This window comes from Archocentrus centrarchus, chromosome 3 (genome assembly GCF_007364275.1).
Source record: "Archocentrus centrarchus isolate MPI-CPG fArcCen1 chromosome 3, fArcCen1, whole genome shotgun sequence".
NCBI lineage: Eukaryota > Metazoa > Chordata > Actinopteri > Cichliformes > Cichlidae > Archocentrus > Archocentrus centrarchus.
The window spans coordinates 18,329,086-18,584,364 of NC_044348.1; the positions used below are offsets into that span (position 1 = coordinate 18,329,086).

Below are 255,279 nucleotides of genomic sequence, written 5' to 3' on the forward strand. Positions count from 1 at the left end.
TTGCTCCTTGCAGCTTCACTGATACACCTGCCTCCCTCTCATTCACACACACTGTCTTGCTTCTACTGGCTTTCTCTCCAGAGCATACCTCCACCTCTCCAGGCTCTCTTTCACCTGCTTCCTACTCTCACTACAGATGACAATATTGTCTGCAAACATCATAGTCCATAGTACAGAGACTCTTTCTTGTTCTTGAAAATCGGTACCAGCACACTTCTTCATTCCTCAGGCATCCTCTCACTCTCCAAGACCTTGTTAAACTATCTGGTTAAAAAGTCCACTGCCCTCTCTCCTGTATATCTCCATACCTCCACAGGTATGTCATCTGGACCAACCGTCTTTCCACTCCACTCTTCATCCTCTTCATAACTGTCCTCCATCTGTCCTCTCTCTCCTTTTGCTGTTTTCAGTAATAATACACGTTCATTTCAACATTCATCTTCAGTAAAGATTTAATCATTCACTCTTCTTTGTCTTTAACAAAGTTGGCTACCTTCACTCTTTATCTAGTCCACAGAAATCGCACTTATAATAAAGAGCCACAGTGAAATAAAAGTTTTACTAGTCAGTTTCTATGAAAAATCCTTCCTCATTATCGACAATGATTCCAAACTGCCCACGCTTGTCCATCGTCTCTATTATCTTCTTCTCTATATAAAGAAGAAATGACACGTGCTCTGACGTCAGCACGTACTCAGAGCGTGGCAGCGTGGTCTCGCCTGTCCTTCACATCCGTCCACATCTTTCTAGGTTCGACTCCCAAGCGCAGCAACGATGGCTCTGCTCAAGTCCAACAAGATAATCTACTGCCTGGGGACTATCTCCCCGTCCCTGGGAGTCCTGTCCGCCCGCAGCAGGTAAACGGCAGGAACGTGGACGTCTTGCTTGTAATGTAGCACCTGGGTATTTGCACGAACTGATGGCGTCCTATTACATTTTACAGCTAGCTCACGAGCAAACAGACGGCATCTGAAGGTTAACGTTACCTTTATGGTGGAACTTGGTTGTTAACCTCTGCGGTTAGTGCAGTCTCACTAGTCGGTCAGCTAACCTCAGACGGGGGTCAAAGGCCTGCTGTCGTGTGGGGTTAGCATCTGCTCCCAGGTAGCGGCTAAGATGTGGATTAGCGGTGTCCACGTTTATGACTTGATAACCTGAAAGGTCAGCAACCTCTGTTTAAGACTCTCTGACTGGTCAGGTTAGGGGTAATCAATTTTGAGTTGCTGTTAGTGAGGTTAGTGCTACTGATGAAAGTCACCCTGGGGTGTCAGGAAACCGAAGCGGGGAAGAAACAGACTCCCCGCCGGGTTTGTTACATTATCGGAAGTAACTTAAGGTTGCGACAATGAAACATTAAGTTTACTCTCATAAACTTATTTTTCTTGTATAATAAAATCAATTTCTGAGGGTTTTATACGATCACGATAGTTTCCGTTGCACAATTTGTGCTAAGCGACTTGTCGTAGTTGAAGAAGTCGTGCGAGCTGATTGGCTGTCGCTTCCCACGTTTAAGCGCTGATTGGCTAATTTCCAGGTGGAACCTGAGACACTGGTGTGTCCTTTCGGGGCGTGCTTGGAGGGCAAACCGCTGTTACGCCTTTAATCGATTAAAACGTTTAAAACAGATCCTTCGTAAATATAGATACTGATAACTTATTTGTGACCGTGATGTCCACTTAATTTAGAACATTCATTCTCGGCAGTAATTGTAGGTTTCGTTTTATTCGTGATGTGTTTCAGCCTCTGCTCAGACGTTATTGTGTAATTTTAGACTGCTGATCACAGATTAAACCCGTCAGTAAATGTTTATATAAACGCTGAAGTTCATCTATTCACATGTGTGCGTTCAAAATAGATCTACTTGGGTCCAAATAACACTTAGTGTTCCTGCAGATAGATGGATAGCTTTTATTGTCATTGTACTAGAGTACAACGAAATTGAGTAGCAATCCTTAAGGTGCCTAAAGCCAATTAAAAACATTCAGTAAGATGGAGATTATTGCACAGCACCCCAAGTAGCTTTAAAAAATAAATAAAATTTAAAAATTCATGTTGGTGTGTTTGCAGTGTTCTGTTGCAGTCAACAGTAGTATGTTAGTGTTAAATAAACCTGCACAATAAAATACTTGTTTGCACTGGTGGTGTTCACTCATTAACACATTTTGTACATGTGCAATGAAAATAAGGAAATCTAATCTTTGCAAATGTGTGTGCATGTATATAGAATTTCTCTGGATGTATGGAGGGATAGCAGGTACATCTATAATGCAATGCCTCCACAAAATAATCTGATAATGCACTGGAAATCATGTTCACTAATTTTTATCTATTGCTGATATTTCCTTTTTTTTTTTTTTTTTTTTTTTTTTGCACTTCCAAGCACATGCTTTATTTTTACTTCATGAATTCTAACTTTTATTTGCATGCAGTCATTGCATTAAATTGCAGTGTAATAAATCGGCATCATCTGTGTTTTAATATCTGGGGATTGGAGACACTTGCCCTTTGCAAAGTGTTCTGTCCTAAATTTAGACTCAAAGTTCAGAAAGCAGAAGAAACCTGAGACAATGACATGTTGGCAAAGGCAGGAGGCAGCAAAAGTCACAACACGAAACAGCCTTCATTTATCAAATGTGAAAGAATAGTAAATAAACATATAAAACTCCACTGAGTGTTTATGGTGGGAACTGCTGAGTAATTGTGGCATTTTTAAAGCCAGATTAACTTTCACACTTGTTGTTGGACTCTGGACCTGCTGAATGGATTATGTTTGTTTCATGAAACTTGTGCCCACCAAGTATGTGTGATTCATGTGTCTCTACATCAGTGCGGTATCCTTAGGTGACATGAGGAGTTAAGGTTGCATTAGGAGATGCAGCATTCTGCAAGAACACAACTAATACAAAGCAGTATTACATTTTGTCACCTTTATAAAGATGAATAAGTGTTTCTCTCCATGAACAGGATAGCTGTGTTTAAGTGTGCCATGCATGTGGATGAACTCTGTTGGCTCTTCAGTGTTTACAGTCCTATCATAACGGCTCATTTGTTTTGGTGCAGCTCCTGGTGGGGTGGAGTGCAGATGGGTCCCCCTGATCCCATTCTGGGGGTGACTGAAGCCTTCAAGAGGGACACAAACCCCAAGAAGATGAACCTGGGAGTGGGAGCGTACAGGGATGATCAGGGAAAACCTTTTGTCCTCAGCTGTGTTCGCAAGGTATAGCTATCTCCCAGTTTTATGTCAGACACATACACAAAGTCCTCACCCCCCTAATTCAGAGCTCACCTTTTCATAATGCATTCAGTAAGAACGACAGGACTAGAGGGAGTTGCTGTCTTAAATTACGGCACATAATAGAGGGCTTAAAAGCTTGCTACTGGTTAGGATGTTTCTCATTGGTGCATTCTTGCTTTGTCATCCTGAGGTCAGAATAATTAATAATTGGAACTTTTACATTGTCACCATGAGAATGTATTTGTGTGCAGATGCCAACTAAATCACAGCTATCTTGCATATAAAGAAAGCCAGCTGATGGAAAGGAAGATGTTTTACACCTTTTTGTTTTCCTTGCTTGCTTCTAGGCAGAGGCTATTATTGCAGCTAAACAGCTGGATAAGGAGTACCTTCCCATTGGTGGTCTGGGGGAATTTAACAAAGCCTGTGCTCAGCTGGCGCTTGGTGATGCAAGTGAGGTTTTGAAAAGTGGCAGAGTAAGTTTAAGTGATCATTAATCCAACCTAAATAAAGGCCAAATGATGTTTGACAGTTTTAAGTCCAAATCAGTGCAGCAGTCTCTTCTTCCAACAGAGCATCACTGTCCAGACCATCTCAGGAACTGGATCCCTGCGTGTTGGAGCCAACTTTTTGGTAAGGTCCTCTTGTACCTGGCACAGAATGTTTAAAATGCAGTTTGTTTTTTGTGTGTGTGTGTGTGTGTGTAATGCCATAGATTTCTCACCAACTTCTTCTGTCACAGGCTCGATTCCATGCAGGGCCACGTGATGTGTACCTGCCCAAACCCTCCTGGGGGAACCACACACCCATCTTCAGAGATGCTGGCATGCAGCTCAAAGCTTACCGTTACTATGACCCCTCTACCTGTGGCTTTGACTTCAAAGGAGCTCTGGAGGACATCTCTGTAAGACATGAGCGACAAAAAAAAGATGTGCAAAAAGAAAATTAAACATTTTCAAATGTTATTTTTCCAATGATAAACCTTTTCAGGTTGTTTGAAATGACAACCTAAGTTCCAGTGTTTTCCTTTAATCTTTTGAAATACTGTGCAAAGCATTAACTGAGACAGAAAATGTGGGAGAATGGGGCTGAAGGTTACTGAAGGTATTTTCACTTCAGCCTTAACCAACCAATGTATTTACGTAAGGGCCACCAGGAAGAACTTTGGTCTTGCCCCACTTTCTGTTTACACACCAGATATCAGGGAAGTTTACACTGTGCTCAGTGTGATGAACTATTTGCACATCAATGTATGTGACTGTAATGAAGAATTCCCTAATTAATGCTCATCCTCATATGTAGTGGTGAGGAAACTTCATTTTGATAATATGTAGTGCACGAGCAGTCTAGGAGTGGTGTGTCGCAGTGAAAACGTCGGGTCTGTAGTTATGTGTGGTTTTGTAGGTTGACAAACTGAAATCCTTGTTTCACAGAAAATCCCAGAGCAGAGTGTGATTCTGCTGCATGCATGTGCTCACAACCCTACTGGTGTGGACCCCAGGTCCGAGCAGTGGAAGGAGATTGCTGACCTCGTGAAGGTGATGAAACATTATCAGTACGGTTTCTGTAAAGTGATAAATGATTCTGATAAAATGAGGGTTTTGCTTTTATCTCATGAGGTCTTTGACAGTTCAAAAACCACAGTTGATAAGCTCTGCATAATTAATTGCTCTCTTTTACACCCCACCCCCCACCACCACCTTTATAGAAAAGGAACCTGCTCGTGTTCTTCGACATGGCCTATCAGGGCTTTGCAAGTGGAGACATTGATCGTGATGCCTGGGCTGTCCGCCACTTCATTGAACAGGGCCACAACATCCTGCTGTCCCAGTCCTTTGCCAAGAACATGGGACTCTATGGTCAGTCAGTACTAAGTGCAAGCTCTTCTTAAAGAAACATGAGTAGAGTAGTGTACTGAATTGAAATGTTTTTAACACAACCCACTGAGAAAACACTGATACTCAAACACATTTGTTGAGATGGTTTGACAGCTGCAGAAGTCTTTAAGTTTGCATGTTTGTCCCATTTGTACAGCAACACTCAGGGCTTTCAAATTGTTTTGGAGTAGCAGGGGGGCATGCCAAAGTAGCAGGCGCCTTATGACCAAGACCGAAGCCATGACGGCAGCAGACGATATGAATAGTCACATGGCAGTCGTGAACCAATCAAATGGCTCAGATTGAAAGAACATAAATATTATAACGTGCGTCCACATGGCGCTGGAAACGGAGACGGTGGACGGCGCAAAAAATTTTTTTTAGGAAAATTTAAAAAGACGGCGCAGAGTGGTGGGGTAGGCGGAAAATGCCCCTGCCGCTGGCATAATTTGAAAGCCCTGACACTTGGAAGATAGATGGATCACTTTATTAATCCCAGAGGAACATTGACATATTGCAGTAGCTCGAGGTACAGCAAGGCAACACTGTGCAACACCACTGATTTAAAAACACACACAAAATATAAAAAGGTAAAAACAGCCAGTAAGATTAGATTAATGTCAGTGCAATGTAAAATTCAGTAAGAATATGTATACATGCTTTATATGTATAAATGCTGAGTGCAATAGACAATAATAGTGGTATTAATATGATAGTGGATATTACTGGACAAGTATTATTATGCAGTACACAATAAAGACCCGACACAGAAGAGTTGTACAGTGTTCGCAGTTGGTCCAAATGATCTTCTGTACTTTTCCTTACTGCAGCGGAGCTGAATGAGTCTGTTGCTAAACGTGCTCTGCTGTCTGACCAGTAGATTATAGATTGGGTGTGAAGTGTTGTCCAGGATAGTCATAAGTTTAAGTGTCCTCCTTTCCACCGTCACCTTGAAACTGTCCAGAGAGCAGCAGATGACTGAGCCAGCCTTACTAATCAGGTGTTCTTTAATTTCTGTTGGTTTGTGGTCACTTGCAGACATCCTGTAGGTGCATTACTGCCACCTTCTGGTTGCAGTGCCACATTAGAAACTAACAGGAGGTGGTAGAGTATAAATTAAGTCACAGAGGCTATTTTATTATTTCCACAGCTATTTGAATGATGATAAAATTGTGGCCATCCTTACTAGTTCATTTTATTCCTTAATCTATTTTATTTCCAGAAAAATTCTTTAAGAAATGGGTGTTTGGTGAAAAGAGTAGTTTATCAACAAAGATCTTGTGTTAAACCTTGAGATCAAATTAATTATATTTTTGAAAATTTTTTCACTTTCCTTGAATTGAAATTTTACTAAAAATCTTGTTTTCACATTTTACATACTGATGGGATGCCTGTGGTTTTTTTTAATTTTTTTTTTTTTGGGCTAATGATGCTATAACTTCAGTTTCAAATTCCATTGTTCTTACTGCAGCTGTATTGAGTCAACACTTAAATTGTTTTGAGTGTTAAGCCTCGACACAATGGGGCCCTCCTCATAACTAAACTTGATTTTAAGAGGTTAAATCTGTCAGTAAGTAATATTGCGTGACTGAGTATGCTTGTTGTTGACAGGTGAACGTGTTGGAGGCTTCACCATAGTGTGCAAAGATGCAGAGGAGGCGAAGAGGGTGGAGTCACAACTTAAGATCCTTATCAGGCCCATTTACTCCAACCCGCCAATGAATGGCGCCAGAATTGCAGCAACTATTCTCAACACACCAGAACTGCGCTCACTGTGGTACGAGCTTTTAGATATATATGCATGTGCACAGAAACTGCATTTGTGCTGCATTCCTTTTACCTCAGAAGTGGGATGTTGAAGCTGGGAGTGACATAACACCCATAGTTCAGTTCAATTGAATTTTATTTATATAGTGCCAAATCACAACAAGCAGTCACCTACACTACAGAGAAAACCCAACAACCCCTCTATGAGCAAGCACTTGGCGACAGTGGGAAGGAAAAAATTTCTGATTTCAAATGGAATGCAGCATCGAGCTAATGCAGTTTGGATACTTTTGGAAACCTCAAATCTTCACTGCACCTAAAAGGCTGTGACATTCCAATATGCATGTTTTTTTGATTGCTCATCTCCAGGCTGGAGGAGGTCCATGGTATGGCTAACCGCATCATTAAGATGAGAGAGCAGCTGGTGGCCGGTTTGAAAAAGCAGGGCTCCTCCCACAACTGGCAGCACGTCATCGACCAGATTGGGATGTTCTGCTTCACAGGACTCAAGCCAGAACAGGTACTGAGACCCCGAGATGGTCAATAACAGAACAGATAAATGGGTTCCTCATTAAACTTTTTATAAATGTTGTATGACAGATCTCTCAAATCGAATCAAAAGATAGTTTAGCTTTTAGGAAAGACGGTTACTTTGTGGCAGGGAACTTGGATGAGAAGGCTCCGTCTCACACTCACATGCAAAGGTACTTTTTGTAATTACTGAAGAATTTAACCAAATCAAATGTGGTGCCACCTGCTGTGGTGAGTCCTGATGAATAAGGGAGCAGCCAAAGTTGTGTTCTTATAAAAGCTGGGTGCTAGAATTGCATTACTTGAATTAATGTTATTTGATATTGTCCTGAGTCTTGACCCTGCGGATGATTGTTAAAAGCTCTGTGCCTTGTTCCACCTCTCAGCTGCATATTGCTTTTGTTTCGCTGCAGGTCGAGCGCCTGACAAACGAGTTTTCAGTGTACATGACCAAGGATGGGAGAATTTCCATGGCAGGTGTGACCTCTGGAAACGTGGGCTACCTGGCAGAGGCGATCCATGCGGTCTCCAAGTAGCGTGGATCCTGCTGGGAGAGTGGCAAAATCGGAAGGAGCAGAATTGAAGAGGAGCTTCAAGCGTCATTTATTCGCAGTCTCCTTTATTCCACCTTTTAGAAAAAAGCTTTTTTTTTTTCTTTTTTTCCCTAATTGGATTTCATCATGTGTTCCACTGAACCGTTGCTCTTGTTACAGGGTTTATTTTCTAGTTACATTTTTCACGTCTTCTACATTTCACTAAAAAGGTTTCCCCTGCCAAATTGAGCCACTACCACCCCCCCGACTGCGTTGACTGATCTTTAATTATTTATTATCAGAAATGAACTGTTGGCTGTGCGTTAGTGTCCTCCCACATGTGTGCTCTGTATCTGCTGTGGGCCCACAGACGTAAAAACATCAAGGAAAAGAAACATCTGGGAGATGCTGGACAGAGATGAGATCTTAGTTTGTGAAAGCTTGTAGTTAATTTGAGGTTTTCCCTCTTTAATGTGGCGTTATAGCACTTTATAAGCTGTGAGGCACTGTCTGAGTCTCAAGACATCACTGGCACTTCATTAGCCTTTACTGTATTAATGGGCATCGGCCAATCATGTGATCGGGTTACTTCATGGAACTGACTTCATCTGACCTAACCAGTGATTCAGCAGTTTACTCTCTTTATCTGTTCTTGGTAGAGTGTGAGTCTTTGATTTCTGTTTCAGTGATTGCAGGGCAGCAGTCGCTCAGTTGGTTCTTCTTTAAGCCCTGATACAAGCAAGCACACAATCTAGAGAGTTAAATATAGGGAAGTGATAAATGTACTATGTGGATTCCACTGTAAAGAATTCTTATTCTTTATACACGTTCTTCCCCCCCCCAAATGAAGACTCTGGACTTGATCGTAAATTGTGTGGGGTAGTTGCTTCAGGGGAAAACGGTTCATGATGCACACGCTGCTCAGTCAGATGCCATGTTTCACTGAATTAATCTGTTAGTCGAGACTGACACAGATGGCATTTCAAAATGTTGGGTTTGCCCCAGTCTGCTCATACTTCTGAAACTTCTGGCACTTTGCCTCCATGTTTTTGCATTCTCTCTTGTGGTGCATCGGTCTTGTACATCATTGAACAAACAATAAATCATAGAGTAATGTTCTGTTCTAGTGTGGGTTTTTTCTTCTTTCCCTGCATTAAATCATTTAATTTTAGCCCTTTCCTTCCCATTTACCCACCTGAGTGTATCTGCAATTTTGTATGCCTTAAAGTTCCTGAAACAGTTAGCATTGCACTTTAAAAAAAAAAAAAAAATATTAAATGAGACTATTCCAATAATATATACAAATGGTTAGAAGTGCTGTCTCCCAGTTTGAGTTCAGTGTTGCTAATCTAACATTCTTTGGGGTTCCTCAGAGCTCAGTTCTTGGAACATCATTTATCCATATAAAAATAAATTGTCTATTTCACACATCCTTCCTCCTGTTTATAGATAACAGACCTGTACATTGCGTAACAAATGTATTAGACCACTTATCAAAAACAAGACACATAATTAGTTTAAAACTAAAAATTATAGTTATTTATAAGGCAAATACCAAATTGAATTATTGTGTTTATACCCAAATTTGAGCCAGCACACTGGACTTCAGTCAGAAATTAATCAAGCATAACATTCAACCACTAAAACACATTTTTCTGTTCAGGAAGACAAGTAAATAATTTGGTATCTTAAAAAGTAATGTGCTGTGCTAGCTTCTCATTCTTTTTTGTAAAACAGTAAATTTTAAAAATTCATATAGCAATAATTATATACATTAAAAATATTTTGATTAAAGAACTTGTGCATACTGGTGGATTAACCATTAAGGAAAAAAAAATATTTTAATTTAGGGCTGCTGTGGCACAACCCTGAGACTGAGTGGTGGTCTTATTACAATATTTATTTTTACATACACACTTAAATAAGTCCACGTGATTTTCTGCTTCTCCCTTATGTCTCTTCTTTGGCATTAAAAAAAAAGTCTGCACTTTAAATATGTAAAATCTAAACTCTTAATTTTTCTAGCCTGTAGATGCGACGTAGGCTGTAAAAGGGTCCCGCTATAGTGTAGGCGGAAAACTACATTACCCAGACATCCAGTGTTGCACACATGACGAGCGACGGTCACGTGCATATCCGTCAAAACACGGAGCTCTCTCATTCCCAGCGGCGGCAGCAGAAGGTACGGTATCAGCACTTTATCCTTATACTAAACAGCGACGACATTTTAATCGACGTGAGTAACACGGGGATGTTTAAATGTGTGGACTGGTTTGTGGAAATGAGTTCTTGTTGCATTCGGTTAGATGTATCGTTGGCTAGCCAGCTAATTTAGCCACAGTAACAATGGGCATGGCTGCGCTGATAAATGCTATTGTTACCTTAAGGAAAAGAAAAGCCTGAATCTAGCCACAATAAAGGGTGGATTACTTGACCTGCATTTCCAGTGTGTGTGTGTGTGTGTGTGTGTGTGTGTGTGTGTGTGTGTGTGTGTGTGTGTGTGTGTGTGTGTGTGTGTGTGTGTGTGTGTGTGTGTGAGAGAGAGATGCCCTGAAAAGGTGACTGTGCTCTAAAAGCTATGTTTGTTCTTGAAATCACTGATCTTTTAAATAGTGACACAAAAATAGTGTCATCTTTCTAAAATGATGAATGGCACTTCATTGCCTTTAACCTGGGGCTTTTCTTCATACTGCTCATCAAGGGCCTTCAGGTATCAGTGAACATAAACTGCTGTGTCAAACGTGACTCGTGTTCTTCTTTCACAGTAATTCATTTATTTTTACTTCCACATGTGCTCAGTATGGTAATATGATACCACACTGCTCCTAAATGCAGGAAATCTTTCATTACAGCTCAATCACCAAATGGCTCCACCGTCAAACCTTCGCTGTTGAGAAGCCTCAGCTGCCTCCTGATTGGACATAAATCTTCAACTGCAGCTGAGTTACATCTTATCCATTCACTCAGACTTTTTCACCTGATTTTTCGGGAGTGCATAACACTTCCCAGCCTGAGCTAGAGCCTGTTGACTCATGTCTGTTAACGCTGATGTCGAGGACTGGGGTGGTGCTGGCAGCAATGACTCTGGAGAAAGGGCATGGCTCTTACAGAGCCCCAGCGTGGATTCTGTTCAGCAGCTCGAGCCTGACAGGAGGAGTTCGGGCGTGTCCTCTATGGGAGCCGTCTTCATTGTGGTGAATGCGGCGCTGGGAGCAGGTCTACTCAATTTCCCCGCAGCCTTTAATATGGCAGGAGGTGTAACTGCAGGAGTGGTGCTTCAGATGGTGAGGAAATGCTATGCTTCTGCTACACCTCCTTTCTCTAAGCATGAAACACATAGCAGCCTTTAAGCGTGTCATGCAATGCAGTTAAATTGATCGATATTTATAATTTGGTCTGTAAAATGCTCAGTTTATATTGAATACATACATTGATCATCTATAACATTAAAACCACTGAAGCCTTGAGTCCTGGCATGGTCCTGATCCCATCGATGGTACTTAGGCACATATCACCCACCATAACATTGCTGCAAGCCAAGCACATCATTGGATAGCAATGGCAGGATCCAATGGCAGAACATTGCACCCCACCGCACTTCAAAAATTGCTTGGAAACACCTTTAGAAACATGACCAATGAATTAAGTTTTGGGTCTGGCCTCCATACTCCTGACATCCCAATCTGACTGAGCATCATGTCCCAAGACAAGCCGATCCACGGAGGCCTCAGCCCTTAACCTACAAGATCCAAAGGATCCACTGGCAGTATCATAGTGTCAGACACCAAGGGACACGTTCAGATGTCTCATGACCATTCCCAGTCTGGTCTTGGCAGCTTGAGAAGAACTTACAGAATATTACTCTGCAGTTTTAATATTATGGCTGATCAGTATATACCCTCATTACACAGTTATTATTAGATTATCTGGATTACAAATCTGAGACTGATTATAGCTTACCTACCTTCTCTGTATTCATGTGACCAATTTATCACATCACTGTTGCTGCTTCCTATTTCCTTGTGTTTCAGTTTATGCTGATCTTCATAATCAGCGGCTTGGTGATCCTTGGCTACTGCTCCCAGGTTTGTGTTGCTTCATCAGTCCTGTACATGCCTTTTTTTTAACTCTAAAGATTTTTGTCCCTCTTTTGCCTTTCGTAGTGAAACAAATAGATTTCTTAACAACTTCTTTATTCTGTGGTTGTAATCTTGATCACAGGGATAGCTTCAGACTTTCACTTCCTCAGTAGCTTAGAATTGTGCTTACATTTTAAAACGCACGGGGGAAAAAAAGACTTAAACTGACTCAGTCTTAGTTTTAATGATGCCGCAATATCCCCTAAAAAAAAATCACTGCTTAGTTTTTAATTTCTATAGTCTGTGTTCTATAAAAGGGAAATTTAAAAAAAGAGCACTAATTTTAAACAATAATGTGTAATCCTGATGATTGCTTACCCTTTAATGCTCATCAAGGGACTGATGTTGGAAATTAGCCTTGCCTCCATACACATGCACATTAGACTGAACAGTGCTCATGTGTCTGTCATTGTTTTACTGGGCTTTTTCCTAGCACAGAGCACAACCAGCATCCTGTTTTTAGCTAATTGAAGCCTAATTTAAATGTGTAATTTCACTGTGTCAGTGCATAACTTCATAACATATCCATTTTAATATGACCATAGTAATCTTCCATAATGGCAGACTGTGTTTGTACCATTGGTTTGTGACCATAGTCTGGACTCAGCAGCTATGTATAAAAAGATTATGAGGTTATTTCAGGTTTAGCAGTCATGTGACTGCTAAACATGTGACATTAACTTGTCCACCATTTTTGATGTGTGACATTGTAGCAATTCTTGCAATTGCATTGGTCGCTAGCAGATTGCCCCAGTCTCCCATAGTTTGCGTGGAAGATTCTGCTTTATCTGCAAACACTTGCCAACTACTCTCCAAACGGGTGTGAAACTGTGAAAAGCATGCAGTTGGTGAGTGTTTTCAAACAAGCCGGCATCTTCCATGTAAACTCCACAGAGAGGTTTTTGGGGCAGCACCCTCTTTGTGACTGAATTTTACATAGTGACTACCTGCAACTCCTTGGTCTCTAGGCCAATGTGACTGTGACAACCATGAGTGAAAGAACAAGGGCATACACCCTCAGTAGTCAACAGGCTGTATCACGTTCAATATGGCAAACAACTCTCAAGTAATGTTGTCTCATGATAAACCTGAATACCAGTACCTTGTATCTACCCTCTAAGGATGGCTGTGGCTCAGGAGGTAGAGCAGGTCATCTGCTAATTGGAAGGTTGATGATTTGTTCCCTGGCTGCTCCAGTTTGCATGCCAAGGTATGCTTGGGCAAGATACTGAACCCTGAGTTGCTCCCAATGTGTTCATCAGAGTGTGAATGTTAGATAGCAATTAGATGAAGAAAAGGTGTTTGTGTGAGTGGTTGAATGAAGACATATTGTATAAAGTCCTTTGGGTGCTCAAAGAGAGTAAAAAAGTGATATTAAAGAGAGCCAGTCCATTTACAATTTACTAACAGCACCTACTGTTAAATTAATGTCCTTTTTTTAAAATTATGTCTCTTTTTTTCAGGTCAGTAATGAAGCTACTTACCAGGAGGTTGTTCGAGCCACTTGTGGAAAAGTCACAGGAGTTTTATGTGAAGTTGCCATTGCTGTCTACACATTTGGCACCTGCATTGCTTTCTTTATTGTCATTGGAGACCAGCTCGATCGCCGTAAGTCTACTTGGACTACTTGACACGTATTTTATTGGTTACATTGGTTAACTCTTTGGTCTTAGTTTATGTTTTCTTAAGGAGGTGGATCAAAAAGTTCTGGAACTGGACTGTAAAAGTCAAATGACACACCTGACTTAAATTTGACTGATCTTCCCTTCAAGATTATGTTCTCACAATCATCATTGGCTACAAGCCCTGTTTATGAGATTTGACTGCCTGCGACTTTGACCACTTCCATAAAATGAAATTTGAGGTGAAGAGTCACTGATTTGACATAATGAAGGAGGTCCAGTGCACATTGCAGAGGCATTGACCGAACAGGACTTTCAGGGAGGAATCTATATTAGTGACACTGAAAGTGGTCTCCAGATACATGAGCGTAATGAAGGGAAGATCAGCCAGATTTAAATTTTTTTAAACATGGGCTGATTCCTGAGAATTTCCAATCAATTCCTACTTTCTTACATTTACAGGACTTCTCTCTTTTTGTGTTCCATTTATCTGTGATGTGTTGAAGAGAGGAAGTCTTTATAGTATAGAGCAGTATCAGAAAGGCAGTGTCATTAGTGATGAGGGCAAAGAGCATCAGGGATGACACTACTCAGCTTTTTCACTCAATAAACATGTCTCTCATGTGACCCACTCAACCCTGAGATGCTTGGGTGGGGGTGTCAAACACTGGCCTCTTGGTGTTTTGAAATGAATGAAGTGGTTGTGACTTCAATCATGTACTTTTCTACATCTCTGTCATGTGTAAAATGGTAAATGGACTAGCTCTTATATAGCGCTTTTCTACTCAGTATGAGCACTCAAAGCGCTATTACAACATGTTTACATTCACCCATGCACTCCCATTCATACAAGCACTTCCATATGTACTAAGCTAAGTGCTTTTTTTTAATTAACTATCATTCACACACATTCATACTCCGACGGGACGGTCGGAGAGCAACTTGGGGTTAAGTATCTTGCCCAAGGATACATTGGCATGTAGCCTGGAGTAGCCAGGAATCGAACCGCTGACCTTCTGATCAGTAGGTGACCTGCTCTACCTACTGAGCTACAGCCACAGCTGTACAGCTGTTTATTTAACCTCCTGCTTGACTTGTACCCTTCTCCAGCATACAGTACATTATATTCCAGCCCTCTATTTTTATGTTCTCCTCAAATGTTTTTGTAATCCTTGTTTTTTGTTTCAGTGATTGCTGCGGCGGCTCATAATGCGGACGGCACAGACTCTCATTACTGGTACACTGACCGCAAATTTACCATCGCTGTGACTGCAGTAATTGTCATTCTTCCTCTCTCCATCCCCAAAGAGATTGGCTTTCAGAAGTATGCCAGGTACAGACCTGCAGCTTGTTTTCACATTGAGAATTGATTATTTTTTTTTTTTTTTAAATTACTTACTTTTTTAAACTTTTGCCTTACTTTTTGTTTTTTCCTGTTAGTGCTCTGAGTGTGATGGGAACCTGGTACGTTACCATAGTGGTCATCATAAAGTATATTTGGCCGGACAAAGAAGTGATTCCAGGCTATATTCCTACCAGGTACACACACTTCATGACTCTTCATGAATCTTTACAAACATCCACATCCTCGTCATCTTGCTTTATTTGAGTTGCTAAATCATTTTGTATGTTTGTTACAGTTCTGCTTCCTGGACTGCAGTTTTTAATGCAATGCCCACCATATGCTTTGGTTTCCAGGTATCTCCTCATTCAGTATCATTCGAAATCTTAAATTTATGATTTGACTTTAATATTAATGAACTGTATCTCCTGTCTTCTTCCTCCTGATCTCTGTTCACAGTGCCATGTCAGCTCCGTGCCAGTGTTCAACAGCATGAGGAGGAAAGAGATCAAACCTTGGGGAGTTGTCGTCACTTTCAGCATGATAATCTGCCTTTTTGTTTACACAGGAACAGGTATTGTACGTGTATGCTGAATAACATGGCTGTTTTTAATTGACTTTTAAATAAATTTGAGAAGCTGCATGTAAAATGTGTTTTTATGGCACAGAAAGATTTTAGAAAATTTGTCAGACTGCATATTTGCTTTATTTCAGAGTAAAATAAAATGTAAAGTTCTTTCTGATCTTCAATACATTTCAGATTCAGTACATCAGTGCTTGATGTGACTTGTGATTTGTTCAGGTGTCTGTGGCTTCCTGACATTTGGCTCCAGCGTCAGTCAGGATGTGTTGATGTCATATCCTCCCGATGACATCGCTGTAGCCATTGCAAGAGCTTTCATCATTATCTGTGTGGTCACCTCCTACCCTATTTTACATTTCTGTGGCAGGTAAGATGCAGCAAAGAAAGACTTGATATTGATGCTGAAGCTGTTGTTGGTATTTGGCTATATTAATGGTCAAAATTGCAAATTAGAAAGTATTTGCAATGTAAAGATACAGTGGAGCAAAGGTTTCCTCAGCACAGACTGAAATATTTTCTCATTCAAATATTTTTTCATTCACTGCATCTATGTTTGTGTTGTAATCGGAGCGTCTCTGTTTTTTGGCGGCTGCTCCAGCTGCGTGCCTCTTAGCACGTGCAGTTTCCTCCATTTCAAACTGTAGGTCCTCCCCGACATTTAGAGAAAAGGTTAAAGTGAGATGGCATTGTGTGGACCACAATCAAAATAAAGTATTTTATCTACAGCCATGTGACAAAAAAGTAAGTACACCCTTTCTGCTTCCTTAAGAATTAAGAGGGTAAGAAGCCGGCCAGGTGCTGCTAATCAAATGTACTTGATTATCAGCACGCATGATCACCTCTATAAAAGCAGCGGTTTTGGCTTTTCTGGAGCATTCAGGTGTGTTAACACAATTCCGCAATCTTCCCAGCAAATTCATCCCAAGGTCAGACTGTGCAATACAAAAGAAAAAAATGCAAAAAGCTTCATCTCAGACCCCACTGGCCTCAGTTAGCATGTTAAATGTTCAAATTCATGACGACACAATTAGAAAAAGACTGAGCAAGTAGGATTTGTTTGAAAGAGTTGCCAGGAGAAAAAGAACATGGCAAAAAAGAACATGGCAGCACAGCTTAGGTTTGCTCCGCTTCATCTGAACAAACCACAAGACTTCTGGAACAATGTCCTTTTGAGAGATGAGACCAAAGTGGAGATGATTGGCCATAATGCACAACACCACGGCTGGAGAAAACCAAACACAATATATCAGCAAGAACTCATAGTACCAACTGTCAAACACAGTGGAGGAGGGGTGATGATTTGGGCTTGTTTTACAGCCACAGGGCCTGGGCACCTTGCAGTCATTGAGTCAACCATGAACTCCTCTGTATACCAAAGTATTCTAGAGACAAATGTGAGGCTGTCTGTGTGACAGCTAAATCTTGAAACTGGGTCATTCAATAGGACAGTGAACCCAAGCACAGCAGTAAATCTACAACCGAAAAGAATCAAGGTGCTGCAATGGTCCAGTCAAATTCCAGACCCCAGCCTGATTGAAATTCTGTGGTGGGACCTTAAGAGAGCAGTGTATAAATGAATGCCTGCAAGCCTCAATGAACTGAAGCAACACAAAGAAGAGCGGGCTGAAATTCCTTCACAAATATATGCGAGAGTGACAAAGTCATACAGAAAACAATGACTTCCAGTTATTGCAGTGGTTCAAACTATTGAATGATGGAGTGTAGTTAGTTTTTCACAGGACTGCAGAGAGTTCTGAAAAGTTTCTTTTTCACAGGACTGTACGTTGTTGACCTCTTTTATGTGCATGTGTTGAGGTTTTACTGCTAATTTGCTGCTCTCTCACATCTCTCATAAAGTATGTATTTGTCAAAGGAGACACATGCAGGCTGAGAAACGGCAGAAAAGAGAGCAGCAAAACAGCAGAAATGGAGCCTGTGATCATGATTATGGGTTCAATATCTGTAGCGTTTAATTGCATCATCCAGTGTCATTTACCATGCTCACACTGGTCAGTAGTCGAGGCAAATTTTTTTTGTTGTTTTTTTTTAAAACCTCTTATCTGTGCAGTATTTCCTACAATGTGGTTTTTGCACTTGTTCAATTTAATAAGTCATTTTCTAAAGATACAGCTCCCATTTATTTAATTGTGGCCAGTTTGTAGAGCTTTGCATTTTATGCATGTCAGTTCTTACTAGTGTAAAAAAACAAAACAAAAAAAACAAAACAAAACCTATGTGTATATCTTTGGATTTTGCAGTTTGTTATTGAGATAAGATAATATGGCTCACATATGTTTTTTCTTTTTTGGCCTTTTTGTTTCCTGTGATTTTTTTTTTTTTTTTTTCTTGTGCACAGAGATGCACTCCAGAAACTACTCCCCATATTTATATATTGCTATAATCTGTGATCATTACACTGTATAATGTTTTTTAGCGACTTTAGGGTTGCTAAATTTGCCAATATTTAGAAAAGGGAAAAGCAGCATCGCTGTTGGATCAGTTTCAGTTGGTACCCTATGTGTAGTTCTCAGAATCTTTTATCAGATTAAAAAAATAAAGCTTATAGTGCATCCTTAGTGTGTATTGTATGTGCCAAGTTCCTTACTTTGTTTTACTTTACGATACATTTTATGGATCACTTCTTCCCTGTACTCTGCTGTGATCATGTATTTTTCCAGGGCAGTTATAGAGGGACTTTGGCTGCGTTTCCAAGGCGAGCAGGTGGAGGTGTGTGTACGTCGTGAACGGAGGAGGAGGATCCTGCAGACGCTTGTGTGGTTTTTCGTCACCCTCATCCTTGCCCTCTTCATCCCAGACATTGGTCGCGTGATCTCACTGATTGGAGGATTGGCAGCCTGCTTTATCTTTGTCTTCCCAGGTACACTGCACATCATACGCTTTGCTCTGGTTTTCTGTGCAGTTTTAATGACGCAGTGTTTCTTTAAATTTACAGGTTTGTGTCTGATGCAAGCCAAGCTCTCAGAGACAGACAGCAGATCTGCAAGGTGAGACACTGTACATCCTTCTGTTTTGGTAGAATATACTTTTTTTTTTTTTTTTTTTTTTTTTTTTAATTCAGTGATGAAATATATGCATGATGCTGTTTTCTCACATCAGCTGAATATACATCCAAAACCTCAAAAGGGCCTCTGGATGTAAGGCTCTTATTGAGCTTGTGTGTGGATATTTGCACGCTTTTTAAAACTGAATTAATATTTAGTCGCTACATTATAGTTACCCTTCCTTTAATATATTAAATAGCTACAATAGGTTAACAGAGGGTTAATGAACAATTTTCATCTGATTTCAGCTGTGTTCATCAGCCACTTTATATGTTTTGTATTAGGTGTGCAGTGAGTGTATTAGACACAGACAGTATAAAACATGGATGTAGTTTTCAGGTCAGGGAAAATGAAGCCAATGGGGACGTGCTTTAAAGCTGCATTCTACCTGAAGGCCACCAGTGATAGCTGTGGTTGCAAAAGAAGTCTATGAGAAAACAGGTCTCTGATTTGACCTCTGTAAACACTCTCCCATTGAGTTGAATTAAAACGATTGAATTCAAAAAATTAAATTAAATTCAAACTCATCTCTGCTACATTTCATATAACCTACCTGACCATGAAAACCACAGCCTCTGTGCACCAGTCCAACACAGTGCAGCAAACTAACCTGTTTATCCTGCACTAAACTGCAGTATTTCCATGCAACCTTTGAATAACACAAAGTTAGTGTACCTCAGTTTGTTTAACAATATCTAAAAAACATAACTGCACATTATTTACAGATCCAAGATCTGATTTTAAAAATGTAAGATTTAAATTTCTGGGTTATCAGATGTCACTGAGCAGTCCTTACCTTTAAATCTAACCTCTCGCCTTCATCTTTCTTACATCTTCATCTCTGAGTGCACTTTTCTCTCACTGGAAATACAGCAGCTGGACCTTTTTAGCAAGCAGACACAGTCTGCTGAATCTAAAACAGTGAGCTAAAACGACCCCAGTGGTCAATCATTTTAATTTTTTTTTTTTTTTTTACATTATTAAGCAGGAATACAAGTAATCTCTGGTTTCAGTGCCCCCAATGTGAGGGCTGCTTCTCTCTGCATTATACTGTTGTTAACTGAATGTTTTTGGCTACTGGACCCTTAGTCAGTCAACACATTTCGAGATGTCACCCTCGGCTCTGAAAAACAGCTTTTCTTTATTAAAAAACCATGAGTTGCAGCTGCAGCCTTAATTTGCCTCAGGGGTCAAAATCTTTACTTTCTGCTCAGGACTAGACGTGGGTTGGTGTCTAACTTATAGGAAACAGCACTGATTGGTTCCTGGAGCCCTTTTCACATTGGAGACCTGTGATTCAGTGTCAGAATAATAAAAAAAAGTTATAAACGTTTTTTAACAAACTTATTTCCTCTTTTACAGCTGGCACGGGCTGGTCATCTTTGGTGTTGCCATGGTTACACTCGGAGCATTCATCTTTGGCCTCACAACAACAAACTCCATCTATCAAGACATCGTCAATTGAAGGGAATAGTTTTCATCAGCCAGTGCTGTCCTCGATACTGAAGATAGGGAGGCTGCCCTCAGGTCTGTGCTGCTACTCGGGACCTCTGGGTGATGGGAAGTGTTTCATGAACAAACAAAAAAAAAAAAAGAACAAAGCCACACATCACCTGCTCCATACTGAAGTGAAAGTCTAGAACCTTTCTATCAGTCAGGGAGTCACTACACAGCGCAAAGGGACTTCAGACAATTCAAACAGCATGTTTTACATGTTCTACTGTGTCGTCATTTCAGAGGGGCACAGACGACCTTCTCCCCTCTCTGGACGTATGGACGACACGTTCCTGTTTACAAGAGCCAAGGGACTTAATCAAATTGATTTTAATAATAGAATTGTACCAATTTGTGTAATTTAATTTGCATGTCATAATGTTCAGACCTAATTATGTTGATGCTGATTGTTCGTATACTTGCCAATAAAAAAAAAAATAGAATCAAGTGATGTTACCACACTAAGACACAGCATATTTAATGGCACAGAGTGGCATTAATGCAGGCAGTTTAGTTTGATTTTGGAGCTTTCAAAATCAAACTGAACAAGATAAACCAACACGTTACACTTTAAAGCCGATTTAGCAAGTCCAGCTATTTTGTTATTTCTTATACAATTTGTGTTACAGTACAAATAGATGAAGGTGGTTTTATAATTGGCTTTTAGATTAGATCAGATTACAGCTTTTTTTTTTGTGCAGATTTGTTAAAAGGAAAAAAAGGGATGTAACCTACTGCGTTCACTTTGCACTTTATTTACAGGAAAGGATGTAGTAGTGCACCTCCAACAGACAGCAGGAAGGAAACCAAGTAATCAAACTGCAGACACGACTTTTAAATTTCAAAAATGAGATGCTAGAAATTTGCCTTAAACCAAAGTTGAAACGGTTTTATTTTTTTTAATGCCCTGATATCCAAAAATCTAACACTAAAGATTTCTAGAGCTCAGCTGTTGATCACTGACAATGTCAAACTAAAGCAAACAGCTTTTAATCCTCATCTTTAACTGTGACATGGTAACTTTAAGTTCATTGCATGTTTTACTTTGGGATTCAAATGATTTTTGTAACTTTGCTTTTAATGTTTTATGAAACCCAGCAAGTTATTTTGTGAACTTGAGTGACAACAGAAAAAAAAAAAAAGACCAGATGCACTGATGCATTTATCATAATTGTGACAAAGCTAAAATATGAAAAATGTGTATGAACAGTACAAAGGATCCATTTTTAAACAACTTGTTTTGCAATCATTTTTATGATCATTGATTTTTATGGTTTGGTGCTTCATGTCAAATGTAATTTGTTGATCATCTGCTTTTATGATATGCCACTGACTTACTGTATGCTTATGGATGAAAGATGGGACATTCTTCCAAAGCATTTGCTAATCAATCACATGTCTGTCTTATAGAAGTGACTTGAAAAATATATTAATAGGTAGATTTAGTAGAAATATTTTCAGGAACCTTCAACTACTCCAATAAATAAAGTGCAGTTAATGCATGTGAATAAATGTGACAGTTCACATCCTGAGTTGAACAAAACATTTAATAAAAAAGGATGGCATTACTGTTTTTACAGAGTTTAAGCATCATCAGTGAGCTCATTCATTTTTAATTCATTCAATATATCAACCATGAAAAAAGGAAAAAAAAAAAAAAATTACATCAGTGCCACAGACCATACCTTCACAAGATAATGTAAAGTGCAGAATCAAATACCTGAAGTCATTTCAGTTCTGAATTCACTTATTTTAGTGGAACAATAAGAAGCTCTGCAGAAACCACAGGATGCATACAGTTCTTCTACACATAAGTAGCTCCCCAATTCCAGGACAAAGTGGTAGGAATATGACAAGCAAGTAGTTTTGGAGCCAAACAGAAGGTCTGTAACCCAATCAGCCTGTTAACCTCAATCTAAATGAACAAATTTAACCCATAAAAGCTAAGACTGACAGCAACACAGTGATTTATAACCACGCAATAACTATGGGTACTCATTTCCAGTTTGTCCAATTTAATCTTTAGGCCTGCAAAAGTCCAGCTGGCTGGTTCCACTACATAAGGCGATGTGTCCAGAGGAGAAAAAAAAAAAAAAAAACCCAAACTGAACCACCAATACTAAGCATAATTTTTCCACCTCAAAAGTAGATTTCCTGAGAAAAACAACAACAACAAAAAAGAGTACATTCTCCAACTCAGTAATTTGAATTTGTTACGAAAGACTGGAACATGTGGAGAGCTGGACCTGGAGCCCACTGAGGAACCATGTGACCTGCACCCTGAAACACAGATCAAAGCAGGACTGATTAATTACGACAGCCGCAATATGAAACAAAACAATGCAAAATAAACGCTTACCTTAACAGTCAGAAAAGTGACGTTTCCAAACATCTGATAAAAGCCAGCAATCTGGTCCTCATGAATCCAGGTTTGGTATTTGGTGGTTGGCTAAAAACATTTTAGTACAATTAATAAGTGCCTCTCATAGCTCTGAGGGAAAAAAAAAAGAAAAAAAAAGTGCAATTTATGAATTTAAAGCTACCTCCAAGCCGAGATCCTCCACAAACCACTGGTCTCCCAGAAAGTTGCAGGCCATGTCTGTGTCTCCGTTGTAGACGAGTGCACGGAGGCCCAGAGAGAGCAGCTTCAGGTACACGTTTTTCATTGTTGAATACAGCGTTGTGTAGAGTCCTCCAACTGTATCACTGCAACAATGAAACCTTTATCATGATGATGCAAACCTACCACTGACCTCCAACCAAACCGCACACCAGGCTAATTACAATTAATCATACATGAATCATTTGGTCCATGCAATTGTCTTAAGAGCACATCAAGGCTTTAAAAACAGTTGTTAAAGGCAAACAATTAGTTTTTCGGAACTGCTGACACATTTCTCAAAACCTTCTGACCCTTTTCTCAAAACCAACCACAAAATCCAATTTCTTGAACTACATTCACAAAACCTCTAACTCTTGTAAAAAAGTTCAACAAAACAGTTTTATCTGTGCTTGACAGATAACGCACGCAAGCAGACAAAATTCCATCACGCACTACAGTAAACATTTACAACTGTTTTCAGGACATCAAACTTCATTCTCAAGAAAAACAAGAGCACTGCCTAAGCTGTCACTCTGTAATCAACCCTGTTGTCACCCAGTTATTGAATGGCCATTGTTTATTTTAACAGTGGCCCCCATATATAATCCCAACCTTGCTTTGGTCAAAAGCAAGTTACCATGAAGTTTGGTAACTGTAGGCTGAGCGGTTATTGAGCAGACACTTCAATGGATGCCGCCTGGTCGCCCACCCACCCGACCCTGGGTGAAAAAGTAATTGACTGATAAATACGGTTTTTGTTATTGACGTACGTATTGGACACTGTTGAGCAGACATTACTGATGTCAGGGTTTAGCATTTTAAAATGATCCCCACTGTGTACTTAGAGTAACTAAATAGATTACCTCAAATCTGTCCTTGTGGGACAAAAACTATTTTGTATTTAACAAAATCTACTGTACTAATTTCCCACTATAAAAGCAGCCATTGATTTAATCTGTGGTCTGTAACAACTCATAACTCCTGTCTCTTTAAGGCCTCCTTCCCTAAAAGCTAATTTCCTCTGACTGGTCAGTTTCTGGTAGCCTGGAGAGGGGCAGCTCCCAGTGCTTGTGAGCTGTACTGCCGCTACTTTGTGGATGTGACATACCCGTGTGGTCATCAGTGATTAGCCGGCATCAGCTTAATGCAAAAATAGAATGAAAATAAAGTGTTTGAAACCTAGGATTCAGAGACAGAGGAGGCTTGAGCTTTTAGCTCACTGAGAGAATTTCTATTTAAAACTCAGGCTAATTTCAGTGTTTTAAAATTTAAAAAAAATTTTTTAAAAACAGCGAAAGTCCAATAATAGACCTCCTTTAAGTGTAAGATTATTTAGAATCAGAATAAATCTTCTTGAATCTTGTTCTTAGTAACAGCTTTTTTAACAAGGCAGTCAAAGTCTATGTTCATTACCTGAATGCATTCATGATGCTACAAAAGCAGAAAAAAGTATAAGTGTCCATATACTGTCAACACTGGACCCACAGCTGCCTTTTAGAGACTTTTTTTGGCCCAGTACAGGTCCATCAGTAACGCAGCAATAAAGAGGACTTGAGGTGTACACATAGCATACTTATCACTGATTTCACAATAACTGCTTTTGTTATTTGTGTACCTGCAGATATCCCAAGGAGGCAGCGTAGCTGGAATGTGCAAAGCTTTCCTCACGTCACCTCTGTTCAGCCAGTTCATCTGAGCTGTGCTGTTGATGCAGGGAGGGACTTCACCCAGAGTAGTGGAGGAACTCACTGGTGCTGAAAACTTCAGGTAACACTTATCATTAACACCAAAGACAATTGAAGCACAAGAACTTGTTCTCAGAGGGTTACCTTGTGTGTATGTGGGTGATTCCTGTAGTTCCTAAACAGAAGACTCATGGTCCTCTCATAGACTCTGCTGGATCTTCTCTGACCCTCACAATCCAAGTAAAGGGCATACTCATTAAGTCCACTATTATACACGAGACCAAAGGCCACATTAACCTGCAAGGAGACAAGGAAGTAAAGTCTGAAAAATTCTTATGTCATCACCAGATCTTCCCAGCTGATTACTGTAACAGTGAACACATACCAGAGTCGTGCATGTCTCAGAACTGGAATTGTAAAAGTTGCAGGTTCCATCCTTACAGCAATTTATGTTCAGGTCACGCCACAAACTGCACAAGAAACACCTCTGCATCAGCTCTGTGCAAATGATCTCTTAACATGAAGGCAGATTACTTCTGTCATATCTTTATATGAAGTAAAATATTAAAATGAGACTCAACTCCTGAATTTAATGGGAAAAACAACCCAAGTGACTTTTAGTAGTAACTTAAGCCAATTCAGGGTGTATGTAATGGAGTATGCAAACACTAAAATAGCATTCCTTTTTAAAGCCATTCCCTCATAATAAAGCAAGCAACTTACTCTTCTCCAAAGAGGCCATGGTAGTAACCAAAGTAGATCAAAGACTGGTCATTGTAACTAAAGCTGCTGAGGCCATTCCCCACTGCAAAGCCCTAAACAAGCAAATGTACCAAAAAAAAAACTAAACAAAAAAAACGAACAACTGGACATGTCAATAAATGAGCATGATTTAGAGGAACAACTTCGCTCCCATCATGAAACTGCATTCAGGAACTGAGGCCGACAAAGTTCCTCACCTTGAAGTTGATTTTGGCTTTTCCTGTGGCCACAAGCAGGCTGAGTGTTGGTGCATAAATTCCACCGTAACTCTCCCCAAAGATAAAGAACTCATTCTGAGTGAAGTTTGGGAACTTGTAGAAGAAATTCTGCAGGGCTTTGTAATTATCTTGAGCAACCTGTGAAGAACATTTCACGTTTGTGTTTGTTGTCCAGTACGGTCTACACAATAACCGTCCCTTCCTATGCAAAAATGTATGTTGCTCATTTAACAAACTGAGCTCACCTGGTCATCATCAGTTGCATATTTCTCATCATCAGAGTAGGAGTATCCCACACCTGCAGGCGACTCGAGATACAACACATTGGCAATCTTGTTCCAGCTGAATTCATTCTCGTACAGCGTAGCCCCATCATCATTTACCTGAAAATCAGAGTCAGTACTTCCTACTCAGAGCCACTTTTCTCAGTGCACAAGTGTAGTTTTGCAAACACTGAGCATGCTCACATGAAATGGTCCATTCTCTGAGAGAAATCCATCCAGCGAGCTGCAGCCGGGGCCGCCATTCAGCCAGAGCACCAGAGGGTCTTTGACTGGGTCCCTCTGAGAAGTTACAAACCTGCAGAAGATCAGGACTGAGGATTAACCCTTCATACTGCACATACACATCTGCTGCCATGCTACATAACAAGGTCAATCAAAATTAAAATAAAGAAGTAAAAGTATTCACACCTCTCCAAATAAATTTCACAGCAGATAGCATTACCAATAATTTTCCAAATAACCAGATAACCTTTTGTGAAGCGTGCACAATGAAAGCAGATCTGCAGACAGACATAATAAGGTCGAAGTGCATTGGAGCACTTTGACCTCACTTTGATGTCATTAAGAACAATACAATTGGTTGAGCTAAAAAAAAAAAAAAAAAAAAAAACCTTTGACACCACTCACACCCCAGATATGATCCAAGCTGGGCCCATGAGGACAGTTTTGCTTGTCTCCAGCAAAATGTCTCGTGATGAACAGGTTTTCATGAAGTCCCTCAGTGATACGGTATTTAAGTTCAGGAAACCTGTCCAGCTGGTTTGTCTGCGCAATGTAGATAACACGAGGTGCCACTGTGAACATCAAGTCATTCAATAATGCTATAGGGTTGTTTTCCTGGGGTTGGTCTGGATCCCTTAGTTCCAGTGAAGGAAAATCTAAATGCTTTAGCTTACCAAGACATTTTGGACAATTTAATACCATCAACTTTGTAGGCACACTTCAGGGAAGGTCCTTTTCTGTTTCAGCATGACCCAGTGAACAAAGCAAGGTCCATAAAAGGTATGGCCTGCACAGAGCCCTGACCTCAATCCCACTGAACACATTTGGGATGAACTAGAACAGAGATTATGAGTCAGGCTGTCTCCTTAAACATCAGTGTCTGACTCCTTCAGTGATCTAGTGATGGGACATACTGTGCTGACACTTCAGAACGCGTGTTGAAAAAAAAAGCCAGAAGTCTTTTATGAAGCGCGTATCGAGGCTTGATTATTTAAGGACGAGTGAAGTCAGTGATGACATCTGAAGTCTCACTGGTTCCAGTAGTGGTTCATTGTTGGTGTGAAAACGCAATGGATCCCTGCAAAATCTGTATGTTAGTGTTTGTCTTGGAGTTTCAGCAGTTTGCCTGTGACAGAGGAGCCTGCTTTAACGGAGCTGCTAAGAAGACAAGAGTTTCCCTAGTATTACAACACCTTGAGATGAATAAGGTATTACATATGCCTATAGATAATCAAATGTCTTACTACTATACTATATTCACATGTCTGTTTTTCCCCCATTCCAAGGTAAAGTGTTTGCAATTGGGGCAGAACAGCAACACCTCATCTATAGGCATCATCTAGGCAGAGGTGCATATATCCAAGCATATACAAGATTGTTGTGGGACTTGTGCAGCCATGCACCCTCAGCACCATGTGAAAGGATTTTCTCAAAAGTCAGAGAGGTTATTTCCAAAAAGAGAAACTGAGTCTGAGCACAGTGGAAAAAAATATATCTTAATAAAAATGAATAAAGTCTATTCTTGGCAGTGAATATTCCCATGCTGTTATTGTTGCAAAACAGCCATGAGGCTGGGGGGGTTGTGTGCACATGAAGCCTCAAGAAATTAACCTTTTTTTTTTTTTTTTTTTTTTTTTTTTTAACTAATTGGATGGAAAGCTTCAAGGCTTTATCTGGCCATCACTTCAATGACCCTCGGATGAATGGACAAAAATTCCCCACAGTCCAAAATCCTGCAGAGACCCTTCCCAGAAGTGTGGACGCTGTTATAGCTGCAGGGGAATGGGGGCATGGGACAATTTATAGTCTTATTATGTAGATGGTCCAATGCTTTTGTCAACACAGTGTAATTACTAGCCTTTGTATTAGTGGGAATAATGTCAAAGAAGTACTTAATTATAATAACTATCGTAATAAAAGCTGGTTTTAACACGTGAGCTCTCAATTTATAATTTATCTGGTTTTAAAGGTTACAGGCTCCCTTTAAAAAACTAATATCAGTATGAGAGGGAAAAGTTTGCTGAAGTTGTTAGTGTGTGTGAGTGTGTGTGTGTGTGTGTGTGTGTGTGTGTGCGCTTCCTTCCAGTGGTTGTGATGTGACTTTTACCGCGACCACTCGCCCACCGCTTCTTACCAGTAATGCAGAAACTTGCCCGGCCGCGCCTGCAGGTATCCTGACCACTGTCGGTAGCTCGGTTTGAACGTCATACCGGGCAGATGCTTCACTTCGTCCGGCGCGTACTGAGCCCGCGAGCCGAGCGGAAACACGGCCAGCAAAAACAGCAGTAGACCCCCACCGAGCATGGCTGAAGGCTCGGTCACGTTCAAAAACAGCAACTCTCGTCGGAGAAAAACGGAAGACGAAGCCCTCACTCAAACTTCCTCAAATGAAGCTCCTGATGAAACCCAACATCATATGACTGCCGGACCGGGTCACATGACCAGCGCCCCCTCAATAACAAAGTTTAGAAACAGGTGTGAATAATTGAAATTCGAGTTACTATAGTTTTTTAATTTTATTATTATTTTTTATTTTCAGTGCAGTTTCGTTTCAGTTAGTTTACAGAGTGGATTTGCTCGTTTCACTTTCGTTTTAATTGTTTGAAAAAAAAATCTCTTTCAGTTAGTAGTTGCAGTACTATTAGGGCCACATTGAGAACAAAAATAAATTGTGCATTTTGAGGATAAAGTCAAAATTTTGAGAAAAAAAGTCAAAATGTGGAGATTAAAGTTTTCGTTTCAAGTCAAACAACTGAGACGCCACGCCACCTTCGTGCAGTACAGAGGGGACCCGTAGAATCACAAGACGCAATAAGACAGCTGATCAAGTTGTTTTATCTACTCAATTGGGTAGATGAAACAACTTGATCAGGCACTTCGTAGAGGGTATAGCAGCCGTGGCCGTTATTTAACTTGAAATGACGACTTCGACTTTTTTCTTTTTTCAATTTATTCTCAAAAGTCACGAATTACTTCTTTTTTTCTCAATGTGGCCCCAGTACTCCTTAGTAGGATTGCAGAGCTAGTTTTATCCTTGTTAATTTTTGTTATATAAAGGGTATTCGGGCGTATTATTGTGGAGTTCAGAATAACTATAACAATATAATCATATCACATTTTAAAGGAAGTAGACATCTCAAATCTCAATAAAGGCACACCAAAGCCTCACCAGGAACAAAATGAGAGGGACTACTATATTTCCTGTGTAATGCCACTTTGATATAGTAAGTTTTATTAGTATGCAATATCCAAAACCACATATAGGGAAAAAGAGATGTGAAAAAAGGGTGCAGACAGGGCAGAGTGGATGGAGATGAGCGTCAAGGGTGATTTGGGATAGAAGGATAACAGCAAGGGTTGGTGTGACAGAAGAGGATGCAAGGAATAGGGTGATCTGCAGATGATAGGGGCGACGATCTTCACCCGTTCAGTTTCCCCTTAGGCATAGCATTGCAGCAAAACTTTAGCCAGTCAAAATGTGGGGCATGGTCTTAGTATGTGGGACAGGGGTACAAGGGATAAAAATACTGTGAAGTCCCTAATAAAGTGGGACACCTGGTCACTCTAAAGCTAAGAAATTTGACCGTGTTAATTATTTTAGCAGTAATGAATTATAAAATCTTTAAAAAAATTTTATAATTCAGGTCACAATTACATGACAAAGCTGGGTTTACACATGTACAAAATATTATTTTCCAGTAAATAAGATGAATTTATATGAGCTGGTGTTGATATGAACTTGGTCCTAGGTTTTGGTTGTAATCATTGAATATAAATATTTGTTTATTTAATATATAAATGCACGTACCCTCCAAGTTATGATGCATTTCATCTAATACCAGTACGTTTTTTTAATGCTACATGTTTAATGCTTTTTTAGTTTGTATAGCCAAATAAAAAGTTAATAGTGATATTTTTAGTTCTTTTGCAAACTGGAGTGTGACAAGCAAGGGATTTGCTCCTCTGCTACTTAACTGACCAGATCAGTCCCAGAAGTTTAATTGACTTGATGCTGTACTCTGATTAAAAAGTGTTCCTTTAATTTTTTTTTTTTTTTTTTTTTTTTTTTTTTGAGTGGTGTATTATTTAGAGACCCGATTCTATTATTTTAATGAGACGTGATTTTATTTTGGTCGGGCGAATGTTGGGCTTTTATTGTGAAGGCAGTTAAATGCGGCTACCGGAAAGCTCCGCGCCTAAACAATTGGGGGTGGACTACTCGTAGAGTTAGTGCCGTTTTGTTTACAGTGTAAACATCGTGTTTACATTGTAGGTTAACAGCGAATATATTTACTTGCCCGACAAAACCAGTTGTCTCAGTTTAAATACTGAAGTCGGTTGTCGCTGCGCCTGCTAACGTTAGGAACTCTGCGCTGCTGCTTTTTCCAGTCATCAAGGTAAGGACAGTTTTGTTTTTTCCCCACGCTCGCCGCCCTTTGTGTTCGCGTGTTCGTGCTCTCAAGAACAACTAAAAGTTTTTACTAGTTTGCAGAAACAAAACAGCATGAACAGCTACTTTCGAGTGAAAAGCTAAAGAAATGTAAATATTTCCGATTTAGTCTTTTCATAATAAACCTACTCCTGTGAATGTTTAGCAAACGTGAGCGTAAATATAAGTGCCTGACATCGTAGTTTTTACCCAAAGCTCCAATTTTCACAATATATACTTAAAAAACTAACAAAACAACAGTAGAGAGCAAATTCAGGAAACGCAGAATATTTTATTTCGAAGGGAATTCTCCGGCTGTGTGAGGCGGGCTCGGGTAGCTCATTCAAAGAAGCTCCATCCCGGACTCATTTGTTTTCTGTTCCTGCCCAGCAGTATGGATCCTGAAGATAGCTCACACAGCCCGGACGAAGACCGCAACACGCCAGAACAAATCCCCAAATACAGGAGGAGTCTGAGGAGCCTTCATGTGCTCACCACGAAGTTCATCCAGCTGCTACAAGAGTCTAAAAGCGGCGAGCTGGACCTGAGAGACGTAAGTGAGCAGTGAACACCTATCCCGGCATGCTGCATCAAACTATGTGTGTGTAGTACAGTTTTATAGCTCTGATACTTTAAAGTTGCACTACTTTTTACTATATACCAGCCTTTCCCAAAGTTTACACCTCCGCGGCCCAGTTTTCCTTTGTGTTTTCATGACTTCATTTTGGTCTTCAGAGGATTTACTTGTTGAACCTGATCCTCCATCAACAGGTTTACTTTAAAAAAATGCCAACTATTCCTGTGATAGAAGACGAGTTAAAGTTTAAAAGTGGAATTGCAAATAAGTAAATAAACAAAGGAAGAATAGTAAATAAATAGTCCAGTGGCTTTCAGTTTCTGTTTTTAATGTAAACAAAAATGTGCGTGTCTACAAAGTGGGTCTTGAAAATGAACAATTTGCATATATTTAACTAAATAATTTTCTCAGTTATAAGTTTGAAATTGGAAACTTTGTTTTTGTAGTACAACTTGTCATAATTGGTAAATTCAGCATGAATACTGTATGAAAACAGCATTTTCTTTGTTTTTAACTAAGAATTTTATGTTAAAGTTTTCGGCATGTTTTATTTTGCATTATTGCAACTAGATACATTCAGAAATAGTCACTGGTCTTTTGCAGTGTGAATTTTTTTTTTATTAGTATGTGGTCAAAATAGGACCTTACAGGAAGGCTTTAATTTAATGTTTTAAAAATTCCAACACAGATATTTTTTTGATGCATCTATCCCAAATTACAGATCCTGAAATTTCAGGCTTTTGTCTTTTAATAGTTTTTTTTAATTTTATTTTATTTTTTTTATTAGACATTCATGTTCAAACATTGCCTCAGATTTCAAAGTGCAGGAAAACATGCTGGAAGTTGGTTAATGGACCATTTTTCAGGAAGTATTTGATATATGAAACCTCAGTTTCATAGCAATAATTATATACAGTACTTAAAAATGTATTAGACCACAACCCATCGTAAGATTTATACCACATCTGCTGCTATTAACAATACTTGTAATTCCCAAAATAATTTTTTTGTTTCTGTAATGGTTAATCCACCACTATACACAAGCTGTTTATTTATTTATTTTTTAGTTTTATTTATTTTTAATGAATTTTCAAATATACAGTTTTACAAAAAATCTGAAAAAATAGTAAAGCGCTTTTTTTCTTTTCTTTTTTTTTTTTAGATTAAGCTGCCAAATTATAATCATTTACTTGCATTTCTGAACAGAAAATTTTGAGCATAAAACTGTGAATTCAGTTCAGTGAATTCATTTTTAGTTTTAAATATGTTTTTGGCAGATTTCTAATATATTTGTTTTTTCTTGTTTTTATGACAGGTGGTCTAATAAATATGTTAAGTACTGTATGTCCATATTTTAAATCAAACCATCTTCAGGCAAGCAAAAAAATGTAAAAAAAAAAAAAAAATTAATAATTAAAAATAAAATATGACAATTGCATCTGATTCTGTAAGTTTATCCTGTAGGTGAGACTTTTCAATGTATATATTAATAACTAAATTATATATTTATATCTATTTACATTTTTATTTTTAATTTAATTTAAAAATTCATGAATTTATTGTAAATGACCAGCAGTACTTTCAAGACCCACCAGGGGGCCACAGGACACAATTTGGGAATAACTGTTAGACACACTCCGCTCCACAAGTACTGGAACAGTGAGGCCAGTCCCTTTTATTTTTGCCGTATACTGAAAAAAAAAAGAGTTTTGAGAATTTTTCTTGTGAGCAGAAGTATTGGATCATTTGACTGATAGGTGTATTTTGTTGCCCAGGTATGTCCTGTGACATTGAACAATAAATAGCGCTGAAATTTCTACACTCAGCTTCAGATTTGGGTTTTGCCTGTGTAGACTGTGCATTTATATTTAGAGGAGTAAACAACATGAAACCCAGAAAGAGAGCTGTCTGTGGGTGAGAAATTAAATAATTGTGAAGCTGAGAGAGGATTGAAAATCAGTGTCATTGCACAAACATTGGCCATAGCAAGTAAAATCATTTTTGAAATCCTGAAGAAGTCTGAAGTCTTCAGTGGTGTATTAAGTAACAGATGTTGAACAGGTAGACCAAGTTGATGACAGAAACATTGTAAAGACCCTCAAACAGCTGTTGGTGACATCAGCAACAACCTCCAGAGGGCAGGAGTGAAGGTATCACAATCTACTGTTCATGTTCATGAATAAAAGTACAGACCACAAACTACAAAGTAGCAAGAAGAACAGGAAGGTGGGCCACAGTGAAGGTACTGCAGGTGGGCTGCAGTAATAACAGAAATTTAGTTTGAAATTACTCACAAGTATGCATAGTTACATAATTATATAACTGTTTTTATTTATATAAAAAGTGAATTAAAACTGGTAATAGGAGGTGGTTAGTTTGTGATTTTACTCACTCTGTGATATTACTGACCTAAATTTACTGCTCTTGTACTGAAGTTTGTGTCCCAGTGGCAAGCTACATATGACTGGGTAGTATTAGCAATTAATAGCCATTTTCTGGCTTTGAAGTGGGCCGGGAAGGGATTGGCCTCACTGATCCAATACTTTTGGAGGTAAGTGTACATGCAGAACGTCTTTAAGTGTAGCTTAGCTAAAATAAATGAAGGGCCACACTCTGGACTGAATTGACACATGGTTACAGGCTAGAATGAAAATATTATATCTAGCAAAAATCCACCTAAATACTAAAACATTTAGATTAGCTTACATATTGCCATTTCTTTGATATGCACCACTGCATCCATCATTAATGAAGAAAATTGTATTGAAATCACGTTTATTTATTTTAGGGCTTATTTTGTTTTCCTGTAAGAACGCACCAGCCCTTATTAGCATGGGCTGTGGGCCTTGAGGCTGCCTATTCCCTATGTGTTGGTTTAGGGGTCAGTTTAATAAAGTCATATTTTTCTGATATTTAGTTTTGATAGTTAGTTCTTGAGACATTTTGGCAGCAGCCAAATTACACAGAAATTACACTCCATTTGTTAAGCAGAAGCTTTTATTTGAAGTATGGAAATCAGTACATCCAACCCTACAAGAACAGGCACTTGATTTTGTTAAAATTGTGAGTGCACCCCTAAATATAAACTGAGTGTGTGCACAATGCAGTAAAACCGCTTCAGAGTTCAATGTGTAGTTTGTACCAAAGGTAACTTCTGCACAAGAGAGAATGCAGGCAGGGCGGAGACAAGTGTCGGGGGGATTTGTGACGGATAGAGGCAAGAGTGAAAGAGGATTTATAAGATGGTAGTGAGACCTGAGACCTCTGATGCATGGTTTGAAGATGGGGCCGCCACTGACAAAAAGACAGGAGCTGGAGCTGGCAGAGCTAATATTGTGACCACTGTGGACAAAATGAATATATCAGAGGGACAGCTCAGGTTGAACAGTTTGGAGACAAAGTTAGAGAGGCAAGGTTAAGATGATCTGGACATGTGCAGAGAAGGAACAGTGTGTTATGGGGTATGTCTTATGAAACAACTGGGAATCACTGCTTGTCTTTGTCAGACACGTTTGGTATTTGTGAAACACAGATTCTCAGAGCGTGGAGGGTGTGGTAGAAAAAGTTTTTGGCTGTCGTTTCAGGCTATCAGGGTCCTGGCTGTCGGACAGAAGAGGCGAATCTACGACATCACAAATGTGCTGGAGGGCATCGGTCTGATTGTGAAAATATCCAAGAGCAACATAAAGTGGATGTGAGTTTTTACCTCTTCTTTGTGTGTCACAAAAGTGAAGCAAAACACAGTTAACAGTAAAATACATCATGCTTTCCTTTTTTTGTTTTTTTTTCCCCCCCGAATAAGAGGCACAACGTTCAGAGAGAACACACAACTGTTAGCCAACAGAGTGTTGGAGTTAAAGTCTGAGCTAAAGGACTTGGAGCAAAGGGAACATATTTTGGACCAGCAGAAACGCTGGGTCGAACAGAGCATCAAGAATTTAACAGAAGACTGCAGGAAATATCCTTTTTCATAACTGTTCACTCTCGAACACATTAATTTTCATACAATTCTCACTTATTATGTTGTATTTACCTCTGTTTTAGCAGATTTAATTAGATTTAATGTGTTTTTGTGACAGAGATGCATTTATGCAGTTACAGTTAATGCTGTGCAACAATCCATTATTTCGCTCTTCTAATGAGCAAAATATTTTAGGTTGAACCTTAACACAGATCCACTCTGACATATGTGAGTCATGAAGATATCTGCAGCTGCTTCTGTGGTGATGTATAATCCCTCTCTTTTAGTGATTAATCTTTAGTATATATTTATAAGGTTTTAAAAAATTACGTAGAGAGTCAATAAGCCAAAGACAGTGCTCTCAGTTCTTTGGAATAAATAAATGCAAATTGCATTTTAACTTGTCTCTTATTTCTTCTCAGGCCACACACTTTTAGCAGTGCAAGCACCACCTGGTACACAGCTAGATGTCCCCATTCCCAAAGCTGTAAGTCATGCATCACTGGAAGCAACTTTAGTTTCTACTCCTCACTGCTGCCCTTAATTCAGATGGGGGTGATTTAGTGTGTGCATGCGTCTCCTTTGTCCAGGTCCAGAACCGCCCGGCAAGGTACCAGATCCATCTGAAAAGTGTCAGAGGACCCGTAGATGTCGTACTTCTAAACAAATGCTCCGTCAGCTCTGCTCCTGTTGTACTTCCAGTCCCACCGCCTGAAGAAGTTTTACAGCGTGCCAGCTTAGCCATGTCTGCGTGGCAAGAAGAAAACAGTAACGCCAGTAACACAACTGATGAATCCAAAGGTGAGTGTGTCATCTCTTCTTGATACACCAGTGAAAGAGAAATGAAAACAAAAACCCTTCATTTCATGTTTTCCATGCCTTTTAATACTGATCCAGCAGTGACTTTGCCACTGGAACTTTTTTTTTTCTTTCCAGTTTTTCTGTTTCCTAGAGAAAAAGACAACTTCTGTCATCAACAGCTTGTGACTCAGTCACACTAGAGTTAAAATAGGATGGCAATCTCATTGCAACTAGGAAAAACTGCTGGTTGCCTGTGATTGCACTGAGTACAAGTAGTTCCAGCAGCCAACACCCTCATCCGCTAGGCAACCATTTTTGATTGCAAAGGCTACCTGGTAAGAAGCAATCTGTCTCCAAACAATTGGCTAACTGACTGCAATCACTCAGACAGATTGGTGAAGGTTTGCAAATAATTGCTGTCTAATTTCTAAATGCAGACAGATTGCCAAGACTTTGCAATCAGTCTGAGTTGTCTTATCTTATATGTGACTTCTGTCTTAGCAATAGGGGTCTTGACTCAACTGCCAGCTGGTTGTATTTGTTTATATGGTATGGTTGCTGAGTGCCTACATCATTTTGGAGTCATGTTGCTGTCCTGCAGCAACTAAGTCACTATTTGTGGGGGAGTTTCTGAATTTCTGTTTTAAATCTATGAAAAAAAAAAAAAAAAAGATCTATTAGTTAATTGCTGTATTGCCAACTGGACCCCAGTCAATTGCAGACTGGTAGCAGGCTCCATCTTATTGCCATTTTATCTCTGTCTTGATGCACCAAAGTTGCTTTGAAGATGGCAACTGACCTTGTGTGGTTGCAGACTTGGTCTTTAAAACAACCACTGCAAAGACAACGAGATCTCAATTTCATTTCACACAGTCACAATAATTTTGAATGATGCCACAGTCTCCAACCACTGTTTTCCCCAGTGTGACTGGAATCAGTTTAAAAAAAAAAAGCTGTAAATAATATTCTAAAATGAAAACGTGGATTTAATGTTTAGTTTAAAAAGCCATGTCACCAACATTATTGCTAAATCTTAAATACTCCTTATCTGAACCAAGGAGGAAATACACACACTTTATAGTTAATGTATCTACATTTTCATGCCCACAGTTTGTACAAATAAAAAAAAAAAAAAAAATCATTTTCATTTTTTTTTTTTTCCAGAACGGGATTTATCTAATCAACTTCAGGACCAAACAGAGGCACCCAGAGGTAGGGCCGATCTTCTGTCTTGAAATATTAAAGTCAGTTTATTTTACTGTAAACTAAACCAATGCCTGTCTTTTTTTTTTGTAGGAACGTTGAACACAAATCTAATCACACAGCTCTTGGCCTCTGAAGGTAAGCACATCTTATTTATCTTTATAATATCTTGATTATTGCATATTGACATTTAGATTAATCACATTTACCTCTGCCCAACAGTTTTTTCACCACTCCTCCGTCTGTCTCCGCCCCCATCTGAACATGATTATGCCTGTGATCTGGATGCGAGTGAAGTCACCTGCAAACTTTTTGACATCCCTGTGCTCAAAGCCTGTGGTTACATGAGTTAATTTTTTAAAAATTGGATGTGGTTTTTTTTTTTTTTTTTTTTTTTTAATTTTTTTTTTTTTTTAAGCCTGTCATGTCTGGTAGATCTTGCAAGCAGAACTGTGATCTGAATGCGTTGTTGTGCCAAACATATTTGCTATTTCAAGATGAGCTCTATAGGTTCTCAATAGGCTCTTCTTGTTGATGTTTTAACCCTTTATTTTATTTATCTGAGTTATTTTTCCACATACTATGTAACAGCCAGAGCTGACAGGCTGAAGAAGAGGAAAATAAAGAGAAGAAAAAGGGAGAGAGAAAGGGAGCAAAAAAAAAAAAAGGGGAAAGAGCACAAGTCTATTAATCAGATACTTCATCACTTTAACATATAAAAAAATACTATGTGGTTTTTAAATACTGACTTGTGATGAGATGCATTCAATCAGAACAGTGGGACCTCTGTAAAAGTGTTGCATTCGTCTTCCTCAACAACCATCGGGTCTCTGTTATGTGTATGATGAGCTTCCTGAAGATAAATATTTATGATGTTTTAAGTGCTGTTGTTGCTGTTATTGCATCGATCTAAATTATGAGTTTACATTTAAAACAAACATGGAGGGTATGCAGAAAATGAGTGCATTCAGAGTTGGAGCACTGGTATTCTGATTGAACTGTTACCAATTACCACTGGAATATTAAACGTGATGTAAAAAGTCCCCCAGGCAGCGCAGAGTTGCAGTGTTGCCTCACAGCAGGAAGGTCCTGGGTTCAGATCCAGCAGTTGGCTTGTGGCCTTTCAGTGCATGGGTTCTCTGTGTTGTCCTTGTGATAGACTGCCTCTCGCCCCATGATAGCTGGGATAGACTCCACTCGTGACCCTCAATTGGACAAGCTGTTCAGATGGATGTAAATGCACCCAGTGTTTTATGTGGAACTCAGTCCTGAGTTCAAAGTGAATATTCTGGGTTTTTTTTGTTGTTTTTTTAAATGATTTGATTTTAACATATTAGCAAATAATAATAAAAAATTATGACTTTAAACATTGTATCCATCATATTCAAATTACTTACTTACTTAGTCCTCGTCGTCCCTTTTGGGACATAAGGCTGCATCATCATATTCAAATACTGTGAAGCTAATGTCAAGCATTGCACTAAGGTCTTGTGCCACCCCACATTTTTTTTTATATAGCTAGGAAAATTATGAGTAGTTGTAATAATGGCCAGAATAAAACACAAAGATTGAGTTTGAAATTCTAACAAGCTTGAAAGTCAATATGTGATACAACCACTTTTATTATTGCATGGTGGATCAAATTCTGATGGTACTTTCATGTGTTCATAATTCCATCAATTTTGACAAGCTGTGCAACACCACTGGCAGCCCCAAACCATGACAGAGCCTCCACGTGTTTTACAGATGGCTGTTTAGACACTCACTGTTGCATCTCTCTCCTGACCTCTGTGTATACTGATGACAATTTGAACCAAAAAGTTAAAATTTTGATTAGTTCAATTTAATTTTATTTATATAGCACCAAATCACAACAGTCACCTCAAAGTGATTTATATTGTAAGGTAAAGACCGTGCAATAATTACAGAGGCAACAAAACGACCCCGTATGAGTAAGCACTTGGCGACAGTGGGACGGACAGGAAGAAACCTCTGGCAGAATCAGAATCAGGGAGGGGCAGTCATCTGCTACGACCAGCTGGGGGTGAGTGGAGGAAGAGAGGCAAAGATAGATCATGACTCCATCAGACTTTTTGTTCTTGCAATTTGGCATACCTTAGCTTTTTTCTGTTTCTCTTCCTTAAGAATGGCTTCTTAAAGACCATTTCTGATGAGGCTTCAGTCCAAGTTGATGGATCAACTGAAAGGCCAGATGCATCTCTCAGGTGCTGTGCCTGGTCTTTGCTGGATTTTCTTTTCCTATTGGTTAAGGACATGGCTTTCAGATTCTGTTCTTTTGTTGCAGATAGCTTTTTAGGCCTACCACGTCTCCAATTTTCCTCCTCCACTTGTCCAATTTTCTCACATTTTTTAAGAGCACACTGTGCTGAGATATGCCAAGTTTTCTGTTAATAGCACTTTTGGAATCATTTTTGTCAAACTGTGTTATCTTTGGCATTTTTTGTAGATTCAACTAACAAAATAGGAGCAAATTGTGTATTTTTGCTAGTAACAAAGTGCCGAAAGATTCAATTTAAAATTGGTTATTTTTTTGTGTAGACACCGCACTGAGTCTGGTTGTCTTTTTATGCTTGAATGATTCATAGGTCAGTGGCTTAACAAACAAATTAACATTCCTCTGAAAATGGTCAGATGAAAAATGAAATGTAGCCAATGACCAAAGAAAAACTGAAAGACCTTCAGAAAGCCTAGAGAACTATTGCTCAAAAACACCATGATATGAGTATGTATCACTATGAATTGCCCCTCAAATGAACCTTTCATCAGGTCTGTAATATTATTTTATGATTGATCTTGTTTTTAAACGCATCATATAAAACTTAGGAATAACAGGTCTAATACTGTTCAACTATGCTGCCATATCTGAGGCTGTAAACAGATATATGTCTATTAAATACTGGCATGCCAGTATTTGCCTATTAGCACAGAAGAACAACTGACACTGATGGAAATGCCAAGCCTCTTGTAGATGTTTGGTGATAAAGCTGTGTCAGTGTCTCATTAAGACAGCATAACCTGTCTTGATGAGTCATCTACTAGTACAACGAAAGATCTGCACACTTTGATCAGAATCTGCAGCATTTTCATCCAGATCAAACTGCCATCATTAGAGCCATGCTACCAGCAAAATCCTGGCTGACAGACATCTCAAACATGTTTAAACAGAATACAAATACTGATATTTAATAAATGATTCATTTATAAAGGATATTTGGAGTTATTCCTGTTCGTTATGTATTTGGATGCCAACCTACACTCATGTCTTTTTCCCATAGAAGATATACTTCCACCATCATCTTTGCTGTTGCAGAATCCTTCCACAGGATTGCCCCTAATCCAGTAAACACACTTCATTAGGTACACCTGTACAACTGCCTGTTGCAAATACCTGATCAGCCAATCACAAGGCAACAATGCATTTAGGTACGTAGACATGGTAAAGCGCTGAGCTGAATATTTCAGAAACTGCTGATCTACTGGTTTTTTCCCACACAAGCATCTCTAGGGTTTACAGAGAATGATCTGAAAAAGAGAAAATATCCAGTGAACAGCAGTTATCAGGGTCAAAGGTCAGAGGAGAATGGCCAGACTGCTTTGAGCTGACAGCAACAGTAACTCAAATAACCACTCTTCAACCACGGTATGCAGAAGAGCATCTCACAAACATTGAAGCAGATGGGCTACAACAGCAGAAGACTACACTGGATGCCACTCATGTCAGCTAAGAACAAAAATTAAACTACAATATGCAGGGGCTCACCAGAAATGAACAATTAAAGATGGAAAAAAAAAAATGTCTGGCCTGATAACGATTCCTGCAGTGACATTTGCCTGGTAGGGTCAGAATTTGGTGTAAACAACATGTAGGCATGCATCCAGCCTGACACGTGTCACCTGTTCAGGCTGCTGCTGGTGGTGTAATGGTGTGAGAGTACGAGTTCCTTAGTACGAGTTAACCATTGTTTAAATGCCACAACCTACCCGAGTTTTGTTGCTGACCACATCAAATGGCCTCCACAGTCACCAATTTTGGATGTGGTGGAACGAAAAATACCCATCATGGATGTGCAGCCAACAAATCTGAAGCAACTGTGTGATATCATGTCAGAATGGACATCTCTGGCTCTACAAACATTCTGAAAACATCTAAATTGGTTACAGGGGTAAAATTACCTGGAAACTGTCCACAAATCACCCTGCTTGAAACTCCCTTCCTGTCCCATTTGATTGGATTTTGGCTTGTAGAGCCCGCCTCTTCCTCTTCCGCCTCTTCCTCTTCCTCCTCCTCCTCCTCCAGTGAGCCGTCTGTGTTTATGTTGCTATAGCAACAGCGGTATTTTATGAGTTTGCCGTTGTCCTCTCCCAATGATCTGAGCGCTTCGCGTAACTCGCGCAGCGTACACCATGGTGAGCATTAAATAATTCACAAATAAGTACTTTATTGCTTTATCTGCAGTAAAGTCCTAACTTTATCTGTTAGATAGCAGCTTAGGCTGGTTGGCATATGAATTAATTTTTCTATACTTGCCAATGCTGCTGGTGTTGTTGCTAACCTCATTTAACCATTAACTTGTCCTTAATAGACACACTCTAGGTTGCCACTCAGGAAGCAGTCCTAACCTTAAACTACTTTGTCAATTTTCTTTATCCAGCCACCCAAAAAGAAGGTAGAAGCAGGTAAAAAACCCGCAAAGCCCCGAACGCCTACGCTGATAAATGGCCTGACCAAGGATGAGATGTCCAAGGAGCAGGTCAGAGCTGAAGAGTGATGGTATGAATGTGTCTGAATGTGTGTTTTAAGTCAGGAGGAAACAAATAGGTCCTGTTGAAAGTGATCTGTACATTTAGAGGCGTAGTTCATCAAGCTGAGGGACATCATTTAAATAACAATCAATGTCAGTGAGATTAACATATCCAGGCTCCTAATATGGGTCAAGCTCTCTAAACACGCATTTGAATATTTTATTTGGAGCCCACCTGCTTGCAAAAAGTTTCATGATGCAGATAATATAATTCAGATTTTTTTTGTGATAACTGTAATCTGGAGACTTTATTTGATTTATTTGAACTGTTGTTTTTCTAGTGTGGAATGATTGTGCAGCATACATCTTTAATCACTTTAAAAAACAAGAACTGGGTGCACAAGTTTGAATTTATTTATTATTTTCTCTAATCCATACAGGGTCAAAAGTATACATACATGCTCTAATCTATACATATACCCCCCATTATTTTTTGGTTAAATGTCTCTTATCAACTTTGACCTCAATCAGACATTTTTGGTTGCTTCAACAAGCTTCTGGCACAATTCTGGCTGGATATTTGACCACTCTTCTTGGCAGAATTGGCAGTTAATTTAAAATGGTTGGTTTCCTGGCATGAACCCAGCTTTTAACCAGAAAATTTCAGTAGGGTTTTGGTCGGGGAGCCATTCCAGAAGCTTAATGTTAGCCTGCTTTATCCATTACAAAACCAGTTTTGATGTGTGCTTAGGGTCATTGTCCTGTTGGAACTCCCAGTTGTGTCCAAGTATCAACTATCTAGCTGATTTGAGGTGAAATTGAATAATTTGGAGGTAACTCCTCCAAACATACATCTTGGCCAGGTAGCTCAATTTTTGTCTCGTCTGACCATAAAACATTTCTCCAGAAGGCAACTGACTTGTCTGTGTGGGCAGCTGCAAATTTCAGTCGAGCTTGAAGGTGTCGATCTTGGAGCTTCTTGGACCCTCAGTCCATGGCGATGTAAAACTGGCTTTACTGTGGACAGTGATGCTGGTGTTCCAGCAGTTTCCAGTTCATGGCAGGCTTGAGCCTTGGTGGTTTCTGGGTTGTTCATGAACATCCTAACTTCTTCCAGATCTTGGCAAAGCGGTGACATGTCAGAATAACTTGTACCTAACATACAGCTGTTTGAACTGATGATCTTGGAGTAAGTGCTGTCAACAAATCCTTTTTATGCTGGCAAAGAGAAACTACCACTAGGCCATCATGATCACTAACGAGAGGTTAATAGACTTTGACCCTGTCAAGTTAAAAGACCTTGTAGAACCTTCAGCACCACTTATTAAAAGTGAGTGATTTAAGTGAGTGTATGCATATATTTGAGCCTGTATGTATATGTTTGACCCTGTGTGGATTAGAGAGGATCCAAAGTAAATTACTTGTGCACCCAACTCACAACTCTTTAGCAGCCCATAATTACCATGACATTTATGCCCATGATGATTGTATGTAAACTTTTTACCACAACTGTAAAAAAAATGATGATTTTCTCAGACTCTCCTCCAGACTCACAAAAGTCACTGAATGGCTGTCCTGACAGACTGAGGGTGGTGCTGTATGTATGCGAACAGGCTAAAGGGTCCCTCTAAAATAAATAAATAAATGTGACAGTAAGCTGTAGCCCTCTTTTTTTACAGTACATAAAAGCTGCCAGACATGAAGACCATCTCAGACATGTAATATATTTCTGTATTTCAGCTGGAAGAGCACATTGTGCGCCTCCGAGAGGAGCTGAACAGAGAGAGGGAAGAGAGAAACTACTTTCAGTTGGAGAGGGACAAGATCAACAGCTTCTGGGAAGTCACAGTTAGAAAACAAGAGGAGGTCGAGGCTGAGCTGAAAAAGGTAGATAAGGACATGGAAGAAGCTGAGGCCCGTCACCAGTTAGACGTGAAGGTAAGATTTTACTGTTGCTTCAAAGTAAAACACATGGGCTGGATTTTAAGCCCGAATATTACAGAGTAGGTAGCGCTTCCATTTTAAAGGCTGGTCAGATGCAGTCAGGTGATGCAGAGGTCGCAACCAGTGTTTTTATCATCAGCGTTATAAAATGTATCTTCACTTCTAAATAATAACTTACGGACAGAACAGTAATTTGTGAACCAGATGTCCTGGCTTCAGTGGATGATTTGAAATATTAGTATGAGGAACTTGTCCTGATTTCCTCATACTAATATTTCAAATCATCCAGAGAAGCCAGGATATCTGGTTCACAAATGACTGTTCTGTCTGGAAGTTATTATTTAGACGTGAAGATACATTTTATAACGCTGATGATAAAAAAGCTAAATTGATGTCAGATGGTAGCTGATGGTTTCAAGATTGCATTTTGGCAATCTTCTTTTGGTCTTCCCACATACTTCCTACATAATCTACAATAAACCAAAGCCTGCTCAAACATGGTTGGTCTGTACTACCAGGACTACTTCCAGAAAGCTGCATGTTGAATGTCTACAGGTTCTGCTAGTACGTATGTAGGAATCTGTTCATGGAGATTGGCGTATTAGCTGCTATTGGTACGTTTAGGGTACAGATGATTGTGGTTAACTGAGTCTTGTGGCAATAAAATTAAGTTGTCTATCAAGCCAGGTTTTAAACACTCCTAAAAGTTACTTTGGGTCAGGGCTAGAAGAAGGTGCATGAAACCATCACCAGGGCCCAGTGATTATTTACGAATACCAGGCTTCCATACAAATGCTCACATTTGATTGTTTTTTTTTTCCCACCAGGTGTATAAACAGAAGATCAAGCACCTCCAGCATGAGCATCTGAATGTCATCACTGAACTGAAATCAGATTCTTTAGCAGCCAGTGAGGTGCTGGAGAAAGAGCAAGAGCAGCTTGAGGCAGAGCTTCGTAAGACAATTAGGGTTGACATCCAGGAGCTCAACATCGAACAGTTTGACAAGGAACTTGAACTGGTTTGTAGTACAAAACCTGTTTCACTTTACACTAATCATAGGTGTCATGCTGCCGGGGTGCACTGGAAAGATACTCTGCCACTTCTTCCACTTTTGAAGAACACAGAATATTCAGATTTATTTGTGCCATCTGGTTTAAATTCAGTCACATCCAACGATTGCCAAAGTTACTGCAATGCTCATCCATTTCTGAATGTGTTTCAAGATAAAACCAGATAATTTTTTTTTTAACTATAGTTTTTTGGCTTATCTCACTTTTACTAGTTAGATCTCAGTGGAGAGGAGACAGGAAAGCAGGGAGAAAGAGAGCGGGGAAGACACACAGCAAAGGGCCTCGGATTGGAATCTAACCTGGGCCGCTCCATTTGGTCTTGTGGCGTGTGGTTGCCCCTGAGCTAAACTGATGTCCAGAAGCACGTAGTTCTCTTAACAATGCTTTTAGTGTAAAATATTTTTGGAAACTTTTAGAAAACTTTATTTTTAGTTCGGCTGTTTCGAAGAAAAAAGTCGAGCTATTGCCGTAGCCTTGGTGTCAGCGGCGTCTGTTGCACAAAAACTTTAAAAGTTGGGAATAACCTGAGAACAATGTGACCTAAGATGTTCAAATTCACACCACAGATGCATCTACTAAAAATCTCAGACAAGTTTGAATCTTGGCGACCTCAACCTAAGGTTAGAGGTCAAGTTTTCTGAAAATCTTGTGAATGCGATAATTTGAGAAAAATGTGACCTAGGGTGTTCAAATTCACACCATAGATGCATACTGTTCACGCTAGACCCATCAAACTTCACACACTTCTTCCTTGACTTTACTCTAATGTGGTTCCTTAGTGCTGATTAATGAGTGTAAATTTGCTGCTTTGGTTGCACAGACTTAGAAATAAGAAGCAACTTAACCGTGTGCATGCCTGTTATCTATGAGTGCACTTCAGTTCTGTAATACATAGTAATACATCACTGACCCTGCTATATTTCAGCTTGCACAGACAAATGCTACTAACCCTAGCATGTTATTATCTCAACAGAAACACAATGAAGAAATGACTGCAAGACGGAACCACTTGGAGAAGCTGCTCACAGGTAGAAACAAAACAAACAAACCAAAAAAAAAACCATTCTGAGTTGAAGTCATTGCCTCACTTTGTCAAGCGCTAAACGGGAGCTATTGTTTTGTGTTACTGCTGGGGTAGAAACTACAGCCTTGTGTGAGAAGAGGATGCACGTGCTGCAACAAGATCTGGACAAGGTGACGAAAAGTCAGATCAGCGACAGAGAGAGCAACTGGGACAGCCACATCGCAGCTCTTACAAAAGACCACAGTAAAATCTACAGCAACACTGAGGAATTTGTTGCTGCTATGAACACTGATGCGGACGAACTCACTCGGTTCAAGGTGTGACAGCAAATACGTGCTTTGTTTGAACCTGTAACTCATTACTGATCAGTCCTCTGATATTACTTTTAGTTTTTTTTTTTTTTTACAATTTATCACTTAGATGGCAAAACAATTAGTTGATATCTTTACACTGATTGTTTTAATTGATAATCTTTTGTATGGAAAACAAAAGCCTCTAAATTTGAAATGGTGTTTGAGATTTGAATCGATAAATCAAAGTGTTTCTGTTGCTGAATAGTTTGTTGACTCAGATATTCAAATGGCATGTTTTATTTGATTTTCTAGGACAGAGTTCATGAAGCAAAGAAGGAACGAAAGAGCAAGCAACTGGAGCTGGTCAATTTTTTGTGGGATAACAAACATCTTGCTGAGCATATCTCAAAGATCAAGGAAGAAAGTGATAAAATTGCCATGAAACTGAAACACTGCTTAGAAAACAAGGTTATTTTGGTGCCTCTTTGTTCTTTTATCTCCACTGAGAATTGACTGTTGGACAGTTATACTCGCTTCTACCAGTGTCTTCATTGTTGTGCAGCAATGTCTGTAGCCCAGTACGAATATAATTTCTGTGCACTGTTTTTGACAGGATGTAGTGGAAAAGCTCAAAAGAAAGTCGCTGAAAGATCTGAAATCAGAACATGAGATATTGGAACAGAAATTCAGCAAGGTAAGAATGAAGACTGAGCTCGATTCATGTGTAGTCGTGTGTGTGTTTTATGTGAATGCTTTGGTGTGTTTTGCTGCACAGCTCCAGCTGGAAAGGGACGAACTTTGCAAGGCTTTCACTGAGAGTGCTGAGGAGGAGCAACATAAAGACATGGAGGTGGAAAAGAAGCTTCAGGCACTGACAGAGAGCCTGGAGAAGACAGAGGCTCAGCTCAGTGTGGTACTTTCAGCCTCCAACACAGACCGAACAGCCCTCAGTTTGATCACAAAGAAAATTGAGGTAGTGTTTTACAACCTCCTTTAGTTTCTTTGTCAACAATGATCCACAACCTTGCACTCTGATGTTATATATACTCTCACTGGCCACTTTGTGAAGTACACCAGTCAACATATTTGCTTATTAATGCAAATATCTAATCAGTGAATCACATGGCAGCAACTCAGTGCTTTTAGGCATGTAGACATGGTCAAGGTGACCTGCTGAAGTTCAAGCTGAGAATCAAAATGAGGAAGAAAGGTCATTTAAGTGACTTTTAATGTGGCATGGTTGTTGGCACCAGACTGGCTGGTCTGAATGTTTCAGAAACTGCTGATCTGCTGGGATTTTCCTGCACAACCATTTCTAGGGTTTACAGAGAATGGTCTGAAAAAGAGAAATATTCATTGAGCGGCAGTTCTCTGGATAAAAATGCAGATGGTCAGAGGAGAATGTACAGACTGCTCTAACACAAAGAACTACTCATTATAACCAAAGTATACAGAAGAGCATCTCTGAATGCACAACACATCAAGCCTTGAAGCAGATGGGCTACAGCAGCAGGAGACCACACCAGATGCCACTCCTGTCAGCTCATAACAGGAAACTGAGGCAACAATTCATACAGGCTCACCAAAACTGGAAAATTTGGAAAAATGTCTGTGTAGGTTCTCAGTCATCCAGGTTATAGTAGTCTCTGGAGCTTGAAAAAAAAGGAGACTGGACTTCTATTTTCTAGAAGACATTTCATGTCTGATTTGAAGGCTTCTTTAGTTCTTGAATTGGAAAATCATTGCCTGGTCTGATGAGTCTTGAGTTATGCGGTGACATTTGAATGGTAAGGTCAGAGTTTGGTGAAAACAACTTGAAAGGATGAATCCATCCTGCCTTGTATCAGTGTTTCAGGTTGCTGGTGGTTAAATGATGTGTGGGGAAGGGGTATTTTCTTGGCACACTTTGGACCCCAACTGAGCATTGTTTAAACACCACAGTCTACCTGAGTATTGTTGCTGACTGTGACCATCCCTTTATGACCAGTGCACCCATCTTCTGATGGCTGCTTCCAGCAGGATAACGCGTCACGTCACAAAGCTCAGATCATCTCCTTCTTTCTGTTTCTTGAACGTGACAGTGAGTTCACTGTGCTCAAATGGCCTACACAGTCAAGACATCTCTGAGAGCACCTTTGAGATGTGGCAGAATGGGAGATTCACTTCATTGATGTGCAGCTGACAAATCTGCAGCAACTGTGTGATGCTGTCATGTCGATATGGACCAAAATCTCTGAGGAATGTTTCCAGCACTTTGCTGAATCTGTGCCATGAGGAATTAAAGCAGTTTTGAAGGCGAACGTTTCATCCTGGTACTGGCAAGTTGTAACTAATAAAGTGGCCTGTGAGTGTAAGTTTCTAAGTATATTTCTGTAAGTGTCATGTTTGTACCAGAACATTAAAGAAGCTCTAAATGTTTTTGCTTGCAGGCAAATATTGACTCCAGAAATACAGCCATCAAAATCTTGCAGCACAAAATAAATCTAATTTCCACGGTTAGTAGTTTGTTTGCTTCCTGAAAATGCTGGTGATTTATTTCACAGCAATAATCACAGCGAAACTTTATTTCCTGCAGGCCATCAGGTGTTTGCTGCTGAACATCGAGGCAAAGGAAATGCCTCTCTGTAATTCCCCATGAGAGCGGTCCTTATGGTAAAAAGTCTGGAGCAGAACTTGGATTAAAGTGAGAAACAATGAATACAAAGACTGAATGAATCTTGTATATTCTTTGCATTTGATATCATCAGAATCTGACATTTTTTTCTTTTAATCTTCCTTTGATGTCAATGATGATTGTCAGTAATAAAGTATCAACATCAAGTTTTGAGCTGGCATCTCGTAATTATGAGAAAACAGGAGTTTTAGACTATAGGGTACATCATTCTTCTGATTCATGCTCCCCTCCAAAAGGCAGCGCACAGTAACCACAGATGTTAAGAAAATACTTTAACAAGTTATAATGGCTTTATAATATACTTTTATTGATTAGTCACTGTACCTTTAAAATTCATTGCCATAGACCAGACATAACAATTAATACTACTGAATACTGTTTTCTGCCTCTGACAGCTCCAGGAAAAGCATTATCTACCAACCAAATCTTTCTTCACCATATGCAGTAGTTTTTAGTAGTATGTGTTTTCTTTTATAGCATTTATATATATTTTTTTTTGTGTGTGTGACCATATATATGTAAGATTCACTTTGTAAGAAATAGAAATAGATCTCTTATTAAATATTAGGTTTAAAGTAAGCATTGAATGAAACAAGAACTGTTGAATTTAGTTTGAGTCGTAAGTGAAGATGGCAGGTTCTGATGACCTGCTAAACTCATATGTAAGCAGGAGCAGTCTCTGTTCTTTGTTATGACAGCCGCTGGCCTTGAACCTAAGTTATAAAAGCTAATTGACTTTGCATTAAATATGTAGTTACTGCATTTTGTATTTGAAGGCAGTCTGAATGGATTCCTCTTGAATGATTTCACTGATATGAAGTATAGAAAGATTAAATAGCTGAAAAAAGAGTCTTCTTCTTTTGACCACAGTGGATCTCACCCTATCCCTAGTATCCTCTTCTGTCATCTTTTCTTTTTCTCATCTCCTCCTGCCTGGCAACTCCATCTTCAACATCCTTTGCCCAATATATCCACTATTCCTCCTCTGCACATGTCTAAACCATCTCAGCCTTGCCTCTCTAACTTATACTGTACTTTTCAAGACCAAGGGTCATGTGCAGAACTGCAGCAACTACAGAGGGATTAAAATTGATGAGCCATACTATGAGAAAGAGTTGTGGAAGCTAGGTTAAGGAGAGAGGTGCTTATTAGTGAGCAGCAGTATGGCTTCATGATGAGAAAGAGTGTTACACATGCAATTTTTGCTTTGAGAGTGTTGATGGAGAAGTATAGAGAAGGTCTGAAGGAGCTTCACTGTGTCTTTGCGGATCTGGAAAAAGTATATGATAGGGTGGCAAGAGAGGAAGACAGGAGTGGCAGAGAAGTATATGAGGGTAGTGCAGGACGTAAGAGGACAGAGAGATAGTGGTGAGGTGTGCGCTAGAAGTGACAGGTTGGTTCACAGTCTGGGTGGGATTATATCAGGGATTGGCTCTGAGTGGTGGACAGGTTGACAGATGAGGTCAGGCACGAGTCTCTGTCAACTATGATGTTTGCAGACAACATTGTCATCTGTAGTGAGAGTAGAGAGCAGGTGAAAGAGCCTGGAGAGGTGGACTATGCTTTGGAGAGAAGAAGAATTAGAGTCAGTAGAAGCAAGAGATGTGAGTGAATGAGCGAGAGAGACATGTTTAACAGGGAAGCTGTAAGGAGCGAATGTAGTGAAGGTAGATGAGTTTAAATACCTGGGGTCTACCATCCAAAGCAAGGGAAAGAGCACACGAGAAGTGAAGAGATTTGCAGGCAGGGTGGAGCAGGTGGAGATGAGTGTAAGCGGTGATTTGTGACAGAAGGATCAAGCAGCAAGAGTGAAAGGGAAGGCTTACAAGATGGTAGTGAGACTGCTATGATGTAGGTTTGGAGACCGTTTTCAGATTTTCATCTTTTTATATAGCGCCAAATCACTTTATATTGTAAGGTAAAGACCTGAGAATAATTATAGAGAAAACCCAACAATCAAAATGACTCCCCCTCAACCCGCTAATTTAAGAGTGACCACGATGGACAAGATTAGAAATAAGTATATCAGAGGGACAGCTCAGGCTGAACAGTTTGGAGACATGTGCAGAGAAAGAATACTGGAAATGTTGGACAAAGGATGTTGAATAAAGAGCTGCCAGGCAGGAGGAAAGTAGTAGAAGTGCCCTGACACACACTTTGTGCGTGAGCTTCAGTGTGCCCTAAAGCTCAAGCACACAGTGAAGATTCATAGATGGAGTGAAGGAGGACATACAGAGGGTTGGTGTGACAGAGGAGGGTGCTTGGGATAGGGTAAGAGATAGGGGCAGATGGTCTGCTGTGGCGACCACTAAAGGGAGCAGCTGAATGAAGATACTTGTTTGGATTTGTCAGGTGTTTAAATTACAGGCAATAGGTGGCACTGTTCACTTAATTCATCAGTGTGTTTCAATATGTCATGTGCCCCCTCTCAGGTGCTGACCCAACTCCTCTCTTTCTGTCCGTGTCTTTCTCTGTCATATGTGTGGCTGTGAGTGGGACTAATTCTGCTTACCTTCTCCCAGAAGTGGGTGTGTCTTCCCAAGCATCGTGCTGGTACACCTGCTTCTCATCAACACTGACCTGGAATATTTAACCACTGTTCTCCACTCATTGACAGATTGTTGAGCTATACAAGTCAATTATAAGAAACAAAAAATCCTGAACTCAGACCAAAACCTGTTTTTGTACCTGACTGAACATGTTCACCTCTGTTCCAGGCACCCACCTTTCACTCACAGAGGCCACACCCCCTTACTGCAGTTGTGGCACTTTCTCACTGGCTTCATTTCTTGGCCCTGGACGATGCCACTTGTTCTCACCATTTTAAGACACATAAAGCATCAAAAATGATCAAAGGAACCATCACTCACACAAACTGCAATTTAAATACACCTCGGTAAATCTCTCAGCACCTTAGTTTTGGGCTAATTCCCTGCTTTTATCTTACTGGAAAATGAGGCTAAAAAGTTGGACTCAAATCAAATATTTCAATCTCAACTGCTGCTTTCACGAGATGATTTCCCTTCCACCATGACTGAGTTTCCAGTAGAGAGAGGATGGACGTATGGGGCAGATCCAGTTTCTCATTGCCTATTCCCGTGGTGAATCGAGCCCTGCTGTGCTGAGTGATCGCTGTTCCCTGCGGCATCAATAATACAGGAGGAAGTTATTGTCCCGGTGCAGGCCACAGTATCATACAGCTAAAGCAAGTGGGGGGAGGAGGTGGTCCTTTCACTCAGCCCTCTAGGGTTTCAGGGCCTGCAGACAGTGGTCTGACTCTGGGGAGCCTGCTTCCATCCCCTTGCACAGGGCTCAATTGTAAGTCTGCCTGACTGAGGGATAAATGTGTCCAAACACTGACAGCCTGCACAGTCCTGCTGGTCTGGCACTGCTCGTAAGACTACACCCCCCGACAAACACTGTGCCACAAGATGAGTACCAGCTCAATAGAGAAGCAGCGGGGGGACATGGGACAGTCAGGTGATAGATATCCTGGGTGTGATTAACATGATCCAGATTTTCATGTTCTTTGAGTACCTTGCTGAATGCTATGACCTTCCTGTAGCCTCGAGATGCTCCAAAATAAACCTGGCACACCTAAAACAATGCAATGCACATCCAATCCTAAGTGGTGACCAGCAGGACTGAGAGATTTGTTTACTTATTTTAAAGGACTATCTACACCCAAGCATAACCACTCTGCTTTGTCCATTATCTGTACACTGTCAAATGAAGACATAACTAACAATGTGAAATATGAAGCTTAAACCCCAGAGACACCCCCCATCCCCCCAAAAAATCTAACAAACAAGTGCCACAAACAGTTAAAATAACAGAGTGATAGAGGACACTGGTGGGAGGGGTGTGGAAGGAGAGTGAAAGGTAGAGAAAGTCAGAGCGATGGTGAAATAGAGAGTGGCACTCAGGAAGAGGTCAGTGCAGAGTGTGCTGACACCACTCACTGTGGAGGAGATGTTAGACAAACACATCAGAGGATACTTAAAGGCATGAATGCATAGGAACTGTGGGTGAGTTTGGAAATGAGTTTGTATTCTCTGTCTTTGGTATAATTATAATTTAAAAACATGGTTTAAACTGAAACAGATCTGACCTCTTATTCTAAATTTGTTCACTTAAAGAATGAGTGTGTGTATTTAACTGTGAATATTAGTATCCCATTTAGAACTTTCCTTTCAATACTCATTCAACATTTACTATGGACCATTTAAATTTTCAGTCTTGTTATTTGTAAAATTTCACATTACTGATACTTGTTTTAGTAAACATGCAGGTAAGGTGATGTGGTACTCAGGCATTAAGGTTTAATATCCCCTCTCCGCTGAGATACTTTACTCCTTGAGTCCATCCAATCACCTAAAATGAAAAAGTATTTAAATGAGGATTTTGTGAAATCAATAGGAGGACACAGCCCAAAGAGAAACATGTGACACCAATGAGCCATGGTGCGCGCTGGCATGCGATGAAGATGGCTTTGAAAGGGTCAGGGATGGCCACGCTTAAATTCACAAGCATCATAATTTGTACTGTTTTACTCGGGCAAGGAGCACTTGAGAGGACAGGTGAGTATGCCACCAAAACATGCTACTAAATGCACTTTTTATATACTTTGTTGCTGCATGTATTTTTACACAATGCTAGCTCAAGCTATCTCTGATGCTATTTAATAGGAAGTGTTAAAGAAGACCAGAGATATGCCATTCTGAAGGAGATCATTTCAAAATGGAGTAAAGGAAGTGGTGGGAATTCGCAGAGAGCTCCCACTGAGACAAACAAGGACCAGTCTGTGCCCACTTGGGTGAGGAATATCATGGGGAGTTTAAAAACACTCGGTCTACTTCCCAGCAAGAATGTGCCTTCCTTAAACAAGCCAATCGACAGACATCGTCTCTCTGGCTTCCTCTACAACATCTCTCTGTACCTTCAGGAGATGGGTGCAGAGTTGGAGGAGGAGCCGGCGGAGCCAGATGAAGAGCAGCTTTGGGAGAAGGTGCTGCATTATTTTCTGCAGTCTGAAGGAAGTGCTGCACTGAACCAGTGGAACGGCCGGGTGCCACCCCGGCCCAGCATCAGAGTGCAGGACTGGTTTTTGTCCCTAAGAGGTAGCCCACACTGGGACTGGCTCCTAGGCCTGCTGCAGAGCCTCATCACTTTATCACAGCGTCAGCCTCACAGGTCCTTCTTGACTTTCATATCTCAGAACTGGAGAACAGTGAGTGCTGTGCTGGAGGCCGCTTTTCAGGCTCTTATCAGCGGGACCTACGGCCAGGCCAGTGCAGGCCTGCAGAGCTTCATCTGTGCTCTGAAGGGTCGCACTGACTGTGCCTTTAGTGTCAGTTGGCTTCAGCAGCTGCTGCAGTTCTTAGAAACACGCAACTGGAAGCCTGTGGTTAGTTTACACCCAGCAGGGGAAGCTGCTGAACACAGTAAGGGCTCAAATGCATTTGGACGTTTAAAGCCCTTCAGCTTGCCCCCTGAGGCCATGAGGCAGGATGGGATGTCTGGAAATGCATCCATGGATATGATAGTTACCGAGGATGAGGCAGACTCCATGCAAAGCTTACTGCTTCAGGCTTTATCACGTTCAGGAGGAGGGGAGCGAGGAGGCAATTTGGCACAGAAGAATTTAGCTCTTGTGCAAAGTTTGGATGGGCTGAGGAGGGGCCTCCTGCACAGGGTGGGGAGTTCTGTCTATGGGAACCTGAGGGAGAAAGTATCAAGAGTTACAATGGCGCTGCTTGATGATGTCAGCACCCTGGTGGATGTGCCACAGCCCAAAACCCGGGGTCGGTGCTCCGCTGGTGAGTGTGAATATGAGGTGTGGTCTGAAGTTCTTTTCACAGTCAGAAGAAATCAAAACACAGGTTAAAATTCATCTGAAAGAAAAAGAGGCATAACTTGATGTTAGGAATATTTGTTTCATGCATTTAAACACAAACTAACATCAGAATCATTTCATTATTGAAGAATACTATCTCACTGTAGTTTACATAAAAGATGCTGATATGTGGATAGATGCTCACATTAAGAAAATAATTTTCACCTAGAAAAACCCTGCTTATAAGGGCCTCATTGATTTGGGCCTGGCCTCATCTAAAAGCCCCGGGAGAGAACGTGACAGTGAATGACACTGCTTTAAAATCTTTATAATCATCCTGGCCAGTGAAAGCATCTGTTGGTAGCTCAGCTAATCTCTTTATCCTCTCATGAATGTCAGTAACATTATATGTTGGGCATTGTTAGTTGAGCTGCACTGTTACATCATCCATTCTTGTGTACCGCAGAAGCTTCCAGTTGCTTTCCCACCACTCGTTCACTTTGATTTTCAAATATTTGCTTTTCATTGGTCTTTTTGAAGGTGACCTACGGCAGCTCATCTTATGGTAAGATTTGTCAGAAATGTGATTTTGTGATTGAATTTTACATATTTTGCAGTAAATAGTTTACAAAAGAGATTCATTGCTCTGTCCATGCACTTATAGGGGAGTAAGACATAACCTGATGTGGAACACTCAGGCTTTGGGTGTGAGCTCCCAAGGCCTCCCAAGCTCACTCCCATTCCTGTCCTGCCCCTCCGCTGAAGGAGATGAGCTAAGATCACCAATATCACCAGCTCGGTCGTCCCCAAAATCGGCTCCCTCTTCACAAAGAGTCTCCAACAAAAAGCGCCTCATCGAACCATCTAATGCACCTCACAGCCAGTCACAAACAGAGCTTACAGAGAGCGCCAGTCAGCAGAAAGAGATGGAGTACTCTGCCTCTTCAGAAATATTGGAGGCAGCATGTAATGAATCAATCCCAGGCCTGACTGGCGTCTCTAACTTCACTGTATTCCTCTATTGTAAACTGTTTGAAGGGGAGAATGGGTCAGTTAATCCTGAGCTGGATCAGATGGAGCTCGACCTGCATGCTACATGCTCTGATGCAGCTTGGTACCTGTCGGCTGCAGAGGAGGACTTCCTTTGGCTCCATGTCTGCAGTGAGTTCTTTGCCCATGAGTTTAACAATACGGTGTGTGCCAACACTTCTTTCTGGCTGCAGAGAGCACATCAGGTAATGGATTATTTTCAGATGAGCAAGCATGAGTGTTTCCTTGGAATTCAGCTTAGCAAGAAATACAAATTTGTGTATTGCTTGTTTTTGTTTTGTTTTTCTAATACGTTAACCAATTTCTCTTGTGCTATTTTTCAGGCTGCAGTGACAAAAGACTATAATTTTTTTAACCAGACAAGCATAGATGAGCTGTGTGTGCAACTTTCAGATGAGGCAATGTGGAATACAGGACTCAGTGAGAACTGCCTGGCTCAGTTGGGCAGCAGGTCACTCAGCGCTCAGGCTTTCAGACACTGCTTTCTTCCCAACAACTCATTCCTGATCTCATCTCTATGTGGTACTGACTCCCACCAGTCCTTGCCCGAGGGTAGCTGGGCTGCAGGGTACTGCTCTAAGATACACAACGTCTCCCATAGTGACACCGTTGTGAAGACTTGTCAGTACAGAGAGTGGACTGTGCAGCATTTCACCAACTTCACCCTCCTGGAGCTCTGTGGGCAGACACGTGGACTGAGAGAGTACATCTGTCTAAATGTCACACTCTACTATCAGCTGTTAAGAACAAATCCTCAGTTTGCTGATGTCTGTGCTGATCTACTAGCTGAACAGGAAGACAGGAAGTGCTTCCTGCAGAGGTTTTTTGACATGCTCCCAGCACCTTATGACTTTGACACATCGCAGTTGTGTGTGGACCCGGCGCCCCTGCTCATAGACATCCTACACAAGCTGAGTGTATGTGAGGTTGAGATAGGAGAGCGTGAGGGGTTTTTAGTAGCTTTGGGATATGTGTTGCGAGTCTTAGATTTCATGGTGGGCCTCTCCTCGGGGCTGGATGAGGGGGAAAGAGAGGCAAGACAGGGTCTGGGTCAGGCTATTCTCCTGTCCAGTCTCATTGACAGCACATCCTGGGCCACGCTGCAGCCCGAAGCCTCCATGAGCATCCTCCACACTGTGGGAGTGTTCCTGCGCAGAGAGCAGAATGCCACTCTAAAGGAGGACCTGCTGAGCTGCTTCAGTGTAAGATACAGTAAATCACCAACTCACACAAATATTTAAAAGACATGCAGTAAGTAAATAACCTGTTACTGCTGTTACATCAGCCCATCCTGTGGGACCTCATCCAGCGTGATGACAACTCATCTGCTCTCAAGGTTCTGCTTCAGGTACTGAGCCTGTGCAGCTTTATCCATGTTAACACTTCACAACAGATCAGCATGCTGACAGTTACATTTAACTAAATCTCTCATAAGGAATACTTCCAGATGCCGGGAGACAGCATTCGTACTTTAGTGATGTCTGCTGAGAAGGATGCAGTTAAGAGATTTCTCTCCCACATGCATCGAAGGTGGGATCAGCTTCAAGTTGAAACCAGCCAGGTTTGTTCCCTTCAACTTCTTAATCTGTATGTCTTCTTAATATGTTTATTGATAATGGGTTCTCCTTTGCAGTAGTTAATTAGCTAGATAAATACACATAAATGAGCCCTTGTTGATTTCACTCATCACACAGTGAGGGGATGGAGAAGAATTGTAATGTGGTTTCTTTAATATGCAGTTCTTTTGATTGGTGGTTATTACAATGTACTGCACTGTGTTGTTTCTGCTTTATTTGAATGCAAGTCATGGTCCATGCATAGTTAAAGAGTGCCAAATTGAATCCACGTCCAGTCCTGTCCTGCCGTTTTGTTTTCTCTGTCAGGCCTCTCAAAAAGAGTTGCAGGCCATGGAAACAATGACAGCTGCTTTCATCCATAAGTTCCCCCGAGTGACCCCAGACCTGTTTGTGGACCTTTCTCAGTTTATCCCCTTTATGTCTGTCTCTGACATAATGAGCTTCCCAGCCTCACTTATCGTCAATGACAGCGTGTAAGTTACTGGTCCAACACGTCATAGTTAATGCAAAATTTCTCATTGTGATGCTAACAGCTTCTGCAATGCTCTTCAGATTGACAGCCATTCGGGACCACAGCTCGGAGATGAAGTCCCCACAGAAAAAGGCCTTCGTAAAAAGACTCCTGCAGTCAAGCGTGGTGGGTGATGTCCCTACATGGCCACCATACTTTCTCAGCTCCATCCTCCCACTTCTGCCTTACCTCCCAGTCAGTCATTTCCAGCAACTGACATCACCACAGGTTAGACGGTATTTCTCTGGTATTTATTAATGAATACATTCACAATGAATGCTTCCATACACTAACTAAAACCAACACATATTTTTGAGAAAAGTGCTCTCCACCACCATCATCAAACACCTACCTTACCACCATGAAACGTTGTATTTACTTTTCTACTAATCGTTATTTTAGCTTCTTTCATCAATTTAATTGCCTCCTACAGCTCGCTCCTCTGGTGGAGTTGCTTGGCAATGGCAGTCTGGATGGTGTCAGAGGGCGCCATGTGCTCCGAACCCTCTCCAGGAAGATGAATCTGACAGGTGACAACATACTGAGGTGGGACTCAAATACCTTACATTATTCAAGTTTATCTATTCCTGCAGTGCTGTGCAAAAGTCTTGAGTCACCCCTCATTTCTCTGTATTTTGCTTTTGTGGAGTCAGACTTTATGGTCATTTTTTTAAAGTGGTCTTGAGGAATAGGTCTCCAGGCTCTCTGAAGGGCTTTCACAGTTTTTCTCATTGGCTGCTTTTTCACTCATTTTCAGTCCAATCCTTTTACCTGACCTTTTTCTGAGAAATGTTTGGAGCTGAATATCAGTCAGTCATGTTGGAGGTCTTGTTAAAATTAATGTAATTGTGAACACAGAAAAGTACCATCACATTTTGATCCACCATGCCATACCATCTGGAAAGCATCTGATTGGCTTCACTTTCAGCATGACAATGATCCCAATGAATGATACCTGGATAGAAAAACACACAGTGGAACACTATCAGTCATGGATTGGCCTCCCCAGAGCCCAGACCTCAACATTATTGAAGCAGTGTGGGATCATCCTGACAGAGAACAGAAAAAAAGGCAGCCAACATTCAAAGAAGAGCTTTAAATGTCCTTCAAGAGGCCTGGAGAAATGTTCCTGAAGACTACTTAAAGAAATTATAAGAGTTCAGGCTGTGATGAAGATTAAAGGAGGTCATACAAAATAGTGACTTTCAAGCTTGTTGGAATTGTTTTATGTTTTTGCCTTTTATTCTGCATCTTCATGAATGTTTGCACATCATTGTTTCACCTAGTTCACATTTTAGTAGCAAAATATAAAGAAATGAGGTATGGCTTACGACTTTTGCGCAGTTCTATATGTTAAGTATTGTTTCAGGAGAGGAACTTAACAGGAATCTGAGGTCCATAGCTGTAGGCTGGAGGGTCCAAAACAAGTTTTTGGTTTTTTTTTTTTTACTTGAGAATCAAGATGGTGAATATTGTTATTAACGTTGGTGAGTGTAGTTTTAATCACACCCTATGCTACAGATGTTATCTTTATTGTGTTCATTACTAGTTATCTCCATATTTAGCTGTCATTAATTTCATCATTAAGCCCTTTATATTAAAATATATTACAAAAAGCATTGTGTGATAGAACTTAATGTTAAACCAAGTGGCCAGAAAAGTGAATAAATGCCTTTTGCAGATTAGGAGTTCTTGCGTGCTACCTGGATCCATCTGACTTGGGTTCATATCTTCAGAACTCTGCTGTGTCCTCTGCTCTCTGGCAGCAGCTGTCTCAGTGCATATCCAAGGGATTCGTCAGTGCCAGTGGCAGGGTGAGGGGTACAGGACAACTTTTAGTTACAGTTTCATCTCAAGCATTTTTCATGACTTGTCTCACTAACCCTGTTTAACTGTGTTTTATGAATAGCTGTCCTCTTGGTTGATACCAGCAGTTCAGAACCTGAATGTCAGCAGCATGGCTCCTCCAGAGCTGTCAGCTCTCAGCGGTCTGCTTCCCCAGTTGGGAGCTTCTTTTCTGCTGTCACTCCCCTCAGAACAACTCCTGGAAGTCCTGTCAAAGCCAGGATTACACACATACTCCCCAGGACAGGTCAGCAGGGAATGATTTTTCTTGTCATGCTTGTCTTCCTCCTCCACAACTGTCACTATAAGTGTATGATTTGAGTCACATTTCCATGAAAATTTCCAATTTGTCAGGACAGCTTTAAGCATTTTTTTTTTTAAATCAGATGATGTGAAATGCACAGCAGTGACCCTTTAATGGAAATGAAATGCTAACCTTGACTGAAATATGCAATGCAGATATTTTTGGCATGACTGTAAGTCTACAGTTAATCAGCAGCTGACTAATGAAAAGAAGTGAATAAAGGCAGATAAAATATGTGACCTATGTGAACTTTCTTAAAATGCGAATGCTTGGGTGTTTTGTTGGCAGACTCATGTTTTTTTTTTGTTTTGTTTTTTTAATGGTCATTGCAGGCATTTAAAATGTTATCCAAGATTTCAAAGGACACCAATGTAAGTGGACATTTAAAAAAATATTTGTGCTGAATTTCAGCCAGCTGCACTCTCACCTCTGAGTTTCTCTCCTCCTGCCAGCTCACCATGGAGATGCTATGTAGACTGAAGCCGTTACACTCTGGTCTCTTCCCTGCTGTGCTCAGAGACCTCCAGTGGTCTGAGATCAGTGAAGGTGCCCACTGCCAGTGCTGGAGAACATTGCTAACTGAGCTAAAGCCTGGCTATCGAGCCATGCTATACAATGCAATGCAGGAGGTGATGGAGCTTTGTTTCTTCTCACTTTTTTCTAATCTTATTGTTTATCATTTTCCCCTCTGGTGCCATTTAGTAGAAAAGACACTGGACAGGTTTAGTCATATAAGATTCAGTAAGGACAAAACTGCAGCACAAGCAAGTTTTGGGCTTAAATTCACATTTCTATTGTGGTTCTGTGTCAGCAGGCTCTACACAGAGGCACGAAGAACACCACTCTGCAGGTAAAGTGCCTTTTACCATTTGTCCCTCTGAGGGAGCTGATGCAGACCATGAATGGCAAAATTATTTCAAGAGGCATCAGCGTATACAAAGACATACAGTGGTCGCCACAGCAGGTGCACCTTTTTACCTTAATCCCGTCCTGTGTGCTGTTTAACGTTGCATTCATATAACAATAGCTCTTTTATAAAAGAAGAAAATGTTACCAGCTTCAGTTTTCGCCTCCATTAATCTGCAACTCATTGGATATGCTTCAGAAGACCCTTTCAGGATATTAATACTCTATTCACATCAACTGCCATCAGGCTAATTAGTTTGGATGTTGTACAATGGTGTGGAGGAGTATAGCATAAATTAATAATGGCTACCTTAAAGGGATTTTGTCACAGCCAAAATTGTATCAGCCTGCTTTCACCACCTGTTTTCAGCCTAACAAGACCTCAGTCAAATCAATAAAGATTGCCCCTTTTCTCTCATTATCTTCTCCGATATGTGCAGTACTGTGACTGGTTACTGGCTCGGTGTCAAACAGTATAATTGTTGATATGCTTTTTATATCATAAATTAAGCAGATTTATCTTAAATTTAACCTAAAAGCAATGCGTTTACATAAATACCGTGCAGAGATAGTCATTTATGGTTTTTGAGGCTGATGCCAGTTCATAAGAAGTAAAAAATTTTTTAAATAAAATCCAGTGCGGAGGGGGGGGGGTCTTCATTATGCTGGTTTATTATGATGGACGCTCTGTCAGATTGCGTGAAACCAGAGAGACATAACAGACTACAGCTACTGGTGGCTATTTACTCCATTTCACATTTCCTCTTAGCTATGCTGGTAGCATAATTTCTCTTTTACTTTGCCATGTTTACAGTTGCACTTTGCTGTAGGGGAGGAAAAGTATTGCTAACAGCTGGCGGGGCATCTGTGCTCATATTAGTCAGCCTCATGTAAAGGGGAAACCAACATGAAGGCCTCAACAAAAAAGCAAGAAACTGAAAATTATGATAGGCTACACGAGACAAAATCATCGTCTGATGTGCATGACACTGAGCCATAATCGGCTTGATATAAAGTAGTCTAGACCCAGCAGTTTTCCAGCAATGTATTTACAAAGTAATTACACCTGGACATCTGTCTGCTCCACTGTGATGCTTCCCTGCTACTTGTACTGCACACAGTGCTGAGAGTATTGGAAACAATGGAGCTGGATTCACGCTGCTGGAGAAACAATATGATGATAATTTCTAAACTAACCCGCTCTGTTTCGGTTTCTGGAAGATGTTCTATAAATAAAGATTTTCATATTGGACAACATACAATATCTGTGATAAACCAGCGTCGGCCAATAAATATTACCCAACCAAAAAAGGCCTATAAAAGAAAAGTTACAGGAAAATAAAAATCTTAAAGCATCTACAAAATAAATCAGTGAATAAAATCTGTGAAGTGTGAAACCCACATGTCAATTTGCCTTCACAAAGAAGAGCAGATAATTATATTTAAAGGAATTCTGGCAAGGAGGAAAATTTTACTTTTTATAGATATGAAATATCTGTCTGTACATGTTAAACACTTGCATGGAAGGCTGAAGGTATTGTTGGTCTGACAAATGACAATATTAGATACTATAAGGGACCATACAAGTGTTTGGCAGAGTTTAGGTAATAGGTTTTATTTTCTAGCCGTTAGGACTACTAAAAAATAATAAAAGCTTGATTTGTAATTAAAAAAAGAAACATGAAAATAGTACTTGATAAAATATCTTGAAGGTGTTTTTCCCCCCCCCTCCATTTTAAGGAAAACCACAGAATACTAACTCATCCTTTTCTTTTCTGAACAGGCTCAGTTTCTGTTCAATATGATCCATGAATTTCTGAACATTACCAGCAAGTCTGTGAGGTAGGTTTCACCCATACCAAAGCATTCGTTTGATAATTCATTTAGTAATGTTGCCTCCAAACTGAAGCAAAAACTCAACAGAAACAGCCAAAGTCTCATTTTCAGTCAGAAAACAGCCTAAATAATAATTTCTTTCCCACTCAGAGGTCTGGGTCATATCGCTGGTGGAATGAGTTGTGACTTTCTGAGGCTCTGGACCAATGATACAGATTTTGTAGAGCTGCTTCAGTTTGTTAGTGAGCTGCCTGGGGGCATAAGACCTGCTCTGGTGAGGAACATGGGCCATAAAAATTTATGTTTCCATAAAAATGCATTTTCCGTTTTAATACTAACAAGTTCAGGTGTGTTTTGGCTGCATCAACAGCGATCATGTATCATCGAGGAACTGAGAAAACAACCTGAACTCGACCTCAATGCTTTGAGTTCTGGGTTTGCTTCATCATTACCGTAAATATCACCTTAATCTTGTTTTTTTAATTATTATTAATATAAATAAATGTTTGACTGTTTCTCCAAGGTGACTACATTTATGCCTGTGCTCTGTTCTTTTCCAGAGTGACCATGATAGAGAGCCTCTCTAATGCATCCTTCAGAGACATTTTGGACTACATTCAAACACACTTTGCTGATTTTCTCAGACTGCCACATTATAAACAGACAAATTTAGCTGAGAAGGCTTTAACTGAGCTGGTAAAACACCCAAAATAACAGCCTGTCATACAAGATAGGCACAAGTTGACACATGTTTAAGCACGTTTTAGACATGCTGTACTAAGTAAACATCAAGGTGAAATAAAAAAAAACTGTGTATTTTATCAGAGTAATAAAATGATAAGCCATTATAATGAGAATTCAGAGCAAACTGGAAACCAGAATGATTTTTCTTGATGAGTTAAATCAGGGCTTCTGTCAGTGATTGTGAGTCACGTATTTGATTTGTTTTAACACATTAATTTTGCAGAAAGAACATTTGTTGGTTCAAGCTTCTCGAGCAGGCAGTTCTAGTATTTAGAGAGAAGCAGATGGAGAAAGTGATTCAGAACATAGCCCACCTCATCCTCTCAGCAGCCTTTCACACATGTGAAGTCATAACAGTGTGAAATCCTGGTAATCCAGGTCCTCTCTCTGTATGTGGTGCACTACAGGGCTCTTCTCTGGCTCAGGGGCAGATTGATGGGACCATACTGGATGTCCTCGGGCCTTTGCTGCTTTTCTTGGACCGGGACAGTTTGTCTATGGTGGATAGAAGAGCGGTGGTTCTGCGGCTGGAGGAGATGAGAAATTTCTGCCTCCCTAAAGAGGCTCTGAGGGATATCGGTACCCTGCTCACCCAGAAAGACCTGTTTGGGTAAAGTAGCACGTTGGCAAGAGATACTGGATTTGACACCTCTTAGCTAATGTTGTATCAAGATCATAAAAATCTGATATTTTTGGATGCAAACATAAAAGTAGAGGAAGCACTGAAAATTAATTTCACTATGACCTTCCCCCTGTAGGTTACAGCATAAAAAATATACACCACATAGATCTTATTAAATGCAATATAACAAACAGGAATGTGCAAGTCATGAAATACAAGCCTGCAAAAAATGATAAGTGATCAAGCTACCCTTGTAATTTCTTACCAAAGCTTATAGAAGCTGAAATACACTGACGTAAAGGTCACACCGACAGCATCAGCAAATTCTCCTTCATTTTCACCTGTCAAAAGTAACTGGGTGCTAGTCTCTCATAAATAACTGTTTCTGCACTGTACATCACATCAGTGCAATTTATCTGATAGTTGAGATATTTCAGTCTGGACCAAAATAGTGCTGCCATATGACGTGTGAATGAGGACCCAAATGCAGACTTGTGTGACAGAGCTAATAAAGAAAAAAAACAAACCTTTATTCAGGCAAAGCAGTAAGTCTAAGTGGCAGCCGACAAAGTCTATAAATCTAAACCAGAAGACATGCGAGGGAAGACAACAGCAGATGACAGTGAACAAACAGTATGGTGCAACAAAGAACTGAGGGGGGAGACACAGGATATAAATACACACTTGGCAGTCAGGGAGAGTGAAAACAGGTGGGGAATATGAGGCACAGGTGAACAAAGTAAAACCAAATACAGAGCACAAGAGACAAAGAACTAAATAAAACAGGAAGTAAGTATGTGGACAATCACATGACCTGGAAAAAGATTGGGAACTGGAGAGATTTAGAAGAACCAAAGGAAGAAGACCGCAGTGAAATTAGTTTCAAGTTGGATATTCAAGCTCCACGGAGTTAGCAGCATCTAGCAAAAGTGACATGAACTAAAGACTAAGCACAGAAGCATTACTATAGTCAAAATTAAAGAAGACTTAATAGCTAAAAACTGAGAACTTTAAACATCAAAACTCACACTATAATCAAAATGTGACTGTTGAATAATAAACAGTAGTGCAAGATTTGGTATCGATCAATACAAAGTAAATACAGGGTCAGTACTACTTTACTTTTTACAACTTTTTAATAATTATGAAGAATTTTCATAAAGCTTAAGTGTTTTGTGAACCCCCCCCCCCGGATAATTAATTAGTTAAAACTCAGGATAGAATTGGGTAAAGTTTATAGGTAAACAGAAAATACTTTTAAAAAAATCATTAGAACAGTAACAAAAAAATTTGGATTTTTTCTTAAATAAAGTGTACAAAATGATCACTCAAGAACCAATTAAAACTTTTTTTCAGGTAGAGTGTTCAGAGAGTATAATGCAAAAATGTAATAAAAAAATATCCCTTCATTCACTAATTTTCTGGATTTTTTCTTAAATAAACAAGCTGTATGAAATTATCAAAGCAAGTTCCTTTTTTTCCCCAAGTAAAATATGTCACGTGATGGTATAATGTCAAAACACTCAAAACACTGTGGGGAAGGGAGGAGCAAAGTATGCCTTCTTTGTGCTGTGACAAGAATGGCACTTAAACAGTCAGCTCGCATCTTTGATGAAACCGCAGCACTGCATACAGGAGAGAAACTGAAGGTAGAGTATCGATCTCATTACACTGGTATTGATCAATATCAATACCAACGTTGGTATCGATATTATCGATATTTGGATCGATCCCCACCACCACTAATAAACAGCAATTCAAAGTCAGTGAAAAAGCATGAAACCAGACTTACACTACAAACAACACTAAGAATCAGAATCCCAGAAGAAAGAATAGAAATCAAAACCCAGACAATAAACAAAACCCCTAAATTTCCAAAACTAATAAAACCTTGAGTGCAAAGCCCAGGATCATGACAGATTGCCTGCTTGAAGCAGCAGTAATGACAGGATACGCATTCTTGTTTTCCAGGGAGCCATCCAAGTGGCAAATTGGAGATGTAGAACATTTGGGCCGACTCGTGTTTGCTCTCTCTGCGAAGCAGATTAACTCCATTCCACTGGTAAGCAGTGAAAGTCATGTGAATAACTACATTTATTTTACTTTCATTGGCTTTCTTGGAGACATCTTGACCTGCAGGAATACATAATAAGTGTTTGTACTGTACAGTCACTGCTGAATAAAGATACAGTGGAGCAGGTCCTGGTGGGTCAAAGGCGCTGGGAAGACAGCGCTATTGGTGCAGTGTGCATTACTCAGTGTATTGACCAGCATCGCCAGAGACAGCAGACTCAGAGCCTCCTTCGAGGGATTGTCAAAGCACGGAGCCGCAGGGCAAAAGGTTCATTAAATGTTTCTTTAAGTGTACACTTTGTTTAATGCATTTTACATAACTCTGTTAACTAGCATTTATTGCCCTTTCTTTTAGCATTATTTCACTGAATTCACCTTTGGGTTCTTTTGAGCAGTGCCTGTTCCAAGCTGTGCAGACATTAGAGGGACGTTCCCTTCGGCTTGGACATCCACTCAGCTCAGCCGAATGTCGCAGGAGGAGCTGAAACAGTGCATAGACGTTTTTGGTCAGGATTCTTCGCTGAGCTCCGAGCAGCGCCGGTCACTGTGGGTGAAACTCAGACAGGTCAGTAAAACTCCACTTACAGAAAAACCCTTACACAACATTTATAATGTCACAGCTCATGACTTTTTATTTTTACTCTCAAGCTGCACACAGTGTTTTTCTCCACGCTAGTGGAAATACATGTTCTCTATATCTTTATTTCTCTATATATTTCTCTACTATGCAGAAGCAATTTAAGCCAGTAAGGGAAAGCATTCAGTCTGTCAGAACAGAGCAGTTCTGTCTCCCCTTCCAGTTTAGATTTTGACCCCATAAATTTTATCAAAAACACAAGTGTTAGTAATACATGTGCCTAAAATGTGATCAGAAATCTACAAGAAGTGCTGAAGAATTTAAATAGTTGTGAGATGTAGATAATATTAAAAGAACAATATCCAGGCAGCTGTGTCTTAGCTAAAATGTTCATTCAATCCAGTTGTTGAGTCCAGTGAGAGAGCTGAGTGAAGATCAGGTGCTGGAGCTGGGCTCAGTGGTGACTGCAATGGGAGAGAAGGACCTGCAGGATGCTGCTCTCACTGATCTGGGTGTGTTGGCACATCTGGGCACACTGACAGACTGGAGCCCTAAAAAGGTGAACTAATTTTTATTTTATTATTGAATCATTTATTCTCATATACAGGAAAACCAACTGTTACTGTTGGATCCATAAGTGAGTAGAACTTAAACTCTGTTCTTCTAAAAGAAATGCCCACATTTGGTGTTTTGAAGTTGGAAAGCACTGCTTGTCCAGATCTAGAAACTCTGGACTCCATAGCCTGATTCACATCTTTTCCAGCCTTCCATGGCTGTCATCCTGGAGAGATGACTGCCACCAGGATGAAATGTTTCATTACAGGATTACAAGTGGACTCAGACCATCCCAGCATAACAGAGTCACCAGATTCAATTGTTGTATTGTTAAAGGCTTTTCCTTTTCATTTGACACTCAAGTTGTACAGAGTTACAACTTGAGTGCTTTAATATGTCATTTTAATTTGAATGTCCTGTTTGACTTTTCAGATGAGAGCAGTGATTTTGAGTGTGCTGCGGAGACGCAAACTGAAAGTGGAGCAGTTAACAGTTGTTGATCTGGCAGCGTTTGGCCATCTGATCTGTGGTCTGCATCCCTCTGAGATCAAAAGAATGAGTCCCTACAACCTCAGGTCAGTCACATGAATTGATTACCCACACTCCTACATGCTGTAACACTTAGCTTTAGCTAGAATAGGAACATTTTCAAACCAAGAGGGAGGAAACACCGGTTTTTAAATAATTTGCAAACAAATTATCCAGCGTATCCAGGGGAAACAATCACAAAACATGCAGATGTCAGACACAGATATCAGCTAAAGGCAATAGGAACAAAGTCTGACATGATGTATAGAGTAAAAAGTACCTGACAAGTACTGCTAATCTAACAGTCTGTCAAAGTAAGAGCTCATAATGGAATTCCCTCCTGTTGCATTATATAACCACCGTTTGTGGCTTCCTGAATAAAGGAGCTTCTATCACGTGAACCTGCTAACAGATGCTAACTAACAGCAGGCTGGAGCACAATTCTGAGAAAAAACAAACCTCATAAAAACTTTTTCTATCCTCAGAGGAGAAATAAAATCTTGAACCTTTTCCCTCAATCTGCAGTATGGCTGTTGTGTTCCTGCGGGAGACATCCCTGCCATGCACAGAGCAGCAGATGGAGGCATTGACAAGCTGTTTGTCCAGACCACAGGCCTTTGGTTCAGCTGGTACTTGGGGACCTGAAGTTTTCACTGAAATTGGGACATTGGCAGGTATAGTAGAGCATAATATCCCTTGGGTGTAAACTCTTTTTGATCAACTTTTTAAAATGGTTTCTTTTTAAAGAGTGAGGATGGTGAGAGAAAGAAATGACAGCTCTTGGATGGATAGGTACAATTAAAAGTACCCCTCAGGGTACAGACTCGAAAGTGAGGGGAAATGTTTTCTTACACTCCTCCTGTGATGTGACATGAGAAACATTAATTATCTCACTACAGTGTCTCTCTCCCTCTCTGTGTCCAGCGGGCCTGCCAGACATGGTGCTGTCAGCTCTGCTACAAGAACAAGTGCAGGGAATCACCCCTGAAGCTATCGCCCTGATGACACCAAAAAAGATGGCAGTGAGTTTCACCGCTTGTTTTAAAGGGGATCTCTTGCGCTGATTTTTTTTAAGCTCCATAATTGTATTCTTAGACTCAATTAGAGTAGATGCATGATTCAGAGGTCAAAGTAATCCTTATTTATCTTATACCAGCCCTTAGTGAAGCAAGCAGTTTTAGCTGATTTCCCTTTAAGCCACCTCTTTTCTGATTGACTGCCCCTTGCAAACAGAAGGTCTAAACAGCAGGTGGGCAGTACTTTCCTCGCTCACAGCTAGTGTGTGAGACAACCATTTTAATGACATGAAGAGCAAAGAGCAGGAAAAAAAATTGTATGAAAGCAGCCTGAAACCTGAGCTTTTGGCTTACAGAGATTTCTTGTACACACACCGACCTCATCAGCTTAAACTTTAATAATTTTTAATAGGAACATCCATCAGTGTAAAGTATATATTTGCTTTATATATAAATGTTTCATTGCCAAGTGTGAGCACTTCTGTAAAAGCATATGTTTTGTTTGCTGATCTGGCTCTTTCAGGTGTGTGTTAAGAAAATGGACATCCCAGCAAATTCAGTGCAATGCTCAGATATTGCAATAAACCCAAGCGCTACATCTCTGACTCAATGACAACTATGGCTTGTTTGGAAGGATTGCCAAGAGAAAGCCGCTTCGTTCTAAAAACAATATGGGAGCACAGCTTAGGGTTACAAAGTTGCAGCTGAACAAAACACAAAGCTCCTGGAACAGTGTCCTTTGGACAGATGAGACCAAAGTGAAGATGTTTGGCCATAATGCACAGTGACACATTTGGTGAAAGCCAAACAGCATATCAGCACAAACACCTCACACCAACTGTTAAGCACGGTGGTGGTGGTGTGATGATTTGGGCTTCTTTTGCAGCCATGGGACCTGGACACTTTGCAGTCACAGAGTCGACCATGAAATCCTCTGTACGCCAGAGTATTCTAGAGACAAATGTGAGGCCAGCTGTTCAACAGCTACAACTTGTCCAAAGCTGGGTCAGGTAGCAGAACAACAATCCCAAGCACAGCAACAAATCTAAAACAGAACGGCTGAAAAAGAAAAGAATCAAGGTGCTGCGATGGCCCAATCAAGAGTCCATCATGTATGTATGTGCGTATGTATGCGTGCATGGGTGTGTGTGTGTGCGTGCACGTGTCATAGTCCAACATGAATGTGTGTGTGTTTATGTGTAACTCTATAATGTATGCATGTGTGTGTATCAGAGTCTGTCGCGTGTGCATGTCAGTCCATTGTGTGTGTGTCAGAGTCCGGTCGTGTGTGTGTGTGCTTGCATGTGTCTGAGTCCATCAGCTCAGGTTGGAGTTCAGGAGCCTGATGGCTTGTGGAACGAAGCTGTTGCACAGTCTGGTTGTGTTTGTGCGGTGGCTACGGCGCCTCCTCCCAGATGGCAGGAGAGTAAAAAGTCCACGTGATGGGTGAGATGGGTCATCCACAAGGCTGAGAGCTTTGCGAATGCAGCGGTTGTTAATCTTTGTGAGAGACGGAAGAGAGACACAAATGATCTTTTTCAGCTGTCCTCACTACAAGCTCTACAAGGTCAATAAGCTTCAGAGTCATGGGGTGTACTCAGTTTTTCTCAGAACTGCGTAGAGTCCTCTTTTTTTGACATGACTGTATATTCCATCATTCTCTTTTATCAAAAAATGTAGCCGCTATGTGGGTTTATGAAAATGATGAATAACATTTATTTTAACTTGTGATTTTAACCAAGTAAATATTATAAATAATGCACTAACTTACAAATAAACAGAATAGGGTAAATTTATGCTGGAATACACACACACACACTAACATAAATATATTTTTTGACAAGTTACTGAACTCTTCATGAAGCTGTGCCACTCTGGAAACAGCTGAGGAATGTAAAATCAAAGGAAATCTTGTGCCAAATGATGTCTGCATTGCTGGTAATGAAAAATGCATTTTTTTTTGTGTGCTGGGTGTGTGCCTGACAGGTGGTGTTTAGTGCAGTTCAGTTGTCGTGGCTGAGTGTGGAGCAGGCGTGGGCTGTCACTGAGGAACAGTGGGCAGAGTTGGACAAGGAACAGAGACATGCTGTTGGATTAGCTCGATATGAAGGAGATGTTCTGCTGGAGCTGAGAGGCGAGTGTCTTTAGAAACAATAGAATTAATAACCTCCCTCATATTTAGTCTGTTAAAGTCACTATTTATGATGCTTGTTTCTGATGAGTACCGTGTTCTGTATTAAGTGTTCTCCTTCTTCCACAGGGAGAAACTTGGCTCCAGCAGCCCTGAACAAAGGCAGTCTTACTTTATACCTACTGGTTTTGTACCTCTTGTTTTGGCAACTCATTTAAAAGACTGGAAAAACATTTAATTGCCCCTCTGACCTGGTATCATCATATTTGTATTAAAATAAATAATTTGAACTGTTCCATTTCATCTGTGTGCTGGGCCTTTAAATTGCATTGTTCTTGATTGTGCTTGGCTGCACATGTTTCTCTTTTATGTGGGTTATCAGCTTGGCAGAATATAAATGAGCTTATGTAGGTGTTTTCTATGTAATATTCTTTTGTTAGAACAATCCCAGTGCAATAATTAATGTTTGAGGATAAATCTTTTAGACATTTGAGATGCATTATGACGTTAATACACCATGGTCTCTACATTCACCAGACACTTTCTGAAGTACACTTTGCTAGTACTGGGTTGGACCTCGTTTTTCCTTCTGAGCTGCCTCAATTCTTTATCACACACATTCAACAAGGTGCTGGAAACATTCCTCAGATATTTTGATAGCATTGCACAGTTGCTGCAGATTTGTTGACTCCAGATCCATGATGAGAATCAGCACATCCCAAAGGTGCTCTATTGGATTGAAATCTGGTGACTGTGGAGGCCATTTGAATACAATGAACTCATTGTCTTATTCAAAAAATGATCTGAGCTTTGTGACATGGTGCATTATCCTGCTGGAAGCAGGATAATAGGTACACTGGGTACACTGCGGTCATAAAGGGATGGACACTGTCAGCAACAATACTCAGATAGGCTGTGGTATTCAAACGATGCTTAGTTGTTATTAAGGGGTCCAAGGTGTGTCAAAAAAAAAAAAAATCCCCACACCATTACAACATCACCAGCAGCCTGAACTGTTGATACAAGGCCATGCTTTCATCATATTTACTTCAAATTCTGACCCCCACCATCCAAATGTTGCTGCTTTTTCAGACCATTCTCTGTAAACCATATAGATGGTTGTGTGGGAAAATCCCAGAAGATCAGCAGGTTCTGAAACACTCAGATCAGCTCATCTGGCAACAACAACCACGTTACATTAAAAGTCACTTAAATTGCCTTTGTTCCTCATTCTAATACTCAATCTGAATTTCAGCAGGCCGTCTTGAGCATGTCCACATAGCTAAATGCTTTGAGTTGCTGCCATGTGATTGGCTGATTAGAGAGTTGCATGGAGTTAAACAGGTATACGTAATAAAGTGGCCAGCAAGTGTAGAATAGACCTAAAAGAGTATGTATTCAATAACTTAAGGAGAATCAGTCTTTTTGTCTTGCTGGGAGTGGTTACCACAAGACATTTCCCAATGATTATTATGGTTCATGACAGCAAAATGAATACAAAGAGAGCCTTTATTTGGCTGTTGCAATACAGTACGGAACACATAACCCACAAAGCTATCAGGGTCATAAGGAAAGCAACTAAACACAACTAATGAGGGCGGAGCAGACAGTCACAAGGAGGGAAAGGAACGAAAGCAGGAAGCAAAACCATAACAAAACATGAGAAAACGGACTTTCATAGTAAAATAAGATGTAACCAAAAGACTCACAACTAACACTGATAATTAAGACTAAAACTAAACACGATGACAAAGAAAGTTCAGCACAGAAAGCACGAGGACGTGGAAATCACAGGGACCATGACAGAGATGAAGCCCACAGATTCCGCCCACTATGATTATCTTATCATATCAATTACCCCAACTAAAGCTACATAATAAAGGCTTCTCAAACCTGTCAGAATGCTGGCTGCTTCGCAAAAGGTAACAAAGCACAATTGCACACCACAGCACCAGCAAAAAGAGCTTTCAATGACCTCAAACGAATTCTTCCCTCCAGCAAATATGCAGCATGTCATAAAATGAAATGCTGCATATTTGATGGAAGAATCCCTTCACTACAGCTGGATATGGGCTTCCAGTGTGCCCAGCCCACGAATCAAATAAAAATAAGGGATGAAACTGAAAACTTTCAGGGGTTTTTATGGCATTTCATTCATTTAGTAATTAACAGATGTAGTCTCAGTTAGCCATTGCTACATCCTTTCAGCTCTCATGATTTGTGACTTTAAAGTGTAAAACAGCAAACTATGTGAATATTCACTTGAATTTGTCAAAGTTTAGGTGTGGATGTGAGTGTGAAGTGTGAGTGTCTGTGCTGCCTGTGATGGCATGGTGATCTCTCTGGGGGTTTTTGCCCAGAGTCAGCTGGGATAGGCTCCAGCCCTCAGAGTTGAATAAGCACTTGCGAAAATTGGTAGTCAAGGAAACAGGTTTAAGCTGATGCACCTTTATATATTTTAAACTATATAACGATTTAACATTTCATAAATAAAGCAGCTTTTGAATGTGGTTTCATCACAAGACACTTACAGTGTTTGCTCCATAGACTGCTTCAGGTGGCCTCACTAAATTATTGAAGGATGCTGAGAGAAAGAGGCTGGGTTACCAACCAAGACAAGTGAGAAACTGAACCAAGAGCCCCAAGTTCTCCACCTGTCATTTGGTTTCTGATTAAGAAACTAGCCTGGCCACCAGGTCCCATCTTATACTGGAGGCTGCTTGCCAAACTGGTTTCAGTATTATTTGAAACACAGTTAATCATTTCATTTCATATTATGCTCATTTATTAGAAAGCTCCACCAGAGAGTTGACCGAAAATGAAGTGAGAGAGATGAATTAATGACATGCAAACCTGGTCCGTGTGCTGAGCCTGTCCCCATATGGAAGGGATCCAGGACCTGGCTTCAGGGGCAGCCCACGTGGTGCATACATCTAATTAAAGTCGAGTTTAATCTGACACAGAAAATCAGGGATCAGACACCATTATTAACATACTAGTAGTTTTTTTTCTTTTCCTTTTCATCCATCCACTTTCTTCCCTTTATCCAGTTCAGGGTTGCCGGGAGGGGGGCTGAAGCCTATCGCAGCTGTCATGAAAGGAGAGGGGTGGATACTCCCCAGACAAGTCGCCAGTCTGTCGCAGGGCTAACCCACAGAGACAGACAACGATTCACACTCACATTCACGCCTACGGCCAATTTAAAAACACCAGTTACCCTAACAAGCATATCTTTGCACTGTGGGTCATGGACACCTTCTTACTGTGAGGCGACAGGGCTGCGCCTTGGTCTGAGCCAGTGATTCCCAAATGCTAGTATGCCTTGAGGGAAGCCCAGGCGTGCTTTAGGATTTTGTGTAAATGTGAATTCACTATACTAGTACACATCAAAGGGACTGATGGTGAGGAGGTTAAATAGATCGCCTTCTTGCGCCGAATCAACAACAGTCGCCTCAAGGCGCTTTAACACACTGTAAGATAAAGATCTCAGTGTTCGAAAGAAAACCCCAACAATAAAATCTATGAGCAAGCACTTTGCGACGGTGGGAGGAAAAAACATCCTTTTAACAGGGGGAGACCTCCGGCAGAACCAGTCTCAGGGAGGGGCAGCCATCTACAGATACTGTACTGCAAGTGTGGTATCTAAAGAGTCTTCCTCTGGCAAAAAGAGTGGACCGTATTTCAGATGACAGGCTATTTTCCATTTATGCCCAAAGGCCACAATCTGCACAGTGCTATGATAAACACACAATACTACACGTGTGTTTCTTTTTTTTTTTTTTTTTTTACTGACCTATTAAAAAGTTCAGGAAGCTGGTAAATTAACATGGACAACAGCAGTTTTCTCAACCACAGTAAGCTTTATTGGCATACAGTCACATACACATAATAGACTGGCATCCACCGCGTGTTTTTCACTAAAATAAATGACCCCTCCGGGAATCAATAGCGTGTTTGGCAGCTGCCGGAGACAGCCTCGGTGTCAGCCGGAGGGTGCGACGCCGCCTGTGGCCGGCAGGTGGGGCCGTAGCAGCGCTGCTGCTCGGTAGTTTTCCTCTAACGTCTCCGCTATACTCACGGCCGTGACGTATTTCCTGGGGCTTGTACGGACCACTCAGCCACACACCAGAGGGTTATCATGACTATTTATAACCAGCAGTTCTCTGTTATCAGTTTTTCTGCTGCTTCGTCGTGTCGTCGTGGGTTCTAACACCGTGGTGTGAGACAGCAACAAGCCGTACGAAGCAGGATGTAAAAGGCAGCTGGTAAGTTGAGCCGTCGTTAAGTTTCCCGTCTGCTTTTTTAGCTCGTGTCGTTACTTGTTCGGGCTGCCAAGTTTACCGAGCCCTCGGTGTCAGGACCACCGGGTCCCTAACACAGGACAGAACCGGACGACGTGTTGATATTATTTATCCCGGTTGCTGTCAGTTTGTGGGTGTCTGCTAGGAAAAAAAAAAGGGGGAGATCTCGCACACACAAACACAAGCTGAGCTGACGTCGACTGCGCCGCGTCCGGTTTCTGTGGTTGTTCCTGCGGAGTGGAGGAGAAAAAAAAAAGATTGTGGCGTTCGGTGCTGCTCGGTCGCTGTGAGTAGTAAAATGTGAGGAAATGCTCGCCAGGGGCGGATAATAGGAGAGAGGGGGAGAGAGAGAGCGAGAGAGGGGGAGAAAAAAAGAAAAAGGGGAGGCACCTGTGAGGCAGCTCTGCCTACCGCGGCGTCAAGTTTGCGTTAATCGCGGCGCGGTACAGTTTCAGACATATTTGTCAAGCGCCGGAGTCATCATCGGATCAGCTCCAGCCGCTTGCTTGGACTCGGAGCCAAATTATGACAGCGTGTTGTTGTCACGGACTTAACCTGTGAGGTGAGTTAACCGACCGCAAACTCGCAGCAGCTCTGCCGTCAGCTGATACACGAAAACCTTTCAACTTTAGCTCGTAAACATCAAAGCGTTTTGGCATTAAAGGCCTGAGAAAGAGAAGTTTTTCCTCCTTCCTGATCCGTACTGCTGTTAATCTCTGCTCCCTGCCGTCTTCTGAAGGCTAAGTACTTGTTGTTGCCACATGCAGCTTATAGGAGATCTTTGTTTTAGCTTTAATATCCAGTGAATATGGAGACACACGTGACACGTAGATTCTTTTGAGTAATGCAGCTTGGTTAATCAGCTGATGTTACTTGGCTGTTGCTGTTAATTTGGCACTCTGGATATAAATATGAGTAGTTTTAAATACTGTTGGGGTGAAGTTATTAACCTCTGTCTGGCTTGCTGTAGTTTCCATTTAAATCTTGTACAGTTAGACATAATCTGCATTAGCTTTCTCTGGAAATCTTTTGTGGGGGGTGTATAAATTGACTGTCACACTATATGCCGCTATAATCATGGGAATTGACCTGCTTTTGGTGTGCATCTGTGTGGTTACACCTACTGCAATTTTACCTTTCTGCTGGGGGGAATGTAGAGCTGCTCATTATTATGGATAAACATGAAAACAAAGTTGACATGTACCAAATTGGGGAAAACACACACACACACACACACACACACACACAATGCATATTGTTCTGAATGTGAGCATATAACAGACGGCTTTATAGATTTGAGCAAGATTTCTCTGGCCAGAACGGCTTCTTACTGGAGTTTATTGGTGTACTTATTTTCTCAGGAAAACTGAACTTAGAAAGGGCTTTCTGTATTGGAGAAAATGTTATGGAAGTGTTTATATGATGCATTAATGCTGAAATTGCTGCAGGAAGTCTGGAGAAGTAGTTAGATGACAACATTGGAACAAAACACTTGTTCCCGGGGGGTGACGGTGGGGGACACACAACTAATTTTTTTTGTATGGTTTGCAAGCAGTCTAAGAGGGCAGGCTGAGAATTAACCCTTCAGTCGGTTTAACAATAAAAATTCAGCACGCTCACAAAAATGATAGCAAAGCAAAAGATACTCTGTGGGCCATGGAGGTTGTTTTTACCCGGTAACACTGCACAGATGATGAAATGTTTGGTTATAGTCGTATGTCTTAGAGGACGGGAAATGCAAAAAAAGGGAAAATGGTGAAAACATGCACCCTGGAGAGAAATAAAAACCTGCTCCTGGTATTAGAAGCCTGTATTCAAGAGAATAAACAATAACAGTAGAGGTTTAACATGGATGTTTTTCGTTGTTCTCCTGGCATCTTGACTAAAGGCTTTCATTCTTGCAGCTGTGCCAAGTTTAGGTTTAACACAGGGCTCGTTCTCCAAAGATGCACAGTATGTTTTTATAATTTTTTTTTTTTCCTTCCCCCTCTGTAAGCGCATGTGAACCAGCAGCGGTCCCAAAGCTCTCACAACACTAGTTTTTTTTTTTTTTTTTTTTTTCCTTTTTTTTAAAAAAATATTTCAGATATCCATTTCAAAAGCAGACTTTATCTGAGTTGCTTAGTTCTTCAGTGGAAAGCTGTGACAGAAAAAGTTAACAGTGCAGTTACACTTCCTGGAAATGCCATGAATTCTGTTTTTCTGTTTTATTCAGCAGTAAAATCTATGTGTCATCCACAGGAGGAACACTGTTCAACCATGTTATGAGTGTTGATGTTGCATAGTTTGTTTACCAGAGAACACTGTGCAGCTTCCCTGTTGGCAACTTGTGTGGAACACCGCAAACGCAGCAACCAACCGATCTGAGAAGAGTCGTAAATGAGTCAGTAGATATACAAAATAAATGTTAAGAAAATCTTTGTTTTGTGCGCTTGAATGAAAGAGGGGGGGAAAAAAAAACGGGTCAATAGATCATATTTTAAAATCAAATGCTGACTATTTCAAGGTAATTTGCAATAATATTTATGATGATATAAGGAAAAACGAACATTTTATTGGTGATTGCAGCTTGCAGGCAGCCGCATTTATTAGTGCATTTTCTGTCCTCCTCTTCCAGTGAGGTACTGTCACTGATGACAATTCAAGGGGTGACTCTATTGCCACAAGGTGCCAGCAGCAGCCACAGCATTGTAGTGACACAATAAAAGTCAAACGCAAGCATAAAAATAGCCTAGGTTGTGTTTTCCCTGGAAAAGTTAAGTAAATGTACAGTATGACTTCTTAACACTTTATTTTAACAGTAATGCAACTTAACCTTGTAACGCTTCAGGAGCTGCACAGTATTGTTATATGATTAAATTGAAAGTGAAAAATATTTTCCACCTGGAATGTTGTTTCTTGGGTCGAGCTTTTTAACGAGTTGCTTTTCCACCATGCAACTGCATCAGTAATTTCTATTCCACTGTTTGCTCTTCCTGTTATATGGAGTGTAACTAGCGAGTGCTCCAGCGATGCTCGGTTGAATCATTTGTTTACTCTCTGGGGTCGCATATCACCAGCTGCTTGTATCTCTTCCTTGCATGCCATCTTAGCCTGGTTTTGTTTTTTTTTTTTTTTTTTTTTTGCCTCAAGCGGTGATCCAAGTTTGTTGTTTCCACCTTTTGGCTGGAACAGTTTTCTTGTGTATTTTGCAAAGTCCTGTGCTTTGTTGAAGGTTTTAAGTACTAAATTGTCCTCGGAGGCTGACACATGGCTCTCACTCTCAGACATGACTGGGGTGTTTGTCACTGTTGGGCACACTAGAGAACATAAGTGCATTGTATATCACTGATATCATCATGTTGCACTTTTTTTTTTTTTAATCATGTAAAAAAAATTTAAGTAGGTTATTTTGAACTTGTTGATTGTATTCCCTGCCGCTCCCAAACAATCTTTATTTGATTTGAAGCATTTGCTTTAAGATTCCAATCTACACTTTCAGAATAAGTGGCTTCAGAATAAAAGGTCAGAGAATTGCTGACTTTTGCTTGTAGACAGTTGTAGAAAGTAAAGGTTGATGGGAATTCTTGCTATGATTCACCAGGGTTCACACAGGAGAATATTTTTGACTTGGGCACTTCTCTAGTCCAGTAATCTCTTGCAATATTTAGCAGGGGGCACTAATGTAATTGTTATGATGTTCATAGCATATTCATAAATTAACTTATCAGTACTATTATTGTTATTTCATCACTCTGCTACACACACAGCTTATTATCTTCAGAACACTCTGGGGGCTCTTTGAGTCTGCCAGCACAGAAATATTGATTTCATGTGTGTCACAATGTAAGAAAGGACCATCATTACGAGATATTTGAATTTCTTAAAGGGTCATATGGGCTAAATGCATTTAAGTTCATTTTTATCTCATTAAAATGTAAACAATAAAGCGATGAGGTGTAAACTGTTTTCCTTTTTAAATTGTCCTGATGAGATCGGTAATGAGGGCGGTATTATCCTTTGAGTTTAATGATACTTGGCTAATTATAATATGGTGCAGTTTTGTTTTGTTTTTTGTTTTTTTCTTCCTGTAATAACCTGTTATCGCAGCCTGACATATGGTATCATTTACCGTGGTAACACTAAAAACCACTCGCAGCGCAACGTCTTTGTCTCTCTCAGACTGTAAAGTATTTACGCAAAGGTTGGCCCGCAGTGTGTAGGTTTTCCAAGCTGACATTAAGGAAACTGAGTGGTTGAGCGCTGAGGTGAGGTCACAGGCAAATGTGCTTTAAAGAAGGTGCGTCTCAAATCAAACAGAGCACTGGGATCGGCCACTCGCTGTGTACTACTTGCATTAAAGGAAAGAAGACAAAGTTGAGTGAGTTATGCTTTAGTATTTGACTACTTTAATTTGAAATATTGGATAATTTTTAACCTGATAAATACTTATGGTAATACTGGTTTAAGTAGCTGCCAGCTTTGATCCTTTCAGAATGATCCACACAGGAGCAAACTCGTGTCTATTTCAGTACAAAGTGAGTGGGCAATTTATAAAAAAAAAAAAAAAAAAGTAAACATGTAATTAATATGGGGTGTTTGGATTAATTTTCTTAATTTAGGTAGATATTTCCATGTTTGTAAAACAAGCTTAAGTGCACAGGTAGGAAGAATTAACAGGCAGTGGAGGGATTTGGGTGTTTTGAGACATATTTCTGACACCTAATTTGCTCTGCTTGGTTTATTATATATGTCGCTTGTTTTATTTATAGTTGTCTTTGATGCGAAGGTATTTATGAAATGAAAATCTACTCTTGAAACACCCTGACATGGATTAGCAGCTTGGCATGTCAGGCACAGCCAGGCTGACCTGTTTGATAATGTTACCTGTAGCTTCACAACACACTGAACAAAGTCTGTCAAAGCAAAGGGATGAGTAAATGTCTGGACTTTGACTTTAGAAGTGCACTTTTAAGTCCTCACCTCTTGCGGCATGTCAGTTCTACATATGCATTACTTAGCTTTTAAATGATAGATGCTGTTAATTCAAGAGAGTTGGCATACTTGGTATTAGCGTGCTGTTTGTGTTGGGCAGTAAAGTTACCTAAGACTTGTTGTGACAGCATACGGCGTATGCCAACACAAGATAAAGCGTATGAAAGAGGTTATACCAGAAGACTTATGTATTTCTGAATAACAAGCTATGTGGGCACAGCCACCATTGTTCTAAGAACATTTATATGTAACTACTGCTATAAGGTTACTTTTTTAATATGATTCTTAAAGGTTTTTAGTTGCATGTTCATTTTTACTTTGTGGTAGATATAAACCTACCAAAACACACACTGAAAGTTGTTCATTTAGGACAAATTACTGTTACAAGTATTTTGACATTTGACAATGTATAGCAGGTTCCTGAAAAGTGGCCTTAAGCTGTGTTCACAGCTGAATATCAGGTCTTGATAAGAACAAAACAGTGAGTAGATGTTCATTGAAAAGGTTTATTTACCGCCACCAAGGAGGTCATGATTGATTTTTGATTTGGTTGTTTACTGTTTTTTTTCTTAGGCTTACTCACAGTATTACAAAAGTTTGGGCATTCCTGACTTAGAAGTGATTAACCTTTGGTGTCGATATGGGTCTGGTTCCAGGAATTTTGGAAGGACTCTGGGTTTCTGATTTAAATCAGAAACCCAGAGTCCTTTGTTAGAACACCAAGACAATGTCTCGGTGCTCTAACAAAGAAAATGTAACAAACTAATCTGGATCCAGATATCTTTCTCAGTTCATGCATGGTATGGAGAGAAGTATCGGATTGTTCTTGACGATCATGTATCAAGGTCTAGGTGATACAGGATGTGGTCCAAGCACTATAGGTAGGATAAAAGTAGGGTCATAAACTGATAAACTAGGTTATATTTGTACATGAACTAGGACATGTTGACATCAGTGCTACAAAATGAAAAGCTTGGAGCAGGCAAAGTTTAGTCACTGTCTGTTGCTTAATGGGTGTTTCTGGTGTAAAATCCTGACATTTTAAGATAAGTTGTCAACCCGTGTCAAGCAGTTGTGCTTATTTGGACTTTTTTCTTGGATGCTACCTAAGTGAAGTGGTTTTGGCATGTCCCAAACACCTCACTTAGGAACATGATGCCAGGGTAGACTTAGGAGAAATTATGTTGTCTCTTGGATGGTTTGGAAACTCCTCAGTATCCCCCCTGGGAAAATCTGTAGGTGGTGGTTCAGGACAGGGGAGTAGCATCCCTGCTTAGATTGCTGCCCCACCATTTAAACCCAGATAAGCAACAGAAAATGGATGAAAAATAATAAAACTTTATATACACACACACACACACACACACCCACACACACACACACACACACACACACACACACACACACACACACACACACAAATATGCAAATATTCATATAATAAAAGTATTGTTAATTTTATTTGTGATGTTATGTGATGAGTGGCTTGGATTGGTGAGATATTTTTAATGTGAGACTCTTTGGTAACACTATACCTAAAAATGACAACTCAATTTCCCCGCCATTTCTTAACACATCATTTGTGCTTCACAGTAAGCTGCCCAGGGAAATCTTGAAGAGCTTGTTTGTTCATTTGGAGTGTCGGTTAATTTCGAGTCTTTTAATTTGTTGAATGGCTAACACAGGAGAGGCTGTAACACCTGCGAAAGGATGAAAAGCTCTGTCCCGCAGCAGAACAGATGTGATGGAAAGTCAGAATAGAAGCACTTTATTTAGTGCAGTGTAGTGAGCTTGGGATTACAACAGAGTTAGCACTTTGGATAATGGTCTCAACAGCCACAGCCGACCTTGACTCTAAACAACAGCTCAGAAGTAAATTGTATCAGCAAACAATCACCACAAGCTGAGATCTGTGTCTCCGTTCACTCCGGCTGCTGTGGCTTGATAAGATAAATTGCTTTGTCTCATTCATAAGATTGTGTTTTAGATGTTTTCCAGTGTGTGGCTGATAACGCATCAGTCAGCATTTTACAAAGAAATGGCAACACTCAAATCAGAAACATTTTTCTCCAACACTTGATGTTCTGTCCTTGGCCTCAGCCATTCGGTGGCTGCCACTGCTATATCAGACATTCAAACTCCACCCTCAAGCAGCTCCTTCACCTCATACTGAGACTGGCTCTGCTGTGATTTTCCCCCAGCATCTAGGGCGTAGTCTAGCTTTTCCAACCACACTTCTCCACCTCTGTTGCCAACTCAGTGTACCTCAGCATTTTTCTTTTGTAAGCCCTGTCTACTGTATCCTCCCACGGGAGCATAAACACCAAAATTTGCTGCTGCGTGTCTGACCGCAACATCATTTCGGGCCTGGACGTGCTGCGCTTCCTGTGGGATTATCAGATGGCTGTGTTTAGTTGTGCTGCAATGTGCGTGGTCAGAACTCCTGTTAGGGTGGATAAACAAAACAGATTAACATATTTAATGTGGTCGGTCTTCATTGCAACACTGCAACAGTCGTTTACAGCACAATTTAAAATCTGTAAACTTCCACGCTAAGCTTATTTCTTTCTTCCTCTTTATGGTCCTTATTCCACCAAATAAAGGAGGAAGAAAAGATTAAAATTGAACTATTTGCGCTGTTTTTTTTTTTTTTTTTTTTTTTTTTTTTTAAATCTTCTGTTAGTTTAATGCCTTATAGTAGCTTGTTTTAATACCATGCCTTATCTGTTCTTTTTCTTTTCTTTCCAGGTGAGTTGTGACTTTCCCGCGCTTTGACGCTCCGTGTACCTGCATGTACTGTGAGCAGCCCTGGCCTGTCGGAGAGGCGCTGTGCTCAGTGACTGTGCTGCACTAGGGAACCCATGGCTGCTGGCTATCCATCTCCATCCATAGGCCGCAGGCTCAGGCTGCTGGAGTTGCTGCTTGGGCCTCTTTTGGTGTTGCTGGTTTGTGGGCTGGAACCGATACAGGGTCAGAAGGTCTACACCAACACATGGGCTGTCCACATACCTGGAGGTCAGGAGGAAGCTGATCGAATTGCTGGTAAACATGGATTCATCAACCATGGACATGTAAGTAATAACACCCCCCCCCCCCCCCCAGCATTTCCTGTTCCATCATTTTCATACAGGAGAGTCAAAGTCCTGAAGCACTCATAATTAGGGGTTGTACAAGGGCCATGTGAAAATGAAACAAACCTCAATTTGACTATGGAAATGCAGATCTTATCTGACTGCTGAATCACTGTAGAAGATAGAAGGTGGGCTTGCAGCTATTATACAGTGTGCCATTGTTATGTCTAATCTCTGACTTGGTAAATTATGTTATTATATTCTTTAAACATTTTTAAAATCATTATGAGATGTTTCTTGATGATTTTGGTGATTATTTTAAAAGCCATTGTTTTCTGGCTTGCTGTTGGCTCAGCAGTCTGGGAGCAGACTCTCATATCGGAAGACAGGCCCTCTAATTTCTTCACATTGTTGATGATTCTAGTTAAAACTGGTTTTCTGTCCCATGGTCCATTGTGTAACTATTGTCTTATGTCATGAAACCATTATGAATTTCCCATCCTAGCAGTGCTTTATTATCATGAAAGGGATATTCTTTAAAAGCTGCCATTCATGCAATCACGGTGTTGTGGTACTGGTTCTTCAAGAAGCCATGATTATCCCCCCCCTGATTGTTTGCTACCTTCATTGTGAATTTCTTTTGTGTTAGGAGAGCTTTGTGGTGAGCCAGTTCAAACAGGGTAAATCTACAGTACATAACCACACCTAAAGCAGGAAACAAAGAAACAGATTTGAAGAGTACAAATGCCTCATAGCTTTTACTGTGTATATTCCTAAAACTGGACAAAAAGCTAAGGTACTGTACTACTTTCTTTTATGGTACTGAGATATATATATATATATATATATATATATATATATATATATATATATATATATATATATATATATATATATATATATATATATATATATATATATATAATTTTTTTAATATGAGAAAGCTTTAAAATAAAGGTTTTACATTGTCCATAGTTTTTGAGGCAGGGAAGATATGGCCAACAACTTACGGATAATTATTTCCTGTAATCTTCAGGCAAGTATTCCTCTTTATGACTTCCTGTTTGGACTCAATGGAAACCAATAAACAAAGTTATCCTTTAGCTTCATCATACCCTTCCCTTGGAAAAGGAAAAAAAAAAAGGGGGTGGGGGTTAATTTAGTCTTTTGCGTGTCTTTGTCTTGTCTACTTTTGAAAAGCTGACTTGTTATGCATCAGTAGTGAACAGTGAATCCAATGGGGAGGAAAAAAAGCTCAACAGGTTCCACCAATGGGTAGTAAACCTTGAAGTCAACATAGAGTCAGTACAGTACAGTATGAAATAAATTCACAGATGTGAAGTGCAGACTGTGGGGGGGAAAGTGTCTAAATGAGTAAATAACCTCCTTTTAAAATTGTTTTGTCTGTGTGGTATAGTAATTATTTTATTTCTTTTCTGAAAAAAAATGACTGCCAACATATCTGCGGAAACTGGTTTTCAGACTTCAAAAGTATACGCAGTCCATCTAGATGTGTGTCAGCCACTTTTTATTATTTTATGCAGGATAAAGTAATTTTATAAGAAGATATGATGGATCTCTGTCACGTGTCCATTGAAAATTAAACATTATTTCATTAGTTAGAAAATTTTCTTTAACAGTAATCAAATTATTAAAAATAAACATTAAAACTATTTAAATTCAAATCATATACACACACACAGAGTCAAAGAAAAATCAGGTATTTATGCAGATGTTTAAGTTCACGCAGCCTCTCCCTGTTTTCAGAGAACAATATTCCGCACTGCACCATATGGTAGTACTAGTCGTGACTAGGAATGTTATTTGCGCTCTGAATCACAGCATGAAAACTAGTGAGTAATCCTACACATTTAATCCCCTAACTATGTATTGGCTGTGGATAACAAGAAACCCAGACAAAGCAATTACACCCATGTAGTTACAAAACTGCACCCTGGAGATGAGGTGCTGTGTGGTTTGGCCTGTCTCAGCAACTTGCTTAAAAGATTTTATATTTTATCGAAGGAAAATGGACTGTTTTGTGTAACCTATGCTAGATTGATGTGGTAGTCTTGATGCAGCATCTAAGATGGGGAAAAAAAAAAAGGCAGAGCATGGGTCTGTCTAACAAAGCACGTCTAATAAAGTTGGCTGGAAAGATGCTGAGTAAAGCCTTGAAGTCTGAAACATGAACTGAATGAAAAACAGATGTTCCAGGTTTTTACTTAATCATTTATCGTTCTTATTAAACCTCCCTTTATAAGTTCAATCCCCAACACTGTATGGAAATTTTTTTTTTTTTTTTTTTGAGAGTAGGTGAGTAAATACAACTCAGTAATGACCCACCACACTGCTTAAAAAGGCAGCCGTGATCTCATGTGTTCTCCAGAGAGAAATACGGCAGCCATCTTATGCTGCTGAGGAATTCCACCATTACCTGTGTCCTAATGTGCGCATGCTGGGCTGCTGGCACCATGTGAAAAATTGGGTTTGACGTGTCAAAGAGAAATTGAGATGGATAACTATTCATTACTAGAATTAACTTCCTCTTTGTGCACTCAAGGTAGCGTTGAAAGGACAAAAAAAAAAAAAAAAAAGATGGATCAACAAGATTAACCTGTTTCTAATGATCTTGTATTAGCAAAGGTGCAACAGAGAGTCAACAAAGCAATGAATAAATTGTCGGAACATTTCATTTTTAAGAGGAGGAAAAAAAAAACCCAAACTACGTTTTGTTTCATAGATTCATGGTTCACATGTCTTTATAATCGGAGCTGCTGGACACACAAAGAGGGACATTCAGAGGTGCCACCTTGGGCTTTGTAAAACAGATGATTTCACAAATGCCTTTTTATTAAATCAATAATTAGTTGGCAGTAAAAATTATCGCTCATTGCAACTGTAATTGAATTGACTGTTTTGGACACTGGCTTCAGGAGACTTCCAGTAACATATAAACCCTTAAAAGTAAATGACATGAAACAGTCACATCTGTTCAGTCCTTGGCATTTTGCTGATGAACTTTGAAAGGCTGGCTATAACCATAAGTGATAACTAAAAGAAGGATGCTCTCATGCTCGGCACTAACCCTGATGGCATAACATCACTGCTCATTGATTAAAATGAAGTCATTACTTCAGAGACGGAAACAAACAAATCTGTTAGCTCTTTCTGCCTACAGCTGATTGGGAAGTGAGGGTTGCTGTGTGAGCCATGTGTGGCCAGGCGTGGCATGTGTGAGCTGTGGGGCTGTGCTTGTGGCTCTGTGTGCAGGTGTTGAAATTAAGCAGGGGAGCTGGAGGGGAGGATCAAAGACTGCAGCTGGGCAGGTTTTATAGCTCTGATGATGGTTGTTTTTATTTCGCCTTCACTCATTTTGTTCACTCTGACATCCATACAATCTCTCCTTTAACCACCCCAGATTTTTTTGTGTTACCATCGCTACACATGAGCATGTTGTCATGTAGGAAAGTCGATTATGTTACATTTTTGTCCAATCCAAAAGCCATCAGTAGATGATATCAGTTTAAGTGTGTTTGTGTGTGTCCCATTCCAATCCCTTGCACACCCAAAGGTAATTAGGAAAAAAAAAAAAAAAAAAAAAAGAAACCACATGCCTATTTTGATTGCTTTTAAAGTGGACAAAACGGGTGGGGGGGGGGGGGGGGGGGGGGGGGGGGGGGGGAGGGTGTCACATGAATGATGCCTTACAGCCACAACAACAAACAGGTGGGTTAAAGTGGTTGAAAGGGTCATCTGCTAATCAAAAGGTTAGTGGTTCAATCCCCACTCATCTAGATAAAGTGTCCCTTGGTAAGATACTGAACCTCAAAGCACCCCTGGTGTGCTTAAAGGCCAAGATGAGTGCTGTATGATTGTGTGTTTGAGTAGCCCACTTAACATATACTATTAAATTTTCAGGATGCACAGCGGGTTATTTCGAATGATGACGATAATAATCTTTTTCTTAATTATTATTTATTATTATTATCATTATTAGCAGTAGGCAGCTAGCTTCTTGTGGATTGCTTGTGAGTCTTCACGCTTGAATGGAAACTTACACACTGGGGCTTTGTTCTACCTTAGCATCTACCATACAGTGCCAGTTCTCCACTGTTACATTTGCTAATCATACTGCTAAGAATCTCAGGCAGCATCTGTGTAACTCTTAACTGTATATCAACACAACAAAAATGCAGGCGGCAACATCTTTAGACACAGTTACCCTCTACTGGCATGTTCAAAAGTGGCACAACTGAACTGGCAAAATAAAACCAACCGGCGATGGACCGACCCTAGCATGAAGATGTTTTTGTAAACAAAAAGATTTGGGAACAAATCTCAATCTACTTATGCTACACAATACACTGCATTAGTTGAGTAGATTTGTTTGACATCAATTTGCTTGATGAGATTTTCTTTTATGTAGTGTAACTCCATGCTATAAACTGCAGAATCAATTGACTGCGGTGCATTGTGTGTCTTTATATGCTAGTCAAATTTATGACTGCAGCTACGGAGTACGCTTCCTTTTAAGTAATCTGCGTGTCATGTGTTGATCTGTAGATTTCACAGACAACCAAAATCTATCCAGCCAGAACTCAAAGCACTGAGTCAGCTGTATTTTTTTATTTATTTATTATTAATAATAGTAGATAATGTTTAACTTTTGACATTTTTCTCATTCAGTTCTCAATATTTGTATCCTGACATTATGATGGTGCTGTTGAATCAGATTAACTCTGACATGAAAATGTGTTTGTGTGTTTTTTTTTTTTCCCCTCCTTTTTGTTTCACACAAAAACATCCACCCAGCTGGCTGATGTAACTCGTCAGTGTTTCTTTGTTGATGCTATTGCTTCAAGTTGCATTGAAGGTAAACTTCACTTGGAGTCCAGTTTGTTTTTCTGTCACTACTAATCAATCAAACTGTGGCAGTTGGGTTTGGATGTTTTACGGTGCAAAAAACTTTAAAGCTTTGTTGCCTGATGGCAGCAAATCATGTAAAACTCTGACACACTAAGTGCACCAACTGTCAGAATTGAGTTACACTTCCACTTTGTGCTACCCCTTACTTAGCTGACATATGGCTTTATATGCCCCCCCCCACCCCCATCCTCTCTTCATTGTTAAAGTAAAGGCATTACTATAAATGCACCTGAAATTAACCAGACTATCTCTTTTAAAAGTAAAAGGTTGCTGTGACCAAGTGGTCTGCGAATAGATTACACCTCTCACTTTGACATTACATCCAGATTATAGGGCCATTTAAGAATAAGGAGAATAATTAAAACTAAGTCAAAGTAATAAAATTAGCAAACTGCTGACTCACACTGTGGTAAATGGGTATTAACTGCAAACTTGAGTCTCCGGATGGTTATTTTACATTTTAAAGCTCTTTTTCTTGCCCAGATCATCAGACTTGCACAGCATTTTATTTCAAGGGGACCTTAAGTTTTCGTGCCACATCTGTTTCAATTGCTTCTCCTTTACGCTTGTATTTAAATAGTCAAATGGGATTAGGGTGGATTGCTATTGGTGGTAAGATGTGATTTGAGAAGGAGGACTGAAACAATATTAAGAATAATTGTAGTGTGATCTGTGAATAGGATCAGATGGAATAAGATCAGAGAGATAATTAAAAAATGCAGCAACAAAGGCAAAATTATTCATTTGATCAGCTGAACCAGTGCTGTACCTGTCTTTTTTTAAATGTCACGTGTTTTGTAGCATTGGGCATTTCTCTCTGAGGCTTGTGGCTTCCACCAGCTGTGTCATCTTGTTTGCTAAAGTCTCAATATTTAACTAGTTTCTGGAAATGTTGCAGGTCAACTTTCTTGCTTTGTCTTGCATCGTCTTGTATTCATGACATATTTCTTTGTTTTGTTTTTTGCCATTTCATGCTGTCACTAAAGAATGGGGGAAGTTGGCGTGCCATTATGCTGAATTTTAACGTGTGCTTCCTTGATGTTGTAGATGTTAACGCAGTAGTGTTACTTGCACAGAGCTTGTGGCATGTTCTCGTATTGAGCGTCAGCAGCACATCAATAGCACCTTTTCCTGCCTACTCCTCCTCCTCCTGGAATGTGAAAGTTACTGGTGTCCATTAATGCTTTATTTATTTATTTATTTTTTTAAAGATTTGAAAATTGAATTATTATTTTTTTTTTACTTAGGAGCTCCCTTTGATTATTCATAAACAGAGGGTAGAAGAAAAAGCTAATGAATAAAGAAATTCTTTCACTCACTTCAAAGCTAAAGTTTCCTCAGAAGCCTGTCACTTTGCTTTTTTGTGAGCAGTAGTTTTACATTGCTGGTGGTGGATAAAAATGCCTCTGTTCTTGATGCTGATCTATTTAGAGACCAACTGCCTTCCGAGCTTGTTCTGCTGGTCTACCCTAGGGCTTTGCATGTAAGGGAGGATTGTTTCTGTATACTGTGCTCTCACTGTACTCCGTGGCACCATCTTGGCCTGTTTCTGCTATCTAATGTGCTCATTTTTTCCTCCTTTCTGATGTGGTTAGACCCCCCCCCCCTTTCCTTTCCCTTTTTTTTTTTTTTTTTATTTCTAAAAAAAAAAAAAAAGATGATTAATTTTTCTGTACAAGATTAAAGGCAGAACAAAAAAGATGGAAATTATCTCTAGTTCTGATGAAGTGCATGTGACGACAGTCTCCTGTGTATCAGTAACTCATGACACAGCAGCAGAATTTGGGCAGCCTAAACAGCTCTTCAGTCTCGCCCACAGTTCTTAGTTCAAAAGATATAGCTGAATTTCTAATCTTTTTTTTTTTTTTTTTTTTTCCCCCACATCAGTTTAAATTTTTTTCTTAAATTATTACCGGCAAATTAAAACCTTTTCCTCACAGGGCTTAGCAATGAGAGGTATTAGAATATTTTTCACCAAATGCTTTATTGCCAGTATAATTTGCATGATGACTTTCATGCACTGAAAAACCTCCTTGTGATTTTTAAAAAGTGCAAGGCAAACTGGAACTTGTACTTTGAAGGCCAGTGTTCTCCAGTTCTGGTTGCACTTTTTTTGCACTTTTTCAAGATTCATTGCAGCTCGTCAAGTACTTGGTGTTTGCAGACAAGTTGGTGTCTTCTATGCAAACCTCATCAACCTGCTAGCGAGCAATAGTGCAGCAATATATTTGTGCCTGATTTTTCACCTACTGGCACCAAACTGATCGGGAGTCGTTGACTGGGCTCTAGGCCTGTGTGACTGAGGCCTCGCTGCATGGTCATGGTCAGAATGCAGTTTATCATAGATTTGAAATGACTTTTTTTTTTAGAAAACCATGAAAAATAAACCTTTTTTTTTTTTTTTTTTTTTTTTTTTTTTGTCAAAGTTTTTAAAGAAATAATAGTAATGAATAACAAAATGTCAAATCCCATTTCCAAGTACATAAGGTTACATTTAAGTGGAAATGATGAGCCAGGTATACATTCTAACTTTTTTTTTTTTTTTTTTTTTTTTTAATTATCCCAGACCTACCATATTTCATGGAAAACATTTGGCGTAGCTGCTTAGAGATTCTTTTGGTTTGCCTTAATTATGTGTATTGGAAGTTTAAAGGTTTGCAACAGTGAAACAGTTTATGTAACTACTGTAATATGCTTACACAGAATAAAACATGTCACAAAGTATGTTTACACTGATCCATAAACTGAACTAAAACAAGAGGTCGGACTAGTTGGACTGACCTTAGTGACAGAGCTCATTTTAAAGTAAGAATGAGCTTGTTTCCTTTTACTTGAAGAAGCTTCTATGAAGCAGGGATACATTCACTTATTCACATGTGATCAGTGTTTGTTTTCCTCACTTACTGTTCTCTCATTTTTTTTTTTTTTTTTTTTTTTTTGGATCAAACTTTGTCGCACTCCATGAACATGAGTAGATTCTCATGGTTTAATCTTTGATGAAACTCTGTCAGCAGTGCTGAATGGTTTGATTATTAAATTTGTTCAGTATAGTATTGCGGTGTATGTAGTGTCTGCGACATGCAGTGAAGGCTGTTTTCTTGACTTAAAAAGACAGTTTGTCTTTTTAATCCGGGCTATTTGAAACAGATTTTACTTAATATATTGTTTGAAGGCTTTTCCCTGTTTATATAAAAATGTACCTAGCATGTCATGCTTTTTAAAAACAAAGGTTCTTCCAGTCCTCTGTATTTTATTCTTATATGGTAGCTTAAGCGTGTGGAAAATAGTATTTGTTGAAGGGTCTTTCTCTAAATCAAAATCCTATAGAGATAAATTGTTCTGGCTACCTTAAAATAGAGCCTCTGGTAAACAGTTGCTATCACAATGTACAATAACCATGAATCAGAAAGGGAAAAACCAAAGGTACAGAATCCATAATTGGACTCTGGAGACCTGAAGTGATTAATTCGGGGGTGGGGTGGTGAATGAAATTTGCTGGAGATTTTTCTGAGGCGTTGTGATTGGCCCAGAGATAATGGTGAAGAAACTGCCTTCCGAGTATTGAAAGGAGCTCCTCTGCCTGATTTGTACAATCACGCACAGGTGCTTCCTTTTTTTGTGCTGCTAAGCACAAACAATGTTTATCTGGCAGAAAGGAGACTTATCAGCACTGTCATAATGACTTATGAGTTAAAACTATGCCTCTTTTCTTATTCACTGACCTGTAGCTATCTAACATGATGCTGGCAACATCCTACTTTGAAAATAAAATGTGAAATGTCATAAAAAACCGTGAAATTGTTCTTTGCTTTTCCAGTAGCTGCATTGATATGAAAAATGGGTTCTTTTTAAAATAAACAAATTAAAAAAATGCAGCTTTGGAAAAAGCCTTTCTGGAATTAATGTTGAAGGTTTCACATAATCTTTGCTGTATTTTCCACTCTGAAAGTGCATATTGTAATGTAAACACCAAAGGAGTCATAAAGTAGAGAAGCACAGCCATGTATTCCATCTGGTAGTTGTGGTGTACAGAACTTTAATTTTAAGATGCTTATGCATTACTTCAGAATTATTCACCTTCACTATTGTTGATTACATATGATCTACAGTGGTCATTTAACAAAAACTTTAATGGGCAACAGTTGTTACAACAACTGTTTCTGCATCATCATCCATGATGTTACTATACCCAGAGGGCCTTTTCAGGGTCCTTAAGTCAAATGTGGCTTAAACACACCAACTGTGTAGATTGCCACTTCTAAATATTTTAGTATACTTAAGCATATTTTATAAGATGATTTACTTTTACCATATCTTCATAAATCTTTAACACACCACTCTGTGTACTGTGGCTCTGGCCTGCTTTATCCAATGAGAGCTGATGGCTCCAATGGAGTGTGCAGCCCTATACAGTCGGGTGGTAGCATGTCCCTTAGCGAAGGTGTTTCTTTGAGGTTTAGTAATGAATGCTGCAAAGCAGTGCTGAAACTGTTGGATTTGGCCCATTGGTTACTATGGACTTATTAAGAGGGCAATTTTTTTTTTCTTCTTCTTATAAATCCAGAGATGAATGTATCATTTCTCTTCTTGGGATGGTTGATCATCAGCGGGTGGTGTCTCTCTTCAGTGTCTTTGGTCGTTATGTTGTTGTCAATGAGAGAGGATCCCCTTTTATTCCACGCTCCAGCCTCTCTCGCTAAGCGGACCCAGATCTCACTTCATCTCAGTGCAGCTGCACTTCTTTGAAAGTTAATGAACTGCAGAGATCGACTTATCCTGTTTGCTCTGCTGGAGACTTCTGTGTTGAGAGCAAGGACTTTGGAGCCACCTGAAATTAAATCCTAATCCATTAGCAGCACAAAGCGATGTAACTGATACAGTGTATTGGAATCAGTTTATTGATGAGCCAAGTATAAATTGCACTCGGTGTAATACAAAACTTTTGCAATAATTTATCTACCTGTTGTGTTTGGAGCATATGGAAATGAAAAATGCCTGCCTGGGGTTTGAAGGTAGTTTGTGGTGATGAATCTTGCTTTAACTACAGATTTGTCAGAAAATCAACTTGTTCTTCAGCTTAAAGCTTGTAATGAACGTTATTGAAGAAATCTTTGAAAATTGTTCATGTAAATAAAATGATGACCAGGTTTCAGCCAGTATTTTGGAAGCCCAGCAAGCCTAATTGACAACCATCAGCCAGGCACAATTTTTTTATTTTTTTATATATATGTATTTTATTAAAATGTTATTTTTTAGGCAAATAACGACTGATTTAAAACTATAAGGTTTAAAGAAAAAATAACCAGGGAAATGACTTAAAAACATTTTTACCTTCAGTTGCCTCAGCTTATACAATCCCGCTTATGTTTACTAATTCTCAGGAAAATAATTTAGGGCTCATGAACAAGTTCAGTGATTCTGTGCTCTCTTGCTGCTATAGTCCATATTATTTCTTGCTAAAAGTGGAAAAATAGTTTTGTGGTCTCTCATCTCTCCTCACACTAGCAGCAGTATCTGTGTCACAGAAGCTGTGACTTGGCCACACGTACTGTATGGTGGGTGGATGTTGCCATATATTGTATTTTTTTTTTTAAATCTTATGCTCAGTTAAAATTCAATCCATTTATGACTAGGCAGTAATCTCTGCAGTCTGGAGATGACAAAAAACCAAGAAACGTGTTGCTGAAATACGTGTATGCACAGTTTTTAAGGTGAGCGAATGGCAGTGATTCTGCGGCCAATTATTTTTTTTTTAGTAAGCAGGGAACCTCTCTGCCCATATCGTGCATCAGCACTAGCTTCATGGAGTTGGCGCAAAATGGAATAACGCCTACACACTTTTTACAGCTGCAAAACAAGTTGGACTGCTGGAGAAATGTCTTTAGTTCAGTTGTTCCACAGTTGACCTTGTTTGTTTTTTTTTTTGTTTTTTTTAAATGCAATGAAGTTGTTATTCCAGAACGTGCACAGAAAAAGCCAATGGGCTTATGATAATTGTGTCCAAGTATGACGAGCTTAACTTGTGTTCTAAAATCTTCCATGCAACAATAGGCCTTTCTGGCCACTCTGTACTGAGCAACATTTTCAGCTGACATGTTTTTATCTTGGTTATATCAGTACTAATGCCCATATTTGTGCAAAATGTCACATGTACAATCAAAGTTGCTATATGTGCAGACGATTTCATTTCCCAAAGATGGAAAACGTTTTGTCTTTTTATGGAGATAACTTCAAAGGCTCAGTGAAATTCATCATCTCAGTTTTGTTTGGTGTTCTCATTATAGTTCAGTCACTGACAAGTTCTGTGAGCCTCCATTTTTTTTTTTATCTTTCAGATTAGGTTATTAATCAAAATGACACTGCTTTAGGTCAAACAAATAAATGCTATCATGTCAAAAAACTGCCAGTGTTGTGACCTGTAGTAATCGTAGAGAAGGCCAACATCATGAGAAACATAAAAGCAAATCAACAACTATTTTTAGTGACATATTCTGATAACATAACTTGCTTGTTCTCCTTTAACAAAAGTCACCGAAGATAAAGATGGGTGTGTGGGGGGAATAAACTGATCAGCTGGAGGCCACCTGAAGCCTGGAGCAAAGATGTGAACCACCATATTTACCGGGGTCCTGGAAATGAAGCAGCAGAGGCCCAGCCAGCACTCAGTCATTACTCTGCTCTCCCACAGCGGTGCGATGGGGGCTGGGATGGAGCAAAACCACACAGGTCACAGGGACTGTAAACAAGAGCCAGATGTGCTGAGGGGACATGAAAACACATGGACAGCACCTTTGTAGCTTTTAAATATAAGCGTGCTTACATGTACAAAACTGAGAGAAGAGGTATTTTAGGAATGCCAGTACTGAAATGGGAAGAACTCCTCTTGGTTATGTACTTATAGGAGGATGATGATAACAGTAGGAATAGCTGCATAACTGAGCAGTGTCTTTCTAACAAAAATAAGTGTTAAGGGAAAAAACAAACAGAAGTCTGTTTAAAATTGATTTACTTTAAATTTGTTATATATGGCTATTAATGCATAAAACCATCATATAATTTTTTGACTTTGAGTAATAGATTAAGGAAATAAGCATGTTAACTGAAGACAGTCACTGTTTGCACTCCAGTAAGAATTTAAATGAATTTTGAATGGCACTTAATTTCACAAGAGATTATGCTGATTATGATTGGTAGTGTGAAATATTTCCACTTTTTTATGGATAACTCAAAATTCTTGGGTCCTGGTGGTCAGTAGATGATCGCAGCATCACCAGTTCACTTTTGGCCGTGGCATCTTCCCAGACCCCTCCCCGTGTTTAAAGTTGAACACTTGAACAAAGCTAAAACTATTCAGTTTTCCAAAGTGATTTTAATGTCTTTGGTTAGAGTTTAAGAAGAGTGCCTTAAAGAAAATGTAAGGTTAGAAAAAGCTTTGAATACATGGTCCATAAATGTGATTGTCGAAGCTATAAATCTGGGTGGGGAATGAACACATCACTTCAAGGAAGGCAGCCAATTCATGGAGCCGTTAAACAATATACTTACCCATCTGCTCCAGTGGCCATGAGATAAGACTGCGGTCGTACTGGGCAGCTTCCAGGCGCGAACATGTGACGCTGAAAACCAGCATCCTTGCTAAGTGAATTCACACGGGACTTGTAGAGGTTTAAAACTGTGAAATGTATTCGGCTATAGGGAACTGATGTGAGCACTGTGTTAGAGGGTAACTGATCTGTTTGTGAAAGTAGGCTGGTTTTGGCTTGTGTGTCATGTCATGGGCTCTAAACAAAGTCGAACGATCTTCTTTTGACCTGCCTCCCTCCTCATGATGTCGACATGCGTGCGCAGCTGATCCAGGAGGTGGGGCAGTTGTTTGCGGTGCAGTTTGAAAGGGTAAAGGCTTAGATCTGATAAGCCCCTTACAATGAAACAATGAAGTGAATGTTTAAAAGCCTGTGATAGCCTAATGGAAGCAGCAGTGTGGGAGGAATGCAGCATTTGGGTGGAGCTTTATTATGACTGCAGCATGTGATCTCTCCACGTGCACATGTGCGCACACAAGCGCGCGCGCACACATGCTTTTGAAACAGGAGTCCTGCTAAGTTGCAACACTTCTGAGCTCTCGGACTGTGCTCTAGTGTAGCAGAGATGCTGGATTTAGATTTCACATCAGGTGTCATTTTCGCTGGTACATTTAGTGTTGCTTCACACGACTGGCAGAGGTAGAGAAACCGGTTTGTTTGGTTTTCATGGTGACCAGTGGCACAAAAGCATATTTAAATAATGCACGACACTCTTTGGCAATGTACACGATGCACAGTACACCTTTGTGCCTGCCGGTATTTCTTTATTTGCTGTATTACTAAGAAACATCTTGTTTTTGCAATCAGTTACATTTCTTGTTAGTCTGAATGGAGTCAACACGTCATTACAGTTGCTTTCATTTGCAGGCCGAGCCTGTCTTGGAAGAATTCTTGTCGAAATACTGTTTGGCACAAACAACCAAACACCTCTGTGTCTCTTTTGTTGTGCCTTGAAATCATATTTCAGAGCTTCCAATCGTGCACCATACAGTTCCTGCCTTGCACCATCATCCTCTGAGTAGGCGCTTATTTGTTTTTGAGTGTTTCCAGTAATGTTTGCGATCTTGCCAACTTGGCAGAATGTTTTCTAAATGTGCTGGAGGTAATGTTTTTTTTGTGTGTTGATATCCTTTGAACAAGGAGTGTTTGTCCTTCCAGCATGTTATATCATCTGTTTTATTGATGTGACAGGCTCGTCAGGTCTCTTTGTTCTTTAGTTTCCATGGAAGCCCCCTCAGCCGGCTAGTTTGAGCTCCGCAGTCGAGTGACACAGTCTCTAAAACACAGGGTTTCTTTCTAGGTCATCTATCCATGTTGCAAAGGAAGTGGAATCCATCATATCAATGTGCTGTATCAGTTGTTGGTGTGTATGCTCAAGTGTTCATGAATATTTATTGCTGATGTAAGCTATGCATCAGTGGGTTGCAGCTCCCCTCCCTCTCCCACCACCTCGTCAGATGTTTGTGAAATTGAATCCCAGGATGCCTGCTATTGATAGGGCGCTCGTCTTCTTTATTGTGTGTGATGATTTTGCTGACTGAAGCCATGCAGGCTAATTGGATTCTTTATATGGCTGGTCTTTAGCTGTGGGAGTTCGTTACCACTGGTTGTTAGATGGGGGAATACTACTTTTATATATATCAGATTTTTGGCTGCTGAGAGGAAGGCTGTATCTTTTTCAGTGGTCATAAAAGGGTCCAAGCCATAATCTTTTTTCTTTCTTTCTTTTTTTTCCATTTACATTAAGATGAGGTGATCTGGTTCAGCTCAAAACCACAATAACAAGACCCCCCCAATATTCCCAAAGGCTGCAACCAGTGATTATCATTCATCCCTAATTCCTTACATCACAGTGGTTCCCACAGATGGACTTGGGCAGGCTGCCCAGTTATATTAACATCCACCTGAGAATATTGGGCAACTTATTCTAGCATTTTTGTGATCTTTATTTTTTCATCTGTACAGCAGAATGATGTCTGTTTAATAGTGGACAATCCTCTCACTACTGACCAGTTAACCAGTCACTGTTGAAGCTCTTTAGCTCTTCTTGACCCGCAGACAGATGGATCTTACCTTTGTTGGGATGCATCTGGGGAGGGTAGTTTTTACATGGTTCAGGAGATCTGCTGTGAGCTAGAGGGCCAGTCTAACCAGAAATTTCAGCTGGATATGAAAAATCTTCTGCTTTTTATCATTGTATCAGTATAAGGTTTGAGCTGCATTCATATGTTAGAATTTAAGTGTAAAAATAACTTAAACTGCTATTTGTTGTACAGACTGAGTAGGTGTATAATTTTAGCAACTTTAAACGTGCACAGTGTTACATAATAGATGAAGCTAGTGAGGTTTGTTCTACAGCTGTGTATTATATCAGGCAAACTTAACATTTCTGTTTGAAAAATACAATAGACAGAAATTTGAGCAATGTTGACAATATGTAATCACAGCATCAGAGAAACTGAAATCCCACTTAATCTTGGTACACTAAATTGTGGAAGCTGATCCCTTTTAAAGATTCATGTCACATTACATTTCTATGATTTGGAAATTATGACCACTATAACAAAAGCATGCCTCCCTTAACTAATATAAATGCAGCACAGCTGAAGATGTACAATAAATACATGTAAAAAGAGCCTTAAACGTTATGGCTAGAATAGTGAATTGGGCTCTCATAACCTCAAAATGTCAGATTCAGCTGTATTACTGCAATATACAGGAAATGAGCAGCACAGGAAACACTGAAGATGTTGTTTTGTGAGAAGTGCCCATCTGTTTGGATCCATTTCTGTGAAGCTTCAGCTCAGGGAAAGTTAGGTTGTTTTTAACAGGATACTCTGATAGCTATAGTTGGTGAGCCTCGGTAGCTCGCTCTCGTTCTCAGGCAGTTGTCCTGACTACTTCAGTACTTGTTCCCATCAGCCTGCTCAGTCACACGCTGCTGTGGCACAGTGGAAATACTCCAGCACAGGTTTCCCTCAGACTGTTGTGCTGCCATTCCTCATCCTACAATACACAAAGTAAACCAGGAGACCGGCAATTATGGTGCATTGGAAATAGCTGAGTCCTGTGCTGAGCTTAACTCTGAGGCAGTTTTCCCAGCAAGTGGGCTCAGTGTTTAGTCCACAGAAAACTGTCAGCCTCCCACTGTTCCCAGACGTGTAATACTAGCTGCGTCATAACACCCCCCCCCCCCCCCCCCCCCCCCCCCCCCCCCCCCTCCCCCCCCCCCACCCCCCCCCCCCCCCCCCCAAACACATGCACACAACACAGTCTGGAACCTTTTTATTATCCTTATTTGGCACCAGGTCGGCTTGTTCGTCTATTTTCGGACTGTTCCACTTTTTTCCTTATTGTCCCAGCTTACGGTAACTCACACACTGGTGCAACTTGTTTAAGCTTTCAGGAAACATGCCTTCTTTTTTGCTCAGTGAAAGGGAACCTAGTCATGTGTGCTTCATCTCAACTTCCTGTATTTTCTATTAACATGACATTTATTCCAAAAAAAAAAATCTGATATAAAATGGTACATTATTAATCTCCTTAGATGCTGCGGTAGGGTTGGACGATTAATCCAATTTTTATTCTCATTTTCGATCTTTGCCTCTAATGATCATGAGAACAAGATAGTTGAAATAACTATTCTGCATTCATTTGCACAATCCTGACCTCATTTTGCCTTGTATTATAAATCCAGCACACCTCTTATCTTTGAAGCGGTACACTCATCCCTGCCTCAAGCCCAAACCAACTCATTGTGTTGCACAGCTAAGATCCAACTTGTTGAGAAATGGACTTATTGACTTAATGGTTAGATTGCCCATTAATGTAATCTGAGTCCAATTCCTGACCCTGTGTTCCCTTTTACTATTTATTTTTTTAATTAATTTCATTTTATTTTAATTTTAATTAAAGGAAATCATCTAAATCAGTTTAAAGTTTTTTTTTTTTTTTTTTTTTTTAGTTGGATAATCTTGGTCTCAGTATTTACCAAAATAATTTACTTTTTTTCCCCGCAATAAGCATAGTAGCCCTGCGCTGTGGAAATATGAACCAAATGTGGATTAAAATACAAAGGAACAAGGGGATCACCCAAATAACATTCTGTACAGAAGAGCCATGCTCACAGTATTAGACTGAAGGAAATGGTTGTGGTCAGCTTCCTGCCATTGTCCTTGCCACCATGCGGCTGTGTGGTTTGGCCAGCCAGAAACCTTCATCTAGCAGTTGTGGCAGCTGGAGACAGTCTGTTCACTCAGAGCTCTTCAAGAGAGAGGAATTTTCCTTCCTGTGGAAATGTTTGACCTGGAATGCCACCACTGGACACAAATTATCGAGAGATGTGGTCCATAAGAAGAAAAGTTTTAGTATCAAGTCATAGGTTAAACTGGTAATCGATGTGTCATACTCTGTGTAGCCAGCTTAGTGAATTTTCTTAGAAGATGGGTGGAAGTATGCTGTAAATTGTGAGGTTTCCATACTTCAGGAATTGATGAGTCAGGATTATAACTCATCTAATGATATGATTTACAGTGTTAGTGTTTTAACACTCTTCAAACTTTTCTGTTGCCCCGTCATCCCATATTTTGTGCGTGTGTGCATGTGTGTGTGAGAAAACAGCTGTGTGGGTGAACCATCAATGTGGAGGGACTTTGACAGCAGCTTGCCGGCAGTGCTGAGCCATATGTGTTACGCATGTTTGGGGCAGATTGTTTGGTTGTTTTTTGTTTTTTTAATCTTTTTATTTATTTCCCCACAAAGTTTGCATCCGGTGATTTTTTTTTTTTTTTTTTTTTTTTTTTAACTGAATGGGAGACAGCTGTTGTGCATGTAACTATTTACACCCCTTTTATTTATCATAAAATATCTGAGACCCTTTGACTTTGTGCTCACTTCCCATCAGCCTGTGACACAATTGAAGAAAACACAGGTGGTTTTAACGTGCAGTTCTTTCAGACTTGGTTTTGGTATCTGTAGGGAATGTAGGATGTGTAATTACATGTTTTGAGGAGGTTAATATCAACTACGCTGCTGTGTCTGTGTGTAGGATTTGTTATAGTTTAGCCTTTTTAATATGCAACTTTAAATATGCCTCAGCTACACAAATTTTTGTTTTAGTTGTGTGTTCAGTAAAATGTCCAGTGCTATAATGGCAACATGCGAGTGTTTGGTTTTGAATTGAGTCTGACTAGCGTGTCAAAACTCCCTCCAGGAAAAAATAAAGTATCCACAGTAAGACTTGGTGCTGCTTAAGGTCACTGCTATTCGGCAATTGTGTTATGTGCAGCTTTGTTGTTTTCACTCTCTCCTGCTGTGAGTGAGATTGAGGAGGAGGTGTGGACAGAGAATCGCTCAGCATCTGTGCACTCAGATGACGTGCAGTAATCCCCCTGTTATGAGAACCCATCCGGCAGTGCCGTAATGTCTGCCATGCTACGCTGTTTAAAGGGCATATTTACCAGTGTCCTCTTTAGACCTGTGCCAGACACATTGTGGACTTTCTCATCGTGTTATCGACTTATTTTGTCCAAGTTGTGATTGCTGAAGAAAAGAACATCAATACAAATGACAGATAAAGTTACCTGAACTTTTACTTGTCAGTCGAGCATGGGGGTGGTGGGGAAGACTCACTGACATAACTGCCAATACTACAGTTACAAGAAAACATCCGGAAAGATGTGAAAACCCCAGAGTAACAGCATCCCTTTTTCCTCTTTTTGCCTTGTTGTGGGTTGACAGGCATCCTAGGTCTGTAGACATACTTTTGTAACCTTTTCCAACAGTGTGATTCATAAACAGTTTAAAAGGATGGAAGTAGCTTCTGGGGCTGGAAGTGAAGGCAGCATGGGAGTGTCCTAAACCTGGGTTCTTTTTAATGGCCAGCAGGGGGCAGTCAGTCAGTGGGAAAACTCCCTTGGCCCGCTTCCTCTATGTCCCCTGTAAGCACTTTCCTAACCACTTTCTGATCTCAGTCCATAGTTTTGGGTCGTAAACAAAGTTTATTTTGGAAATTATAGTCAATCTAAGAGTCAGAAAACAGAATTACCCAGAGCATGCTTATCCACGTTTAGTTGGGTATTGGTTAAAGATGTGCCAATTGTAAGCCAATGAACATGCATTGGCTCCAGTTTCTCAGTCAGACGCACCTCTTGCATGTCACATCTAGCTTAAAAATGCTGAACTGGTGAGAATGAAAGGGCTCAATTTGAGGCTAACAACAAGACTTCACTCACCAGTGGATCACATCATGGTTGCTACTTTTATCTTTTATACGTTTTCTGTATGTGCATTTCTGTTACATGAATGTAGTTTGATTGGTTTTAACAATGTCACAATCTTTGAGGAGTTTAACATGGTTAGTGCCTGCATTTGTGGCCCATGTCTAAAACTGATTAGACCCATGTCTAAAACCTTAATTACAACACCTAAGTAGTTTATGGAGAAAAGAGGCTCTGCACTGAGAGGTTACAAATTGTGTTCATTAATGTCATTTACAACTGTTTTATTAGTGTCTCCAGGACATATTCGTCTGTAATTTTGAGCTAGATGAAGATCAGTTAAATTTTATGAACAATAATTAAAAACGGCTGCTGATTCCAAAGGGCAATTTTTTTTTTTTTTTTTTTTTTTTTTTATTGCATCAGTGTCTGGCAGGGCAGCTGAGAAAATGAACATCTGTACATTTTAATTGACCTCATTAGGTCTCTCCCTAACTGTAAAAGTTCCTTATCTCTGCTCACTTTCATAAGAACTTAATTCACCCAAAAGACCCGGCTCCAGAGATTGTTGGACTAACACACCGACAAGCCGCAGTTGCTTTGATAATGGCAAATTTCAGCTGTACACACTTAGCGCACATGTTGAGAGACTGTGCAGACTGACATTGAAGTGAAGTGAGCAAGTGAATTATTCTTATAATTGCTTTTGGTAATTCATCTTGCACATACAGCTTTCTCCACTTATGTTGTGTTACTTAAACTCTATTGATGTTTGGCTTGATTTTGATGTTTCCTGTGCCAGGGTCACACAATATGCAAGGCAACACATGTTGCTTAATGTCTATACACTCTCCACTCTATGGAACAAGTGTGTGATTGATATTATTTTTATGCCAGACCAAGTGCATCTTTATTTGACAGGGAGCTGAAATAAAGGCAGCATGCCACATGAGTTAATGTTCCTTGACAAGGCAGTGACTGCTTTTCATTCTCATAATGTGGGTGAGACCCGAGTTGTTTTGCTCCACGCTGCTGTCTACTATGAATAATTCTGTTTTGTAAGTGCATTCAACATATCTTCCCTCGATTGCTGAATTATTTGGTTGGAAGAGCTTATTTGTTCATACTGCCTAGGGTAAGGAAATTATGAATAATTTTGTTGATCGACATTCAACCACATAAATGAACACATCAGTTTCAGATCAAGAGGAACAAAGAATTGCAGCGTGTACGGCAGCAGCGGCGACTGCAGCAGGGCACAGTTTGCGTGTGATTTCTATGTTGATATGCTTTCATAAGATAATGATGGTTCATCAACCGTGGTGGCCCAATTTCTCTGACATTCTGCTCGGAACTGATTTCACTTCTACTTTATTGCTGTTGACAGTATTTTCACTCAGCCTTATCGTAAATAAGACTACCATGCTAATCATCATTTGCTCATTACTCTCGGCGTGTGCGTAGTACTCCGCCTAGTCTTCTGATTTATTCATTCATCAGCATACTTTTCACAGTGCAAATCAAAACATGAAGGTGACCTGTGGAATTCTTGTTTTACTTAAACAGCTGAATCCTCCGCTGTTTATATTCATGGTAACTTCTTACCATCATCTTCTCTCCAGCTTCTGCTAACTAACTTTTTTTTTTTTTTTTTGCCTCATTGCCACCTATTGATCAGCAAAAGAGTGTAAAGTGCCACACAGGATTATCTGTCGCGTCACATCGAAGCCTTCTCATCCTGATAAATTGGGTCGATGCTCAGATGCTCGGGCTGTGGCTATGTCGGTCGCTGAGAGGTAACGGCCCGTTTTTAAAGATTTGCAAATTCCTCATAATGAGGTTGGAGTGATGCCGGTGGCATAATTGCCTGGGTTAACAGCCGGAAGAGCCTGGCTCATGTCCCTTTGGGTCCTTTGTCTTTTGGACCCATCCAAACACACTTTTTACTTCTACTCGTTGGTAGAGCTCAATTTATCATCAGGCCAATATTACCAGCCAATATTAACTATTTGCTGATCTATTGTATTGGCATTTAAAATCAACAAAAAATGAAAATTAAAGTAAAGAGATGGTGCAAACACCCTTAAACCATGTTGTGATACATGAACACAACAATCAGCTGATCTGACAGGGTTGGCCAGAGCGTAAACGAGTAAATAAATAACTGCATGTACTAAATGTTAGAGAAATGTTTGTTTTATGTGTCTGAAAGGGGAAAAAAAAATATCGGCCAGTATGTCAGATTGATCAGATTTTTAAATCACCAAATTTCAGTATTGGTCTTAAAATCCTAGATTGGTTAGGCTCTCCTCATTGGTTGGGTTTTGCACTAACAACAACTTGGTAAGGCACTACACACAACTTTGTTAGGGTTCGGAAAAGCTTGTGGATCAGGTTAAAACATGCCCTTTCACAGAAATAAACCTGGTCATTGACAAATGACCATTCAGTGCTACTTATGCCCATCAGTTTTGAGAGAATGGTGCTAATTGACGCCTCAGGGGCAAGAATGGTGTGGTCGCAGGCATGCGTGAAGTCCCACATAAAAACAGATCTTCACTGAGCTACTAGTGACTGGGAACACTAAAACCCGTCCATGTTGTACATCATTTTGTACATTTGACCACTGTAGATTACCGTCTAATGCATTTACTAGCCAGTGCCGATCATCAGTATCCTTCACCCCCATTGGTAATCTCTTTAATCACCTGCCTCAAACTTGAGAAACGTTTTAAACTCGGGATCCACCCATTTCGTGTTGCTGCAGTTTTACCACTTTTTGCTACAAGTTGCTGAATTTCATTGATATTCTATGATCTCTGGGTGCTACATCGCTTCTAATCTATTCCTGCGTGGATGCCACCCAACTCCCTGTCACAAAGGACATTGAATTGACACATTTGTTCCTTATGAACAAAACATGAACATAAAATTGATTGCATGTGACTTAGATTTTGCTTATACTTAAGTAATCTGAGTGGATGTGGGAAAACATTCAGCTTTGAAAGTCAAATCTGAGAACTCATTGTGTTCAACCGTGTCTATTAATCTTCCTTTGAATTTAGTTGAATATAAAGAGTCCACAAATTCCTCAAAAGAACCAGCCAGCCATTATACACCACATAAAACCTGAGCGTAAATGGCTTTCCTTACTATCTACTTTAAAGATGACTGAGATATTCGGGTAAATGATCCTTTACTTACAGGATGTCCTTTGGTTTCTTTCAACAGATAAATATCGAAAGTGCTTTCAGAAATGGTCCGTGGTTGTTTCCTGGTACTGTTCACAGTTGCGATTCAGTTCATTTATAGGAAACTTTGATATCAGTGCAGAGCTTAAAAAAATCTAATCTCTAACAGATAGCTGGAAAATGGGTGTGCCCGTAATGTACATTTATGCACTGCTGCTGATGAGCCTCACTGCGCTGGTCGCATTATGTAAACGCTGTTTCCTTATTTAGACTGACTCAGTTATTTGGAAGTAGTTTTCTAGAGAAACATTTATTTCACAACCTTTTTTTTGTGGCATTTTGTTTTAGTACGTATGTGTGAGCAGTCTCTGGATCACTTTCTGGCACCATCAATTTCTCGCCTATTGGTGCACATTTATCTGTGAAATTGATGTTGAAATAAATTTAAGCTAAAGGGATGGAAGGTGTGTGTGTGTGTGTGTGTGTGTGTGTGTGTGTGTGTGTGTGTGTAGTGGCCCAGAAGGCACCAGGTACCCATTACTGAGGAGGAAGCAGCAGGAAGACACCCCCCCACCCCCTCCAAATTAGCACTTTTGCTGTAACATCATAGCAGCAGAAAGTCCCAGCTTGTAGTCTTTCCCCAGGCAAGACAATGGCAGTACAGATAAGTAATGACTGATGAGACAGCCATTCAGCCAGAAATATGTGCTCGACAATTTTTTTTTCATAATCATAAAGGTGTACAAAGCGAGCCATATCAAATGTACACCAGTTATGTCTAGCTGGTGTGATGCTTTGAAAAGGCCTGCTGCACTTTAAAATGATACAGAAGATGCATTCCAGTGTGTAATGCCTTTCCTTACCCACATAGACTGTACATTATATTCTTATTTTGACAAACTGAATACTTTATCACCTTCTCCTGCCCTTCACGCCCCCTTAAAAGATATCAGATTGTCAAAACTGAACCTCAGTCTACATGGAAGCTGCAGTAACAAACAGTTTTGGAGGGCTTCCCCTCTTCTATCTGTGTGGTGCGTCTTGTTTTGCCAGCTTTCACCTCACTTCTCATACAGTGCAGAGAAGAGAACTACAGTGAATCTGTGGCTTTTTGTGGAATGGGAGGGGAGATAGATCATACAGTCTTATGCATATATCCCCAGGCCTTGGCAGCAGTATTTAATGTTAGCATTGTGTAGCAGGACATGCTGGAATAAACAAACCAGTAATGATTAAGGATATTCCTAGTGAATAATTTACTAGTTGTATAAAGAGGGGGAAAAAATATTCAGACTACTGGACTGGACTAGTCTAAAGTAAGAAAACACTCAGAAGAATGAGCACAATCTAATGGACAACATTAAGCATTATTCTTAGAAATTTGCATGTGTATTTAAGAGCCATTTGACACTGACTAGTTGTGCATATCCCCAGTTATAAGAGAAATTTCCCAGAGTATTTCCATATTGTGCCATCAAAAATAGCCAAGAAATGTTCTAACTTAAGGCAGATTTCATTAAAAAAAAAAAAAAAAAGTCCTTCACCTCACAATTTCACTCAAAGTCACTCTTAAAATGCAGCTGCTGTGCACCTTGGGGAGACCCCCATGACACTCCTTTAAATTGAAGTGCAGAGGGCTCAGCTACCTGTGGTGGTGTGGTGAGTGCAGAGACTAAAATGCTCAGTCCTCTGTGGAGGGAGAGGACAGTGATGGAAATGTTTTAGATGGAAATTAAGAGAGTGCGGCTTCCTCACATGGCCCCAGTGGTCCATCAGTGGTGGTGGGGGAGAGCCAGTTTGGTATTACTGTCTTGCAGGAGTGCTCTATCTTTGCTCCGTGAGTTAAAAGGGGAGATAGAATTAGACTGCAGAATTAAATCTTATTAGCTCCTGTCCCACTGGCAATCACCTTTTGCACCATTTTTGTGTGTGTGTGTGTGTGTGTGAGAGAGAGCAAGGTGGGAAGAAATTCAACAGGTTATTACTGACATTATATTTGAAATGAACACACTCAGCTATGTGTGTCCTTGTACTCTTAGAATTTACAGCCCAAGTGCTACTTTGCTATTTTTGATGCACTGTTAACTTCAGATTCAGCTGTTAAACTCTCAGTAAAGGACATCACCTCTAAGGTCAGTCTATAATGTAGATAAAGGTTTTATTATTTTTTGTTTGTTTTTTACTATGCTTGAATCTTCTCATGGAATTAATCATTAAAATAGGGAAATAAAAATAAAAGAGAAACCAGCTGATGGGACCTACAATTCAGCCTAATCATTTCATTCAGTGCTGTAAGCTGTGACTCATTGCAGCATTAATATCAGTGCTCATGGTTATTCATCAGTGCACATTAATGTCGTCCAATCCAGGACTTTTTTTTTTTTTTTTTTTGCAGCCTGCTTTCATGTCTCCTTATATAATGGCATTTATTCCAGCACTGCTGGCAGGGGGCCTTCGGGGCTGAGAAGCAAACTACCTGCCACTGAATTCACAGTGCATCTTCTGTTCTTCTCAGAGCTGTCAGATTTTACTTTGTTCAGGGTTGAGCAGAGGGGGAAAAATGAATGTGCAATGTTGTGAGCTTTTTTTTAAGTTGCTTTTCTTTGTTTTTCTTTTTTTTCCCCATTTTGTACCTCATCATTTGGTACTTACAGTGCATATAAACAAGAGTACTAGAGTAGTAGGAAAGAAAAACAATAACAGGTTTGTGTGCTATCTTATTCTAACTATTGGCAAGAAAGTGTCTATTATTCACAAATGATGGAAAAATTCCTTTAAAAAAGTTTTAAGAATATTTCAGGTAACACAAATGATCTGCTGAAGCCAAACCACATGTTACAAAATCCCCACAAATTAAAGGGCACATTAGGAATTTTCTGAAAGTAGAACAATGGGGAAAACAGTAGGTTTTTATTTATTTTTTGCAATCTTACATGACCAGTCATCCATTAGAATTTGAAGAAAAGCATGCAGCATGCTGCTTGTATACCTGTATGGCACAGCTTGCAAAGTGTCTCCCTACCAACTCTCTTATAACTGTACCTAAAATGACTATCACATCCAAATTAGTTTGAAATAAGTGGCAATATCACTGAACGTACGTATATCATCTCAAATAACCAATTGTTAAGCTTGGCTGAACATTAACAAGTTATGCAGCAATGTAGCAGCAGGAAAAAAATTTACTTGTAATGATCCATCCCTTATGGCTGTAGTTATTCAAAGAAATGGTAATACACACGGCTGCACAGATGTAAAAATGTCAGTATTTAAGTTGAGGGATGAGAAAAGCATTGGTTGACCTGGTTACTTCCTGTTTCGGCACCACCTTGAGCTACAACCTTCAAGTAATTATTGGCAATGCAGCAAATAACCAGAGTGCAAAATCTCTATGATCCGGTTATTGTGAAAATAAACTGTGGTTTCAGGCTCCAAATGAAGTTTTAGTCAGAGGAAAATCAGCACAATTATTTAAAAAGTTATTAAACCCATTCTGTTCATTAAGATTTTGTTTACTCAAACATAATTATCATTTTTGTTTATGAAATAGACAGAATTAACAGGGAAATGCATGGATAGAAGTCTGGAGGAAAAGGGAGGGAAAAATGCATAGATCCCAGAAGCACAAAATGACTTCCCAGTATCTGGTTTTAAAGAGCATGCTTTTTCTCCATTTAAACTATGTTTTGGTCAGTTTTCTGTACTTTTTTAATACAGATTCAAAGCTTAGATTAGATTTAGTATTCCCTCACAGTGTCAGAAGCAATCATACAGTCTGCTCTCCCAGTGATAGAATTGCCTCCCTTGTGATAAAAGCCTGCTTCCTCTCTGTCCCTCTCCAATTTCCTCCATCTCAGTATAGCTGTCTTTCCTTTCCAGATGCCCCCAGCCTCAATGCTCCCACCTCACTACACACACGCGCGCAAACAGGCACATATACCCTTGGAAACCAGTGATGGATTCAGTCCACTAATGAGGAAGAGCTCATCAAGGCATCTGCATGAGAGTTGTTGACGGGTTCGGAGAGATTATCTCTCAACTGTTAATATGAATCTAATGGGTCATCCCTTTGATTTCCAACCGGATGATCATAGAAAGTTTGTTGTTTCCGGCTGTCAGACAGATTGCCCACTTATGATTAGAGGTTCATCATGTTGGAAGTTCTGTGACGGTAATCACACAGTGGATTGCTGGACATGTTCCTCTTGATTTTTTTTTTTTTTTTTTTTTTTTTTTAAAACACATTATTGATGTTGGATTTTCTGTGGCAGTCTGTCCAATCATATAATTTGTTTTAGTTTTCACATCAGAGACCCAAGTTTTTCCATTAGTAGTTTTGCATGTTTTCTAATTGGATCTTTTGTCCACTTTGAGGAAAGTTTTTGCTCTGTTATTAACAATTGAAAGGATCAATGCAAGAAGACCACTCGAGTTAGAATATCTATCCCTTTCTGAACATGTTTTGCCTGAAGAATTTGCTGCTGGAGGACATTATATTGGATTAGTGCAGTGCTTTTCAAAAAATATATAGAGGGACTGCTGCTGCCCGGGAGGTGATTACAGCAAAATAAATTAGACTGAGTTTTAAATATTGATGAAAGTAAAATGTTACAGAAAGAATAATGAACATTACTACAATGCCACCACTGCTATCAAAATTAATAAATAAATATACAGGGGAAAAAAAGTGGGCTGTTGGACAAACAGTGATTTATTTTAGTCTGCTGAAGCATCTGCTGTGGATGATTCATATCTTGCACTTGCCTTTACCTTTCTGTTTCTTGTGAATACTGCTGGTTGTACATCAAAACCTTGAGTAGCTGACTTTCTCAGTTCAGGAAGCGGTGACGTGTGCACACTTCACTTGCTTTTCTTCTTTTTCTAAAGCACAATGAATATCAAGGTCTGCATGTATATATATTTTTTAAAAGCCTCATCTGTGACAGTTAAATCCCAGATACATTTTTAGCACACGTCCCAAGACAGCTGAAGAATCCATTCTTCCCCCATCTATGTGTATGCTGTGAACTGTACTGAAGTATTTCAGTGGTTGGCGATGTTGCCTCACAGCAAGACGGTCCTGTGTTCGAGCCCAAGAAGGGCACATGGTTTTCTGAGAGCCGCATCTTCCATCATCAAAAAAACTTGCTAGGTCAATATTGCCTATCAGGGTCCACAGAACTCGTAAAAGTGTCAAGAGTTTCACTAAGTGGTGAAATAAAGGTTAATAGTTATTTTTGAAATGACCACTGTTTATGGAAATAATTCATGCTTGTTAGTTTAGAAATGGGTTATACCATGAAAGTCCTCTGGCTCAAACTTTTACCTAAATACGCTGCAAGAAGAAAAAAATATCACCTCTTGTCTAAAGGAGCTCATCTAATTTCTCTGAATATTTTCAGAAATCCTTCTCAGTCTGATATCAGAACAGATTAGCCAGGAACCTTTCCGTGCAGCACCTGCTGCTTGTAGCTCTGCTCAGGATGAGCTAATTCTTTGAGATGTCATCTGACTCTGTCATGAGGCTCAATTTCACATCTCTCTGAGTGTTATGTGAGGGTGTTCAGCCAAAAAGTTGTGGCTGGTCTTTCTTTTCACTTTGTCAATAGGTTTTTTTTTTTCTTCTTTTATTAAACATGAGTATGGAAAGAAAGCTTCTGAGAAAACCCTGTGATTCACTAATGGGGCTAAATAGCTAAAGGGAAGGTAGGACTTGGCTTATCTGACCATATTGTGTTTCCATATATCATAACACAGTTGTACAGAGTGATTGGATTTGTACTGCTCAGATGTATTGGCTCTTCTATAATTGATTGTTAGTCTATACAAACTCAGTACAGCTGGTGTTTTGGTGTTAGGCCAGCTGTGTATGTGTGTTGTCCTGTGCTTCTGACTTTACCTTCACAACACCATAAAGACACTGTGAGGAGTTAGTCATCTGAGAACGGCACTCATCGACCCGTGAGCTACCAGCCCTGCAGCATTCCTGCAATGACACTGTAAACTTTTTTTACACGCTCATCCACTCCATAAAGTCGCGGTGTGCTGCAGTGGATGAGGTGCTGAGTCCATCATTTCCTAATGCAGAGACTGGATAAGAAAGGAGCATATAATGAGCTAATATTTCTTTGCTCTCTAATTACTTAATAAAAACAAACAATAGTTGCCTCTTTTACGTTTTATTGCATTGTTATTGTAGTGGCTCGCCATAAATTTAAGCTGCAAGAATCGGTATTTTATTTGACTACATCAGTGTAAATATTATTTATTTTAGTCGATAAAAAATTGGCATTTACTGTGTAGTTGGAAGTTAACAAGAAGTAGAAGTGTGATGAGGATTTCAAGTATTGCATTACATTCCAGTACATCTGCCAATATTAGTGCTGTGCTAGTGTTGCCAGCAGGTTTTCCCCCAAGTTATGCAGATGCAGACATAGGTGTGTGGTCAGATTCCCCAACTAACAAAAGCCAAGTGGGGGGAAAAAAAGGGGGAATCCTGACCTTTTTTTTTTTTTCTTTCTTTTCTTTTTTTAATTTTTTTGCACTGTAACCCATCCAGCTACGTACTTCATCATTAACACTGAAATAAAGTCTCTCTTGATAATCGCTAAGCTTAATAAACCCTAGATATTGAAGCTACTGCCTATATCTGCCTAGCCTCTCTACAGAAATGTCCCAATTCTATTTTGAATCTTTTTTTTTTTTTTTTTTTTTTTGGTCACCATCATTAAATGAACTATGCAAACATCTTCAGAACACTTGTGGTAAACTAAGTGGTGGGCTGTGCCAGGCATGATAATCTCTATTTACAGTATAAACACAGTTGAGGAATGAAGCCGGCAGCTTGTTGAGAACGATCGGCTTGTTGATAAATAAGGTATCTTGAGTTTGCCTTGTAAGGCTTCATATGCATAGTTTGTTCCAATTTGTTAGATTTATTAAGACAATTTTTTTTTTTTTTTTTTGGTCAAATTAGCCACTTGTGTGCTTGCTGCAAACTTTAGTTAAAACAGTTACAAGTGTTAATTCAAGCTTTATCTTGTAACTCTTTGTTCTTTGCATTTAACGTGTCACAGGATGAGTTCAAGCTGGAGGCAGTTTATACAAACATAGCGAGCATGCAAACTTGCACTAGAAGGCACTATTGTGGCTAGGTTTCAAAACTTCCTGTGAGGTAACGGTGCCGCTGAGCCGCTGTGGTGATAATTTAGCTTATGTTCTTATCAAGTAAATGCACAGCATAGTTGCCAAATAAAACTAAAGGTTAATGAGTAAGTACAGAGAGCGTGCTGTAGGAAACATAATTAAGGGGGGCAAACAATGAGGAGAGGACATGTAATGACTAAATGTAGTTTGGCAGAAACGTAGAGCAGCTGTGCAAACCCATTTTCAGGTGTGTGTGGGTGGGAGCTCGGGTGGCTCTTTTTTTTTTTTTTTTTTTTTTTTTTTTTTTGTGGTGGTGGTGGTGGTGGGTTTTTTTTTTTTTTTTTTTTTAATTTAATTTTATTTAAATGAACTGCTCGTTACATCCAGCTGCCACTGTGGCCATCTGTGCCCTGTTCTGCCCATTCACCACAGCGAGTAATTAGACTCCGGCCTCATTATATAAACAAGTTGCTGAACTATTTTAGGATGATTACTTGTCCTGTGCAAGTCTAATTTTTTTTCTTTCCTCAATTTATCTCTGCTCACTGATGCACAAGCAAAATATGGTAATGGCCTACATTGTGATTCTCTTAAATTAAATGCAATCCAAATTAAAATGAAGCATGGGGTGGTTTGATGTGTCTTTAGTTGAACCACAATGATGGCTCCCCCTCGAGTGGAATTTCCAAAATCCACAGGCTTGATGTTCACAGCCTCACAGCCAGGGAAAACGGTTTGCTATCATCTTATTGCAGCCCCAGACCTCCTTCCCAATTTGTCTCCAGACATTGTTTTGCTCTTTGTAAAACATAATTGTGTCAACAGCCTCTGGAGATGAGACACCAAACCTTTTGATAAGTGCCTTCCCAAAAGGTAAATTTGGCAGCTGAGGAGTGAGCCAACATGCAAACAAACCAGCAGACAGTAATTTTCCACTGTCTGTTACTATGCATATTAATGAGGTTGATGGATTAATGCTTCACTTTAGTAACGGGCCACTAGGTGAGCACTGGTTAAGTCTGTTGTGCTCCAGCAGTGCCCAGCTTATCGCATCAGAAATGGTCTGAGGACCACATTATTTTTCCATCTGAATGTCTTTGCTGTAAATGGGCTTCTTTTCTCAGTGGAAAGCAGTTAAAGTCCACAAACTGTGTGATCTTGAGATAAATTGTCAAACACAAGCTCTTAAGATTTGTTGATGATTACCAGATGATGATTAAGCTGCAGGGTAGACATTTAACAGGGCTAGAATGGATTTCCTTTGGTTAAGTGAGTGTGAGTATATGTGTGTGCATATATTTGTAACAGCTGAGATGTTTTTAGGGGAATTGACCCTTGTCCCTGCTTAAGTATATGTGTGCATTTATGTATACTGGTATGTGCACGTGTTTTTGTCTGAAAACAAATCTCAGTCCAGGCCAGGGTTATAATAGTTTTGGATTTTACATTATAGTTTAGTTTTAGTTAGTTTTTACTTTTTTTTCTCTAATTCAGTTAGTTTTAATTAGTTTTCACAGTGGTTTTGCTCGTTTTTATTAGTTTTTATTTTTGATTTCATGCTTAGTTTTAGTTAGTTTCAGTTAGTTTCAGTATTAGTTTTAGTATTTTCATACCTAATCAGGTGCAAGATTCAAGGCGCAAAAGTGACTATTGTGTAATGAAAACTTGACAAAAGATACAGTTTAAAGAAATATAGTCAACAACCAACTGTTCACAAGACATGCTAAATTTGTGTAATATTAAGGACACACATGAGCATAACCAGGGAGAAACAAAGAAAAACATGAACTCCCAAACTCAATAAATTCTACAATAAACTCCACAATAAACTTCAGCATCAGTGCAGCAGATTAATAACGCCTACATGTGGTGTTAAACAAAAACAAACTCTTTGAAGGAGTCAAAGCTCAAATCCAGCTGCATCCTGATGTTCTCACCACCTGAAGCTGCTTCTGTTTTGGAGCTAGCTTGGTTAGATGCTCGCTAATTAAACCTGCAGGGTCTTTGCGGCCTCTGTACACAACCTACAGAAGTTGCCGACCTCATGTCCGCATTTATGCTTGTGTAGCTGGATTGTGTGTGTTAATTACCTTGTGGTCGTGTGCAGGTGTTTGTACTCAAAGAACCTCCATACGGGACTCGGCAGACCGCAGCCATTACTTTGCGGACCAGCGCGGTGAGCGCACGCACATGCGCACTCACACAGTTGTCCTGTGGCGCTCCCAGCTTAAACTCGGAGAGCGGAAACAATGATTTCATATCAATCCACAAGGCTTAAAAAACCCCCCAAAAAAACAAGTAAATGAAAGTAAGTTTATCGATTATTTCAGTTAGTTTTAGTTAGTTTTGTAAACTCACAATTCAGTTTTAATTAGTTATCGTTTTTTCCTTTTAATTATAGTTTTTATTTATTTCAGTTAACGACAATGTTTTTTCAATTTCAGTTTTCGTTATTTCGTTCGTTTTCGTTAACTATAATAACCCTGGTCCAGGCTACTGTTTTTCTCTCAACTTGTTCATAAGGCGGTTGTCAAAACTTTGCTAATTTTCACCAATCCTCAAATTTTCTTTGATTTCCTATAAAATCTAATGACAAGATATCCTAAAGTGAAATAATTATGAACTATGTAAATGTATCCTTGAATTGTGTACTTTTTTTTTTTTACTTTTTACATATTCAATATGTACACAGCATTGCATGCCTTTTTTTTTTTTCCCCGCCTAAATGTATCATACCGCCAGTTTCTGACACCAAAATCTGTTAATTTAAAAAGTTTTCCTAATAAGGACATTAACTTTTTTTGTTTGTTTTAACCATGTTTATCTTCTTTGAAACTCATTGCAATGATGGTCAATTAATCCATTCAGCCAATCTTTTCTCTGGTGTTGGTGTTATTTAAGGTTGCTTAATGAACCCTGCCACTCTTTGCCCGCGTCTTTGATCAGTGTCCAGCTCCCAGGCTCTTATCTTGACAAACACAATGGACACGCTACCTGCTTTCATTCTTCTCTTATTCAGAAAAGGCTTGGTTGGCTCAGTTAATGCCTTTGGTTGTCAGTGCTTTCTCCCCTTTTATATCCAGCTTTTTTTTCTCCTTCCTTTAGTTGTGTTCTTTAATGATTTTTGCGCACACAGAGACTTGTAGTTTTGGTAGTCCCACCTCTGAGCTAAATATCACTGTAAAGTGTGTCCTCCCTCTTGGTTATTGCCTCCCTATTGTCCTTCAGTTTTGTGTGCAGGAGCTTTTTGTGTCAGCCAGGCTGGAATTGGCCTGTTTACTGTAATTAAGTGGGAGCAGAGGAGGTTGGTGGGCTCAGCTGTATCTGTTTTACAGTTAAGGAATGTTGCACTGCCGTAGCTCCACACCAACCTCTTTTGGGACACGCGCACACAAACAAAAAAATGTGTTGAAATCTGTTTTTTAACTGGGCCTTCATTGTGTTGCTCATGGCTATGTTAAGCTCTGCACATGAGTAGTGGTCACCATGTTTGACTCATCATCTATGTTTCACTATTTTTTTTTTCCCGTTAGTGAAAGCATTAGTTAACAATTCAGAATATATGGTGCTATTAAGATCACCTGAGTGTTAAGAACTGAATGAGACCCAGAAGCAGGACTCTGGCAGAGTGAGCAGTTTAACTGAATTTATTGTAATATTGCCAGGATGAGGTGGGGAGCAAGGAAGCAGCTTAAGGTGGAGCAGGAAGGCAAGGGTGGCTGGTCTTTGAGCTCGCGGGTGGATGTGGAAGAGGGAGCAAGGCCAGCAGGCGTGGTGGCACATGGAAAAACAACTAGAACTTGTCCGATGCATTTGGAGCACAGTGGCTAACTGATCGATGTGTGAGATAATTGAGTAAAGAGCCGGTATGTATCCAGCCGGAGGTTGATTAGTGGAAGAGTCTCAGGTGTGCAAGAAAATTGGCAGAAGGAGAGAAATCGCGCAAATGCAGAGAGGGAACAAGCAGGAAACTGAGAAGAAACACGAGTAAGGGGAGGAAAGCAGTAGCAGAAGCCTGTTTTCTCCCAGTACATTTTTGATTGTTTGATTAGTTGGAAGGTACAGAGATAGTTTGCTCCAAATTACAACTAATTTTGTTCATGTTTGGGCTAATTGATGAATATCGTTACTTTTTTGGTGAAATAATTTGAAAGCCCCAGCACCTGGAGAGAACTAGTACAAAAGTCAATGAACTTATTTTTTGTTTAGAACGTGCAGATTCTCACCATTAATTCATTTAGTTAGTTTATTCAGTCATTAGTCAGACAGTGTCAACAGTCCATGTAGCAAGCGGTGACTAACAGGCTCGGGCAGATACATTGATTATAAATGCCCGTTATACATTCTTAATTAAAGCTACCCATCCACACTTGTAACACTCAAATGGTTTTGGAAATCAGTCTTTTGAAAACAAAAGTGAAATTAACCATTTTTAATTTAGCTTAAGCATTATTCTATAACAAGATAAATATACCTTTTAATCGCCGCCTTTTTCTTTGACATCTCAAATCATTTTACTTTCCTGCATTAGGAGAAAAATGAATTGCATCATTTCTTGATATATCAAATTGTTTCATAATGTGGGGCTTTGGAAATAATCAGTGTGATTATGGTAACTATATTTAATAAAAAAAGTGTATGAATGTATATGTGTGTGTGTGTGTTTGATATATATATATATATATATATATATATATATATATATATATATATATATATATATATAATATATTAAAAATAAAACCACCAAGTTCTTTCTCTCTGAAACGTTTCTGTTGTGATGTGAACTGTTTCTCATTTGCTTAGACAACATGTTCTCCCAAGTGTGCCGCTGCTCAGTATTAATAACCTCGGTTCATATTGTATTAATGGACTGATTACAGAGGAATTTGGGTCACGTATTGGATTTCCCACAAAGTAATGTGTAAGTCGAGATGGTGGCACCATGAGTGTGTTGGGGAGGTTTATATAAACAATGCAAGCACATCGTGTTACTGCATTACTGGCAGCCCATTAGCCTAATTAGGCACTGCAAAATGCAGAGGAAAAATGGTTGCAAAGATGGGTGAGATAAGCCAGGCCAAAAAAAATACACTTATATATAGACTGTAGTAAAAATAAATCATAATTATGTTTCTGTTTATCTGTGGTGATGCTTTTGTTTTGGGTGTTAAAGTAATTGGATTTTCTTTATATGAATATAAGTATCTATTCATGAAATGTTTCAATAACTGCTGTGAAGGACATACCAGTATTATTTTATAACATAACTGCAACATGCATGAATTATTTGGCCAGTTGTGTTGCCATTACTTTGTACTGATTGCTATTCTGTAGCTGCAGTTGTGATTTTCATAGAAAATGTGGTTTATTGGAAGAGAAAATGAAACTACAGTGACTAGAGATTTTATACTTTAGCTATTATCAGACAAACAGATATTATCAGATTACAGAGAGATTTAAATGGCTCTGATATGATTTTATCTCCTTGTCTTTCCAGGTATTTGGTGATTATTATCACTTCCGGCATCGCACGGTGGTGAAGAGATCACTGTCAGATCACAGGGGGACGCATGTCCGTCTATTAAGAGATCCCAAGGTAAGACATTCGTTTTTGGTGCTACGGTCATGTGTGCAGACGGTCATGTAAGGTGTGGGTACTGCCGTTGTATGCTGTAGCACAGTTTAATAGGTTTTTGTGCTGTCACCAAACAGCTACTGTATCTATGGATGTTGGGGATTGGGCTTTTAATTAATTTATTTATTGGGCATTTTGGAAGAACTCGGTACTGAATCCGGTATTAGGAGTGTGTTTGACCCATAAGCCCCTCTCTCTGGGCTCATTTTAAAGGTTATAAATCCTACTTTGGATATTGTTTTTTTTAAATATAAATCTCTTAAAATCACTTCCTGTATGTTTTCATGTAAAATGTCTGTAATGTAGTATAATGTAGTATAGTATAACCTCTCAGAGAACTTAACAAATTTAATTTAACGAAGTCCTATTAGTTATGTATTTTCTTTTAAGAGAAAAGGCAAATATGAATATTCCACTACTTTTACCAGCTACATTTTTTTGTTAAAACATTTTATGAAATAATTTCCATGTATGATCCTAAGTAATAGCAATAATGCTTTTTGTTAGGTATACCAGTAATATGGCAGCAACTTGGCATGTAGACATGGGCAAGATGAGCTGCTGAAGTTCAAACTGAGCATTGGAATGGGGGAAGAAGGGTGATTTTAAGTGTCGTTGAACGTGGCGTGGTTGTTGATGACAGACAGGCTGGTCTGAGTATTTCAGAAACTGCTGATCTCATGGGATTTTCCCACACAACCATCTCTAGGGTTCAGAGAATGCTCTGAAAAAGAGCAAATCACATTTGTTGACTTAAGTCGCGCTTTGTTGTCATTGTGGTTGGTTGTGTACCTCTGAAAGTGAAAGGGGCTCCAACCTAATAACACCAAGGTGTACCAATGAAGTAGCCGGTCAGTGTATATGGTATAGGATAGTGGGGAAAAGTAGTATTGGAAACATATTGAACAATTAGGTTGATAAAGCCAAAGTGACAAACAGAATAAGTTATTAATTTTGGTCTGTATCACATCAAAAAGATATCTACGGGAAGTTCCAAGAACCCAGAGCATCCTACAGTTTAAGATCCACAAAATATTTGATTTAGAGACAAAGAAAAGCAAACTTTCACATTTGAGAAGGTTAAATGTTCCACTAAAACAGCAAAAGAAGACTTAAAATTTTATCAGTGACACTTTTGTCCAATTAATTTAGAGACATCTGATTATTCTAGTATAATGGAAAGAATTTAGATATGACGTGCTTCATCTTCACACACACAGACAAAGCAACAGGTTCGTGTGCGACGTGCTCGCCTGACCATTCAGAGTGGGTTTCAGTGTCTTGCCTGAGGGGTGCATTAAAAGGAGCAGAACTGAACCATCAACCCTGTAATTAGTGAGCGACCCATTTTAGCTCCTGAGATAATCCTTTGATCCATTAATTAACCAATTATTACAGCTCTCAGCTCAGTGGTTTCCTATAGTAGTTTATGTAATATTTTCCTGTTGTGTAATATCTGAGGGGCTGGAAGTAATCTTCTGTTTTTGTGACAAGAGAATTTAGGGTTATTTTTCTTTTTCTTTTTTCCAGACAGCTGTATCCTCAGTAAAATCAAAAGTTACATTATAATTTCTGATTCACTGCAGTATTTCAGAGTGTAAATTATAAATTTTGATGAAACAAAGACAAAACATTCACATTAAAAAAAAAAAAAAAAAAAACTAGAGCAGTATCTCATTTGCTGTCTTTGCTTTCTTACAAGACTGTAGAAATTATATAAGAATATTTGCATTTAAATTGTGCCCTGTCTTTTCTGCAAACTTGGAAATTTAATGCCTGTTAAAGTAATCTCGACAGGTGCATCTGCAGAATCATTATGTGCATCAAAACTACTGCTGCCTTGGAAAAAAGTAGATATAGCAGCAGAAACATGCCTTGACACATCGCTGGCCACGTACTGCATCTCTGCAGCACAGGTGCATATTGGGATTAGAACAACTTCTGCTGGATTTATTTGCGTACATGTTAGAACTGGTCAGCCTCCCTCTTTGGGATTTCCTTTAACACTGGTGTTCCATTTCCTGTTTTTGAATTCTTTATTTCCCCATAGCAACTCAGAGAGTGGAGCCTTACAGTTTCAGGTCCTCCGGTCCATGAAGGATCAGATCAGTTTGTCAATAACGGACCAAGTTTTGTTTTATTCATGAGTCATTTCTGAGTTTATTTTTATCAGTAGAGCTCAGCAAAATTTACATTAACTTCCGAATTTATTAGCGTCAGTACAGTTCTTAAACTTCTCTGGAATTAATAGTTTGACTAGAGCTTGCAAACCAGCAGCTCTGACTCACATTTGCATCAGCCCCAATGTTTTTCTTAAAATATTGCAGAAATATTTCAAATAAAAGGAATTTTAAATCATATTGAGGCCCTCTGCAGCTTTTAAACTGATTGAGATGAAGCCTGAACAAAAGGCTCAGTAAACTGTCTTTGAAGAGTTTCTAATTACTTAGAAAAGCACCTGGACCTGTGCCAGATCTCATAGAACGAAGACAGAGCTGAGAGCGCCGCTAATGGGGTCTGTTTAAGATTTAAAGCTTGGGACTATCTGCTACCTTCATGACTTCCATTGTTCTGTTTCGTGCTGTTGGTGCTATTTTTTTTTTTTTTTTTTGGTTTGTTGTGGGACGTTTACTTCATTATTTTCGTCGAACAGCTGAGAAGGAATACGCAGTCCCAGGACCATAATTAACGACTTAAGAAATGCTGGATTTGCCGATTCTGCTGTAATAGGTTTGACTGAGGTTTTGACTAGAATAATAGCAGCTCTGTAAATATAAATGACATTGTGGCTGAGCTGTAATGTGAATGGCATTATACCGTATTCCTTTATGGTAATGATTCCTTATTTAAGGCTTCGACTTGGTCTCAGAGGGAGGATGCTGTGTTTGTATAATGAAGGACAAAGCAGTGGGTGGGTAAGATGGGAAGGGTGGGGAGTCTATGTGCTGGAGAGCTAGGACTCTCCACCTAAACATGAGCCAAAGCATTCTGCTTGTAAACATTCATTGTGCGTTGGATCGGTCTGGGCATATGAGATAGACACAGTTTTAATTTTCAAAGCCCATTTGTAATAAAAATGCCGTTTGTCAACTTCTTAGGTTCTTTGTGTTCTGTCACAGACTATTGAAGGTTTTCAAAAGACTCTTCTTGAAAAGTAGAAAGTGGAACTGTTTGTTGTTACACTCCAGGGAAAAGTAGGACTTTGTGCAAGATTGACTTTGGGGAAAAAAAGTATATAACTTACACTATTTCTTACTTTTTTACTTGAGTAAGGAGATGTTTATTTTATTTAAAGACACACTATTAAAATTGATCGGTACATAATGTAAGGTGTCATGAGGGGGAGATATTTCTAAAACTCGGCATCCTTATTTTGTGGCTAGTTTATGGACACGCCAGGGCCACTAATCTTTGCTGTCATTTCCTTGTGACTAGAACTAAAGCGCTCCTCTCTAATACATTAATTAGTGGAAAATTATATCTTTGTTCGGTTTGATGGACATTTCCAAGAACTGTGTGTGACATTAAGATGACTGACTGCACAAATTAGCAGAAAATAACTGGTGTCACTGAGATGCCTGAAGCTGAAAGGAGCAGGAACTGCATTTAAGCCAATATGCATGTTTGCTCGAAGTCCAGCGTCTACAGTTGCTTTCACCTTGTAATAAGAGTAATGTATGAAATATTAACCCTGTATTTTAACCCTAATGGGTGATGGGATTTGCACAGTATAGTGGCTGCTGCAGCTGTTTCTATTGAAAAAAATAGCATTTTCTTTTAGTCAAGCCAAAAAAAAGACCTTTTTAAAATTGGATTTAATGTACTGATTGTGATCAGGGTGGCATGCCTTTTCTGTAAGAGTTGTTATACCAGACTGTCTTGTTAAACTTAGGAACACTTCCTGGCAAAGTGTGAATGTGAAGCTGTCACATTTTAAGGAAAGGCACGCCAAATATTGTTCTTGCATAGTTTTTTGTGAATAGTTTCCAAGGGCACCAAAGGGCTAAACATTTTACAGTATGACTAGATCCGCTGTAGTGCACAGCCCATATACTACGTGTATACAGTAAAAAATACACTACCTTTCAAATTTTACACAAAACTTCCTGCCTTGCATCAGATGAATGTTGCACAAACGTTTTCTTTCTTCCAAGAATCTTGACTTGTTTGAACAGAATCAGCGTGGAAATGTTGCACGTCAACCACCAACCCTGCTTAAGTGTGAAACCAAGGTTTTAGGTGTGATGACAACAGCTGAAGAAACTGAATAAGGGAAAGTCACATAAACCACCTGATGACGCAGGAGGAAAATGTGTTTGGGGTTTTTTTTTTTTTTCCTTTTTAACAGATTACAAATTGGTCATGGCATACAACTCCTTGTAGAAATCCTGTTACTCAATACTGCCCGTTTCTTTAAACAGGAAGCCAATATTAATGTCTGACTGAGAGAAGATGCCTGTCATCAGCTGCCTTTGTCCATAAACTCGTATTTAGGGTGCTATGTGACTCTCCCACTCTTCCTACTGTCAAAAGCCAGTGGCACAGAATGATTCAAGATTGAGAGCTGCAGTTTATTTGCTTCAAGAGATGAACAGTGCCCCAAATGACAGACAAAAGCTTCTAACCAACCCAACACTTCACCAGCACAAAAAGCATGTCAACCAATTCTCTAACCTAACCTAAATCAAAAATCAAGACAGAAACAGAAAGCACTTCTCATTCCTACTAACTGCTACTTAAGTCTTCAGTATTTATAGTGTACTTGTTACAGAGGTCTATTCACAAGTATTAGCCAGCAGCTAAGAAGGCTGTCAGAATCCATTAATTCTCAGTACCAAACTTCCACAGTTACTCTACTACTACTGCTACTACTACTCTACAGCACAAATCTCTCAAGGCAAAACACAGAACCAAATGTTGGCTCTTCTTTGTGAGGGAAGAGGTGGGTGGACCACTGGATGACAGCAGCTTTTTAAACTCCCCCTGACAATCACAGGATCGGCATCGACTGTACTTTATAGCATTATTCTACTCACTTTGAGCACTCAAAGTGCTTTCTTACTGAGCCTCATTCACACACACATTCATGCAAGTGCTTTATTGTATGTCTAAGCACTTTGCATACCATTCTCACACACAGACTGACTCCGATGGATGCATCGGGGGGCAGCTCTGAGTTCAGTATCTTTCCCAAGGATGCTTTGACGTGCAGACTGTTCTGCTCGGATCGAACCATCGACCTTCCGATTAGTAGACGATTCGCTCTACTTCCTGAGCCACAGCTGCCCTTGACAGAATGTGCTGTGACTCTCCCAAAATGATGCCTTTGATTTTAGATTTGGCATTATTTGTTTCAGTGCTACAAGAGGGAGTATTTAATATACTTTATTATCTTGTTTCTGTGTAGGACATGATGTTCACTGTTAAGAGAGATCAATATCTGTGTTGGAGAGATAATCACAGTAACCTTTTACTGTGAGTTTTTGCACCACCTTGATTTCACCCTTTAAAAAGAATTTGCCATATTGAAAATGCAAAGGCAGTAAGCACAGGCATTTCTTTGTCTGCATATGTTAGATAAGATTATCTTTCTTCCACTAAAAGTAAGTCAGCAGACGGCATCTCAAAGTAAAGGTTTAATGCTGTTTTTCTTTCTTTTTTTAAACCTATCCTTTTTGAATGTATGCACTAACGTATGAATGTTGGTTGGCTGGTTCAAAGTTGAGTTTAGTGCTTGCAACTTTTTAATGAGACTTTCAGACACATTTGTCTCTTTGCAATTTGCTCTTTGACTTAGTGTGTCACGGCCCTTATTTTCAGTTTTGTGTAAACTGTCACAGTGGCACCTCACCAAGCTGATCCCAGATGAATCCAGTTACAAACATCTCCTCTGCTTAGATTGATTGACCTTGCATGTATACCTGAAGTGAAATATTTCCATTTTGGTTTTAATTTATTTATTTATTCTGGGTGTTGAATTGGCATTGTTTCAATGTAGCTTTCTAAGTGACCTTCATTTCCTACTTGCCTCTTTTAGTCTTGTGTCTCTAGTGATCTGTGGAGGCGGGGAGAGGGGTGTGCTGTGATTTAGTCGTCCTTCAAATCAGGTGCTCTGTCCTTGCAGCAGGCACTTCTGTCTTCCTTCTCTGGCAACCCCCCCCCCGTTCCCATCTACCCAGGCGTTTTGCAGTACAGCAAGAACAATTCTGCAGAGAGTGTAAAAAAGGCGGGCTTATATTCACTGTATTCTGCTTCTGTCAACAATTCCTGATAGAGCTCCCACATTTTGAAATCCCCATACAGACTTGGTTACTGTTCTGCTTGGCATGTGCCTCAGAATGTGCCTCTATTTGCTTATGGGTACACCCTAAACATGTATGCAAACTAACAATATACAAAGTGAAACAAATTTTAATTGGTCCTGGGCGGCTCTGGAATTCAGTGAGTCTCATTTGTGGAGTCCACAGTTCCCCTGTGCCTCTAATCTCACTATTTCTGCTGCTGAGGACTGGGATCTCTGTTAATTGCTGTGACATGGTGACATTTATGACCAGTGCGTTATTTCTTGTACAGTGTTTTTTGTGTGTGTAGCTAGAGTTTTTGGTCTTTGAGCATCACCTGACCTTTTTGTTTGTATTGTTAAAAGCCTCGTGTTTGTCGTTTCTTTGTGTAGGTGACCTGGGCAGAGCAACAGGTGGCAAAACGGAGGAAAAAGAGGGATGTAGAATTTGTAGAACCTTTAGATCCCAAGTTCAGAGACCAGTGGTACCTGGTAAGTATAAACAAGAGGGTGTGTGTGTGTGTGTGTGTGTGTTTTAATAAAACGTCTTTCTGAGAAAATAATTCTGTGCTGCAGCCAGGTAAAGCTTTTTATCAATCTAAAGTCAATACAGGTAATTACATTTAGTGTTGTGATATTTCCTCAGGGTCTGAAAACAAACCTGTATGAATCCAGTATACGTGTGTGTGTGTGTGTGTGGGTTTGGGTGGGTGGGGGTGCTATTTGTCTGTCTTATTTGTAGAACACGACTCTATAGTCTGACTTTATCTAAAGGATTCTGCTTTAACAATAGCATACCAGCATGCACAGAGCTGCTTTCAGCCCTGAATGGCATGCTTCTTGAAATTGATGGTTTACTTCAGACTATAAACAGCAACAAAAAGCAAAAACAGAGCGAGAGAGGGGTGATTCATCTCGAAGGGCGCTTGTTTTCAGTCGATTGATTTTTACATTCGACTTGAAGAATGCCACTGATACATTGGCCTGTTAAAAGCAGCATTAACAACTCTGGAGATTCTGTGTTCAGCCTCACTCTTCCTTCAATTACTGTGAGCTTGCTTCAGGCAGAAGATTATTCATGGTGATGTAAAACACACTTGTTTCACCACTTGTTCAAAACGTCTTTGCTTTAATACACTGTGTTCCCCACTATGCCGGAGCAGTTAGTGGCACCTTGATAAGCAAGTGTTCCAAGTTTGCTACGCTTAGAGTTTAACTTTCCTGCATTATGTATATGAAGGTTGGGGAGAGTGCTTTTAGTATTTTTTTTTATTTATTTATAGGACTGCAACTAATAAGTCTTATCATTCTTAATGTCCAGCTAATCCTCTGGAGAGCACAGCAGAGGATTATACCTCTGTCAGTTTCAGTCTTGCAGAAATGAAATAACTGGTTGTCATTATTAAAAAAATGCACTGGGAGATTTGAATAATATTCCTGATATTCAATTGTGAAAGATGTGGCAGAGGTTGTGAGGTTGCTGTAATGTGCAGCTCTTCACTAAACGCACCAAGTCTAAGCCTCATTAAAACTGAACCAAGCTGACCACAGGAGGGTGTGGGTAGGTCTGTTGGCAGGCTGTCCTTGATGGACAGATGCTGATGGTCAGCATCTGCTGTTACAATGAATATTTAATATCTCATATTTATCAGGAAAGAAGACTTTAATTAGACTAATCCTTGTGCAACTGATAAATACTCTCAGCTGTACATATGCTCAAAATGTGAATGTGCCAGAGGAAATGCTAAAGCGAAGAGAGAAAGGAAGGATTTGATGTGCACTATTCAAAGCGAAACCATGTACATGCCTCTCAGATTTATTATTCAGTGAGTGTGTCAGCCACAAAAGACTGTTTCAGTCTGAATCAGGATCGCAGATCATAGGTTTTGCATTTAATTGATTTTGTTCGTGATGTTTAAAAGTGTCAACAAAGTTGAGGAACAAAAATAATCCTGTCTGTTGAATTGCATTCACAAGGGCTTAAAATTTAAGAAGAAAATGCCGTAAATGGCACATCAGACACATTATATTTTAATGATCCACTTTGAAAAAAGAAAAAGAGCTTTGAACTAGTTGAAAGAAATACATGGCTTTTGACCAAAGGTCAAGCTGAATGTCAAAAGCCCATCAAAAAGCATACAGAATGATCACTGCTATTTTCCACTTCCCCAATGCTCTGCTTTGCCCAATATTAATAATAAATGTTCAAAAAAAAAAAGCAGCAAGTGAGGTTTTCTTAGCGTGGGGATACTGGAGATGGTGTTTTCGCTCCATTGGGATTTTTTTCTCTCTATACAAGAATGAGTAAAATTCAATAAGCAGCACCTTTTTAATGGATGCCTTTGCAAAAAGCTCAGCCTTCATTTAAATTGCTTTTTTTTTTTTTTTTAAAGCCATCCATCCAATCAAATCCAATCCTTTTCACATTCAGTCAAAAACACACTGTCAGCACACAGATATTTCTCTGATAATTAAATTCTTTGTCATTTATTTGCTCTCTCTGCCCTTCAGTTCAACAGTAACCACCGTGACTTGAATGCCAAAGCTGCGTGGGAGTTGGGCTACACAGGTAAAGGTGTGGTGGTGTCCATCTTGGATGATGGAATAGAGAAGAACCATCCTGACCTGATGCAGAACTATGTGAGTGGTACTTCTAAATGGCCTTTTAAAATGATGGTTTTCATGTAATTTTCAGCAGATTTTGACCTATAGAAGGGGCTTTTGTCCTGCTAAGAATTGTAGAATTATTTCTGCAGTGGTGCTCTGCTTATATTTTTCTATAGTAAGCTTTATAACAATAATATGCATAGTAATTTCACAACAATGGCAGGAAACCAGACTGATTTTGATTTCCAAATAAATTAAAATGGTTTATGTGGCTGACTCTAACAGCTTATCTGTCCCTTTTAAGGACCCAGATGCCAGCTATGATGTGAATGATGGTGACCCAGATCCTCAGCCTCGATACACGCAGCTTAATGACAACAGGTAGAACTCTGTTCAGATAAGAACTTAATTTACTCTTGGCCTTTCCTGAAACCATCCTCTTCTTTTTCTGTGTCAGGATAAAATTGCAGTTATTAATTTTTCCCCCTCACTGTCTAATAGCTCATAACTAAATAGGTCTGTGGATGTTTCCCATCCATTGTTAACTCTAGGACTATAAATTCTTAGAGCAGATATAATTAAATGCAAAGTCCAAGAGATTAGAATTTTTTTTTTTTTTTTTTTTATTAAATATTTACTCTTCAAAAATATGCCACTACATCCCAATAAGAATCTTGCTCATATCCACACAACACAAGTCTCTGATTTGATTTGGCCTTTAAAAGTCTGGCATTTCTTCAGCCCAGATAAATCTACAGAAGGATTAAGGTAGTGTGTGAAGAAAACTACTTTATTGCAGTGGCATCTGGAGATGGCATTAGGAGTTGTTTACCACCACAGTGATGTCTAGCAGAGAATTGATTGAATTAAGTTCATCAGCGTTAATGAAACCGCGAAGCTCTTGGCTCTGGAGGACCTCTGCTCATCTCCCTTCATTCTCATTGCCTGCCTTCTTTCTGAGTTTAATTTCTGATTTGCTGTAATCTGCTTGTGGGCCACTGACCTGAGAGGCTTTTTTAAACTTGAGGTTTACCATGATTACTGGCGATAGGCAGAGAAGATTATACTTGGGAATGGATAAAAATGCAACAGGGCCCTGGAGCAGGCACCATCAATATGGAGGCTAGAGGGATACAATCAGTGGCAAAGGGGCCCAAACATATTGAAACTATGCTAATGCTGTATCAGCTCCTTGAAGGCTTTGCCGAACATACAGGGGTTTGGGGCTGATTGTAGTAGGTTAATTGCTTTCAAATTAGACATAGTTGACATTAATTTGAAGCAGAAACAACAAGTTATCAGCAAAAGCTTGAAATGGTGAAACAATGCAAACAATGTGCCACGCTTTCTAATTTAGCCCAGTTAAGTGTTTTTAACAGCACCAATGCCACAAAAATATTTTCACCAAGATCGACACAAACCTTAAATAGAGGAATTTCTTGTGGAAGAATGTGGAAAAACACCCCTCTGGTGCAGCTCCATATATCCAGAATCTATGCTAAGGCACGCTTAAGCCCTTCTAGCTGCTCATAGTGGCCCAGAGCCCAGCTAAGACACTTACTATTGATGTTTCCTTCATTTTTGGCTGCACCTCTTTCCAACCCTCACTCACCTCGGCCCTTATCTCCTGCCACCCAGCTCCCTGTGTCTTTCTTATTGCTGGAACAATTGTGTGTGTGTGTGTGTGTGTGTGTGTGTGTGTTACCCTTGCTTTACTGTGGGGTGGTGCAGATGCATGTGTAAACAGCCTGTGGCAGGCATGAAACTGCGTAAGGTTGTGTTAAACTGTAAGTGTCTGTTCCCAGCAGAAAGCCCAACTCTGTTCACCTACATAAAGCCGTCTTTCTCTCCCAGCGTACAGGCAGCAATAAGGACCATTCACCGTCATGTTTATCTAAAACAGCATGTGATCTAGATGTTTCTTTTTCTAAGGTTTCTCTGACTCCTATCAGGATGGTTTCCAAATCTGCATTTCTGGATTAATGTTGCTAAACTGACAGTGTCCAGTTGGGACTTGAGCCCAGACTGGTGTCTTTTTTTTATTTTATTTATTTTTATTTATTTATTTATAAAAACTGCTGCAACAACACAGTCTTGCCCAAGGTTGTAGCTACAAACTGGGGCAGACTTGCACAGTAGCCACGGGGAGAGTGACTGGGAGCAGAAACCAATAACTAACTGACACACTGATCGTACACTACTGAAAACAGACCCGGTGAGAGACCCTTATACCCTTTGCAGCTACAGGTGTCAGTGATCCTTTCACAGGATCTCCAGCAGAAGTCTTGCTGCACATTCCTTACTTCACTTTGCTCAGTAAACCTCATCAAATGCTTTGACCTGTGGGTCAGCTTATTAGTTAACTAGTACAGCACTAATAGAGTTAAGAATGAGCAGATAAGATCATTGTTCAGAAACTGACGAACAGCAAATGCCATTAAGCCAATAAAAAAAGACCAAAAGAAAAAGGTTGTGGAGAATGTTTATGCAACATCAGTGGCAGATCTTTATAAAATAAGCCAAAACTGCTTTTGTTTCTTTTATTTTTCATCTTCCACAGACAGTTTGGACATCTGTATGACAATATCATGTCTCAGAGTGAAGCAGTTTAAGTTTTACACAATGCTGATGGTTCTGCCAGCTGTTGGTCTGAATACTGATCATGTTGTTGGCCTTGGGCCTGCAGCCAGCTGTAGTTGCTGTAACCCAAGTTTAGTCCTTGTGCCTCAAGTCTGCCATAGGGCTTGTTCCTGCTATAATCAGAACAAGACTTCGCTGAAACTGCTCTTTGTTCACCATAATTTCCTATTGTCCATTTTTGAGGCCTGAATCCTGAGTTATTGAGCAGTATATCACATACAAAAGGTGTTTCAACATCATTTCTATGAAGATGATTATTTCTTTTTCCAAGGAAAAAAGTGAGTTTTTAATAGCAGCTCTGCAGAGAATGATAATTGAAGGTCTTGAAATGTCTTTTTCATCCTGTAACTGCTGTGTTAAACATGTTAAGATGAAAATTGTTACTATAAGCTGTGCAGGTATGTACATTCAGTCAACAAGTAGCGTTAGTAAGGTGTGAGGCATCTAAATTTGTCATCGGACTGAGTGAGGTTTTGCATGTCTAGATGCTAATGTATACAGAAAACGGATTTAATTACGGACGTGATGATGCATAACAGCGCTTTTATTTCTATGTGTGTACTCTATATCTGTGTAATTCTCTAGAATAAGGGCTTTCTGACAAGCTTGCCAAACTACATCTAACAGAATGGAAAATTTATTGCGGAAGAAGGAAATGAAAACAAGGCAAGCGAGTTTTGTCTTGCTAATTTGTGCTTGCTAAAATAGTTGTTGAGCAGTTGGTGAATACTCAAGATTTATGGCATTAAAATGTAGTATTATCAGTTTTGTTTTAAGCAGTGAGTGCAGCTGAGAGTTAAGAAGGTTCTGTTATATAGTAACTGAGTCTTTCAGTGTCAGGGACTTTATCGAGCTGATATTACAGCAGTGATAATTAATCTGAGAGACTTGTTAACAACTGATTGAACACTTCTGCCCTTGTCTTGTCTGGCAGCTCTTTGGTCTTGCAGACAATGTCTCGGAGTGATTTCACTGGAGCACTTCATGTGATGATCTCCAGCACTGTGCTGTCAGCTCTTTAACCTAGTGCCTGAATCCTGAGCATGAGGTTCAGTCCAGATTTGCTTTCAGAGGATGTCTTCTCAGGACCTCAAAACAGTAGAAATGAGGACAGTGAGCCAGCATTCATTCCTTCAATCACGTCTTGCTCTCATTATCAGGACTGGAATCTCCCTGAGGCTAATCTTTGTGACTGATTATCCTGTTGACAGATGAACTCAAAGTCATAGTTTCTAATTAGATATGGAATCAATCTGCATTTGGGGACTTTGGGCAGTAAAGTATTAAAATCTTTCAAAGAGGTTCCATTTGTTAGATTATAAAATCTTCTCCTCTGTTCTCTTTTCCACACAACCATTCATCTGATCTGCTTCACACCCGAGGAAGTGAAGTGCTATTTTGGCTAAAAGTTATTTTTCGTTATGTTTTCACAACAAAAAACTTTCAATCATGAGATCCTCAGCAGGCCATTGCCATCAGGGGGTGTTAGCAGCATGATCACAATAGCTCATTGACTACGGCTCAATCTAAACTCCGAACTGTACACAAACTTATTGCCACCTGATGTGAAGTTGTTGCGGATGCTATCATTAGTAACTATCAGCTGTCCCACCATCTGTTTTATCACCACAGTGGTCATTTAAAAGCAAGCAGCCAGTAAAAGTAAAGTTTGGGTCTGATTGGCTCGATAGGCATTAGATCTGCAACTAAGTCTCACTTTGGTCGTATTTGTGTTTGTCTGCAGTGAGAGACACATATGCACTCACAGCTGTCCTTTTTTCTCTCTCACTCTCTCACACACACACACACACACACACACACACACACACACACACACACACACACACACACACACACACACACACTCACACTCACTCAGTACTTTTTTTTTTTGTACCTCCTCTACCTCTCATGCACACTTTAGCTGCTTTTTTTTAAAAATTATGGACACACACGCACACACACAGACAGGGCAAACTGTGCAAATATTTAAGCCTATGCACATAATATCAATCTAAATAATGTCATATCTCGATTGCAGTCCAAGACTAATGCTACTGGATCATTGCAAGTAAATGCTGGAAACCCAAATCAGCTGTGTATTTGCTGACACATCCCATTTCCCCCTGCGATAAATGACTGCAATAACTCACTCGTGCTGCAAAGTGCAAGTGTCCCCCTCTAAACAGGGACATTGTGAACGGATGCTGCACCAGTTTTAGAACACCGTATTGGCTCTGCAGAGAAAGGAATTCTTGAGGTCTAAACACTGATGGTTAAATTCCACACAGATGTGTTATGCTCACAACCTAAAAAGTGATACTCAAATGAAATTTACCACTCACGGGGAATAAATTAAAGGGAGTAAGCTTCTTTCACAATCAGAATTTGCAAGTATTTGGCCCACAGATGCACTCTTCCTTTTTTTTTTTTTTTAAATAAATTGTCCTCAGCAGTGAGTGGGAGCAGCAAAAGGATATTTTCTTGTATCCATTTCATTTCTCACAGGAAAATAATTTCCAAAACCATGATTATGCAAGTAGTTCTTGTATAATCAAGTTCAGTAACTCAGGGCTCTACCTCTGTGAATCATTTGTATCCCATGAACAGCCTAGTATGTAATTGAATCTAATGCATGTGTTAGAGGATGACCGAGGGGAAACTGGTTCATTCACACACTGGAGGGATAGGCCTGTGCATGCCTGGCATCCCATCACAGACACCTGAGCTGTTCTTTATCATCAGCGTTCTCATCAAAAACACAGATGCTGTAGGATCTCCAAAGTCAACAGACTCACACTGCCCGGAATGCTGTGATAAGGTTCTTTGGAAAATCCAGATGTGTTTGTGTGTCTAAAAAGATGTTTTTATTATCCAACTAGGCCTCTGTTACCATCTCAATGGCATCCCGTGACACATTTGAGACATCGCATTTATGTTGCCTCTGGCATAGACATTAACCTTTGCCCTCTTAGCTCATCATGGTGTCTACCGAGATATCTTGAGAATGGCAAATGAAATTGCAATGCTCCGACCTTCTTTTATTATAGCCATGTCTTAAATGAAATCGAAAGTCCTTAGAATGAATTCACTTTGTAATGTCAAATGGGTTGCCTTATGGTTCCTGTGACCTCCAAGTTCTCTGTTAACAGATAAAATTGCATTTCAGGTACCACAAGCTGTGGGATTAAGAATTTATTTAATGCTCATTTATAACTACTTATAGCTGTAATAGCTGTCTACTCTCAGACTAAATGCCCCACCCCCCCCGACATCAGATTCAGCCCATTTTATCAGGGGAGGCTGTTCACTGCTGATAGGGTGTTTTGATTATTCGGCTTGTGGTTTGGCAGATTACCCAGAGTGCCTCAATGAAAGCCTGCTGGCTTAGAGGGTTCCTTCAGTACTGTCCACTGTATCTGTTGTTTCCTGACGTATCACACCATTGCCCAGGACCCAGCATTCCTGTCTAGGAATGGCTGCAGTCCAGTGGGGATTGTGCCATGGTTTGGAGGGCATTAAGAGTACATGTCCATCTGGCAGGCCATGGGAATGCACTTGACTGGAATACGTTCCTGAGCCCTTCTGTATTGGATTTTTTGTATCTCTGCCTGGAGCTGGATCGTGCTATGGAAGTTCAAACTTAATCAAAGACACATTGTGATAATGGCAAATGTAATTTACAATTTCTTCCCATAGTGTCATGGTGGTATGCCTATTTATTTGTTCTTTCACTTGACACTCTTCAGGCTTTAGGCTTTCCAAGGTTTACTTTTTCTACAAGGATGCAGGTAATGCACAGTCATTAACTGATATATATTTAAAAATATGGATGGAATTCACATTTGTTTAAACGAATCAAGGCCAAAAAACTGTTCCCCTTGAGTGTGTTTTGTAGAATCAGTCTCCAGCTTGACCAGAATGGAAAATGGAGTCAAGTACTTCACAAGCAATCTTTGTTAGACAAGTGCACTACCTGTCAGTGTGTATATACAGTAAAAGGCAAGTGACACAAGGATAAGCAGTTTGACTTTCTCATTCTTTTTCTTTTAAGGCACGGAACACGATGTGCAGGAGAAGTGGCGGCAGTCGCCAGCAATGGGATCTGTGGAGTCGGTGTGGCCTACGATGCAAAGATTGGAGGTACAGTGTGGATGATTGATTTGATCTCACAGAGGCAAAACTCAGTTTCTTTTTTCCTTTTTTTTTTTTTTTTTTTTTTTTTGGACTGCCAGAATAGGTGAAATGCTTGTTCTGCTACGCCTGTGTTATTTTCAGCCCATTTCCCAGGCACAGCATGCCACTGAATCTTTTTGAACATCACCACAGTTGTTATGTGGATTGCCAGTGTGCCATAAGTGTAATGGTTTTGCATGGAGTAACAGTGCTGAAATGCACTGAAATGGCACAGTCCCATAGCTTTTATTGAATCTCCATTAGCTTTAACAGTGTGTGGTACATGTTAAACAAAAATGGCTAATATACCTTACTTCAGGTGTTCTCTTTGGACGGACTATTCTACTATCCAGCACTATCAACACCCATAAAGTTATCAGTTAAATTACCTCCTTTTTGTGTCAGTCCTTAGCCAAGGTCAGTGGCCTGTCGTGCAGTTTTAAACAGAGGTTTGGATTGGCCTCATACTCCAGCTCTCCGCGTAGATTCATGAAATTCAACTTAGTTGTTTTTGTGTAATTTTGCTGACAGACATCAGAGGAATAAATCACTAACACTGTAGATCTGCAGACACCTTGTTGTGCAGATGGTGTCTCAGAAGAAATTAGGAGCCTCCTCAAGGTTTAATTAATGCAGCATAAATGCAAAACTGCAGTCTTTATAGTTTGTTGAAGGCATGAAGCCTGCTCTAAGATTATTTTTTCCATTTTTTTAAAATTCATGTCCCAGACAGCCAGAAATCGGATTGTTATACACATTTGGCAGGGTCTTGTTGGCATCCTGCTGTGATGTCAGCTCCTGCTGTTTTCAAGTGATGCAACCATGAATTGACTGTGTCACACTAGCCAATGAAATGTCATCACCTAGTGTCTGTCTCCATAGCTATGCACACAGAATGTTGTTGACTTTCATCTTCACCCCTTTCTTTAATTAAGAAAGTAACTTCAGTGAAATAAAAATAGCAAATGCTGGTTTGTGTCTAAGCAAACAACTAAAACTTATAAGGCAGATAGAGCCCCCCCCCAAACAAGTATTTTAAGTATTTCTCATTTCTTTTTCTTTTTTTTTTATTACACACGAAAATAAATGCCATCTATTTTCTCAGGTATCACCCAAAAAAACTAAAATGATTAATTTATATAACTGTTTTCTAGATCTTTTGATTTAATCTATTTAATTATTGACAGTTTCTTAAATATGAAAACAGCAGTCACAGTGCAAATGCTTGTGTGATATTATTATTATTTTTTTTTTTTAAATCTTGCATACTTTCTAGTGTTTCCTAATGTGTTTCCTTGTTACACGGTTTTAGTGAGGTAGCAGTTGTGGTGTCAAGGTGCAGCTACACACAGATGAATAATCTTACGCAGGGTGTTTGGCCTTAGGGGTCGGAGTGTGCTGCGTACCGCTGTTAGTTTCATCTTTAAATGATGAAGATGTGGAGGAGCAGTCAGAGCCTCCTCATTCGAGAATATACAAAAGCAGAGATTGTGGCAAAATATTTTGAAATATTAATTTGTTTGTTTTGAAAAGGATTTTGCACCCTGATGGGTTGTTTTGCTTCTGCCTAGAAGGAGGGAGCATTTTTATCGTTTCTCTTCCTATCCTTCAAAGGAAGCTTCAGTAGCTTTTTGATATTAAAGCAAATATCAGATTTGATTTGTATAACATTTTCCATGTAAATTATTTAATCTTTTCTCTATCCTAATTTAATTATTTTTTTCACAGCACAATACTAAAATTCCAGCTAAATTAAATGGGTTGTTCGGAAAGAAACTGCTGTGGAGCCATTTCTAGTACATGTGCGCATGTGTGTTGTGTTGATAATGGCTTGCTGCCTCCTTTGGTGCTGAGAACATGGTGTTTTGTCAGTGTTGTGGTGTTCTGCTGACTCCGGGACTACACATAATATTTAGTTCTTTTTAAGGACTACACATACTGTAGGAGATTATTTATCTAAGTGTATGCTCTAGCTCATTATGTCTCTGCTTATCTCAATAGCCTTCTGCCTACTTCCAGCTGTGATAAAGTTTGAACCTTGTCAAATAGTGTTTCAACTAGTCTTTACGGCCATTCCACATGGCAAGCAGTAATAAAACACATGGAATTCAGACTTTCTACCATATCAAACTATCAATTTGTGGTAATGTAGGTAGAAAATGAGGTGGACTCCTATGGTGAATATCTTTGCTTTTTTATCTGCACTTAAGTCTCTTTTCAAGCAATAAAGTCAAACTAGAACCAGCGTTCAGAAATGATCAAAGAAAAAAAAAATCCTTAAAACCATTCAGCCATTTTTCACAGAGAATAACACTTTATTTTCCTTAACACCACACAAGACAGCAACAGTTCAGATTGTGCAGATCCGACAGTGGCTCTAAACAGCTGGAAGCAAAAGTCCTTTTCAAACATCAGAAACAAAAGTGAGAAACACATTTGTTCATGTAGTCATTATTTCAGTAGTACAAATTGCAAGGTGGTATGACAATGCTACAGTGCAAAATCTTTTCTCTGTACAAGATCACCTGCTGCCTTTTCACCTGCAGAACTGAGGCTCATTATTCAGCCAGAATACTCTCTGTGAAGTACTTTCATGGTTGTTCCAAATGTAGATTGCCTGACTGGTTTCATTCTTCCAATATTCATAAGATTAACTGGGGTAAATGCAATCCCCACAATTAGTTGGAAAACCTCAGTTCTGACAAATATTATGTGATCTCCATACAAGATGCAGCTCTGAATCATACGCTAACATTCAGTCACTACCTGAAACTCTCCAAACCTTGTCTGGAAGTTTCCACTTCGTTGATTTTTATGGTAAGTGGACTGGTACTTAAATAGCACTTTTCTGCTCTGACCTAGCACTCAAAGAATGCTAACCCTAACCCAAAGAGATTTTTACTGCAAGCCGCATTTACCCAATCTCACATTCATACAAGTGCTTTCTACACCTAACATTAATGCACTCGCTCACACTCTGATGTTTGGTATCTTGCCCAAGGATACTTTGACATTGGAGTAGCCTGGGATCAAACCACTGACCTTCCAATTGGCCACCACAGCAGAAGCTCATTAGTCCCTCAGTCAGATGAGCTTATGCTATGGAGGAGGTGTCTGTCTTTTCAGAGTTTACAAGAATTGCTACTTCTCCAACCAGAATTTAATCACAGTTACACAGTTATCACCTAATCTACATCCATACACCCATTCGTGCTCAATGTCAAGCTTACAGTTGTCGCTGTAAGTGAATTGTGGTGCCAGATGAGCTACTATGTCAGTAACATTCTGGTTTATTACATCTCACTACTACTTAGTTTCATTCACCATGCTGCTCAAGGAATAATTCATCATTTTCGGAAGCATGTTTATTTGCTTTCATGCAGCTAGATGGCAAGATCAATACATATGAACCCAAAACCAGTTGTTTTCTTACGCTTTTTTTTTTTTTTTTTTTTAATATACAGAAATGAAAATAATTAGAAAGATATAGAGGGGGTTGGTAAGTGGAATCTACTCTAGAACTGGAGTGAACTTGTATATTCAGGATCCAAGATTTTAGGCAGCTGCAGGAGATGCTCGAGTCTCCTCATCGAACTACATTTTCCTCACAAAAGTGTATGCTGCCATGGAAACACTAGGGGCACAGTGACTGGAGCTTTTGCAGAACTTCAAAGAGCAGCTGCTTTGTCAGTTTAAACCATATATAACAGCATGGAGTAACTTGACCTGCAATCAAAGCAGGAAATTACTTTAGTAAAGTGCCTTCGATACCCCCCCAAAACCACTTTTCTTGTGGAGGAACACTAGATTCATTGCAAGACAACCTTCTGAAGAAATAATTGGGTTGGGCAAACACCTCTTCCTCAATATTGCTATCCTGCATTATGTCTTTGTATTTGCTTTGTCACTGGCATGGCACATCCTTGCAATCACTTTTACTTAGCCTTATAAATAAGCTTTAGTTGAAGCCTGCCTTCAGACACTGTTATGAGTTGTTCACTTGAATTGAAATAAGAGTTTGATCTAATTTACACTCAGACAGCTGCACTAATTTCATGCAGACACAAGGAAGAAAAATAGTTTCCTTTCATCTTTTTTATCTGAGTTTTCAGTCACAGAAGTCTGCTTCACACTTGAGGTAGTTCACCCACAAACCGGCTCAAACACCAAAGAAAATCAATAGAGATAGTGTTTGATTTACGTGATGGGCTCCATAATCACAGTGGGTAGACATAAAACTAACAACAGCAGCATGCACTGCACCACTGCAGGAGCTTTACAAATACACATGAACACTGAGCTGGATTGAAAACTCATGAAAATATGCAAATGAAACACTACAGCAGTAATGTTTTGTGCCTACACCTTGCTGAGTACATTGTCATCTCAAGCTGCGGCACTATGCCAACTCTAAGCTGCAGACTACAATAACAGGTATCTGCAAGATTGTCCTCAACAATCAGCACTTTGCATCTTTCAGTGTGATTTTTAAAAACTGCACCAATTTAGCATTGCACTCACTGCATTCATATACAGTTTAAAAAGTATCAGATTTGTATCAGAAGGTTGAGTAATTATTTTTATATGTATATACCAGTCAAAAATTTTGGACATACCTACCTACACCTTCTCATTCAGTGGTTTTTCATTATTTAAAAACTGTCTGCATTGTAGATTAATACTTAAGTTATCCCAACTATGAAGAAATACATATGAAATTATTTAGTAAACAAAAAAGGGTTAAACAAACCAGAATATGTTTATATTTGAGATTTTTCAAAGTAGGCACCTCTTGCTTAGATGACAGTTTTGCACATCTTGGTATTTTCTCAGCCTTATGAGTTGGTCACCTGGAACAGCTTTCAGTTAACAGCTGTGCCTTGTCAAGAGTTAATTTTTTGAATTTGTTGCCCTCTTAATGGGTTTGAGACCATCAGTTGTGTTGTGAAGAGGTAGAGTTGGTATACAGTGAATAGCCCTGTTTGAGTAATGTTCTGATCCATATTATGGCACAAACTACTTAACTAAGTAAAGAAAAATGACAGGCCAGAAAAATTACAACATTATGAAACTGGCTCTCATCAGGACTGCCCCAGGAAAGGAAGACCAAGAATTATCTCTGTTGCACAGGATCAGTTCATCAGAGTTACCAGCCTCAGAAACCGCAAGTTAACAGCACCCTAGATAAAAGCCCACCTTAATGCTTCAGAGTTCAGCTAGCACACACTTCTCAACATCAACTGTTTGGAGAAGACCACGTGAATCTGGACTTTATGGTCAAATTGCTGCAAAGAAGCCACAGCGTTCTACAGTGACATGCCATCCCATCTTAGTGGGACCATCATTTGTTTTTCAACAGGACAATGACCCTAAATGCCTCCAGACTATGTAAGGGCTATTTGACCAAGAAAGAGGGTGATGGAGTGTCGCGTCAGATGATCTGGCCTCAGTCACCTGATCTAAACCCAACTGAGATGGTTTGGGATGAGCTGGACCGCAGAGTGAAGGCAAAACGGCCAAAAAGTGCTCAGCACCTCTGGGAACCCCTTTAAGACTTTAAAACCATTTCAGGTGATTACCTCATGTAGCTGTTTACTACATGATTCCTTATGTGTTCCCTCATAGTCTTGGATGATTCAGTATTAATTTACAATGTAGGAGAAAAAATAAAAAAACATAGAATGAGGAGGTGTGTCTAGACTTTTGACAGGTCCTGTATTTTTATTCCATATGTTTTTTTTTTGTTTGTTTGTTTTTTTTTTGTTTTTTTGCTTGTCAAAAATGGGGTTGTTTTAGTGAACTAGAAATAAACAATTGACTAGATTTGAAAGAAAACAAATAGAACTGAAATGAAAGAAGTACATAGTGTATATAGATTCAGTTTAAGTTGTACTAGATTTAAATGAACGTCATTTAAGAACAGTTATAGGGGCCGTATTCAGTTTTGGAAAGACACTCTTTAATGACCACCTTGTTCTTTTAGTGTGACAGATTCTCAAATTTAAAGCCTTGGTTTTGTTATTATTTGGTATTTCATTAAAATAAATTCTAATTTATGTGTGCGTGTAAATCAAGGTCATCGGACCAAAATTGGAACTTCAGGTTGGTCATAAATTTTGGCCTCCCCAGTTGTAGTTGTGATCCGCACATGCATTCACACAGCAAGCTAATACAAGAGGTCCACCTCCACAGCAACTGCTAGCTAACACAGAATAGGAAAGTTGATGCTGGGGCAGACAATTTCAACTGAGGTTGAAATTAGAAGTTTTATGAGATGCCCATATTAGATATACATGTCACTTTCAAGCTTGTGAAACAGGATGTTGTGTGAACTGTTTTAGGGTTTTATGAGGACCATATTGTATCTGCAAAGGCTTTGAGACAGTTTCAATTAACTTAAACATGTCAGTAAGCTTTAATTCTGGCCCTTGATGCAATTCACGTTTCCAGGTGTGGCCCTTAGTGAAAATGAATTTGCATTGCTGACTTAAAGTATCATAAGAAATATAGCGCAGAAGTAGTAATAAATTTCTGTTTTGTCATCTGATATGTGTGTCTTTGTATGGCTGTGACATTGACATTTGCATTTGTGAACACGACTGCAGGTGTGCGGATGCTGGATGGTGAGGTGACTGACATGGTGGAAGCCCAGTCTCTGAGTCTGAATCCCCAACACATCGACATCTACAGCGCCAGTTGGGGTCCGGAGGACGATGGCAAGACTGTCGATGGACCGGCAAAACTCGCCAAAGAAGCCTTTCTGCGTGGAGTTACAGAGGTGTGTGTGTGTGTGTGTGTGTGTGTTCGTAGGATACAGAAATTATTTACTGCCTGTGTGTTGCTTCCTTTCAGCAGTCAGTAATTGAACTGTTCAAGCATGAGAGGACACAAGCGGGAAGAACAAAGCGTTTTTTGACCCTGACAGTTATGAATGGAAAGGAATGTCCTCTAAAAGCCACCCAGGAAGAAAAATCCTAGAAAATGAGAAGAGGCAGCGCTGGCAGAAATTAAATGTTTTTTTGTTTTTTTTCTCCCTTTTGTTTTGTTTGTTGAAGGACATTTATTAAACTGTGAGCTCATCTTGAATCTTGCATCTCTTTTAGTTAATGAAGTTGTGCTTTAAGTGTGAGTTCAGTGTTTTTTTGTTTTTTTTTCCCCCCCCTTTTCCGTCACAAGGTTGTCTTTAAAAATTCCAATTAAACAGTTAGTGGAGCTTTAAATTTCTTAATGATGAGCATTTATAATCAAAAGCTTCCAAACACATGCTTATCTATATGCATATACACGTAGAGGGATTTTAGAAGAGTAATTTCAGAAACTTTTCTGCCAACATCTAACAACGTGATCTGAATATTAACTACAAAGGCAGCACACTGTCATGTCGTCAGTCCTGTTGTTGATAGCGGGACTTGTTTTAATGCATGTGACACACTGGGTTTGTGTCAGATAATGTAAAATGAACAAGTTAGCAGATTAGTAAGTATACTTATCACACCCCAGCCTCTCACATCTGCTCTGTCCGTGAATAAACACATCTATTCTGCTAACACCGACTCTCCTTATGGAGCAGTAGGATTCAAGGCATGTGCCATAAAGCTTGATTGGAACCGCTGACACTGACTACTAAGATAATTGCCACAGTGACAGCACTGTCAGATGGTGGTGTGGGTGGCGCATAGCTGGAATTGATCAATGCAGAGAGAGAGAGAGAGATGGTGCCACTCAATACAATAAAGCTGCTCTTAGATGAAAATTATTGCACTTCAAAGGCTGAGAGGTTGGATGATTTATTACAATGAGCTGTTGTCATATACTGCCTTTCTGTATTGAATTGCTGTCATGCGATATTTGGGGCTTTGTAATTTAGTGAGTGACCACCCAGGCCTGTACATTGGGTTTTAATGGGGCTCTTTTTGAAGTGAACCCCCCCCCCCTATAATTTGGCTTCCTATTAAAGATTGAATGAGATTTTGTTCTTCCATAGATACTGTTGGTCTGTGGCACAAATGGATGAAAGGGCATGTGGTTGCCTTTTATTTTCTTGTTTGTCTAAATGTATGTTGTGTTCTCCAGGGTCGTGGTGGTTTGGGCTCCATCTTTGTGTGGGCTTCTGGTAATGGAGGGAGGGAGAAGGACAGCTGCAACTGTGATGGCTACACCAACAGCATCTACACCCTGTCCATCAGCAGCTCCACGCAGAACGGCAATGTCCCCTGGTACAGCGAGGCTTGCTCCTCCACCCTTGCGACCACCTACAGCTCGGGAAATCTCAACGAGAAGCAGATAGTGAGTTTCCAAATTTTGTTGTCTGCTGAAAGGGTTGAATGAGAAGTACTAAGCCAGTCTGCAAAAATACAGCTCACTACCACCTGAGGCTCAAACATCTGGAACATTTTAACATCTGAGAAGCGGGAAATCTGAGAGAGCTAAATAAACTGATGATTTTAATAGTTGGAAATAAATTTTAATCTCATTGTGATTAATTGTTTCAGTTCTATAGATAGTACATTAAGCACTTTCATCACTTTCATCAGCATTTTTGTTTTATGTCCTCCATGTGTGAATCACAGCTTCTTCATTCTTTGCTGCTCTTCTTTCCAGTTCTAAACCATTCATTCAGTTTTGGGCCATTAAAATGATTATGAGTTGTGAACGGCTGAAACTCCATCTGGTAATCTGTTGCTGCTTAACACTCTAGTCACAAATGCTGTTTCCCTCTTTGTTTCTCACATGTGTGCACACAGTTTCTTTCTCTAGCATGCACTTTATCTGCCAGACCAACTGGATGGGCAGCTTATGACATCTCCATGATGTGTGGCTGGTCCCTTAATGCTTCAGTGATGTACTTGTTTAATTGTGCTGTCACTCATGAACCCAGGAATAAAGAGCTGGAGTAGAGGGTTATACAGGAACCCTCTGGGGTTATACAGGAACACCTTATTGTCTGTTTTTTTTTTTAATTACATGTATAATATCCTTCTCTTTCAAATTAAAGTGAGTTAGATGCACTCCTAAAGCTCCTGAATGCATAATGGCCATTAAAGTCATTCTACTAGTGCATTTATTATTCCTCCAGTCTGTTAAAAGATCTGTTTCTGTATGCTCTGCACTGGTCAGCAGATTTGTGATCTAAGGTGCTTTTGTTCCAACTTTATTTAGTAGCATTGATTGACTTCACCTCCAGAATTATTGGGGGGGGGGGGGGGGGGGGGCTTATCACCAGGCAGTGTTTTGTAACCTTTATCTTTCAACAGATGGGTTTTTCCTGAGGACAAATACACCACATTGCTCTGTATTCGTACAGCTGCAGAAAATTCTCAGTACAACCATGGCTGCTGGGCGGGGGTGGGGGTTGGGAGGGTTGGTTTATTGACAAGATCTCTGCTGGAGCAGTTCAGGGGAAAAATGAGACTTGTTCAAAAGACAGAGCATAAGCTATATGATTTCTCTGGTTTTATTTTTTTTTTTGCTTTTCTACCCATTGGATGATTTCTCGCTTCAGCAAATGCATATGGGATAATAAGTGAGGAAGTGATGGAGGAAAAAGGTTTTTGCTCACTCAAGGGAGGCAAATTCCAATTTATCAGGTTACAAGAGGGTGAAATATCTTGTGAATTAAAAATACAATTTTGACAAAAAGCTGATATTTGAAATGAGAATACCTTCATTTTCAAGTACAGTAAGATTAATGTACTGCACTGGGCTATATACAGTTGCATGAAGAAAATGGCAAGGTTCTATGTGAGGGTAGAGCAAAGTTAGAAAATTGCATTGAAAATTGACTAGGTATGTTTACTTTCTAGCAGCAGCAAGTGAATTATGAGCTTATGAGAGTCTATTTTTTACCTTTACAATAATGCAAGTGCAATTATAAATGAGGAGGAATGCTGTGAGACTTAAGTCTACTGTGTTCATCTTCCTTAGGTGACTACAGATCTCAAATCTAAGTGCACAGACTCCCACACAGGAACCTCTGCCTCTGCCCCGCTGGCTGCTGGGATCATCGCTCTCGCCCTTGAGGCCAAGTAAGTGCTTATCACCATCATTTTTCTGAGTCCGACTAGGCTTTGCTATTCTTTTCAGCTGTATAGCCTCATTGTAACTTTTACTATCTGCTTAATCCCCTGTCTTTTGTTTTGTTTTTTTTTGGTGAGGGCTTGTTAGAGAGTGCAACAGCTATTCTAGAGATCCTTTTTCCAAAATTGCATGTGCACATAAGTATTCTGAATACCAAAGTAGTTTGTAGTAATGCTCCACTGCTCTTTCTAGCATGTAGTTAGAAGTTTCCTAACAGCAACCTCATGAAAAGAGAAAAAAAAAAAAAGTTAAAATATTTGTCATTTTTGTTGCACAAACTTTTCCAAGCCCAATTTAAAATATTTAAAATTCTTCTATTAAATTAAGCTTTTACTGCTGGTGCTGCATGTTTCTGCATTAGTTCTGCATGATTATCCCATTTTATGAATTACTTTTTAACCCCTCTGCCACAGATTTCAACTGTGCACGTACAGACAACACCATTTGGATGTGAGCGCTAATCATTCTTATCTAGTCACGCAGCACTAATGGAGAGACAAACACGAACGTCAGAACAGCCCTGAAAACAAGTAATTAGTCTTGTGGCAAAACAGAGTGAGGTGATGGAAAAAGATTGCAATTAGGAATGAATTTGATGACAAAGTGATTCAGCAAAGTTATTATCTAAAAAGCCTCATTTTCTCTACATCCGCAATAAGAATAAAAAGCCTGTACACATTTAATCACAACAGAGAGGCCAGTTGTGACTTTATGTAAGCCCTTTCTGTGTTTAGTAAATACCTGCGTGGCTGCATGGAGAATTAAGATGCTTTGGGAAAATGTCTCGCAAAGGGTAATCAGACCGTTTTGATTTAGATGCGCTGCTAAATCTCCTGAATATATGCAGAAATTGACTTGAAATATATAAAATTTTAAGTCAACGTGTAAGCCGAAAGAATGTGGCTGGTACTTTGCCATATTCTGTATTTAATCGGCTGTCCACCTGCAAGTTCAGGATATAGGATGAAGTGTCAGAGGCAACTGTTTGATCTGTTTCTGTGCCTCAACTTAAATTTTAAGGCTTACCGTGTGTGTCTCCCTTTGTATTGGTCTCTCTCTTTCCTTGTGTGTGTGTGTGTGTGTGTGTGTGTGTGTGTGTGTGTGTGTGTGTGTGTGTGTGTGTGTGCTTGCATATACGCGTGCTCCAGTAAAAATCTGACCTGGAGGGACATGCAACATCTGGTTGTACGAACTTCTCACCCTGCCCACCTGCTCACCAATGACTGGAGAAACAATGGAGTTGGTCGCAAAGGTACAGCAGCTCCTTTCAAGTTTTCCTCAACCCTCTGAAGTTTGCAGATGCCTTTGAGGCTCATTATTGCAGTCCAGACTTAACTGGACAGAGAGGTTGAAATGCACACAGCTGGGAGAGTGAGGCTGCAGGGTAACATTTACTCTTTTCTCTCGCTTTCTACAGTTAGCCATTCGTATGGATACGGTCTACTTGATGCCGGTGCAATTGTTTCCCTGGCAAAATTGTGGACCAATGTCGGACCACAGCGAAAATGTGTGATCACCATGGTCAGTGAGCCAAGGTTAGTATCCCACATGTGCAGTCATATAGTATCTCAACACCCTGATCACAAGTGTCTGTTAAGGTGACCCAGAGAGGGGCAGCACACTGCAACCGACACAAAAATACATGTAAATAAACAAAACACAAGCAAACTATAGAAATGTCTGCATTTAAAAAGATTCTTACAGTACAGCCAAATAGAATGTGCTGCTAATGCAGCACAAGCAGCCTATCTGAGTTTGCTTAGATTTGAATTAATTTGCTGAGTTTCAGTCACAAAACAATGAAAAACAGCAGTGTGTCCCAGCTGGGTTCACTGTTATGCGTCTCCTGGAAAGATTACAATTGTATTCTGGGATACTTATAGCACATTCTTGAATTTGCTCCTGTTGTGTCTTCAGTGCATTTGCTTTTGGTTGTATTGCCTTTCCTTAATGTGCTTTTTGTTTATTTGCGTGTGTTTTCATGAGATGCACTGTGTTGGGCTCTTGTGGCCACTGTGGTTTACGCATATTACAGCTGTCACTTTTCTAAAAAAAACAAAACAAACAAGTTATTTGTTTGAGTTACTTTGAATAAAACCCACATAGCCTAATTATTAAACTAAGCCATATGTGTCTCTGGAGGAAATTATTTTATTGGATTAGAGCAAATGGATGTTCCAGTATTTTTGAAATTTGACCCATATTATGGACCAAAAAAAAGTCAGGATATCTTTCTGGCAAAAAACACAGAGCCCCAGTTTAAAAATGCTAATTATTTGTAATTAGCTTTTGTAATTGCGTAGTTATCTTTAGAGATAAAATATGAAGAGTGAATTAAGTAAATGGTAAACATAGAAAAAGAGGGGTAGAGAAATGATAACAGCACTTAATACTATGTTAAGAGAACAGTGTGACTTTAAGCAGTAGTTAAATACTATAAGATAAGCCTAAATGTTTCAGAAATAGTAAGTTAAGAGTAAGCGAAAAGAGAAATCCACATTAGGGAGAAGCTCGCCTGCGACTGAGCTGTCACATTTTGGCACAGCGAGACATTGTGTCTTCATCTTCATCTTGGCTCTGGGCACCTATTGAAATGCCTGTCATTTTGTGTGCACTTAAAAGAGAAATAATAGTTTGTCAATTCATCTGTACCTCTCACTGTTAAGACTATACATTTCTTCCTAGCAGTTTTATTCTTCCTTTTCCTGATGTCTCCGTCTAAATCCAGTCAGACATTTCCTCTTCATTATGCGCTGCCTGTCACTTCCCTTGCTGGCTTTGAGGTTCCTCTCTTTTACTGCAGCTATGAGATGCTCAGAGCAGATGGTTTGAGCGTCTGGGAACAGCAGTCAAGGCAGGTTATTCAATTTACATTTTAGGTGTTTAGCTGACGTATTTATCAAGACTGTCTTGCAATAAGTGAGCAAGCAGGGTTTCAGTATCTATCTCACTGTTAGTTACTTCTACTCCTTACCTCTGACAGAGTCATGACCATGAGCCCACATTATGCTCATTTACAGGCTCATAATTTTATTTTGTGTTCTCATTGGCTAGAGAGGCTCGTTTAACTGTTACATATAACTGTTCTGTGAGTAAAGAACAGTTGTGAATAAATAAAAATGCCATTCCGAAGCGGTTGCCAATTTTTTTTCTTTTTGAAGGCATGGCACCTGCTACAGGGTGTTGGAGATTCCTGAAGAACAGTCAGCCAGTGGTTCAGGAGCACTGTTCTCTCATTTGGGTGGGCTGTGTAACTATGCCGACCTTTTACATGCACAAAAAAAAGCTGGAACACACTTAAAAGGAAGCAATTTTATGAATGGTGATTTTATGATTATATTAAGTCCAACAATACTGTGCAATTATTATATTTAAAGACCAATATTATGAAGTGCTAGAAATACGAAGTGAATTATTATAACCATAATTACAATAACATTAGGCGATTTACTCATGTGGCAGTGAGAGGATTTGAATTAGGTTTTGAATGGCATGACGGACAGAAAAACTCCTGTGTGCCTAACTGAATAAGGCCGGCTTTGTTGCAAATGCATGTCAATGTACTGTAAGAACAATGAATGTGATCAGTGTGTGCCCATTTCCTCCTCAGAAAAGTTGATGCTTATTACTACCAGGTCTGCAAAATGTTTTATAGATAAAAACTGGAGCATGGCATCAGTTGAAAGCGCTTGTGTAGATTTTAAAAAGTGATTTATGATTTAGAAACATCCCTTTTGTTTCTTACTGCCAAATGCTTCAAGTTTGGCTGACTTCCATGTTTTGTTTGTTAAAAATCTTTATGCATGCTGAATTGAAATGAACACGTCTATGTGACTGGTTGATTTTTGGTCCCCGTCTGCAAATGTTCCCTCCTAATTCTGTATAGGATTTAATGTTGGACATTATACTGGCTTTACATATTTTAAAAAAGTCAGAAATTATAAACAAAATGTGGTTGTTTAAAGGAGTGGTTTGAGACAATGGGTCAAATTTGGAATTACATGCAATATGTTTGTGGTTTACTGTGATTAATTAGGAAAATCACAAATGTGTTGCTGTCTACATACACCGAAATTAACTACTTGCATTTGGAGAACAACCAGAAGCTTATAGCATTTAAAATCCTTCACAAACAGTGACATAGTTGCTGCAGAATGGTGATTGAACTGCAGAGTGATACAGAAGCTCAGCAACCTTGCTTTTATGTAGCAATGTAACCAGAAGACAACCAGATGAGATTAGTCCCCTATTGCAAAGAGATGTGCCGCAGGCGAGTTGTGCATGTTGGCACAGACCGACCCATATTGATTGTTGGCAATCCATCGACATTTTATAAATTAGATGGCAGTTATTTGCAGACCTTCGCCAATCTGTCTGAGAGTGATTGCAGTCCGTCCAAGTTGAAGCCCGATTGTGTGCAGACATGTTGCCTCCCACCAGGTAACCTGTGCAATCGCCTTGTGATCTAAAGTGGTTGCAAAGAGGTAGAGGGTGTAGCATACTCAACGTCTGCACAGCCAGTTGGTCTCTGCAACCAGTGGGTGTAGAATTCAATGTGTGCAACCACATATGTTTTGTTTTTTTTTATTGCTATATATATGAACCAACCTGAAAAAATATATTCAAGGATTTATGTATTGACAAATTGGAATCTGGCAACACACTAGGTCAAACAGATTTGTATTTATGCTTAATGCTTGATCAAAAAGCAGAGGGACAGTAAGGTGCATCTTCTCATTTAATTGTTGATCTTTCACACTGACTAAATGGTAGATTGGTTGTATGTTTGCAGCTTATGTTTTTTTTTTTTTTTTTTTTTTTTTTTTTCCTTTGTTTTTAGTCTGTGATTTGTAAAAACAGTTTACAGATGTTTGCAGCACTGCCACAAATTTAGATGCTTCCAGACCTTAAATAACAGATGCCTGTGCTGCAGTGGTCAACTAGCAATGATAAATCAACCTCAACAGCTCTCTATATAAATTTCCATTTTTCTCACATTTTCTGTCTTCACCTAGAGAAACCATGAAATACATTTTGCAAGCATGCTTAAATGCTGCTTGGCTGTCACTTTGCATTATAATATTATCATGGGCAGTCGCTATATGACTCATTGGCATCTGAATAGTGTAGTAAATTAACCTCTTACATGACTTTTCCCATGAGAGGCTGTTTCAAAGGTCAAAGGTGCTTACTGTATGCAGTCTTTTCAGTGCATCCTGGAAAAATGTGAATCAGCCTGAACCTGATGGGACTCAACCTGGCAGTTTAATGATCATCTTGTCTATAATTTGGGCACATCTGTGTTACTAAAACCACGCACCTTCCTCCTCCTTGGAATTATTGTGGATGCGTATAATCTCCTAAGCGGATTTATGGAAGAAAAAAAGAGGTGCGTGTTTACTTCCACAGAGGACAGGGGTGCTACAGGTTGAGACACTAATCCTGTTCAAGGCTACAAACCATTCACCCTTCGCTTGCTGTCAGTGTCCATGCCCTTTGCCATAAAATGTCATACTCTCAGTAATAAGCCACTAATAATTCCACTGTCGCACAACCTTCAAGAAATGTCCATATCTGACTCAATGTGTCGACTTTATTTTCCATGTTTAACAGGAACATTGGCAGCCATTTATATATTAACAAGAGTGTGGACGCCTGCATCGGGACAGACAGTCATGTGACCTCATTAGAGCACGTCCAGGCCCAGCTCACCCTGTCCTACAACCGGAGGGGAAACCTGGCAATCCACCTCATTAGCCCTGCTGGCACACGCTCCACACTGCTCCACCCCAGGTAAAAAAGAAAAAAAAAAAAAAAGCACCACGACGCAAACACGGAGATCTACAGTGCAAGCTGGTAAACAAACTGTTTTACACTCCCGCTTGTTGTTTTCCGGCAGGCCTCATGACTACTCATCGGAGGGTTTTAATGACTGGGCTTTCATGACCACCCACTCTTGGGATGAGGATCCTACTGGGGCGTGGATGCTTGAGATCGAGAATGTGGCTGGTGCCAGTGACTATGGTAAAGCAGTTTTGTTATTACATAAAGAAAATATACACCAATTACCCACAGCATTACAACCACCTGCTAAATAATGGGTCCCCTTGTGCCATCAAACTGCTGACTCATCAGGGCATGGACATCTGTGGGCTTCCTTTTGTGTCTGGCATTGGAATGGTAGTTGAACATTGTGGTTTGGTCCCTTCATTAACTGGGATTATTCCCTCTAAATTCTGCAGTTCCTTGATTAAAATTGAGGTTTGAGGTGTTTGGAAGCCTTTGGCATTTTCTAAGCTGTTCCTGGGCATTTTTGATGGGGCATTTTATTGACAGGGCACATTTTCCCCCAGGTGCTGGTGGGGATGGTGCTCTAATGGGTAGGTGAACTTGGTCTGCAGCAGTCATACCAAGGGTGGGTGATATGTGCCAAAGTAAGATCCACATGAGTGCCAGAAACCAAATTTTCCCAGCAGAACATTTATATTAGATAATTGCTTCTCCTGGTTTTAATGTTGTGGCTGATCAGTGTATGGAATAATTGGTTGCTTTCAGGCTTTGTTTTATTCAGTATCAATTTATTGCCCTGTTTCTCATTAATTTCTGCAAAATGCTGATCAAAAGTCCTTAGAGTCCACGTGAATGTTTTTAACAGTCTTAAACTGTGCTGACGAAAATGAAGAGAGAGAAGCATAGCATACAAATGATTATTCCCCTCACTAGGTCATCAGGATGACCCTAAATGACATTACTTGAATGTTATTTAATGCAACCTTTAATCTGTTGGGTCTGCAGTTCAGCTCAAGGGTTGAAGGGTCAGTGCCAGGAGATTAGAGATCAAGTGGCTTTGCTCTCCAAAGTGTCGCTACTCTTTTTATAGTAGACTGTATGGCTCTGCAGCCTTCCATTTTCTTATTGCAGGAAGCATGATAAATAGACTAAATACTTCAGTGTTTATGGCTGGCCATTGATCATCACACAACCATCTAGACAACCACAACTGTCCACCCACAACTCCATACCCACAACTCCATATTCAGCCAAAATATTTTAGAAAAAACATCTAGATTAAAGTCTGACGCCTCCCTCCTCAGTAAGAAGTCATTTACTAGAGTGGAACCTCTCACGAGGCCCCACACTTGAATGATTTTTGAGAGATGTGCTCTTTACAACTTGTTAGGCACAGAGTGAAATCATGCTGTCTTTAAATTTGCAGCCCATATCAAGGAGTCATTTTCTGCCACTTTATGCTGAAAATCCGTGAGTATAATATGAGATGAGGACACATTTACAAAAACCACCCAAGGGAGTGCTGGAGCCTTGCTGTGCTTGACAGGCCTAATTTTTTTTTTTTTTTTTTTTTTTTCCCCCCACAGTTAATTTTAGTTTTTCATCTGTCTCTCCACCCAGGCACTCTGACCCAGTTCACCCTGGTGCTGTATGGCACTGGCTCAACAACTTCTAGCTCCTCTGAAAAGTCTCAACCTGGCAATGACAGCTGCAAGACGTTGGATCTGAGGCAGATATGCATCGGTAAGACTGGTGTCTCCCGTCTCCAGTTTGCTCCTCACAGATTGTTACAGCTACAGCAGCTGAAGAGAAGTAATGTAGTGTCACATTCAGGTGTGACACGTGAAGTAGCCTGGTCAGTGTCGATGCTCTGAAATACTATCTCAGCTGCTTCCATTTGCTTTGTGTCTGTATGTCTATGCAGACTTTACTCTGCTATGTAGCTTTATTATCAGCACAATTTTTTTTTTTTTTTAAAGAAGACCTGAGTTCTGATAAGATCAAACTTAAATTTACTCCACATCTATTTTTAATAATCTGATTTAAATAAGGAGGCTCCTACTGTGTTCTGCCAAGTCCAATTAGGGCTATAGGCAAGGTCTAAACATACCACTGAGCAGGAGGCAGTGTGAAGTCTGCCTACGTGTTGTCTGAAACAGTGACAGTCTGACCCCTGCAGGCCGTCAGAGTTACTTGCATGCTTACGGAAAAGGGTGAGCTCAACGTAATTATCATGTTTGTTGTGATCATATCCTTTTGTCATATAGCACTGGGTGTGCTCTGACTTGGGGCTCACAACTATAATTTTCTGTTTTTGAGCAAACTGACAAGATGCAGCAGGAAGTGAAATTTTCCTCCTTCTGTTGGCTCTCCTGTTTTCAGCTCTGTTACCCCCACCACTCACCGTCTGTTAATTGTCACTACAGGCAATGGTCTGCATCTGGACTTGGTGCATATGGAAATGTCTTCTAGTTTAAGCATGCTGCACTCAGCATATAAATTCCAAAGGTTTAGTAAGTGAAAGCAGCTCTAGTAAAAGTAAAAATTTAAAACTACAAAAAAACCCAAAAAAGGTCTTAAAACAGAAAGGGCAGGCACTGCGTGAATTGCCATGTTAAAAGTGCTCTCTCTGCTTTCTCAGGGCAGGAGTCCTGGTTCTGCTTTTTTGGGTTGTCTGACTCATATGAAGAGCTAAAAGGTGCAGTAGTTTATTTCTATTTCTCTGTGTTACAGAGTGCAATGCCGGCTACTACCTCTTTCAGCAGGGCTGTGTGAAAGAATGTCCAGCAGGCTACTCGGTGGGCTCTCAGCCTCTCAACTACACAGTGGGAAACTTTATAGAACCAGCTTCCGTCCCCGCCTGCCTGCCCTGCCCACCACCCTGCCTGACCTGCAGCAGCCTCAGCCCCTGGTCCTGCCTGTCCTGCCCCCTGCACAGCTCCCTGGACCCCATCTCTGGCACCTGCCTGCACCTCAACCAATACATGCGTGAGTCCCCTGGTAGCTTCATGGTGGGTCCGGGGAACCAGAGATTGCAGCTAGAACCCGGCTCCCGGCTCCCCATAACCATTGCTGTGCTCAGTTGCATGGCCATCATCGCCACCTTCGCTGGCATCTTCCTGATGCTGCAACTACGCTCCGGTGCACTCATCAAGCTGCCCTCCCTGGAGGCTGGCGGTGGGCTTGGGGGCGGCTTCAGTCTCGGCGGAAGTAGGGTGGTATCGTACCGTGGCATCCCAACAGTGTGGGGGGATGAAGGGGTAAATACAGACTCTGAAAACGAAGAGTTTGACGTCCAAAATGAGAGGACTGCCTTTATCAAAACACAAAGTGCTCTTTAATGCCTCCCCCCACGTCCCTCCTTCTCTTCTGCTTTTAAAACCTTCACACCCACATTTGTCTGATAATTCAGGGCTGTGGTAACTGTCTTCTCTCACAGTCTTTTCTGGTTTTATCACTCATTCATTTTCTTTTTCTATCTTATCGGATTCTCATCTGAGTGCTGTTTTGGGATCTGGTTCTTCCACTCTGCTGTGGGAGACCTGATGGGAAGCTGCTGTCTCTCAAAGCTCGGGATGGCCTGAGCTTTGCTCTGTTCACACTTGGGCGCTTTTCTATTAAACTGGCTCTCTCCCTCCTCTTGCCCTCAATCACTAACAGTGTCTGTCTGTGCAGAGTCCATTTTCCCCTCCAGCTCCAGCTCCTTTTTGTTACAGTAAACAAATGATTATTATTTGCTTTCTTCCTCTTTTTTTTTTTTCTTCCTTTTTCCACTGTGTCCTTTAGTCTCAGTGCAGTAGCCAGATGAGATTGAGTGTGTGTCTGTGCGTGTGTGTGTGTGCATGTCCAAATGAATGTGTGAATGTGAGCGTGTAAATCTGATGAACAGTGTAGTGCCCTTTATAGAGAAGCGGGTCCTGTCATATTTGGTGCTTTAAGGATAATGTAATGGCCAAAAATTGTATTATGAGGCATAAAATCCAATTGGGAAATATTTATTCTCTCTGAAGTGTCTTTAATGACCTCACTGTCTATAATCTGTTAGCAAACACAAGGCTCTGTAGTAATTCACATTTTTAAGTTGCATATTGATGCAAGATACATTTTGAAGGTCTCACAAATCAAAATTATAGTAATTGATGAGAAAAATGTACAGACTTTAATGGTTTACAATTATGCATCAGCAGGCAGACATACAAAGCAGACCTTTCAGGATATGCCATCTCTGCAGTGTCTTTTTATGACAGGACAATTGCAGCATTTACTGAGGACACAATACTCATTTCATGCAGTCACTTTTAAGCCAGTATAGTTATTGTTCCTGTTGTATGAAAAGGTTTCCCCCAGCTCTGAAAGAACAAACTGTGAGTCACTCAAATAGCAAAGCCTCCTTCAGCCTTTTGGGATTCCAGATGAGCTGAAGTTATTCCTGTTTTGGAAGCTATAAATTCTCCTGTGCGCATACACCCCCCCCCACCCCCACCCCCACCACCACCACAACCAATCCCCCAACATGGAAGAGTATCAAAAAAAAAGAAAGAAAAGAAATTATAAGAAAACAACACACACACACTCATGGGCTATTCAATCAACCCTGAGGCATAATCCCTGCCAGGGATATTTAATTTTTGTGTCTGAAGTGCTTACATCCTGGGGCTGTGGGAGAAGATGCCGTGCTGCTTAGAGAACCCAAAACAATGTGTGACTTTTTGAGCACAAAAAGCTTCTCAAAGCAGCTGGAAGGTGTTGACTTACTTGTGTCTGATTTCTTGACAGAGCTGTAACAATACATTGGCTCTCCTTTTTTCAGAGCATATCGGCGCCGCAAACACACCGCATATCTTAACGAGTGAAAGTTGCTTCGTGTGCGCGCGTGTGTGAGCGAGAGTGTTAGTTTATTGCATATGAGGCTGTGAAATGTTTATCTGCCCCTCTGAAGTGAAGATTTTCTTCCTCCATCTTCCAGTCTCTGCGCTCTTCTTCAAATCTTGGATATTGTTTAAAAAATAATCCTGCAGCGAGACTCTGCGTCTCATCAGCGTCTCTGCACTTACCCTCCAGTCTTCATCTAATCTGAATTTCAGATGATCTCTTTAGTGTGCTTGCCAATTAATTATATTCTGAATAATACTGCAGCAAACTATTTATTCTGAGAGATTTTATTCATTCCTTTAGGGAAGATTGCTTTAAGGTGATTTTCTTTTTTCTTTCTTTCTTTCTTTCTTTCTTTTTTCCCCTCCTTTTTTCCTCCCAGGTTGGTCATCATCTGAAATTTGCATCTCATTATTTAATCCAGTGTAGCCATTTTGATTCCAGTGATGATTTTTTTTTTTTTTCTTCCTTCCAGTAAAAAAAATCAGTAGAGCTTGCTGAGAGAGGTTGTCATGGTGATGACATGCATTGACGACTGCAGCTGCTCATCCTTTTATCTACCTCTCATATCATTCAGCGAGGTTTCATATGCCGTTAGAGGAGCTGATAAATGATCATAGAGGTCAGAATATATGTGTGAAATCGCTTCTGGGGAATGATTTTAGGAACTTTAGGCATATATCTGACATTTATGTTTTAGAAGAGAAACAAGCAATTGCAATTCAGAAACTGTAAAGCTGCTGTGTAAATTTTACTCCCCTGGAACTCCCATCTGTCCTAAAAAATTATTGCCTTTAGGATCAGCATTCATGTGCAGTCACACCTGGGCGTTAAAGCCTCTTACCAAAATAGAATGGGTAGGAGAGTTGCTCTTACATCTTGTTGGCCAGCATTTAAGTGCTAAATCAACCTGAAATTGCCGGGGGCGTTTGTTTTCTTCATCTCTACCCAGGCAGCCCCTCCTGGGGTTTGAGACCTTATTTTATTCTTTTTAAGTTTCTGTCACTGACAATCAGTTTCTTTGCTTTGTGGGCAACAAGGTGCAGAAGCACACGAATGGATTTTAACTTCTAATTTAAACACCTCGCTAGAAAGCCTTCATAGAAAATATTATCCACTGTATGCAGATCATTTAAATTGCAGATTTAGAAATCAACTGCTTATTTGGAAAAGGGAAATTGTAAAAAGGCAAAACTGAAACGAATGAAGTTTCATTACCCCTACCTGCCAAAAATCCTCTTCAAAAGAACGGCGAAAGATTGGTATGTATGCTCTCAAACACAGCACTCAGCCAGGAAGCTTAATTCATCTCGAATGGCTGGTGCAGGTGTAACACATTTGGCTTACTGTGGCTGTTTCTGGATTGGAAGCTAAACTGAAAATGTGGGTTTGGAGAAAATGCCCTCAAAAGGAACAAAGCTAATGTGGCAGGCTCGTGCTGCAGGGGTCTGTGGGTTGTACATTAGTGCCTACTGCCATTTAGGCTTTTGATTAGTTCCACTTTGAGGAGGGTGCTAATTTAAAAATGTAATAACTCCAGCTTCAGACTTGAGCCACCAAATCTTATTGACTTCCCAGCATGCTGCGAAGTGTGTAAACAACAGATAATGGGCTAATGCAGCAACAAAATTGCTTCTGTAAACTATTTTCTTAAACTCTGGATGCATCTTTTGAAGAACTATAATCTGGGACATCAACCAATTTGTTCCAATTACTGTGGACTAATTGATTCCTGGTCTATTCAAGATTATGCAGTGAGCATTTTCCTTTCCAAAGGACCTGTATTGCTTCCAGAAAGAGTAGAGTTTCTTCTAAAATGCAACACTTTGGGGTTTTCAAACAGGTTTCTGTGGCCCCACATGGGCACACACAAAATGATTTATTCATCTTAGCTTGATGTTGTATTCACTGCAGCTTGAAAACTAAAAAAAAGAAAAAACCTAAACAAACAACTGTAGCCCCTTAACTGGCAAGGGCCCGGTGACGGGCCGTTTGTAGTCCCTTTTATATGGCAGGCTAGACCCTCCCATTTTTATTGACACGTCATTCGGCCAATCATGTAACTGGCTGCACCAAATCACCTGACAAAGCTACGTGACGCCCTCTGAGTATTATTGGCTCTGGGAAACCCATTTCTTAACATGATTGGCCGAATGAGGTGTCAGTCAAAATGGGCGGGTCTAGCCTGCCATATAAATGCACTTCATTCGGCTGGCGGACCAGACGCAGCCAGTTAATAGGCTATGAAATGGGTTGTTCAGAGCCAATAATAACCAGAGGGTGTTATGTAGTTTTTGTCAGGTGATTTTTTTGCTGCCAGTTAAGGGGTTAAACAGATGAGTTCGGAGCACTGCGCATTCGGGTGTTCAACTTTTAGGAAATCCATGAATGCAGGCAGCATTAAGTAGCTTGTGCTTCCAAAGCCCAGGAGCAGCAGAAAACCATTAGCAGTCAGCTGATTCCTTTCACTGCGAGAATGTGACAGAAACGACACTAAAAAAGCCTGCCAGAAAGTAGTTCGTGGTTAAAAGGCTACCACTTTAATAGCAGCAACATGTGCAGCTCTTAAATGTAGAAAAAAACGAACTGCATGTTGCGAAGCGTCTCCCCTGATTTAAAAAGAGAAGTCTCACTCAACACCACGATGAAGGCTTGTCTTTATATTGCTGATTTAAGTCATGCGGAGCTTGACGTTGCTCCTGTCTTGCTTTAGGATTTAATATGAAGTCGGATGAAGTTAATAGGAGCAATATCTTTGGCATAACCAAAGACAATCATTTTAATGCTGTCTGTTTAGTATAAAGATGTGTTGCTTTCAGGTTGTCACAGTCCATCAGCCCCCTTCATTTGTGTTCAAAGTGTTCTGTTGAAACCATTCTGTCACCTCTGCCTTTTTTTAATGATCTGCGATGACACCTTGTATGTTTTAGCAGCTGTGGAGGGAGGAGGTAGAATGTATCCCATCGCCATTAACTTAAGGGCTGAATCAGACCTGAGCGCGTCCGTGTGTGCTTACGCTTGTTAAAGTAGAAATGAAACACTTTGTGATGGAGGAGCGGTCAGTGGAACAGCCTCAGTCGACTCTGTTGACCTCCTCCTGCCTCTTCCTGAGGTTTCTGACCTGTGGCTGCACACAGTACCTTACAGATTTGTGTGACATATGGTTAATGTACAAGAATGAATATCTTACATGGGACATAACTCTAAAATAAGGCCTATTTTTGTACTATATGAAAGGTGCAGTGTAATTTTCTTGTAATTTAAGGATTTTTTTTTTTTTTGCTCTTGTTTTTCTCCTTTTTATTTAATTGATGTCAATTATAGATTCTACTAAAAATAAAGATCTATGCAAATTTGAATGTGTTTTTTTTAATTTTTTTTCCCTCCAGTTAAATGGTTTTTAAATGAGTACAATTTGATGCTGTTGTTGGTTAATGTATGAGAAGGGCACAGAGAGAGAAGAGCTAACAGTACAAGTAGGACATAAAATAGTTTCCAGTAAGGCTTCTTCACATTTTGAAGTACTATTTTAAATACAAGCACTGAAGTATGATCATTATGCAGTTAAATGTTGAAAAAAATTAATTCTAAAATATAAAGGCATCCCCTACAGAAACTTATATACTGCTATTTTTAAACTTTCTGGCTTTATTAGATTGTTAATTGAAAGTAGAGTGTAAGCCTTTTTCTACTGAGCTTGTAACTTCCATACATCTATAGAAGATCTCTCTCTAGATAGGACAGATGGATATAAAATTATGTTTATATATGATCTACATATATACATACAAAATTTTGGTGATCGCTCCTTCGAGATTATCTGTGAACGGGATTTGGAAGCGTCTGTATCACCGGAAGATGACCGAGCTGCAGGAAGTTACCATCACAGAAGCTGTTCTCTGAACAATAATCAGCGTGATTGATAACGGAGCCGATCATCAGCATTGTAAGTTAAGTGCCGAACTGGAAAATAATTATATTGTGGAAAGTTTAGTTTAACTAAACTTATGTTAAATTGGGATAGCAAGCATGCTAAACGTACACAAACCATCAGAAGATGGGTGCACGCCACCTTCGCTGGCATCTTCCTGATGCTGCAACTGCGTTCCGGTGCACTCCTCAAGCTGCCCTCCGTGGGGGCTGGCAGTGGTCTCGGGGGCAGCTAAAGGGATGGACACAGTCAGCAACAATATTCAGGTAGGTTGTGGTGTTCACAGCTCAGTTGGTAGTAAGCCTGCCAATAGAATATCCACCCCACATCATCACATCACCAGCAGCAAATCTAATCAAAGTTTGTCTCATACATGGTCATAAAAGGTACAACTAGCAGTGAAATGCTTTGGCGACTGCCCTTACACAATAGCACGAAGATGAAAGATATAAATGGGATAGATTACAAATATAATCAAATTATACACACAATAAAATAAGATAAAATAAAAGAATTAACAAAATATATATATACTAAGACAGGGTATGTTGTGGTAGGGGGTGTAGGTCGGTGTGGTCTTGTGCTTCAAGGTTCAAAGTGTTGTGTATTCAGAGATGCTCTTCTGCATACCTTTTGTTGTAATGAGTGGTTATTTAAGTTACTGTTGCCATCCTCTCAGCTCAAAGCAGCCTGGCCATTCCCCTCTGAACTCTGGCATCAACAAGGCAATTTTGCTCTGAGAACTGCCGCTCACTGGATATTTTCTCTTTTTCAGACCATTCTCTGTAAACCTCAGAGATGGTTGTGTTGGAAAATTGCAGTAGATCAGCAGTTTTTGAACTACTAAGACCAGCCCGTCTAGCACCAAGAACCATGTCACATTCAAAGTCACCTAAATCACATTTTTGTCTATATTTTGATGCATCTTTGCCAAATCATTCATGTGGTGACCCCTCATGAATACGGGAGTGGCTAAAAGTAGTGTTTTTTTTGTTTTTTTTTGTCCGCATTCTGGTCCACACTCCATACCAGTTGGTGGCAGTAATGTACCATGGGGTATATGTGAGCTCCTCACTGTGGGGCCCATAGACATATGTCTATGGTGGGGCCTGTCTGGGTCTAGTGGGCATCAGTAGAGTATAGTTCTGGTATGCCCACAATGGGCTCTGCTTAGTGTGGGCAGACCCACACTGTGTCCCCTCGTCTTCCCTGCAGCCTGTATAATGAGTGTTTCTGATGAAGTATGGCCAGTGTAATTACCTCAGTGAATTTACTGCATGCTGGTTGCAACAAACACGAAGCAAGTCATAAATGAAAGTAATGAAGTGAGACTGGCTTCATACTGTATGGAAATAAAACGTACTTGCAGTTTGTAACTGGCAACCTCTCTGTTTAAATTCTGCTGTCTAAAACTTTCTTCTTAAAAAAGAAATAATGGTTTCAATGTGCCAGCTATCTATAAACCTTTCTCAGTGTTTGTGGCAGCGTATTACTTCATCAGTAACCCTGTACTTTCCTGCATCATACGGTTAGCTGCTTGTGGGGAAGTATGAAGCCACAGTCATCTGCTCACCCAGCAAGTAACACAACAAGCCAAAACTCTACAGGTACTTTGAAAGCCCAACATGGGCACAGTACAGAGTCAGAAAGTATTTACTGTGCGACACTAGGTTGATGTGGACAGTAAGAATACTAAAGTTTGGTGGGTGCAAAACGCTAATTCACGCCTATGTTTCACTGAGACTTGAGTGTTTTTACATTTTTGGTTGTCAGACTTGTCTCATGCTCAGATGCGTGTCACATCAGGGCTTAAGGAGCCCGTGACGATTTAAAATAAAATAGGTATGCCTCTTCATACCTGTCTGTGAATCAAAACAATCCTGAGCTTTCTGCCCTCAGAACAAAGGGCTCTTTGTCCCACAACTTTCTGTTAGCTGCTTATTTTTGTGAGGCCTTGTACCTGATATCGTTATCGTGTCTGTGGGTTGGTCTCACCCTGAGCGAATCTGTTAAGCCTGCAGATTATTAGAAAGCATCGGATCTCTCTTACTCTGATGGTTGTTGTCCCTCTGGCGCAGGACCATCCAGGCTGTGTGTTTATCTTTCTTTCTGCCTGCTTTATCCTGTCTTTACACTTTCACTCTGCTGAACCATCGGACATTGTGGGGCCTCTCTCTTTCCCCAGGATATTAGTGCCTCATTCCACATGCTTAAATTCATTCTCAGCCTCTTTGTTTCTTTCTCCCTCATGTGTGCATGCTGCTGTTGTATCTTTCTCTCTGTGTTTACCTTTTGCTGTAAATTGTGCCTTTCTGCATCACCTTTTTCCAGGTCTAAGTTGTGGAGTGTGGCTCAGATTCTTGAAATCCTCGAGCATCTCATTCTTCATATAGTGTATGTTCTGTGATGTTGTCCTTACAGTTTATTTATGTTGCTCTAAATTTCACATGTTCAAAATGTGGCCTGATTGACAGAACCTCCCACATTGCTTCCCCAGTAAGAGAAAGCATCATGCTGACGTATCCCAAGGTGAAGCTCTGTGTTGCTTTTTAACTCTTTACAAAGTGTTTCATTACTGACCTAATTTCACTACTGTGCAGTAGTCTTGACCAGCCCCCTTGGAATCTGGAAAAGAGGAGCAGTAATTTATTGAAACATAAGTAGTTTTTAGGAACAGTTCTCCAGGCTTCTTGAAAGATGTTCAAAGCTCTCCTTTGGATGTTGGCTGCCTTTTGTTCTGTTCCCTGTCAGGATGATCCCACACTGCTTCAGTAATGCTGAGGTCTGGGCTCTGGGGAGGCCAGTAAATGACTGATAGTGTTCCACTGTGTGTTTTTCTGTCCAGGTATGCTTTTATTGCTTTGGCAACGTGTTTGGGAACATTGTCATGCTGAAAAATGAAGCTGTTGCCAATCAGATGTTTTCCAGGTGGTATTGCATGATGGATCAAAATCTGATGGTACTCTTCTGTGTTCACAGTTCCATCAGTCAAACACCGCTGGCTGAAATGGAGCTCCAAACCATGACAGAACCTCCACCGTGTTTTACAGACACTCACTGTTGTACCTCTCTCCCCACCTCCTCCGTACACAGTGATGAGGATTTAAACCAAAAATTTAGGTGAATCAGCTGAAGGGCCAGATGCATCGCTCAGGCCCCGTGTAAACTCTTTGCTCGATTTTCTTCTTATTTCTTAATGATGTGACTTTCACATTCTGTTCATCTGTAGTATTTTCTTTTTTTTTTAATACCTACAACTTCTTCTTTTGTCCTCCGTTTGTCCAATTTCCTCAAAAGTTTTAAAGGACACCCTGAACACCATGCTGAGGTATGCTGATAGCTTTTTTGGGTGCCAATTTTTTGTAGATGCAACTAAAGAAACACTTTAATGATTCAAAGGTCAGTATAAAGTGGCTTAACAAACAACAACAAAATGGTCACATACAAGGATTGGACTTGGACTGAAAATAAGTGTAAAAGCAGCCAGTGTTCAAATAAAAACTCAGAAAGCCTGGAGAACTATTGCTCGAGAGGACTTTAAAAAAATTACAAGAAAATCTGGCTCCCTAGAAGTTAAATATAAAGAAATGAGGGGTGGCTCTAGATTTTTGCACAGCACTGTAAATATTGATAAAATATTTAGGTGTATTTTATTTATCTTAGTAACAATTTTGTTCTAACCTGCATCTTTCTACTTACTTTTCCAGTATGTGGACCTTTACTTCGCTTAAGTGAAGGGGAAAAAAAAGAGTTGCCCTCTCTGGCTCCAAACACAAGATATGAAATATCATATCTGTCTGTCCTGGAATAGAGGCTCATCTTCTGTTGTCCTTCCAATTTTATCTATGTTTATGTGTGTTTGAAAACTGAAAAAATTGGATATTTCAGAATGAAATTTGCATTAAGGCAGTGCTATATAAATAAACCTGACTAGTTTAATCTATATTTTATAGGATAATTATGTTTTCCAAATCTGTTATTAGACTAATAACTAATAATTCAAGCAATAAAACAAAACAGAGACATAAAAAACAAACATTTCACTTCTGAACTCAAGTATATATGGACAGAAATATCTGTAAACCATACTGAGCAACATTCAGTGCTGCTGCTCTGTTGCACTGAGCCACAGATAAGCAGTGGTCCCAATCTAACATGCAGATAAGACGTGTGAACATGGTCGTCGTTCTCAGGCTGCATTCGGCCTCTGCATGTCTGTGTTTGTATCTGCATTTAATTTTAATTTTTTAAAACACATTCATAGCAATTAAGTGTTTCAGTGAAAAACCATTCAGAAATAATTTAAGCTTTAGATTCTTTGCACCACTGAAATTGAAAGCAAATGACAGTAACCACATTCAAAAACACAGGAGGAAGTGCTGCTTCACACAAACCTCCTTTGCTCACAGGGAAGTGAAACTCCTCGATGGCCACATAGAAATAAATACTCTTGGTCATTAGCAGCTGTTACGGCTTGCTGTTCGGCTCCTGCCTCTCTTGTAAGAATGCAAATGCGCTGTAGGATTTACTGCTGACAATTTATTGGCAAAAGGAGAGTGTAATTATCCAGAGATGGGCTTTGGAGAGGACCTGAGGTGTCCACAGGCACATGCGGCAGTTTTGCGATTACTGGACTCAGAGCTTCACCTGATGGAAGTCATGAAGAAGTGGATGAGCCAGCGAGCCAAGAGTGAACGGGAGTTTTCAGTGCAGCTGCACCACATGACTGTCATGGCTGAGAAACTGGACCGACCTCAGGCCAGCTCAGGGCTGGACTACATCAGTCTGCTCAACAAGGTGAGGTCTTGCATGTCACACTGAATCTGAATCATTAGATTTAGCTCAGAAGAAAGCCACTGCACAATGCATTCACTCATTCAGTGCAGGTTTAGCTTTTGAAAAAAACAGGGTTTAGCAAGTAAAGCATTCAAATAAAGCACGCAAAAGTATTTGTTTTAATTATTTATCATCAATAGGTCAATGAGAAACAGTTCAGATACACTGAACTTAAGATATGGCAAAATAATATTAAAATAAAACACAAAAAATACTTTGTGAATCTAAAACTGTGTAGATTTATCCCTCAAATGACTGCACATGACAGATATTCTAAAAGTGACTCCAAGGATGGCTGAAAACAGTTTTCAAATAAGTACAAAAATGACCCAAAGTGTTCTGACATGAATCTATAAAAGTGCAGCTTGCTCATTTTCTGTAAGATACCAGCTCAGATTTTTCAACAAAATGTGTTCTCAAAGCAAACCAAGGAAGCACAATGGTAACACAAACACTTCAAATATCAGCACACCTGTAAGGACTGTAAAAATATTTAAGGCTATACAACCGGTGAAAGGCCTCATGCTGCTAGTACATCAGCTAATGCAAGTGTGCAGTGCTTTGCAAACTAGCTTCATTTCTGCACCAAAAATAAAGTGTTTTTAAATAACTTGGAGGCTTTATTCACCAATAAACTCTAATTTTTTTAATTAATTTTTTCCATATGTTTTTGATGTGTTGTTTACTGATTTCCATTTATCGGTTTCCTCTTATGTACGCATGATGACACCCCCCCCCCCCCCGATCTCTGCCTCTGTCTATCAGTCATGGGGAGTGCTGGTCTCACAGACAGAGTCTCTCAGCCAGCTGATGAAAAAGCGCTCTGAGGATCTGCTAGACGGTCCAATCAGCAAACTGACGCTGCTCATCAGAGACAAACAGCAGCTCCGCAAAACCTATGCAGAGCAATGGAATCTGCTGAGGCAGGAGCTCAACAAGGTGTGTGGTTAACGCGCACACGTGCACAGCCAGATGTTTCCTTCACATCAAAAGACATCACTCACACTGACCTATATTCAGTTCTTGAAGACTTAATTTAGCCCGAACAATAACTTGTTGGGACTTCTAGGTTCCCACAGCTTAATATAATCAACTCCACACACATAAACCACAAGCTCAAATACCCAACTATATAATTATTGTACAAACATCCAAACAGCAGGTAAACTACCTTTGTACTGGCAGGCTGTGTGTGCGTGTATGGAGGGGGTTACAGTTTTACACACTTTAATGCCTACGAGTTGATCAACTGGTCAAGAATAAAAGTGGAACTAAATGAATGTTAGTTCAGTATCTGTAATAACTGATCTCGCTGCAAATACTGTAAGTGATACTTTGTTCTGTGGCTCTTTGGTCTCTAAAATTATGTAACACTTTGTGTTTGCACTTTTTTGAATACTTTGTTTAGTACAGTTCATATCTCAGTTGTTACAAATTGGTTTCACAACCACTCCCAGCGTTTTGAAATGGCATGTCGAACAGCAAAGGCTTCCAGAAGTCGCTGAGATAATTACTACCTGTTTCTCTTTGTGACTGTGTTCATATCAAAATTGAAAGCAAACATATTAAATGACTCTTGCAAGAACAAAAAAGCAATTACAGCGCCAGAATATTACATTTACAGAAGTTGCTAGTTGGAAATGTTTATCTTGTTTTCTCATATGTCACCCTGAATTGCAGATGAGCACTGCAATGGCAGCTTATAAATAGACAGCAGTCAAATGATATGAGATTCAATAGACTGGAAAGAATCTCTGTAAATGCATTTTTGTGCTATCTCAAACTGGGTGGCTGCCTCACACTGGTTTTTATTACCCAATTACATCAGGCAAATGATGTGTTCATTTTTAGTGATCCAAAGTGCAGTTTGAATGTCTGTCTGGCAGTTTGTTTAGTTTAATTTTCCTACTTTGCTGTGCAGAAGAAGCCCAGGCAGCTTTTGAACTGTTTCCATCACTGTGTTTTAACACGAGCGATTTAATGTCATGATTGAAACAATGTGATAGATTGTATCAGGGATGTTCTTTCTTTTTTTTATTTTCTTTTTTTTTTGTCACCAGCTACACAACAAAGGTCAGCTCATTTCCTTATGTTTTTTGTCATGTTTCATGTTACTTTGCAGTGAAAACAACAGCCGTCCACTTCCTGTGCTCAGTAGTAACAGCTTTGAACTCTTCTAGAAGCTCGACTTGACACCCATCGTCTTTGCACTGTGTATTTATGAGTAACAGCCCAGTGAAAGTAGGCGAAAACTTAATTTCAAGTTCAGTTAAATGAAGGCAGTTCAGTTCTTTAATAGCAAACCGATTTAACTGGTTTGCCTCTGACAGAGAGTTAAATGTAGATTACAGTATCTATAACATCTGCAAAGCTGAAGTGTGGCCATGTCTCTCTCTGAGTGCTGACTGTCCTGTGGGTTAGAGTAGCGTGACACGCTCTAATCAAATGGGTCAAAATAAAACACCATACATGAATCACAACTGATACAGAACTCCACTGACGGAGAACTAAAACAAGGAAGCCAATTACTGACATTTTAAAGTCCTTAAATTGGCTGCCTGTAAGGCCGTCTGTTTATTTTAAATTCTTCTTCCTCCCTGTAGTCCCCTCATCTTGGTTCAGGCCGTACTGTTTGAAAGTGGATGTGGGATTTGTCGGCTTCATATCTGTTGCGTCAGATTTGATAGACTACATTTAGGAAATTGTAGAATAGATTTTGTAACATCAGTGTCACTGGCTCGATTTTTTTTTTTTCTTCTTGCTGTTAATTACTCTTGTATATAAAAATTGTCAATACTTTATGGTATTTCTCAGCAAAAAGATTCTTCATTTTGACCTTTCAGTTTGCTGCTCATACTCACTAAAAATTTGAGGATTTCTTTTTTTTTTCTTCAGGTCAAACAATAGTCTGGAGCTTTAGGGGTGAACTGTACATTTTTATGTGCTTTGTTTTTCAACGCAAATATGAAACCTAAATTATTCACCCGGCTTTTCATTAGAGTGATTTGTAGTCATTACTCATTTTGTTTAATCATTTATTACTGTGTTCATAATTTAAAATGTTCCAATTCTTTTTATGGATTGCTTCAGGTAACACAAACAGAGCTGGAGAGGCTAAAGAGCAGCTACAGGCAGGCAGTGAAAGATGTAGCTCAGGCAAAGAGGAAGTACCAGGAGACCAGCAAAGGTGGGGATTTCTGGTATCACTTATGTTTCTGAATAGAATCGGTTTCATGTTGATGTCACAGTCTGGTTTTTTTTTCTTTTTTTTTTTCCTTTTTCCTGTGTTTAGCCTAATATTTGTATTTCCATCATGACGTATGTTCCTTGGTCATTTTTTCTGTACTGTACTCTTTTCTGTGTGTGCAGAAAAAGACAGAGATAAGGCCAAAGAGCGCTACATAAAGTCTTCCCTGAAACTCTACGAGCTCCATAATGATTATGTCCTCTCTGTGCGAGCTGCTCAAGTTTACCATCAGCACCATTACAGTCAGATCCAGCCGGCCCTGCTCAGCGCCCTGCAGACTCTGCAGCAGGAGATGGTGCTGATACTGTAAGCTCACACTCACTGCGTGGATGTTTGAAAGAAAAACAGGCACATTAAGAATGACAAGAAAGATTTCTGTACAGTGCTTATATTTACTGGTGCATGCTTCTTAATTGTCTTGATGCTTTATTTCCGCTCGTTCTCACTCAGAGAAAAGCTGCACCCAAATACACACCAAATCAGAGCAGGACACGAATGTTTGCCATTTAATCTCAAATCTTGATAACGCTCCATTGCTGGCATTTCTGAGCATATCCTACAAGCTGCAACAACCAAACAAATATACTAATTACCATATGTGTAACTACAGTGCTGCGCAAAAGTTTTGAGCTACCTTTCATTTCTTTATATTTTCCTTCCAAGGAGCCAGACTGTCTTGTAATAATTGTAACGCGGTCTTGAGCAGTAGTTCTCCAGGCTTTCTGAAGTAGTTTTTTTTTTTCTTTCTTTCAAGCATAAAAAAGGAACCAGTGCTGTGTCTACATATAACAATGTTAAATTGTGTCTTTAGGCAACAATGTGATTCCCAAAGAGCAGTTAGCAGGAAACCTGGCATATCTCGGTGTGGTATCCAGTGTGTCAGGCCATAAAGCTCTCTGCAGCACATCAACAGCATCTGATTTCAGATGAATAGAAGTAGGAAAAAATCCAGCAAAGACCTGACGCAGGACCTGAGGGATGCATCTGGCCCTTCAGTTTATCGTTTACTGTTCGCCGAAACCTCATCAGCTGCATTTCAGCTGGTGGTTTTGGGGATCTTATCAAAACTGATGGACTTATGAACACAGAAAAGTACAATCTGGAAAGCATTTGATTGGCAATGGCTTCATTTTCAGCATGACATTGATCCCAAACACACTGCCAATGCACTAAAAGCAAAACGGGATAGAAAAACATACAATAGCACACTAGCAGTCATGGATTGGCCTCCCCAGAGCCTGGATCTCAATATTATTGAAGCAGTGTGGGATCATCTTGACAAATAATGGATCAAAAGGCAGCCAACATGAAAAGAAGAGCTTTGTCCTTCAAGAAGCCTGAAGAACTGTTCCTGAAGTCTGCTTAAAGAAATTAGAAGAAAGCTGCCTCAAAGTATTCAGGCTGTTGAAGACCAAAGGTGGTCACACCACGTATTGACTTTGAAGCTAGTTAGAATTGTACAAACTCAATTTTTTTTTCTTTTATACTTTATTTCCATGCATATTTACATGTTTCAATAAATTGCTGCGCCTGTTTCCTATTTTCCCAGCAAAATGTAAAGAAATGAGGAGCGGTGTGAGACTTTAGCACAGTCCTGTATGTGTTATCATTATCAACAAAAGCCAACTTTGCGCAAAACAATTTACAAAGACTTGAAAGCCCTGAGAACTGCAGTAACATTTGGTAATTGTTTAGTGCAAGTTTCAAAGCAAAAAGTACAGTACGGGGTATGAAAGTCAAATCATAAAAGTCAAAGAGAGAAGTAAGCAGTCAAAACGGTGAAATGGATCATCTTACTTTGGGAGCTCTGGGCAATAAATGTTTGGCAGAACTGACAGGTCCTCTCTAAAGGCAGAGTTTGAAAAAAACAGGCGCTACTTGCAATTTCATTACATTCTAAACAGGAAAAAATCATATAAATTTGACAGAGAAAGCTGCGAGCTGGGATACTTAACTGCAGACAAATCTCTCAAAGGACATTTTCACAGCATTAATGGGAGGCAACTTGTATTTAGCCAATATGTTTAAAAAAAAAAAAAAAGAAGGTATAATGTGATGTATATGTGGTTTGCATCATGTGTCATTCTATTTTCATCTGCCCTTCCAGAAAGGAGATCTTGCAGGAATATTTCGACATCTGCACTCTCCTCCATCATGAAGTGGTGCGGATCCACAGGGAGATGTCATCTGCTCTAACATCCATCGATCCTCACAGAGAGTACGAGAGCTTCATCCATCAGAACAGGTAGGCGCAGGCAAACCTTTTCCCTCAGCAACATGGCAGTGATTAGAAGCTGACCCTGCAGAGAAATTATACTATGGACTGTGTGTTTGAAGGTCTGTGGGGGAGATACCTGCTTGTGCTGATTTTGACTGCAGCCTTCTGGAGGACTCTGAGCAGCTAAATCCTAAAGAGATTGAACTGAATGACCTCACCCTTGAGACAATCCAGCACAAGTGAGAACAAGAGTGCAATCTCATTCAGATTATTTTGTTAATATCTAAGCTATTTCCTCCACACTACTAACTTATGTTCCTTTAACCTCCCTTTAACCTTCCCTCAAACTGTTTGATATTAATTGCTTCCTCTCCACGGCCGTTATTTCTCTGTCTTCTTCTCATAGGCTGACTGCGATAGAGGAGGAGCTGCTGGACCTGGCTCGGACTCTGGGCTCTCAGCAGACTTCGGTTGAACAGCTGGAGCTGGAGTTGGGGGAAGAGCAGGATGGTGTCAAAAAGGGCCAGAGGTGAGTGGACCACAGACATCTGTGATGCTGTGCTGTCGGAGATTACAGAGTGGGGTTCAAAACAAAAACACACAGCCTGCAGTATCTGTGAAGACAAATTACTAACGTTTGCCTCAGCGGGCAGGCCTTCCCACCGGGGGAGTTCAGTGTGCTGTTGACTGTGCAACGGCTAATAACCAGTGTGGTCTCAGCGGGCAGTAAGTGCCTTATGAATTATAATACAGCAATATGTTGAGAGTTATGGAGCTCAAACCTCTCATTTGTCTTGGTTGATGAGGGTGCCTAAAGGTGTTAGAGCTTTACAGTCCTGAGGGAGTGATCGAGTCATTAACGGGCTCTTGAAGGACAAGTGGAAACAATGTGTTTATATGCACCAAAGTTTGTGGTTATCAAAGGCAGCTGGGAGCACATATGGTGCAGGTGGTGAGGTGAGGTTACGTTGCCCTTTGCTTTTCATTTTGAAGAAACATTTTGTAAATCAACAGCGAAAGCTGAATTAAGATGACCAAGCGTGACCTCTGCTTGCCTGAGGAGATGTCAGACTACGTTCTTCAGTGGGTCAAATGCTGCAATATTCTGAGACATTTGCAAATGTTTTCTTTAGTGAAACTTTCTTTAGATTCACTGACTGCTTAGTAAAAATTCCAACAGTCCAAAACCTAAATATATGGGTTCATTTGCCCATGAATTAAGCCCAACCCTAGACCATAAACCTTTTAGAGTGGAGATCTTTGTAAAGTTTTATTCTCTGGGACTAGGCCTAATCCATATGCAACATTTTATTATTATTATTATCCAAATTGGATTCGTTTGGGCTCATGGAAACTTGTTTTTGACGAGCGTCAATGAACAAATTAATGAACAATTAAAGGATACAACAGTCATAGATTTTTATGTTGCCAATAAAACCTGTGTTATGATATAATGGAATGTCACCACAAAAATAAATAAAAAATACACACAACTACACTATACTGCCAAAAGTATTCACTCAGTCATCCAAATCATTGAATTCAGGTGCTCCAATCACTTCCGTGGCCACAGGTGTATAAAACAAGCACCTATGCATGCAGACTGCTGCTATAAACATTTGTGAAAGAATGGGTCACTCTCAGGAGCTCTGAGCTCATATTAAACCCTATGGACTAAGAATGGGCTGTCACTCAAGTTCACATGCGTGTGAAGGCAGATGAGTGACTACTTTTGGCAGTATACTGTGTGTGTTTTCACTGCCACCCAAGCATGATTAGATTCCCTGTTGCACCTGCGCTCACATAAACATCCTCTGCCATACATGCATACATAATCAATGTCCCAAACACAAATAGCCGATTAACAGTTTTTTATCAGTTACTCAGCTGTCAGTGCCTCAGAGGAGACCTGATGTAAATTCTGATTATGGTGTTTGCAGTGTGCGCTGCACTTATAGGTACTTGACAGGCTACATCGAGTACACAGGGAGGTTGATTACAACCAGTTCTGGAAAAGTTGGGATGGGTGTAAAATGTAAATAAAAACAGAATGCAATTATTTGCAAATCTTGTAAACCCATATTTTATTCACATCAGAACACAGAAAACATATCAAATGTTTGAACTGAGAAATTTTACTATTTCATGAAAAAATATGAGTTAATTTTGAATTTGATGGCAACATGTCTCAAAAAAGTTTGAGACCTGTTGGATGGGGGGAGTCATCTGGATACATTTCTGTGTTCAAAGGACAAGGCTAAAAATCAATACTGGTTCCCTGTGATCTTTGGGTAGCACTGCATTAAGAACAGGCCTGATTCCTTCATGGAAATCACTGCATTGGCTCAGGAACACTTCCAGAAATCACTGTCTGTGAACACAGGTCACTGTGCCATCCTCAAATGCAGGTTAAAGCTCTGTCATGCAAACAAGAAGCCATATGTGAACATGATCCAGAAACGCTGCCGTCTTCTCTGCACTGAAGTGGAAACCTGTTGTGTGGTCAGATGAATTGAAATTTGAAATTCTTTTTTGGAAGACATGGATGCTGTGTTCTCTGAGCTAAAGAGGAGAGTTATTATCAGCAGTTCAAAAAACTTGAGTTTTGAACTGCTTTGAGTTCAAAAGCCTGCATCTCTGATGGTATGGGAGGTGCTTTACAGGAACTAGCAGCTTGCACATCTGGAAAGAGACCATAAATGCTGAAAGGCATTTACAGGTTTAGAGCAACATATGCTCCGGTCCAGATGACGCATTTTTTCAGGGAAGGCCTTGCATGTTTCAGCAAGACAATATTAAACCACATACTGCATCTATTACAACAACATGACTTTGTAGTAGAAGAGTCCAGGTGATGAACTACAGTCCAGACCTTTCACACACTGAAAACATTTGATGCATCATGAAACAATAAATATAGCAGAAAAAATATACATAAATATATAACAGACTGTTGGTAAAAGAGGAGAGGATGCTACACAGTGATAAACATGGACCAGTCCCAACTATTGTGAGATGTGTTGTCTGCACATTTAGGCATTTTATTTATCCCTGTGTGCTTTTGTTTATTTCTGTCACTTTTGTTGGGCTGCTGCACTCTGTTTTGTCCAGGGTCTACCAGTTCAGCAAGAGACATGCGATGGAAGAGTGCCGGCAGCAGGTCGCTCTGACTCAGGGCCAGAGAGCCAAGCTGGAGGTTCAGAGGATTCTTCTGAAAGAGAAACTGGAGCACCTGGGGTCCAGAGAACCTCCTTCTGCTCTGAATCTGGACACAGATACTGTTTCACTTTCATCCAGCACGAGCAATGTATGTTGTCTCTGCCAGCGGCTTTCGCTACTTTGTCTTTGATTAGCTCCTAATTACTAGTCCTGTCAGTCAGCCAGCTGTACAAAATAAGCTGTGTGTTGCATGTAAAGTATGAAAACAATGTGCTGAATTATAAAGCATAAAGGCAGACGGTCTTTCTGTAATTCATCTCAGTGCACCGAATGATTAAATTTATGTTTAATGTTTAGATACTGTTGTTTCAGAGGTGGGGAAAGCCACTGATTTGAAAGTTATGGCTGTTTAATGCTAAGCAAGTTCCAAGCTAAGCCCAGATCATTAACTTTAATATCTTGGGTTTAAAACTAGCGAGTAAGGAGTTGGAAACAGCAGCATCACACTTTTCAGGCAGTGTTTTTAATCACAGTGCTAGTTGTCCTTAAGCCATATACTGTTCTTAACAGTAGTAAGGTTGGCGGTAGCTCTTCCTGAAATGTGTCTGTGCGCTTCAGGTATCAGTTTGGATTTATTTTTGTGTGTTTTTTTCCTTATATCAGAAAGAGGAAATCACCTTTGCCTCCGGCTCGTGTATGACATTACTAGAATAGAAGCCGAGTCTTCTTATAGTTTGTTGTATTTTTGATTTGAAACAGGCTCACATCTTCTCCTTTAGTTCCTTTTTCTTAGACTTTACTAGAGTAGCTATGAATGGTTTACAGCTTAAAATAACCCTTGAAGCCTGAGCTTTAGACTTAAAGGGATTACTTGTACATACAATAAGGTCATTATGTAAAACTTTGGCCATGCTTAATACGAGCACCCACCACTGTAGCACTACATTATTGACAGAAAATAAGGACTAACATAAAAGGTACAGTTTATCTCACTTTAGGTCAGTCATTATGAGCTTGCGCCATGTACTCAGTGCTTCTTTAGATTCTCTCAGATCAATCATCATAAAGAATTTAATAAACAACCTGGTATTGTGTAGCAGTTAGCAATAAGTTCACAACCTTAGTGAGAGAAGAAAAGTTTAATGGCAGCAGTACATCTTGTTAAGTTTTTACTGACATACACGATGAGCTCTGGGTCTTTTTCTCCAGGACCACACTCCAACCAGAGTTCTCATGGATGGACTCTTAACCAATCTGACCAGCCTGTTTAAACCCAAATTTGAGGTGAGTGATTAAATTGCAATTAACAATTACACAGTGAACATCGACCTATTTTGCCATCATAACAAACTACAGTATATGGTGCATGATAGTTTATTTTTGAGGATGCTTGTTCCAGTTGAAGTACACTTCCCCTCATCACTCTTGGACATCTCTACTTAAACACAGTACCTTTTATTTTTTTTAAGCTCACAACAAACAATTTATCATGTTATGGAGAAAGTGGCAGAGTTTCAGAGTACATCCTCTGAATGGTTGAGCTTGCTTAGGCACACAATCTGTCTTCAGGGTCTCGTGCTCCTGACCGTGCTTAGGGACGGTCGAGTTTCTACTTTCAAAATTCTTCTTGACCTAAAACCAAGCTTACTTCTCAGGCAGCCATTGTACATTTAATCGTTTAATCATTCCTGACAGACAGTAGCACTCAGGGAACCCATGACCCAGCTGCACAGTTACTCTTAACAGAATAAAAAAAGTTTTTCAGTTATTATATTAGTATTAAATCAGCCAGAAACATAGATATATAATTGTTTGCATGGTCCAAAAGATTATATCAAGCAAGTAATATTTTAATGCCCAAAATGTGCTGTACTGTGAATCTAAACTATTTGCTATTTTTGTATGAACTACTTCTACCTCTCTAACTTCCAGCCCTCTGGTACCCTGGAGGCATGAAAGCGGTGTGGTTATACTTTAAAGTTTTACAGACTCTTCTTTGATGTATCTCCATTTAATCTCTGCAGATTCACCCCAAAAATCCATCCCTTCCCATTCTCATTGTTTCATTATTCATGTTGGCTTTTAAAGACCATGCTTTTCTCTTTTCCTGCCTCCAGGTGCCTCAGGTCCTCAGTCTGGTGCAAGTAGTGGATCGTCCTCTGGGGCAGCAGGACTGGTACCACGGCGCCATTCCCAGACTGGAGGTGCAGCAGCTCCTGAAGAATGACGGAGACTTCTTGGTGAGGAAGAGTCAAGAGAAACAGGGTTATGTGCTTTCTGTGCAATGGGAAGGATCCTGTAAACATTTCCTCATTCAGAGCACAGAAGTAAGTAAATCTTCTATTTATGCATTTCACATTCTTGCATCACTCACTTCCTTATTAATGCTTTTTCCCATGTTTTTGAGTATGCTAAAAAAGAAAGAAAAAAATAGAGTAATGCTTCCTCTGACTGTTGTAATATTTTCATTTGTGGTCTTCGTGTAATTTTTTGTAACTCAAACAGAAACTAGACGTGAGTGAACTGTTAGCTTGTTTTTTTGTAAACAAGCTTTTCATAAGATGATGAGTTCCTTTTGTAATGCTAAAGTTTTTCTCCTTTTCCGTGTGTGCCAGTAGAATCTGTACCGCCTGGATGGAGAGGGCTTCCCCAGTATCCCTCATCTGATCCATCATCTGCTGAACTCCCAGCAACATGTTACCAAGAGGTGTGAAGTTGTGCTGAAGAAACCTATACTAAAGGTACCTTGACACACGCAGACACACACCGCACACACAGGAGCGGCTTTAGAAGACATTACGATGACTAACATCCACTTCCTGCACACTTCCTTTAACCTTAACTACTTGCTACATTCAGCTTTACTCTAACTTTGAAACCTAAGTGATCATGTGTGTAAACGTATGCATGCATGCACTCACTATAAAGGACACTCGTCCATATTTTTTGTGTAAACTCTGTATGTTACACTTCTATAGCTCTAAGACTGTTTAGCTCAGGGCTCCGACACAATTTAAAAAAAAATTTCTTCACATATGTACTCATACGCTTTAATTGCATTTCCCTGAAACTCTTTACTCTCCTGTTTTTCTCATTTTTAACCCCATTAGGACAAGTGGGTCCTGGAACACGATGATATTATCTTGGGACCTCTCATTGGACGGGTGTGTAAACTTGACTTTTACTGACAGGAATGTGTAAGTGAAGTAAACAACAGCAAAACTGGAATCTAAATTTTACTTATGACTAACGTTTGCTTAGCAAAGTAATTTAAGTGTACAAGTGTACCACCCATGATGATGGTGGTGGTGGTGATGGTCATTTGTACACACAGAGAGAGGGCTGTAGATGTTTTCCTATGTTGATTACATTCAAATCGATTTAAGGGGACATCTCTACATCAAGCAGTTTATTTTAAATGTCCACATGAATACACGAACATCTTATTAAGATAGTTTTACATGTGAACCGGGAAGTTCAGCTTGTAAATGTTGTAAAAATGTACAAGTATCTGTATAAAAAATGGGGGGTAATTCTTTAACAGTTGGTACAGCTCAGCTTTGTAAATTAAAGCTGAAATTGTGCACTTAAATTAAGCTGCGCACTGAACTGATTGTTTTGGTTCAGCATTGGAGACTATTGAAAACTTTCAGGAACTAACTGTATCTGTTAGATTTAACTTCCTTGGCAATTTCACCTACGTGTGGTAATTGGTTTGAAGCAATGACCAGTTAAAGCCACTAATAGTGCACATATAGCTTAGCTCATCAAGGAGATTAATAGCCAGATATGAAAGTACCATATTTTAAATGGTTTGAAGTTAGGTTAGATATGCTCTTTGCTGAGTCAGAAGAGAGAATTAAAAAGTACTGATCATGTTGGTGATGACGCTGCACAGGGTAACTTTGGAGAGGTGTACAGCGGCCGTTTGCGCTCTGATAGCACTCCCGTAGCTGTGAAATCTTGTAAAGAGAACCTGGCCCCAGAGCACAAGAGTAAGTTCCTGATGGAAGCCAGGTCAGTATACTTACACACACACACACACACACACACACACACACACACACACACACACACACACACACATTTCCATTACTTCAAAGTGACCTGTTTTAATTTCTTGAAGACTTAATATATAGGAACATGTTTTTTGCCCACAAAAGAGAGGCAGGTCTGCAAAATTTGACAATGCAAACAGATTTAGAGTCATGTGTAAAAGAAAGTTTTCACATGACTCTATGCAGTCATGTGAAAACTAAGCACACCCTTACTGCTGCCATAGGAATTAAGAGGCTAGGTAGCAGCCGGGTACTGCTAATCAAACGGAGTTGATTAACCAATCATCTCTAACTGATCGTTTCCCAGCAGCACAGCTTAAGTTGCAAAGTTGCATCTGAACAGAGCATGTTTGCTTGACAGATGAGACCAAAGTGTGAATGTTTAACCACAATGCACAGCGACAGATCTGGCAGAAAACAATCACATCATATCAGCACCCACACCTCATACCAGCTATCAAGTACGGTGGTGGAGGGGTGAGGATTGGGGTTTGTTTTGCCACCACAGTACCTGGGCATAGCAGACGCTGAGTTAACCATGAACTTCTAAAGTATACCAAAGTATTCTTGAGTCAAACTTGAGGCCATTTGTCCAAAACTGGCAAAAACTGAGCCATGATCCAAAGCACAGCAGCAAATTTACAACAGTGGCTGAAAAAGAAAATAATTAAGGTGCTGCAATGGCCCAGTTAAAGTCCAGACCTCAACCACAATGAAATGCTGTGGTGAGACCTTAAGAGAGCTTTGCACAAACAAATGCTGGCAAACCTCAACGAACCGAAGCAATGTTGTAAAGAAGAATGGGCCAAAAGTCCTCCATAACAATGTGACTGACTGATAAAGTCATGCAGAAAATTATTTGTAGAAACTATGTTGATGCAAAACATTACTACATAGTTCTTTACAGGACTGCAGAGTCCGGTGCAAACTTTTTTCAGAGCTGTGCTCTTTATTAACCTGCGGGGAGTTTGTGTCTCACCACAGCTTAATAAAGAACAGTACAAACGCATATAAACTCACAAACTCAACTCAAAACGCTGCTGCTTACAAATGTCACTCGTCCAGGTGAGCTACATCTGATAATCCGCCATCTGTGTCAAACCGCTTCACTGCTAAAAATAAGCATTTTTTTCATTTAGATGAATTTTAGTTTTTAAATGCTCCTTTTGTTGATAATGTTACACATTCATCTGCCCATAAGTTGACAGACAGAAAATCAAAGGCAAAATAAAGGCTGAGCTAAATAATTGTTAGTTTATTGTCAAGTGAAATTACCACGTAATGTATATAGAGAAGTGCCTTAATATTAGGCTCGCCCAACCAACTCTTAACCCTCAAACAGCCATTTCTGATGTCTGAGAGATACTTGGGACCCCTAAAATATCTTCAGTATCCAAGAAAACCCCCTCAAACTGGGCCTTAGACATAGTGCATGACACACATACACCTGCCTTGTGTTGTCTAGGATCCTGAAGCAGTACGATCACGCGAACATCGTGAAGCTTATTGGAGTGTGCACGCAGAAACAGCCCATCTACATCATCATGGAGCTCATTCAAGGTAAATGTGATCCTGTTAGACAGCATCTTTATGTCTTTCAACTAGTCAACTCAATGGCTTCAAAGATTTATTGTACCATTTTCACCACCCACTTTGTTCCTCCATCATCACTGTCTCTCTCTCTATATGTGTGTGTGTGTGTGTGTGTGTGTGTGTGTGTGTGTGTGTGTGTGTGTGTGTGTGTGTGTGTGTGTGTGTCTTTACACTTTTCAAGGTGGTGATTTTCTCTCCTTCTTGCGCACTGAGGGTCACAGTCTGACGCCGAAGATGTTGGTCAAAATGACTGAAAATGTAGCATCTGGTATGGAGTACCTGGAGAGCAAAAAGTGTATTCACAGGTTGGTCAATTGATCACGTTGCTCCTATTTAATCAGCCACATGTAACTCTGTGCGACTTCAGCAACAAGGATTCTGTAACATAACTATTAATTTCCTTATGAAACCCACACAAACACTAAATATTTACCAGCAATCACTCTGTCACAGTTACAGTCAATGAGTCTTTCCTCATTTTTAACATGCTGGAATACATAATGTCAGCTTGATGATCACTAAATATTAAACATTCATTTTGCATACCGTGCAGTGAAGTTGCCACAAAAACAAAAGTGGTGCATGGTGCTTCTACATGCAGATGGATCTCCAAAGCTTTTACTGTACACCATGCAAAGCATCACTTTACCTTCCCCAGGTTTCACTTCACCTAACTGTTACTTTCCTGCAGCACTTCCCCAAATGTTAAGGTAGCATTAAAATTGATCTAAAAACAGATCTAAGGACCTGATGCAAGAATAGCAAATTGGGTGTGATGAGACTGTTACGAACATTTTTAATGAGTCAAGAGAAAAATCCTCTCACAACCCTGACTGTAGCTACACAAGTGCATCCTCAAAAGACTGCAGAACTGTGTGTAGGAGTTGCTTACAAAGATCAAACAAGCTTGTGAGTAGCCTGCAAACAAAGCTTGCGTTAAAAGGAAAATAACCTGAGATGTAAAAATATGTTCTATAAGCTAAATATATAAACGGAAAGAATTGCATGCAAAATTGTTGTAGTCTCTTAGGTGGTCTGCAAATTGAATGTGGCTTCAGTGGTTGGCTGTAGGAGCACCAGAGGAGAGGAGGAGGTTGTGACATCCGGCTTGTTACAGGAGCACTCAGACGGTTTGCCCAGTGGGGACAGATCAGAGCAGGCTGCTGGTAGCTGCTCAGCCTGTAACACTGCATGTCAAATAGCATATATGCACACGCGCACACACACACACATCAGATAGGAGATATGATAGGAACGCCTCTTCTTTCACTCCTAACAGTGCCGTCTGCTCTCTGTTTTGTCAAACAGGGCACAATGCACAATGTTGTATGTTTCATTTGTTTCCACTTTACATCTGTACACATCCCACTTACATTTCGTGTCTTGTGCTTTTGAAGGGACCTTGCAGCTAGAAACTGTCTGGTTGCAGAAGGCAACGTGGTGAAGATAAGTGACTTTGGGATGTCCCGTCAGCAAGATGATGGTGTCTACTCTGCGGAAGGAGGCCTCAGACAGATTCCTGTCAAATGGACCGCTCCTGAAGCCCTGAACTATGGTGCATCATTAGTGCCTCTGAAATAACACCACAATCAGAAACATTTCTCCTTTTTTCTCTCTCAACAGTCAGTCAAATACTGTCAAAGACCTGCGTCTATGCCTTTGCTTATACTGCCCCCTGCTGTTCCTTTCAGGTCGTTATACCACAGAGAGTGATGTCTGGAGCTTTGGTGTTTTACTGTGGGAGACTTTCTCCATGGGAATGACACCCTACACCAGTATGACCAATCAACAGACACGAGAAGAGGTGGAGAAAGGTGAAGACCCAGATCAGACATTCAGAGATAACCTGCCACAGTATTTGTGTTCAGGTGTTATTCAGGAAAATTCCTGCTCTGGCATTGTAATTGATTCTGGCACTTATCCAGATTGGAAAACATGTGATCAAACCAGCTCTCTCTCTCTGTTTGCCTCTCTGTCATGTGCTTCAGGATACCGTATGCCTGCTCCACATGGCTGCCCTGTGGAAATCTCCAGGATTATGAACAGCTGCTGGCAGTATGATCCCAGAAACAGACCATCTTTTAAGAAACTCCGGGCCGAGCTCCATGCCATATACAGCAAAATTACATAATATAGAAAACCTGTGAGCTGGAAATGTTTCATTTTTTGATTAGTTTGTATTTGTTCCTTTTGAAAATGGCTTGAAATCTAATGTGAATACTGAAAGAGACAAACTGAAAATAAAAACTCTGAATCTTAATAGTATGTGTGGCATTTCTTTTTTAACTTACTACTTTGTGAAAATGAGACATGTAGCAAGGTTGCACACACTTGGTTTTCAAACCTACAAGACCCTAGAGGTTCGTAGCATTCACAAAACCCCCACTTAACACTTGGGTGCTACTCTTTTAGTTGGAATGATTTGGGTTTCTAGCATAGATTTAATCCCTTCAGATCTGTACTGTGTGAAATTCTGAATTGAAAAATATCCCAGAGGCTAAAATGTAAAGTTAAAATGAATAACAAGGATTGTTCTCAGCCTTGGAGAGTAATGAACTACAGGTAGTAGGTACAGTAAACACACGTTCTTGTAGTTTGCTGGTAGTTCAGCTACAACACACCTACAAAGAAATTTAAGTATTTAAATAAAACCATTTATTTGTACTTGAACACAGAATTTTCAAACATTTTTAAGTCAAAAAACAAGAACAAGTAATACTTTCTAAAAAGTTAGAGACATTTTTGCATGCTTTTGTTGGTTGAAGCAGGATTCTGTGAACGGGAGCAGACAGTGAGTAATTACACTAGAAAACACCTGCAGCTCACCTGACTTCAACTATGTTTGCTCAGTGGTTCCTGGTTAATCCTTCTATTATTTCACAGATAATATACCAGAAGAAAGAAATGCTTGGAATGACTGACAAACCAATAAGAAGCATTCATATGACATGTGACAAGCATATGACACAGTACAATCACAACAGGGCATAATTAGTTTCAGATTTCACAGTTGTTTTTGGCATATGCAAACTAAAGAAACCTGTTTTCTTATTTGACGTTTCTTTCCTTGACTTTCCTTGGTAAACCAAAAAAAATAAAAAATCCACAAAAAATAGCTAGAATATTTAAAAACATTTATGAAAACAGAATATGTAGTCCATAGCACAAGCTTTGTTGTACCACGTGGTGATGCAATTGATCAAGATGCTCTCTAACCATGCAGGTCAAAAAGAACAACCGCTGTTGAACAATGGCTGGAGGGATTTAATCTAATGGATATTTGCTAGACTGAAGCAAAGTTTTATCATAGGCTGAAAACAATTCATCCTGGGTCAAAAGGAGCCATAGTACATGAGTGGCTTTGTTGGCTTGTTTTTGACAGGCAGAAACAAACATGATACCTGCTTTCAACAAGTGAGTGACATCTGATCTCGTATTGATCTGCTCATCCAAGAAGGCTAAGAGAAGTGGCTCATGGTTAGCCAGTGGGCTAATTCAAGCTGAGGGGTTCATTTTGATTTGAGCCCAGAAGCCCGCAACTTCTCTGTGGAGTAATTGGATTGGATTGTTTTAATTTGAGAATGGAAGGAAATGCTTAAAATGCCTGTTTCTTTTTCTGTTATCACCTTCATAAATAGATCTATCATTTAACAAAATAATAAACTGCCATCTTCATACTTTCTGTGGTTCTGCACTACAGCCTGACACATTAAATAGTATCTCAGAAAAACTTTGGCAGTAGCCATTTTTTTCAGCATAATAACACTTTACCAACAAATAGAAAAGATGTAGAAATATGTGAAAATAAAGTTTAAAAAAAAGTATTTGTTGATGTTTAAAATTATATTATGATATGTTGCTTACACATACACAATGTCTTTGCCCCAAGATCAGATAAAGATCATGATGGGATGTTTTAGTGCAGAAGAAAAAATATTTATAATCATAAAATGCTCATTGTGGGCTTGCTATTTCCCTCTTTAAGGGTTTATGGCCTGAAGTCAGTTATTGGCGCTCATCCACAGTTTTGTTGTTTGCTAACTGAAACAACGGAGCAGACTTTTAGCTGTTTTCCTTGTTCTTAGCTTGGAGAAAAGCTTGTTTACCATTCAATCTGTAATCCACTCTCATTTAGACAGGATCATCTTTTTTACCCTACAGGTGCAAGCTACTTGACTTGTAGCCTTGTTCAGCCATGATCTTCTACATTATTGACAAAAAGAAACAGACTGAAACTATGTTGACTAATAAATATGAACAAAAAAGAAGGTTTTATGGCAGGTCTGGACGAAGGTGCTTTAGAACATTTTAATTTGTGACTGAAATTTCGCATGAAATTTCACTTTGAAACTGAAGCTTTTGTTTGGATTATGCAAGTCACATTGTTTAGTGGCACATGACTGTGGGTGTGTTATATCATGGAGAGGTGAAGTTCAACTTTGCCAAGCTACTCTGGTCTTGAAAGTCCCTGGATTAATATTATTAATAATAGTTATCCTAATTAATTTCTTTAAGCTTTATTGAATACAGATAAATAATGAATAAAACAATAAAAAAAAGAAAATGTAGCCTCAACTTATTTCCCAAGATGAAAAATATTTGTGGTTAATAGGTGTGGTACATGTTACTCAACAGGTATCCACCTGAAGCCAGGTTATAATTGAAACCTCACCAGTTGAACATGTTCTGTAACTTTTAGCAATTGCCAGTGTCTTGTGAGCGTTCTTGTGAGGTAACAAAACACCCTAACTCAGCTGATGTTAGACCTGAGTGTAGTGTAGTTGTTACATATCTTTATAAGTTATAAACCTGCAATAAAGAGTTTTGTTGGTGCTGTTCGCAGATTGTGACCCAACTGTTCCAAATGTGTGAAGTGAAAAAGTCAGAGAAATGAACTGTCCCAGCACGGTGAACACAAGTAAAGCCCACTTAACTCTCTTGATTAAAATATGATTCTTATTTTGGTTTTAACAAAGTGACATAAGCAAGAAATTTGTTTAAAAAGTTTCATCCTTTGAAGTGTGGACAGTGATGGCAATAAAGCAAACTAATGGATCAATGAAACTGTTAAGAGAGCAATGTTTCTGTAGTTTAACAATAAGAGCGAACACAAAACAAGTAAAAACAAGATCAGTTTGCTATGCTGTTTGCCACTGTACACCGTAATCAACAGACATGCAGATCCCATTTATGTAGTATCTGGAGAATAGCATGAAGTCTCATTTACATAAAAGAGGTTAAGAGGGAGAGTGTTTAACAAAAAAATAAATAAATAAAAATAAAAATTAACCAACCAAACAAGAAATATTTAGTTATAACAGGTATAACAGGTAATAACTTCATGAACTTCTTCCGAAAAACAACTTTAACATTAGAGAGAAAAAAAAGTATGCTATTTACCACAGGCCTTCAAGGTGGCAGCAATTAAACCACTACTTAAAAAGCCAGCACTTGACCCAGCTGTTCTAGCTAATTATAGGCCAATTTCCAACCTTCTTATTCTCTCAAAAAATTCTTGAAAGAGTAGATGTAAAACAGCTAACTGATCATCTGAAGCGGAACGGTTTATTTGAGTCAGTTTATTTCAGTCAGTTTTCAGAATTCATCACAGTACAGAATTAACATTCGTGAAGGTTACAGATAATCTTCTTGTGGGCTGTGGACTCATGTCTGTATTTGTCCTGTTGGACATCAGTGCAACTTTTGAAACTGTTTACTATAACATTTTATTACAGTTAATAAAGCAAGGCCTACAGTAGGTATTAAAAAATACAGCTGTGTAGTGGTTTTGTTTATGTAAATGGGGAGTCTTCTTCACACACTAATGTTAATTATGGAGTTCCACAGGGTTCTGTGCCGGGACCAATTTTGTTTACACTATAAATGCAAGTGTGAATGGCTGTCTTTGCATGTTGGCCCTGCAATAGCCTGGCGACCTGTACATGGTCTACCCTGCTTCATGCCCTATGTCAGCTGGGATTGGCTCCCTGTTAAATCTAGAAGAGAATTTAAAATTCTTCTCCTCATATACAAGGTCTTGAAAAATCAGGCCCCATCTTATCTTTAAGAACTTATAGTACAATATCACCCCAATGGAGCACTTCGCTCTCAGACTGCTGGCTTACTTGTGGTTCCTAGGATACTTAAGAGTAGAATGGGAGGCAGAGCCTACAGCTTTCAGGCCCCTCTTCTGTGGAACCAGCTCCCAATTTGGATTCAGGAGACAGACAACTTCTCTATTTTTAAGATTAGGCTTAAAATGTTACTTTATTATAAAGCTTAGCTTATAGTTAATTTAACCATTAGTTATTATTAATGTCTCTCTTCCTCAGCCCCAACAGTGATGTGATGACTGCCTCTGCCAGTTTTTCCTTTTCAAAAGGGAGCTTTTCCTTCCCACTGTCACCAAGTGCTTGCACATAGTTGTGACTGTTTGGACTTCTCTGTAATTATTGTAGCATCTTTACCTTATAATATAATTGTGCCAGAGGAAATTATTTGTTGTGATTTGGTGCTGTATTAATAAAATTTAGTTTGATTCAATTACTTTCCATTTTATTACATACAGCAGCTTGTTCACATTTCTTTTGTTGAATCAATGAAAACTGCTAACACAGTTTGACAATTGTAAAATAGTATTTTTGTGCCAATAAGATGATTCCAAAAAAGCTGTTAGCAGAAAATTTGGCAAGATAGGTGTGGGAGGCCTAAAAACTACAGCAGATGAACAATATCTAAAAGTCATGTCCTTAAGAAACAGGAAAAAGCTAGCACAGGCTGAGAAAGGCATCTGGCCCTTCAGTTAATCCATCTACTATTCACTGAAGCCTCATCAAAAATGGTCTTATGGAAGGTCTCTCTTATGCCTAGATTTCAACAGTATTGAAGCAATGTGGGCTCATCAAGACATAAAACGTAACAAAAGGCAGCCAACATTGAAAGAGCTTTGAATGTCCTCCAAGAAGCCTGGATAACTATTACTGAAGGCTAGCTAAAAAAAAAAAATTAAAGAAGTTTGCTCAGAAGTGTTCAGTTTGTGTTGGTGGTCATAACCAAATATTGACTTTCAATGTCATCAGAATTATACAAACTGTGTTTTTGCCTTGTGTATTTGCACATATGTCAATAAACGTCTGCACCCGTTTCCCCATTTTCTGAGCAAAAAATGTGAAGAAATGAGAGGTGCACAGTATTCTACAGCTAAATCTTTAGTCATGAAAATACCTCTTTTGGACATTTCCCACGTGCTGTAATTATCACAGTTATGTAGGAAAAAGTAATAATTATTGCAAAAAGAGGGCAAACCTTTTTGAAAAAATAAAACAAAACATAATGCATAGCAGACATATAAAAGATATATGTTTACTAAAGCAGGAGTTTAATGGTAGGTGAGTGGCACATAGTAAGGTTTGGCAGGGTAATAAACATGGTAATCCCCCATAAAGAAAAAAGTCTCTTGATTAAATAAAGATCTAGAAGTTTAAGTTTAAAACAAAAAGCACATTAGTGGCCTTAAATGGGGTTAACTTAGTTTGACTGCCAGTAAAATAGTGACAACCCAAATCTGCAGCTGCAAAATGTTCAGTTGGATAAAACTATATTTTATACCTGCACATAGATGTCAGTTTTCAAATACTACAGGAAATCATGCATAAAAACATTTTTACGGTTAGAAGGAGTGACGTGGACAGTGATTGATAAAATGCCTTTAAGTACACAGTGTGTTTGAAGCAGATTTCTTCTCAGTAGAAACAAAGTTAAACTCTGGGCAAAGCAAGGGCTACTAGATATTTTTTTTAGGCTTAGTATTCTAAGTAACATATTTTAATTGCTTTGGTAATTTGGTTTTCAAGTTAAATGGAGATCAAATTTTCAATAAAAACAAAAAAGCAAACACAAATTACAAGTTCATGTAAAGACACAATGTTGGAAGTATCTATCACATCAGTAAAGTGGTACTGTGTTTCCAGTTTAGCTCATAGTCACCTGTGAGGATCACTGACCAACGTGCATGAGGACCTGAAATCACATGATGGATCATGTGAGAGATACAAATGCTGTGGTAACCATGATAAAGTAAAACTGATTTTGTCTCTTCTAAAATGTTTCTCGGGGTTATCTGAATGTCAGATCATAAGGATTGTATTGTAGCTTTCTGTTGGAGCCAACTGTCTGAGGCATCAGACGCGAAAGGCTGAAACATCTTTCCTGCTGTTACTGCATTTACCGTATGCATGCATGTATGCATGTGTATACAAATTTTAGTACATGCCTTTCTGCTTTGTCACCATGCTCAGGCTATTCTCCACCAATTAAACCAAAGTGCAATCAACTTGATCAATCAACACTGTCGTATGATGAATTCCTTTTTGATAAATCTGTCATAGATTACACAATGGAAAAGTTATGTAACTCGGATGAATGATTAGATCTTGATGAAATGACTGAATTCAGTCATGTAAGCAAGGACAGAATTATTTAATACCTTTTTTGCTGATTGGATTAAAGCAGTCAGCAGGTAGGTGTGTTGACCCCTGCCTGTTTTCAATCTTCAGGTGTTTCAGGTCTTTGGTGGGAGGAATTGTCAGTACCAACTGGGGACACCTGGGCCCTGTGTTCTCAACCTTTGTTTTCCTTTAGGTTTTTGTTATTTGCTGCATTCGCAACACTTACACAATACCACACGCTACATCACTGAGTTAAAGATTTCCACACCTCATCTGTCTTTAGTTCCCTCGTTTAAATGTGTTCAATAAAACCGTTTTATACTGGCAAATGTCTGTCCACCCTTTTTGTCATGGCCTAATGAGCCAGGCTGTGACAAACTGGGTGCTCGTCCTCGATTGTGTAGTTGGTGTGTTTGAGACTTGGCTAATTAGTGGATTTGGCACTGGTGTGCTTTTAGCCAGGTTTTTTTTTTTTTTTCTTTTTTGTGGATGCATTCTGCTTTATTGGCAAAGGGTGTAAGTACATTTTTTCCTCCCTGAGAGGTGGTTGTTGAGAACCTGAGAAAAGGTAAGCGTTGCCACAGTTGTTTTCCCAGTTAGTTTTGAGTGGAAATTCCCCTTTGGGTTGCATCAGTTTTTTTCTTTTCTTTTCACATTCTGGGCCCTATTCCAGGAAGCACAGTTTAAACTCAGAGTTTGTGGGACACAAACTGAGTTTAAACGCACACTCTGAGTTGATCAACTCAAGGATCGGAAATTCTGAGTTTCCCGTTACAGAACAGCTGATCAGAGTCAATTCAATCCACTCTGGGGCCGTTTCTCAATATGCGTACTTGTGCAGACTTGTGTACTTAGTGACTGAGACAGCAGCAGACCCTGGGGGTCTGTTTTTTTTTAAAAACTGTTTTTGTGCAGTTTATGACCATTTAATTGTCATTATAGAAAAATTATAGAGCAAAAAATGGAACCTATGATTAGAAAAGCACTATATAAAAACTAGCCCATATGATCACCGATTTAGGTGATTTTCAGTGGAAAATTTATCGAGATTCATACTCAATTTTAGACACCATAAAATGTCAACATTTAAGTCACTTTAAATAATTTAGTTCAGTTTTCAAGTCTTAAAATCCTATTAGCCTCATCTTCACTCAAATATTCACATCATCTGCAAAATTAGCCATTTTTCCATCCGTAACCTTTTACAACACAACCAATGATCGATCATTGATCAGTGTGTTCTGTGTCTAAAGCTTCATACAGATCAGTGTGGTGTAACAGTGATGCAACAGTAACTACAGTAAATGTTTCAGAGGATCTGACAGCTGCAGCTGCACTCATTATAAATCCGTGACATCATCGGTGTCTGTCTTTACAGCCTGTTGACGAGTAAACAACTGTAAAAGCTTCATGTTACGTACAAAAACACCGTCTGCAGATGAATTCACTTCTCTGATGCTCTGACAGCAACTTTAAGAATGAGAAAATGAATGGGAGTGTCAGACAGGGTGTTCTGGTGCAGCAGGAGGGGAGGAGTCAGAGAGATACTCAGAGTTTGTTGGATAAAACCTGCCAGCAAGCAGGTTAGGTTCACAGAGTCTGTTACCCCAGTAACTGACTCAGAGTTGTACTTAGCTCTCTTTCTGGAACTGAAAACCCGAGTTTCCCTCATTTTAGGGTTAACAAACCAAGAGTTGTTAAACCTGCTTCCTGGAATAGGCCCCTGGTAGTGCTGGGGTCTTGTGGTTAGTGTCAATTTGTTGGTTGACAGTCATCTCAGGTGCATGGGAATTTGTAGATCATCTGGTTGCAGGTTGCCTTACAAACCTACTGATTTTGGTGCTTTAAAACCCTCCACAAGCCACATGAAGACAGGAAGTCAGGGAGTTAGTAGGAAAACTCTATTGGTCTAGTTTGGTTTCCTGTGTCGGCTTAATTTTGGCTCTATTTGCTTGCTGCTTTGTGATATGGCTTCAGTTGCAACTTTTGTTTGTCCTTCTTAGAGCCTGTTGGGGAAGTGTACTAAAGAGCAGCTGTTGAAAAAAGCTGAGCACTATAGTATTGATGATATTGATACTGATGAGTTCCTGTTGTTGCAGTTAGAAGGTGAGTGAGCTAAACAAATTGCTTTGGAAAAGCTGAAGCAAGAACATAAAACAGAGGGAGAAAATGAGACAAGCTCTCATTCCCCTGAATGGCAGTACTATCTTTTTGGAAGAAAGAGAAAGAAACCATTCCTGCATGAATAGAAAATTTTCAACAGTGATCACTCACAACTTTGCATTGATTTTCAGTGACCATGTCAGCAAAATGTCCCCCACAACATAACAGAACCGCTGCATCCACCTCATTTAGGCTCAGTTGTTCAGAATGTCAAGAATATGGTGAAGTATCACCATTGCCAATGCTTTTAAAATCATTGATCTCAAATGTGCATCCATCACTGCTTACTAGAATCGAAGCCTGCTGTAACTTCTATGTATAAACATTACCATACTGCCAAAAAAAAGTTTACACCCTGAATATAATGTAAGTTTTTTTAGTTAAATTAATTACTGTAGGGCAGTACAGTGGCACAGTGGTTGTAACAGAAACTCCTGTCATCTGTGCCTGAACAATAAACTCTTTTAAAGTTGACTTCTTCCTCTTAATGATGCAATATCAGAACCAGATGCACCTGCTTTTCATTTGAATACCACACTGCATTATCAGATTGTACCATTCAGGGCACGTGTGGAAGCAGTTAGAGTTGGCAGTCATTCGGTACTTGGTTGTATACTTGGAGTCCATGTCATATGTTAATATGACTGTGTAGCTGTGTAGAAGTCTTGAGCCATTATTTCTTTATATTTTGATTGGAAAAAGGGAGATTTATTGGCATTTGAAAACAAAAATGGAAATACAGTGAATGAAGCAAAAAGAGACTGTACAATTCTCCTGAGCTCTAAGTCAGTGTTTGGTACTTTTCTACATTCATTCCATCAATTTTGACAAAATCTCCACTGCGTAAAGTACAGTCCCAAACAATGACTGAGCCTCCACCATATTTTCCAGGTGGTTGTATTGACTCACTGTTGTACCTGTCACCTGCCCCCCTACACAGATTCTGAAGATCATAAAAAAAAAAAGTAATATGGACTTATTACTCCATGCAGAATGACAGTAATTTGAAGCAAAAATTTGAAATTTGGATTCATGACTCTGTCACACCTTTTTCACTGTAGTTCTTAATTTGGCATTTCTCCCTGTTTCCTTTCTTGAAGATGGACTTCCTTTAAGTGAACATGGAATGTGGGAAAAGTTTCAGTCAGGTTTTAGAATGCGTCACAGCACAGAGACGGCTCTTTTAAGAGTTTTTAACGATCTGCTTTTAACTGTGGACTCTGGTAGTCCTGCAGTTTTAGTACTTCTAGATCTGTCAGCTGCCTTTGACACTGTGGACCACGAGATCCTTCTATCCCGCCTAGAACATGAAATTGGCATTAAAGGCACGGTTCTGACTTGGTTCAGATCTTATCTTACTGATAGAAGTTTCTCTGTCCATCTAGGAAACTGTTTTTCTACCACAGCAAAGCTTTCTTGTGGAGTGCCTCAGGGGTCCATTCTGGGCCCAATTCTTTTCTCATTGTATATGTTGCCTCTAGGGTCGATTTTTAGGAAACATAATATTTGTTTCCACTGTTTTGCCGACGACATCCAGGTGTATATGCCCATCAAACTGAACAGCAGAGATCCATGGGAACCCCTGCTGAACTGTCTAAGTGACATCAAGTCCTGGATGAGAAACAATTTCCTAAATCTTAATGAAAGCAAAACCGAGGTCATATGCTTTGGTAAATTTGACCCCTCAAGCTACTCCTCTGGCACTCCGAGTCATTTGGCTCCTCACTGTCGTGATGCTGTGAAAAATCTGGGTGTCATTTTAGACAGTAGTTTTAAAATGGAGAAGCAAGTAAGTGCTGTTACCAAAATCAGTTTTTACCAACTCAGAGTTATTGCCAAGGTAAAACCTTATCTCCCACAGCAGGACCTGGAAAAAGTTATTCATGCTTTTATTACTTCCCGCCTGGACTACTGTAATTCTCTGTACTTTGGCATAGATCAATCATCTGTGCGCCGCCTGCAGGTAGTCCAGAATGCGGCAGCTCGTCTTTTAACCGGTTTAAAAAAGCATGAACACATTACCCCAGTCCTGTCATCCCTTCACTGGCTCCCTGTCCGTTTTAGAATCGATTTTAAGATTTTATTGCTTACTTTTAAAGCCTTAAACGGACTGGCACCTTTGTATCTGTCTGAGCTGCTTCACTGTCACACCCCTGTAAGAGCTCTGAGGTCATCGAACCAGCTGCTCTTACAGAGGCCTAAAACCAGACTAAAACAGAGAGGTGATCGAGCTTTTGCAGCAGCAGCACCAAAGCTATGGAACGATCTACCTCTCCATATCCGCACAGCTCAGACGATACACACATTTAAATCTCTATTAAAAACACATTTCTTTTCCTTGGCATTTGGCTGCAGTGCTACCTCCTTTTAGATGATTGTTTTATGGTATTTTATGGTACTTGTTTTAAACGTTTTAATTTTTAATTTTCTTATGTTATTTATTGTTCTTAATGTTTTTATTTATTTAATTTTTATTTTATTTTATTATTTATTTATTTATATATTTTTATTTTTATTTAGTATAGTCCTTGGGGTTACAGATCTTGTACAGCACTTTGGTCAACGTCGTTGTTTTAAATGTGCTTTATAAATAAACTTGACTTGACTTGACTTGACTGACAGCTACCCTTCCACTGAGACCATTTCTGATGAGGTTTCAATGAACAGTAGATGGATCTACTGAAGATATGTCGTTTAGATTTCTGGACTTTCTTCTAGGGCTGCAACGATTCATCGATTAACTCGATTAAATCGATTCTAAAAATTTATCGACACAAATTTACTGTGTCGATGCTTCGTTTAAAATCTGCAGCGCTCAGCTGTCTCGGTGTAAGCGGCGCTCCTCACTAGCATTAGCAGCATTAGTGCTGACGTTTTTTGTGGGTTTATTGGGGGCTGGCAAACCAACATAGAACTGCATTACCGCCACCTACTGGACTGGAGTGTGAATCACTCACGTATACACAAGCACACATTCTAAAAAGCTCTCCGTCGCTGCGATGGATTTCATTTAACACAGAGTGGATCATCACTAGAGTTGCCACCTGTCTCGTAAAATACAGAACCCCGTATGTTACGGGACTCCGTGGAATACGGCTCCGTAACATGCCGTGTTCCGTACTTTACGGGACGGGTGGCAACTGTCGCTGACATGCATTTCCACGCCTCCACTGCTCTCTGTGTGTCTGTGTGTGTTGTGCTCGCTGAGAATTTCAGCTGCTATTTTTGTCTTTACTTCAGCTGTAGCTACCAGAACTGGTTTGCTAGCGAGCGCGGGCCATTAGCACTAGCGATGGTTCGGTACCGGAAGGCCCGCCCCCCAGGACCGAGGGGCTCCTTCAAAATATTTTTTATACTTTAATCCCTTATTAGTGACTAAATATAGACCTGCAGTAGAAACGTATTTTCGAGAATGCTTGTGAATACAAAGCATTACACCATTACTCACACATGCGCCATGGCTCCCGCAGCCACTAGTTTTTCAAAACACTCATAGCAGGCAGCGGCTTTAACTGCGCAAGCGCAAAGAGGCGAAGCTGTGACGGTGAGCTCAAGTAGTGCAAAAGGAAACGTTTTTCCAGCGTCCAAAACAGCAGCTTTTTCTTTTAGTAACCACCATTAAATCTGTGAAACAGCTGGAGGTCCTTCATCAAGCACCTGATCAGCAAGTGTTAAGGTGAAGAAAAGAGAACTTTGTAGCTGCTCCATTCACCGCTGTTTGTTCACAGGCGAAAAACTGCAGTACGGAAGTTAAAATATGCAGATAAACTGTTAATAAAAAAAAGTATTCTTATCCGATTACTCGATTAATCGCTGGAATAATCGATAGAATACTCGATTACTAAAATAATCGTTTTATGCAGCCCTACTTTCTTCTATTTCTTAAGGACATAATGGACACATCATGCTCTCAGTAAAGTGATTCTTTGGGATTCCCCATGTTGGTATAAAAAATACCATTTTATGTTTTATCTTTTGTACATTTTTGGATTAATGTAAAGATATGATAACAAATAATGTAAATTTGTGTCAGGCTGCTAGTAACACCATGCCTGAATATACTATTTAAAAAGCTTTTTTGCTGGACAAACCAGTTTTGTACACAAAACTGGTTTGTCCCTTGATTAGGTGCCTTTTTTTCATAGATTCGTAGGTCAGTGTTAAATGGCTCCAACAAACACCTCTGAAAACACTCAAGTACAAGGACTGGGATAAAAATCAGTGAAAAAGCATTCAATGTCCATAGAAAAACTAAATGATTTTCAGAAACTCTGGGAAACTAATACTCAAGAAAAATGACAAATTCTGGCTGCTTGGAAGCAAAATATCAAGAAGTGTATGGTAACTCAAATCCTCTGCCCATTAAGCGGCATCAAAGAATGTTTAAATAGACTGTATCACGTCTTCCACGTTCTTCCATCCATTCGCTTCTGCTTATCCTTTTCAGGATTTCTGTGTGTGTGTTTGGCTGTCAAATGGCGAGAGTGTCTTTTCCCCAATAGTTTAAGTACATATGGTGCCAGTTTGCATCTCTGGCAGGCTGTCACACTTCTAATATTTCTGTAAAACTGTAAAACTGTAAAAACTGAATAGTTGCGGTACACTAATCTCTGTCTGCATTTTCTGTTGATTGACAGGTGCTCTTAATATCTCTAGCAGGATCTAGGAGCTCTCTGCTGTCAAAGCTGAGCATGTGGCAGCATGTGACAGTAACATTTCTGAAATAACTTCATCAGATAGGATCTGAAACCTCCATACTCTTCTTCTGTCACATGTTTTGAGATATTTCTAGACAACATTGATTTTGCATTAACTAAGAGGAATGCAGAACATTTTACATGCAGTGACCAGCTGAAAATCATGTAGACTCAGTGTAACAAGTACAGTGATTTAATGAAACGTGCAAACATTCACAGAAATGCAGTATATGAGGAAAGATTTGTACAAGCTTTGTAAGAAGCTTGAAAGTCTTATTAGTTCAGGCGTGCTTTTAAGGCATTGACATTTTGTTTGGGATCACTGTCATGATGAAAAATAACACTGTCATTATATTAGTGGATCAAACGCTTTCATATTCCATCAGTGTTGACAAAAACTCCAATGCCACTGGCTGAAATGCAGCCTCAAACCATGACAGAGTGCCACCGTTGTTTTACGGATGACTGTAGACGTTCACTGTTGTACTTCTTTTCTGATTTCCATCACTCTGAGACCTGTTTCCACTGATTTATATCTTCTGTTTGAAAAAGCAGTCAGTGTCCAAAGAAAATCTTTTAAAGCGCTACAGGAAGCCTGAAGGACTATTGCTCATGAACATTTCAAAAAATAAAATTACATTTAGAAAGTTCCATGGAAAAAAAAAAAAAACATTAGGAAATGAGGGGTGGCTAAATGCTTTTCCACAGTATTGGATCTAACGTGTCCCCTTTTTCTCCTGAAAATCCAGCCATGCATGTTTGTGCACACTGAGGCATATTGCTGCAAGTTTTAGACCCAGAGGTTGCTTCTCATTCTCAGTTGAAAGACCTGAAATTCTACAATATAACAAAGTATTTAAGAGAAGAGAAAAATCCTCATTTTAAAAAATTCATATTTTTCAAAATAGATTGTTTTATTATCCTTACATAAATAAAACATTCATCTGTATCTGTGTTGAATGAAGTTTGAGTGCTTTTTCAAGCGGACTTTCATGGTGCTATGTAAATGTTGTTGGTTTGCACATGCAATGCAATGTGTTACAGTGCAAGCAATCCTAAAACATGGCATTGTGGATCAGCTTACTTTATAATCACAATAAAGGAAAGAAATTTCCTTTTTATTTTATTTTTTTTCCTTCCCCCCGACTTACACAAAGGCAGCGATTTGTGTGCGATGCTGGGTACAAAAAAGCTTGGCATGTTGTAGTTTAGCCGGAAGATATAAATCCAAAAATATTATTACACACTGCTTTACATAATGAGTTAAAGAAGATTGATCTGTTGAAGAAGGAAACCAGATAACATCAAGAATGCCGCATGTGTCACTCAGCTGCAAAAGGGCACCTACGCAGCACCTGCTGAGTCCTGAACTGGAATCTCTTTGATGAGATAATAACCAAGGCATGAAAACATATTGGAAACAAAATGTACCCTGATACTGTAATCACCAGGCATGTGAGGCACTGAGTGGATAGCAGTATTTTTGGTCACAGGTGTTAAATAGCAACTGGACTCAAAGGATCTTTAAGTGTGCAAAACTGACAAAATGCTTTACACAGATTTACTGACTTAAGATTAGAGAGCTGATGTTTAATCTTGAATCTCATAGAAGTGACCTGCACACTGAGGAAGGTACTTTGCATCGCTTTAATTAACTTTTTAACTGCTTAGAATGAGTCAGCTGTGTAAAACTTGGGTTCCAATATAAAACTGGAAATAGGCCACGTTTGCTTGCTTCACGCTTAAAAAACAGACACTGTTTCAAGAAATAGAAAAGAGCGTGAAAATGTGGCATTGTTGCATAAGAGAAGAACTGTATAAGCAGCCTTTCATGTGCTTTGTAAAAAATATTCTTAAATCAAGTATGAAACTCTCTGAAATGTATTATAAGCCTGACTGACAGGTGTGTTCACCTATGACCAGTTTCATGCCTCAATAGAGCATGCAGTGAAGGGTTAAATAAGCAGCAGTTTCAATTCTTTATCCAAGCTGCAGGTACATCTTAATATGCTACAGTGACAAATTCTAATATTTTTTTGATCCACTGAACACCTTTTGTAATAATGGCTCTTTGCGATGTTACAACAGGAATATGGCCAGGCAGTAACCTTTCAGTGACACACATTTAAAATTGTAATTTACTAGAATTGTCCCTGGCTCTATAGCAGCAGGTAAGGAGTGGTTTAACTTATATAACGTCAGGGCACACCTTGTTTGTGAGTGGTAGACAGAGTCACACCCACAAATCAATGCAGTATATATAGATGCTGTCACCCTGCTTAAAGTCACAGCAGTGCCTGCCTGTGGAGTGATCAGAGCATCATTAGGACAAAGTTATCAGGATGGGAAACTGTTGTGAAAGAGCTGCTAGCTTTTTTGGCCCGCAGAAGAACACCTATGTGCGTGTTAGTTTGCCAGCTGTCTGCTTTGTCTGGCAGATTGCTATGGTGGTTCTGTTTGGAGTTTTTATCCGGTATGATGATGAATCAGATGTTAAAGGGTGGCTCCAGTACAAAAAAGAGCACAACATCACCAGTGACATTGAGAATGACTTCTACTTCAGATATCCCAGTAAGTACAATAGACCAACTGTAAGAGATCTACAAAGAAAATTGTCAATTTTTAGATGTGTTTTATGATCCTAGATATTACTTTGATATTTTATTAATTTGTTACGTTGTAATGTGTAATGTGATGTTATCTGTCCCGACACTTGTTTTTGAGGAATTAACCTAGAAGCTCAAATGAATGCTTTAATTAATTAAATTAATTACACATCTAAATATGACAAAACATAAGATTAAAATGAAGCAATGTAACATTGAAAATGAAAGTACAATTGAGTAATGGATTTTGTATTTTTCATTGTACTTGATTTTCTTCTTCTTTTTGGGGGGGGGGCCTAAGGTTGGGATATGAGTTGCCACAGTGATTTCGGTGGCACACATGTATTCAACAACAATTTTTTTTCCCATCTCTGCAGGTTTTCAGGATGTGCATGTCATGATCTTTGTTGGTTTCGGTTTTCTCATGACTTTCCTGAAGCGATACAGCTTTAGTGGTGTGGGCTTCAACTTCCTAATCGCTGCCTTTGGTCTGCAGTGGGCTCTTCTTATGCAAGGCTGGTTCCACTCCCTCGACCCCGTCACTGGAAAAATCCACATAGGAATTGAGAGGTAACTGCCTTCATTCCTTGATGTGTTGTGTAACTCAAAAATAAAACAACATTCTTTAGCTTGTAAAGGTTAATTGCTGTCTTTAACTGTGCTTGTTTTCCTTCAGTCTGATCAATGCTGACTTCTGCTGTGCTGCGTCTCTGATCGCCTACGGTGCCCTCCTGGGAAAAGTAAGCCCCGTCCAGCTGATGGTTGTCACCTTGTTTGGCGTCACACTTTTTGCTGTGGAAGAATACATCATTCTTGACCTCTTTCATGTGAGTCCCAGCAACCAAAAAATTTTTATAATTTTATTTTATACCTCCAGATTTGCATTTTGTGTTCTGTTCACTTAAGTGAAATGTAACAATGTTGACAGTGCCGAGATTCTGGCGGCTCCATGGTCATTCACACCTTTGGAGGATACTATGGTTTGGCCATCTCCTGGGTGCTGTACCGACCAAACCTGCACTTAAGTAAACGCCTCCAGGGCTCTGTCTACCACTCTGATTTGTTTGCTATGATTGGTGAGTGACTGGCAATTTAAATTGAGTGACAGACATGATCTGTATTTTCTTTAACCCACCTAACATGCTCTTGCCTTGCCTTTCTTACACCTCACAGGTGCACTGTTCCTGTGGATGTTCTGGCCCAGTTTCAACTCAGCCATCTCACACCATGGTGATGGACAGCTTAGAACCGCCATCAATACTTACCTTGCCCTCGCATCTGGTGTTCTCACTGCTGTGGCCATCTCCAGTTTAGCTGAAAAGAAAGGAAAACTAGACATGGTAATGACGGGGGTAAAAAAGATCATTCATAAGCTTGTGGCGTTGTCTGAAGACTAATGTGCTGCTTTTACTAACAGGTACATATCCAGAATTCCACATTAGCTGCAGGTGTTGCAATGGGATCAGCTGCTGAATTTATGATCATGCCATATGGTTCACTCATTGTGGGTTTCTGCTCTGGGATCATCTCCACCTTTGGATACCTCTATGTCACAGTGAGTGATGCCATTCTTTCACCACCTAGCTAACAGTATTTAAAAAAGCTTAAGATATCTTCGACACAGAGAGATTTAGTCATTAAAAAAAATCATCTGGCTCTGATAACAGACCCTTATGTGTATGTGTTTATTTCTCTCAGCCCTTTTTGGAGAAATATCTGAAGCTCCAAGACACATGTGGTATCCACAATCTGCATGCAGTGCCAGGGATGCTCGGTGGATTTGTAGGTGCCATTGTTGCGGCGGCAGCGTCTGTAGATGTCTATAGCGAACAAGGGTGAGTGAACAGAGACATTAGATAAAACTGGACCAGACCTGTTTTGTTGACTCACTAGTAGTATGAAAGCACACACCCAGATATCTGGTTTTATCTTTTTTTCAAATGATTCACATTAAGTGTGTGGTTTTTAACCTCAGTGCAGTGAAAATTCATGAACTTTTAAGGGTTGTTTTGTTTCTGCTCAGGCTCATCAACACATTTTCCTTGGAAGGCAAGTACAGAAACAGAACTTTGGGGACACAGGGAGCCTACCAGGCTGCTGGCACGTGTGTAGCAATTGCATTTGGACTGGTTGGAGGAGTCTGTGTTGGTGAGTTTAATAATGCTACGACACTATGAGACTCAAGAAAACTGTACCCGTAGAGTTAGTTTACTTTATGAATTACAGTTTTTGTTGTAATAATGGTTTCATGGATTCTATGTAGAGTATGCTGAAATATGTTTTTAAAGAACTCCATACAGTATTAAAATGGAAACACTGAAACAGAATATTTAGAAAATTCTGGTTTTGTTCTTTTAAGTATCAGGTGGGATTTACAGTAAACAATAATCTCATGAGCAAGGACGTTAAGTGACAAGTCTTAAAGCTGTGTAACTCTCTTTTTAAAGGTTTCATCCTAAGGCTTCCCATCTGGGCAGATCCTGCTGATGACTTCTGCTTTGATGATGAAGCTTACTGGGAGGTGAGAATGCAACCACAAGATGGTGTTGTTTCCCTTTGTAGACCTCAGTAATTGGTTCGTTTGGAGCTTTTCTTCTGATTCAATCTGTCGTTTACAGCTCCCTGAGGATGAAGAGACAATCCCTCCGGTTTTGGAGTACAACAACCACATGACACACAAGAGCCAAGACACGTAAGCTCAGAAACATTTAAAAATCGTCCTTATTTAATGCTCCCTCCTCTCACAGCTCCTTGTTAACTGGGATTTTTCTTGTTTAATTTCACAGATGTGAATCAAATTTTGCTCTAGAGGAGAGTTAGAGCATAGCAGCAGGAGAGCAGTCCTTCTCATAGCATTATGGACTCGATGCAACTGTCACACTGAAAGAGCTTTGAAAATAACCGATTTCATGAGACAGAAATGTTTTTGTGCACAAATCTTGACTTGCACCATTTATACCTCCCATAAAATTGTTGGAAAACCAATTGTTGGAAGTGTGAAGTTACAATAACCTAAAATAATCTGTAAATGTGTAATTGAATGAAATTTTTGGAAACAAAGCTATTAAAACTGTTAATTTTCATTTTAATTTTGGAAGCAATGTCATAAATTTTGACTTAAGAATTCCAAGTTGATATGAAAGACAATGTGTCTATAAGCTAATTTTCATGCACTGAATAATATTATATTTTGAGTTATTTCTGTCAAATTGTTTATAGTTTTTTGAAAACTACAAACAAGTATGTTCATTTATTTTGACCATTTTTTTGTGCATAAATCAGATTAACTCTTTAGAGGTTTTGAGTAATTATAGTAACTATGATGCAGTTTCCAGTAATATGCTGGGAAATTGAATGTTATCTTCAATAAAGAATAAATGATTGTATGCAACAACTTGTTAGATTTATTTATGGTTTCTTGTAGATTCAGTTTGTGATTAGATAAACTTGATTAACTTTCACCAAATTTATGCAGCAAATGTTCAAGATTCAGTTGGATAAACATTTTAGAGGATTTGGTTTAAAGTGAAACTAAACAGTGATGAATCAAACACACAGTGCTTACATTATTTAGACTTACATCACCGATTGAAATGGAGTGGAAAAATATGAATGACTATTATAACCTGTGTGAATGGAATAGGTTTAGGTCAGTGTTCCCTAATAATCTGGAAAATTGATATAGTTGCAGTAGGAAAAAAAAATTGCTGCTCAAATGTCAATGCAATGTCACAAACGGGTAGAAAGAAGTATCCCTTGTCTTAACAAAAACAAAATAATGTTATAGTTGAGGAGTTTTAATTCCAAAAGTGACAATATGCCTTGAATATCTGAAATATTTCTGCTTGCTTTATGACCTTGCTAACCTAATTTGGACCATTCTGAATAAAGCCGTCTTAGTCTCTAGTGTATACAATGACATTGAAGTAATCACTGGCAAATGTATAGAAAGTGGGAATCAATTAAAGCTGAATCAGCCAGAAAAATTAAATTCATGAACTGGAATGAAAAAGAGTTTGACTGAGCCAAAAGGATTTGCTTTCGCCCTATAAGATTAAGTAAAAATATATATTTAGAAGTAGGCACAGTGTGTCACTCTAAAGCCCACTAGGTTCAACAAACATGTGGCCCTCTGACTGCAGGAAAAGGTTCTTTTTTAATCTCTTTTTTTCAATCTGAGGTGCGGTCGGGTTCAGCCTAAAGTGGAGAAATGGGCCCACAATCCACAGGAGGTGTTGCATGGGCGGGGTGGAATGTTTGTTGGGCATACTCCCTGGTAACTCGATCCCTGGCTATTGACACTGAAGGAGCCTGACCTAGTGGGTGATGTTGAGTGGTCACAGGCTCACCTTAAAGCAGGGCTAGAATCAGTCTCCTGGTGAGGGGCATGACTCTGTTCCAGTCTGTCGCTTCCTCAGTGTGAGTTGGCAGGCTGGGGTGGTTATCCTTGTTTTCCCTGGACTTGCTGTTGATGGGTTATGATTTTAGGGCTCCTCATGTTCGTTTTAGGCCTAAATGAATTAGATTCAATCGTGTTTAAGACTCAATTAAAACCAAAGTTTCCAGAAATCACTGGGATGAGCAGGCTCCAATGCAAGCTGTTTATTAGAAATATTGGTTACACATAACATAGACAATAACTAAATTAAGACTAGAATGCACACACAAAGAGGGAGAGGGAAGAAAAAAGAATCAGAAGAGTGAAACAAAGAGACAGAGAAAGATGCAGAGACAGGAAGAGAAGAAGAAGAGCACAGACAAAGAGCAGGCACATCAGTTTATAACCTCAAGATGGTAAAGGCTCATTTGCCTTTGACCCTCTCCCTTAGCATGCAGTGTTGTCCCCCTGAAACTTAAACTGCAGCCAATCACCTTTTGGGGCTCTGCTAACTCTCGTATCACATGTACTAAAGAAACACACATCACCAGAGTGCTCAGGGATTTTACCACAACTCTGGCAGATGTCATAATGATTGATCTTCTTTCAACTAAAACCGCTGATCGGAAAACACCTCTTGGAAAGTTTCCACTTAGGTAGAATTTATCCCCTCACTAATACATGTTACACAAACAGGTGGGTCTGCAGAATTTAGCTTTTGCCACCTGAATCCCACCAAGACCTTAAACATAAATGAGAATTGGATATAACAAACCTCAGCTTTAACCTATTAATCTAAAGCATAAAGTGTTCATGAATTCACTGTCTGTCCAACATGTCCAGAAGAAGGTCATGTTCAAGCGGATAGCTCAACAACTAACCTGTTTCATAATCTTGTATGACAAACCTAAATCACCTAAGGTGTCTGGCAAAACACACTCAGCAAACTTTAGCCACTACCCCCACCACCACCCCGGCCCCAACTAGCGGGATAATGAGGAAGATGATGGATGGATGTGAATATGTTACATGTTACAATCACTGCGTCATAACCTAGCAACTTTCTCGGAGTTTACCGGTTTGGAGCCTCAGATAATACGCTGAAGCGGCCTACCAAAAAGCAGGTTTCTGATAAGATGAAGGTGTGTATTTTCTGTGATTTTTTTTTTGCTATAATGGAGGGGGAATCGCCCTGGACAGACTCATTTTTGATTTTTTTTTTCATTTTTCATTTTCAAGTCTTCCGTATTGAGCGATTGCTTTTGAAAAACTCGCCGAGGTTAACATGTCAAAAACACTCATTTAAGTCTTATATTTTACTAGATTACACTTCTTTTACAAACATTTTAAAATAATGCAAAATATAGTTTATCATAATTATCCACATAATTGCAGAAAACATCGAGATATTATTTTTTGTCAATATTGCACACCCCTAGCCAGGGTAGATGAAAACACACCAGGAACATGTAGAATTAATGTACATACTTTCCGAATAAAATCTATCCTTGTTTTCAGCAATTTACTGCACACGGTTTCCTGTTTTGGAATAATGCTTCCACTTCCATGATGAATTTATCTCAGCCAGCTTTGGCTGCTTTCCACATGTGCTGTGCAGCACTCACACCTTATTCCTGTCTAATATTGTTAGTAGAGTCTTTTGGGAATCGATGATGGCCTATTTTAGAGAATTCAAAGAGACCTTTGAACTGATCTGCCAGACCAGAGGCCATATCTCCAATCTCATTGTGTATCCTGTATAAAGACAATAAAGGCATTCCATTCTATTCTATTGTATATCACTGCAGACCACACAATGGTGCAGTGGTGTACAAGTGAAAGGGAGTGGATGCTTCAGGTATTGGTGGTCAGGCAGCAGTGCTCAAATTACGTAGTTGAAAAGCTTGAGCTGGGTGTTAACCCCCTCCTCCAGTGCAGTTTGTATGCTTTGGAAAATGTTGATTATTGTGAATGATCCCTTTATTGCTAAGAGCTTCCATTTTGTACTGAGGCAGGTTATGGGCCAGTAGTTGGATGGGACTGGTCCCATCTCGGGGTCCTTGGGGTGTGCCTTAGCCTCTAGCAGCTGGCAATCATGGAGTGCAGTTAGCTTCTTATCTGTCTCTCTCTCTCTCTCTCTCTTATATATACATATATATACATATATATATATATATATATATATATATATATATATATATATATATATATATATACATATACATACATACACATTTAAGTGTGAATGTGAGAGGGAATGGTTCCCTGTTTATGTCTCTCTGTGTTAGCCCTGTGACAGACTGGTGACCTGTCCATGGTGTACCCCACCTCTTGCTCTGGGATAGGTTCCAGCCCCCCCGACAACCCTGAAAAGGATAAGCAGAAGAAGATGGATGGATAGATAATTAAATGAAATAGCATTATTCTTTTAATAATGTATTAATTAGCCTGTCGGTTAGGGGTTTGCACATTGTTCACATCACATCACATCACATCACATCACATCACATCACATCACATCACATCACATCACATCACATCACAAAAAACAAACAAATAAACAAACAATAAAACTAAACAATATCCGTCCATTACATGTCAAACAAATACTGTGTATGAAAGTTGTTACTTGATAGTATTTTTTTTTTATTCCACAAGGTGGAGCTATGATGTAATTAATTTAATGTAGCCTGGAAGCAGGGTCAGTTGCTTTTTCTCTATCCAGCTGTAAATTAAGCATTAATGTGCTCAGAGAGACGTGAGATGAAAGGGTGAACAGTATTTAGTCTGTTAGTACTAATATTTCATTAGAGTTGGGACTTTTCTCTACAGCTTGGGACCACACAGCATCTGAATTTACTTTACTGAACTATATTTTTCTTTTCTTTTCTTTTTTTTTTCTTTTTTTTTTTTTTTTTGCATAACTATCATATTTAAAACATTTGAACAAAATCTTTTGTGTTTTTTAATTTCCTACCTGTTATGTCAAGACTGTTATTTTGCCTTCATTTCCCTATAAATAAAAATGTATTTCTTTAAAAAAAATGCCCAGCTGATGACTGTTAATAAATCTTTAAAAAGTTCAATAAAGGAAGCTAGTCTTAAATTTGAAGTTCCAGCAAATGATGCTTAAATTCACATCTCTGATAAATCAAATTCAAATGTCAAAAGCCAATCCGTGGAGGACCTCCATAGCAGCAGACCACAGGTTCATTCTCACTTTGCTTAAGGTGTGAGTCTGTAGAGGTGTTCTTAAAAGTGCTCCCTTAGGTCATCTCAGGCACACTTGATGACCCCAGGCCTCTGGTTCCCCTTTTTTTGATGGTAATGAGGCCTGGACAGGCCAGTCAATAGAGTCACTTCCTGACCAGTCACCATGACATTAATGAGCTCTAAATGCACTGGGTGGACATGTGCTTTGCTCTGGTTTTGTCAGGTTGGCTTTACAGGGCAAAAAGGTCTCTGAAAAGATGTGATGGGGTTAAACAAGTTAACTATGGGGTTAAAGTACTGATGGGATTACCTCAGAGTTCGAGTTATCAGTTAAGTGAAACGTCACTTACAAGGTGGCAGTGTTTGCTTAAAATTTATATTAATTTTGTTTTGCACTGCTCTCATGTAGAACTTTTAAACTGATATTAATGAAAGTCAGACCAAGGACTCAGTAAAAGACAGTGTTTACTCTTTGAATGTTTACACATTAAAAACTCCCAGCTGCACTATAAGTGTACATAGTGTAAAATCAGAGTTATTTACTTACTGCAATAGCTTTCCAAAAATTTTCATCACAAAAATTTGGGCTTTTAAAATTCAAATCCAGGGCATTATGCTAGTTACCTGAACTAAAGATTTTTGAAAGCATTTTGCATATTAAACAATGTCACAGCAATTTTTGATTATGGTTACAGTCATTTGTTGCTTTCTGTAGAACAGCATTAATTTAAACTCTAGCACTACAACATTTACAACATTTAGAAGTATGCAGCACATATCAATAATGAAAAAATTAAAAAAAAAAGAAGCTAAAAAGCACTTTTATCATTATCTTTAAATCACATTTAATTTTTTTTCAAAGAAAGGTGTGGTGGGCATTATGGTTATTTTAAACAAGTAAGCACATGACCTGTGAAACATGTTGGAGCCGACATGCTGACAGAAACTGCAGCACAATGACTGATTTATGATGAAACTGTCAGCTTCATCTGGTTTTGCCTGTCATAAAGCATGACAAAATGTTCACTTCTGACCACAATTAACATTTTCTAATCAAACTGAGTGCTGTGGCCTTTTGGCTTGTATAAAGATTGACATTAGTGGCATTGAGCCCATCACATGTGTTGAGAAGTTGTGAATCTGAGATCTAAGTTTTCTTAGATTTTGATGGTGGGATCCTGGATTTGAGAGACAGAACTGCTGTAACAGAGATGTTTCTCTTACATCACTGTGCAGACAGCCCATCGCAGGGACCCGATGCCATAGGAGAGTAAACACACCTCCTCTTGTGAATCATATGACCCTGGGGAAAGTGTTTGTGAAACCACTTGGTCTGCTATTGTCCTCCTGGGACTGGCCTCCTCTGAAAAGCTGCAGAAAGCCTGTAATCAGATTAAAGGTTGCTGGGAAGGGGAGGGGGGATTTTTGAGGAATAGCGAAGAGGTCGTGGAAGTTCTCTAATCAGTACCTGCCATTGAAGTGCAGAAGAGGGGCTAAATAACACAGCAGGAGGGGAGGCGGGAGCCAAGCTGGAGGGACAAATTGGCCTGTTGTTGGAGGGGGATAATAGGACAATGAGGGAGGGGAGTATAATCAGTGTGTATTGAGCAGTAAAGAATAGGTGCAATGCGAAAAGGAGGAGACCAAAGAACTCCAAAGGCAGTGGGCCTTGTCCCATCTTGCCCTGGCAATTATATCACCTTTGTGAGCTGATTGGAGCAGGCTGCAGTGTCCATCTGGGCTTATAGATGGATGCAACAACCTACATTTTCTCACTGTCCTTGCCAAGTGGTCTCACCAGGCCACTGAAGAAGATATCAGGACCTCTTGTGGTATAAAACTATAAAACAGCACCTGCCCCAAAAGTCTCCTTCCAGAAGTTGACAACGTCGTATTGCCGCATGACAGTGACAATGACTAGTCAAATCTATATGCTTTCTCTCAGATTGCTTCATTACTTTATCTTATTTGGAATCAACCCAAAGCTAATGATGTTTATTGCTCTTTAGGGCTATCATATTGTCACTGACGCAGTGAGATGTGATGAAAGCTCATCTAACCAATAAAATTAGCCACCTCACTGTCTCAAGCTTGTAATGCTCTGTCACAAAACATCCCAATGAGTGCTGAGCTCCACCAGTTTTTCTGTTGGATTCTTTCTGCCATTGTGATTACTCATCGGATGTCCTCTGGGTGAACACCAGGCATCACTAAAGACCAATCACTACTTTTTTATTCACTTGACAAGAGTCCATTTGTTGGGGTCAAAGGGGAAAGTCTCAGGGGGGAAGACCTCTAGGCCGGCACTGGTGAGAATGAGAACCAGAGAAATAACTATTCATAGCAGGGGACTGCTTTGATTTGGGCACAAAGGCCATTAGTTCCCTGCTTAGATTAAATAAGTGGAAGTAAGAGCTGGTTTACAACATGTGCAAAAGATCCAAATTGAATGGTTTAGATAATTAGGTGCAACTGCCTGTGAGAGCCCCAATTAATGCCTGTAAGACAATTTTTATTATTGTAATAAAACCTAAAGTGGAATATTTCTCAGCTTGTTTATCGCTCACTGATAGCATTTGCATCCAATTTGACACAAGGCTCATTGATGGGGAGTGAAGACTGGCCCATGTGGTCTGATCCAACGGACAAACTGCTTTAGTTCAAATTGCCAGAAAAGTTAAGGCTGACTGTGATATAAAGATGTCAGAATACACAGTGCAATACCTAGCACCAGGACGCACTATGGGAAGAAGGCAAGCCAGAGGAGGCAGTGTGATGCTTTGGGAAATGTTCTGCTGGGAATCCTGCCATCTATGTGGATATTACTTTGACACGTACCACCCACTTAAGCATTGTTGCAGACCATGTACACCCTTTCATGGAAACAGTATTCCCTGATGGCTGTGGCCTCTTTCAGCAGGACAGAGAGTGATGTTACCAAGACCATGCTTGACAGTCGCTACATTATTGCTAGGTTTGAAAGCCTCACTTTTAATCGTCCAAACATACCTCTTGTGGCTGTAGCCACATAACTCAGTCTTCTTATCAGACCATAAAACTTTTCTCCAGAAGGCATTTGCATTGTACATGCAGGCAACTGCAAATTTCAGTCAAGCTTGAAGGTGTCAGTTTTGGAGCCGGGGCTTCTTTCTTGGTCAGCACCCTTTTAGTCCACAGCAATGTAAAACTTGCTTCACTTTGGACAGTGATGCTGGTGTTCCAGTAGTTTCCAGTTCATGGCAGGCTCAGTTCTTGGGGGTTCCTGGGTTTTTCTTGAACATCCTAACCAATTTCCTCTCATCTGAGGGTGACAGTTTGGGTTGCCTCCCAGACCTTGGCAAACTGATGACACATCTGAATAACTTGTACTTTTATTTGAACTGATTATCTTGGAATCTGCAGTTGTTTAGAAATGGCTCCAAGAGACTTTCTCAATTCATGTAACTCTACAATTATCCTTCTTAGATCTTCTCTGACTTCCTTGGACTTTCCCATTGTTTTGAGTATTGGTCAATCCAATGATTACTCTCAAACTAATCCCTTTTATGCTGGCACAGAGAAACTACCAGTTGTAGTCAATCATAAGCACTAAATCCAAAATAACTTCACACTTGTGCACCCAGTCATTGTTTTCTTCTTTCCAATCACCCCCCCCCCCACCCCCCCCCCCCCCCCCCCCCCCCCCCCGCGCCCCTCGAAAAAGAGCCAACAGCCCAGATGTGGCCTGTGGGCCTAACCATACCCAAAGTCTGTCCTAGAGTAGTTATTATTCTGTAAAGATAATTGCTTGCAGAATTAACCTTTGTGATAAGATAACCTTCATTCATGCACAGATGCTATAAAAACACTGCTGACTTCCAAATGCAGTGACGTCTCCAAAAGACTTGATATGCATCTACAAAAAGCAAGTCTTTTACCAATTAGTAGTAGAATGAAAGCAAAGTGATACCATAACAGCAGTAAACCACTCTATAACTGTAAGGTGCCGTTTACACGAGACCGTTTTCATTTTGAAACGGTGTCGTTTTGATGCGTTTCGGCCTTGCGTTTACACGACAACGGTGTCGTTTTGATGCGTTTCGCCCTTCTGTTTACACGACAACAGAGTGAAAACGATGTGTTTCAGAAACGGGGTCCAGAGTGGAGCGTTTCAGAAACGCACCGGCTTGCGTTTTCGTGTAAACACTTGAAACCGGGGTGATTTGAAAACGCTCGACTCGCACATGCGCACTATGGTTGCGACGGCCAGTTTTTCGCGCACGCGCAAACTGATAAACAGTACTCGCGGATTCACGAGTGCTTCTTATGCTTTTCCTGTGTTTTTACCGTTTTGTAATTCAGCGTTGTGTGCAGCAGCGATCCAACCTCATCATCGGTCCACACAAAACCTCTCACATTGGCCGTTTTGTAAGTAATGAACAATTTGCCGCACTACCTACTGTGTCACTCCACGCATGCGCGTCTTGCGTAAACAAACTGCAAAGAGAAAACCAACGCCAACTTGTGGCCTGGCATGGGAACTACATCGTTTTCATCGTTTCACATGTCCTCGTGTAAACGCGGATCGTTTCTGAAACGCCATCGTGTAAACGAAAGGCTGAAACGCATCAAACGACACCGTTTCCAGTGAAAACGGCTTCGTGTAAACGGCACCTAAGAGAGCAGTGAAAAGCCACAATCTCCAATACAATTAGCAAATGCTTCATCTCACTGGACCTCTTTTCACACCACTTAGGAATGAAAATAGGTCATCATTGCTCACCAGGATGTGGAGACAGAACTATTGAGAACAATTTGTGCAAGATGTGTCAAAGCAATAAAAACTGATCCACAGTTTAGTCACATTAAATTTTTCCTGTCCTCCTACAGGGTTTTACAAAAGGCAACTCACTTTTTAAAAAATGTATCTTACCAACTGTAAAAACCATGCTGATGAGACACACACTGGCAGAGAGGGGGCAGTAATCTCACACTTCACACTGCGACAAATGCAAAGGAGGGAAAGTCATGGAAAAAAGGAGGGAAGAGTGGGACAGGAAAGGTGGGGAGAGCAATGATTCTCCTGGGAAGGGAGGGTGTTTGGGTGAAAAGCAACAGCATATGTATTGTTGGAGGCCCTGACTCGCCACCCTGGAGAGCTCGCTGTTCCCACGGTTTTCTCAACAAACAAACGCACCCCTCCACCCCAAAACACACGCACACACACACACACACACACACACCACACCACACACCACCATGCTCTTGCACGCAGTGGTGATGTCATTAATTACCATCAAAATGAGCATGACAGCAAGCAAGTGTGCATGCGTCTGCCAGCGAGGCTTTGTGCATGTTTGTGTGTGTGTGTGTGTGTGTGTGAGTGTCTGTATGTGTGAGTGAGAGCGAGGGAGATGTAGGGAATGAGAAAGAAAGAGACCATTGTCCATTCTGAAATAAAGAAATCTCCACTGAAGCATTGTAAATGGAAAAGGCAGAAAAATGGACCAAATTCTGGGATCTTTGAGTGAGAGCTGGGCTGTCACATCTCGTCAGAGCCTCACAAAACCTGATGTGCACACATTGCCCTGCCTGGATACAGAGACACACTGTGGCCCTGTGCTTGTGCGCTCTCCTGATGAAATTCAAGCTTTTCCCTCTCAGCCTCACAGGGATCTTGTTTTATGAACATCATTTGTTTTATCCGTGCCTGGTGTTTTTCTTTTCAAGAACATGCAAAATTGACAGTTTTTTAGCACAAGTTCAGATTTTACAGTAATTTTACTGCACAAAGCCATATTAGATTATCACTGGACTTATTTTGCATGTGATCAGATAATTAGGAAAAACAGTCAACTTCAGCCTTCAAACATTTTTTTTTCTTTCTCTGTGGTCCAATATCTCATTTTCTCAGGAAATTTGACATCTTTGCAACCATATATTGGAAAATAAAGGAATGCTCTTGTGCACACCTTTTTATTGCACTCAAGTGACACATGATTTGTCTTGTCTTGATGATTTCTCTTATTAATTGTCCCAGTTATATGTATGTGGGTTTTTGCATAAATCAAGTTGAACCTGAGGGACAGTTTTCAGCTCATGTTAACAGAAACAGATTTATCAGAGCAGAATTTATCCAACTAGTTTTATTTATTGTGAAAAAATGTGCTTACTTTGAGTCTACACCCATGTTCGTGGCCATGTAAGACTTTGCCTGACACAGTGATGCTTTGAGTCACTAACATGCAGATTTTTAACCCAATTAATGGTAATCATTGACAATCTACTTGTTTTATAACACTAAGTTAGTTAAACAAGCCAAAGATGTGTGTGTGTGTGTGTGTGTGTGTGTGTGTGTGTGTGTGTGTGTGTGTGTGTGTGTGTGTGTGTGTGTGTGTGTGTGTGTGTGTGTGTGTGTGTGTGTGTGTGCCACTACATGGATCATTGTACGGACCTTCATTAGAGATCATTTGGTTTTTTGGCACAGTGGGCCTCACTAAGCTTTGGCTGTGCAGTGAACCAGACCAGGGACAGAGATTACTGTTGAATGTGTGGCCATAAATGCAGAGGATTCCACCTCATCAAAGTTTGCACAGATAATTGCTACTATTTGATCTCCACTATCTGAAAAGAAACCGTGTTAATTAGAGGCTTTGATGGGGAAGCGGAGAGAAGAGAAACAAATGTGTGCTTTGTTGTCCTGCAGAAATCTCTCCTCTCAGGGGTTTATGTATCTGCAGAGCTGGAAGGTTTTTGTCTCCAAAAACTTTGATGAGGTCCTTGTTTCAGGACCAGAACCATTGCTGTCTTTGGGAAAAAATCCAACTGCCAACTCATCAGCCATCCCAGAGAACTAAAACAATGCCCTGCATTGAAGATGTGAGATTGACAGTTTGAAATCCTTCATTCTGAGTTGTAATATATGCTTAAACTAATGTGGGTATGCTAAGCTCATTGAGATACATCTTGTTTTCAAAACAGTTGTGACAAAATAATAATAATTTAAAAAAAACACAGTCCTTGGCCCAGGATTTTTTGGTCCAGGCCTTAAGAGAGTTTTTATTCAGAAATCTTTTGCTTGACTGATGTAGGAGACCTAACTGAGTCAATGGGAAACAACTTACAAAATAAATACCACTCTCTATTTGCTAAATGCATCTATTGAACAGAATCATTGGAGCCTAAGGCGGCTCTTAGAACCAAGCAGTCACTTATTAGTGACTCTGAAGTGGCATTTGTAAATCTGAGGACTTTCCAAACTGTAAATGTATCTATTTTCTTTCTTAAGCAGTTATGACAGTGGAATAGCAGCAAAAACTTTGGATCCTCATGCAGTGGACCTCTTCAATAAGACATGACAAGTGACGGGCCTCACTTTTCTTTTCAGCATTCACATGGACATCTTGAGTGTTTTGTACAAGTCTCAACTGCATTTTATTTAACTGTGAGTTCATCAACCTGCCATGATAAATATTGTCTATATTATAATATAGTATAAAGTGAAATGTATCCTTACAGGCAATTACAGATAAACAGTTTATCTTGTATTTTCATTTGAATCCTATTGAGTAATTATATAAATTGACATAAAAACCAAAATCTAATTTTACTTAAGACAAACACATATTGAAGAAAATCACTTCTAGACCTAAACAGCTCTGTACACAGAATATATGGACTTTCTAGAGAGAGAGAGACAGAGAGATAGAGACAGAGAGACGGTGACATAGAGAGAGAGAGAGAGAGAGAGAGGAGAGAGAGAGGAGAGAGAGAGAGAGGAGAGAGAGAGAGAGAGAGAGAGAGAGAGTCCCTATTTAGGCCAAGAAGAGATTTTCTTCAGTCACTTAGGCCACCTTCATCACTTCGATGATACTGTTGAAAGTCTTGAAAGTCTTTGAAAGTCTTGTTGTCAAGTATTTTATCTTGAATTTCTTTTGTTTCTATATATCAGTAAAATGGCTTAAAAATGTCACCAGATATATTTTTCCACTTCATTTTGTTTGAAATACAAACCAGGTATTAGTCAGGTTGGTCATACCCTGTCACGCCCTGCAAGCCCAGGTGTGCACTTCATTCTGTGGTCAAAAAAGAGTCATCAGTGCTACAAATGCATGTTTTTCAGTCAGTTGTGCAAATGCCACTTAAAGGAAGGGGGAAATATTTTGCACATAAAACAGACACATCAAATTTTTAACTTTTGTTTTTGTTTTATTTTTTCTATCCTACTTCTTGCCTTTATCAATGTAAACAGAACAACTCTTCCTTCAGTGGAAACTTCATACAGTAACTCAGCCTGAGAAACACAGAAGACTTTTCCTTTGAAAGTGTGTTCAGGTTCTTATTTTGATCCTTTGTGCATTTGTTTCTTTTTTTATCTTTGTGTTGTTCACAAACAGCCATTTCTTTACACTTACTTACTTACTTCAGCATAACTGGAGCTATATGCAGGACCTCTTGTTCTGTCAGTAGTAAATTCAGTGTCAAAGTAACAAATAAAGTAACAAAAAATTCTTACTTATAATGTAAGGCAGACTGTAAAAAGAATCCACCTTTACCTTATACTATATTAATAAATATATTAAGACAGTAAAAGGAAGTAACACTGAGTCACCAAAACACCATTTTTAGCCTCACACTTCTCACTTAATATTTATTTTTATTTTATAAATAAGAATTAATTAATGCATGTCTGTCGAATTATATTAGGAACTGAACTTTGGAACAGTCCAATCAGGAAGCTGCATGGGGTACAGTATGGCAGAGATAAATGTCACTTTTTAACTTTAAGTTTATAGAAAATGCATGTTATAACTTATACTTTACACATTTATGTAAAACATATGTTAAATAAATTTGTGCAGTTTATTGTTTAAAGAACCACAAAAGAATAAGGGGAAAACATGAACCTTTAACCCCTACAGTGAGGCCATCCCATGGTTTTGCTTTGCTGTGATGAACTTGGTGGATGTTGTGTCTGAATGTTCAACTATGTGGCGAAACTCTTCTATCTTCTCACAGCAGGAGAATGATGCCCTCATTCATTAGTCACAGGTAGTTTGGTGAGTATGAAAATAATGGTGGTAATTTAACCCCTATACAAGATTTTCCACCAGTAGCTTTGGCAGGTAAGGGAGAAAAGCCTTCTGACTCATTCCTGTCAGAATCAGTGCCATACTGAGACATACTGGAGCTGTTCTGGAAACATGTCAAGGCCCAACACCTTACTAGGACACCTTATGTTGTTTTTTCTTTCAGCATGGACAAAAGCTGGGAGGGGATACATGATCACCGTCAACATTTTTATTCAAGTATTAACAATAAACACAAGAAATGTACACATGGACTTTTTTTTTATGAGAATAAAGATTAAGGTGTTAAGGTCATTCTTTCTGAATGTGCAGACGGAGAGGTTTTAATTTCTTTCTTACTTTCTTTCTTTCTTTCTTTCTTTCTAGAAAGGGAAGTTATCTCTGCATTGAGAATGAATGTGACAGCATTCTGTGGATGCTGAATCATATGATGACATTGCATGCTTGCAAACAGGTTTCCTTCTTCACGCAGTTAGTTTATATCAGCGTCAGCACTTAGAATTGATCATGTGCCCAGTTATTTATGCAATTATAATACAGTTGCAGAAGCCTCTTTAACACTATACTACTGTAATATTTATACTAGATGCATATTAATGAATATTAGTAGATGTTACAAGGTCTTATTTATTGAGATTTATTCAAGAATTGTCTAAAAAGTTGTGATCTAACCTGTAGAAGCACTTCAGCTCTCATTGTGATACCTAATATTTGCTTGTCACAGGATATGTTGGACACATTTATACATGAGTTTTAAGTTGTAGTCAGTAGTTTGTTTATGTCTAAATTTTATCAGCTGAGGCGATAAACCAATATCTGCTGTGACAGCATTTACCAAAGATATATCATCAGTGACCCCCAAGTTCACTGAAATGCAGTCAAATATTTGTTCCTACAAAATAAAAATTCAAGCCACAGAAGAAATTATACTTACTTTTAAATATGATAAATGAATAGATAGACTCTTTCACCTCCTTGTTCTTTAGCTAGCCATTGTGGTGGGAATTTGCAATTTCCCTCTTTTTTTTTTTAACCAAAATCAAAAGTCTGAACAAGAAAAAAAAAATTCTAATCATTTGAAGCTAAGGCTTATTTTGCTGCTAATAGGGAACTTGTAGTACCACAGCAGCTCCTTAAATTTGCCGTTGAGTAGCACTGATGAGGTGAGAAGCAGAGAATGACTAAAACAAACAAAGGGGCTTCAGCAAAACAGGCAGAGGCTTAAGATATATTAAATTACCATGATTGGGACTTAAAGCATGCTTAAAGCCTGTTTGAGAGGCTGGGGAGCCTCAAAGCACTGCCATTCATTGCTGGGGAGATGGGTCAATAGGTTGGGGAACTTCACAGGACCAGATTCTATTCTCATGTAAACGAGTGGAACAAGACCTAAAGCTCACTGAGTTGGAAGATATAAATGACTGGACAATCATCTGCAGACCTCCACAGACACAAACCTAGACCACAGTTATCTACTCATCTTTCATGAGGATGAGCAACTACATCTGAGTTTACTTTAAACATCTTTCTTCTTGCTTGCTGAGGGGAATGCTTTTTTCCCCCTTAAATGTAATCATACAAAGTGACAGCCCTGACAAACCATTTAAATTCAGTCCTGTCTCACAGAAATTGCCACCTATCATCCAGATTTTTAGTTTCGAATCAGTGAAATAGGTGGAAATGTCATAATAAATAGAATAAGAGCTCATAAATGTGCGCTTTCTTCTCTTTAGTATGGCATGAAAATTCATTACTCAGCTTTAGTGAGTAATACATGTATGATCCTCAGTGGCTCCTAATGAAAACAGACCACATCCATCTAGATGTGCCAACTAGTAGAACATCTGAGCAGAATTAATGAATGAATATACACTGAGTGCCATGACAGAGAACACCTGCAGACTGCAGCTCATCCTCGGGTCAGCTCTGTCTGAGTGACTGATGACTTCACTTAAAAAGGCGGGGTCAAATATAACACCAGCATCATTGATTAAACACTGGAAGAGCAATGGAGGAAATGGCTCAAACGTTGCTAACCACGATGTGAGGTCTAACCAGTCGCCGGAAGAAAACGCACGTGTCCGCCCGTCGGCTTGTGCCGGGTCAAGTTGTCTCCCAGGAGAGTAAAAAGGCCAAGACCCTCTGTCCAGCAGCAGTCGCTCTCGGGACCTCGGGTTAATTTAATCTCCAGCAAAGCAACAGTTAGATGAAGGGCAACATGTTGAAGTCTGTATTCCGCTGTCATCCGCAGCTGGATTGCATTTATTTGACCTGTTAGAGCTCATGATCAAAAAGACTGCAGGGGTCGGAGGCCGATTTTAAACTTGCTGTAGAGTATACGTCATCAACGAAATGGCCATATTTGCATCAATTATCGATTTAATAAACAAACAAAAAAAAAAAAAAAAAAAAAAAACCCCGATTAACTCCATATTTGTCATCTCTTCATGCTCCGTGCGTGCATCGCTTGTTTTCAGTCTGCCTCTGTCCAAGGTGCTGACCGAGAACGGCCTTTATGAAGATTTCTAAGTACTTTAATAATAATGACAGAGCCATCTCATTTCTGAGTCTTTTTTTAAATTATTAAATAAAGAGGTTTCAGTCACTTTGCTAAGATGTTCGCAAATGGCGTTTTTAACAAACGTCAGTTAAACAGATGAGATAACTACCTGCCGAAGAAAGTTTACATTACACGTTTATTGGTTTGATTCATGAACAAATCATTAAAAAAAAGATGAAATACAAAGACAAAAAAAATCAAGTTTGGCAATAACCTTCTTGGACAAAATTGCATGCAAAAATAAAAATAAAATGACATTGTAATAAAAAAACATTTCACATTTTTGTACATGTTTTAGCTTATTTTCTAAAATAAGAAAAAGCATGCATCTCTGTGATGTATCTGTTCATATGCTGAAGAGGCGAGAACACATTTTATTTACAGTCAGTCTGAAGTGAAATCTGTGCACAGCTCTGTTTGCATGTGGGGACAGCAAACTTTGAGCCCAGTTGTGGAGACACATTCCTCACATTGACCCTTGATTCTCCACAGCTTGACGGCTCCAGCACCACTATGATCCTTTTCTATGACAATAAAGAAAAAAAAAACATGAGCAAACCAACATCGGCTATAATTTAACATTACATAAACAAAAAACACTGTGTGTGGATATATAGTAATGAGATAAAATAATGTCAAGTGAACCCCTCTCATTTAACTGGTTGTGTCATCTCAGCATATATGTAACTCCTTTCAAATGAAGTTTGAGAGGGGGGGCTCAGTGTAGGAGCAGACTGAATTCAGCCCTGTGGCCATGCTGCTGCCAGATTCACCAAATTATATATAAAGAGGCTCCTGGACAATTTAATCCCACTGGGAGACATGGTAAAGTCCTTTCTCTGCCAATTTTCACCCTCTCTCTTATTCAAACCCCTTCTTTCCTCCTGCAGTCCCACAATGCAGGATTGTGCTCTTTTTTTTTCATGTTCTCTTATATCTTTTCTCTGTATGGCTGCCACCCCCAAACCCCTCAGACAGCATGCAGTTTATGCAAATGATCAGCCTTTCATGCTCAAAGTTGAATGAGACCTCAACAAAATCTTTCCCTTGTTCTCCTAGGCACACACACACACACACACACACACACACACACACACACACACACACACACACTGAGCAACTAAGTGTGAAAATATGCTCAAGTATCAGCTTCACATTTGAGGTTCCATTTTTTAAAATCTAAAAATCTTTACTTGATTTCACTGTAAAGCTGTATCTGTTTGTGTGTGTGTGTGTGTGTGGGGGGGGGGGGGGGGGGCATCCCTCTGCATGAAGGTGAAGCAGTATTTTAAATACTGGATGGATGAATTGATGCGTAACAGAGTTCGGAGTTGGTTGGGGAGGAAAAGTGGGAGAAGGTTGAGAGGGGAGTGGAGGGAGTGTGTGATGGATGATGAATGTGAAATTCTTGGTGTTCCCAGGGTCTGGGTGGTGTTTGAAAGGCCTGAGGGGGCAGCTGGAGGGGGGCAACTGTGCCCAGCTGTTTGAGGGGGGGGGGGTGTCTCGCTGTCTCTCTCTCTCTCTCTCTGAGAGGCTGTCTTTTTCACCAGCACATAGCCGGGCCATCCAGCCTGCTGCCATAACAACACCACAGCCCCTGTGTCATAATAACACCATGCAGTCACCGCAGAGCAGGAGAACAGGGGAGAGGGAGGGAGCCTGGGGGATGAACGAGAGGGGTGAATGAAGAGTCGAGACATTTCTACCCTGGTGAACTTGAACTTGACTGACAATCAAATGATGACTGGCAGGAGAGAATGGAAATCCACTCCTGAGAGAGTTTGCTCTTTGATTTAGTAAAATAACATACTCGGTATATATTTCAAATAGCAAATTAACAAATGTTTAATTCTTAGTAAGATATTTATTAGGTAGTTGTAATAATTATAAGATTGGTGCATATATTGCATATGACAAGAAGCCTAATCGGGATTTTTATTTGTTATGCTCAGCTGCAATTATAGCACTACAAATTGCTCTCTTGTAAATAAAATAACATAAAACAAGAAATAATATAAAGTAAATGTTATAATAAAATAGGAACTAGTGCCTATTATTAACAGTTAACAGTATAGGAGTACTCTGGTGGCATTACTTCATATACACACGGATACTTTATGTAACATGCTGAAAAACATGAGTTCTCTAATTATAAAACTATATGCTTTTAACATATCAGGACAGGAGCAGGATGCTCTGTTAGGAACTGCAGCTCTATAAATACATGGCTAAAGTTTTCAACATCTTGTTGCCTTAGAATCAGTGCAGGGTGATTGTTTGCTCCAGCCTACAGCTGATAAACGACGACTGGTCCACATCAGGGGTCTTAGCTGCTCAGACCCACTCGACCATGGGAAAAAAACGAGCTGTGAAAGGTCCCCTGTCGCTGTTACAAAGCCAAGAACAAGCCATAGCAGGATAATCGTGTTTATCCCCAGATTAAGACTGGATCGCAGCTGCGGTATCCTTGCGGGAGGAATGGGGGCTGCAGAGATGTAAAACATACAATGTGCTGCCTTCAGGAGAGCTGATCATCTTCCTTACTCTACACAGGTACTGAGATATGAGACTCATTTGGAACAGGCTCATTTCCCCATTAAAAAAATCTTCTTCGATAAAGCTTTGCACTGCTGAGAGGAAGGTCTTGCAATACACAAAAGAAGGTTCCACTAATGTGAGGCCTGGCAATGAAAGCATCGCTCTCACAGCCATCCTCACTTAACAAACAAGCACATCTATCTGAGACAGAGCTAATCAGAGTCTGATCTGAATATTGTATTTGAATATTGATTTTGACACATGGCAACATAAACTGATCAACCAATATACTGATCATCCAAGTCCCCAAAGACAAACTAAATGTGCCAACTCATATAGGCTTTTTTCACTTCATCCAGCCTCCCTAACAACAAAGATGGAGTCCAGTATGTTTCTTCATTTGCGTCTCTGTCCCTTATTCTTTTCCTGATGCTGCGAGCTGACACATTTCTGCAATGAATTGGTGCAATCTATGCAGATTTAAATCAGCAATATAAAGCTTTTTTTTTATTATTATTTTTTACAATATTCAGAGTGTGTTATGTGTTTGGTGGTAAGTGTAGTCAGGTTAGGTAGTTTTTTCTCTTCATAATTTTCTTCATAATTGTAAATGAAGAATAGTTCAAAAAGCATCATTTCTTCTTGACACATGGCCATATTCTTTGTGATTCACATTAGTTCGGGCGTGAGACAACACATTAAAACACATCTATATGCTCACAGTGTGAAAGTCAGTGACAGGCATAAAGAGGTGGGAAGACAAAAGGACAACTTCTCCTGGAGACACTGTTATGGCTGCTGTGCTAATGCAAGCATCTGCTGCTGTCTAGTCTGGACCGTTGTTCCCACCTCAGGGTTTACTGCAGCAGCCTCTCAAATATACAATGTTAGGGGAGAAAAAAAGAAGTGGTGGACCTTTGTGAAAGCAGCCATTGTGGAGAGAAGTCATGATCAGAATTATAATGTGGACTCCGGTCACTATTTACCAACAGGCCAACAGGTCTCCTGCAGCTGCACTGCCCAGCACCAACCTAAAGACTGCACTTGTATGTACATACACACAGGTGCACATTAAGGCTTTTTGTGTTTGTCCATTATACTTCTGAGTACAGTCAAACAGTGCTTTTTCCTTAAAATACATTTCAGGAATTACTAAATATTTTTGAATTCACTAGACAGTTATTGTGCAGACTGGCTACAAAGAGATAATCAAACATGATGTCATAACTCCCTGCCTTCAAAATGTCTCACTGTTTTCTGGACCCCAAAGCACATTCATCCCAGTATGATCCTCATGCATTAATTTAATTTTTAAATAAACATCCAAACAGAAAAATCTGAATGAGAACTAAATGCTTTATGAAATGCTAATAAGTGGGATTTAAAGCATTACAGTATGCTGGTAGTCATACAGTATTCTGGTGTACGAGCGCTTATAATTATCCAGCTTTGCACTAACCCTTATCCATCCAGCTCAATGTCAATTTGTAATAAAGGAACAGTTCCCCTTTTATTTGTTTAAGCCATGGCCTCTAGCTATCAAACCCAGTATGGTGGCATTACAGAAAAAAAAAAATCAACCTATAAAAAATTATTGTTATGTTATTGGTGATGTTTGGTTCTTTCTAAAAAAAAAATCTAAAATAGTGGTGGTGGTGGGGGGGGGTGTAAGCATCTAGAAACAACATAATTTTAGATTACCTTTCATTTAGCATTATTATTATTATTATTATTATTTATTGCAATTTATATTTAATGACAATAAAATTCGACTCGAATGGTCTAAATATAAAATTATCTTAACATTTTTAGAATCCTTCTGTCTTTGTATTGTTGGGTGGACTCGATAGGTGGTGCTGCGCCTTTAAATGGGCCTGCTCGCTTTGCTCCCACTTTTGGTGCAATTATGTTAATATGCAGAGCTTGTCTGCGTCCTACTCATTATCTGCTAGAACTGCGTGATTGTTTTCTTTATTTTACATCTTTTGCACATTTTTTTTATCCTGCATGCCGTGGTCTACCAGAGACCAACAGAGTTCTCTAAGGTGGAATAAAGATTTTTCTGCAAGACGCGCCGCGCTGTGCGCGGGTTATTCTCTCGGGTTCATCACTGTCATTTAAAAGAAATAAATAAATCGTTTTTAAGAGCTACATTTGTAAAAAGTTATTACCAAGGCTGTTTTCCTTTTTTGATGATATAGACCACACACTATTAAATTATATGTAGGTCACCACACTGATGGACCTCGAGTTAAACCCGGGCCTAACATGAATCTTTCTCCGTTCATCACCATCACGACAGGAAACAGGAGGCGGGAGGAAGCGTTTAAAAATATCTGAAAACAGTGAGTTAGAAGAAGGAAGGTTAAAAAAGAAAAAAAAAAACATCAATGAATGCAGCATTTGGGTTTGGGTTAACAAGGAGGTAAGAGAAGGAAGTGTGTTTTTTGCCCATCACTAAATGTTCATTAGCCCATCAGCTTCAGCCATATCTTTTTTTTTTTTTTTTTAAATTAAAGGGGCCAAAAGTTCATTTTAAAATATGAAACTCCCGTCTTGCTTCAGCCCTCTGACTCCTTTATAAATAATCATTCTTTCTGAAACGAAAACGTGAATCAGTGTTTTATTTTCTAGGGGGGAAAAAAGTCATGTTTTTGTATATTATACAAACTAAAAATAGAAAAAGCTAAAATAATGAATGGATCCGTTATTACGGGCTAATGGGTTAAAGGATTTTACCTAAACAAGACATTTTCAACTCGAGTACTTGGCGTTTTGGTTTCTAATTCTCTATCTGCAGATGTCAGAAAAAGTTCTATCTCTACTTGATTTTAAAATAATTATTATGAAGCTAGAAACTGCAAATGTAATCTGACAATATTCTGGAGTATTTTAAGTGAGGGATTTGTTTTTAAAGCAGGCCAAACAAATACATGCAATATACAGAAACACAAAGAAATTCCACATATTTAATTTTAAACATTTTATTTTTGCTGACTAGCTTTTATGTGGAAAGAGTTATATACAAGGAGGTGACAGGCAATCACTCTTAGCAATTATAATAACTTTAAAATGTCAGAAGTTTAGAAAATGGTGTATGAACATGTGTTTTTTTTTTAGTGTTATGCATACTAATTTATGGTAAGCTACAGTTACTTAAACTGAGGCTTTAGTTTTTCTCCTTTATGTTTAACTTCTATAAACTTGATACACGTGTTTGGATTTTTACTAGTTTTAATTGTTTCACCACTTGTGGAGGCACAGAGACGCGAGGTTCCCACAGGTTCAATATGATCAAATGTCATGAGATTTTTCACCTACTGAATCAATGACTTATTCACTCTCTGTTCAATTACAGTAGCGGTTAGAAGTACAGTGATTCACAGAATGACCTTCAAAAGGCCACAGAAATGTGACCGCACTGATTAGGTACATCTCCATTAAGTGAGAGCACACCAGAGGTGACAGTTAAGACAGGAAGGTGTAAAGACAGCAGTGATTTGTATCTGATGGACAGCTAATGATGGACTACATTAATGAGGCCATGCTTTGTGCTAACACGTGCATTTTAAAGGCAGCAGAAAAACTCCATCTAGATGATTCCCAGAATGCTACAAACATCCTCTCATACTTTAATCAAAGAAGGAGGTGTTGCATTTAGAAGTCAGTGAAATTCCTTAGTAATAACTGTGTTTTTAAAAAATTCAAAGGGGGTCCTATCCCTGTGAAAGACATAAGCTGATACTTGTGATTTTTCTCCTGCAGCTTAACAGTTCTGACCAGTTTTGGGACCTGGAAATTTTGCAGTTGGTAAAACTTTAGGGGATTTATGGGATTCATGCTGTGATGTGTAAAATACGCAGCTTGCCAAAGGGAGACAATCTGCAGTATCTAGTCATGATGATATTTAATGGAGCTAAACTGCATTCAGCTTTAATTTTTTTTTTTTAGTATTAAGCTGGAATCTGAAAGTTAAAAAAATTAAATGTAATAAGATTTTTCCCAAACAAAAAGCATGACTTGCATTTCATTTCTAATGGGGGTGAAATACATTCTAACTATACTTGTTCAAGTTTCTTTTAATCACAGCAATACAAACATGACATGAGGTAAAAAATAATGTTTTAGATTTGAAGTGAAAACACCAAATATTATTCGAAGAAATCAGTCGGTTTCTGACAGAGGTGTGTGACAGGAAGATTCCTGTTTATTTGAACATTCATATTCAACAGGGGCTTCTTTCAGTTTTTAACTTTCATAAATATTGAAGTGAAACTGTGTGATCATTATTTCTAGGCTACCCAAAAGCATTCTCCAGAAAAGTTAAGAGTTCAGTGTTAAAACTTATTAGAAGAAATGTGTTTTGTTTCTGGGATTAGGTGCATTTGATCGTGGGACTGCTGATAATTATTGGTGCTTGAAAAGGTTCAACAAAAAACAACTGTCTCATTTTGACTGGCTGAAAACAGATTATTCAGTTAACTGATAAATTATTCACTTAATCTTTGCAACTTAATTTCCCTAAAAACCTAAAACAGTGTCTTCATTGTGTCAGTCTTTTTCTGATCAATGATTCAAAATGCCAGTATATTCAGAATATCTTCAAATGAAAAGCAACAAATACTCACAAATAAGAAGGAATGTGGAGGCATCTTTCATTGAAAATCATCAATTAGCAAAATCATGGTGAATGTATTTCCATAAAGAGTCTCGGCAAAGGTTCAGTTCATTTAATAAAACTAACACACACACATAACCTACCTGAAAACACAACATGTCCTCCTGAGTTGGAGATTTTCTTTCTTTCTTTTTATTCACATAAAGTAAAGAAGCTGAGGATCTGGAGGTCATTCCTACTTTCGGTTATCTAGCTTTATGATGCATGATTAACACTCATACAGCTAGATAACCAAAGACAGGAACAGGCTCCGTTGTTAGCCACAGCAAAAGGTAAGTCCGAGGCTCCCTGGGAACAAAGACAATGGTTAATGTGTTTATGCATGTTTAGCTGCATGTTTCATTGATCACTTCAACAACATCAGATGGTGATTTCAGTTTTTTCAAAATAAATAAATAAAATCAGATATGTCAAATCCAAATCTCCATAACTTTTCCGAACCCAATGAACCCATTTTAATCTCAGCAGTCTGTCAGTCACTGTGACACTCAGTTCTAGGTTCTAGGCAATGGGCTAAGTGCATAAATACATATGAAAAAAAGGTGTGGGGTGATAAACTGCACAGTAGCAGTTCCTGTTGCACTTCACAGTGTGACTTCACAGTTACATGTAGTCTAGTCTGTGTGAACATTTTTGATTTCTGTACTGCTTCTCACGGTTTGCAAACAAACTGTCAGATCATCAGTAAGAAAACTCCATGTTTTAACATTTTAATCAGCCCCACATAAAGTCTTTCATTAGAGCCCATCTTCCACAGCAATATTTCGCCTAATGAATCTGTCAAATATATATGCTAAACACTATGAACTAATTAATATGATAATGGATGGATGGATTATTATTTTTATCAGCCTTTGGTTAATTTTACAGCTACACATGATGAATTGTTATTATTGTTATTATAGGTATTATTATGGTGCCACTACTGCTTTGGTAAGTGATTAACCTGTCAAAGTTTTTAAAAAATCCTTTAAGTGTTAACAATGTAAATCATTGCGTTTTATAGTTATATCTATTTTTAAATTATTAGCTAAATATTTGACTCAAATCAACCTCATGATGACCTCACGTTTTCCCCCGGTACGTCTGACGTCAGTAGTTTTAATTGGGAAATAGATGCACTGACAAAGGCGTGCGTCACTTTCTAACGCATACAAATATCACCACTTTTTATACATATATAAATATATATAATTTAAAAATATTCTGAGAGCAACAGACAGCAGTTTCTACTGTGGGTTTATTAATTTCAATTAACACATTAATAAATCTCGCAATATTGGTGTTAAGTTGCCTTTATTGGCTTGGACGATGTGTGAGAGACTCCTGGTTGAACAGAGTAGGCCTGTATACCCAGGGCTTCACTGTCACAACAAATATTTTGTCCTTGTTATATAAGTTAAGTCTTAGGTTTACTCATGCACGATTCTAACGTTGTTCTTAGTTAAACTAGTTATAAAAAGCATACATATTTATCTACTGGTCATGGGTTTGACGGTGGACTTCAATATATCACGTTAAATAAACGCCCGCTATAATCCTAAAGGTGCATAATATCAGGCCAGTGCATCTACACGCTAAGAACGAGGTGCATTTGGTGACACACGCGTGAAGATTGTCTGATCTGTGGAAACTAATCAAGACCACTGGAACCCAAAGACTCACTTTTCAAGATGCCTCCTGCTTTCGCGGAGACTAAAACATCCACATGTGGCAAAGAGGGACCAGCCAGCGGAGCATCATTCGGGCTCCAGATGTGCAGAACATGGAAATGAGTTTCTGTACAGCCTCGGCTCGACAAATAGGTGAGCGCGTGGATCAAATCGATAAATCCCACGCCATCTGCCGAGGCTGCGCGGACGGCTGTGGATGAGACATCCTTGTCGTACAGTGCGTTTGTATCCGAGATCAGGACGTTCCCGGGTCAGCGCCGTGATCTCCGTGAGACCAACGGGAGGAGCGAGATGCTCTGCCACGCAAACGAGCCTTTTCATCCGCCGCGTCCAAATGCGAGCATCACTCCGCGGTCCTGAAGCTGCGATGTGTCCCTTGACAGACACTTCGGTACTCTCCTCTCACCTCCTCTCCGGCTTTTTTTCTCAATACTTCCTCCTCCTTTTGCTGACGTCACACAGACGGCAAGTTGCCGATAACCAATCGCAAACTCTCCCTCCGTGTGTGCGTGCGTGTTTTTGGAGAACATTACATCGTTGTTACACACTTTTAACTTTGAATCCGTGAGAAGTGGAAACTTCAGGCGTTTTAAACCAAACCAATTAAAAAAATGAAAAATTAATGTAAAAAAAACATAATTAATAGCTAAAGATTAAAAATTCAGTTATTATTATTACTATAATCATTCATATAAGTGTTATTATTTTAGTTCTAATGACTCTCAGCTTATTTTATCTCTATAATTATCAGCAGCTCAAAGGCTCAGCTTGTTATAGGCGTATTGCTCCTACAAACAAACGGTTACTGTCCCCAGTTAACACCAACGATACTGTACTATTTATTCTTTCCTTTGCTTTTTTCCCCCTCGTTTTTAAGATGTGTTGATGAAAACAAGAAACTATTTCCGACACCCTGGAATCAGACCACAAGCGCTCTCACACACAATCCTTTTTTTCTGTTGCAAACAGAGGTAATTGATTATCACCTGCTTCCCAGTAATTAAAGTCTCCAAACAGATCTGGACAATTTCCGACTTTAGTGCCTCCCAGCGGTAGCAAAAAAAAAAAAAAAAAAAAAAAAAATTAACATCACAGTGGCACACACATGAGCAATACCCACCTCTATCTACATGTGTCCCCCCCCCCCCCCTCTTTATTTAACCTTTACACATTTTCATTAATCTATAAAGAAACCAATAATTGACTGAAAAACTTTATAACCCAATGCTGCAAATGTGCCAGTATCTCCATTTGTGCCTGGTAGGAAAAAAATATAGAGACAGTGCAGAAACCCTCACTTCTTACATCTCACTTAGAGGTCCTTAAGTTCAGAGGAAAAAAATAGGTTGCACAACTTTTCTTATTGCATCACTTCTCAAAAATACAAAAACTGGAAAGAGTGATAAGAGAATGCAGGAAAGAGTCTTTCAGACCAACTCAGATTTTGAGCTAAATAGTTTTGGAGGTAGAATGAGTACGAATCTGATTTTAGATTAAATATTTGACTCCTAATTATTAATAATTAGATTATTTTATATTGAGGTCTTTTCCATTGATTCATTGCTTGTTGCTTTTGGACTGGCCAAAGTCAGTAACACAACATAAACACATTCTAATGTATATATTTTCTCTCTCTCTCTCTCTTTAAAGTCAGTGACTTTACAAAGAATCCAAGTTTCTGACCCTATAGGAGGAAATGATCCTCAGAGATGAGACCTGGAAAAAGTGCAGAAATGTTCAGGTCACATGTCTGAGGTTATACTGCCTTCTAGTGTCTAGTTTTGTCTCCCATGTCACAGATATGCTGCACTGTCTTCACTGTTTGTCTCCACCTCCGTATCTAACAGGAGAAATAGGAATTGTGTTCATGAAAAAGTATATTTTATAAGGGAAATGGAAGAATAACGTGAATGACAATACTGAACCACTGGGCTTAATTTTCTCTGATACGACAGAAATCTGTCTTGACACTTTTGACTTGGCACCTGAAGACACAGGTCTCCAGACTGTTGTATTTAAGTCTCATGTTCCACTGTAAACAGATGTGTACTTTTTGGCAGTGTATAATAATAATAATGCAGTGTAATGTTTATTTGTTTAGCGTCTTTCAAAAGCACAAAACAAAGGACAGCTCTACCTGGAAGCTGGGCTTTCTGTCATCAAATCAGCTGCAGATAATTCTAATTAAAAAAAATAAATTATTGCTTTATCAACAACAGTTGTACTAACATCCATCCATTGATTAACCATTTAGAAACTATTATCATCACTCCAAAATTATTGTTTCAGAAGTCCTGAAAGAAGAGCTACACCTCAATTATTTACTATATCGGGAAAATTCACAACAAAAGCCACCTCAAAGCACTTTATACTGCAAGTTAAAGATCTTACAATATTAGAAAGAAAACTCCAACTATCAAATGATACTGTATAAGCAAGCACTTGGTGATAGTGGAAAGGAAGAACTCCCTTTTAACCAGAAGGAACATCTGGCAGAACCAGGTTGAGGCAGGAGAAGCCATCTGGGGGAAACAGAAGGGAAAAACAGGAGAGCCAACAGGACAAAACATAAACTAAGACATAGCGGACAAACTTTTATGACATGCAATTCATGTACTTGCATAAAAACACATGGGGAGTGAAAAATGTGGGTGAAGAAGAAATACTCAGTGCATCATGGAAACCCCCAGGAGCCTGAGCCATGGCAGCATAACTAAGGGATGCTTCAGGATCACCTGATCCACCTCTCTGAGCTTTTTCAAAAGGGAAAGTTTTAAGGCCAATCTTAACACTGGAGAGGGTGTCTGTCTCCTGAATCCAAACTGGGAAACGCTTTCATAGGACAGAGGTCTGACAGCTGAAGGCTTTGCCTTTCATTCTACTTTTGGAAACTCTAGGAACCACAAGTAAGCCTGCAGTCTGAAAACAAAGTGTCCAAGATTCCTCATTGTGCTACCAGAGGACAAGTATACCCTGCAGTGTGAGTACAGTATCTCAGATTTTCAGGGCAAAGTACAATAACATCAGTTTTGTCTGAATAGAAATAGAAAATTGCAGGTCATTACATTACCTAATAGAAGCATCTTTAATATAAAAGCATGAGTCCCGGCACAGAACCCTGTGGAACTCTATTTTTTGTGATGAATAATCTTCATTTAATGCCAAAGGTTTCCACTAGTCTTTGTAGGAAAATGTGATTAGTGGTATTGAATGCTGCACTGAGGTCTATCAGGACAAGCACAGAGACGAGTCCAGTGTCAGAGGCCATAAGATCATTGGTAACCTTCACTAGTGCTGTTCATGAGCTACGATGGACCCTAAATCATGACTGAAACTCTGCAAATGATCACATCACACACATCACCCGCTCCCCAGTAATTAAAGCCACATTATGGATCTGGGCATACAGATCTGTTATCTTTTGTGAATTCAGTACAAAAGATAACAAGAAACATGAGCATAGAAGGCAAAACCTTTTAATATAAAATATTCAGGAAGGTCAAAAAACTACATGATAAGAGAAAGATAAACACTAACTTTGCACTGATGCAAATGAGCCACATTATAAGACCACATAGCTACCATCTGTATGGTAGAAAATAAACTTAGTGGAAAGTGCTTTGTATAGAATCAGTGGGTGTTCAATATTTAAAGTACAAAATTCACATAAAAAAAGCTAAAAGACTGACAAAGCAACAAAGTCTTTGATCAAACACAGAGCAAAAATACATGCAAATGGTCTTGAGTTACATATTAAATGTACTTTCAGACGGGGTTCTTTCGTACGTCAATTAATACATTGTTTGAGGTCAGTGGTCCAATGTTGAGGCTGGAGCGACGAGACTCTCTGCGAGATTTAACCACAGGCAGGGATGTCGGCCCACTCCAAGACCCCACAGCAGTTTGACCTACACGCTTAACAGGGCCGTCCCCAGCCACCTGAAGCCACAGCTCCTCCATGACGGCAGGTTCCTCTGTCGGGAGAGAAGAGCGCCTCCATGTGGATGGGAGAGGGGTGTTAACCAGCTCCCGCATTTCCTCCCTAGACTTGGAAGGTCTGTCCAGCTGCCCCGCCCCTCTGCCTCCTGAGCTGTCGTCAGGGCAACGGGGAAGCTTTTCCATGCTGCCAACATTCACAGGCTTACTATCAGATGACACGACTGAAAGACAGTATGTCAACAGGATGCTTATTAGTGCAGGAATACATTATTTTTAACACAGAATAAATAATCAGATTCAACTGAGATAGTTACAAAAAGATTTAAAGTTATAGTTTTAGTGTTACTGTTTATATGTTGTGGTTATCAAGCAACAGGAACATTTGAATTGAAGTCTCCTGCTGCTAGTCCTACAAAATGATTATTATAATTATGTCAAAAATAAATACTTATGTACCTTTAGGATGCTCTTTTGGTTGACTGGCGGACCCGCAGAGTTCCCTCAGTTTGTTGTTTAGTTCCAGATTAGCCGCCTTGTAATGGTTCAGTTCCCTGCTGAGGTTGAGGATCCATCCCTCATACTGCCGCTGCCGCCCTAACAGGCCCTCATCCATTTGTTCTGTTGGGATAAGAAGGTAAACAATGTATGAATATATAAAAAAAAGATATAAAGAAAATTAAAGAAACACCATCAACTTTAATTTATACTCTACCTGAGAACCTTAAATATATCCAGTGTATGAGACTATTTAGGCCACAATAAATTGTGACTGGTGCAAGCACAGTGAAAGCTCCATGTGATTCTCACCTCGACACTGCTGCAGTAAGAGCTGCACACTCCTCTCATGTTCCTTCTGCTGCTGTGTAAGCCGGCGATCTGTGTCGAGTTGTGTGCGATCGAGGGCATTTTCCAACCACTGCACCAGCCTCTGCTGCTCATCTAGTTGCATCTCGAGCTCAGCTAGGGCAAGTTGCAGCTTACGTTCCTCCTCACGCAGAGACACCACCTGCAGAAAATGTGCACACAAGCACTCTTCAGCCTACGTATTGGAGAGTCTAGACGCAGTCCAAAGTCACTAGTCACTTTATTAGGTACACCTGTTCAACTGCTTGTTAACACAAATATCTAATCAGGTAATCACATAGCAGCAACTCAATGCATTTATGCATGTAGACACGGTTAAGGTGACCTGCCGAAGTTCACACCAAGCATCAGCATGAGGAAGAAAGGTGATTTAAGTGACTTTGAATGTGGCATGGTTGTTTGTGTCAGGCAGGTAGGTCTGAATATTTCAGAAACTGCTGATCTGCTGGGATTTTCCCACACAAACATCTCTAGGGTTTACAGAGAATGGTCCAAAAAAGATAAAATATCCAGTGAGCAGCAGATCTCAGGATGAAAATGCCTTGTTCATCAGGTGGATAATGACCAGACTGCTTCAAGCTCATAGAAAGGCAAGAGTGACTCAAACAACCACTCACTATAATCAAGGTATGCAAAACAGTATCTCTGAACGCACAACATGCTGAACCTTGAAGCAAATGGGTGCCAGTCCTGTCAGCTAACAACAGGAAACTGAGGCTATAATTCACATGGGCTCACCAAAAGTTGGACAAAAGAGGATTGTCTCACGAGTCTCGATTTCTGCTGCAACATTCGGAACAGCATAAAAACATAGATCAATCCTGCCTTCTATTAACTGTTCAGGCTGCTGCTGGTGCTGTAATTGTTACTAACCAGTATCCCCCACACCATATTGTGAAGACAGACACACTTTATGACCACAGTGTACCTATATTCTGATGGCTACTTCCAGCAAAATAATACACCATGTCACAAAGCTCAAATCATCTCAAACTAGTTTCTTCACATGACTTCACTGTACTCAAATGGCCTCCACAGTCACCAGATCTAAATCTCATAGAGCACTTTTGGGATGTGGGTGAAATGGGAGATTCACATCATGGATACGCAGCCAACAAATCTAAACCTTGTGATGCTTTCATGTCAATATGGACCAAAATCTCCAAGGAATGTTGTCAGCGCCGTGTTGACTTGATGCCATGTAGAATTAAGTCTGTTATTAAGGTAAAAGGGGGGTCCAACACAGTGTTAGCAAGGTGCACCTAATAAAGTGTCTGGTGAGTGTATGTCCTGCATTCATCTTCCTCAATAGCTATCATTTCTTTGGCACATCAGGCCAAATCCCCAGAGACAGTCATCAACATGGATATATGCCGGACTTAATTCCTAAAGAGTTTCTCTTCTAAAGAGATGCAGTTCAGCCTGGTAGCTACTATTTTTTTAAAAGGCAGAAGCATGCATTTCCAAGCATTTATGCCAACACAGGTATAGGAATGTTAAATGTGAAAGACAGGACATACTCAGGAAGAGCATGGTCACAAACTAATCAGACTGAGTTTATGACATGGTAAATTTCTCTCTTTGCTTTATTAGCTTTTAGTTATTTATTCTGTTTGGTCAATATCAAGTGTCTCACATACCTTGTCAAAGTACTTGCACAGCAGAGCTCTAGTCTCAGAGGCAGACAAGTAACTGAGCTTGGCCATGAGGTTCATTTCCCACTGGGAGAGCATGCTGGCAGAAGCCCTAAGCTGTCTCTGTCTTTGAGTGATGGCTTCATTCTTGTACTCAATAGCTGCATCCAGAGCCTCAATTGCCTCATCCAGTTGGAAGAGGGTTCGCTCCTCCTGGTGACATCAGAATGTTTCATGAAGATTTGAACAGCCATATTCATGTACCATTCATTTTCCAGTTAAAACTAGTGCTTTCAACATTGTTGTTATTTAGACTTTCTATTATTGTGTGTATTCAGCACAAGTTTGTTGCACAGCAAAATATGAATCTAAGGCGTGCTAATAATTAGAATCACATTAAAGTGCTTGAACCCCAGAGTAATATCTGACCTCGGGTGAGAGGAGGTTACCCTGCCGCAGTTTATCGTCCAGCTCAACTCGTTGTTTAAGCAGTGAATCTTTCTCTTGACGTAGGTTGGAGATCTCTTGGCGGATCTGCTGGGAGTCCTGAGCACTGCTACTGCGAAGGAGACCATTCCTCTCACTCAACTCTTGCTCGAGTGATTCAATGCGCCCGGTAAGCATCACCAAATCTTTACTTAGGGCCTGGAGGAAAGATGAATAAAAGAAAACTCAGCAACTGTAACTTTCCTGTGCCAACTAACTGAATTGTTTGTGTTAATACCTGACTGGAGCGGAGCCTCTTGGTCTCCAAACCACTGCGTTCCTGTAGCAAGGCTTCTTTCTTGGCCAGGATTTCCTCTCTTTTTGTCAGCTCTCCCTCCAGATCTTCCAGTCCTCTCCTCTGTTCTAGTATCCGCTCCATCTCCTCATCCAGCCAGCGCTTTTGTTCCTCAATCTTCTGCTCACGGGGGAGTTGAGACACAAAATATACATTAATAAGACAGTAGCAGTATTTCTAGGTACTGTAAGGTTATACACGACCACTGCATCTCATTTTTGTTGCACCTGTTGCTCTTCTAATGAGATGACAGAGCCATTACTGCCACTGCGTCTCTGCCTCTGGAACGCTGCGATCGCTTCAGTCTTTATCTTCAGGATCTTCTGCTGCTGCTCATTCTTTATTTCAAGTTCCTGGGATAATTGTAAGAAAATATCATGACATTCACATTTTTGCACCATCACACTGCAAGGATAGAAGAAAACTACCACTTACAAAAATAAATGAATGCATTTGGCCCTTACTTATGTTTTAGTGTTTTATGTTTTAATATTGGATACAATATGACTAAAAACTATTTACATATAATTCAAATAAAAAGCCAATAAATACAAATTCAAAAGCGATGGCGGACACAGGTTCATCTTGTGGGAGAGGAGATGTTTTTGACCATAAAACCTTTGTTGCAAGAGCAACCACTAATCCATGCCACCCTACCTCCACTGCGGGATGTCTGTGGGTGTAGCTGGGGACAAAGAAGTTTGGTGGGTCTAGTTTGAACAGTATGCATTTGAACATTGTAGGTGAGATCATTCTGGAGGTATTTTATTCACAAGACTTTCAGAAAAACTGACCTTTATCTTGAGGTCAAGTTTGCAGATTCAAACTCATCCAAGATTTTTAGAACATGCATCTATGGTGTGAATTTGAACAATGTAGGTGAACTCATTTGAATTAACACGTTCACAAGATTTTCAGAACACTTGACCTCTGACCTTTAAGTCAAGGTTGCCAAGATTCAAACTTGAGATTTTTAGTAGATGCATCTATGGTGTGAATTTGAACATCCTAGGTCACACCGTTCTTGAGTTGTGGCCAACGTTAAAGTTTTTTTTTTTTTGTGGAACATTTGCTGCGGGTGTTTTCTTCAAAACAGCTGAACTAAAAATAAGAGCTTCTCAGTCAAAGTTAAAGTAAAAGAGTAGCTGTTTAATCTGGATTAAACTGTTTCCATATTCACTGGAAGACAAAATCAAAATTGAAATTAAAACTGGATTAATTACCCAACCTTAGCTGAAACTGCAGCATCATCTGACATGAATTTATATTTTTAGTTTAAATTAGGCAAAAAAATTGGAAATTGCTTGCTTAATTACAAATATAAAACAAACAAACAAACAAACAAAAACAAAACAATGCCAATCAGAAGTACCTTGACTCTGTGAGTTCTCTGCTGCATTTCGTTCTCCAGACGACGCTTCTGCTGACTTTCCTGGCGCAGTCGCTTTTGCAGCTGCTCCTGCTGCTGTCTCATAGACTGGACACTTCTCTCCAGCTCTAACACACGCCGTTCACTCTGGGCAGGAAGGTTGGCAAGACGGGCCGTGTCCCTCTGACGCTGACTCAATACCTAATATTTAACCAGAAATATTTTCACTTTTAGAAGTTTACAGGCCATGTTTAAAAATCAGGAAGTGGTCATCCAGCGAGAACATAGCCTTTAAAAGCATCTCACCTACACAATACATTATTCCAGACAACACACAATAGAGCAACACTGTGAACTCTTTGCGGTGCATGAATACAGAAGCTTGGAGTCAAACCTGAACTTTGCTCTGAGCAGCAGCTATCTTCCTGCGACATTCCTGAGCTCTGGTCTTGTCTGCGGCGCTGATCTCTCTCTCTTGCCTCTCTAGATCCTGCAGCTGCCGCTGGGCCTCCTGCAGCTCCTGTCGAGCCTGCACAGCTTCACTCTCCAGTGCTGTGATCTTATGGCTGTACTGCTTGTTCAGCGCCTGTGCGTCCTTACCTTAAAAACAAACAATTGATTTACGAAAACACACAAGAGGACATTTATTCAGAAAGGACACAGCAAAAGAAGGGCGATGAACTCTAAATTGCTACCTGTTTTGACAAGCTCCTTAATGAGTTCTTCTTTCATGCGAATGGTGACAGAGAGCTCCCTGATCTTCTGTTGTGCCTGAAGTAGTCCCCACTCTGAAACGCCTTCAAAGCTTTTCAGACTTTCCCCACTACTGGAGTTGGCTACAGAGAAATTTGAAAGTGAACACAGGAGGTTGGTGGAGTGGTATAACAAGGAAAGGGACAGAGCTTAGACTCAACGCAAGCATAAGTTGGGTGTAATATAGAAACAGAAAAGAGACTTAAACCAGGCAACAAAAGCATGTCATGAAGGTTTTACAAGTCTGTGGTCACACTGTAACTACAAGTTCAATATGTAACATCTGAAAAAAGAATCTACAGGACAATACAAAAAGAAATTATCATTCCACATAAGGTTGGTGTCTCTGTAATTCACTTAATTAACTTTCTATGCATGCCACACACAGAAAATGGATACACTGCAAATCAACACAGAAAAGCAATGGTAACAAATCAAAAATGGATCATAAAAGATTGCCTGACGCTTCTGTGGCAACAAGTGTTTCTGACTGTATGACTGTACTGAATAAATCAAACTTGATTTGTGTTAAAACAATTCAGTGTTTCTGTAAAGATTTGGAAGCAAATAAATTAATGTTCCACTACTGAAGTTGGACAAATATAAGACCAAAAAAAAAAAAAAAAAACCAGAAAATATATTCAGCATCCCCGTCAATGCTCTATTACATTAATTCTGAGCATCCAGAGAAATCTTGTTAGTGAGCAAGTTGTTAAACTTACATGCTTTTCTGGCTAAACAGGGGTGCTGGTCTGGCTCCAGCCCTTTGCCAGCAGTTGGTAATCCTCCTGACTGCATGTCCCGCTTGGTCCAAGTCAGATTCACCTGCCTGACACAAATCACAGGTATTACAGTACACACAATTCACAAATAACATAAGCACAGGTGCAATGACACTGCGAAAGGTTAATTGACATGAATGGCCAGACTGTGGTGTATCAGCTTTTTATTAAAAATTTTCAATCATTTAGATTCTATAGAAACAACATACTTGGATCGCTCTTGGCCAAAATGACAGCCCTCTTTTTCCCTGTGATGCATTTCTGCTCCACCTGAGTTCTCCTGCTCCTCGTACAGTTTCCCATCCTGATCAGTGTAAGGCCCATTACTGAGGTATCCCACTGGACTGACCTGCAGTCACACAAACACACAGATCTACAGCTATAAAAACTGCAAAGAGAGGAATCTGACTCTGTAAAAGGATGTCCAAATTTAAAAGTTAGCCTTTTCTATGCATCTTAAACAGATTTTTCCATTCTTGTTTTGCAACTAAAAAACTAGCTGGTTACCTGTCTGCAGGTGCCTCCATTCTGACTGTGCTGCATGGAGCCCATAGGGGCAGTGTGTGGCCGCAGCCTCATGTTAAGACTCAGGCCCATCAGTCCTGCAGTACAGAGCTGACACTGTAGATCTGCTATCAGGTCCTGCTGCTCCTGCAGTTTATCACTCTGAGGCAGTAAGAAGACAATAAAAATCAATATCACATCATCTAAGGCCAGATATGATCTGAAAGATCAGTATGATAAAGTGTTGACACAGCTCAGGCGCAGGTCAGTAGGGTCAGCCTTGTGGTGACAACAACAAAAAATAAATTAAAAAAAAAACTATTAAGTTGATCATAATTATGAGATTCTGCTCTAATGGAAAAATAATCTAAGAATTAAACTTCGTCTAACTTGCTGCTTGTATTGCTCCATAGCATCCTCCAGAGCTGCTAGAAAGTCGGTGTTCTCCCTCTCTAACCGCTGGATCTGTGACTGAAGATGTGCAATAGTATCGTCTTTCTCTCCATCTTTTTCACTTTCGGGGTCATGGCTCCACCGCTCTTCCACAGCTCCTGTGTCCTGAGTGATAAGTCATAATTATAAACATATATGCATTCCATTGCTAAATATGTTAAAAAATTACTCTTAAAAAATTACTTGAGATTTAATAATTAATTTAGAGAGTGAAAGAGACACACCTGGTTCCTTACAGAAGGCCTACTCCTCCTCAAGCCAGCACTGTCCTCAGTGGAGATGTTCTCAATACCGCTGTCTGGCCCGGAAGCCGTGGTCAACCCACTTCGCTCCTCCTCCACTGAACAAAGCCACTCCTTCACTCTCAGACTCTGTTCTGTAGTTAGAGCCCCTTCACTCAGCAGCTCCCGCAGCAACCTGTGACCCCACCAGCAGCACAGAAATTAAAGGAGTAAACACTAAAGCTTCAGAGTACCTATGAAAATGGAGCCAAAAATATAAATGATACCTAAATACAAAGTCACTACATCACTGACATTTGACACTTTTTAAAATATATATCTTTACAGCTTTATACATCTCACTCACTCACTCACTTTTATATTTCACTGATCTCTTTGTTTATTTTCTATGAATTTTTATCTTGAAGATGTCAAACTGTGTCTATTATTGTTGTCTAGTAATGATGCAAACAGAAAAACACTCACTTATAGCACAGTTGCAAATTATCATAATCATAATGATAATCATAATCATTACCATTGCCTGTTTTTAGTTTATGCATTAAAAACAGGTTCAATAAACTGGATTTTCAAACAGTTTTGAGAGACACACAGTGAAGTTAAGATAAACACTGGAAATATTGGAAACTCCAATATTATTATTCTTGATTGTGTCATTGCTGTTTTTGTGCTCAGCTGAGATTCTTGGCTTTGACTGACTGGACACTTTTCTGTAGAGAGATCTAGAGCAGATAAATTATAATGGTAGGTTAAACTGGGTGTCCAAATCTTACAGCGCAGATTAAATAATGCAGACTAAATCAAATCCCATTGATAAATGTTCTTTAACCTGTAAGCAGTGTCTGTGCAGGTCCTATAGTGAGCGCTCTGGACTTGCAGTCTGCTTATCTCTCCCTCTCCAAGCCGAGGTCTCCTGTTTGGATCAGCGTGAGAGATTATGCGGGTCTCTGAACGTTGGCGGTTTTCGAGGGCTCTGCGAAGGGCCTTGATTTGTTGCTCCAGCCCTTCCACACGATCTGGCTCACGCTTGTAGTTAACTGTAGCACGGTTCTGAATGTTTCTTGCCCTTGTAGCATAGTTTAGTGTATTCAGGCTCTCATCAAAATCTGAGGAAGATGGACTGATGCAGGCAATCATCAGGGTTTTTGAATTTCCTCCCAAAGAATCTTTTAGTATCCTAGTTGAAAGAAAGACAATTAAAGTATCAGAAAACAACATTTTAGTTAGTTTGGTAATGCTAAAAGTCCAAATTGACTTATTACAACTTACCTTGTAATTTTAGAATCTCTGTATGGTATGTGAGAGCCTTTCCTCTTGGCATCCCCCAGTGCCCCAATAACATTTCCCAGAGCTAAAAGACCGCTGTTGATCTGGATACTCTCCTTCAGTCTCTCTCCAGTGTTTCCTGTCCTTAAGATGCGCTCTGACCCTGCCAGATCAACAAAGTGGAACTTGGAAGACAACATTTGTGGTCCAGAACTTCCAGAAGTCCCATAAAGGCGAGAGCTTCCCCGACGTTGGTCCATGTACACAGTAAAAATGGTGTGGGACCTGCTGGAATTTGGATTCATCTGGGTTGCACCAGTGTGCCTGGCTGTGTTTCCAGACTCCAGTAAACTCAGCACCTCATCAAGACCCTCCACTTCACATTCCTTTATACCGCACAAAACTACAAAGTCACACAGACAAAAAAGTAAAATGAAAATAAATACGTAAACAAATCCTCTTTAAATAATATTTCTGCATACTATTTAATATCACTACCCAAAGACATGCTTAGAAACAATTAAGGCTGCTTAATCTTTACCAATGTTGCATTTATCCTCCCGGATGTGGATGTCCTTGCTGGCAGTCTCAACTTCCAGCAAATCCTTGAACTCCTCTTTGTAAACCTCGAGATAGGAGACTCGGACAGAGAAGTCTGTGAGGTCATTTTCATCTAGCAGCTTGAAGATATCTGCAACCGCCCTGGGGATGATGCCCTGTTCCTCATCGCTAAAGGAACCTAAAAATATAGTTAAAACATATGATAGCATTAATTATTTTAATGTAAAATCTGATTAATCAAAGGTACGTATCCCATGCAAAATAAATAAATCACAGCAAGAAAACACAATTTGTATTTTAAAAGAAAAAAAAAAACACAAACAAACTTACAAATATTAGCTTCCCCAATGGTATAAGTCTTGCCTGACCCTGTCTGTCCATATGCAAAGACTGTGGCATTGAAACCTTGGAAGAAGGAATCTATGAGCGGTTGGACAGACACAGAATAAACCTCCTCCTGATTGCAAGTTTCCTCAAATAGGAAGTCGCAAAGAAAGTGTCGGTCATGACCCAGCGTAACCCTACACAACTCAGGATCCACGGTGATACAGCTTTCGTGGCAGTGTAGAAGCTCTTTAGGCAGCAGGGGACGCACTCGGACAGCCACTTGCACGGCAGAATACTCCCCTCTGCCTTGGCCAGTAGGCACTTTGGGAGACATTTCTTCTCCAACGCTACAGCTCCTCTCGGTTCTGCTGTTATGTATTGATCATCTTTGGGCCCCTAGAGAGAACAGAAATCATTTATCAACAAAGACTTGATCAACATCTCATGTTACCTTTCTGAACATGCTATAAGGTAATAAATGAGGATGCACCTGACAGTGTAAGATAACAAACTAATTGTTTCTATTTACAGCCATCCATGGAGTGATTTGGATAATACAATAATTTATATCACTATTTGCAACTACTATATAAAAAAGAACAGACTGCATAGAGTCCTGTGAAAAACAGGACCACTTTTAGCAGCAATAACTTGAAGTAATTGTTTTCTGTATAACTTTATCAGTCTCTCACAGTATTGCGAAGGAATATTTGGACCACTTTTCTTTACAACATTCCTTCAGTTCATTGAGGTTTGTTTGCTTTCATTAATGCACAACTCTATTCAAGTCCCACCACAGCATTTCAATCAGTTTGAGGTCTGGACTTTGACTGGACCACCGCATCACCTTGATTTTCTTTTTCAACCTTTCTATTGGAGATTTTCTGCTGTGCTTGGGATCATTGTCCTGTTGCATGACCCAGTTTGGACCAAACTTTATCTGTCAGACTGATGCCCTCACATTTGACTCTAGAATACTTTGGTATACTTTGGCTGCAAAACAAGCCCGAATCATCACACCTCCACCACTGTGCTTGACAGCTGGTATGAGGTGTTTGTGCGGATGTGCTGTTTGTTTTTCACCCAAAGCATCACTGCGTATTACAGCCAAACATCTCCACTTTGGTCTCATCTGTCCAAAGGACATTGTTCCAGAAATTTTGTGGTTTATTAAGATGCAACTTTGCAAACCTAAGCTGTGGTGCCATTTTCTTTTTAGAGAGAAGCTTTCTCCTGGAAACCCCTCCAAACAAGCCGACAATTGCTCTGTCCTGAACTTTAACATGTTTACTGAGGCCTGTGGAGTCTGGGATGTAGCTCTTTTTTTTTTTTTTTTGCAATTTCTCCGAGCATTACACAGTCTGACCTTCGGGTGAATTTGCTGGGATGTCCACTCCTGAGAAGATTGTGGCATTGTGTTAAGACACACATGAGTGCTCCAGACCAGCAAACTCCAAAATCTTCTGCTGTTTTTAGAGGTTCTCACACTTGCTGATGATCAGCAAATCAAGATCAAACCCAACCTAAGAATTCACCAGTGCCATAACTAGAGACAGATGCTGCTGTGTAAACAAAATTGTAAAATCACTCTATACTGTATGTAGTAATATTAACTTGCCTTAAGCTTGAATATATAATTACAAGGCCACTTCTTTCTCAGTTAAGGCAACACTTCAATCAAATGCCTTTTGCACATATATTTACACAGAGGCAGGCTACCTTTGAGTTGACTTTTTGATCATTTATAAGGCCAGAGCACAAACATGAAAAGAACAACAAAAGCAAACGTGTGAAAAAAAAAAACTATAGTAAAAAACAAAAAACAAACAACATTTTTCAGCTAAACGAACTCAAAATCATTATTAGATATTTGCAGTTTAAAATAGGTTTTGGTTGTGAGCCTTTAAACACAGTATACATCTCCCAAAGTTGTAGTGTTACTGAAAATATATACCATCATCTAATTCAAAATATACGTTTACATCTTCGCATTGAAGCCCCTTCGAGGATGCATTATTATTACTTGGATAAGTCTGGGCATTGTACTCTAAAAACTTCGTATATTTACTGGTTAATTATAGCTGTATGCTAACGACACAGTAGTTACACAGTTAAAGTCCTAAACAGTTTAAAATAGTGGGTGCTGCGTTGTGGATCAGCTTTTATTATTATGTGGGTTAAGTAGCGTGACGTTACTGCATTTTTAACCCAACCAACCAAGACTAAAGTTATATCAGCGACTTTAGAAGTTACGTTATCGGCCTTTCATGCACACCAACCAGTTTAGAGTAAAGAAAACCTAGAATCTAGAAGCAATCACGGCGCAGTTAACTTGTTTCCCAAGTTAGCAGGGTAACGCTAGCTCGATTTGTAGAGGGTTACAAAAAAGAGAAAGAAAAAACAAGAATGTGCTACCTTTATTAAGGAGGAAAAAAAATTGTCGCTTTCAATTTTTCACACTGCTTCCGAAAGTTCACATGTTCGTAACGCTGCTTGTTTCCCAGATTCACTTCAGCTAAGCTAAAGTTAGCTGACAGTCTAAACAACATCAAAAACTTGAGGATGAGGGTGGATAACGCTGATAACGTGATATACCAGCTCGGCCTTCCCCGTTAGAAATGCGTAACGTTAAACGGCGTACACCTATAGTTTTCACAAGCATTAAACAGTCATCACCACTTACTTTAACGCAGCAGAAGTTGTAACATGGATTCAGGATAATGCTCTCTTTTTTTTTTTTTTTTTTTGGGAGAATGGAAGCTGAGGGGCAGTCCGGGGGAGGAGCCTGAAGCTTTGGCCTGAATTTTTGGGGTCTGCAGGAGCAAAGCAAAGGCTGAGAGGCGACAACGTCTCAGCAGTCCACTGTACACGTCATTTAATACAAAATCTTCTTTTGTATTAAATGTATACATTTAATATTTAATATAAAATTTGTATTAAAATCTTCTTTTGTATTAAATGACTTCTTTTTTAATCTTAGTCTGTGTCTTTGTCTGTGTGTGTGTGTGTGTGTGTGTGTGTGTGTGTGTGTGTGTGTGTGTGTGTGTGTGTGTGTGTGTGTGTGTGGGGTAGTTACTTAGTAGCATACTTTGGTGAGGATTGTAAAATACAAATCATTTCTAGGAACTTTGATATGTTTCTGCAAGATATCTGCCACGAAAACCACCCTCTTAAAAATAATGGCCTAAATCATTTTTTCAGGTTTTTGAGAAATGACAAAAAATTGAACAAAACATTGAAAATATGATGATTTAGGCAAAAATAAAACTTTCGTTAAAAAAATGACTTAGGCCATTATTTTAAGAGGGTGATAATATGCAAGTAGTCTATTAATGAAAGTCGATTTTATTGTGGCCTTTTCACCACATGGCCAACCTTGTTTGGGCCATGACCAACACTAAAGATGTACTCATCCATTTCCCCAGCTTCTGTTTTTACTGAGAGGGTAATCCTAAGCTGTGTCTTCAGTAAATGTAATTTACAGTATGTTTTAGAAAATAAGAGGTTGAGGCCAGAGAACTGTTCAGTGGAAGAAAACCAAACTAAACAAAGATTATGGGCTATGATAAAATGAATAAATGGAGCCTGGAGCCAAAAATAATAATAAGCAAAAGGTCACACCCAACTGTTGATGTGCCCTGGCAATCATCTTCTAATCTTTACATTGCGTGGGTTGGCCTGTTCCGATTTGACACTTGAAATATAAGCCACACATGACAGGGGGTTGAGCAACATTCTGCACCACATTTAAAGCTCTTCTTCAAAAATAGCCCAATTACCTCTGCTCCTTTGTTACATTTAAGTATAGTAGACAGTCTAATGGTAGCTCTTTTTTCACACGGATCGTGGAAAACCTGGGTTTAAACACACTGCTCAAAAAAATAGTATAGCATCAAGTCAGTAAACATCTGGGATAGGGTTGTTAATCAGTTTCAGCTGCTTTGGTGTTAATGAAATTAACAACAGGTACACTATAGGGGAAACAATGAGACAAACCCCCAAAACAGGAATGTTTTACAGGTGGAGGACACTGACATTTTTTCTCTCTTCATTTTTTCTGTTTTTTCACTAGTTTTGCATTTGGCTAGGGTCAGTGTCGTTACTGGTAGCATGAGGCGATACCTGGACCCCTACAGAGGTTGCACAAGTAGTCCAACTCCTCCAGGATGGTATTTCAATGCATGCCATTACCAGAAGGTATACTGTGTCTCCAGCACAAGAACGTGGAGGCGATTCCAGGACACAGGCAGTTACTCTAGGAGAGCTGGACAGGGCTGTAGAAGGTCCTTAACCCATCAGCAGAGCTGATATCTGCTCCATTGTGCAAGGAGGAACAGGATGAGCACTGCCAGAGCTACAAAATGAGCTCCAGCAGGCCACTGTTGTGAATGTCTCTGACCAAACGATAAGAAACAGACTTTGTGAAGGTGGCCCGAGGGCCCGACGTCCTCAAGTGGGCCCTGTGCTCACTGCCCGGCACTGTGGAGCCTGATTGTCATTTGCCATAGAATACCAGAATTGGATGCAAAATACAGAGGGGCAGGGTTTAAAAAGGAAAGTGTTTCTTAGATACAAAATGTGTAATGCAACAATAATATTAAATGAGGGCTGCTCAAGCAGCATGGTGGCACGGTGGTTAGCACTGCTGCCTCACAGTTAGAATACCATCTGGAAGGCCTGAGTTTGATTCCACCTTGGCCCAGGCCCCTCCTTCTCTCTCTGTGTGGAGTTTGCATGTTCTCCCTGTGTCTGTGTGGGTTTTCTCCAGGTACTCCAGTTTCCTCCCACAGTCCTGCACTTACTGGGGTTAGGTTAATTGGAAACTCTAAATTGCCCATAGGTGTGAATGAGAGTGTGAATGTTGTTTGTCTCTCTGTGTTGGCCCTGTGACAGGCTGGCGACCTGTACAGGGTGTACCCTGCCTTTCGCCCTATCAGCTGGGATATGCTTTGGCCCCCCTGCAACCTTGAACAGGATAAGTGGAAGTGAATGGATGGATGGAGGGCTGCTCAATATGTAGCATATAAAAAACTGTGGATATTGATCAATAACCAAGCCCTTTGGATGTACATTAAGTTCTAGCTACAGTTCTTTGTGTAAACATTATGATGTAATGTGGCATAAGTTCTGATATATTGACTGTCCACATAGTCTGGCTTGTGCCTGATAGACCGATAAGTTGTCCATGTTTGATTCTTGCATTTCAGTTAAAACATGATAGCGACACTTCGGCTCATGGATTTCAAAAGTAGCTCTGACTTTGTAGGTTTAGTTGCTGATTCAACTTTAATTTAACCATTTGTTTAATTCAGATATGAACAGCATAGGAAATGTGCCATTCTGCCTTCAGCTCATGTGAAAATGTTCTGGAGTACAGCCAAAGGCATCATGTTTCAGGATGTTTAGCAGTTTTTAACAAGCATTTACCATGTCTAAAATTTGGAAATGCTAGGGAAATTTCATGTCAACAAATTTTATTAGTTGGGTTCACATGAATAGTAGTGTGGCAGTTATATTTTTGGATGGGTTGTGGTACACTTGGAAATCAAACTTTTATTATTTTGTGTTTTGCACTACAAACTTACTGCACACAGTGTGTCGGTGCTTTAAACAGGATCTTATTGAACAGGAAGTTTGGCCTTTTTTCTGCCTCTTACTGCATTTTAAAATCTCCAAACTGAAGGTACCAATAGCTATTTAAACATATACCTACTGCTGGAGCAGTTAACTGCAACCATGGGTCATGGTCACTTTTTTAAAAACAGTTGGGGGTGCAATATATCTAATTTGTGAACAGAGGGCAGTGTTGCATCATAGTCTGAAAAGGCAAATGTTCTTTGTCAAGACTAACACTGCAGGTCCAACAATAAACTTGCCTGTTAATTCTTGACTGAAATAAAAAAAAAAGAAAGAAACACAGCAGAGAGATAAAGAAAGCATAATTGTGTTATTGATGCAAGAGCCCGATTTGGATTCAAATACAATGGGATTAAAAATGATCCTCCCAAACTCTGTCAGTTTAATCCTATCAACTCAAAATTAGCTTGAAATTATTGTTACAGTTTCTTCAAAACTTTGGGCACAGTTGTTGGACTTGTATGTGTGGGGTGGGTGGGGTAGCAAGAACAAGAACACTGGAAGAAAGAAAACCAACAACGCCACCTGGAGAATTGCATCCCGGGAAATATTAATCTAATAAGCCTTAATTATATTACCAGTTGTTAGTAAAAGTACACAGAATCATTACTGGCAAGGCAGAGGCATGACAGATTAATTTCAATAGTTAATAAGACTGGAACTGCAACAAAAGAAGCTAAAAACAAAACCCACTGCAAACCAGTATGGTGTCCTTTGTATTCATGTCCCCCCCATTTCAGCAAAGGTGCCTAGCCTCCCAGCAAGATGGAAAGGAAAAACTAAAGAAAAACATTAAAAATTCTAAAGAAAGACAGGACAGCTCAGTAAAAATAAAAAACACATGTGTGGTTAATACATTAAAACACACAAGCAATTCAATAAATAGGCCTGAACAAGACAGCGGCAGGGGAAACCTATAAAAAAAATCCACACTACTGTAGTCCAAACTAGAGACTTAATGCTGAGATCTTACCCACCACCAGCAGGCAATGGGCAGTCAAACACAGTCACTAAGGGAAATAACAAATCTGGACCACAAACACCAAAAAGCCAAGAAGGGGTTGAACAATGGACTATAGATGCCCTTTATAATCAAGCCATGATTAGGGAGCTCCAGAAGGAGTGAGGGTAAATGGTGCGTTCAAAAACACTACTCAAGTGAGGAACATTTTTTTGACTAAGAATTCTCGACTACACATGAAGTCTCTGGAGCCTCAGCATTCCCCATCACACTCTAATTTTTTCCATTAAAAGGAACATGGGACCAAGATTTACCTAGTCAAAAGTAAGTACCTCTGATAACTTAAGTGTCTGTCAAAGTGAGGATGCTTGTTTCTGATAATAATGGCTCCACAACCAGACTGAGATCAGGATATTCATTGCAGTCTCCCTCATTAGAGTGCTTTTTATCTAGACAGCGGTGTGACTCATCCACACTGGAAAAAAGCTGTAGAGAAGGGCAGTGGAGCCAGAGGAGAGCGGATGGAATGACAAGAAATTGGATGTAATATGATAAGGTTAAGGAGGGAAAGAAAACAGGATAGTGAGGTGAAGAGAACAGGCAAAACATCAGATTTCAGGCCAGGTGCTCTGACAGACCGACTTTGTTGTGTATCAGCCTAGACAGACAATCCAGAGGTAAAATGCAGAGGGGCTGGGTTTTTATCACTGAATCATCACCTCTTGTCAATCCCTGAGGGACAGTCACAAGCCAGCCTCCAGTTCAAAACCCACTTTTTTTCTCCTCCAACCCTTTTATTGAGACAGGACAGAGGAGAACTGAAGAACAGAGGGAGGTCTATTTCATGGTGGTAATAAACACTACTGTTTTTAATTCACTCTGCGGCTAAGTCAGTGACTGGCTTGCTGGTGTGAATTGTCCTCTTTTCAGTCATCTCTATTCATCTGTCATTCTCTGTCTGCCCCTCTCTCTCTGTCTCTATCTCTGGGCATCTTTTTCTTCACTCAGCATGCAATCTTGTTTTAGAATTCTGTGTCTAAAGCACCCCTGCTCCCTCATGGAGCCATTGCTGTGTCTCAGCCACAGTATGGAGGCCCCTCTGCAACTAAAGTCTTCCCGTTTCCCTCCAGTGTAACTCCACTCTGCCACACTATCCACGGGTACACTTCTGTGTGATTCCTTTTTTCAGAAAGCTGTGTAACATCAAGGAGGAGATAGATGGCTGGTGCAGCACAGCGGTGACACATTTCATCACACTTCTTGGAAACTCCACAAATATACACCTCCTCATGAAAGGAAAATGATCACACAAACTTTACTTTTAGGGTGCATGACACGGCACTTTTCTGTGTGTACATGTTTTGCAAATGCAAAAGTTAAAGTTATTCATGCACTGTAGGAACATAGAGGCTCTTTTCAGCAAGCCTTCTTTGGCTGTCTGTCAGCTAAACAGCATTGCTCTGTGCTGCAAGAACTGAAGTGTTAAACAACTCCTGCTCACATATAACCCTGCTTACAGTATATCAGACTGTTCTTATAACTCATTTCAGAAGGAAGAGAGTGTAGAAAATGCAAGCATTTTAACATTTTTGGAGCTGGAAAAGAAAAGACTGCACTTGTAATGTTTTATATAATGTTTAATGACTGTACTGGAGACAAGAACATTATAGTTCTATCACAGAAATAGTACTGAAACCAGAATCAATAAAACACAACTATAAATCAGAACAATTGTAGACACAGTGATTAGGTGCAAATATAAATGCTAAGGCACCTTTAAAAAAATTAATATTTTATTTCAGGATGGGCTTAGGATTCTTTACTCTTCCATCTTATTGCGAGTATCCTTAAGTCAAGTGCTGTTTTACTGTTTGGTATATGTATAATTTTTCTACACTCATTTCTAATTTTTTGTGTAATAAATAGATTTTTCTTAGAATTCATACTGGGAAACATACATAGTGACTTTGGTAATGTATTTCCCCAGCTGAACTCGCCTCTCCAGCTCACTCATCTCCACCTCTGCCTCCAGAGTGGCAGGGCCATGCACAGGGCTCACCAGCATCAGCTCACCGGTGAGGCGGTCTGAGCGCTGCACTGTGAAGTGGCGACGAGCTTGCCTTCCCCCTAGCAGGGAGAAACGAAGGGTGTCACCTATTGGCCGCAGTGCTGACACTCTGAACATGACGCGGGGAGCTGATAGGTTGGATACAACAGCCAGGTAATGGTAGGAGAAGGAGTTTGGGGCCTGAGAGCATGCCTTGTTGTCCACAGGGCAGGGGTTACGTTCACAGCGCCTGGAAAATGATGAGGAATAAGTGAGAAAGATGTACAAGAGTGACCCAAGCCAGTCATGCTGTATTTGATTTTCATTCCCATATTTACTTGTTACTGTGCATCTGAAACAAAAATCATTCTTATTTAATAAAAAAAAAAATTAGTTAAGGATAATGCTCACATTGGCGATGTTTTGACATATGTAGCATTAGGGATTTTGGGGCAGTCCACACGAACACACTGGAAACCACCATATGTATTAATGCACATCTGGTCCTTTGTGCAGTTGTTTTGCCTCGTGGCACACTCATCAATATCTGTCAGAAAAGACAAATGCAGCGTCTCCACATTTAGTTGGGATGTCATCTAGACTGTAAGAGAAGTCAGCTCTGGTATTTGCCATTATTCAAGAGAAAAAGATCTAACATGAATGGCAGTTTATTAAAGGCACATGTAAGCTCTGCACTTTTGTATCATATTCCATGAATTTCAAAATCAGCTATCTAGAGGAATATTTTGAGTATTGTTAGGTGGAAATTTGGCAAATAAAAGAAAAATGACAGCAAAACAAAATATAGGAAAATGGGCTGTGCACCTTTACAACTGCGTCCATCACGGGTTACATTGTATCCTGCAGGACAGGAACAGCGATAGCCTCCAGGGGTGTTAACACAAGCGTGCAAACACAGTCTCCCAGCCTGTCCGTTATGAAACAGCTCACATTCATCAATATCTAAAACACATTACACACACAGGCATGGCTAACATCCCATATAGAAACATCATCATATGGAAAATGTACAGCTAATGTTATACAAAGGTTGTTAGGTGTACCAGTGCAGGTGTAGCTGTCTCTGCCAGAGATGGTGTATCCTGGCTCACAGGTGCAGTGGGTGGTGCCCTGCACTATGGTGCACCGTGATGGACGAACATAGGGCCCAGTGGTGGCGGCTGGTAAAGTGGATGCAGCAGCAGCTGTGGATGGGGAGGTGGCGGCAGAGGTGTTTGTCATGGTGACAAAGACTGAATAAGGAAGAGAAGACAGGTAAGCAGTGGTGGTCTGCTGTAGAAAAAGTTTTCACAGCCTTTTTTAATATTTTCTTTGCTGTAGGTGTGTACCCCCCCCAAGGATAAGAGTTATTTATTTATCCAGCTGACAATATATGACATTCACTGATGTTGGTGTGTCGATGATGATATGAGACAACGTCAGTCATGGCTGCCAGTGTCAAAAGGAATTCAAGAAGAGAGTCTCTGGGTCATATCAGTGGCAACAACATAAAGTCCTCATAGATTTGACTTTGGAACTTTAAGGAAATGTTTAATAAGCTGTGTTTTTCTACAAGAACAAGACAGTAGTATGAGCTTAGTGAAGATATGTGAAGATATGAAGATTTGTTTATTTGCCAGTAAGGAACAACAAGAAGAAAATGTCTGCGCAGTAATACTGGTGACATGTTTTTGCTGTAATTTAAATTAGTTTATATTTTAACTTTAATAACTCTACATATCACTTGCAAAGTTCTTTACAAAACAAATTCAGTTGATCTTTATTGCACACAGTTTGTTTAAATGGTGGTCCTGGGGTGGGGGTGGAGCCTATCTCAGCTGTGTAGTATGCGTTCAAACAGTGGGCAGCATAGTGCTCAGCACTGTCGCTCACTCCTGCTTTCAAATCTACCAGGCAGCTAGGGTTTTTCTTTCATGCCCACCCACTAAAAGGTACAGTGGCTAATGCTATGGCCTCAAAGCAAAAAGGCTCTGGTTTTGAACCTGCTGATCAGTCAGGCTTTTTCACGTCCTTTCTGTGCTTCATCCCACAGTTACCTGTCTGTCGCAGTTAGACCTGTAATGGACCAAAATACTGTCCACATCTACCTCTCTCCCATTTGGGGAAAGTGATTAAGAAAATTAATAAGTAATGATTTGATGATTTTTTGTTTATAAATATTATGGAACATTTTAAATCTCTCTGTAAACTATCAAACTATATGTAATTGTAGAAATATTTAAATACTGTGCAAAACTGGAGTAATTTAGTAAAATTATTGGTATGTACTGGTTTGCAGTGGCAAGCCAAGCAACTGGCCAATATAATCTCTTTCAGATAATAAGGTGGTAAAGTATAAAGTATAGCTCATGCACGTGTGTGGTCTGAGTATGCACTGTATCATATTTACATGTTGGCACAGGACTTCGACAGGTAACTCCAGCCCAGCCTTTGGCACAGACACAGGAAAACTGGTTCACCTCATCAACACACGTCCCACCATTCAGACAGGGGGAGGATGCACATTCATTGATATCTGAGGGAAAAAGACCTAAAGGTTATGTGTGAACCCTGTCCATATGCAACCTAATAACTTTGATGCTTGAACCTCACAAAACATTACATCATGACATACACATGTATACAGAGACATACGGGAGCAAATGAGTTAACCATAGGGCCAGCCAAAGTGTAGGGGATGTCACATCCTGATCAAACAGCCTTTGAGCTGCTATCTCAAAGTCAGCATGCTGTCAGAGGACATGGAGGTTGGAATATCACATGTCACAGCATTAAAAAAAAAAACCTCCCTGGACAATGACCAAAATACATAAAGAAATATGATCGTGGGTCACATATGAAATGTATCATTATATAGAAAAATGTTGGTGATGTGCTTGATGCACCAAAAGCAGAATGGCACAAGAAAAGAGGAGAGGAGAGGTTACACAGAGGATGTTGACAGGGTTGTAAAAGTGATCGGTGGGTTAGATAACATGATGAGTGATGGTCAGGTTAATGAAGTAGAGATATACTGGTGAGAGGAGGACTCAGAGGAGGCAAAACACAGCAAAGGCCAGTTAGCAGAAGGCTAATCTCTCACCTCGGCAGGTAGGTTGCTGACCACTCCAGGTCAGACTTTCCTGACAAACCCGGCTCTCTGATCCCACAAGTTCATAACCAGGGTCACACAGAAAGTGAACCTCATGGCCTATGATGTGTGATTTGCCAAGTTTCCTCCCATTGATGAGTGAGTCCAGTTTTGGGCAGGTACCTAGAAATGTTCAAAATAGAACAGCAGAAAAATTCTTATATTTAAGATTTGAATAAATCAGTCTTTCTAAGATATTTACTTACTGTTGATGGCCTTTGTGTTCTGCCTCGTTGCACTGCTCAGCAGCAAATTAATTTTCTTCTTTAGATTTCGCAGACTCTGCATGTAGGAGGCTTCATGGGCTGACAGAAGCTTCTGGACCTGCTTCAGAGACCCTTGTATTTCTTGCCTGCTCGGACAGTCCTGGAATAAAATAGAGCAACCAACAAAATTATTAAATGTTGCCGAATATTGTTATTGAATGCTGATCTTCTAATTCACAAAGAGGATCAGAAAAACTGTTTTCAGAAGTACATTGTTTCTTAATGTTGAAACCACTCAAAAAAGATCCCAAAAACTTGAGAGCAGGTCATGCACGCTATATAATATTACTTTGAAAATGACAGTTTCTTACAAAGAAAGCACTTTCTTTGCTAAGTTTATGAAAATGGGAAAGCTATTTATTTCTTTAGCTCAGGACAGTTAAAAGTAATATTTATTGAGAGATTAAAGGATCACAAGACAGTCATACCACTTAGCAGATGATCTAACTTTCCATTCATTCAAACACACCAATTCATTCAAAATTAGTTTTTCTTTTTATGTGTGTGAAATGAAAAAATATTTCACATATTGTATTTTTTTTGTAATGCTAACTCACCAAAATTGCACTGACACACTTTTCTGTGTGCATACTATTGCAAAAATAAATTCTCTTTGTCTAAATGAATGCACAATCTGCTCCACCCATTGGGTGATTATTCTCATTTGTGCAAGCAGATGACAATGTACAATATGAAGTTATATTCATCACTAAATCAGAGTTGAAGAATTGCACTTGGAAACCAGTGTGCTGCAGACGCCGAGGCGTTCATGTCGGGATCAGAGCCTGTTTTGTCACTGTAATTGCAAACAGGAACCTCCCCACCAACTAGCTGCATACTGTAACTCAGTCATATACACAAAAAAGGCTCTGTGTGGAACACTTTCTTATAGGGTTCCAGGTGTGATGTTCAGCTTAACTTTGAAGTTTTAACTATGCTGTTTAACTACCATGAGCCATTGGGGTTAAAGCCTTCATTAGAGGGTAATTATTCACTGATTTTGAGGTCAGTCAGTCATCCCCTTCCATTAGTTTGCTTTTGATTGGCTGTAAGATCAAGAGAGTGGCACAAACTTATTTTCTACCCATGCCCTTTCCCTCATTGCCCTCACTGATTCAACAGCATCATTCTCCACCTGGCCTCTCCTCACTTGCATGTTTTCAGACAACCAATTAGTGTTTTCATCCAGCAGGAGTTATGTAAGAAGAGTCAATATTTGTTGAAAACACCTTTCTTATTTAGGCTGAACTGAGGTTTGGAATGACTTCAGTCATTTTGGGTGGTGACGGCTGGTGTTTATCGGGTAGTTGTCAAAGGCGCCTTTCTGCCTGTGCTGGGAGATATTTCACATGGCGTTCATATTAACTGGTTGATGTTACGACAGTCCAAAGGAGGCATGCAGTGCTAAGGCACAACATTGCAACACAGTTCTATTTAATTGATTTACAGCTTAAAAAAACATGCACTCATACACATGTACAAGACTCTACACCATCACACTCACACTATTGTGGACTTTTACAAACACATGATTGTCTAGCCATTTTTTTCAGTAGAAAACAAACAAATACATACAGGCAGAGGCACAGACATGCGTGGTGGAGCCTAAATAGAGCCATTCACCGACATGCAGCATCTTGAAAATGTTTAGCTGGTTTGCAGCGAAGCACAGCATAGATATAGTGAGTGAATTCAGCCACTGGAGCCTCTGGGATCTTACTCCTGAGGTTTGTGTGCAGTAAGGGTGACTATGAAAATTATTTTTGTGACGCCAAGGAGGACTTTCACAGTAAGCTCTGTTGTAGACTTAAGAAGAATTATACGTCATTTAAGCCATACATAATTACTGTAGCACATTTTAACCAATTAATTTTAACATAATAAATTTAAATGGAATAACATGATATGAGCCCAGGTACCATGCTGTGACTAATTCATTCATTTACTCATTAGCTAACAATTTTTGTTGCACACTTGCTTACCTGTCCACAGGTAGGATGAAGCAAACAGAAACACAATAAGGTGATGACAGTCACAGGTGATGCAAACATGTTTCCACTAACATCAGTTCAGTCTGCACTCAATAATCGGTCCTCAGATGTGTCAGAACTTGCATGCGGTGTGAACTTTGGGCTGCCAGCTCTCAGAGTGTGTAGGGACTCCAGGTGAGAGTACAACCACAGCTTGCAGTGGGAAAGCTGCTGCAGCTAAATGGTGTGGAATGTTGTTTACTCTTCAGTAGCCAATCAGGAAAGGAGACTTGAAGAAATATGTGACCACGTTATTATCCCTTTTTACTTAATTTGGTGTGTACTTCCTCTCCGTTTAAAGCAGCTTGATGTTGGAGAAAAGCGGCAGTGAAGCTGTGACTTCTGCAGGAATAAACACACGTGTGGTATCAAAAACTGCCCCAGTTCACTTTAACTATTCTAAATTCAACACTCTCAGATAGTCTTCACGGATGAGCTATATGCAGCAACAATAAGTGGACAACATTTACACCATTTAGACAAAATATTGCAACCACCGACTTGGCATGATTATGTCATTATAACGGGAAATATCATCTGTAGGATGTAAAGGGAAAACAAATTGACTGATCAAAGAGGTTTTGGCAGCATGCGGAAGACCTACACAATTTTAGACCAGCTTTTGAATTAAGTGATAGATTATCGTTCTTAAACCTGTTTGGATGGTGCAAGAGTGATGTGGAATAAAAGAAAAGCGGCACTCACAGAGCCAATCCTTAGTTCTAAAGAAAGTGATAAGGATCTGCACCTAGATTAAATGAATCCTGCCTTTACCTATTCTACGTATACCTCCACCTCAGCTCTTAGCTTGAGCAATAAAACTACATGCAAATAGAGACACTTGTGAAGTTGCAATAGAGATGAAATGTGTCTTTTGCTCTGCTAGATATCTAAATCATTTTTTTTTTAAGGTTGAGTTAGGAGGAAAATTGCAGTCATTACAAAATGTTCTTTGAAGGAAATATGATCATTTAAATAAAATGGTAGAGAAAACATCTATTGTGTAGATGGACTTTTGTCATTACATCCCAATGTTAACAGCCGACAGCTGTGCAGTCTGTAGTAATGTGTAAAATGTGTGGAGGACACAGAGACCTTGAGTACTGCTTTGAACTCAAGCATGGAGAAGGTTTCGGTCCTTCCTTTGATTGTTGGTTTTACCTGAGAAATCATCTTTGTGGGTGGCCGTGTTTGTCTGAGCCTTGAACAGACTGAGCGCACAGCTGTCACTTGGCTCAGTGGAATCAGACTGTTCCTTACTGATGCAGCAAAATCAAAGGGGTAGGAAACAAGTGGACAGCCAGGGGACTAAATCCTCAGTGCAAAATACATTCAGACCACAATGGAGAGAAGTGGGTGGGATTCTATTGTGTTGTGCTCTAGACACTGATTCAGCCCACAGTTTGCAGGTTCATGATTCATGCTTCCTGTACTGCGTCCATAAAAAAACATTGTCACCATCTTTAAGCAGGCACCCAGACAGCAACATCCTGTATCTTTACACAGACATTTCTAGGCTATTTGTACTACTGCCACCTCATGTTCTGCTATAGCATCATGTAGCTCAGAAATGAAGATCCATTTCAACTGGCTCATTTGAAAAACAGATATCAGTGCCTCAGAACGAACAATCCATCATTAAGAATGACAGAAATGATTAAGCCATATGTTTTCCTTCCAGTGTTTGACAGTAAGTGGCAACACACCTGCTGTTAGCTTCAGAAAGTGGGCAGACTAAGCATTTATTTTAAAATGTATTCAGGTACTATTATTTATCATTATAATCCACTACCTTGCACATTTATTTTAAAGCTACTGTTATATTCTCCAGTCTAAGTGGTAGATATGTTATAAAATTAGCTTTACTTCAACAGTTACAACAATGGCAACATGATCATAAGGCTTGATAATCATCACCATGAATACATGTGTACAAAATAATTGCTATATTTAGTATAAGTATACTTATTTCTAAGTGCATGGTATTGTGAAATAGCATTAGGAAAACTGTAATATTGTTTTATTTCAATTCCTCTGGAAGGACAGCTCAGTCTATATAATGGACAACAGGAACCTGAACAGCTCCTGTTTGCTTGCAAAATGTGCAAAAATGACTCCTGTTACTCGTTTTTATAACCTGTTGAAAGGGCAGTAGGCCTGCTTTAAGGATAAATAAACACAGGGATGATATGAATCACTGCTCAATAATATATTGAAGTGGCATAGAAACTCTACAGCATGTCCATAGTCCCTGCAGGATTAGTAAATTCCTTTTTGAATAGTCAGTGGCATGTGCTGCAGCCTGAGGTGAAAGCACTTGAGCCGTTGAGGATAAAAGAGGGAGGAGAGGGGCAGAGAGGCACGGTAAGATAGCAGTGAGCAAGTGGCCACTGTTGGTAGAGACGCTGCAGGAGTTCACAATGGGGTTGATAACAGCGTCCAGATGTTTGGATGTGTTTGTTGTTTGCTTTCTGCTGCCTTCTTTTACCTCAGCAAACCAGACACCGGAGCTCCGGATTTTCCCCACCACAGGTAAACACAATTAAAGTTGGGAGAGACGTCAGGTGGCCACAAGGGACACTTTTCTACTGCAGGGTGATCACTTTACACATATTTTAAATTGGTGTAAATGTAGAAGGCAAGTGGGTGTTTGACAAAACAGTTTTAGTTGGAGGTGGAAGCTTTTATCCAGTAGTTGAGGTAAAATGTGATTTTCTTCTAGCAAAGCACCAAACTCCCAATTAACATGACTGATATGTTTTAAAAGTGTGGTGTTACCTTAAATTTAATTATACAGGCTACTCTTTAACTTTACAGTAAAATGTTTTTCAAATGTAATGCCTAAATAAGTAAGAAGCCAATTTGAGGATCAACAGATCAAAGTCAGTAGTGCAATGAAATTTAGCTATCCTTACAAAAAACGAAAAAGATTTAAGGCAGTCAGGCCCAATTTAAGTTATTAGCTAAATGTTAAAAGTGAGGAGAATTTACAGTACTTTACGTGAACTTCTTCATAAGTAATAAAGCTACTCGATTAAAAGGTGGTGTTTATTTATTACATAATTACATGCATTATGATAAACAGACAAATGTATGTTGCTTGAAGACATGTTCCCTAGTTCTATATTTATAGCAATTTTATATTGTCTTTGTCCATACAACAAATAATTCTCTCAATATATGGTAAAAAGTAAAAAAAAAAAAGAGCTGTGAATGAATTTGTTGTGCATTTACCCTGGGTGTAACAGATGCCTGGGTGTGACTGTGACAAACTTTATGGTCCAAACCTTTGCGCTATCTCTCTCCGATACATTTGCATTTAGTCGCCACAATGACAGCAGCAGAGGTATAAAAAATGAGGGTTTGTGTTTTCTTCCAGGACTCGAGGTGAAGGAGCACTCACAGATCGTTGCTCACCACAATAGACTGCGCAGCCGGGTCAAACCCATGGCAGCCAACATGCAAAAAATGGTTTGTGGCACCTATTGTCTGTCTCCTCTGTGTGTTTTTGAATGGTGCCTTTACTGTAACTGAGTTTAACATTATGCTTTTGTTAACAGTGTGGGCTCACGTTAACAAATAAGGGTAGGCTGTCCACAGAGCTGATAGTCAGACCAAAGTCTGGTCTTTCAATGCAGCTCACATTGTTCTCCTAATAAGACACATTAGTTTTTTGCTGTTGTCTCTCTTTCCATTCCTGTGTGAAAAATATTCAGCTGCAGGCTGCAGACTTAATTGTTATGCTTTTCACTTTATACAAGCCTCCAGCTCCAGTTCCAAGACCCAGAAAAAAACAAAACAAAACAAAACAAAACAAAACAAAACAAAACAAAACAAAACAAAACAAAACAAAACAAAAAAACAGTAATTGTAATGATGGTGATGTCAGTCACACTGATCAGATATGTGTAAAGATGTGAGGCAGCACGTCTGAGCTGAGCACTCAATCAACGAAATGTAGCGCTCCCATCATCTCCCATCCCTTTATAACTTAGGAGGACTTGAGGTTACTGTGGTCCCCATGCACTTAAAGGACACGCTGAAGTGCAGAAAAGACAGCTTTGATCAGTGGTCATGGTTGTTTCATTGAAAATAATTTCAATTCTTAAAAGTGAACTCACCAAACAACCACACAAATAGCAGGGTTTGGGGTTGAGCTGTCTTCCTTTGTAGTGCTGATTGCCTCAGCAGTGTGAAATAGTAGTGTTAGTGCACAATTTGTTCTGCTCTGCTGCAGGCTCAATGATAGCATCAAAAATTAGAATGACGCCAGTATCAACTGGGTGTGTGCAGGTTTGTGAGGATCTTTCATTTTATTTATTTTTTAGACAACTAAACGTAAAACTA

General features: G+C 39.7%; 12 protein-coding genes and 1 long non-coding RNA gene across 21 annotated transcripts in view; 9 read left to right on the forward strand and 4 right to left on the reverse strand.

The window, feature by feature from the left end:
• The first annotated feature begins 687 nt into the window (after positions 1 to 687).
• Positions 688 to 9,067, forward strand: LOC115774074 (aspartate aminotransferase, mitochondrial). Its single transcript, XM_030721132.1, has 10 exons — positions 688 to 857; positions 3,061 to 3,217; positions 3,583 to 3,711; positions 3,809 to 3,868; positions 3,978 to 4,139; positions 4,669 to 4,773; positions 4,944 to 5,094; positions 6,724 to 6,889; positions 7,249 to 7,399; positions 7,824 to 9,067. Exons 1-10 carry the CDS (start codon positions 775 to 777, stop codon positions 7,944 to 7,946), a joined length of 1,287 nt encoding a protein of 428 aa, XP_030576992.1. The 5' UTR covers positions 688 to 774; the 3' UTR covers positions 7,947 to 9,067.
• Positions 9,068 to 10,070: 1,003 nt separating this feature from the next.
• slc38a7 (solute carrier family 38 member 7) lies at positions 10,071 to 21,767 on the forward strand. Of its 3 annotated transcripts, none has more exons than XM_030726120.1 (12): positions 10,071 to 10,125; positions 10,796 to 11,227; positions 11,975 to 12,028; positions 13,546 to 13,690; positions 14,893 to 15,037; positions 15,145 to 15,243; positions 15,345 to 15,402; positions 15,506 to 15,620; positions 15,849 to 15,996; positions 18,308 to 18,507; positions 18,583 to 18,634; positions 20,054 to 21,767. In XM_030726120.1, exons 2-12 carry the CDS (start codon positions 10,976 to 10,978, stop codon positions 20,154 to 20,156), a joined length of 1,371 nt encoding a protein of 456 aa, XP_030581980.1. In that variant the 5' UTR covers positions 10,071 to 10,125; positions 10,796 to 10,975; the 3' UTR covers positions 20,157 to 21,767. The 3 variants fall into 3 exon arrangements, with proteins under 3 accessions (XP_030581980.1, XP_030581982.1, XP_030581981.1); XM_030726122.1 differs by having other exon boundaries at positions 10,114 to 10,179; XM_030726121.1 differs by lacking the exon at positions 10,071 to 10,125 and adding an exon at positions 10,642 to 10,707.
• Positions 21,715 to 28,367, reverse strand: LOC115778094 (lysosomal protective protein). Its single transcript, XM_030726119.1, has 11 exons — positions 28,093 to 28,367; positions 25,920 to 26,031; positions 25,698 to 25,835; positions 25,432 to 25,590; positions 25,196 to 25,287; positions 24,858 to 24,942; positions 24,617 to 24,769; positions 24,403 to 24,548; positions 22,729 to 22,891; positions 22,545 to 22,634; positions 21,715 to 22,465 (listed from the first exon to the last, which is right to left on the reverse strand). The coding sequence occupies exons 1-11, from the start codon at positions 28,260 to 28,262 to the stop codon at positions 22,382 to 22,384; spliced, it is 1,392 nt and encodes a 463-aa protein (XP_030581979.1). The 5' UTR covers positions 28,263 to 28,367; the 3' UTR covers positions 21,715 to 22,381.
• A 1,752-nt stretch (positions 28,368 to 30,119) lies between these two features.
• LOC115777684 (transcription factor E2F5-like) lies at positions 30,120 to 38,216 on the forward strand. Of its 2 annotated transcripts, none has more exons than XM_030725637.1 (11): positions 30,120 to 30,355; positions 30,781 to 30,940; positions 34,549 to 34,658; positions 34,767 to 34,922; positions 35,144 to 35,187; positions 35,348 to 35,412; positions 35,516 to 35,726; positions 36,891 to 36,938; positions 37,023 to 37,067; positions 37,152 to 37,302; positions 37,663 to 38,216. In XM_030725637.1, exons 2-10 carry the CDS (start codon positions 30,782 to 30,784, stop codon positions 37,280 to 37,282), a joined length of 969 nt encoding a protein of 322 aa, XP_030581497.1. In that variant the 5' UTR covers positions 30,120 to 30,355; position 30,781; the 3' UTR covers positions 37,283 to 37,302; positions 37,663 to 38,216. The 2 variants fall into 2 exon arrangements, with proteins under 2 accessions (XP_030581497.1, XP_030581491.1); XM_030725631.1 differs by having other exon boundaries at positions 30,121 to 30,355; positions 30,778 to 30,940.
• Positions 38,217 to 41,201: 2,985 nt separating this feature from the next.
• drc4 (dynein regulatory complex subunit 4) lies at positions 41,202 to 48,966 on the forward strand. Of its 2 annotated transcripts, XM_030726096.1 has the most exons (11): positions 41,202 to 41,357; positions 41,603 to 41,701; positions 43,433 to 43,630; positions 44,464 to 44,655; positions 45,681 to 45,735; positions 45,846 to 46,048; positions 46,337 to 46,492; positions 46,638 to 46,718; positions 46,800 to 46,997; positions 48,454 to 48,519; positions 48,600 to 48,949. In XM_030726096.1, the coding sequence occupies exons 1-11, from the start codon at positions 41,355 to 41,357 to the stop codon at positions 48,660 to 48,662; spliced, it is 1,314 nt and encodes a 437-aa protein (XP_030581956.1). In that variant the 5' UTR covers positions 41,202 to 41,354; the 3' UTR covers positions 48,663 to 48,949. The 2 variants fall into 2 exon arrangements, with proteins under 2 accessions (XP_030581956.1, XP_030581957.1); XM_030726097.1 differs by lacking the exon at positions 41,202 to 41,357 and having other exon boundaries at positions 41,603 to 41,721; positions 48,600 to 48,966.
• A 4,212-nt stretch (positions 48,967 to 53,178) lies between these two features.
• Positions 53,179 to 71,110, forward strand: LOC115778208 (stereocilin). Its single transcript, XM_030726269.1, has 29 exons — positions 53,179 to 53,278; positions 53,387 to 54,517; positions 55,075 to 55,099; positions 55,199 to 55,769; positions 55,908 to 56,786; positions 56,870 to 56,932; positions 57,020 to 57,145; positions 57,468 to 57,634; positions 57,714 to 57,900; positions 58,106 to 58,218; positions 59,354 to 59,486; positions 59,582 to 59,764; positions 60,154 to 60,192; positions 60,274 to 60,450; positions 60,636 to 60,785; positions 62,511 to 62,569; positions 62,714 to 62,837; positions 62,934 to 63,016; positions 63,124 to 63,259; positions 63,715 to 63,917; positions 65,901 to 65,991; positions 66,099 to 66,270; positions 66,398 to 66,567; positions 66,983 to 67,138; positions 67,567 to 67,709; positions 68,188 to 68,336; positions 68,587 to 68,684; positions 70,665 to 70,812; positions 70,939 to 71,110. Exons 1-29 carry the CDS (start codon positions 53,179 to 53,181, stop codon positions 71,025 to 71,027), a joined length of 5,865 nt encoding a protein of 1,954 aa, XP_030582129.1. The 3' UTR covers positions 71,028 to 71,110.
• Positions 71,111 to 74,882: 3,772 nt separating this feature from the next.
• Positions 74,883 to 153,424, forward strand: furina (furin (paired basic amino acid cleaving enzyme) a). 3 transcript variants are annotated; one of them, XM_030726430.1, is made up of 16 exons: positions 74,883 to 75,074; positions 82,833 to 83,155; positions 117,723 to 117,821; positions 124,534 to 124,632; positions 126,652 to 126,780; positions 127,052 to 127,128; positions 133,442 to 133,530; positions 140,169 to 140,341; positions 141,637 to 141,849; positions 143,488 to 143,588; positions 144,789 to 144,892; positions 145,058 to 145,175; positions 149,254 to 149,433; positions 149,540 to 149,664; positions 151,051 to 151,173; positions 152,164 to 153,424. In XM_030726430.1, exons 2-16 carry the CDS (start codon positions 82,946 to 82,948, stop codon positions 152,769 to 152,771), a joined length of 2,448 nt encoding a protein of 815 aa, XP_030582290.1. In that variant the 5' UTR covers positions 74,883 to 75,074; positions 82,833 to 82,945; the 3' UTR covers positions 152,772 to 153,424. The 3 variants fall into 3 exon arrangements, with proteins under 3 accessions (XP_030582290.1, XP_030582291.1, XP_030582292.1); XM_030726431.1 differs by lacking the exon at positions 74,883 to 75,074 and adding an exon at positions 75,544 to 75,672; XM_030726432.1 differs by lacking the exon at positions 74,883 to 75,074 and adding an exon at positions 79,562 to 79,627.
• A 4,754-nt stretch (positions 153,425 to 158,178) lies between these two features.
• Positions 158,179 to 179,567, forward strand: fes (FES proto-oncogene, tyrosine kinase). Of its 2 annotated transcripts, XM_030726427.1 has the most exons (19): positions 158,179 to 158,499; positions 162,821 to 163,030; positions 163,835 to 164,008; positions 166,160 to 166,256; positions 166,439 to 166,622; positions 168,424 to 168,561; positions 168,654 to 168,773; positions 168,941 to 169,063; positions 171,646 to 171,841; positions 172,903 to 172,977; positions 173,811 to 174,020; positions 174,312 to 174,434; positions 174,804 to 174,857; positions 175,592 to 175,710; positions 177,217 to 177,311; positions 177,526 to 177,649; positions 178,742 to 178,899; positions 179,036 to 179,158; positions 179,333 to 179,567. In XM_030726427.1, exons 1-19 carry the CDS (start codon positions 158,473 to 158,475, stop codon positions 179,473 to 179,475), a joined length of 2,493 nt encoding a protein of 830 aa, XP_030582287.1. In that variant the 5' UTR covers positions 158,179 to 158,472; the 3' UTR covers positions 179,476 to 179,567. The 2 variants fall into 2 exon arrangements, with proteins under 2 accessions (XP_030582287.1, XP_030582288.1); XM_030726428.1 differs by lacking the exon at positions 158,179 to 158,499 and having other exon boundaries at positions 162,385 to 163,030.
• Positions 179,568 to 194,952: 15,385 nt separating this feature from the next.
• On the forward strand, positions 194,953 to 198,554 carry rhcga (Rh family, C glycoprotein a). Its single transcript, XM_030720741.1, has 11 exons — positions 194,953 to 195,222; positions 195,635 to 195,827; positions 195,934 to 196,084; positions 196,186 to 196,333; positions 196,431 to 196,597; positions 196,675 to 196,812; positions 196,956 to 197,092; positions 197,281 to 197,405; positions 197,705 to 197,778; positions 197,876 to 197,949; positions 198,044 to 198,554. The coding sequence occupies exons 1-11, from the start codon at positions 194,994 to 194,996 to the stop codon at positions 198,075 to 198,077; spliced, it is 1,470 nt and encodes a 489-aa protein (XP_030576601.1). The 5' UTR covers positions 194,953 to 194,993; the 3' UTR covers positions 198,078 to 198,554.
• Positions 198,555 to 214,476: 15,922 nt separating this feature from the next.
• Positions 214,477 to 221,910, reverse strand: LOC115801140 (uncharacterized). The gene is made up of 2 exons (XR_004021716.1): positions 221,776 to 221,910; positions 214,477 to 215,000 (listed from the first exon to the last, which is right to left on the reverse strand). It is a non-coding gene; the product is annotated as an uncharacterized LOC115801140 (long non-coding RNA).
• Positions 221,911 to 226,805: 4,895 nt separating this feature from the next.
• kif7 (kinesin family member 7) lies at positions 226,806 to 239,634 on the reverse strand. Of its 2 annotated transcripts, XM_030757624.1 has the most exons (20): positions 239,524 to 239,634; positions 236,844 to 237,236; positions 236,494 to 236,691; positions 235,956 to 236,355; positions 235,516 to 235,863; positions 234,669 to 234,861; positions 234,382 to 234,549; positions 233,995 to 234,153; positions 233,697 to 233,836; positions 233,428 to 233,534; positions 232,648 to 232,788; positions 232,347 to 232,552; positions 231,956 to 232,153; positions 230,811 to 230,936; positions 230,527 to 230,703; positions 230,232 to 230,447; positions 229,809 to 230,015; positions 228,112 to 228,310; positions 227,761 to 227,922; positions 227,131 to 227,525 (listed from the first exon to the last, which is right to left on the reverse strand). In XM_030757624.1, exons 2-20 carry the CDS (start codon positions 237,172 to 237,174, stop codon positions 227,131 to 227,133), a joined length of 4,071 nt encoding a protein of 1,356 aa, XP_030613484.1. In that variant the 5' UTR covers positions 237,175 to 237,236; positions 239,524 to 239,634. The 2 variants fall into 2 exon arrangements, with proteins under 2 accessions (XP_030613492.1, XP_030613484.1); XM_030757632.1 differs by lacking the exon at positions 239,524 to 239,634 and having other exon boundaries at positions 226,806 to 227,525; positions 236,844 to 237,174.
• A 5,520-nt stretch (positions 239,635 to 245,154) lies between these two features.
• On the reverse strand, positions 245,155 to 251,022 carry LOC115778142 (fibulin-7-like). Its single transcript, XM_030726188.1, has 8 exons — positions 250,885 to 251,022; positions 248,843 to 249,002; positions 248,589 to 248,759; positions 247,896 to 248,021; positions 246,550 to 246,738; positions 246,311 to 246,448; positions 245,897 to 246,032; positions 245,155 to 245,735 (listed from the first exon to the last, which is right to left on the reverse strand). The coding sequence occupies exons 1-8, from the start codon at positions 250,951 to 250,953 to the stop codon at positions 245,372 to 245,374; spliced, it is 1,353 nt and encodes a 450-aa protein (XP_030582048.1). The 5' UTR covers positions 250,954 to 251,022; the 3' UTR covers positions 245,155 to 245,371.
• A 2,330-nt stretch (positions 251,023 to 253,352) lies between these two features.
• The window catches only part of LOC115778131 (C-type lectin domain family 18 member A-like), a 13,071-nt gene continuing 11,144 nt past the window's right edge, over positions 253,353 to 255,279 (forward strand). Inside the window, exons 1-2 of the mRNA XM_030726176.1 lie at positions 253,353 to 253,464; positions 254,312 to 254,403. Coding sequence (XP_030582036.1) covers positions 253,353 to 253,464; positions 254,312 to 254,403 — 204 coding nt within the window. The remainder of the gene's footprint in view (positions 253,465 to 254,311; positions 254,404 to 255,279) is intronic.

Excerpts from the sequence above, each read along its gene's own strand:
- LOC115774074 (XM_030721132.1), top strand. The coding sequence starts at position 775 with ATGGCTCTGCTCAAGTCCAACAAGATAATCTACTGCCTGGGGACTATC. Across the intron at positions 858-3,060 it reads GTCCTGTCCGCCCGCAGCAG|CTCCTGGTGGGGTGGAGTGC; the intron begins GTAAACGGCAGG and ends GTTTTGGTGCAG. Across the intron at positions 7,400-7,823 it reads CAGGACTCAAGCCAGAACAG|GTCGAGCGCCTGACAAACGA; the intron begins GTACTGAGACCC and ends GTTTCGCTGCAG.
- slc38a7 (XM_030726120.1), top strand. The coding sequence starts at position 10,976 with ATGTCTGTTAACGCTGATGTCGAGGACTGGGGTGGTGCTGGCAGCAAT. Across the intron at positions 15,038-15,144 it reads GGCTTTCAGAAGTATGCCAG|TGCTCTGAGTGTGATGGGAA; the intron begins GTACAGACCTGC and ends TTTTCCTGTTAG. Across the intron at positions 18,508-18,582 it reads CTTTATCTTTGTCTTCCCAG|GTTTGTGTCTGATGCAAGCC; the intron begins GTACACTGCACA and ends TTAAATTTACAG.
- LOC115778094 (XM_030726119.1), bottom strand. The coding sequence starts at position 28,262 with ATGCTCGGTGGGGGTCTACTGCTGTTTTTGCTGGCCGTGTTTCCGCTC. Across the intron at positions 25,591-25,697 it reads ATGCAACTGATGATGACCAG|GTTGCTCAAGATAATTACAA; the intron begins GTGAGCTCAGTT and ends TGTTCTTCACAG. Across the intron at positions 22,466-22,544 it reads TCACTTTTCTGACTGTTAAG|GGTGCAGGTCACATGGTTCC; the intron begins GTAAGCGTTTAT and ends TCTGTGTTTCAG.
- LOC115777684 (XM_030725637.1), top strand. The coding sequence starts at position 30,782 with ATGGATCCTGAAGATAGCTCACACAGCCCGGACGAAGACCGCAACACG. Across the intron at positions 30,941-34,548 it reads GCGAGCTGGACCTGAGAGAC|GCTATCAGGGTCCTGGCTGT; the intron begins GTAAGTGAGCAG and ends CTGTCGTTTCAG. Across the intron at positions 37,068-37,151 it reads ACAGCTCTTGGCCTCTGAAG|TTTTTTCACCACTCCTCCGT; the intron begins GTAAGCACATCT and ends TCTGCCCAACAG.
- drc4 (XM_030726096.1), top strand. Across the intron at positions 44,656-45,680 it reads TTGACAAGGAACTTGAACTG|AAACACAATGAAGAAATGAC; the intron begins GTTTGTAGTACA and ends TTATCTCAACAG. Across the intron at positions 45,736-45,845 it reads CTTGGAGAAGCTGCTCACAG|AAACTACAGCCTTGTGTGAG; the intron begins GTAGAAACAAAA and ends CTGCTGGGGTAG.
- LOC115778208 (XM_030726269.1), top strand. The coding sequence starts at position 53,179 with ATGAAGATGGCTTTGAAAGGGTCAGGGATGGCCACGCTTAAATTCACA. Across the intron at positions 53,279-53,386 it reads AGGAGCACTTGAGAGGACAG|GAAGTGTTAAAGAAGACCAG; the intron begins GTGAGTATGCCA and ends GCTATTTAATAG. Across the intron at positions 63,260-63,714 it reads AGAAGGCTTTAACTGAGCTG|GGCTCTTCTCTGGCTCAGGG; the intron begins GTAAAACACCCA and ends GGTGCACTACAG.
- furina (XM_030726430.1), top strand. The coding sequence starts at position 82,946 with ATGGCTGCTGGCTATCCATCTCCATCCATAGGCCGCAGGCTCAGGCTG. Across the intron at positions 143,589-144,788 it reads GCTCTCGCCCTTGAGGCCAA|TAAAAATCTGACCTGGAGGG; the intron begins GTAAGTGCTTAT and ends CGCGTGCTCCAG. Across the intron at positions 145,176-149,253 it reads ACCATGGTCAGTGAGCCAAG|GAACATTGGCAGCCATTTAT; the intron begins GTTAGTATCCCA and ends CATGTTTAACAG.
- fes (XM_030726427.1), top strand. The coding sequence starts at position 158,473 with ATGGACACAGTCAGCAACAATATTCAG. Across the intron at positions 166,623-168,423 it reads CAGGAGATGGTGCTGATACT|AAAGGAGATCTTGCAGGAAT; the intron begins GTAAGCTCACAC and ends CTGCCCTTCCAG. Across the intron at positions 169,064-171,645 it reads GGTGTCAAAAAGGGCCAGAG|GGTCTACCAGTTCAGCAAGA; the intron begins GTGAGTGGACCA and ends TGTTTTGTCCAG.
- rhcga (XM_030720741.1), top strand. The coding sequence starts at position 194,994 with ATGGGAAACTGTTGTGAAAGAGCTGCTAGCTTTTTTGGCCCGCAGAAG. Across the intron at positions 196,598-196,674 it reads AGAAAGGAAAACTAGACATG|GTACATATCCAGAATTCCAC; the intron begins GTAATGACGGGG and ends TTTTACTAACAG. Across the intron at positions 197,950-198,043 it reads ACACACAAGAGCCAAGACAC|ATGTGAATCAAATTTTGCTC; the intron begins GTAAGCTCAGAA and ends TTAATTTCACAG.
- kif7 (XM_030757632.1), bottom strand. The coding sequence starts at position 237,174 with ATGTCTCCCAAAGTGCCTACTGGCCAAGGCAGAGGGGAGTATTCTGCC. Across the intron at positions 232,154-232,346 it reads CTGCTCAGAGCAAAGTTCAG|GTATTGAGTCAGCGTCAGAG; the intron begins GTTTGACTCCAA and ends GTTAAATATTAG. Across the intron at positions 230,016-230,231 it reads GTAACCTCCTCTCACCCGAG|GAGGAGCGAACCCTCTTCCA; the intron begins GTCAGATATTAC and ends TGATGTCACCAG.
- LOC115778142 (XM_030726188.1), bottom strand. The coding sequence starts at position 250,953 with ATGTTTGCATCACCTGTGACTGTCATCACCTTATTGTGTTTCTGTTTG. Across the intron at positions 249,003-250,884 it reads TTCATCCTACCTGTGGACAG|GACTGTCCGAGCAGGCAAGA; the intron begins GTAAGCAAGTGT and ends ATTTTATTCCAG. Across the intron at positions 246,739-247,895 it reads TCGAAGTCCTGTGCCAACAT|TCTTTGTCACCATGACAAAC; the intron begins GTAAATATGATA and ends TTCCTTATTCAG.